General features: G+C 52.1%; 6 protein-coding genes, 2 long non-coding RNA genes and 2 other non-coding genes across 32 annotated transcripts; 7 read left to right on the top strand and 3 right to left on the bottom strand.

Moving 5' to 3' along the window:
* Positions 1 to 3,458: 3,458 nt before the first annotated feature.
* Positions 3,459 to 3,856, bottom strand: LOC103242584 (small ribosomal subunit protein eS12-like). Its single transcript, XM_037997588.2, has one exon. The coding sequence runs from the start codon at positions 3,839 to 3,841 to the stop codon at positions 3,470 to 3,472; it is 372 nt and encodes a 123-aa protein (XP_037853516.2). The 5' UTR covers positions 3,842 to 3,856; the 3' UTR covers positions 3,459 to 3,469.
* Positions 3,857 to 18,891: 15,035 nt separating this feature from the next.
* CARS1 (cysteinyl-tRNA synthetase 1) lies at positions 18,892 to 75,757 on the top strand. 6 transcript variants are annotated; one of them, XR_005240532.2, is made up of 24 exons: positions 18,898 to 18,999; positions 27,955 to 28,203; positions 34,206 to 34,297; positions 35,475 to 35,563; positions 36,525 to 36,621; positions 37,163 to 37,261; positions 38,257 to 38,406; positions 47,218 to 47,358; positions 47,577 to 47,665; positions 48,854 to 48,975; positions 56,736 to 56,848; positions 57,802 to 57,930; positions 58,311 to 58,440; positions 58,546 to 58,649; positions 59,109 to 59,206; positions 59,781 to 59,970; positions 61,270 to 61,338; positions 64,216 to 64,258; positions 64,674 to 64,755; positions 70,110 to 70,190; positions 71,651 to 71,718; positions 74,099 to 74,158; positions 74,650 to 74,733; positions 75,440 to 75,757. XR_005240532.2 is itself a non-coding variant. In XM_008010075.3 (23 exons), the coding sequence occupies exons 1-23, from the start codon at positions 18,975 to 18,977 to the stop codon at positions 75,572 to 75,574; spliced, it is 2,496 nt and encodes an 831-aa protein (XP_008008266.3). In that variant the 5' UTR covers positions 18,898 to 18,974; the 3' UTR covers positions 75,575 to 75,757. The 6 variants fall into 6 exon arrangements, 5 of the variants coding, with proteins under 5 accessions (XP_037854784.2, XP_008008266.3, XP_008008439.3 ...); XM_008010075.3 differs by lacking the exon at positions 64,216 to 64,258; XM_037998857.2 differs by lacking the exon at positions 64,216 to 64,258 and having other exon boundaries at positions 18,919 to 18,999; positions 35,428 to 35,563.
* On the top strand, positions 27,412 to 27,574 carry LOC119624685 (U1 spliceosomal RNA). Its single transcript, XR_005240834.2, has one exon. It is a non-coding gene; the product is annotated as a U1 spliceosomal RNA (small nuclear RNA).
* On the bottom strand, positions 72,027 to 74,091 carry LOC119624423 (uncharacterized). Its single transcript, XR_005240533.2, has 2 exons — positions 73,746 to 74,091; positions 72,027 to 72,134 (listed from the first exon to the last, which is right to left on the bottom strand). It is a non-coding gene; the product is annotated as an uncharacterized lncRNA (long non-coding RNA).
* Positions 75,758 to 85,043: 9,286 nt separating the features above from the next.
* NAP1L4 (nucleosome assembly protein 1 like 4) lies at positions 85,044 to 132,172 on the top strand. 10 transcript variants are annotated; one of them, XM_008009583.3, is made up of 16 exons: positions 85,044 to 85,163; positions 96,564 to 96,594; positions 97,462 to 97,520; positions 99,664 to 99,763; positions 103,741 to 103,882; positions 104,454 to 104,540; positions 106,214 to 106,345; positions 111,318 to 111,389; positions 116,232 to 116,371; positions 117,591 to 117,736; positions 120,694 to 120,716; positions 121,774 to 121,893; positions 124,541 to 124,570; positions 125,025 to 125,081; positions 127,063 to 127,100; positions 130,976 to 132,172. In XM_008009583.3, the coding sequence occupies exons 2-15, from the start codon at positions 96,581 to 96,583 to the stop codon at positions 127,066 to 127,068; spliced, it is 1,128 nt and encodes a 375-aa protein (XP_008007774.1). In that variant the 5' UTR covers positions 85,044 to 85,163; positions 96,564 to 96,580; the 3' UTR covers positions 127,069 to 127,100; positions 130,976 to 132,172. The 10 variants fall into 10 exon arrangements, with proteins under 10 accessions (XP_008007774.1, XP_008007513.1, XP_037854775.1 ...); XM_037998847.2 differs by lacking the exon at positions 85,044 to 85,163 and adding an exon at positions 85,309 to 85,636; XM_008009259.3 differs by lacking the exon at positions 85,044 to 85,163 and adding an exon at positions 85,666 to 85,917.
* On the top strand, positions 112,159 to 112,282 carry LOC119624627 (small nucleolar RNA SNORA54). The gene has a single exon (XR_005240783.1). It is a non-coding gene; the product is annotated as a small nucleolar RNA SNORA54 (small nucleolar RNA).
* Positions 132,173 to 144,492: 12,320 nt separating the features above from the next.
* Positions 144,493 to 146,874, top strand: PHLDA2 (pleckstrin homology like domain family A member 2). Of its 6 annotated transcripts, none has more exons than XM_037998849.2 (4): positions 144,493 to 144,577; positions 145,266 to 145,354; positions 145,893 to 146,379; positions 146,624 to 146,874. In XM_037998849.2, exon 3 carries the CDS (start codon positions 145,911 to 145,913, stop codon positions 146,367 to 146,369), a length of 459 nt encoding a protein of 152 aa, XP_037854777.1. In that variant the 5' UTR covers positions 144,493 to 144,577; positions 145,266 to 145,354; positions 145,893 to 145,910; the 3' UTR covers positions 146,370 to 146,379; positions 146,624 to 146,874. The 6 variants fall into 6 exon arrangements, with proteins under 6 accessions (XP_037854777.1, XP_037854783.1, XP_008007201.2 ...); XM_037998855.2 differs by having other exon boundaries at positions 144,536 to 144,577; positions 145,292 to 145,354; XM_008009010.3 differs by lacking the exon at positions 144,493 to 144,577 and adding an exon at positions 144,868 to 145,003.
* Positions 146,875 to 150,515: 3,641 nt separating this feature from the next.
* On the bottom strand, positions 150,516 to 176,015 carry SLC67A1 (solute carrier family 67 member 1). 2 transcript variants are annotated; one of them, XM_073007413.1, is made up of 12 exons: positions 175,948 to 176,015; positions 175,399 to 175,578; positions 172,572 to 172,846; positions 167,957 to 168,054; positions 166,934 to 167,094; positions 166,558 to 166,690; positions 158,236 to 158,354; positions 156,935 to 157,042; positions 155,644 to 155,744; positions 153,472 to 153,573; positions 153,121 to 153,241; positions 151,683 to 151,980 (listed from the first exon to the last, which is right to left on the bottom strand). In XM_073007413.1, exons 3-12 carry the CDS (start codon positions 172,713 to 172,715, stop codon positions 151,790 to 151,792), a joined length of 1,278 nt encoding a protein of 425 aa, XP_072863514.1. In that variant the 5' UTR covers positions 172,716 to 172,846; positions 175,399 to 175,578; positions 175,948 to 176,015; the 3' UTR covers positions 151,683 to 151,789. The 2 variants fall into 2 exon arrangements, with proteins under 2 accessions (XP_008006739.1, XP_072863514.1); XM_008008548.3 differs by lacking the exons at positions 151,683 to 151,980; positions 175,399 to 175,578; positions 175,948 to 176,015 and adding exons at positions 150,516 to 150,752; positions 173,710 to 173,815.
* A 39-nt stretch (positions 176,016 to 176,054) lies between these two features.
* On the top strand, positions 176,055 to 187,503 carry LOC103241468 (beckwith-Wiedemann syndrome chromosomal region 1 candidate gene B protein). The gene is made up of 2 exons (XR_005240531.2): positions 176,055 to 176,375; positions 186,897 to 187,503. It is a non-coding gene; the product is annotated as a beckwith-Wiedemann syndrome chromosomal region 1 candidate gene B protein (long non-coding RNA).
* A 2,224-nt stretch (positions 187,504 to 189,727) lies between these two features.
* On the top strand, positions 189,728 to 192,377 carry CDKN1C (cyclin dependent kinase inhibitor 1C). 3 transcript variants are annotated; one of them, XM_008008460.3, is made up of 4 exons: positions 189,728 to 189,887; positions 190,055 to 190,923; positions 191,459 to 191,594; positions 191,677 to 192,377. In XM_008008460.3, the coding sequence occupies exons 2-3, from the start codon at positions 190,065 to 190,067 to the stop codon at positions 191,587 to 191,589; spliced, it is 990 nt and encodes a 329-aa protein (XP_008006651.1). In that variant the 5' UTR covers positions 189,728 to 189,887; positions 190,055 to 190,064; the 3' UTR covers positions 191,590 to 191,594; positions 191,677 to 192,377. The 3 variants fall into 3 exon arrangements, with proteins under 3 accessions (XP_008006651.1, XP_037854769.1, XP_008006634.1); XM_037998841.2 differs by lacking the exon at positions 189,728 to 189,887 and having other exon boundaries at positions 189,896 to 190,319; positions 191,682 to 192,377; XM_008008443.3 differs by lacking the exon at positions 189,728 to 189,887 and having other exon boundaries at positions 189,899 to 190,923.
* Positions 192,378 to 203,230: the final 10,853 nt, after the last annotated feature.

Raw genomic sequence — 203,230 nt, 5'->3', positions numbered from 1 at the left:
ACCCACACACCAGGCCCTAAAGGCTGCAGCCCCCCACAGCCAGATGTGGGCCCTGCCACCAATGCCAACATCACCACTGGTGGCACAGGCAGCCAGCTACAGAGAGACCCTCAGTGTCTGCTTCTTCACGTACCGGATGCCAATGGCAAGTCTAAGGCCGGGCACCCACCAGGGACCCACCTGTCTGGCTTCACCCATGACTTTCTCTGTTTTAGCACTGAAAGTGCAGTGTCCTGGGCAAGCCGGGATGGCTGGTACCTTCACTCCCTGAGGCTGCTGGAACAAGACCGTACACACATGGCTTAAAACCTCAGGAATCTATTCTCTCCTAACTCTGAAGGCTCAAGGGGAGAATCCTTCCTGACTCTGGCTTCAGTGGCCTTCTGTGGCTTGGGCCACATCACTCAGTCTCTACCTCCATCTTCACGTGACCTTCTCCCTTCTGTGTCCAATCTCCCTGTGTCACTCTTCTTATAAGGACGCCTTGTCACTGCATTTAGGGCCTACCCTAAATCCAGAATGCTCTCATCTCAAGATCTCCCCACTACCTTTGTTTTCTTGAGACAGGGTCAGGCTCTGTGGCCCAGGCTGGAGTGCAGTGGCACAATCTCAGATCACTGCAACCTCCCCACCTCCCAAGCTCAAGGGATCCTCCCACCTCAGTCTCCTGAGTAACTGGGACTACAGGCATGCACCACATGGCTGCCTAATTTTTGTAATTTTTTTTTTTTTTTTTTGAGATGGAGTTTCACTCTCATAGCCCAGGCTGGAGTGCAGTGGCACAATCTCGGCTCACTGCAATCTCCACCTCCCAGGTTCAAGCAATTCTCCTGCCTCAGCCTCCCGAGTAGCTGGGATTACAGGCGCCCGCTACCATGCCTGGCTAATTTTTGTATGTTTAGTAGAGACAGGGTTTCACCATGTTGGCCAGGCTGGTCTTGAACTCCTGACTTCAGGTGATCCACCCACCTCGGCCCCCCAAAAGTGCTGGAATTACAGGTGTGAGCCACCATGCCAGGCACTTTTTGTAATTTTTGTAGAGATGGGCTCTCACTCTATTGCCCAGGATGGTCTCAAACTCCAGGACTCAAGCCGTCCTCCTGCATCAGCCTCCCAAAGTGCTAGGATTACAGGAGTGAGCCCCTGCACCCTGTCTTTTTTCAAGGGTCATTATTCTTCAAAATTACATTGTCATAATAAATGATGGATGTTTCCAAAAGCAGCAAGTAGAGAATGTGACTACTACATGACTGACTCCTTGGTAAACTCAAATCAAGAAAGTGTAAAAGAAGGATCGTCAGCCAGGCGCGGTGGCTCACACCTGTAATCCCAGCACTATGGGAGGCCGATGCAGGAGTGGATCACCTGAGATCAGGAGTTTGAGACCAGCCTGACCAACATGGTGAAACCCCACCTCTACTAAAAATACAAAGATTAGCTGGCTGTGGTGGTGGGCATCTGTAATCCCAGTTACTCAGGAGGCTGAGGCAAGAGAATCACTTGAACCCAGGAGGCAGAGGTTGCAGTGAACCGAGATTGTGCCATTGCACTCCAGCCTGGGCGACAACATCAAAATTCCATCTCAAAGAAAAATAAACAAAGAAGGATTGTTCATGCCCAGGGACCTGTTGCACAGACTTCTGTCCTTTCAACTTGTAAGTGCTCCCAGAGAGGCTCAGACTTTCCACCCCTCCTGCATTGCTGAGTTTTTTTGAGTCAAACTTTCCATAGGGTGGATATTTTTCTCCCTTCATAATAGTGCCTTTCCTGTTTTAGTCCTTTTAAACAATGGGTATTGCATCAACATCTGTTTTTGTGTGTGTGAAATTCCTGGCCTTCATGTGTTTTTACTTCAAGTGCATTCATGCATAACAGCTCCTGAGAAGTGCGCTCAGCTCTCCGGGCTGCTTGCTTCTGAACGTGTACTTGCTGGATTTACATAGGCCCTATCTGTGGGCTTCTTTTCCACAGCAAACTCAGATGAGGCAGTGTGTGGCTGATGCCGCGCCCTCACTGTCTCCATCCTGCCCTCCTGGCTGGTAGTTCATAGTTTCCTTCTTGGAATCAATTGTGCCCTTGAGCAAAGTCCTGCCAGTGATGGCGAGAGGCAGAGGCCATGGTACCTACTTTTCTCGTTGTTTGTTTTTTGAGACAGAGTTTCTCTCTGTCGCCAGGCTGGAGTGCAGGGGCCACCATCTCAGCTCACCGCAACCTCCTCCTCCCGGGTTCAAGCGATTCTCCTGCCTCAGCCTCCCGAGTAGCTGGGACTACAGGCGTGTGCCACCACGCCCAGCTAATTTTTGTATTTTTAGTAGAGACGGGGTTTCACCATGTTGGCCAGGATGGTCTCGATCTCTTGACCTCGTGATTCACCCACCTCGGCCTCCCAAAGTGCTGGGATTACATGTGTGACCTACCATTCCCGGTTTCATCATACATACTTTTAAGAGCTGAAAAGCGGCTGGGCGTGGTGGCTCCTGCTGTAATCCCAGCACTTTGGGAAGCCGAGGCAGGCAGATTCCTTGAGTCCAGGAGTTTGAGACCAGCCTGAGCAACATGGGAGACCGTGTCTTTACGAATAATGCAAAAAAAAAAAAAAAAATTAGCTGAGCGTGGTGCCATTCAACTGTGGTCCCAGCTACTTGGGAGGCTGAGGTGGGAGGATTGCCTGAACCTTGGAGACTGAGGCTACAGTGAGCCACTGCACTCCAGCCTGAATGACAGAGTGAAACCTTGTCTCAAAAAAAAAAAAAGGTCCGGCGTGGTGGCTCACACCTGTAATCGCAGCACTTTGGGAGGCTGAGGCGGGTGGATCATTTGAGGTTAGGAGTTCGAGACCAGCCCGGCCAATATAGTGAGACCCCTGTCTCTACAAAAAATACAAAAAATTAGCTGGGCATGGTGGTGTGCACCTGTAGTCCCAGCTACCCGGGAGGCTGAGGCACGAAAATCACTTGAACCTGGGAGGTGGAGGTTGCAGTGAGCCGAGATCATGCCACTGCACTCCAGCCTGGGCCACAGAGCGAGACTCTGTCTCAAAAAACAAACAAACAAACAAACAAAAATAAGTTGAAGGGCCTCAGTCTTTCTTCTCTTCCATGACTCGACACTTCCAAGTGCCGGTCAATCACTTCACAGCATGTCTCCAATTTGGGCTTGTTCGATGGTTCCTTGTGATTAAATTTCAGTTTTTATTTTTATTATTAGCAAGAATACTACAGAAGTGATGTGTCCTTTTAGCTGCATGATATCACAAGACACTTCCATCACTTAGGTAAGCTAAAGTTGCCAGTGTTCTCCATGGTAAAGTTACCATGTCTTCCCTCTGTTATTACTAAGTCTCCTGTAGGGGTTTCTTTGAAACAATGTAAATATTCTCTTTTCCTCCACACTTTCACATACCAATGCTAGAGTCCAATGACCATTCTTTTTGTGTGTGTGTGTGTGTGTGAGCCAAAGATTTATTTATTCATTTCTTGCATTTGAAGTACTCTTCGATAACATCCTTGGCCTGAGACTCCTTTCCATAGTCCTTAACTACTACACAACTGCAAGCAACCACTTTACGGGGTTTCCCCTCTCTGTCAATTTTACAGAGGCCTACCCATTCTCCTAGTTTCTTGTTGTCATCAACCTTAATTAGGTTGATCTGGTGTTCAGCACAAAGGGCCTCCACCAACTTGACATACATAGGCTCATCACAGTTGGATGCAAGCACACAAAGATGGGCTTGGCGCTTGTCTAAGGCTTTGGCAGCTTCGCGAATTCCACGTGCTAGGCCATTGTGGATGAGGGTGGTCTTCAGCACCTCTTGTAAAGCAGTATTAACGCCAATGACCATTCTTGACTGAAATAGTTATTGCTGTGGTGTTTGCAAACTGGATTTTCTTCTTTAAGTGTATCAAAACACTTTTTTCCTGTTGTTGTTTTTTTTTAACTTCTTTTTCCCCAAGTTAACAATGTATTAGTCCGTTCTCACACTGCTATAAAGAAATTACCTATGCCGGGAGGGGTGGCTTACGCCTGTAATCCCAGCACTTTGGGAGGCTAAGGTGGACAGATCATTTGAGGCCAAGAGTTCAAGATCAGCTTGGCCCACATGGTGAGACTCCATCTCTATTAAAATACAAAAATTAGCTGGTTCTCACCTGTAACCCCAGCTACTCGGGAGGCTGAGGCACAAAAATCGCTTGAACTGGGGAGGCGGAGGTTGTAGTCAGCCGAGATTGCACCACTGCACTCCAGCCTGGGTGAGAGAGCGAGACTGTCCAAAAAAAAAAAAAAAAAAAAAGAAAGAAAGAAAGAGAGAGAAAGAAAGAAAAAAAAAGAGAGAGAAAGAAAGGAGAAAACAAGAAATGCCTGAGATTGGGTAATTTATAAAGGAAAGAGGTTTAATTGACTCACAATTCCGCATGACTGGGGAGGCCTCAGAAAACTTACAATCGTGGTGGAAGTGGATGCAGGCACCTTCCTCACAAGGCACAGGAGGGAAAGCAGAGAGTGAAGGGGGAACAGCCCCTTATAAAACCATCAGATCTCGTGAGAACTCACTCACTATCACGAGAACAGCGCACTGAGGAAACTGCCCCCACGATCCGATCACCTTGCTCCCTCCACACTTGGGGATTACAGATCCCTCCCTCAACATGTGGGGATTACAATTTGAGATGAGATCTGGATGGGGGCACAGAGTCAAACCATACCAAACGTAAACCATTAAATAAAAATAGAATTTGTTCAGTTCTCTCTTTTTTTTTTAGAACATGTCTCACTCTATCTTCTAGGCTGAAGAGCAGGGCTACGATCATGGCTCATCACAGCCTCAACTTCCCTGGGCTCAAGCCATCCTCCCATGTCAGCCTCCCAGGTACCTGAAACTATAGACACATGCCACCATGCCCAGCTAATTTTTTTTTTTTTTTGAGATGGAGTCTCGCTCTGTTGCCCAGGCTGGAGTACAGTGGCGTGACCTTGGCTCACTGCAACCTCCGCCTGCCGGGTTCAAGCAATTCTCTGCCTCAGACTCCTGAGTAGCTGGGATTACAGGTGCCTGCCACCATGCCTGGCTAATTGTTTGTATTTTTAGTGGAGACGGGGTTTCACTATCTTGGCCAGGCTAATCTTGAACTTCTGACCTCATGATCCACCCGCCTCAGCCTCCCAAAGTGCTGAGATTACAGGCATGAGCCACTGCATCCAGCTGCCCAGCTAATTTTTTCTGTATTTTGGAGAGAGTGCATTTTGCTATGTTGTCCAGACTGGTCTTGAACTCCTGGAGTCCAGTGATCAGCCTGCAATGGCATCCCAAAGTGCTGGGATTACAGGCCTGAGCCACAGCCAGAATCTATTCAGTTCTTCAGTGAAGGAGAATAAAAGTTGGAGAGGGAAATAAGAATACAGGAGGAAGAGAGAAAGCAAAAAATAAAAACATACAAACAAAAAACCCCAAAGAGAAGGTACATTATCAAAAGCACAAAATAAGATGTTAAAATTAAGTCTAAATATAGTAGTAATCTAACACATATTAATAGGTTAAACTCATTTATTAATTATCAGGTCGAATTAGAAAGAAAAATCTAGTAATGTGACATTTTTAAGAACTATACCTAAAAAGGAAATAATATAGGAGGGTAGAAAATGAAAGGTTAGAAAACTAGACCCCAGATATATTCTTCTAAAGATAGCAGGAGTGGGTTATCAAAACAAGATAAGAGAATCCAGCCTGGTGCGGTGACTCACGCCTGTCATCCCAGCACTTTGGGAGGCCGAGGTGGGTAGATCACCTGAGGTCAGGAGTTCGAGATCAGCCTGGCCAACATGGTGAAACCCCGTCTTTACCAAAAATACAAAAAAAAAATTAGCCAAGCGTGGTGTGGTGGTTGGTGCCCATAATCCCAGCTACTCAGGAGGCTGAGGCAGGAGAATCTCTTGAACCCGGGAGGCAGAGTTTGCAGTGAGCTGAGATTGTGCCACTGTCCTCCAGCCTGGGCAACACGGCGAGACTGTCTCAAAACAAAACAAAAAACAAGATAAGAGAATTCAAGCTAGAATATGTTGGTGGGGAAAGAGGTACACACCATAAAGAGACACACAGAGGAACAAGGCCCAGAGATGACAGCTGATTCTCCTATTGGAGGTGCTGCTTTGCTGTGAATACTGAATTAGCTACCGCTGAGCCACGGCTCCTCAGGGAGACTCAGGGTCTGCCTCCTGTGAGCCTCTGGTCACAACATTTTCATCAGCCGATCAGTCTATTTCCTTATTTTATGTGTGTTTCTCTTTAAAGATACCTTGTTTTCTGAAGCAATGTGGAGAATTAAAAGAAAAAACAATAAAATAAAGACACCTCGTGTGATAGATAATGTTGATTCATTCACATTAAACTCACGGCCAACAGCGCTGTCACTCACGCCTGAATGAAGCCTCTCTAACACACGTTTTCTATGTAAGACTCATCCCAGGCCCTTGTGTTTGAGAATGCTAGACAGCACTTCAGTACAACGGCTGGGGGCCTTTTTTTTTTTTCTGAGACGGAGTTTCACTCTTGTCATCCAGGCTGGAGTACAGTCCCGCAATGTTCACTCACCGCAACCTCCACCTCCTGGGTTCAAGGGATTCTTCTGCCTCAGCCTCCCGAGTAGCTAGGATTTCACGCACCTGCCACCACACCTGGCTAATTTTGTATTTTTAGTAGAGATGGGGTTTCTCCATGTTGGTCAAGCTGATCTCGAACTCCTGGCCTCAGGTGATCCACCTGCCTCAGCCTCCCAAAGTGCTGGGATTATAGGCGTGACCCACCGCACCTGGCCTCGGTTGCCAGCCTTTAAAAAAAATTATTTTTTTTTGTGGAGATTATTTTTTTTCCTTCTGTCACTCAGGCTGGAGTGCGGTGGCGTGATCATAGCTGCAGCCTTGACCTCGTGGGTTCAAGCGATTCTCCTGAGTAGCTTTTCCTGAGTAGCTGGGACTACAGATGTGCGCCACCACGCCTGGCTTGAGGACCATTTTAAACAGTGAAATCACACACACACACACACACACACACACACACAAAAATGGGAAAAACCGTGCTACTGACTAGACCTTGAACAGGACGTATGTTTACAGTGAGAGCTGAAACGACCTCAGTGGGAAAGAGTATGTCAGAATTTTCCCTACCCCGTGCATATTTGCAAGTGACCACAAAAGTGCCATTGATTTGGGGGCTACAAATAAATTGTAACAAGTAGATGGATTTGCAGATACAGAATCCAAGAATAATAAGGATCCCCTCTGCTGGTAAAACAATCAGGAAATTGTGTATATCCAATAACACTGCTTCAAAACTGAAAAAGCAAACGCTGACATAGCTACATGGTGAAATCTACAAATCCACAAACTTGGGAGGAGAGCCGCTCAGACCCTCGTGGGGGATGGCATGGCTCCACTGGCAGGCAGCAGGGGCATCTCTCCCTCACACCTATCTACCGTTTCTTACTGAGGGTGACCATGGCCACCAGTGTGATCCCATGTAACCCAGATAAGTCTCCTTTTGAGAACCTCTGATGAAAATGCTACCTGGCGGGTGAGTCCCAGGACACCTTCCAGAGCCTTCCAGGACTGACCTTCCAACCTGGGAGGAGGGAGGCCACGGGTCCTTGGTTAGGACAGAACTGGAGACCGCCCTGAGTGGGGAGGACGTGGCCGACTGGGGTGGGTAGGCCTTTCCATGTCAGTTCCCCACCCTTCACCGTCCTACCCCTCCCTAGAAGGGGCTTTCTTCTGCCCTTTCTTCAGGGGAAGTGCCCTAGTGAGCAGAGAGGGGGTTGATGCCTGTTCTGAGATGAGTGGGCTGTGTTCCGCTGGGGTTGGAGGAAAGCAGTGTGGGGTGCAGGTCCAGGCCACACACTGACCCTCCTGGCACTCGGTATATAAGGACAGGAGAGCCTGCCACAGGGTGGGCCAGGGCTTCGGCCATGCCACTCTTGCTCCAAGGCAAGGGCCCAGGCTCAGTGTTAGCTGACAGGTGGCCTTTACGAGAGGTGGGACACAGGTGGGGACCAGCCTGCTCCTGCACAGGCCTGACCTGGGGACTGTACTGCTGGCCATCCTTGTGTTTGGTTTGGACAGGGTTTTTGTTTTGATCATGATGGTACATGTACACGGGCTTGAAGACTCATGACCGGGCACGGTGGCTCATGCCTGTAATCCCAGCGTTTTGGGAGGCTGAGGTAGGCGGATCACCTGAGCTCAGGAGTTTGAGACCAGTCTGGCCAACACGGTGAAACCCCGTCTCTACTAAAAATACAAAAACTACCCAGGCGTGGTGGCGGGTGCCTGTAATCCCAGCTACTTAGGAGGCTGAGGCAGGAGAATCACTTGCACCGAGGAGGTGGAGGTTGCAGTGAGTCGAGATCGCACCATTGCACTCCAGCCTGGGTGACAGAGCGAGACTCCATCTCCAAAAAATAAAAAATAAAATAAAATAAAAAAACTTACCAAAACAAATACAGACTAACTTTTTTTCTTTTTTTGGAAAGAAGTAGGTCTTGTCACGTAGCCTTGTTACCTGTGACAAGCTGTATACATAGAAACTTAGTACCATCTAGAAAAACTTTTTCCAAAGACTGTTACCTCTTTCAAGGTAGAACCGGAGGAACTTATTGAATCACAGTGGAAAACACAACTACTTAGCCTAAATAAGGAGAGAGGGTTACTGTCTACTTCCATGGTAACTGGACGTGGGAAAAAGGCCAATATCTGTCATCTCTTTAGGGACCTGTTTTGCATGCCCACCCCTGTCCCCAGCTTATTGTTTGTTTATTTTGAGATGGAGTCTCACTCTGTCACCCAGGCTGGAGTGCAACTGTGCGATCTCACCTCACTGCAACCTCCGCCCATCGGGTTCGAGCGATTCTCGTGCCTCAGCCTCCCAAGTAGCTGGTATTACAGGTGCTTGCCACTATGCCCGGCTAATTTTTGTACTTTTAGTAGAGATGGGGTTTCACCATCTTGTCCAGGCTGGTCTTGAACTCCTGACCTCGTGATTCACCTGCTTGGCCTCCCAAAGTGCTGGGATTACAGGCATGAGCCACTGCACCCCAGCCTTATTTATTTATTTATTTATTTGAATGTACAAAAAAAAAAAAAATAAACAAAACAAAACAAAACAAAAAAACTAAGGTTGTAGAATTATAAAATTGCTTCAGCCTCAGAACCTCAAGTAGGATGCCCTCGAATTGACTTATGTTAGTCCTTAGGGAGTCAACATGTGTGCTGCTGCTTACTTAAATACAGTTTAGTTGGAGCCCGAGATGCAATGTCTTCCCCAGTCTTCTTAGACGCCTTCCTCTTCCCGAAGCCTAGAAGAGGTGGGCACCTGAGTGGGGAATCTCAGGTGACTTAATTGAGTTTGCCAGGGCCTACTCTATTGAAGAACTGGGTTTTCATTCTTGAGAAGAAACTCATGGAGGGGCGTGTTTCCTATCAAGGTTCACATACTAATTTTGTTGTTGTTGTTTAGTGCTCTGTTGCCCAGACTGGAGTGCAGTGGCAGGATCTTGGCTCACTGCAACCTCTACCTCCCGGTTCAAGCAACTCTCCTGCCTCAGCCTCCCTAGTAGCTGGGATTACAGGCACACGCCACCACGCCTGGCTAATTTGTGTGTGTATGTGTGTTTTTAGTAGAGATGGGGTGTTACTATGTTGGCCAGGCTGGTCTCGAACTCCTGACCTCAGGTGATCCGCCCGCCTCATCCTCCCATAGTGCTGGGATGACAGGCGTGATCCACTGCGCCCAGCCAACATACTAATTTTTTTGTTGTTGAATTTCCTTGGTGCTTCTTATGCCAAGCAATTATGAAGAATTTTTGTTTTTCTTACGGAACATTTCATGAAGGCAACAAAGTTAGAACAGGCAAGTCCGGAGTGGGAAAGCTGTATCTACCTCATTTATTTTTTATTTTTTTGTAGACATAGAATCTTCTATTCTAAGACTGCTGAAGTATTCCCAGGTCCTGTCTAAAACCTAAGAGTTGGCCAGGTGTGGTGGCTAACACCTGTAATACCAGCCCTTTGGGAGGGTGAGGAAGGCAGATCACCTGAGGTCAGGAGTTCCAGACCAGCCTGGCCAACATAGTGACACCCCATCTCTACTAAAAATACAAAAATTAGGGCTGAGTGCGGTGCTCACGCCTGTAATCTCAGCACTTTGGGAGGCTGAGGCGGGTGGATCAACTAAGGTCGAGTGTTCGAGACCAGCCTGACCAACATGGAGAAACCTCGTCTCTACTAAAAACACAAAATTAGCCAGGCTTGGTGGCAGGCGCCTGTAGTCCCAGCTACTGGGGAGACTGAGGCAGGAGAATTGCCTGAACCCAGAAGGTGGAGGTTGCACTGAGCCAAGATCGTGCCTTTGCACTCTAGCCTGGGCAACAAGAGTGAAACTCCGTCTCAGAATAAATAAAATAAAATAAATAAAAATTAGCCAGGTGTGGTGGCACACACCTCTAATCCCAGCTACTTGGGAGTCTGAAGCAGAAGAATTGCTTGAACCCAGGAGGCAGAGGTTGCAGTGAACTGAGATCAGGCCACTGCACTCCAGCCTGGGCAACAGAGTGAGACTCCATCTTAAAAAAATATATAAAGAAAACCTAAGATTTGATGTATTGGTGGGAAGAGCTGAACGTTCAACATGGTTTTGTGATGGCTGTTTTTGTAATCTCCTTTTGTAGGGTGTAATAGTGAACAAGTGAAACGTTGCTCTCACGGTTTAACAAGAAAGGAGAAAGAGGCCAGGTATGATGGCTCACGCCTGTAATTCCAACACTTTGGGAGGCCGAGGCCTGTGGATTGCTTGAGCCCAGGAGTTTGAGACCAGCCTGGGCAATATGGCAAAACCCCCATCTTTCCCGAAAAGACAAAAATTAGCCCAGTGTGGTGGCATGCACCTGTAATCCCAACTACTCAAGAGGCTGAGGTGGGAGGATCACTGGAGCCTGGGAGATCAAGGCTGCAGTGAGCTGTGATCATGCTACTGTACTCAAGCCTAGGTGACAGAGTCAGACCCTAAAAAAAAAAGCACAACAATAAAGAAAACAAATTACCAATATCATTTTTCACAGAACTAGTAAAACTATTCTAAAATCCATATGTAATTAAAAAAGAGCCCAAATTGCCAAAGTAATCCTAAGCAAAAAGAACAAAGCCAGAGGCATCACATTACCTGACTTCAAACTATGAGGCTACAGTAACCAAAACACCATGGTACTGGTACAAAAATAGACACATAGACCAACAAACCTCCTGGAGACTTGTTGAATGGCTTTGACCAAAAGCCTGACAGCGATATGGGACAATAAGGTCCTCTGAGGTGGTCTCAGAGGGAGATGAGGAACTTGTTGGGAACTGGAGCAAAGGTGATTCTTGTTATATTTTAGTAAAGAGACTGGCAGCATTTTGCCCCTGTCCTAGAGATTTGTGGAAGTTTGAATTTGAGAGAGATGATTTAGGGTATCTGGCAGAAGAAATTTCTAAGCAGCAAAACATTGAAGAGATGACTTGGGTACTGTTAAAGGCATTCAGTTTTATAACGGAAGCAGAGTGTAAAAGTTTGGAAAATTTACAGTCTGACAATGTGATAGAAAATAAAAACCCATTTTCTGAGGAGAAATTCAAGCTGGCTGCAGAAATTTGCATGAGTAACAAGGAGAGCTGAATATTAATCCCCAAGACGATGGGGTAAATATCTCCAGGGCATGTCAGAGGTCTTCACAGGCCTGGAGGCCTGGGAGAAAATGGTTTTGTGGGCTGGGCCCAGGGTCCCGCAATGTGTGCAGCCTGGGGACTTGGTGCCCTTCGTCCCACCTGCTCCAGCCATGGCTGAAAGGGGCACTTCTTACATGGTGGCAGCAAGAGAAAATGAGGAAGATGCAAAAGCGGAAACCCCTGATAAAACCATCAGATCTTGTGAGACTGATTCACTACCACAAGAACAGTATGGGGGAAAACACCCCCATGATTCAAATTATCTCCCACCGGGTCTCCCCCACAACACGTGGGAATTACAAGAGTACAATTCAAGATGAGATCTGGGTGGGGACACGGCCAAACCATATAATTCCACGCCTGACCCCTCCAGATCTCAAGTCCTTGCATTTCAAAATCAATCATGCCTTTCCTACAGTCTCCCAAAGTCTTAGCTCATTTCAGCATTAACCCAAAAGGCCACAGTCCAAAGTCTCATCTGAGACAATGCAAGTCCCTTCTGCCTGTGAGCCTGTAAAATCAAAAGCAAGCTAGTTACTTCCCAGAAACAACGGGGTACAGGCATTGGGTAAATACAGCTGTTTCAAGTGGGAGAAACTGATCAAAACAAAGGGGTTACAGGGCCCATGCAAGTCCGAAATCCAAAGGGGGAGTGGAATTTTAAAGCTCCAAAATGATCTCTTTTGACTCCAGGTCACATAGATGCAAAACGTAGGTTCGCATGGTCTTGGGCAGCTCTGGCCCTGTGGCTTTTCAGGGTACAACCTCCCTCCTGGCTGCTTTCACAGGCTGGCGTTGAGTGTTTCCACTCACTGCAGCCTTGACTGCTGGGCTCAAGCGATCCTCCTGCCTCAGGCTCCCAAGCAGATGTCCACGACAGAGAAAGGGCTGTGAAGAGCTGTGAGTTCCACTGCGGCACACTGCACAGCTGTGAGAGAGGACTGGGGGTCCCTGCACCCCACGAGGGGTCCCACAGAGGTATGCCACAGGACAGTATGCACCGCATGACCCCCCTTGATGTCAGCTCATGGGCATGGGCTGTTCGACACGTCTGCCCCAGGGCCGTTCAAGAAGGTGGTGTAATTATAGACAGAAGATGAAGGCTGACATGGGATGCGAGCTGTGCATTGTCAAGTTCTTGGTATCAAGCTAGGACAGACTGGTGCTACTTGAGCCAGGGAGGTCCTCGGGGGAGTTGGGGGGTTCCGGGCTGGGCACTAACAAAGCCCACCCCCTCCGTGTTCTGCCAGATGTTCAGCAATGGGTTGACAAGTTTTTCAAATATAAGTAGATTTCTTGGTTGTGAATTAAAAGCATTTTCATTCCTTCACAGAAGTCGTGGTCCCAGTTAATAGAAATTCATTTCATGTCTCTTCTTTTTGCTTTCAGAAGAGGCAAATGAGCCCGGCAGCCCTGGAAGCACCGTGCTGGTGTTTGGGCACATCCTCCTGGAAATGCCTGACGGTGTCTCAGAGCCCCGGCACAGAGCTGGATGTTTAGGCCTTCACACAGGCAGAAGCAAAGTCCCCAAAACTTCCAGGAGTGGGTGTGGGGCAGCCCCAGGCCTTCCTGCCTGCACCCCTAGTTTTAGCCTATGTCATGGTGTTTGCATTCACCTTATTGCAGCCCCAGGTGTCTGTGCTGGAAGACTGAAATTCTGGTTGTTTAGACTGCTGAGTGGAAACTGAGGCACAGAGAAGAAAAGGGCTTCATCCAAGCGTCCCAGAGCTGCAGTAATAAATGACACCAAACTGGGGTGTTCAAACAATCAGGATTTACACACCCACCATGCACCCACAACAATTAAACATTAAAAACAGGAACAACAGGAATTCACACATCAACCATGTAGATTCCCACAATAATTAAACATTCAAACTAAAAACAGAAACAGTCGGGATTTACACAACCACCAAGCACCCACAACAATTAAACATTAAATATAAAAACTGGCTGGGCGCGGTGGCTCACGCCTCTAATTCCAGCACTTTGGGAGGCTGAGGTAGGCAATTCACCTGATGCAAGGAGTTCAAGACCAGCCTGGCCAACATGGTGAAACCCCATCTCTACTAAAAATTAGTACGTGGCTGGGTGTGGTGGTGCGCGCCTGTAGTCCCAGCTACTCGGGAGGCTAAGGCAGGAGGATCACTTACACCCGGGAGGCAGAGGTTGCAGTGAGCTGAGATTGCACCACTGCACTCCAGCCTGGGTGAGGGAGCGAGACTCTGTCTCAAAAATAATCATAATAATTTTAAAAAACCAATAGGGGGCCCAGTGCGGTGGCTCACGCCTGTAATCCCAGCACTTTGGAAGGCCAAGGCGGGTGGATCACAAGGTCAGGAGATCGAGAGCATCCTGGCTAACATGGTGAAACCCTGTCTCTACTAAAAATACAAAAAAATTAGCCGGGCATAATGGCAGGAGCCTGTAGTCCCAGCTACTCAGGAGGCTGAGGCAGGAGAATGGCGTGAACCCCGGAGGCGGAGCTTGCAGTGAGCCAAGATCGCACTGTTGCACTCCAGCCTGGGTGATAGAGCTAGACTCCGTCTCAAAAAAAAACCAAAACCAAAAACAAAAACAAAAAAAACAAACCCAATAGGGATTTACATGCCTACCATATACCCACAACAATTAAACAGTAAAAACAAAAACAGATACAATAGGGATTGATTATTTCACAGCTGTAGAGGCCAGAAGTTCCAAATCAAGGCGTCCGCGGGTGGGTTCCTTCAGGGCCTCTCCAGGAGGTTCTTCTTTGCCTCTCTCCTGGCTTCTGGTGGCCACCGGCCATCCTTGGCTCGTGGTTACATCACTCCAACTGCTTCCCCCTTCACATCTATCTCTGTATCTCTGAATCTCTCTTCTCATAAAGACACCAGGCATTGGCTTAGGGCTCATTCTAATCCAGATGACCTTATTTTAACTTGATTATATCTGCAAGGACCCCTGTTTCAAATAAAGCCAGCCAGGTACAGGGGCTCATGCCTGCAGTCCTCTCACTTCGGGAGGCCAAGGTGGGAGGATCGCTTGAGCCCTGGAGTTCAAGACCAGCCTGAGCAACATAATGAAACCCCATCTCCACAAAAAATATAAAAAATTAGCCAGGTATGGTGGTGCACATCTGCAGTCCCAGCTACTCAGGAGGCTGAGGTGGGAGGATCACCTGAGCCCGGGAGGTTGAGGCAGCAGTGAGCTGTGATTGCACCACTGCACTCCAGCCAGAGTGACAGAGTGAGATCCTACTTCAATAAATAAATAAATAAATAAATAAAAATAAGTAAAACTCAAGTCACAGTCGCAGGTACCAGGGGCTAGAACATGGGCATAATCATTTTGGGGGGACCATAGCTCAACCCACAACAGGCTTGTCTTGGGACCCCCCAGGAGTTGGTAGCAGAGCTGGGAGCTCACCCATGTGTGTTCATTTCTACCCCTGCGCTGCCCTGGCTTGCAGGCCATGCGGTATTTCTTTCCCTAAAAGTGGTTTGGGTAGGACCTGAGCTGCTGGTTGTGCCAGCAAAGAAACGACTCTGCTTTAGTCACCTCAAAGTGGTGGGCCCAGCGACATCCTACTGCCCATGGACACTGAGGGGGACCATCCATCCTGTGGCATGGAAAGAGCAGTGTTCTTGGAGAAGAACTTGGCCTTGGCCCTTAGGAGACTCAAGGGAGATCCCTGCATGGTGGCCACTGGTGGCTGAGAAAAGCCCAGCTGCCCAGGGAAGGTGCTGTTCACTCACCCACTGCCCGTGGCCCAGGGCCAGACCAAGGCATCAGCCCCTCAGCCATTCAGAACAGGCCAATGAAGCTTCAGGATGGGTCTGCACTTGCAGAATATTTAGTAGGCAGGGTTCTGTGTTATGTCCTTACCCTATGTGCTCTTGTGAAATCCTCATTATCAGTTTGCTGGGGCTGCCACGCTTAGGGGCTTCAATAAGGATTTCTTGTCTCACAGTTCTGGAGGCTGGAAGTCTCAGGTCAGGGCATCAGCAGGGTGGGCTCCTTCTGGGGCTGTGACGGAGAATCTGTCCCAGGTTCTCCCCTGACTTCTGGTGAGTTGCTGACAATGCTTGGTGCCCTTTGGCTTGTAGAAGCATCACCCTGATTTCTGCCTTTATCTTAACATGGCACCCTCCCTGCTTGTCAGTGTCCAAATCTCCTCCACTTAAAAATTTTAATTAATTGGCTGGGCACAGTGGCTCACGCTTATAATCCCAGCACTTTGGGAGGCCGAGGCGGGCAGATCACCTGAGGTCGGGAGTTCGAGACCAGCCTGACCAACATGGAGAAACCCATCTCTACTAAAAACACAAAATTGGCTGGGCGTGGTGGCACACGCCTGTAATCCCAGCTATTCAGGAGGCTGAGGCGGGAGAATCTCTTGAACCCGGGAGGCGGTAAGCCAAGATCGTGCCATTGCACTCCAGGCTGGGCAACAAGAGTGAAACTCCGTCTCAAAACAATTTTTTAAAATTAATTTATATATGTTTGTTTGTTTGTTTATTTATTTATTTATTTATTTATTTATTTTAGAGATGGGGTCTCGCTCTGCACCCAGGCTGGAGTGCAGTTGCACAATCATAGCTCACTGCAACTTGAAACTCCGGGGCTCAAGCCATCCTCCCTCTTCAGCCTCCCAGAGTGCTGGGATTACAGGCGTGAACCACCATGCCCAGCTGAAATTTTCCCTTTTTTTTTTTTTTTTTGAGATGGAGTCTCGCTCTGCCGCCCAGGCTGGAGTGCAGTGGCGTGATCTCAGCTCACTGCAAGCTCCGCCGCCTCCCGGGTTCACGCCATTCTCCTGGCTCAGCCTCCTGAGAAGCTGGGACTATAGGTGCCCGCCACCACGCCTGGCTAATTTTTTTGTATTTTCAGTAGAGACGGGGTTTCATCGTGTTAGCCAGGATGGTCTCAATCTCCTGATCTCGTGATCCGCCCGCCTCGGCCTCCCAAAGTGCTGGGATTACAGGCACGAGGCACCGTGCCCGGCCAATTTTCCCTTTTTACAAGGGTATCAGTTATACTGGATTAAGGTCCACCCTAATGACCTCATTTTAACGACTTTATCATCTGCAAAGACCCTATTTCCATATAAGGTCACATCCACAGGTCCTGGTGGTTATAGGACTTCCACATCTTTTGGGAGAGACACAATTCAACCCATAAGAACCTGTGACCCAATGTGCCGCCCCAACGAACTACGACACCAGAGGGATGCTGAGGTTCAGAGAGTGTCCTCGCCCTGGTGGTAGGGCTGGGACGCAGCAGGACCGAGGAGGCGGGACCCGCTGCTGCTGGACACTGCAGCACTCTTAGACACAGCTTGGCCACCTGAGCAGCTGATCGTTTTCCAGTTCTGCTCTGCAGACCTTTTTTTTTTTTTTTTCAGTAGAGATGGGGTTTCACTGTGTTGACCAGGCTGGTTTCACACTCCTGACCTCAAATGATCAGGCCACCTTGGTCTCCCAAAGTGTTGGGATTACAGGTGTGAGCCACTGCACCCGTCCCCACTTTGCAGATTTAAAAACAAGACATCTGGAAGCTCAGAGAAGTTAAACTCACCCCAGGTCTCACAGCCAAACTCTGGTTTGCCTGACCTGATGTCAGGAGGCCTTCTCAGTGCCAGAAAGGAAGGGTGGGGCAAGCCTTAGCCGACTGTTTACCTCCAAGAGGCTTCTGACTGTCCTGGGTGCCTCAGGTTCCTTCTCCAAGGAAGGCATGTGGCCGAGCTGGGCTTGGGTGATTCATGGTCCTAGAGTGATGAGTGAGCAACAGGCACCGTGAGAGTCATGGTAGGACCTGGCCAGACCTTCATCCCCTAAGTCCTGGACCTGGCCCCTTCTTTGGGATCAGTTGGGATCTCACAGAGCCTCCCACATCTTGGGCAACAGTTACAGCACATGCTATAGGGGCTTCGCAGAAATGTAAACAAACTCTTCCCTCTTGTTTTTTTTTTTGTTTTTTCTTTGTTTTTTGTTTTTTGCTTTTTTTGCCACCAATAGAATTTAGAATTAATTTCTTATTTATTTATTTTTTATTTTTTTATTTTTTTGAGACAGAGTCTCGCTCTGTTGCCAGGCTGGAGTGCAATGGCGCAGTCTCGGCTCACTGTAACCTCCGACTCCCGGGTTCAAGCGACTCTCCTGCCTCAGCCTCCTGAGTAGCTGGGACTACAGGCAAGTGCCACCATGCCCAGCTAATTTTTGCATTTTTAGTAGAGACGGGGTTTCACCATGTTGGCCAGGATGGTCTCGATCTCTTGACCTCGTGATCCGCCTGCCTTGGCCTCCCAAAGTGCTGGGATTACAGGTGTGAGCCACTGCGCCTGGCCTTAGAATTTATTATGAAATTAGACATGAGGTTCCAAAAAGTAACTAGAAGATTTTTGATTTTTTTATTTTTCGAGAAAGGGTCTCACTCTGTCGCCTAGGCTGGAATGCAGTGGCATAATCATAGCTCACTGCAGCTTCAAACTCCTGGACTCAATGATCTTCCTGCTTTGGCCTTCCAACGTGCTGGGATTACAGACATGAGCTAATAACTCCTGGCTAATAATTTTTCTTGACATACTAAAATTCTGTTTCTCAAATAGCATTTCCTCTCATTTTGGGTGGGTGCACGAACCTTGGGTGGGATATCCTTGGGAGATGACATCATGCACACTGAAGGCAGGAGCCCTAACGGGGTTGGAGATGGCTCCAGAATGGGGTCTGAGAAGGAGATGGAGAAGCCTGTTCACGGAACACTTCGTAATGGCTTGCTTTCCGCAGGGTCATTGGCAGGGCGGTCCCTAGGCCTGGAGCGCGCTTCTCAACCATCCCCAGGCCCTGCTCCAGGTCGGCCTCCTGGGAACCATCCCGTCTCACACCCAGCCCCGAGGCCGCCTCTGACCTCCAGGCTGGGCCTGGTCCTCACGGCGCTTAGTGCAAGGTGACTTAAACACCTATTACAGGACACTCAGTCTTTAGTGCCTGTCTCCCCGCGGCTGGGCTGACTACTCCCAGCACGGACACCGAACGCTTTGCCGCGCGATGCTCCAGAGAGCGGGGGTTGAACTACAGCTCCCAGCATGCTCCAGGCCAGCGATATCCTGAGCCGCTGGTGGTTGCCTAGCGACTAGGCGTGTCCCGGAAGACGGGCCCGGCGCGGGGCGAGACTTCCGGGGCGGTGATTGCATCAGATTCTGGGAAGTGTCTGTAGCAGCAGCTGTGGGGCAGGGATTCCTAGCCATGGCAGGTTCCTCCGGGCAGCAGGGTGAGCGGCGCGGCCGGGCCGGGCTGAGGGTGGCTGGGGTGCTCGGCTCGAAGGGCGGCGAGTCCTTATGTCTGAGGGGCCTGGGTGCCTGGGGTCTGAGGGGCGTCAGTGCCCGGGGTCTTAGGGACGGCACGTCCTTGGGTCTGAGGGGCGGCAGTGCCCGGGGTCTGAGGGACAGCAAGTCGTCGGGTCCGAGGGGCGGCGGGTCCTGAGGTTCGAGGGGTGGCACGTCCTAGGATCCGAATGACAACGGGTGCCCGGCTCCGAGGGACGGCCACTGGGACCGCTGCGTGAGGGTCTGCCGGACCCGTGGCTGGAGCACAGACCCGCGGGGACCCGAGCCCGGCCGGGGAGCTGCCCAGACCACCCAGCCTCAGTTTCCTCACTTGGTTCCTGCCGAGGTCCCCTTGCATCCTCACCCCGGGAGGTGGCCCTACAACAAACAGCCTCCCCCCAGCCGGTGCCTGGGCGGGCCCTCGCCCCCTCTTGCCCGAGCTGGACTTTGGGGGGGAGACAAAGGCCCAAGGGTTGTTTTGGTTTTCTGCCCAGACCTGGCAGCTTCCGGGAGGTGGGCGGAGGACACCTGAGGTTGGTACTTAGGGAAATGGGGCAGAGGACGCCAGGGGTACGCGTACACCCAGTAAAAGGGCTTGGGGCTTTACGAAGGCTTTCATCTCCAGTTACGCAGGCAGTCCACTGCAAGCTGGTTGTGAGAGCATTACTGACCCACTTTATTGCCAACCTGGGAGGTTCCCCAGGGACACAGCTCTGTCAGCTCCCCCAGTCCCTCATGTCACCAGCGGGTAGACCTCGAGAGACCAGTGGGTCTTCTCTCACTGTCCCTCCAGCAAAATTTTAGGTGCTGGAAAGGCAAGAGACTGAATCAGAAAGCCCAGATTCCTGACAGTCTGGAGCAGGCTTTCCAAAGGAAACATTCTCAGTGTCTAGTTTTTAATTCTCTTGGCTGCAAAAATTAGGTGCAAGTTCTTCTAAGACACCTCCAGGCCCTATCGTCAGTTTAGATCGCACCAGGATTTCCTTGGCATCCGGTGGTGCCCTTTGCCCCTGAGGGTTTATTGAGTTATAGATAGGTCGTTCTGACAACCTGGGTAATCTGGCGGCGTGGGGACACCCAGATGACAGGGCTACACTCTTGTGCCTAGTGGCAGGAGGTAGTCACCTTCCAGGCACGCCATCTACCACCCTACCTGTGTGCCTGGATTCCAGCACCATCTCCACCCGTCCCAGAGCCAGCAGTCCTCAGAAGTCACCCAGATTCCTGTAAAACAGCATTATGGTTAACAGCCCCAACTCTGGAACCACGCTGGCAGGGCCAGGGTCCCAGCTCTGCGCCCCCCTCACAGCAAACCATGGGTAATGGCTCCAGCCTTGGAGCATGGAGCGTAAATGAGTTAATAGATGGGAAGGACTTAGAACAGTGCCTGGCACACTCAGTAAGTGCTGTGTCCATGCTGAAAACTAGAGCTTTTTTGTTTTCAAAGCAAAAATGTGTTTTTGTTCATTTGTGAACATAAACGACGTATTAGTAGTGTTTTATATCTTGTTTTAAAAAATAGCTTCAGAATTTTAGGTTTTCAGAGCCTTGGAAGAATTGCCTTCTTTTTGGAGCTTGCCAGGTAGCTTGGGATTGCCCACTCCCGGCTCTCAGGGCAGCAGGCAGCTTGCCCGGTCCTCAACCTGTGCGCAGCATCTCCAGCCGGTGTTCTTCTGCCCCAGGGCATGGCCCACCTGCCCTTTACTATCAGCTCCTCCCATCACACACACACACTCTCAAAGATGAGAACAGGAAATAAAATCCAATCGTAAATGCTTTCAGTGATCATCTTCCTAGATTTTTCAAAGAGGCCGGCCCTCATTTTTGTACCATCTTCCCTAAGTTGACTCAGAACGTCTGTTTCTTCTTCATGATCTCATTGGGTGTACAGCTTCTCCTTTGTAGTCTTGAAGGTGCATAGGCTTGGTGCCTGTCCAAGGGCCGGAGTATTTCAGAAGGATGAGTTTCATTTCTGAGATTTCTGGGGTAGACGGAGCCTACCTCAGGGCCTTTCCATACAGACTTGGGATACCTCTTGGGTGACTGCTCATTAGGTCAGACTTATAGTTTAATTTTTATACAGTTTAATTCAAGGGTCTTCATAATAACACGGCCAGCATTTTTTCAGCATGAGTCTGCCAGGCATTGTTCTAAATGCTTTACATCTGTTATCTCCTGCCACCCTTGGAGGAACCCCTTTGAGGAAGATCCTGCTGGCATCTTGTACAGATGAGAACCCTGAGGTTCAGAGAAGTCAAGCAATCTGTCCACCATCATGACTAGCCAGAGGCACAGCCAGGCTCCCAACCTGGGCAGCCTGACTCAATAGGGACCTTAACTACTGTGCTGTGCTGCCTTTGATGATTCTCTTCAGACTCAGAGTAACTCAACCGAGTTAAGGCAGATGAGAATGAAGCTGATGCCCTTCGATGTGTTCCCCAGAGCCACGTGAAATGTTTGCGCCTCTGTGAACTCAGGTACCATATTTCCAGATATTCGAAGAGTCTTAGGTAGTACCCTTGGGATAGAGATCAAGCCATTTCCATTGTGGGTGCTCTGGGTGGCAATATGGCTGTCTGATCACCCCACAGGCTCACTGTGAGGGATGTTGGATTTCCCTAATAATGAATAACCTCCCTGCCAGTAAGGAGGAAGATGAAGGTGCCGTTCTTGGGGGTGAGAGAGGATGCCTGGGGGCCAGCTTTGTGAACGAGTGACAGCTGGACCTCCGGGGCTGGTGATCAGGAGAGATGGAAGCAGGGCGGGTGAGTGAGCCCTCACCTGTGGGAGGAGGCTCTGGTCTCTGGGAGTGGGTGGTGTTGGCTCCTAGTTGGTGAGAGCAGGGGTGCATGCCCCTCTCTCCTCCCCACGATTCATGTCTGGGGCTTTTTCCAGTCCTCTTTCTGAGCACTTCTTAGGTAGGGAGTGGGTCACTGGGAAGGACCCAAGAGGAGCCGCTGTAGAGGGTGGGGGGCGGGGTGGGACCAGGGAAACATCTGCAGAAAGGGAGTAACCTGCAGGGTGAGGTGTTGCCTGGACACCCACAAGATGAGGACCCTGGTGGGACCTTAGAAGTAGCAGATTCAGAGGGCAAAGGGTCAGAGTGAGTGCGGGGTGCAGACCCCCACCAAACTGAGGCACTTCTTAGGAACTCAGACCTGCTGTAAAAGGGTCTGCATTTTAGCGAGCTGCCCACCCATGGGGAAGCCAGTTTAAACCTTACTTGCTGGGCCCACCCCAGAGATTCTGATTTGGCAGGTCTCTGGTGGGTGCAAGAATGTGACTTCTATGGAGCCCCCAGATTCTGCTACTGATGGCAGACCAGGACTATGCCTGGAGTGGAGCTGGGAGAGCCTCAAGGGAAGGCAGGAAGAGAAACAGGGCAGCCGGGAGAGGTTTAAATGCCGATAGGAGTCCAGGCATGGTGGCTCACACTTGTAATCCCAGCACTTTGGGAGGCCAAGGTGGGTGGATCACCTGAGGTCAGGAGTTCGAGACCAGCCTGGCCAATATGGTGAAACCCCGTCTCTACTAAAGATACAAAAATTAGCTGGGTGTGGTGGCAGGCGCCTGTAATCCCAGCTACTGGGGAGGCTGAGGCAGGAGAATTGCTTGAACCCGGGAGACGGAGGTTGCAGTCAGCCGAGATCATGCCACTGCACTCCAGCCTGGGTGGCAAGAGCAAGACTCCGTCTCAAAATAAAATAAAATAAAATAAAATAAATAAATAAATGCTGATAGGAAAGAGCCAGAGAGAGGGAGAGGTCACACTGCCACGGTTGTTTGACGTGTCTGGGATGTGGTTCATTTGGTGTAGATTTGTTTTGGTATCTGTGCTGAGTGATTGCTTGGTACTTGCATTTGATTTCAACAAATGTTCTGTGGAGACTCCACCTTTGTAGCCAGTGATAACCACCCTCCACCTTTGGGACATTGCCATGTCCTTCAATATGCTGGTGAACTGAACTACAGGGTCACCCGGTAGTGGAGATTCCTTCCCATGAGGGCAGAGCAGGAGTTTCAGCACGGAGTGTGCAGGCTCTACAGTGAGGGCCAGTGTCGAGGAACAGGTCCCTGCGAGGTTTTCCATGTGCTCAGAAGTGTTCTCATCTGATCTCAGCATCAGACTGATAGACCACAGCCTGGCTCAAACCCATGACCACTTGATAGCTAATCTATTTTTATTTGTTTCCTCGAGACACACTTAAATGCAGCTACCACAATTACCCAAATGACTGACTGCGTCCATCTCATGGAAGCCTGTTGTTCTCCTCTGCTTCCCTGGGCACCAGCACCTTTCTGCTCTGAGAGGATCCTTCTCAAGTGTGGACTTGGTTCCCTTTTGATGAGTAGTCTAGGCTGCTCTAGACGGTACATTTAAGAATGATGTGATCCAAGATCAAGGCAGATTTGGTAATAAACTTTTAAAATAATAAAATTAATTAAATAAAAATGAGTGCATGATCCCCAGGAGAACTCCAGGAAATTCTCTATGTGTAGCATGCAGCTATTACCATAACTCTAATAATACCAGAGCGATTATGATAATAATGATGGCAAATGGGGCCCCTGACTCTGTGCCAGGCAGCTTTTAAACATTTTACAAGTGTAATTTGACTTAATGGCCTGTAGCTTTACAAGGCGGACGTTCTGAGCGTGTTTTACCATGAGGAAATGCCGCCGTGGGTGTGAGTGTAGGCACTCAGCCCTGGAGGGTGTCAGGGCCGCCCCTCGGATCTCCAGAGAGTGGATCTGCAGCAGCTTCAGTTCCCAGACTGCTTCCTCAGCACTCAAAAGCCACTGCAGCCGTTAGGACATTTTATGTTTTTCTCATTTTAAAAATAGCAGATGCTTACTGCAGAAAATGTGAGCAATGAAGAAAAAGAGGGAATTAAAATCACCTGTAACCCCCTCTCATCAACCACCGTCACTGTCAGTGTTCAGGCCGTTGCTGGTGGTCTCTTCATCAGAATCGATTCTGAGTGTGAGAGGCGCATGCCTGTCAGCTCGCTGTTTGAGCTGGAGGCCGATGCTGTGTCACTGTTTCTCAGGATGCTGCTGTTGCCTAGCCCAACCCAGGCATGAGCAGTTGCAGAAGACCAAGGCTCAGGGAGGAGACAGGAGAGGAGTATGGAGGGTCAGCATCGGGGAACAGCTTTCGAACTGAGGCCTGAGCTGTGAGGGGACAAGGCTCACCTTCGGCTCTGTCCATCCCTCTGACAAGTTCTCTAATCTTTAGTGAACTTCATTTTCTTTATCATGAAATGGGACCACTGCTAGCAGCTGCAGAGCTGTTGGAGGGAAATGTCCAGCTAAACTAGAAGTCTCCTGGTTGGAAGTTGCTCTGCAAAAGAGTTTGTAGGAGTCTGGTATTTATTTAGAGTTAGTTTTCTAGGACCTCGCTTTGGGGTGCTTGGAGCTGCCATGGTGGGTCTGCCTCCGCCTCCGTCCTCCCTGATCTCATCTCCAGCTGGGAGGAGAGCGCATTTCCATGTAAGCAGCCTCCTTCCTTTCTCAGAGGGAAGCACTGGCAGTGCCAGTGCTGACACCGGGCCTGTAACTGTGGGGATGGGGCAGGTGAGCTCACAGACCCTCAAGGGCTCCCAGCACCCCCCTGGCATCTTCAGCAGGGCCAGAGTCCGCCCCCGTGTTTCTCTTTCCTTGGACTGTTGGAAGAGCTGAAGTGAAAAGTGACTTGTTCTTGTGTCTCTGGTATCTTTGGGCAGCAGGGCTCCTGCTAAGCAAGCACTTGGGGGCTCAAAGCAGCAGAGGCTGTGGCCGGTTCCCAGCACTGGTCCTTGTGCAAGTGTCCTTCTGAGAAGGGTGCATGAGGCCCAGTGCCATAGGGGAACGCCAGCCCACCACCAGTGGCAGGCACTCTGTGGTGCCATTCTGCTGTCCACTCATCTGTTCCCTCAGCAACTGTAGCTGGTATCTGGAATGTCACACGCTCAGTTGTAGATGCTGAAGATCGAGCAGTGACTAAGGTAGATGGAGCAGTGGGGCAGATGGTGAAGGAAAGAAATGCGTGCATATGTTAGACGGGGGTGCTGCGGAGAGAAACAGCAGCCAGACTCGGGGTCTAGAGGCGGGCACCATATGGACCAGGAGTCCTTGAAGACCTAGTGGGGAAGCCAGCACCCAGCAGAGCTGTGAAGGATTAAGGGGCCTACTGGTGTCTGGGGAGCATTCCCCCTAAAAAAGGAGCAGCAGGTGGAAGGGCCCCGTGACCAGGGTGTGGAGAGCCAGGTGGGGGCCCATGGCCAGCATGAGGATGGGCTTGTGCTGCTGGCGAGGTGGGTGTTGGGGGACAGTAATGTGAACTTTCTCTTTTCAGCAAAGCTGCAGGAGCCCTGTGGCTGTGAGGGGAGAGCCATGCTGGCTACAGGTGGCGGTGTCTGGCTTACAGGAACCCAGGTGACAAAGACTGGCTCTCAAATCCAAAGCCTCTTGAGTTAGAGGCCCTGGATCCTCCCATGGGTTGGCTATAGCTGCTCATAAGGATAACTCATAAAGGGGTGTGATTCCAGTTTTGGCTAGAGAGTGTGCCCAGAGCTTTGCTTCTGGGTGCCTCTGGCTGCTTGGAGTGGGTGGCCATCTTATTGGGGTCAGATGGGACGGTGGCTCCATGCAGGGGGAGGGAAGCAGGGCAAGTTAGAGGGACACTGCACTCATCATCCCACCAGCGAGAGTCATCCCAGGAAGTCATTTTAAGCCCTGCATCCATGTTGAGACTTCAGGAAGGCTTTCTCACACAGTGCCCACCCCTTTACTGCAGGTGGCTTCAGGATATCCTCTCCGGTGGCCATGGAGGCCGGGCCCTGGGGCATCACGTGGCTCCGTGGGCTCCCTGGCGGGTGAAGAACTCGACCCAGGGGGGCATTCTTACTGCTGCAGCTGTGCACTCCATTCTGACTCATCTTTGCTGACACCACAGCGTTGTGGGAAATGCCAGTTATTGGCCTGACACTAAGGGTTTTCCCCACCCTAGGCAAAGCAGGAAAGGCATTTGTGTGCAGTTACCCCCACAACACACTCTGCTCTCCGTTTTCAGAAGCTGCGTGGGTCTGGTTGGGGTAACTGGCTCTGTGCCAGGGAGTAAACACAGAGATGGGGGACAAAAGGAAATGGGAGAGGGCAGAGAGGGGGACTGTGACGTGCAGGTCATCCACGCCCCATGGCGGTGATGTCGGGCAGCTTGTGCCCAGGAAGGGGTGGCCAGACATGTGCTTTCCCACCCTGAGTGAACTCGGGTGGGAGGGTGTCTGCGTGGAAGAAGCAAGCATTGGGCCTTTTCCCACAGTCCTCTCAGCAAGCACAGTCACTGGTTCAAGGTTTGGATGCACTTGTGCTCATGGGCTCAGGGACCAGACTCCCTCCCCTGGCCGAAAACCTGGTACCATCTGCCTGCTCTGCCCCCACTTTAGGGAGGCGGGCTGTGAACACAGCACCTGGTCCCCAACTCTCGTGTCGGAGGTAATTGCAGGCAGATATTCCTTAGAATGGTGAGACAGATTTTATTCCCTAATTCCTGACAGGAAGGGAGGGAGCTACGTTCCCTGCCGATTCAGCAGAGGTGACTTTTGAATTTAAAGGGAGAATGATTAGCTGGGCCTGGTGGCATGTGCCTGTAGTCCCAGCTACTCAGGAGGCTTAGGCTGGAGGGTCACTTGAGCCCAGCATTTTGAGGATGTGATGAGCCTTGATTGCACTACTGCACTCCAGCCTGGGCAGTAGAATCAGACCCAGTCTCTAAAAACTAAAAATAAATAAATAAAAATAAAAAATAGAGGGAGAATGAAGGAGGAGAAGGAGGGTGAGCAGGGGCTCAAGTGCCCAATGCCATGGGGCTGGTCAGCGTGCATGTGCCAAGGCAGCCTTGTCTACAGCTGGCAGTGGTGAAAGTTAGGGTTCTGCTGATCCTCCCGATGGTGACATGCGGAACAGCGGCTCTTGGGTCCTTGAGTGACACACCTGAGTGGTGGAGGTGCATGCTTACTACTTTGAAGACTCTAAGGAAGGAGGCTGGAGCCAGGGGGCAGGGGCCAGGGGCCAGGTGAGGCTGGCTGGAGCAGCCACGTTATCCTGGCAACCCTGTGCTTGCTTGGGCTGGTCCTTTGAGGGTGCTCAGTCCTCCTGAGGCTGTGGCCTTGACCTGCAGAAGGCACACTAGAGTCCAGCTGTCTCTTGGTACAGGGGTGTAAATGGCACACATTGTCAATGTGGGCTTCTCCCTACCCCTCATCCCCCAGCACCCAGAGGGAGAGGGTGCCACTGCGGCAAAGAGAGTTGAAGTTGGTTTGGTTTGGGAGATTTTTGTTGTGAGTTTTAAAAAACGGAGGTAAAATTCACGTAACGTACTTACCTGGCAGGAGGGATACCGCGATGGTGTAGGCAGCTCTCCCAAGGCGAGGCTTATCCTTTACACTCCAGATGGGCTGACCCCGGTGATTTCCACAAATGTCGGAAACTGAACTGCACAATTTGTGATCATGTGGAGCTGTGTTTGTGCTTTCCCTGATAGGAAAAATAAATTAAAAACTTAAAAACTAAGTAATTTATATGACCTAAAATGAAAAGTGCACAATTCCGTGGTATTTGGTGCACCATGTTGTCATGCAGCCTTCTGTCTAACTTCATGCAGTTCTGTCTAGTTCCAAAGCATCTCATCACTCAAGAGGAAACCCGTCCATACCTGTTAGGTAGTCACTCCCCCGACGCCAGTCGACGCGCTGCCCCGTCCCTTTGCCTGTTCTGGATGTTTGGCGTCCAGGGAAGGGCTTGAGCACCTTTTTCCTTGGTTCTGCGCCATCCCCTGGTCCCTGTCTTTCTGAGTTCTGCCTGGCGGCCTCTGGGCTGCCTACCTGCTGCCTGACGCCGTGTGCCCTCTGTCTTTGCAGCTCCTGACTACAGGTCCATTCTGAGCATTAGTGACGAGGCAGCCAGGGCACAAGCCCTGAACGAGCACCTCAGCACGCGTAGCTATGTCCAGGGGTACTCACTGTCCCAGGCAGACGTGGACGCGTTCAGGCAGCTCTCGACCCCGCCTGCTGACCCCCAGCTCTTCCACGTGGCTCGGTGGTTCAGGCACATAGAAGCGCTCCTGGGTAGCCCCTGTGGCAAAGGCCAGCCCTGCAGGCTCCAAGCAAGTGAGTAACAGAGTGGGTTCCCTGGCCATTAGAACCTCTCCCCGCAAGGTCAAGGGCTTTCTCCATCACCCTGGTGCTTACCTGGCACCTGTGGATACCTCAGAGGGAGCCTCGCCCAAGTGTGTCTCGAGCAAGTGGCCTGGATGGGCAGATCCAGCGCTCGCTGGGTGGAAGTTGGGATAAAATCATACCCTGTGGAGTTGGGTGTTCAGGAGCAAGATGTTCACATCACTGTTGTGGCAGAATTGCCTGAGGTGGTGGGGTGCAGAGCTGCTGCGGCTCTGGGGTTCCACGTAGCATGCCCAGGCCACGGGCCCTAGCCTTGTGATTTTTAGCTAAGGCTGTGCCTGGCTCTGGTTGACTCAGTTCTTTCTCTTTATTTTTTCCATAAGATTGCGCGTGTCTATCCTCCAGCTTTAAAATCGTTGAATCCTAAAGTTTTTCTGTTTTTTTTTTTTTTTTTTTGAGGCGGAGTCTTGCTCTGTTGCCCAGGCTGGAGTGCAATGGTGTGGGCTCACTGCACCCCCCGCCTCCCGGGTTTACATCATTCTCCTGCCTCAGCCTCCCGAGTAGCTGGGACTTCAGGCGCCCGCCACCACGCCCAGCTAATTTTTTTGTAGTTTTAGTGGAGACGGGGTTTCCCTGTGTTAGCCAGGATGGTCTGGATCTTCTGACCTCGAGATCCACCCGCCTCAGCCTCCCAAAGTGCTGGGATTACAGCCGTGAGCCACCGCGCCCAGCGAATCCTAAAGTATTAATTGGCATTGAACTTTTTAAAAATCAGAAATAAGTCATTTTTTCTCTTTGAGATGATGTCTGTCCCATAGCTCCAGCCTGTGGCTGCTGGTTGTGTCTGGGAAACGTGGCTGTGGTTATCTGAGGGAGATACTCCTGGGGTGCCTGCATGGCATTGTCAGTGTCTGTGGCAAATCTGAGGGGGCTCCATGTTATCGTCACTGAAGTATGCCTTTGGGTGGCTCAGCTCCTCCTGTGGCTGTGGGCACTCCTCCACCTTCATGTGGGGGCAGGTTTTGTGCCTTGGTGGTCCTGGCTGTACCTGGCGGCTTCCTGGGGGCTTCTCCAGACTCCTTTGGGGCTTGGGATTTGGAACATGCCACCCCGCTTCTGCCCCATTGCTATTAAAACCCCATCGCTATTAAAAATACAAAAAATTAGCCGGGCGTGGTGGTGGGCGCCTGTAGTCCCAGCTACTCTGCCATGGGTCAGGCCTCTGCTAGACCACTGTTTGAACCAGGGTGGAGGTGGGGATGTCACATCTCCTAGGGGACGTGTTTTCTGGATAACTCTGCAGCAGACACTCCTTCCCCAGCATAGGGTGGAGGCCATTGCTGTGCAGGTCATCTCCTTCCCCATGTAGCCATTCCTGCCTGAGCCTCCAGTGTGGTCACCCAGGTGACACCTGTGCTATGAGGTGCCTTCTCTCCAAGTGCTCGGGTGTCAGGTTGTTCCCCCTGCCATGTGCCGTTCCAAGACACAGGCAGAGGGGGGCGGGATTAGGGGGTGGAGTGGGCCTCGTACCTCTAGCTCAGCAGTGGCCTGTCCAGTTTTCCCTCTTAGGGACTTGTTGAAAGAGCGGTACAGACACAAGCTTCCATCCACACTGTGAGATTAAGGAAGGGTTTTGCTCCTGCAAACACCTTTTAACCTACAGAGAGGAAGCAGAGCCATGTTGCTGTGTAACAGAATGGACCGTGGATAGCACTAATGGAGTTGTTGTCCCTCCCCAGGTTCCAAATCCCCTCATCACCCAGACTGCCCAAGAGGCTGCCAGGGACTGCTTGTGCCAGGAATGATGGACATTATGTCAGGCGACCCTCACTCAAGCTTGGTGTACACTGAGCAGGGGCTGAAGAGGGAGGTGGGAACTGGAGCCTGGGACTGCTAGAGCATCCAGTGACCTCGAGTGGGTCCGAGGCGCCATGGAGTCCAGTGGAGTGTCCTCGCTCATGTCCCCAGGATGACGGTAGCCGTGGATCTCCCTCCATGTAGCTGTGAGAATCAGAGCCGCTGCCCCCACTGAGTGGGAACGCCCTCCATTTCCATTGCTCATACTCCCCAAGTATGCACCTTCCCTCCTGGCACGGTAGGCCACGTGCCCCTCCTCCTGCTCGCCCTTCCACCTCTGCTGGCCATCCCAGCAGCATCAAATGTGCCCGTGTCCGGCCCTCAGCATGCCCGCCTGTCACCAGCCCCTCCCATGTGTCTTCTGTGTCCTTTCTCTGAGACCATGGGCCTCAGCAGCCCGAGGGATCTTCTCAGACATGGAAAGGCTGTGCTTGGTCAGGCGCGGTGGCTCACACCTATAATTCCAGCACTTTGGGAGGCCGAGGCGGGCGGATCATGAGGTCAGGAGATTGAGACCATGCTCGCTAACTCGGTGAAACCCCATCGCTATTAAAAATACAAAAAATTAGCCAGGCGTGGTGGTGGGGGCCTATAGTCCCAGCTGCTCGGGAAGCTGAGGCAGGAGAATGGCGTGAACCTAGGAGGCGGAGCTTGCAGTGAACCAAGATCGTGCCGTTGCACTCCAGCCTGGGTGACAGAGCGAGACTCCGTCTCAGGTGGGGGGGAAAAAAGGAAAGGCTCTGCTTAACCCCCAGGGCCCTATTCCTGTGAAGCCAGACCCCTTCCAGGGGAATCCCTTCCCTGGATCGCCAGCCTCCAGCACAGAGGTCCACTGGATATCAGGACGTTGAACTTCTCGCCCACAGTGGAGGCTCAGCCCTTGCAGCCTGCCGGCCTCTGCCTGCCCCCGGGAAGGAGTGTCAGGCACACCCTTCACTGAGGAAGGTGTGGGTCTGTCAGATGCCGAGGCCGTGGTTTTACGAACGTGAAGGTTTGGTGTTGCTCTCTCCCCTCAGATGGAGGACCCTTAACTTCCTGATGAAGGATTTCTCTCCATGAACCCCTTGCTTGGTCCTGATTTCTCTTCCTGAACCCCTTGCTTGGTCCTGATTTCTCTCTGTGAGCCCCTTGCTTGGTCCTGATTTCTCTCTGTGAGCCCCTTGCTTGGTCCTGATTTCTCTCCATGAACCCCTTGCTTGGGTCCTGATTTCTCTCCGTGAGCCCCTTGCTTGGGTCCTGTCTTCTGTCTGTGAACCCCTTGCTTGGGTCCTGTCTTCTGTCTGTGAACCCCTTGCTTGGGTCCTGTCTTCTGTCTGTGAACCCCTCGCTTGGTCCTGACTTCTCTCCGTGAACCCCTTGCTTGGGTCCTGATTTCTCTCCATGAACCCCTCGCTTGGTCCTGATTTCTCTCCGTGAACCCCTTGCTTGGGTCCTGTCTGCATCTGATGTGATGTAGGCAGACACTGCTTGCCACTTCCTGGCTTCTCTCTCCATCGTTTTATCTTCAGCCTCCCACATCCCTGTTTCGAAGGCATGTCTCTCATGAGCGGTTCATAGTTGTTCTGTTGTTGGATCTCTCAGGTCAGGGTGGGACTGTGGAATCAATGAATGTGTGTTCATTTTTTCCAAAGAAACAAAAGCACAGGCCGGGTGCGGTGGCTCACGTCTGTAATCCCAGCACTTTAGGAGGCCGAGGCAGGCAGATCACAAAGTCAGGAGTCCGAGACTGGCCTGGCCAATATGGTGCAACCCCATCTCTACTAAAAATACAAAAACTAGTGGGGCGTGGTGGCGGGCACCTGTAGTCCCAGCTACTTGGGAGGCTGAGGCAGGATAATCGCTTGAACTCGGGAGGCGGAGGTTGCAGTGAGCTGTGATTGTGCCACTGCACTCCAACCTGGGTGACAGAGCGAGATTTTGTCTTAAAAAAAAAAAAAAAAAAAAAAAAAGCCAGAGGGACAAGGGTCCTTATGTAGTATCTCTCAGTTCTTCTCTTTTGCAAATCTGAATTTGTATATCTGGGCCTCGTAACCCGTTTCCTGGGGAGCCCATCGCCAGCTGTGTGGAGGTAGCAGCCTTAGGGGAGCTGGAACGCTGGCTGTGGCCAGGCTTCTTGGACGAACTTTCAGTCCTGTGAACCCTGGGCCCTTTCCTCATAGCAGGGCAAGTGTGATGATCCCGTGGCCTCATGGCTGTGTTTCTGAGCAGTGTCTCCAGCTGTCTGAGATGGCAGCAGTGTCCTATGGAAGGAGCTCCAGGGTCTTAGTGAGGGAGGAGAGTGAGGGATCCTAGAGTGACCGGATCCTAGAGTGACCGGTTGAATGCCTCCAGGCATTGAGTGAGATTCTCCTTCAAGGGCTTGTGAGGCATTTAACGTAAACTGAGGCCAAGCTACACTTGGCCTCAATAAGCACATGATGTTTGATTAGGATTGGGGATTTCCTATGCTTTAGAATCTGACCACCTGTGACTGCTGGAATTCACCTAGAGTGGGGGCTCCTGCTGAGCACTGGACCTCTCTCCGTCTCCTGCCCCATCTCCTATCTGCCTACACTTCCCTCCCTGCCCAGACACACACACTGCAGCTGCCCTTCTTCCTGCCCTTGGCCTGTTTGTCATCAGCGTCTGCCGTCCTGGCTCTTGTGGCCCAAGCAAGAGCCAGGAGGCCAGGAGATGGCTGGTGCCCAGGACCAACTTCCCCGTGATCACTGTGTGGCGATTTGCTGGCCATGCTGCCAGACTCTCTGGCACAGAAACCAAGGACAGGAGGAGGCAGGATGCGAGCACCCTGGTGAGCTGCCAGGCACCCTGCTGGGGTGGGCACAGGTCAGTGCCAGGAGTATCCATCTTGTAGGCCTTCCTGGTGCCACTCAGCAGAGATATGTGAAGCCCTTCCCAGGGCCAGGCACCAGCTGGGGTCAGAGGTGTCCAGCAGAGCATAACGCAGAACCTAGACCTGTAGGCGACAACTGTGGAGGAAAGTGGGGATCTGCTGAGGGGGCAGGGCAGGCAGGAGCTGGCCGAGGACAATGGCAAAGTTACCAGGTACTGTCCTCCACACCCAGCTTTGCAGGATTGACGTTTCAGAGGATGAATAATCACCCTGTGACTGCCCCTGGCCCCAGGGACAGAGCTCTGCCCCTTCAGGGGTCCCAGATGTAGGTTGTGTAAGGACAGCCTCATGCCAGGTTGGAAGCCAGGCCTGGAAGCAGTGTGGTCAGAGCAGCCCAGGCAGCCCACAGGAGAGTGGAGGGGAACAACTGGGGAAGTCTGGCTAGGAGGAGGTGACTGCACTGAGGGGCTAGCTGGCAAAGGTCTCTGCCTGGGGGCTGAGAGGAGCTCAGGTTATTTCTGAAGGCAGTATAGACCTATGTGGAGCTTGAAGCCCAGTGTCTGGATCAGAGTCTGATGGGCTGCGGGCCCAGAGCTGGGAGCCAGCCGCTGGCTTCTGCAGTGTCCGAAGTGGTGAGGAGGGGCTGGGCTGGAGCCAGTCTTGCCTGCTGGCAGTGGCCACGGTGGGGTCCTTTCTGCTCTGACTCCTGGCCTCTGTTGCCAGGGCTTGGAGGCTTGGAGGTGGCCTCTGTCCCAAGAAGAGTCCCCCAAATCCTCACTTTGTCCAGGTGAGGGATTCTGGGAGGGGGAGGTTCCCAGGACTGCGGCGGCACAGACCATACCTTGTCAGTGTTGAGCCCTGACTGACCCAGGAGTGCCGAGTGGTGGTGTGCTCACTGCCAGCAAGGGGCCGTATTTGAAGAGCAGTGGAGTGTGCCGAGCACGCTGTGTAGGCGTTCCTCAGCCCTTCTGGGTTCCAAGGGTGGTGTTGGGGTACGCTGCCATACAGAATATGAGAAAGCAAAAGAAACACAAGGTTGTCGGGAGGTGGAGCTTGCAGTGAGCCGAGATCACGCCACGGCACTCTGGCCTGGGCCACAGAGCGAGACTCCGTCTAAAAAAAAAAGGCAGACACTGTTGTCTTTGACCTGCGTGATGTTGACCGAGGTTTGCGTGGTTTCACGTTGTGTAAGTTTCATGGAAAACTATAGTCCCGTTGTAAAAACCAAGTCTCCAGACGAAGAGGCGACTTGCACTTCCTGGTGCTGCCCCTGGACCCTGACTCCGCTCTCTTCGCCTCCCAGGTAAAGGCCGGCGTGTCCAGCCCCAGTGGTCCCCTCCTGCTGGGACCCAGCCATGCAGACTCCACCTTTACAACAGCCTCACCAGGAACAAGGTAAGGAGGACACAGATGCTGCGGTACATGCACACGATGGGAGGCAGGACGGCCCCTGTGCCTTGTCACACAACAGACTTCTCCGTTCCTTGTGTTGGGCTCTGGAGTTCCATAAATCCAGGTTTAAGATCCTTCAGTCACTTCCATGTTAGAATCTCTGTGGCCCGGGGACAGAGCTGTCCTCTGAAACTCAGACACATGAAGGATCACGCCTCATGTGGCAGCCTGCCCATGGCTTCTGGGCATGGATCACCCTGGCTTGTCTCTCGGACTCTGCCCAACCGTGAATGCTTGAGGTCATCCACAGCCAGGCCTTTCAGGAGGACATGTGGTTGCAGCAGGTGTCACCGTGTGAGCCAAGCAGGATGGACAAAACTGTAAACCGGCTGGATGTTGTTGGGAGCACAGCAGGTTTTGAGAAGAAGGCAGGATTGGTTCCTAACAGAATGGGGTTTGCATGGTTTGCTTGGCTCAGGGCATGGCCAGTGACTCCAGAGATTTCAGACCAGACTCTGGCTGGGGGTGCTTGGATTTCTATCAGGGAGCACGTTTGGCAGACAGAGAGTCGGGTGTGAGGGAGTTCATGGCCTTCCTCGGGAAACTGGTTGAGGATACTGCCCCCAGAGAGGTCTGAGGATGCTGGGATGTTGGGGGGTGGTGCCAGAACAGTGGTGAGCAGCCCCACGATTCAGGGGTGCTGGCCTCCAAGCCGGGCTCCTCCGACAGGGACTGACCCTGGCCAAGTGCTGTCTGCCTCAGTTTCTTTATCTGTTAAAAGAAAATGACATAACCTACATCCTAGAGTGTACTACGTATTGAGTATTTAACTCAGGGCCTAGCACATGGTAGGTACTCAGTAAATATTAGCTGTGTTATTGTTAAATAAGCAGCATTTCAGCAATAAATAAGATCATGGATTCCCTTTATAGCGTCCCTCCATAGGTGAGTAGAAGCCCAGGGAGGAAGAGGCTCCAACCCACCCAGGGCTCAGTCGGTGGGAGGTGCTGTACATCTCACTGGGCTCCCACTGAGACTGTGACTTTTCACAGTAAAACAAAATGGTCTCTGTTGTTGCACAAAACACAAGCCACACTGTGATGTTTGTTGCTGTTTTTGGTAATCCTGTGCAGTGTTTCTTGCATTTCTTGTGATCGTCATTCCTTCATTCCTAACAAAGGAAGTGTTCATACCTCAAGATGGGAAAAAGGTGACGTGGTATTGCTGTGGGCCAACCGTCTATGACGCATCTCACATGGGGCACGCCAGGTAGGTCCACTGCGGAGTGTCCCTGCGGCTTCTGCAGTTGTACGCAGAAGTCAGAGCCCCTGGGATCCGCAGCGGGAATCTTAGGTCCACAGAAATCTTAGATCTGCTACAGAGACCTGAGATTTGAGGAATCAAGCCTGAATTTCTTCTCTTGTTTTTATGATGAAAATTTTAATTCCATAAGTAATCCATATTCGCTGCAGAAAGACTATAGATCTCCAAAAACAAAATGTCCATAGCCCCACTGCTAACATGCTGGACTCGACCTAGGCACTTTTTCTCACGTACCTTAAAGTTTTCTCTCATCCCTCAGGCTCTGGTGGGGGTCCCCAGATGCTGAGTTCCCGTAACACTCAGACCTGACAGGCCTGAGGCTGAGTTGGCTGTGACCCCCCCGACCTCTGGATGGTCATGGCTGTAGCTCCTGATGAGTAGCTGGCTGTAGATGCCACAGAGTCCTTTTATTTGTTCATGTTTTAGTTGCAGTGCCAAGGACATGTATAGTCAACCCTTGAACAACCTGGAGGGTAGAGGGCGTGACGCTCTGCACATTTGAAAACCCACACATAACTTTTGATTCCCCAAAAACTTCGCTACCGAAATAGCCTCCTGTTGACCAGAAGCCATACCAATAGCATGCCAGTCAATGAACACGTATTTTGTATATACATTACACACTGTATTCCTAACGATAAAGAAAGCCAGAGAAAAGAAAAGATTATGAAGAAAATCTTCAGGGAGAGGACATATATTTACTATTCGTTAGGTGGAAGTGGATCATCATGAAGGTCATCTTCCTTGCCATCTTCATGTTGAGTAGGCTGAGGAGGAGAAGAGGGGGTTCTTGCTGTTTCAGGGAGAATCATGTATAAATGGGCCCGTGCAGTTGAAACCTGTGTTGTTGGAGGTTCAGCTGTACATATCGTCTGGTCTGGAAATGTTTGTTTTTTCGTTGTTTTAGGTCCTACATCTCTTTTGATATCTTGAGAAGAGTGTTGAAAGATTACTTCAAATTTGATGTCTTTTATTGCATGAACATTACGGATATTGACGACAAGGTAAAGGGAATTTGTAAGATTAAATTTTAAATGCAATTGGATGGTGTGAAAGAAGATAGGACTTTTGCATAAGTAAATAAAATAATGTAGGCTTGAGCTAGCTTGTGTTTTGACCTGATAAACATCATTTTAATTCCCTGGATGAGTTAATATTACCACTTATGCTGCTGATATCATTTCTGTGATGCTCAGACAGGTTAGAAACCTGCATGTTGCTCAGGGGTCAGTAGCCCCTGGTGTTGTGCAGAAGGAAGGCGTCCCATAGCACGCACTTCAATGTGTGGCTTGCAGGGGAAGCTGGGGCCCCCGGGGCTCATTTCGTTAAGTGTCACAAAGATCACATTAGGCCTTGGGCACTAGGGCAGGTGGGAGATGGAGGGTGGTGTTTCTATTTGATGATGGTATGCATGTCTGGGGCCCACAGTTGTCTGCCACCACCCTCACCCTCACTTAGGGTTGGCCAAGGGAGAGAGTGGCCTGCTGCAGAGGGATGCAGCTGGGCTCCAAGCTTCACTCCCCAATGTCTGTCTTCCCTCCCCAGATCATCAAGAGGGCCCGGCAGAACCACCTGTTCGAGCAGTATCTGGAGAAGAGGCCTGAAGCAGCACAGCTCTTGGAGGATGTTCAGGCTGCCCTGAAGGTGGGCCTTTTGCTGTCTGCTCTAGAAACCAAATCCTTTGCTTTCTTTTCTCGGTCCTTTGTAGGTTACTGTCCCTAGGGTAGTGTCAGTCTCACAGGCTTTCACAAAGTGTATGTTACTTAAGCCAGTTCTGTCAGGGGCACTGAAGTCTCGATAGGTAAGGTCCCCTGGCCTGTGACAAAGTCACCAGGAAAGATGCACTGGGGTGGAGTGGAGAGTAGGTGACCTTCCTACCACTTACAGGAAAACAACTGAATTCATCACGGTGCCACTAATTACACTTATAAAAATGCTTACCAATATTGCTATCTAATTTTCAATGCCAAGGTCACAACTAAATCAGAAACTTCTGCCTGAGATACAAAAGCTATACTAAGCTTTTTAATTTGGTAATACTGTAAATTTCCAGAATCTTTTGAAGGAGTTAGTTCTCTCTAGTATTTTCATTCTGAGTAACCATTATTATATAGCTATTTTTATAACAATGGTAAGAATAGGTCACTGTACTGTCTACTAATTTTCCTTAGTAATTACAGTAATCATTACGGATATGTTTATGGCATTTTATCTCTGGAATTAAAAACAGGAATAAAATTAGAGCTTAGCAATCTTTTAGGTCAGTGAGGCCTGAGTGCCTTCTTGATGGAGGTGTCTGCAGCACACCTCAGAACTCACTGGGTGGCCTACTTTTCCTCATCCCCAGAACAGCCCTAGAAATACTGCTCTCACACCCATTTTGCATTGGAGAAGCTGAGGCACAGAGAGGTTAGGTGCCCTGTCCAGGGGCACACGTGAGAGGGCAGTACCAGGAGCTCCTGAGCGGGGTGCTTCAGTCTCCCTTAGTTACTTACTGCCCTGCCACTTGGGGTGCAAACTTCTCTATCTCTATGGGGCCATGGGAAAAACTGGTCTGTTTCCTACCTGGAATCACCTTTATGAACTTGGGGTTTTGCTGAGCAGTATCTAATAGGTTTGACATCTCTTTATGGTTGTAGCCATTTTCAGTAAAATTAAATGAGACCACGGATCCTGATAAAAAGCAGATGCTCGAACGGATTCAGCACGAAGTGCAGCTTGCCACAGAACCACTTGAGAAAGCTGTGCAGTCCAGACTCACGGGAGAGGAAGTCAACAGCTGTGTGGAGGTGAGGCTTCACATGTCTCCAGCCAGCCCTTTCGGGTCACATGTCGGGCCGTGCATAGATGGATCTGTGTGCACGGACTGATTCCACAGTTTGTCTTAGTGGAAGACACGCTGTGTCTCCTGTAGCCCCACTACGGCAGTTGGCACTGTTCTGTGGTGGCAGAGTCAGTGCCCCTCCCCTCCCACACCCTCTTGCCCCATTTTCTGGGTGCAGAGCCTGTGCCGCTGGAAGGAGGCTCAGGATCCACACCCTCCCAGCACTCCCATCAGATAGGCAAGAGGTGCACTTGGAATGTGGGGAGGCCGCCTTCTGTGGAAACGTTCCAGGATTCTCCAGTGGACTCTCCCCACACCCGCTGGAGGAGGAGGAGCAGGGATTACCACTGAATTGAGAATTGAGGCCTGTGGGTGCCTACTGAGCTTGGGGCCTTCACATTGACCAGCTCTGCTGCCCCTGCCAAGATCTCCTTCAGACACAGGGGAGAGACCTGGGTGCAGAGGGGACCCTGCCCTCTTCCTCAGGCCTTCCCCCTGTGGCTGGCACCCTGTCAGGAAGGCCTTCTCCTTTGTGCCAGCGCCACCTGCTGGTCACCCTTTAAGAACTCGATGGAAAAGAGAAGAGATGGCTGCAGCTGTGTGTGTGGAAAAAAAACGCCCGACTTAGGCGGCAGCCCTGCCTCCCCTCACCACTGCCCTGGCCCCACCTCAGTGATGGGGCAGGGAGTCCGCGTCTGCCCTTCGCGGGCATGTTTCTTTCTAGTTTGGTCTCTTCTGTGTCCTGACTCAGCAGATCGCTTCGTTGTGCCTGTTTCCAGACTTCGTGGACACGCACCACGTGTGTGTAGTCATGAGTGTGCTTTCACCCAAGCTGTGCTTCTGGGACGGACCGCATGTGGTCACTGTCACTCCCTCAGTGCCTACCTGGGGGCTGAGCTGTTTGTCTGTTCTCCTGGGACAGGCAGTTAGGTTTCCTTGTTACCAACAATGCTGCTGTAATTTTTTTCCCAGTTGTTCCACTAATATATATATTTTTAAATTGTGGTAAAACACACATTGTAAGAAGTTTACCATCTTAGACATTTTTAAAAGCTTTTTTTTTTTTTTTTTTTTTTTTTTGTAGCGACAGGGTCTTTTTGTGTCTGGTTTATTTTGCCCAGCGTAGTGTCCCCATGGTTGACCCATGGTGTAGCACGTGTCAGACTCTGCTTCCTTCCTGTGACTGAACGATGCTCTGTTGTATATAGATGGGCCACATTTCGCTCATCCTTTCACCTACCCGTGGACACGTGGGTGGTTTCCACGTTTTGACGATTGCAAGTAATGCTGCTGTAAACCTGGGTGTACAAATATCTGTTCGAGTTCTTGCTTTCACTTCTTTTGGGGACATACCCAGAAGTGGAATTGCTGGGTCATATGATGATTCTATTTTTGATATTCTGCGTAACCACGGTATTGTTTCTGCAGTGGCTGCGCTGTTACACATTCCCACCCATAGTGCACTGGGGTTCTGTTTTCTCCGTATCCTTGCCAAAGCTTGTTATTCTTCATTTTTTCCATTCTAGTAGGTGTGAGGTGGTATATCCTGTGGTTTTGGTTTGCATTTCCCTAATAACTAGTGACGTGGAGCGTCTTTTCCTGAACCATGAGTTGTTTTGTGTTGTCTCTAGGTAGACATTTGCAAGTTTCTTTAGGCCGTATACCTGCAAGTGGAATTGCTGGGTTGTATAGGATATATGTGGGTGACTGTTTCGGGGGTTCCCAACACTGCCCACACATTCTGGGGTCCTCTAGAAGGACTCATGAGACTTGGCATTGACTTACCATCTCGTCTAAGGTTTCTAACAGTGACACAGCGAGGGTGCAGAATCTCAGGCAGAGTCTTCAGTCATCCACGGACAGGCTGCTGAAGCTTCCTCCCTCCCTCCCATGAGGGGACACAGCACACTTTCCCCCACCAGGAAACAGTGCAGCCATATGTGTGAAATGTCCCTCCCTAGGGAAGCCCATCACATAGGCCCCCTCTGCCTGGCACATGCCACAATTCCCAACTCCCCAGAAGGAAAGCTGGGGTTCCACCTGCATAAGCCACAGTGTTTGTTCAGCAGCCCCCGGGGCTGCTGCCGCAGAGCTGGGTTTCCCGGCCTCTTAGCAAAGGGGACATTTCAGCTCCTGGATGCCAGCCAATGGCCAGCTCTGCAGGCAGGCCTTTCTCAGGTGGTAGACACAGACCTGCTAGGCTCGTTCTTATCTGCACAGTAGCCATATCAGAAATGTCTATGTGGCCAGGCACAGTGGCTCACACCTATAATCCCAGCACTTTGGGAAGCCAGGGCAAGAGGATCACTTGAGCCTAGGAGCTCCAGACCAGCCTAGGCAATATAATGAGACTGTTTCTACAAAAAATTTAAAAATTAGCCAAGCATGGTGACGCATGCCTGTGGTTCCAGCTACTGGGGAGGCTGAGGTGAGACAATCACCTGAGCCCAGGAGTTTGAGGCTGCAGTGAGCCATGATCGCACCACTGCACTCCAGCCTGGGCAGCAGAGTGAGACCCAGACTCTTAAAAAAAAAAAGAAATAAAGAAATGTCTATGCACATTTCTTCTTCCTCTACCACATTTCGGGTGTGCTGTGTATTTGCACATACACCCACCCCACATTTGTATTGTCAGATTCTTTCCTTTCAACAATGCCATGAATGCGAAGTGCTGATTTCTTTGGTTTCAATGTCCCTTTTTCCAACCTCTCCTGAGACTGAGCATCTTGTCACGTGCTTGCTTCCAGCTATGATTATGTGCCCCCATGTCTCCCCCTTTCCCATGCGGTCATTGGTACTTTTCTTACTGTTTTGTATCATTCTTATGTCTTCTGATACTGATTTCTATGATTTGAATGTTTGTCCCCTCCAAAGCTCATGTTGAAACTTAATCCCTAGTGTAACAGTGTTAAGAGGTAAGGCCTTTTAGAGGTGACTGGGTCATGAGAGCTCTGCCCTCATGAATGGGTTAATGGATTAATGGGTTATCACAGGAGTGGGGTAGTTATCATGAAAGTGGGGCTGTTACAGAAGCCAGTTTGGCCCTCATGAAGCCCCAGCCATGTGATGCTCCACGCCACCTTGGGACTCTGCGGAGAGTCCCCACCAGCAAGAAGGCCCAGAACAGATGTGGGCTCTTGACCTTGAACTTCCCAGCCTACAGAATTGTTAGAAATAAATTTTCTTTTAAAATTACCCATTCCCAGGCCGGGCATGGTGGCTCATGCCTGTAATCCAGCACTTTGGGATGCCGAGGTGGGCAGATCAAGAGGTCAGGAGATCGAGACCGTCCTGGCCAACATGGTGAAACCCCATCTCTACTAAAAACACAAAAAATTAGCTGGGCATGGTGGTGCGCATCTGTAATTCCAGCTACTCGGGAGGCTGAGGTGGGAGAATCCCTTGAACCAGGAAGTCAGAGGTTGCAGTGAGCCAAGATCGTGCCATTGCACTCCAGCCTGGCGACAGAGCAAGACTCTGTCTCAAAAAGAAAAAAAAAAAAATTTTACCCGTTCCCGGCCAAGTGCAGTGGGTCACACCTGTAATCCTAGCACCTTGGGAGGCTGAGGTGGGCGGATCACCTGAGGTCGGGGGTTTGAGACCAGCCTGGCCAACATGGCAAAACACCGTCTCTACTAAAAATACAAAAATTAGCCGGGTGTGGTGGCGGGCACCTGTAATCCCGGCTACTCTGGAGGCTGAGGCAGGAGAATAGCTTGAACTCAGGAGGCGGAGGTTGTAGTGAGCCGAGATCACGCCACTGCATTCCAGCCTGGGCAACAGAGTGAGACTGTCTCAAAAACAAAACAAAACAAAACAAAAACAGACTAAGATACGAATTGTCTCTGTTACATGTTGGGTCTTCATGTGTTTGTGTCTCAGTTCCGTTCTGTTGGTCAAATTGTCCAGCCCAGACCAGGTGCAGTGGCTCGTGCCTGTGATCATAGCACCTTGGGAGGCCAAGGCAAGAGGATCCCTTGAGCCCAGGAGTTTGAGATCAGCCAGGACAACATAGTGAGACTCTATCTCTACAAAACATTTAAGAATTTAAAATTTTAAAAATTAAAAAGATTGTCCCGTCCTGCAGGAGTGTCATGCTGTCTCTCACAGGTATCTGGCGGGTAAGAGGCCCCATCTTGGTTTTGTCGTTAGGTGTGTTTTGAAGCCTCAGCTTGTGAAGTTCCATGTAAGACACTGTTGGGATTTTGCATGTTGTATCTAAGAACCAGTATCTCGGCCGGGCGCGGTAGCTCAAGCCTGTAATCCCAGCACTTTGGGAGGCCGAGACGGGCGGATCACAAGGTCAGGAGATCGAGACCATCCTGGCTAACCCGGTGAAACCCCGTCTCTACTGAAAAATACAGAACACTAGCCGGGCGAGGTGGCAGGTGCCTGTAGTCCCAGCTACTCGGGAGGCTGAGGCAGGAGAATGGCGTGAACCCGGGAGGCGGAGCTTGCAGTGAGCTGAGATCCAGCCACTGCACTCCAGGCTGGGCGACAGAGTGAGACTCCGTCTCAAAAAAAAAAAAAAAAAGAACCAGTATCTCAGATCCAGTTTTGTTGTGTTGGCCTTCTCTAGTCTTTTTGTTTTTATCAGTTTTGGTCCATTCTTTATTACTTCTTTTCTTATTTTTTTCTTTGGATTTATTCTGTTTTTCATTGTCTCACTTAGCAGTTTAGCTCATTTTCTGATTTAAGAATTTAAGGCTATACATTTTCCTCTGAGTGTTTTTGCTGCAAAATTTGACATCATGTACTTGTGAACAATTTCTAATATCCATTTTGGATTTTTTAGCCCAGGAATGATCTAGAAGTAATTATCTAAAAGTTAATTATCTAAAATTACCTAGAAGTTTGAAATTTCCAAATGGATGGTATTTTTTCATATTAACTTATTGTTATTCCCTTATAACTTAATTACCCAGTGGTTGGAGAGTATGGTCTGTCCCGAGCTGGATCTGAACAGAGACTTGTGTTGTGGCCCCTGTGTGTGTTGGCTTCTGAATGTTCTCTTGTGCTTGAGAAGATTTTGTCTGATCACCTACTGCACAGTCCCACATGCCATCCGCTTAGCTATACCTGTTGGCCATGTTGTTAATATTTTGTGTGTCTTTGCTAATCCTTCCTGCTGGCTTAGCCTATTCATACAGTTTCTTACAAAACAAAAACAAGAACCAAAACAAAACTCCTGCTCTGATGGTGAATTTGTCTGTTTCTCCTTATTTTTTCACTTTTTAGAAAAAAAATGTTCTTTTTTTAGAGTAGATTCTGGTTCACATCAGAAGTGAGAGGTCATATGTATATCCCCTACCCACCTCACCGTCACCTCCCCCAGTATCCACACCCACCAGAGGGTACGTTTGTTACAATCAGTGAACCTGCACTGAACGTCATTACCCTGAGTCTGTGGTTTACATTAGGATTCACTCTCAGGATTGTACATCCTATGGGTTTGGACAAATACTATCTCGTATCCACCATTACAGTATCACACAGAATAGTTTCACTGCCCTGAACATCCTCTGTGCTCCAGCTATTATCCCTCCCTCCCCACCCCAACTCCTGACAACAGCTAGTCTTTTTACTGTCTCCATAGTTTTGCCTTTTCCAGAATGTCACATACTTGGAATCCTACAGTGTGTAGCCATTTCAGATTGGCTTCTGTTTGAGGGAGGGGGAAACAATGTTTAAATTGTGTAGGGATTTCTCCACCCAACCCACCTCTGCCCCAACAACCTGTCAGTTCTCTAGCAAGCATCAGCTGGGAGTCCTGTAATTTAATTCATTTCCAACACAATCTGCCAGGAGGCAATGTCAGATCAGACAGGTTGAAGGCTTAGTCCTGTAAGACTGTCCCCAATTCAGATGTCAATTGAAAGTAGTAGTTTGTTACCTGTACTTCTGACCTACCAGTTATTGGCTGGGTGCGGTGGCTCACGCCTAAAATCCCAGCACTTTAGGAGGCCCAAATGGGCAGATCACGAGGTCAGGAGATTGAGACCATCCTGGCCAACATGGTGAAACCCCATCTCTATTGAAAATGCAAAAATTAGTTGGGCGTGGTGTCACATGCTTGTAATCCCTTCTACTCAGGAGGCAGAGGCAGGAGAATTGCTTGAACCGGGGAGGCGGAGGTTGCAGTGAGCCGAGATTGCACCACTGCACTCCAGCCTGGCAACAGAGCTAGACTCTGTCTCAAAAAAGAAAGAAAGAAAGAAGGAAAGAGAGAGAGAGAGAAAGAGAAAGAGAAGAAAAGAAAAGAACAGAGTGCACTGGTGTATTTTGGAATGCTTCCTTTCCCTTCTTGCTATTGGAAACACAAGGGGATTTTTTTCCAGTATTCACTGTGAGAGCCTGGTCAGGTTCCTAGAAGTGAAACTCACAAAAGTGTTGGGTCCCCTTTGACTGGGTCCCTGGAGTTTTCAGCTGTCTGACTTGCCTACACCAAGCGTACAGCTACAGTCCTGGTTTTCCTCCCCCAGCAGTGGTTCCCCCAATAAGTTTTCAGCTTATGAGTCTCTGCTCTGGTAAGTTGTGATTCTCTGTCTTCTCCTATTGGTCTCTCCAGTTTGGGGGGCAGTGGTTTGCCCTATGACCTTACTTCTCTTATGGATCTAAGAAGAGTTGGTTTTTCAGTTTGTTCAGCTTTTTACCTATTGTTAGGTAGAGTGGCAACTTCCAAGCTCCTGACTTACGTGAAACTGAAACCAGAAGTCTCTTATCTTTTTGTATTTATACATTTTGATGGTTAATCTGTATGCTTGACCAGCAACCTTGAGTATTCCAATCCTATCATCAGGCAAGTTTTAGAAACATTATCTTAGAAGTATTGGTGGGAAGCAGCTTTTGTCTATCTCGGAGTGTGTATATCTCCCTGTTTGTTCGAGGTGGTTGCTGTCTTCTGGCTTCCATTGTTGGCTGTTGTTGAAAACATCGGTTGCCCTTCAAATCACTTTTCTTTGATCGGTAAATATGCCTTTTCTATTAGGCACCTTATAAAAATATTCTCTCTTTTCAGTTTTCTGCTGTTTGACTAAGACATTATAAGAGATTTGTTTTTACTTATCCTATTGGATATTTTGTGTGCTTCCTGGGTCTGGATTGTTGCCTGGGTTTCGAGAAATTCTCAGATGCGTCTTCAAGTATCACTTTTACTCAATTCCCTCCCTCTTCTCCTCTGGGATGCCAATTAGATGTGAGTCTCATCATTTCATCTCATCCTTCTCCGTGTCTCTTAACCTGTCTTTCATATTTTCCTTCTTGTCTCTATTCCATTTTGGATGACTTCTTCAGTTCTGTCTTCCTGTTCACAAATTCTCCTTCAGACAGGAAGTGAAACACAGTCACTCAGTAGGATATGTAAGACTATTTCGCCGGTTAATAGATTTCATCTCTGTGGGTTCCGTTTGCTTCTATTTTCAGATCTACCTGGGCCGTTTTGCTGGCCTCTCCCTGCTTGCTGTTGCGTATCTGTGTCTCCTTATTTCTTTAAGCATGTCATACTTAGTGGATTGTATTATGTATCTGATAACTCTTGCATCTGAAGCGTCCATCTGTTTGTCGTTTCTGCTGACTCCCATTCACAGTTGCTCATGTGCTTGGATATTTGGTGACCTTGATTAGGACATCAGTTCGTGCTGGGTCATGGCCTTGGTGACCCTGAGGGCCAGGATGCACGTGTCTCTGTTCTTGGGACAGGCCCAGAGTTTGCTTTCCAGGCAGCAGACTTGGCAGCTTTTGCTCCCCAGAGCGCACACCCTGCTTTTGGTGCTTGTCTACGCACTGGATGCCCCGCCGTGATAGGAGGGTGTGCTCACTCCTGCAGACGTGGCTTGCCACTCGCAGGCCTGCAATACATTAACACATCTGTTTGATTCAGGAGCTGTAGGCAAGGACTGCGTCAAGAGCCTGGCCCACATGGGCCCTGTTCCCCTTCTCTGTATGTGTTGTGGCTTCTCTGTCCACCCTGTGTCCTCACTGTCCGCCAGGCCATTTTCCTACACTTTTTCCCTCTATCCTTGGTTCTTTGCCTCCCATCCCCGTAGTAGGCCACAGACCATCCGCTTGGTGCCACGCCCTGTCCTAGGTCCAGGTCAGTGCACTGTGAGCGCTAGGTCCCTCCAAGGTAGGCGGAGGGTAGACATTTCTCTCTTCAGACATGAGTGCATGTGGGACATGTCTCATGCCTAGAGTGTGTGTGGTCAGTACCTGGGTCACACAGACGCCATGTTGTGCTGGGATCGGTGGTTTTTCCTCCCGTTCCATGGTGTGTCAAGGGGGATGGCATCTTCAATCAATGGCATCAGGGAGATGGGGCTTTTGAGACCTCCGGGACCAGCGCTTGCCTGTCTCTGCTAACCTCTGGCTGCCTCTGTCATGAATCTTCCTGAACGCACCAAGTGGTTGTGTGTAGATGACACACTGTGTGCTCCTGCCCAGCCTCTGCCCATGACCCTGCCCTGCACGGCCCAGGTGGGCTGCACACGCTCACCAGGCCCACCGTGGCGCTCCCCCCTCTTTGTGCCTCTGCACCCACAGTCCCCTCGGCTCTGCTCTTCTGAGTTCATGTGAGACCTGCCCGTTTGTGGAGTCTTGTGTTTGTCCCAGCCGAGCCAGTTGTGTGTAAGCATCGCTGTCTCCCTGGGAGACGGTGACTCTTCACAGATCAAGGCCAGCACCTTTGAATTCAGGGCACTGATGGGCTCACACCAACTGCACGAGATGTGCTCACGCGAAGTATGTGCCCACTCCTGGGTTTTTGTTTCTTTCTCTTCAGGTGTTGCTGGAAGAGGCCAAGGATTTGCTCTCTGACTGGCTGGATTCTACACTTGGCAGTGACGTGACTGACAATTCCATCTTCTCCAAGCTGCCCAAGTTCTGGGAGGGGGAGTTCCACAGAGACATGGAAGCTCTGAACGTAAGTGTCACGATGCTCTCATGCTGGCTCTCTTGCACTAAGGGCCCTGGTTTCTGAATTCCTGTTTTGGCAAAGCTGGCTCAATTAAGTGGCCAAGTCAACATTGAACTTGAGTTGGGGGGCATAATGGGCTTTTTGTTTTATGAATTGGGGACGTTTTTATGGAGCGTGTGTTTTTCAGAAGGGAAAATCCCAGGGCTTTCTCATGTCTTGCACAGGTTCTCCCTCCAGATGTCTTAACCCGGGTTAGTGAGTATGTGCCCGAAATCGTGAACTTCGTCCAGAAGATTGTGGACAACGGTTACGGGTAAGCACAAGGGCCCTCCCTAGGGAGGGATGGGCTGCAGAACATCGCACAGGGAGGAGCTCCCCAGCTCTGAGTCTGAGTTCGGGAAGCAGAGGAGCAGGTGTTCTGGGGCCGCATAGCTAGAAGTTCCCAGCAGACCCTCCTGAAACTCTGGGCCCCACCCAGGGGCTGAGGAGCATGGGTCTGCACTGCCCTGGGGGCCATGGTGAGAACCTAACCCAAAATCTGCTGGGAAGCTCGGCAGCCAAGACCCTTGGTCATGAGGCCCCAGAGCTGCATAATGGTGAGTGTGAATACTGCTGGGCCTTCACAGACATCAGTGCCATTGCACGGACGTTTTGAGAGCGCTAGTCCTGGTGTCATATCCTGAGGGAGAGTGCGTTTCATCAGCATCTATTGCTTGGCTATGATTTTAGTGACTTTTTGTTGGCGAGTCCGTTACACACTTCCCTGGCCCATATTGTCTCAATCTCCAAAGTAAGCATTTTCAGAAATGGCCAACAAATGGGAATGCAAACAGGAACCCGGTTATCTGTTTGTAGTGCTCAGTGCTGTACCGTGCCCCTGCTCCCGGAGACCCACTGTGTCCAGCCTCAGGTTGCTTCCCTCCCACAGGACCTATGCTGGCTGGATGAAAGAGAAACGAGAGGTTGTGGCAGTGCCAGGAATGGGGCAGACTCTTAAGCATTAGCGCTGCTTCTCTCCCCACTTAACACAGACTACTGTGAGGCAGCATAAGAGGCTGTGCCAAGCTGAGAGGCACGGGCAAGCCGAAGCTCAGAGAGGACGGGTCATTCCAGACTGGAGTAATCTGGAGTGCTTCGTGGAGGCCAAGAGCCTCAGCTGGGCCACGCTGAGGGTGTGTGGACATTCAGGGAAAGGCAAGGCCACACAGGAGTGAGGATGGCAGCAGCCCTGAGCAAGGCGGGATGGGAGCTGCATGGCTCACAGGACGGCAGGCAGAGGGATGAGCTGCCCAGGGCAAGCAGGCCGCCTCCTCAGCGGGATGAGCCCTCGTGTCCCACTCAGTCCAAACAGCTGATACCGTTTTCAGTGGCCACCACAGAGAGTAGATAGGCCACAGATTTCACAGTTTTATAGCCCTGCTTTATTTTGTTACTGTCATCCTGCTGAAACACTTTTGGGTCTGTTAGATTCCCCTCACCCAATTCCTTTTTTGTTTTCCAGCTATGTCTCCAATGGGTCTGTCTACTTTGATACAGCGAAGTTTGCTTCTAGCGAGAAGCACTCCTATGGGAAGCTGGTGCCTGAGGCCGTTGGCGATCAGAAAGCCCTTCAGGAAGGGGAAGGTGAGGAGGGCATGCCTGAGAGCACTGTGGGCTCTCCGTCCTGGCACAGCTTGGGTGTGTTTACTCTGCATGGCCACGGAGGCTGCGCTGAGCCCACCCCTCAGTCTCTTGGGAACACTGGTTTTTCACCTGAAGGAATTTTAGGAGTTTTCTACACTCACCATTATGCAGCTCTAAGACCATGAAATGTGTTTTTTTAATTGATACATAATAATTGTGCAATTTACGGGGTACATGTGATGTTTTAATACATGCACACAATGTGTAATGATCAGGGTAATTAGGATGCTCATCATCATAGACATTTGTTTTTTCTTTGCATTGGGAATGTTCCAGATCTTCTAGCTATTTTGAAATATACAACAAATTTTTTGGTAACTGTAGTCACACTACTGTGCTGTTGAACACAAGAACTTATTGCTTCTGTCTGTGTGTTTGTGCCTAGAAACCAACCTCTCTTCACTCCCTCCCCCTGCTCTGACCCTTCTCAGCCTCTGGTGACCACCATTCTACTCTGTGTCTCCTTGAGGTCCACCATTTTTTAGCTCCCACATAAGAGAGAGAACATGTGATATTTGTCTTTCTCTGCCGGGCTTATTTCACTTAACAGAACGTCTTCCGGTTCCATCCATGTTGCTGTAAAAGACAGAATTTCATTTTTTTATGGTGTGTTATTTTATTTTATTTTTTTTTGAGATGGAGTCTCGCTCTGTCGCCCAGGCTGGGGTGCAGTGGCCGGATCTCAGCTCACTGCAAGCTCCGCCTCCCGGGTTTACGCCATTCTCCTGCCTCAGCCTCCCGAGTAGCTGGGACTACAGTCGCCCGCCACCTCGCCCGGCTAGTTTTTTGTATTTTTTTAGTAGAGACGGGGTTTCACCGGGTTAGCCAGGATGGTCTCGATCTCCTGACCTCGTGATCCGCCCGTCTCGGCCTCCCAAAGTGCTGGGATTACAGGCTTGAGCCGCCGCGCCTGGCCTATGTTGTGTTATTTTTTAAGAAACAAAAGACAGTAAACACAGCACTGTCTTGAGAAACATAGTGGCCCCTGGGGCCTGGATTCTCAGGCTGGTGTTTGCTGGCTGAGCATGTGAGGTTTAGGGGGATTGTGGGGTGCCGGGATGTGTGCTGAGTGATGCATATTTGACAACAGCCTCTGCACCCATCTGGATCCAAATGCTTCAAACACAGATATTGGGCTTTTTATAGACCAGGCAGAATTATATTGGGAACCGTTTCATTGGCGTTTTCTTCATGTTTATTCCTTAAGTGAATCTGGGGACACATCCACAAGAGGCAAGGTTGGAAGCCTCCCCGCAGAGTGGGAATTCCCTCAGTGTGCCAGGGCACGTTCTGTACCCCCACCCCGCCTGCCCTAGTGTTTCTGGAAGACAAATTTGGCCATAAAAATGTTCATACTTTTTGATCTAATTTAGGTCTCTATCCTAAAGAAATATCAGAACCTAAAATAAAGGTGCAGTGGCTCATGCCTATAATCCCAGCACTTTGGGAGGCTGCGGTGGGCGGATCACCTGAGGGTTGGGAGTTCAAGACCAGCCTGGCCAACATGGTGAAACCCCATCTCTACTAAAAATACACAAATTAGCTGGGTGTGGTGGTGCATTCCTGTAATCCCAGCTACTCAAGAGGCTGAGGGATGAGAATCACTTGAAGCCGGGAGGCAGAGGTTATAGTGAGCCAAGATAGTGCCACTGCGCTCCAGCCTGGGTGACAGAATGAGACTCTGCTTCAAAAAAAATAATAATAAAATAAAACCGCACAACACAGACTGAGAAAAGATAGAGGTAGCCAGGTTAACATGAAGTATCAGACCCATGGCATTTTAGGCTCCAGGTTTGTGAGTAGAGGGGCGGGTTTGTGGTGATAAAATGCCTCAGCTCTGAGAGGACGCAGCTTGAGCCTCTGTGGACCAGAAGCCTCCACAATCCTAGAACCAGAGTGGACACACCCACATTTCACACACTTCCCAGGAGTTGACAGATCAAGTAGGCCAAGAATTAATATGGGTATGGAAGGTTTGAAATACAGTTAACAGGCTTGGTTTGAGAGCTGAGAACTTCGCACTCAGGAATTAAAGAACATCCTTTCCTTCCAAGAACACAGAACCATACGCCAGGCCACAGAAAGAGATTTCCACAAATCCCAAAGAACTATTTTCAAGGAGACCTCATTCCCTGACCACGGAGCAATTGTATTAGATAACAACACTTGGCCGGATATGGTGACCCACACCTGTAATCCCAGCACTTTGGGAGGCCGAGGCAGGAGGATTGCTTGAGCCCAGGAGTTCAAGACCAGCCTGGGCAACATAGGGAGACCCCCTTTCTGCAAAAAGTTTAAAAATGAGCTGGATGTGGTGTCTATAGTCCCAGCTACTTAAGAGCCTGAGGCAGGAGGATCACTTGAGCCCAAGAGGTCGAGGCTGCAGTGAGCCCTGATTGTGCCATTGCACTCCAGCCTGGTCAACAGAGCAAGACTGTCTCAAAAACATTAAAAAAATTTTTTTAAATAAAAAAGATATCAACACTGACAGGACATCTGAAGTGTACAAACTTGTCTGGGCAGTTGAAATCATGCTCCTGGATAACTCGTAGGAAAGAAAACCACGATGGGAAGTAAGGGGTGTTTAAGCAGAGTAGCAGCAAAGCTGCCACACACCGAATCTGGAGAATGCCTCTAAAGCACCGATTAGAGGAAATTGATGTTTTTAAATGTAGTTATTAAAAGACAAAGATTAAAAATAATTGAGCCTCCGGGCACAGTGGCTCACTCCTGTAATCCCAGCACTTTGGGAGGCCAAGGCAGGCGGATCACAAGGTCAGGAGTTCGTGACCAGCCTGGCCAATGTGATGAAACCCCACCTCTACTAAAAATACAAAAATTAGCCAGGTGTGGTGGTGCTTACCTGTAGTCCCAGCTACTTGGGAGGGTGAGGCAGAAGAATCGCTTGAACACCAGAGGCGGAGGTTGCAGTGAGCTGAGATCGTGCCACTGCACTCCAACCTGGGTGACAGAGAGACTCCATCTCAAATTTAAAAACAGGAAATGAGTGAGCTAAGCAGTCAGTCAAAAAGTCGAGAAAGGAACAAGAAGAAGTGGAAAGAAATAGGAGGATATAAAGTAAAATCAGAGATTAAAGAAACAAATAATTGTAAAAGCTAAAAGCTGATTCTTCTCAAAAAATAATATAGAAAAACCCTTAGCAAGTTTAATTAATGAAAGTAGAAGATTAAAAAACATATTAGGGCTGAATTATAGCTCATGCCTATAATTCAGCACTTTGGGAGGCCGAGGCAGGAGGATCACTTGGGGCCAGAAATTCGAGACCAGCATGGGCAATGTAGTGAGAACCCATCTCTACAAAAAATTTAAAAATTAACTGAGCGTGGTATCGTACACCTGTAGTCCCAGCTACTCAGGGGGCTGATGTGAGAGGGTTGCTTGAGCCAGGGAGGTCGAGGCTGTAGCGAGCTGTGATTACACCGTTGCTCTCCAGCTGGGGTGACAGAGCAAGATCCTGTGTGTGTGTGTGTATGTATGTATGTTTGAATAACAAGACAAAAACGGAATGTAACTATGGATATAGTCGAGCGTTTCTTAAAGTCCTTAGAGGAAGCCGTGAATAACTCACACTGCATTTGACACTTAGATGCTGGGAGGAAACCGGCAGCGCATGGGAAAGATGGGAGTGGTAAGTGGAGCAGTGCCCTCAGGTCACGTGGTGAAGGAACGTTCCGGAGGCAGCTAGAGCACACTGACTCACCACTTTATGAAGAATTTTGCTATGGGCCCCATCTAGGCTCTTTTTCTTAAATATCATTTATTCTTGGACCCATTTTCTTCCAGAATGACTTCAGCATTGGTTTAAGTTCCAGGAAAGGAGTAGAATCTAACAGCAGATACGCAGGACCAAAGAGGGACATGGATTTCCACCCCTCCACAGTCAGTGATCAGACCTGAGCACATGACCACCCCCGCAACCTCCCCCCACCGTAGGGAGTCATAAGGAGTGTAGCCTCAGCTCTGTGCAGTCACGTGCCTCTAGCCATGGGGACTCTAATGGCAGAGGAAAAGGGGAGGGGTGATGCTGGGGCCGGCGTGGTCCTAGCTGATGACAGCTCCTCCCGCCGTCAGGTAAGAGGGCCCACCAGAGGCCGATGGGCCCTGCAGACCACTTGGGAAGGCCTGTGGCAGGAAGGCCTAGTGCAGGGAGGAAGCTCCCTCGATGGGAGAGAACAGGACCCTGTTGTGCTGGTACGAACCTGCTTGTAGGGTCAAAGCTAGAAACACTCACTCTGCCTCTGGGGAGAGAGACAGGAAGTGAAACCAAGAAGGAGAACTTGAAAGAGATTGTGTTGTAACCGTAATAGGTCTGTTGCCCAATGCATAGTGAGTCAAAATACCGGGATACCAGGGGTTGCCACAGAAGAAGTGTAGTAATTGCGTGGTGAACAAATGGAGATGGGAGGAAACCTCAGATCCGCCTCCCTGAGAGATTTGTGGAGGGGTTTTTAATTGGCCTGGACAGGTGATGGGGATTGCTGGTTGCTGGGGAAGTGAGGGGTGAAGTCGTGGGACAGGGAGGTAAACCGCATTTCTGCGACGAGTCAGTTCCTTGGTGCAGGTCTTCAGACCAGTTGGCGGCTGCTGTCCTGCTGGAATTCAGAATCTGAAAAATACCTTAAGTAATTCTTGGTAAAAAGGCCCAGGGTCAGAGAGTCTATTTCTAGGAACAGTGGTGGAGCAGGTGGTCAGCGGGTTGTGTGACTCTCAGTTAGTTAGAGCTGCAGGGAAGCGGGTGGATGTGCGCTACACCTGGCCGGTGACCGGCCTCGTCATTCTGCCTGTAACCTGGCTTGGAATTCTCATTAACCCTATGAGGGCAGTTGCAGTGTGACATTTGCTGGAGGATAGGGTATTTGTGGGGAGGGTCCTGTGTTCTCTGTTGTAAATTTTTTCAAAGTGTATTTTTAAAAAAATCAGATATAAGCTTTCATAAGTAACTTCATAATAATGAAAAATTAAAAACGTAAATGTACATTTTCTATCAAAGAGCATCTAAAAGAGAATGTCATAAGCCATATCAAATTGTGCTTTCGCAAAATTGTCGATGGCAGAACGGTGAGGGGGTAGAAGGAAGCTAGGACAGAGTCCTTCTGTGTTGGTGGATAAATCTGGTGGATAAATCAGAGGTTTTTTGTTTTTGTTTTTGTTTTTTTTTAAATCTGGGATTCAGTGCTCCAAAATGTTAATAGTAGTAATTCCTAGGTTAAATGATTATGGCAATTTTTTCCCTAGTTTTCTTTTTTTTATCTTCCAAATATTTTACATTTAGTACATACTTTATAATCATGAAGTTGGTGTTTTAAAAAATATATTTAGCAGTACTTTTCCTCTTGACTCTGTTTCTCAGGGCAGCTTAGGTCTGTTGCCTGATTAGGTACCTGAAAAGTGGATTTGTTACCTGGAATGATCTCACTGCAGCCTCTTCAAGGTCACCTGAGTTAGAACCCTAGGTGGAGTCTGTTCTTCCTCCACAAGGGGGTGACAGCACCTAAGGCAGCCCTTAGACCAGGGACCAGGAAAGGCTGCAGCAGCCAGGCAAGACCTGGAGTGGGTCCTGGCAACCCTGTGCCTGCAGGGAAGGCCTCTGCTCTGCCCATTCATCGAACAAAGGGTGATTCTCTGTGTGGCCTTTGGACTGGCTCACAGGTTTTTGTGTTCACAGCAGCTACTCTTTTCCATTGGTCCTGCATGTACTGTTGAGAGAAATCTGCAGTGATGGTGCATTCCTTTTCTGGGGACTCAGACCATCTTGTACCCTGAGTATCAGGTGGCTGAGTGTCACCAAGTCAATGCATGGAATTCACCCAGGGCTTATTTCTCACCCCTCCGGCAAGGCATAGACTGTCTCGTTTTTTGTTGGCCGGGTGATCATTGGCTTTGTCTAGGAAATAGAATTTGTGCCAAGAGTAGTACTCCCCTTTTCTTATGGCCTTCCTGGACTGTTCTTTAGTTTCCTTCACCTTTTTTCCCCTTACAAATACGCAGGGACAGCAAGTGTCCTCTTCACCACTGCACTGCCGCCAGGTTCCCTGCAGTAGTACACGGCAGCTTAGCTGCGTCCTTGTATCCCCCGGAACCCGTAAGCAAGTAGTCGTGCAGGCCATTGACATATTGGCCCCACCTGCGTGAACCAGGCAGGATCCCTGAGCCACGCCCCAGTGGGCTGTACCACTACGTCACCTCCTAGCTTTAGCCCAGAGTGCTGTCACCTGTCCTAGACACTGGTGGGCTGATGCTGTGAGAAGGCAGCAGGAAGGAGAATGTCTTACGGACACCCCAGATGTGGCCTCAGGTCAGCCAGGTCTGCTTGGACACTGGTGTATACGCTGGTGACTTTGGGGCTTATGAACCATTTTGTAAATCTAGACACTGGTCAACACCAGAATCTGGTAATACATAGTAAACTTGAAGAAGCGCTTGAGGCAAATTAATAAACAGAAGTTGGTCAGAAGGACTGACCATCAGGCACCCAGAATGGCCTTGAAGTGAGACGCCTGGATCTGTGGGCGCTGCTGAGTGGCCTTGCCTGGCGTCCCTCGTGTTTGTGAAGTGAGACGCCTGGATCTGTGGGTGCTGCTGAGTGGCCTTGCTGAGTGGCCTTGCCTGGCGTCCCTCGTGTTTGTGAAGTGAGACGCCTGGATCTGTGGGTGCTGCTGAGTGGCCTTGCTGAGTGGCCTTGCCTGGCGTCCCTCGTGTTTGCGAAGTGAGACGCCTGGATCTGTGGGTGCTGCTGAGTGGCCTTGCCTGGCGTCCCTCGTGTTTGCGAAGTGAGACGCCTGGATCTGTGGGTGCTGCTGAGTGGCCTTGCTGAGTGGCCTTGCCTGGCGTCCCTCGTGTTTGCGAAGTGAGACGCCTGGATCTGTGGGTGCTGCTGAGTGGCCTTGCTGAGTGGCCTTGCCTGGCGTCCCTCGTGTTTGCGAAGTGAGACGCCTGGATCTGTGGGCGCTGCTGAGTGGCCTTGCCTGGCGTCCCTCGTGTTTGCGAAGTGAGATGCCTGGATCTGTGGGTGCTGCTGAGTGGCCTTGCCTGGCGTCCCTCGTGTTTGCGAAGTGAGACGCCTGGATCTGTGGGTGCTGCTGAGTGGCCTTGCTGAGTGGCCTTGCCTGGCGTCCCTCGTGTTTGCGAAGTGAGACGCCTGGATCTGTGGGTGCTGCTGAGTGGCCTTGCCTGGCGTCCCTCGTGTTTGCGAAGTGAGACGCCTGGATCTGTGGGTGCTGCTGAGTGGCCTTGCTGAGTGGCCTTGCCTGGCGTCCCTCGTGTTTGCGAAGTGAGACGCCTGGATCTGTGGGTGCTGCTGAGTGGCCTTGCTGAGTGGCCTTGCCTGGCGTCCCTCGTGTTTGCGAAGTGAGACGCCTGGATCTGTGGGTGCTGCTGAGTGGCCTTGCCTGGCGTCCCTCGTGTTTGCGAAGTGAGACGCCTGGATCTGTGGGTGCTGCTGAGTGGCCTTGCCTGGCGTCCCTCGTGTTTGCGAAGTGAGACGCCTGGATCTGTGGGTGCTGCTGAGTGGCCTTGCCTGGCGTCCCTCATGTTTGCGAAGTGAGACGCCTGGATCTGTGGGTGCTGCTGAGTGGCCTTGCCTGGCGTCCCTCGTGTTTGTGAAGTGAGACGCCTGGATCTGTGGGTGCTGCTGAGTGGCCTTGCTGAGTGGCCTTGCCTGGCGTCCCTCGTGTTCGCAGGGGACCTCAGCATTTCTGCAGACCGCCTGAGTGAGAAGCGCTCTCCCAACGACTTTGCTCTGTGGAAGGCCTCCAAGCCCGGAGAACCATCCTGGCCGTGCCCTTGGGGAAAGGTGAGCGAGTGGCCTAGAAGGCGTGGGGCTTGGGCAGGGGCACTGGCACCAGCCGCACTCTCAAGTCCCCGGCAGAGGCCGCCCTGTGTGTGAAGGGTGTTGTCACTGGGCCGGAACCTGGTGTGTGTGCAGCACAGACTGCCTGGCCCCAGGGACCTGGACATCATGGAAACTCCCTGAGTCTCTGGACAAATCACTTCCCTCCCGGGATTTCTGTTTCCTGGCCTGTAAGTGGAGACGTGATCGGAGTAGACCCCCATGGAGGCTTCTTGGTTCTTGTGTCCTGTGACTCTGAGTATTCCAGGCCCCAGGGTATAGGATGCCCTCTGATATTCCCGGTGACAGCAGTTCTCGACTGGAGGGTAACCTAGGAAGGGACGTGACCATCTGCAGCTGTCAAGGGCTCAGAGGTCTGGATGTAATTCACTAACTTCACCTAAGCCTCAGCTCACACAGGACTGGTTTATGAACTTCACCAAAGAAGGCTATCCTTAGTCCTTTTTTTTTTTTTTTTCCCCCTGAGATAGAGTCTTACTCTGTCGCCAGGCTGGAATGCAGTGGCGCGATCTCACCTCACTACAACCTCTCCCTCCTGGTCCTGGTTCAAGCGATTCTCCTGCCTCAGCCTCCAGAGTAGCTGGGATTACAGGCACATGCCACCATGCTCAGCTAATTTTTGTATTTTTAGTAGAGATGGGATTTCACCATGTTGGCCAGGCTGCTCTTGAACCCCTGACCTCGTGATCTGCCCGCCTCAGCCTCCCAAAGTACTGGGATTATAGGTGTGAGGAGCCATCTCGTCCAGCCTTCCCTTAGTCTTTTCATGTGTGGGATTTAACGCTTATTCCAATAAAGTTCAGAGGGTTTAAGGGCCATCAACTTGGAGTGATAAATGATAAAGGCCTGGACACGCGGGTAGGCCAGTCGGTTACTGTGTGTTCGACTTTCTCCAGGGTCGTCCGGGCTGGCATATCGAGTGCTCGGCCATGGCAGGCACCCTCCTAGGGGCTTCGATGGACATTCACGGAGGTGGGTTCGACCTCCGATTCCCCCACCATGACAACGAGCTGGCGCAGTCGGAGGTAGGCGGAGACAGGGTCCCCTTGTCAGCTGCAAGAGCACTGCAGTGGAGGAAAAGTCAGCCCGGGCCTCGCCTCAGGAGGGCCTCTCTCACTAGCACTTGACACCTTCCTCAGGGCTTGTGGAATCTGAACCCTGATCATTTAGTGTGGTTGCCTGCATTGACAGCCTGGCCTTTGGCAACAGACTGGCCTGGATTTGAACCAGTTGTGGTACCTGCTGGCTTATTAACCTGGGCTCTCCTTCCAAGCCCTGCCTGCACCACCTGGGAAGTGCAGCTCCTGCCTGTGGACAGCACCCACAAGGCAGCAGACAGTGCAGGTGGCAGGAGGCGGCCCCAGTGACACATGACTGTTGATGTCCTATGTCTCTTTCCGCACAGGCCTACTTTGAAAACGACTGCTGGGTCAGGTACTTCCTGCATACAGGCCACCTGACCATTGCAGGCTGCAAAATGTCAAAGTCACTGAAAAACTTCATCACCATTAAAGATGCCTTGAAGAAGCATTCAGGTATACACTGGCTTCTCCCACAGACCCTACCCACCTTCTCATAGATGTGTAATGGCTGTAGCCCTCGGGAAGATAAGGGCGTCGCTGTCTTGTGTCCCCCTGTAGCACGGCAGTTGCGGCTGGCCTTCCTCATGCACTCGTGGAAGGACACCCTGGACTACTCCAGCAACACCATGGAGTCAGCGCTTCAGTATGAGAAGTTCTTGAATGTGAGTTCTCAGCCCCTTCGTGGAGGTTGGCAGAGCAGCCTCCCCTGCACAGTGGGCTCCTTGTGGAGTGGTGTGCAGCAGCCTCCCGATGCCTCTAATGGAGACCAGCGCATTGGTGAAAGCACCTCCATGCTAGTGGGTAAAACAGGTTCGGGACCGCTCCTGAAATGGCCGACGGCTCAGCGGAGTGGACGGAGGCCTCATCCTCCTAGTCACTGCAGTGCACGTCCTTCTGACTTGTACTTCCCACCAAATGAGCATCCGTGAACCTAAAGCAAGAACATGTTTCTGTCAAAGAAATATCTTTTCCTTCCTTTCTGACCACTTGCATAATGTCAGTGTATTCTGATCTTTCAGATTTTTACCAAAAGTAAAATCACAGCAGTAGAACAGTTTTATCAGATATTTCAGGATAGAAAAGTTGTCTAAATGCTGTTAAACTGGTTTTTCTAACTTCAGGAGTTTTTCTTAAATGTGAAAGATATCCTTCGAGCTCCTGTTGACATCACTGGTCAGTTTGAAAAGTGGGGAGAAGAAGAAGCGGAACTGAATAAGAAGTAAGGTGGTGCCTTTTCTTTGGGATTTTCTAGCATGCCCATGTGCTATGCCTAGCCTCGCATCTTGGCCACCATGTGTCCTGGACTGCCGAGGAAGGGCTGGGGACACTGTCGTACATTGTGCAGAATTCATTCAGGATAGGCGGCTCTGCTAATGGGAGCTGCTCTGATTGTTGAAGTGCATGGAGAATTTATTTTTTTTGTTTTTTTTCCTTTTGAGATGGAGTTTCACCCTTGTTGGCTAGGCTGGAGTGCAATGGCATAATCTCGGCTCACCACAACCTCCACCTCCCGGGTTCAAGTGATTCTCCTGCCTCAGCCTCCTGAGTAGCTGGGATTACAGGCGCCTGCCACCATGCCCAGCTAATTTCATATTGTTAGTAGAGACGGGGGTTTCTCCATGATTGTCAGGCTGGTCTCGAACTCCCGACCTCAGGTGATCCACCCACCTCAGCCTCCCAGAGTGCTGGGATTACAGGCGCTGTAATCCCTGTAATCTGCACCTGGCCACATGGAGAATTCCTATGGTGTGTTATCAGGTCTGACTTCACATTCCTTCCTCTTTGTTACTCAGCTTTTATGACAAGAAGACAGCAATTCATGAAGCCCTCTGTGACAACGTTGACACCCGCACAGTCATGGAAGAGATGCGGGCCTTGGTCAGTCAGTGCAACCTCTATATGGCAGCCCGGAAAGCCGTGAGGAAGAGGCCCAACCGGGCTCTGTTGGAGAACATCGGCCTCTACCTCACCCATATGCTGAAGGTAACCCAGGCCCCAGGTAGGCATATCCCTCAGCCTGTGGAGACACAGGAGCCAGGCCCCAGGACTGGGAGAACAGAGGCCTCTGGTGCCCCCCAAAGCTGTGCCTGGTGCCCAGCACCTCTGAGTCGTGGAGACGTGCTTCCATCCACGTGTTTGGTTCCTGGTGTACTTTTCACGTGTTAGAGATGACACCCATAAGCACAGCATAGCTATAACCTATAACCTATAACACTTTGGGAGTTATAACCACCTGTAACCCCAACACTTTGGGAGGCAGGTGAGTGTATCACTTGAGCCCAGGAGTTCAAAACCAGCCTGGGCAACATAGTGAGACCCCATGTCTACAAAATACATTAAAAATTAGCCAGGTATGGTGGCAAACACCTGTTATCCAGCTGCTTGGGAGGCTGAGGTGAGGGGCTCGCTTGAGCCCAGGAGGTTAAGGCCATAGTGAGGCGTGATTGTACTACTGCACTCCACCCTGGGCAGTAGAGGGGAGACCCTGTCTTAAAAGCAGACAAAAAGAAGTGACAACCATATAGTTGTCCCTTACTCAGAGCTATTTCTTTCCTTTGCCTCAGTTTCCCTCTACTCCCATCTTGGAGTTTGAAAAGCAAAACCAGGCCAGGCGCGGTGGCTCATGTCTGTAATCCCAGCACTTTGGGAGGCCGAGGCAGGTGGAGATCACGAGGTCAGGAGATCGAGACTATCCTGGCTAACATGGTGAAACCCCGTCTCTACTAAAAAAAATACAAAAAATTAGCCAGGCGTGGTCGCGGGCTCCTGTAGTCCTAGCTACTTGGGAGGCTGAGGCAGGAGAATGGCGTGAACCCAGGAAGCGGAGCTTGCAGTGAGCCAAGATTGCGCCACTGCACTCCAGCCTGGGCGACGGAGCGAGACTCCATCTCAAAAAAAAAAAAAGGAAGAGAGAAGGAAAACCAGGGACAAGGCCTCCTCTCTGAAGACATCCTATGCAGAGCCCTTCCCCGCAGTGCACGTTGAAAGGCCAGCAGGGCCTGGACTCACCCCCCTGCCCTCTCCTCCTCTTTCCTTGTTGTCGGGCTCCAGTGGCTTCTGGCTGAAACAGAGCTGCAGAGGGTAGCTGTGAGTCAGGGCCATCCTGGAACAGTGAGGGCACCCTCGGGCTCATGTTTCTGGGGCTCCTGGAGCTGCTGCTTCCGTCTCTTTCCTGGTTTTGGGGCACCCCCTCCCGTGAATGAGGAACACAGCTCATGGCTGCTCACCACATGCGGGCTTCATTTCCCCACAGCTTCAGGTCCCATCTGTTTCTTTTCCTAGATCTTTGGGGCCATAGAAGAGGAGAGCTCCCTGGGGTTCCCGGTTGGAGGGTCTGGAACCAGCCTCAATGTGAGTAGCCTACAGGGTCCTGCCTTCTGCACCTGCTCCCTCCCCACGGTCTACTGCTCTGTGCCCTCCTGAACTGCCCCTCCTCTGTCTACCCACCCACACCAGACCCTTCCGGGTAGCGCCTCGGGCTGAAAGGCAGATCTGGCTCTGAGAGTGCTAAGTGTGGTCAGCTGCCCTGCCAGTGTGGAGGGTCTCTCTCGGTTGTGACTGTTGGTTCAGGGCACTTTGCCATTGTGCTGTCCCATGAGCTTAGTCTTGGACCCCAACTACATAGGCCACTGCTTATTTGCATTTTGCTGTGGCCACTTGGCATCATGAACTCTCACGTGACTTTGTCACATTTGCTGATCTGTATTCAGTAAACGCTTCATCGAAAGGCTGCAGAGTTCACAAACAGCACAGAGTTTACACTAATGGGGAGATACACCACTGTCTGCCTCAGTCCCCATGGGGCTGGGCAGATGCCCTACCAGGCCCAGTCCTGACCCTGAGCCCAGGTCGGTCCACATGGCCTGAGCCAGAACCCCCTGCCCCTAGAACTGTGGCCCACAGGTCAGGGGGAGGTCATCCTATAGAGCCCCCTGTCTAGTGGGTCTGTGCAGTGAGAAAATCTACCCAGAACACCCTGACTGTCCGTTGCTGGCTTCCATTTGCAGTTGGCATGTGAGCAGACACTGTCAGTCATATCCCTCTGCTGTAGAACCCTGTCCCCTCTGACATGACCACAGTCTGGCTTCTTCAAATGGACTTCCACCCCCTCCCAGGTCAAGAATGCTCTTTAACTATTCGATTAGAATGCAGATCTAAATATTTAAATATAACAACTGTAATTTTAATTAAAACAGGAGCTTAGTACAAAGTGAAAATGCAAAACCTTTTTAAAATCCTGTTTCCTAATGACAAGTGGTGTGAAAAGCCCCCATGCAGATGGAGCTTACAGATGCTCCCCCAGGAACCAACTTGCAAAGAGAAAACAGTCCGTGTTGTAAGAAGTCCTGCCAGAGCGCCTAGCCTGTGTATCTGGTGCCTTTTGCCAGCCTTAGCACTAGCTAGCTGTTGGTGTAGTATTTTTGAGACTTCCTGATATGAACCTTCTTTGGTGCTTTTAAGAAAACCCACATAGCTTCTTTGTTCTCTTGCGCAAATGATACTAAGATATTTATTTTCTTTAAAAACAAAAAACCAAAACATACCTCCTGGGTTAAAGTCAGCCTGCCTTTGAACTGCAGGGTTTTTCATCTTAATGGCTGCTGTGGTTGGTGGGGGGTGCCTTCAGTGTGCTGTGTACACGCATCTGCATCCCCCAAGCAGCCTTGTTTGGCCTTTGCAGTCAGCTGATTGGGAAGAAGCAGCTGTGGCGAATGGTGAGCCTGCTGGCAAAACGTCCTGTGCCCACACATCATGGCCATTTGACATTCATGGATTAACTTCCAAATCCAAATGGTTTTAGGAGCAAGCGAGGCAGCTCCTACATCTTGTACCACCTCAGTGTTGCCACACAGCCACCTGCTAGTGTGCTCAGGTGGGGGTTGCAGCCCCAGGCATCCTTGAGACAGACCCCTGCAGCCATTCTGAGAGCTCACCTCCAGTGCCCCTAGGGCTGGGGCTGAGCCTGGCAGTGGGGTCCTTCCCTGAGGCTTGTCTGGGTTGGCTGTGTGATCGGTGGAGATACAGATCTAAAACCCCCAAGAAGTCCAAAGTTCAGATGCAGAATTGGATGTAAGGGAGCTTGGCTTAGACTCAAGGGCTTGTTAACCTGCCTGACTTTTGCACTTGCTAAATTTGTGTGTTTTTGTTTTTGAGATGGAGTCTCACTCTGTCGCCCAGGCTGGAGTGCAGTGGCGCCATCTCCGGTCACTGCAGCCTCCGCCTCCCGAGTTCAAGTGATTCTCCTGCCTCAGCTTCCCAAGTAGCTGGGACTATAGGCGTGCACCACCATGCCTGGCTAATTTTTTTTGTATTTTAGTAGAGACTGGGTTTCACTATGTTGGCCAGGCTAGTCTCGAACTCCCAAAGTGCTGGGATTACAGTCGTGAGTCAATGTGCCCAACTAGCACTTGCTAATGTTTTTGTTTTGGTTATTGAGCTGCTGAATCAGCTAAGGGGCAGGGAGCAACCTTGCTCAAAAGCCTAAAACCTTTTCTGTCCTGTTAAAAAAAAAGGGAAATGCTAGCCCAGCGTGGTGGCTCACACCTGTAATCGCAGCACTTTGGGAGGCTGAGGTGGGTGGATCACCTGAGGTCAGGAGTTTGAGACCAGCCTGACCAACATGGAGAAACCCTGTCTCTACTAAAAATACAAAATTAGCCAGGCGTGGTGGCACATGCCTGTAATCCCAGCTACTTGGGAGGCTGAGGCAGGAGAATTGCTTGAACCTGGAAGGCAGAGGTTGCGGTGAGCCAAGATCGCCATTGCATGCCAGCCTGGGCAACAAGAGCGAAACTCTGTCTCAAAAATAAAAAGGGGGAAATGCTTTGGGAGGCCGAGGTGGGCGGATCACGAGGTCAGGAGATTGAGAACATCCTGGCCGACATGGTGAAACCCTGTCTCTACTAAAAATACAAAAAATTGGTTGGGCGTGGTGGTGCGTGCCTGTAATCCCAGCCACTCGGGAGGCTGAGGCAGGTGAATCTCTTGAACCTGGGAGGCGGAGGTTGTAGTGAGCTGAGATCACACCACTTCACTGCAGCCTGGTGACAGAGCAAGACTCTGTCTCAAAAAAAAAAGGGAAATGTAGTAGAAAGGTTTTTCTATCCTGTGGCCGCCTCCCCAGTGTTACTGTGGGTAGTGAATCTTAGTGTAGCTGCTATTGTGCATGTAGATAGTAGGTACTTAATGGAGTTCATTAATCTTAAACAAGTGTATGTGTGACCACAGATCAGACGAAAGCACGGCCCGGGAGCCGCCAGCCTCAGCATAGGTAAGGCCCCAGCCTGGGGAGTCATGTCCTTGGGCCCCTTAGGAAATAGTCCCTCCCAGAGATGGCCGCTCTGCAACCATAAAGACAAGCTGTTTCACAGCAGCGTGTCTGACCTAAGAAAAGCAGGGCCTGTCAGCAGCTGGGCAGAGCGGCTGCAGAGCCCACCTGCTGCAGTAGAAAGGAAGCTCACTTCATGCTGTCTGACCTGAGAGTCTGTGTGACTTGCACACCTAGCAGGGACCGCGCGTCGGGGACGAGAGCATCCAGGCTCTGGGATGCCGGTCACAGCTATAGTGTGCACAGCAGCACTGCCCATGGCAGTCCCTGCCCTGTGTCATGGCCGCTGAGTTATTGTTCAGTTATGAATATAGGAGTGTGAGCAGCTCTCAGCGAACCAAAATTGTTCTTTCCACAGCTTGAGTCCACAGTCATGCCCTACCTTCAGGTGTTATCAGAATTCCGAGAAGGAGTGCGGAAGATTGCCCGAGAGCAAAAAGGTGAGGACCAGTTGCTGGAAAGAGTGTGGGAGCCGTTCCCCTCACTGGGCTCCCTGGACTCGGGCGTCTCCCCCTAGGCACTATGGCGTTCGGGCCGGATCATCCTTTGTGAAGGCTGCCCTGTGCACCACAGGGTGTTGAACGGCATCCCGGGCCTGGACCCACCAGGTCCATTAGCACCACACACCCCAGTCACCACAGCCCTGCCTGTCCCTGCAGGGCAGACTCCTTGAGTGAGTTCAGCTGAGTGGGCACTGGGGACCAAGGATGTGATATGATGGGCCAGGGTTGATTTGCCTCTCCTTCTCTGAGCTGAGACAGAATGGAGGGCCTTCTGACCAGCCCAGTCACCACCTGCCCTTTGGCTCATGCTGCGGCTTATTTTTGCTCCTGGTGACCTGGTAGGCTGGGTGCGCTGAGGTGTGGCTCGTCCCTGCTGCAGAGTGGAGCTGAGGTGGAGCTTCCAGAGTTCCCTTTTCTGCTCAGGCATGCCAGATGAATGCTTGAACTTGGGGTTCACACCGTGGCCCCTCACTGTCCATAAGCAGCCATTCCCTCACCTTTTGACATTTCTGAGATGTGTGTGGTTTAAGACTTAGAAAGTGCTGGATCTGAGCATTCATTTTGAGGGCCAGTTTTTAAAAAGTGTTAAACCCAGCAACAAGCAGCGTCAGTCAGGCCTTTGCTTCTCACTGAGTAGTTCTGATTGGTGAGTAACAGCACAGCTGGGAACACACACTGAGGACTTAGGATGTGCTGGGCTCTGCCTACTGCTTTCTGCACATAGCCTCATTGACCCCCATGATCCTCCAAAAGAGGAAAGCAGAGCCCCAGCCAGGTCACACTGACCTTGAATGCTGCTCCATCACCTGCTGTGCTATGCTCCCTCCCCAGGGGGCCTCTATGTTGTGGGAAGTCAGACCTAGGATCCACCTGGTCCCCATCTGTGCATAGCCCATCATGGAGGGTCACAGTGGGGCAGCATCCCGGCAGGGCACGCTGAAGATAGAGCAGACAGAGACCCAGCAAGCCTCTAGGAGAAGCTGCACCTTGAGGAAGGTCAGGAAGCCTGGGCAGGTGGAGGGGCCGAATCCGGGCCTGTTTCAGGCAGGGGACAGCGGAGCAGGAGGCGGGAGGGCAGGAAAGAGTTTCGGGAGCTCCGAGCTCCACAGGCTGCAGTACAGAGTGCAGGACACCGGGTGAGAGGAGAGGCTGGCTGGGCTGCTGGGCTGCCACAAGTGCTCTGTGGAGAGGGGCCTGGGCCTGACCAAGCCCCTAACAGGCCGCGGTGGGTGCACTTGACCTGACCAGGTAAGCACCATCGCCTCTCTCCAACACCTGATGCCCTCAGCATTTCAAAGCACTTGAATCAAACGGAACCAAGCCTGGACCAGCCCATTCAGGACCAGCGCAGGGCTCTCCAGCGATCTTGGCAGCATTGACTTAGCGACATCGCTGGGGTCATGGGCTTGGGAAGACCATTCTTGGAGGCAGCCTGGGCATTTCCATCTGCCTTCTGGGGAACATCGAAGGCCGAGCCCGGGCCCCAGGAACCTGCATCACACAAGACTGTGTGTGTGGCCTTGGCTTCTCTGGCATGCCAGAGCCCCAGGAGGGCGCTGAAGGGGGACTGGCCAGGCACAAGCTCGTGCTCTGTGGCACTGACCAGGACAGGGCTTGCTCAGGCCTGGAGAGTGGCACCAGCCAGCCAGCATTGGAAGTGGTTTGGTTTTGCTTTCTGTTTGCTTTTCACTTTTGTTTTGTTTTGTTGCTTGGAGCAGGTAGATGGATGATGTGGCCCCAGGTTAAGATGGGGGTGACCCCTACCCTGTACATCATCCCATATGTGCCTTGTGGGCCAGAGACCCTGGGGATCCAGGGGCTCAGACCTTCTGATGGGGCAGCGTGTTAGAGGTGGCTCTGGTGCAATCACCCTGTCTCCCCAGCAGCAGCAAATAGTGACTTTTTTGTTATTCACTGTTATCTCATGGCTGGCCGAGGAGAAAGTGAGTGTATAACAGACTCGGGGTGGCCCTCAGATCAGCTGGGATCTGCTTGGCCCAGGCCAGGTGCTCCACAGACGAAAAAGAAACCGTTTCTCCTGGAAACACCTCCATGGTCTAGTCAGCTAGAGAGCACAGGCCTGGCAAGGAGGGCCGTGGGTTCAGGGTTTGACCAGGAGAGAGGCATTGAAGTGAGAAAGCCAGGGGCTAAGCCAGGGTCCTCTGCACTGGCGAGATGATGCCATTTCCCCATCGCCAGTTTTTGTTTTCATTGTGTTAAAACACACAGCTCAGTGCCATTAGGGACATTCACAGTGTTGTGCAGTCGCCACCATCTGTCTCCGGAACTCTTCCCTTTTCCCAAACTGGAACTCTGTCCCTGTGGAACAGCAACTCCACATCCCCTCCCTCAGCCCCTGGTGCCCACCCTCTACTTCTGTCTCTGTGGATTTGACTACTCCAGGGACCTCACATGAGTGGAGTCACACAGTGTTTGTCGTGTGTCTGCTTTATTTCGCTGAGCACAGTGTCCTCAGGTCTATCCATGTCGCAGCCTGTGTCAGGACCTCCTGCCTTTTTAATGGCCGAATCATATTCTGTCAATGGATGGACCCTGATCTGTCTATTCTGTGGATGAATTCTCATCACCTTTGTGTTATCTTTGTAGCCCACGTTTCTCTTCAGTAAATCCCTGGTGATGATGTCACTGTCTGCTCCTCTGCCCCAACTCTGCTAACAGAAGCCACAGAGGCTAGCAATGGGTGATCATCGGAGCAGGCACCAAGAAGCCTCCCAGGCCACACTCCCTGTGGGAAAGGGACACACGCCGTACCCCTCAGGCCCACACCAGCCTCTGGGTCTGGATTCTGAGGAGCCGAGGAAGAAACCTCGTAGCCACTATGGCACCCAGCAAAGGAAACTGTAGTCCCTGGGTCAGGGGCCACTCACGAGGGCACCTGCACCAGCTGCCACACCAGAAGAGGTGTGCCCGTGCCTGGCATCTGCACTTAAGCTCTGTGAACACAGGTTCCTGGAGCGCCAGGGAATGCCCACCATGGGCTGGGCCGGGGGCAGGAGGCAGGACACTTGCTGGGGAGGCAGCAGTTACACTGTAGGTGTTCAGGCGCTGTGTGTTCCCCTGATGCTTCTGAGGAGCTGCTCACTGGCAGGTGGCCCCGATGCACCTTCTCCTTCTCAAATGTCACGGAGACAGCCTCCTACATTCGACAGGACTGTGAGGCTGAGCAGCTGGCACAGGTGCCCTTGTGGGTAGCCCCCGACCCAGGGACTACATTTTCCTTTGCTGGGTGCTGTAGTGGCTACGAGGCTTCTTCCTCGGCAAATCAGAATCCAGACCCAGAGGCCGGTGTGGGCCTGAGGGGTATGGCGTGTGTCCCTCTCCCCCAGGGAGTGTGACCCAGGAGGCTTCTTGGTGCCTGCTCTGATGATCACCCATGGTGGGTGGGCTGGGGTGCTGGCCTTGTGGCCTCCCATGACACCCGTGACAGTAACCACGGGTGCTGGCTTGCCTTCCTTCTAATGAGGGTGCTGTCCAGCGATGGCTTTCAAAGACTGAAAGGCAGGCACCTACCTCAGCTCATGCCCTAGTCAGCCCCTCCTCAGATGGCTGAGGAGGGCCCGTTCCCAGGAATGATACTGCGGACAAATATAAAGGCCATCGTTCCCCTAGGTTCCTGCCTGGGGAGGTTGAAACTCAGGAAGCTGCCCAAGGTGGCTGTGCTTGTGGGCAAACCCAAGGATATGCTTTTTTTTTTTTTTTTTTTTTTTTTTTTTGAGACGGAGCCCGTCGCCAGGCTGGGGTACAGTGGTGTCATCTTGGCTCACTGCAACCTCTGACTCCCTGGTTCAAGCGATTCTTCTGCCTCAGCGTCCCCAGTAGCTGGGATTACAGGCACGTTATACCACACCCAGATAGTTTTTGTATTTTTAGTAGAGCTGGGATGTCACCATGTTGGCCAGGATGGTCTCGATCTCCTGACCTCGTGATCCACTCGCCTCAGCCTCCCAAAGTGCTGGGATTACAGTCGTGAGTCACCATGCCTGGCTGGATATGTAAATGTTCTATCTAGCAGTGAATGAAGGTGCGGGGCGCCCAGCAAGGAGCTGTAGGGGGTCTCGGTCATGAGGATACAGCAGGAAAAGGACAGATGAGAATGGCAGCATGCGCGTGGTCAGTGCTGCCCAAAGTCAGGGCAGGCAGGAGGATGGGGTGGGATGCCGGGGGTCCCAGCAGGCTGCAGGCAGGGCACCTGCCCACCTAGCACAGTTGGGTGCAGCAAGCTGAGGGGCCAGAAGAAAACTAAAGGGTGTGGTGATTCCAGCAAACCCAAGGTCAGATTTCAGAGCAGAAAGTTGTCACTTGGAGAGCAGCAAGCATCCATCCTGTCGATGTAGTCTAGGAGATGCTGTTGTATCACCCAGTACTCAGGAGTCTTTCTGAGATAGGTTGGCATCCCATTTACCCTGCAACACTGAAAAACTCCTTACGTCCTGTTCCCCACCTGGGCGTTGTGCGTGGGCTGGGGACGGGGAAAACCTGGGCAGAGCAGAGGCATGGGGGGCGTCTGGTAGAGACTGCGTGAGGAGCCCCTCAGGAGAACCGTGGGATGCCGGGCAAGTCTGCAGTGCTGTGCTCTGAAGCCAGTCAGCCACAGACACGTGGCTTTCCAAGTGAAGCTCCCTCCCCGTGTGATGGAGGTCATAGCCGCTCTCCCTGTCATGCTTCCCTTCACCCTCCCAGCTGGGCTTGGTCCCCAGTCAGAGGCAGAGGTGAGCACAGTCTTGGGAAGCAACTTGTGGTCCAGCCCCACTGCTCACCCCTGCCTTTCCAGCTGCATGCGCTTCAGCCCTGGGAGGCCTGATTCTCACAGAGCCAGAGCTCTTTAGTGGTCCTGGGACTCAGCTCTCCTAGGTCCTGGTCAGGACCCCCATCCCAGTCCTGTGTGCATTTGGGAACCAAGTCCGTAGGGGCTTGAGTCTAAACGGTCCTTCCGTAAGAAAACTGATTGTAGCACCAACAGAGAAACTGCCTCAGATGAAGAGTGTTAGCACCCATAGGGACTCCCAGGCCTGTCCTGACCCTGCCCCTGCTATTGGCCCAACTTGTGTCCCTTTCCTGGAAGAACCGCTTCCAGCAGCCATTGTGCTATGCTTCCTCCCGGCTCTGCCCGGCACCGCCAGAACAGCCCCTGGGCTTACGGGGAACACTAGTCTCTGGGCTTCTGCAGCCGATCAAGCTGCCGGCCCCTCCCTCCCAAGCACTGGAGGAGGCACTCGTTCTGTGGACCCCGGCCCCTCATGTCTGACGGAACTGCTCTGCTTTCCTTGCAGTCCCTGAGGTTCTGCAGCTCAGCGATGCCCTGCGGGACGACATCCTGCCCGAGCTTGGGGTGCGGTTTGAAGACCACGAAGGTGGGTGAGCCCTTGCTGTTTGCTATGAAGTTACCAGGAGCTTGGAGAGGTGTCACAGGGAGAGCTCCTGGGGCTGGGCCGAGGCTCATGCATCATAATTGTTGATGCAGAATCCCAAAGTGGCAGCCCCGTGGGTCCCCCAGCACCATTCCTACACTGGCCAGCCTGGCAGGGGCAGGGGAGCACCCTGTAGCTCCATCCCACTGCGGCGTGTGGTGGCGTCACCTCCCCTGCATGTCATCTCCCCTTGGGGCCTGGCTGCCTACTGGCCCTGTTGCTGCTGCCTCTGATGCTCTCAGCTAAGGAAACCAGCCTGTATCCTGTACACTGTCAACAAATTTCATGCTGTCCTCCCACTTGGTAGAGGTTTTTTTGTTCTACAGAAAATTAATTTTTTTGTTTTTTATTTCTAATTTTTATTTATTTGTTGAGACAGAGTTTCGCTCTGTTGCCCAGGCTGGAGTACAGTGGCGCGATCTTCGCTCATTGCAACCTCTGCCTCTCGGGTTGAAGTGATTATCTTGCCTCAGCCTCCCGAGTAGCTGGGATTACAGACGCCCACCACCATACACGGATAATTTTCATATTTTTAGTAGAGATAGGGTTTCACTGTGTTGGCCAGGCTGGTCTTGAACTCCTGACCTCAAGTGATCTGCCCACCTCGGCCTCCTAAAGTGGCATGAGCCACCATGCCCGACCTCATTTTCAGTTTTTGTGGATACATAATAGTTGTACAAATTTATCGGCTGTATGTGATATTTTGATACATGCATATGATGTATTATGATCAAATCTAGGTAACTGAGATTTTCATCATCTCAAGCATTTATCATTTCTTGTGTTATGAACCCTCCAATTCCATTCTTCCACTCTGCCCCTGGTAATTTTAAATCTCAGATGACATGTCATATTTTCCTACTCCTGGCTGGCAAGACCTTCCTACCTTCCAATTACAAAATGTTCTCGCCAGGTATGGTGGCTCATACCTGTATCCTAGCACTTTGGGAGACTGAGGTGGGCGGATTACATGAGCTCAGGAGTTCGAGACCAGCCTAGGCAACATGGTGGAACCCTGTCTCCACTAAAATATAAAACATTAGCTGGGTGTGGTAATGCGTGTCTGTAGTCCCAGCTACTCGTGAAGCTGAGGCATGAGAATTGCTTGAACCTGATAGGCAAAGGTTACAGTGAGCTGACATCATGTCACTGCACTCCAGCCTGGATGACAGAGCAAGACTGCCTCAAAAAAAAAAAAAAAAAAAAAAATCACACACAAACCAAAATGTTCTCTTGTGCTACACTGCTGCTCTGGAGGTTCTTGTTTGTTTTTCTCCAGTGGGCCCTCGCTCTGACTGGGCAGCACGGCATGGTCTGGGCAGGGCAGGGCAGGGCAGGGCTGGCCCAGCAGTGGGGATGGCCCACAGAGCCCAGCCTCTTCTCACACGCTGTTTATTTTGCAGGACTGCCCACGGTGGTGAAACTGGTAGACAGAAACACCTTATTAAAAGAGAGAGAAGAAAAGAGACAGGTGAGTAAAGTGAAAATGACTTAAGCTTGATATTTTTTGAAAATGTAAAAACCATTGCGGTTATTACATAGTTTACTTTTTAAGCATTGATGTTTACACTTTTTTAAAAATCCCAGTATTTATAAATGTCAGAAAGAAAAATTAACTAGTATCTTCTAATGAAGCACCTCTTTTAGAAAGATTATTCCCTCAGTTTAAGTGAAAACCAGTCACTTTTAGCAAACTGTGAAGCTGACATGTTAAAATCCCAGTCACACCTTGCCCTCACCTGGGTGGTTCATGTCACTGATGCATCTCCACCTCCTATGCCCAGCATACTCCAGCATACTCCAACATACTCCAGCATACTCCAGCATACTCCCCACTTGCACCCCACAACACTCCCAGGATTAGGGATGGTCCAAGTTCCTCGGTGCCTGATAGGAGAGAAGAACAGGAACAAAAACGCAGTGTCAGAACCTCTGGGCACAGTGTGTGGGGCACCCTGGGATGCAGGCAGCAGGATGAGAGGCACATGGGCCCCCAGTGCACACTATGGGAGGTGGGCCTTGGGTGCTATTGCCACCAGCAGGTGGGTCCCCAAGAGGCTTAAAGCAGGAGACCGCCGTGGAGAGCGAGTTTGGATGTCACAGTTCTCAGGAAGGAGGCTCTGGGAAGAACTGAGGAAGGAGAATCGACAGGGTGGGTGATTGACAGATGAGATGTGCAAGGTCAGGGAAGGCATCTATGCCCAGCCCTGGACTGGCCCAAGGCACAAAGGGAGAGCTGATGCCAGATGCAAATGTGGGTGGCTGGAGTTTGCATTGCTTTGGAGGAATGACAAACTGGAACTCTGAGGAAAGCTCCAGCGGTGAGTGGTCTGCAGGTCCATCCTGGTTGGCAGGTTGGGAGGAGCTGGGCTTGCCCTGTGAGGTTGGCTAGTGTGACTGCCTCATCAGGGCCCCTCCTCATTCCATCACAGTCACTCACCTAGCCTTGGGTCTCGCCTGCCATGCTGTGCTGTGAGGTGCCCTGGTGCTGGCTGTACAAACACCCTGGCTTGCTGCAGTCCCTGGCAGAGTGTTCAGAAGCAGGAAGCAGACAAGAGGAGCGCCAGGGCAGCCCGACCAGAGCCTTGCAGGCCTTGTACTCTTTGTGCTGGCCTTTCCACTGGCCACCTTGGCTGTGGCTTGTGACTTCTAGTAGCTCCTGTTTCCCAACCAAGGGACTCTGACCTCACCAAACTGCCGCAAGAAGGCATCCCCAGGCCCGAGGCACCATGGGGGAGGGATCCTGCCTCTCCCTATACCATTCCCACCAGCACATAAACACATCCTAACTTTTAAAGGGAAAAAGCAGAAATCCTGAGCACTGCCTCTCTGGTTCCTCCAAGCTCAGTGCCCAGCTCCTTCCTCCCCCACCTCGGCCCCTTCCCCTCAGCCGGCCCTGCTCTCCCTCCATCTACCTCAAAAGAGCTCGATCCTGTTGGCCCAGCCCCATCCTGAGTCTCTGAGATCTTTGTGCCTTCCTGGTTTCTTTTCCCCAGCTCTGTGTGTGGAGCCTCTCCAGGAGACCTTACTGGTCCTGCGGCTTTTCCACTATCTATCATGTATCTGATGGCCCAAAAACACTTGTGCCCAGCTGCCTACCTGATAGCTCCACTGGGCCGGGAAGCACCTGAAACCTAGGCTGTCCAAAGGAAATGTGAAAATGTGATTTTCAACTCCCCAAACTTGTTCCTTTTCCATCAGTGGAGGGCATGTCTATTCGTGCAGTGGCTCAGGCCAGAACCTCCCAAAGCAACTGAGGGCCTCCCTCACCAGCACACAGCCTGCTGGCTCCACTAATAAGCTCTCCCTGCAGCATCAGGCTGCGCTCGCCCCTGCCCGGGTGCTGCCTGCTGGTTGGAGTGGGCTCTGGTCTCCTCACCCAGCCCCCAAGGCTGGCCTCCGCCCCCTCTCCCCATCCTGCCCTGGGGCTCTTGCTCCTTCCCAGGTATCCCAAGACCCGCTCAGGGTAACCCTCGCAGTGCTGTTCCTGGTCATTACCTGACGGATCCTCTCTCCTTAGGCCAGGCTGACCATGCTGGTCCATTTCTTCATGTCAGTGGTGCCTGGATCTTTTAGCATTGGTTCTGTTTGTCTGCCTACTGCATACCTTTGCATCTAGGGCAGGGCCAGGCACCCAGGGGTGCCACTGAGGATCCCCAAAGGGAACGGAAGAGGGTGGGTGTGCTGCCCAGCACATGGGCTTGCCTCCCCACAGTGGAGTGGGCCTGGTCAGAGTTCAGCCCTCCATGCCAGGCCCTACAAGAGGGGCTTGTTTTGCGGGACCTCTGATTCCGAGAGACCCAGCAGCTTGAGGCAGCCCTGTCTCATCTGGCTCTGTGCTGCCCCTCTAGGTTGAAGAGGAGAAGAGGAAGAAGAAAGAGGAGGCGGCCCGGAGGAAACAGGAACAAGAAGTAATGCACTTTGTTTGTTTGGGGGTGGGGGCTTTCCTGGGCAGGAGTGCACCCTGACCCCATGCCCTGTGGCTCTCTGTGCCTCCGTGGACCTTAGCCAGGCCCCCACAGACCCTCGCAGAAGGAGCTCCGCTCTCTGCCTCCAACACCTAAGGCCTGCCAGGCCCTTCTCACATCGGGTGCAGGGAAGGCCTGGCCAAGGGGAAGGCTGTGCCATTTGGTCACAAGCTCCAAGACAGCATTTACAGACTTACTACTATTAGTGTTTCTAGCAAGCTTTCCACTATTGCTGTAGAAATAACATCTCGTTTAATTTTAAATTCCTTATATGATCCTTCCACCTTGGCTTTCCCCTTCCCGTCTTTTGTAGCACTCTGAATCTGAGGGCTGGGAAGCAAGTTGAGGGCTGGAGGTATGAGCAGATGTCGTTCACAGTGTGGAGCCCCAGGTGCTGCTCAGTGGCAGTGACTGTGCTGTGTTGTATGTTCCAGGCAGCAAAGCTGGCCAAGATGAAGATTCCTCCTAGTGAGATGTTCTTGTCAGAAACTGACAAATACTCCAAGTTTGATGAAAATGTAAGCATCTTTCTCTTCTTTTTGGAACTTTATTAGGCCACATTAAATTGGGAGGACAGGAATTTTCAATCTTGGACAAGCAGATTTTCTGTCTGTAGAAAATTTGGAGTCAAATGTGACACCTGCTTTAGGTCCAGGGCCTCCTGGCCCAACTACTGAGCTCCTTCCACAGCCCAGGCAGCTAGGCAAGCCCGTGCCAGGGCCACCCCTCCACTGGTGTGGCAAGCTCTGGTTCCTAGCCCTGGGAGTTGTGGCCCGGGCCGAGATCCACCCAGGCCCTCACAAGCTGGCTGAAGTGCGATGGTGCAGATAGGCCTCCTGCCCCCAGGTCCTTCGTCATAGCGATTCACAGCCACTGCCTCCAAACCTCTAGGCCCCTCCCTGCTGGCATTTGGATGTGTTTGCTGTGTACCTTTGGGCCGGCTGTGTCAGAACTCAGCCATGGGTAGGCTCTGAGGGGCACAGTGCCCCTCACCTTAGTCAGGAAGCACCCCCAGACTCTGGCCGCCCCTCTCCCATTCTTAGCTGCTAGAGCTGGCACTGCCAGGTCAGTGTGCTGGCTCCAGAGCAGTGTGGTGACTGTCCAAGCAAGAGGACATGGCTGCATCAGGGAGATGCACACTTTGAGACAGGAGGGCAAAGAAAGGGGAGTTGGGCTTGCCCAAGTGCAGAGGAGACCAATAGCCACTGTGCTCTGGCTTTTCAGGGTCTGCCCACACATGACGCGGAGGGCAAAGAGCTCAGCAAAGGGCAAGCCAAGAAGGTGAAGAAGCTCTTCGAGGCTCAGGAGAAGCTCTACAAGGAATATTTGCAGATGCCTCAAAATGGAAGCTTCCAGTGAGGGGCGCAGGACTGACTTTTTAAACCATTGCGGACTAGCGGCTCCTGTCTGCCTCAGTGACAACGCTCCAATGCTCCAGTCATGCTTACAGTTGCCCTTGGGTCCTAAATTAAGAGTTGTGTTCATGTAGGTTCATGTCGTCATTGGCTCTGAGACATTATAATAAATTTTTCTGAACAGTGAGACCCTCTCTGCCTTGTTCTGCATGTTCAGCACTTGGCAGGGGGCCTGGTGGCCGGCCAGGGCCGCTTGGTCAGCAGGTCACAACCTAGGTGCTTGGGTCAGTTGAGCTGCTTCAGCTGGCCGAGGAATTTCTCCCCCATGCTGATGGCTATCGGCTAATCTCTGGTGTGTGGGCACATTTGGAGGTATTTGAGTAGGAAAAAGACAGGCTCAGACTGGCAGAGCCTGCTGAGCCCTAGACAAAGGCTGCTCAGTCTGCCCTCGGGTTCTGATGAATAAACACACTGCAGGTTTTCCTAGAGCCATTCCATACTGGGCAGCAGCATAGCCAGTGGCTCAGCAGGCGGGCCCCTGGCGAGCTGCCCAGAACTGCCGTTGGAGACAGCAAGTCCACGATGTGCATGGCTCATGGGTGAGATGTGGGGGTGTGCTCAACACAGCAGCGACCTTCTGTCCCCAGTGCCCAGTGTTGTCCTTGCCACCCTGCCCCCACACTTGGTTCACCTGGACTGAGAATCAGCACCCAGACGTGAAGGTGCTTACCTATCCTTGGCTGAGGAGGGCGTAAGCAGAAGCCAGAGCCTGCTTCATGCCTGTGGAAGCTGGTGCCAGGCCATATCCATCCGGACAAAAGACAGTCATTGGTGCTGTGGACAGCCGGGGGACACTATCCGGTGCACGGGGATGGTGGCAGCAGCCCCAGCATGGGGAGTGTGGCAGTGTTGGGTTGTGGGTGCGCCGGTTCTTTGTTGTTGCCCTCCACGTGCGCTTGCTGTTGACTGCAGGAGTGTGTGACACAGCAAAAGGCTGGAACCAGCCTGTCTGTGCATCAGCAGGGTGCTTGGCACAGCTTGAGAGCACCCACCCAATTATGTAGGGAGCACTAAGGTTATAACTCAATGGGGACAGTCTCTGGGTATTGATAGGTCTGACTTTGAACCTTGTCAGTGTTTTTTTTATATATATATATATATATATATAAAAATTTAAACCAGCAAGAAAGAAAAGTCCCCCAAACAAAGTAAAACAAATGTGTCCCAGTTATCTGTTGCCACTTAACAAATCACCCCAAAACTTCATGGCTGAAAATAACAACGATCATGTTAATAACTCATGGCTGTGGATTGACTGGACTCAGCAGATTGGTTTTCAGTTGCAGGCAGATGGGGTCATCTCTAGGTTTGTGCCTGGGTCCCATACTGGGGTTGCTTGGGCACCTTTTATCTCTGTGTGGTCTCTCTAGCTTGGTGGCTTCAGGGTGGCTGATTTCTGTCGCAGCAGCCTATAGCTCCAAAGGTGCAAGTCCTGAGAGAGAGAGACAGGAGTTATCTGGCCTTTCAGGATCTAACCTCAGAGGTCATGTCCTGACTTCCACTGTCCTCCCTAGTGGAGGCCGTCACAAGGCCCGCCCACGTCCATGGGGAGGGGGAGGCATAGACACCACCCTGTGATGGGCATATTACTGGGTTCCAGAAGGGATGGGAAATACTACTGTGGCTATTTCAGAAAGTACCATCCGGCACAAAACGATAAATCAAATTGGCAACCTCAAGAACTTGAACTTTCTGAGAATTGGCCATTTTTTGCTACACATCTTTAATGGGGTATCTTCTAAGGTCAAAAAAGGTGCAGAAAAGTCAAACAATGCAATAGTTTTGTTGTTAGTAGTAATATTGACACTGTAATTTTCAAACTCTATATGCCAAGACAAATAAGATCACTGACACCCAGGCTGGAGTGTGGTGAAGCAATCTCAGCTTGCTGCAACCTCCACCTCCTGGGTTCAAGCTATTCTTTTGCCTCAGCCTCCCAAGTAGCTGGGACCACAGCCACGTGCCACCAAGTCCAGCTAATTTTTGTATTTCTAGTAGAGATGGGGTTTCACCATATTGGCCAGGCTGGTCTTAAACTCCTGACCTCAAGAGATCCGCCCACCTCAACCTCCCAAAGTGCTGGGATTACAGGTGTGAGCCACTGTGCCCAGCCTAGCAACCAAGTTTTTAATGTAAGAGAAAAAAAATACAAAGATAAAAATCAAAGAAGTCAAGGAAAAGCACTTTACTATTAAATATGAATTAGAAAATACAAAGTAACTTGTGATTTTAAAAAGCAGATTGTTTCCTGGCTCTGTAGATGGGAAGGGTGGAGAAGCAAGGCAGCCCTGGTGGCGGTGAGCAGCCCCAGCCCCGATCTGGGGCTCTAAATCCCATCCCCCCACCCCCTGGAGAAATGGCCAGTTCCAGGTCTGCAGCAGCAGGAGTAGCCAAGCACTCTTGTGCCCCAAAAGGGGAGCCTTCGAACACCAAGAAGTCAGGTCAGAAGGACACTGGACAAGCTAGTGACACATAACAGCTGGGTGGTATATGTCAGGCGCATTCTGCTGAGTGGAAAAGCCACCCCTGAAAGGTTGCCTGCTGTGTGATCCCATGTAGATAACATTCTCAAAATCCAAGCTGTAGGAATAGAGAACAGATGGTGGTAGCTGGGGTTAAAGATGGTGGGGGGCAGGTTGGGGGAGTGACTGTACAGGGACAATGGGGGGTGGGGGTTGGTGGGGAGGGCACTTCCATGTTCTCGTTGTCATGGTGATCACACAAATCTGCATGTGTGATAACACAACATAGAGTCACACACATTGTACCAATGTCAGTCTCCTATGTTGATCATGAACTCTGGCCAGACAAGGTGTGACCATCAGGAAACAAATTTTGCAGTTTTCTGGGAGCCTGTACTTACTTTAAAATAAGGCTTCAGGAGCTCCCACTGGCTAAGTTTGGGACAATTTGAACATTGAAAAGAATGATTCCAGCCAGGGCAACATAGTGAGACCCTGGCTCTACTAAAAATAAAAAAAATTGGCTGGTGTGGTGGTGCACTTTGTGATCCCAGCCACTCAGGAGGCTGAGGTTGGAGGATTGCCTGAGCACGGGAGGTGGAGGCTGCAGTGAGCTGTGATCACACCACTGCATTCCAGTCTGGGTGACAGAGCAAGACTCTGTCTCAAAAAAAAAAAAAAAAAAAAAAAAAAAAAAGATTAATCAAAACCCAGGCATCTATTTATTCTCAAAAATAGAGAAAGCTAAAACATATTGTCATTACTGGAGGTGGCTCCTGTGTCAGCTCCTTTCTGTAGAGTTACTCATTGGTGACAGAACCAAGTATTTCACCTTGCATGGGAAGTGTATTTCAGAAATGGCCCTAGCTGAAAGGAGAAAGTTGTTCTTTTCCCAGAGATGCCAGCTAAGGGAAGCAGCACCAGGATCAGACATCTCCATTTTGCAGCCCCAAATGAAGTCATTGATTCAGGCAGGGGCTGACCGTGGAAGCTGAGACCCCTGGGTGAAAGCTGGTAGGTGCTGGATAATTTCGTGGTGCCAAAGTGTCACCTTGTGCGTGGCTTGTAGGTTTCCAGGAGGGGATATGTGTTACTTTCTGATGCTGGGCTCTGGCTCTCAGCTCCCCGACAAAAAGAAGGATTTCCTCTAAAAGTATAAGTCAGTATTGAATGAAGCTTTTAGGCTAGGGCTCCTCAACCTTGAATGAGAATATAAACTGCCCAGGATTGCTTGTTAACACAAATTCCAGGTCAGACCTAGGAGGAGCCCAAGATTCTGCACTCCTGCAGTCTCCTAGCTGTGGCCTGTGCTGCCGGGCTGGAAGCCCCTCGGGAGCAAGGCTGTCCAGCTCACTTCCTGTCCGCAGGGAATACTGCGCCCAGAGGGACAGTGCAGGTGAGGCCATGAAGCAGCCACCACACGTGTGCAGAAGGTGGGGCGTTCTGCCAGATGCCCAGCTGGTGTCTTCAATATGCCTGCGTCAAAGGGAGCAGAATAGGGCATAAAAAAGGACTGGGAGAGACTCAAGAAACAAAACCACCAGGTTTGAGGGATAATCTTTGAAGGATTTGAACAAACCTGCTGTAAAGACATTTCAAGGGGGTGGCGGGCGTGGTGGCTCACGCCTGTAATCCCAGCATTTTGGGAGGCCGAAGCGGGTGCATCATTTTTAGTAGAGATTCCATTTCTACTAAAAATACAAAAAAATTAGTTGGGCATGATGGTGCATGCCAGCTACTCAGGAGGCTGAGGAAGGAGAATCACTTGAACCCAGGAGGTGGAGGTTGCGGTGAGCCGAGATCGCGCCACTGCACTCCAGCCTGGACAACAAGAGTGAAACTCTGTCTCAAAAAAAAAAAAAATCAAGAAATTTGAATGACCAGGTATTGGATGACAGTCAAGATTTTTGCTAATTTCGTTAGTGTGGTAATGACGGCTGCCTCCAGAGGTGTCTTTAATGAGATACAAAGTAGCCTGAAGCCTGTAACTCAGTATCCTTCAGCCAAGGAAACTGATGAAGCCCAGCCTCACCCCAGCAGCAGCAATCCCTTCCACAGTGTATCCTCTCTACCAGCCTGTCCTGGAAACCATGTATCAAATGTCCTGACAACCGGGCCATGAGGAAATACCCTTGTCTTTAGCTGCCATGACTGGGGTGAGCGGAGGTTGGCCCAAGGCCATGGTGCCATCCAAGGAGACAGGAAAGAGTGGCCTGTGCCCCCCCGTTTCCAGTGGTGAGTGCACAAAAACGTATTCAGATCGCCAGGGCCACACCTGGTCCCCACAGCTGGTGAAGGCCTGGCTCTACCTGGACTGGAGTAGGGTCAGGCTGTGGCCCCTGTTTCACACCCCCTCCCCCATTCAGAGTAATTCTGGGCCGATTTTCTGCCCGGAGTTTACCCCCTCTGAGTGCCCACTACCCGGTGCGCCTTCTCCCTGCCCTCCCCCAACTTCCTCCAGTCTCCCCAGGTTGGGTCGAGGGCCTGCAGTGACAACAGGCTGGCTGGCCAGCCACTGGCTTGGTCCCCAAGAGGACCCCAGCACCTCCCTACCCTGCAATGCCTTGCTGTCAGGCTGCAGCAGATCCTTCTTGATCAACGTGGGGTGGACACTTTTCTTAACTTGTATAATATTAGTTTGCCTGTGAAAAGTGTTTCTTTTGTGTACATGAAAGCTCTGTTCAGCTGTAAGAGCCAGATCTACATCTTCCTGTTTTTCCACAAAGAGCAACCTTTGGTGTCTTTACTATAAAAAATCATGTATTCATTATTTAAAAATAAATAATATAGAAAATTTCCAATATAAAGTAGAAACTGAAAGGCCCTGTGCCCTACCTCTCAAATCTCTGCAACATTTGGGGTACAGTCTTCAGATGCCTTCTTTCTGAGGCTGTGAAGTTTACAAAGTCACTCCCTGACTGTGCACCCCTCTTTTGTGCGCAGTACGCCATGGGTGTTTTCTGTTCTCCATACACCAGAAGAAACCTGCCACCTCTCTTGGATGTCTTCAGGGCCCCACTTTGTTAATGCCCCATAGGCTGAGGCACCACCCTACTGAGGAGGATTTGGGCATTTCTGAGGCCTAGGCTCCAGCTCTTGGCGGCTGCGAGGTCGTTTGAGGAGTAGTGCCCCGCCACAGGTGAAGGGCATGGTCCCCTCCAGGGCCAAAGCCACTTACCTGGGGGCGTTACAGGGGTTTCTCTGTTTTCTCCTCTGTTGAATGGGACAGTGATTCCTGCCTCTACTTCCAGGCCAAGGTGTAGCCATTGACAGTAGCACCCAGGTAAGGGCACAGCTTGCCAAGTGCCAGGCACTTTTCCAGGTGCTGGCCATGTGAAGGAGAAACACGTGGTGTCTGTCCAGGACTGTCTCCCGGAACCCCACTGAGCACAAGGCAGCCAGGAGCAGAACCACAGGCAAGGCAGCCTCTGGAGGGGACTCCTGATCTCCAGGTTGGAGAAGGCTGAGATGGCAGAGGGGTTGTGGACAGGTGGGCTCATGCCTGAGGCCTGGCAGAGGCAGCGCTGGGAAAACGGATGAAACCCACCGAATGCTGGCTACCCTGGGAGTCCTGATCCCAGTGGTCCTCAGCCCTGGTTGCATGTCTGTCATCTGGGGACTTCTTTTTTTTGACACAGGGTCTTGGTCTTGCTCTGTCACCCAGGCCACTGCATGATCACAGCTCACTGCAGCCTCCAACTCCCAGGCACAAGTGATCCTCCCACCTCAGCCCTCAAGCAGCTGGGACTATAGATGCACCACCATGCCTGGCTAAGTTTTAGATACTTGGTAGAGATGGGATCTCATCATGTTGCCCAGGGTGGTCTCAAACTCTTGCGTTCAAGCAATCTGCCCATTCGACCTCATTACCTAATTGCATCTGTGAAGACTCTATTTCCAAATGAGAACCTTCCAAGGAGAGAAACCACCACCAACCACCAAGAGAAAAACACCACCACCACAATCATTCCAGTCCCAGCAGGTCTCGCAGGGAGCAGGTCCAGCTGCCCCCAGCCCCAAAGCCCAGCTCCCTCAGAGGCTCCACCCACCCCGATGCCACCGCCCACCAACCCCAACATCCAGGAGCAGCTGGATCCCATTACTGCAAATGGACTAGAGACTTTATTAAACAGGAGGAAGGACCCTCAAAACTTCAAATGCCCAGGTTCTTGTGTCGTTTCTTTCCTTGTTTATGCTTCCACAAAGCATAAAGCATGACCACTGTAGAAAAGTCTGAAAGTCTAAATAAGTAAAATAGGAATTGAGAGCACACACACCCTCTCCTAAAACACAGATGGCCAGACAGGACTGAGCACGCTGTGTGGGTCAGGGCTCAGCTATGCACCGGTCACCTCTGAGGGGTTTTTACGGTTTTTGTTTTAATTAGTTTTTTTCTTTTTTTTTTTGAGACGGAGTCTCGCTCTGTTGCCCAGGCTGGAGTGCAGTGGCACGATCTCGGCTCGCTGCAAGCTCCACCTCCCCAGTTCACGCCATTCTCCTGCCTCAGCCTCTGGAGTAGCTGGGACTACAGGCCACCATGCCCAGTTAATTTTGTTTTTGTATTTTTAGTAGAGACGGGGTTTCACCGTGTTAGCCAGGATGGTCTCAATCTCCTGACCTTGTGATCTGCCTGCCTCAGCCTCCCAAAGTGCTGGGATTACAGGCGTGAGTCACCGAGCCTGGCCCTTGTTTTGATTAATTTCTTTGGCCAGACAGGACTGAGTGGGCTGTGTGGGTCAGGCCTCAGCCATGCACTGGTCAAGTCTGAGGGGTTTTTATGCTTTTTGTTTTAATTCCTTCCTTCCTTTCCTTTTTCTCTTTTTCTTTTTCTTTTTCTTTTTTTTTGAGATGGAGTTTTGCTCTTGTTGCCCAGGCTGGAGTGCAATGGCACAATCTCTGTTCACCGCAACCTCTGCCTCCTGGGTTCAAGTGATTCTCCCAGGTTCAAGTGATTCTCCTGCCTCAGCCTTCCTGAGTAGCTGAGATTACAGGTGTGCATCACCATGCCCGGCTAATTTTGTATTTTTTTAGTAGAGATGGGGTTTCTCCATGTTGGTCAGGCTGGTCTCGAACTCCCGACCTCAGGTGATCTGCCCACCTCCGCCTCCCAAAGTGCTGGGATTACAGGCGTGAGCCACCGCGCCTGGCCTCTTTTTCTTTTCTTTTTCTTTTCTTTTTTTTTTTTTTGAGACTGAGCCTTGCTCTGTCACTGAGGCTGGAGTGCAATGGCATGATCTTGGCTCACTGCAAGCTCCACTTCCCAGGTTCACGCCATTCTCCTGCCTCAGCCTCCCGAGTAGCTGGGACTAGAGGCGCCTGCCACCACACCCGGCTAATTATTTTGTATTTTTAGTAGAGACGGGGTTTCAAACTGTGTTAGCCAGGATGGTCTCGAACTCCTGACCTCGTGATCTGCCCACCTCGGCCTTCCAAAGTGCTGGGATTACAGGCGTGAGCCACCGTGCACGGCCTCTTTTTTGTTTTTTTGAGACAATATCCCCCTCCGGTTACCCAGGCTGGAGTGCAGTGGCCCAATCTCTGCTCACTGCAGCCTTGACCTCACCGGCTCAGGTAATTCTCCCACCTCAGCCTCCCAAGTAGCTGGTATTACAGGCCTGAGCCACCACGCCTGGGTAATTTTTTTTTTTTTTTTGGAGTGGGGGAAAAGGTGCTCTCGCTATGTTGCCCAGGCTGGACTTGTTGTCTCTACCTCCCAGAGTGCTGGGTTTACAGGCCTGAGCCACGGCGCTCCGCATTAAATTCTTTTTAGAGATGAAGTTTCACTATGTTGCCCAGGCTGGACTTGAATTCCTGGGCTCAAGGGATCCTCCTGCCTCAGCCTCCCAGGTTACCTCTGAGGTTTATAACTGACGCTATGTTCTTAATCCCTCAACCAGGAGCCTTTAGATGGTTACAAATTTTCCCCATTACAGGCATGACTTGCCAATAAGAATAATAATTAGCAATTGTTTCAAAAGTAACCTCACCCCCAAAAAGGAACGTTTCTGAAAAAAATGCACAAGACTTGAAGACCCCCAATGGCACGGTTGAACATGGAAATGACTAGCCTCAAAAGCCCCCAGCGCAGGGGTTATTTTCCGATCAAATTGGATGTCTTTCTACAAAATGTGATGTGGAGAGGCTGGGGCTATTACCTTCACCCCAGCCAAGGGGGCACCCTGAGAGGGAGAACAGGGTGGGCGAAATGGGCCAGCTCCTCCCCAGCCCCCTGCCCTGCTCTGCTTCAGGGGCCTGATCTGAGGGCCCAGTGCGCAGTTTTTCCTCCTTGTCCGACAGGGTCTCCCCCAGGCCAGAACTAGGCTGCTGGGACACTGCGGGGCTCAGGGCGTGCGGGAAGAGACGCAGGAAGTGGGTAGTCCCGTCGTGTCCGCGGAGGCGACCCAGCCCCGACCTTTTCGCAGAGGAAGTGTTATCCAACCTGGGACCTGGGGGATGAGCAGGGGTTAAGCTTAGGTCCCAACCACTAACGGCACTGGTTGAAAACGGCTCCCAGGCGGAGGGGCCCCCCGCGATGTTCTCAGGGGTAGCGCCAGGGGACGACGTGGGAGGTGGGGTTCTCACACAAGCGGGCGCACGGACGGCTGGAGGCACCGACCTGCCGCGGACGGGATTCAACTAGGGAACTGGGAGGGCGCAGGAGATAAAGACGGCCGGGACCCACGGAGAGAGGTGGTGCCCAGTGTCCCGCGAGGATGCGGTGCCAACCGGGGAGGGTCCCGGGAGCTGGGACCCAGGCCCGCCCAGAAAAACACACGTGGTCTACACCTCGCCCCGCCCCATCTAAAGAGGCGGAGAAACGCAGGGCGCGGGCCGCGCGGAGGAATATTTGCATAAGGCGGAGCGATTCTTCGGTGGCTTCTGATTGGCTGCCGGCTGCGGCGCGAAGCGCAGTTGACTTGCGCCGCGCTCGCCCAATCGCAGCCTGTCTTGCTCGCGGAGAGAGGAGCTAGGAGCCTCGGCCAATGGGAGGCGGCGTTGTTGGCGGCCACGGCGGCGCAGCCCCAAAGCGAGAGAAGCCAGGGTCGCCGCTACTGCCGCAGGAGGCGTGAGGTGCGGAGACTCGGGTGCTGGGCCGGTAACGGCGGCTGGGGAGGACGGCCGGGCCGGGGCGGGCGGGAGGGGCCGCGGGGCCGGCGCGGGCGCGGCGGGCGGCCATCTCTGGAAGCCGCGGGGCGGTGGGGCAGGGGCGGGGCCGCGTCCTCGTCAGAGCAGGTAGCGGCGGCCGCGGCGGGCCTGGAGCCTGGGGCTTGGAGCTTGGGGCCTGGAGCCCGGGCCTGGGGCGCTGGCGGGCGGCCCCTCCCAACTCCCGGCGCGCCTCTCCCGGCTGTCGGCCCCCCTGAAGGTCAGGGCGCTTTGTTCTGCGCCGCGGGCGGCCTCCTGGGCGGCGGCCCCGCGGAGGAGGCGAAGACGGCTAGAGGCGGCGGCCGCTCAAATCTCCCGCTAGCCCGGCCCGCCCCGCGTGCGGGGGCCGCGGCGGTTACACGGCCGGGCGCGCCGGAGCGTTCAGGCTTCCCGTTTTTAAGGTGGAGACGTCCAGGACCTCTTTATTAGATGTTTAGGAATTTGAGTTTTTCCGTAGGGCGATGGTCATCGTGAGCCTCTGTGGGGTCAGGCTGGGCTGACTGGGGTTTTGATGTCAGTTTGTGCGGCCGAGGGCATGTCTGACGGGGAAGAAAGTCCTTGGCGTTGCTGCTCAGTTGTTGGGAGCTGTGCGGTGCGAGCGAGATGGGCGGCGTGCGCTCCCCGAGGACTGGCCTGAGTAGCCTTAGACTAGTTACTCGCGGGACTTGGTTTCCCAGCCAAGGTGGGCAGCAAGTCTGTTTATGTTTAAAACCGTCTTTCACAAGGGAAGAGCAAAATCTCCAAAAAAAAAAAAATTGTACATGTTATGAATGGGAAAGTGCCATGCTTTTCTTTCAGTTCAGAGATGGTGAAAGAGGTCACATTTGTATTTTTTGACCTGACCAGTGTCTTTGTTTTTTTCAATTTTCGCCTTCTAAATGCTTTCCGTTCACCCCAGCGAAGGATGGCCTGGTCATGATAAGACTTTTCACCGTCCACAGTTCACTAAGTCTGATTGCGGGGCAGGAGGCAGACAAGTTTAGGGTCCAGGAAAGGGGACTCCAGCCTTGGGACCTTTAGACCCTAACATGTGTGTCACATCACCTGCCTGAGTGACTGTGCGCTCCTCTGGCAGGAAGGTCCGCCATTTCATTATGTTCTCGGCAGAATCGTCGGGGCACATTGATCTGTGCTGTTCACATACCCAGTCTGCATTACTTTTTCCTGTAGTAATCCCTGCCTCATCTTCCTGCATTAGGTGTGCGGTATAAAATAGGCTTTTAAAAGTTATCTTACCTTAAAAATATACAAGTATGTAGATTAGGTTGGTGGACCTTAAAGGTAAGTCTTTTTAAGTTACTGCCTTGCAATAGGAACGATATCTCTAACTGACTAATACCTGCACTACGCACCAGGGACTCCTTCAGCCTGTTTGCGTGTATTAACTCATTTCATAATCTAATAACTTGTGAGATAGATAGTATTGTTTTTCCATTTAACTACTCTGGAGGCTGAGGCCCTAGGAGGTTATGTATAATGACTTGTCCAAGGTGATAAAGCTTAGGTAAAGACCCAGGCAGTTTTAACTTTACCCAGGGTTACTGCTTCTGTAGAGGGAATGAAAGAATTTTTAATCAGAAGTTGTTTTCATCATTGTACTAAGCCTCACTGAACTCTAGCTTACGAGGTTTTGAGCTGGTTGATCATTTCCATCTCAAATTATTCCACAGAACGCCAAATGCCTCCTGTAGTAGAATTTTGAGATTCAGACCGGGATGAGTAATTACTAATAGAATAAATAATATGCAAATGTAAAATGAAGTTAAGAGAAAGGAACGTGGTGATAGAATCGGGATATATTCCAAAGATAAAATGAGTGACTACAGAGAGAGAGAAAAGTTAGTTATTTAGTAGTAGTTCACAAGTTTACTTAGAGACATTTTTACTAGAATTTTAGGGCCTCATGATGTGATTTTTATGGACCCTTTTAACACGTTACTGCTCTGTTTTTTTTTTTGTTTGTTTGTTTTGTTTTTTTTTGAGACGGAGTCCAGCTCTGTTGGCAGGTTGGAGTGCAGTGGTGTGATCTCCACTCACTGCAGCCTCCGCCTCCCGGATTCAAGCAATTCTCCTGCCTCAGCCTCCCGAGTAGCTGGCACTGCAGGCGCCCGCCACCACGCCCGGCTAATTTTTGTGTTTTTATTAGAGACGGGGTTTCACCATGTTGGCCAGGATGGTCTCGATCTCTTGACCTCGTGATCCACCCGCCTCAGCCTCCCAAAGTGCTGAGATTACAGGGGTGAACCACCGCGCCCGGCCTACTGCTGTCTTAAATAGCTGTTATTACATATCCAGTTGCAGCCTTTTTTTTTTTTTTCTGGTTGAGCAGTGTTATTGCTTCAGAATGTCTGCAGTTATTTGTGCCTATATGTCATGGCATCTTAACACTTTTGTGAATTTTGTTGTGTAAACTTTAAATCCGGTACTATTTTTCAAAATGAATATGGAGTAGTCATTGGAGAAATTGGTTGAATTCTTTGCAGTAGCAAATAAATTTTATTCATTTTTAAGTTTGATAACCTTGGTAAACTGAATTCGCAAAGTTTACACGTGTTTTAGGATCCCCTCAAAATGTACAGGGCATTGTGTTTTGCAAAATAGCCATTTAGCCATCAGATTTTTCTGTAGAATTTTGATCTTTTTGCCCATGTGAGAGGTAGTTCTTATTTGTATGGAGATTAAGTACCTGTGGATGGGATCATCACCACTTTACAGTATGAAGTTGAACTTGAAACTGAAGTGAAAACTTTTCTGTTAACCTGTCAGAGTTTTTAGTAGCCTCTTGTTATTGACCACATATTAATTCCCTATGTTAGTTATTCGAAGCTAAGTGTGGGGACTGAAATCTTTTTCTTCTTTTGAGCATTTGATAGTCTCTAGCATCAGGAGGAGGTGACCTCAAATGTGTATGTATATATAGTAGTGCTTTTCTTCCTTCTCTTTCATTGTCTGCAGTTTAAAAACTGTTGTGGTAAGTTTATGTTGTACTTCCAAAAATGTTGCCAAAGAGCCTATATGTTTCCATTTGTTTTGGAAGAAAATTACTTTGTGGGCAAGAAGGTGATTTAAATTCCTGACGGCCTAAGAGGCGTCAGCTGTGTGAAATAGGCCGATGCTGTTAGTGCTTGAAATCGATAATGGTTTATATTTGATTAAGACAGCAGAGATGAACTTGTTGGGAGTTTGGCCTGAGATTGCTAGCTAAGGAATGCTTGCTTTTTTTCTTGAAGGGAAATGTGTTTTAGGCATCCAGAGTAAAAAGCTGGTGTTACTTAGTTTGATTCTTCGACCACCATGGTGATAGGAAGTAGCCAATCTGTGCAGGAAACTGCTGTTATCCGGCCTCAACTTAGTTTTTGTGGGACCTCTTGAGGTTAGCAAATTTATGCCTCCTGAAACTATAGTTGTAGGGTTTGTCTTTGAGCATATAGTAATGGAAAAACCCTTATCATAGGTAGATAGTAAATAATTTTGTATTTGGCTGCTATGAAATTTTTAAGAAACAGTTTGTGGTGATGTAAATTTGTTTTCATCTGGCAGTCACTGGTTTTTCCACCCTGCCCTGTTAAGAGAACAGGGTTGCTTTAATTTGTTTGCCAGAACTTTAAATTTTGCATTTAGTAACAACAGAGGCATTGTGTTTTTGTAGTATGAAAACAACGAAAGATCACTTTGTGAACTTTACTTTTTGATATTGACCACACTTACTGTGTAGCCTTAAATTTCTTACAAGTATCCCCTGTTAACTGTTTTTTTTTTTTTTTTTTTTTTTTTTTTTTTTGAGATGGAGTCTCGCTGTGTCGCCCAGGCTGGAGTGCAGTGGCTGGATCTCAGCTCACTGCAAGCTCCGTCTCCCGGGTTCACGCCATTCTCCTGCCTCAGCCTCCCGTGTAGCTGGGACTACAGGCGCCCGCCACTTCGCCCGGCTATTTTTTTGTATTTTTTAGTAGAGACGGGGTTTCACCGTGTTAGCCAGGATGGTCTCGATCTCCTGACCTCGTGATCCGCCCGTCTCGTTAACTGTTAAACACAAAATCTATGTTCATTTCATGTTCTTGGGACCTTTAAAAATGCAGCGTGCATTATCCGGAAAAGCCTGTTCAAAAACAAGGTGAGATGGTTTCTGTTTAATAAACTTGTGGTAGAAAGAATGACTGTACACTTTTATGTGCAAAGGTTTTAAGTATAATAATTAAAATAGTACTTGTTTACTCAGTTACTGAAAAGTAGCTTTCAGTGATTTGCATCTATTTCCTTATTCATGAGCATCTTCTATGTGCTGGGCACAGTTCTAGGTACTGGGGTCTCCCGCTGAATAAAACAGAAGTCTTTGCCCTTGTTTCTGCTGTGGGAGACAGACGAACAAGTTAGATGGTGGCAGGTGCTTTTGAGAAACAGTGGAGAGGAGTAGGAACTTTGGTGGTTGCAATTTGAAATAGGTAGAGAGGGAAATGCCTTACTTTCAAGATGACACGATCTTACGGAGTCTCACTCTGTCTCTCAGGCTGAAGTGCAGCGGCACAATCTCGGCTCACTGCAAGCTCTACCTCCTGGGTTCACGCCATTCTCCCGAGTAGAGAATGCCTCCTGAGTAGCTGGGATTACAGGCGCCTGCCACCATGCCCAGCTAATTTTTTATATTTTTTAGTAGAGACGGGGTTTCACCGTGTTAGCCAGGATGGTCTTGATCTCCTGACCTCGTGATCCGCCCGTCTCGGCCTCCCAGAGTGCTGGGATTACATGCATGAGCCACTGCACCTGGCCGACAAAATCTTTTAATATGTATTGGATTAAGAAGTTAGTGTCATTGAGTCCATATACTAATGAACTGCCCAGAAAAGAAGGGTGGAGGAGATGGGAGTTTACGCCACAAGTAAACGTAGTGTTTCAGTTAAAGAAGGAAATCATTTTTTACTTTCTTGAAACCCCAGGGCTTGGCACCCTACAAGTCTCTGAAGAGATAGTCTGCTGCTGTTTGGAGGCAGGTAATTCAGTAGATCTTGTAACCAAACCTGAATGACTAAAGCAGTGTCTCTCTGTGTCTTCAGAACCTGCCTGAGACAGGCACGTGTGTGCATGGAGTCCCGGACACCATGCATGCTGTGTACTGGTAACACAGAGACAAGCTGTCACTTGCTAGCAGTAAGTTAAGCAAAGATTTCTTGGCAACCAGTCTCATCCCAAGTCTTGTGCTGGACCCTGGAACCGCTGCATTGGGCAAGTAGACAGGCTCCCTGCCCTCGTGGAACTTGTTCTTTAGTGGGCAAACATATATTATTCATTGCTTTTGTTTTTTTGGAGTTGGAGTCTCACTCTGATGCCCAGGCTGGAGTGCAGTGGCATGGTCTCAGCTCACTGCAACCTCTGCCTCCCAGGTTCAAGAAATTCTGTCTCAGCCTCCCGAGTAGCTGGGATTACAGGTGCCCACCACCACGCCTGGGTAATATTTGTATCTTTTTAGTAGAGGTGGGTTTCACCATATTAGGCTGGTCTCGAACTCCTGACCGCAGGTGATCTGGCCACCTGGGCCCCCCAAAGTTCTGGGATTACAGGCGTGAGGCGCTGTGCCCAGCCTGTTCATTGCTTTTAAACATTATCATGGGCCTGGCACGGTGGCTCATGCCTGTAATCCCAGCACTTTGGGAGGCTGAGGTGGGCAGATCACCTGAGGGTCAGGAGTGTGAGACCCTCTGCAGCCTGGGCGACAGAGCAAGACTCCACCTCAAAAAACAAAACAAAACAAAAAAACAAAAAACATTATCGTGGAAAGTTTAACATCATTATTAACTTCTGATCCTGGAGAGTGGTAATGGTAGCCTGGATCAGGAGTCTACTGGTCAGGGCAATAAAAATGAAATCTGAAGTGTCTCAGGGCTTCGTGTAATTGTCAGGTTTTGTGGGTGGGGGTGTTGTGGTGTCCTGCAGGGGTATCTTGATTCCTTCTGAGAACAGATCATTCCTTTGTCCCTTCTGATGTCCTAATCTAAAACACTACTCCTGGAAGATTTGAACCTGTACCCAATGACTGGCCAGACTCCCTCTTGGATTGAGAATGTTGAATTGCCATTCCTCAGACTGAATGTGGGCCAAGCAATTGTGCTTTAGAAATTTATCTTAGAGGCCGGGCGTGGTGGCTCATGCCTGTAATCCCAGCACTTTGGGAGGCTGAGGCAGGTGGATCACCTGAGGTCGGGAGTTCAAGACCAAGCATGGCCAACATGGTGAAACCCTGTCTCTACTGAAAATACAAAAAAAAAAAAAAAAAAAAAAAAAAAGGCCACTCGGGAGGCTGAGGCAGGAGAATCGCTTGAACCCGGGAGGTGGAGGTTGCAGTGAGCTGAGATCGCGCCTCCAGCCTGGGCAACAAGAACAAAATTCTATCTCAAAAAAAAAAAAAAAAAAAAAAAAAATTACTACCATCCCTAATTTTGTAGGATTTATAGGATGTAAGGAAATTATAAGGAGTCTTGTGAAAACAGTAATTACATTTGAATTAATTTTAATCCTTCAGTTATCTCCCATAAAGACACTGAGGACCTTTGAATTTATTAAGACAGAGTAAATATATAAAAGTTTTGGGGAGTACAACCACACTGTCTTTTGTCTCTCAAACATGGCCCAATTTTTTTTCCTTTCTTTCTTTCCTTTTTTTTTTTTTTTTTTTTTTTGAGACTTGTCGCCCAGGCTGGAGTCTAGTGGCGCCATCTTGGCTCGCTACAACCTCTGCCCCCCAGGTTCAAGCAGTTTTCCTGTCTCAGCCTCCTGAGTAGCTGGGACCACAGGCGTGTGCCACCATGCCCAGCTAATTTTTGTATTTTTAATGGAGATGGAGTTTCACCATGTTGGCCAGGCTGGCCTCGAACTCCCAACTTCCTGTGATCCGCTCGCCTTGGTCTCCCAAAGTGCTGCCCAATTTTATAGTTACTCTAGCTATAGAGTAGATGTTTTCAGTTCAAAATTAGGAATGTAAGGTTATATTTTGTTACAAAAATCTTTTAAAATTTCATATGAAAACAGTTGTTTGGGGTAAAAGGAAGTTAATCCATAAATAGGGTTGTTACAGTGTCTGATATAAATAAAATAACATTTGTGTAATCATGGGAATTCATTTTTTTTTTCTCAACCCAATTAAAGATAAAAATTTGCTTGCCAGTTCAGATTTAGAATTGTAGACACAGTTAAAGTTTTTGATCTTGGGAGGGAATCTGAACTTTAGAAAACTTACAACATTCTTCTGCCTGGTATCCCTGTTATAATTTAATTTGATTGTCTTTTATTTATTTTTAATTATTAACACAAAAATTATATTTATGATGTATAATGTGATGTTTTGAAGTATACATTGTGTGGCTAAGTCAAATTAATTCACATTAAGTGGTATACTGATTCTGACAAGAATACTTAAAATCTGCTCTCAGCAATTTTTCAATTATGTGATACATTGTTAACTATAGTCACCAGGTTGTATAGATCCCTGGATTGCCTTTTAAAAGTGAGAGAACCTTCCGGATGAGTCTTTGGGCTCTGGTTTTATAAAACTAATATTAAACTGAACATATCAACATTTAAAACAAACATTTATTTTCCTCAAACCTGTATATTTGATAGTTCCTTGTAACTTTCTGTTTTAAGGGTGATAGGGATTGTTAAACAAAAATAAATAATTTGTGTTGCTGAAACTTGACTGAACTCTAGCTTGTTTATAATACCACCACTCTACGTTGTCTTTCCTTATACAGGTTGAGCACTCCTGATCTCAAAATCAAAAGTCCAAATGCTCCAAATTCTGAAACTTTGTTAGTGTTGACATTGATGTTACAAGTGGAAAATTTCACACCTGACTTCATGTGATGGGTCACTGTTAAAACTTTGTTTCATGCACAAAATTATTTAAAATAACGGTGTATAAAATTACCTTCAGTCTGTGTGAATAAGATGTGTAGGAAACATGAATGAATTTCATGTTTAGATTTGGGTCCCATCCCCAAGATGCCTGATCATGTTTGTACAAATATTCCAAAATCTGAAACACTTCTGGTCCCAAGCATTTCAGATAAGAGATACTCAACCTGTATAAAGGGTGCAGTGTTTAAAGTAACTCAGTATGTTGGTTTCATATCAAGGAATAGATACAGTCTATATGCATGACAGTTACAAAAGTGAAAAGAGACCTGGCCTGCTGTTATGTACTAGGCAATTTATCTTCATTAACAGCTTCTCAAGTAGCCACTGAAGTTTGTGGATGATGATACTGAGGTACAGAGGAAGGTTCTGCAGAAGAGCGTGAGTGGGAATGAGTATGGGGCAGTAGACAGGGTCTGAATTGATAGGAATGTGTATTCTGCAAAAGGTGACGGGGGAACCACTGACGTGTGTTTTTTGTTAGTGTTTTGTTTTTGTTTTTGTTTTTTGTCTTCGAGACGGAGTTTTCATTCTTGTTGCCCAGGCTGGAGTGCAATGGCGCAATCTCAGCTCACTGTAAACTCCGCCTCCCGGGTTCAAGAGATTCTCCTGCCTCAGCCTCCTGAGTAGCTGGGATTACAGGCATGTGCCACCATGCCCGGCTAATTTTGTATTTTTAGTAGAGATGGGTTTCTCCATGTTGGTCAGGCTGGCCTGGAACTGCCAACCTCAGGTGATTCGCCTGCCTTGGCCTCCCAAAGTGCTGGGATTACAGGTGAGAGCCACCGTGCCTGGCTGCCATTAAAGAGTTTTTGAATCTTCACTGACTAGAGCTGGGTTTGGGTTGCTGCTGTAGTCGTGGTGGTGAGCATAGCCAGCCATTGTAGGATTTGTTGCGCCTTTTTTTTTTTTTTGAGACAGGGTCTTTCTCTGTTGTCCAGGCTGGAGTTCAGTGGTGCAATCATAGCTCACTGCAGCTGCCAGGCCTCCAGCTCCTGGGCTGAAGTGATGCTCCTGTCTCAGCCTCTCAAGTAGCTGGGACCAGAGGCATCAACTTCCGTGTCCAGCCTCTTTTTTTTTCCCCCTGTTTCTGTTTTGAGACAGTCTCACTCTGTCTCCCAGGCAGGAGTGCAGTGACGTTTTTTCAGCTCACTGCAAGCTCTGCCTCCTGTGCTCAAGCGATTCTTCTGCCTCAGCCCCCTGAGTAGCTGGGACTACAGGTTCACACCACCATGCCTGGCTAATTTTGTTTTGTTTTGTTTTCCTTTCTTTTTTTCTTTTTTCTTTTTTCTTTTTTTGTAGAAACAGGGTTTCCCCATGTTGCCCAGGCTGGTCTGAAACTCCTGATCTTCAGGTAATCTGCCCACCTTGGCCTTCCAAAGTGCTGGGGTTATAGGCATGAACCACTGTGCCTGCTGCACTTTTTTTTTTCTTGGTTTTCATCTTCTTCATTAAAACGTAATTTAGTTTTTTGAAAAAGTGTAATACTTGTTGTATTTTGAATCTTAAAAATAGCACATTTTATTTCTAAACAAAAATTTTAAAAAGTAGTTGAGTTAATACAGAACACAGTCATAGATCATAATTAGAGCTGTTTTTGTTAAATATAGAGGGTTTATTTTGTTGTTGGTTTGTTTTACCCTAAACAACCATGGTTCCGTGGTTTGGGCTTCGTTCAGGTACTGAAGAATGAACATTGACCAGTTTTCTGCTGGAACAACCCTTTAGCAAGGCCCTCAGGTGTATTTCCCACATCTGAGTTTAAGGAACTTTATAACCACAACCGGGTTATTTTACATTTAAGGACCTTTTTAAGCTATGCATTTAGCTGTTACTTTAAAAGCATTTAGCTTAGATTTTGAAATTGTATAGGCCAGGCATGTTGACTCACACTTGTAATCCCAACACTTTGGTAGGCTGAGGTGGGAAGATCTCTTGAGGCCAGGAGTTTGAGACCAGCCTGGGCAACTTAGCCAGACCCTAGCCCTACAAAAAATAAAATTAGCTGGGCATGGTGGCATGTGCCTATTGTCCCTGCTACTCAGGAGACTGAGATGGGAGGATTGCTTGACCCCAGGACGTTGAGGCTGCAGTGAGCCAGATTGCATAACTACACTGCAGCCTTGGTGACAGATTGAGATCCTGTCTCAAAAAAAATGATAAATTTTTTTTAGTTTCATTTATATCAAGTTCTGTTTAAGAAGTAAATGCCCTAGAACACACCCTTAATATTCAGCTACAATGTCATCTAATTCTACCAATATAGAAATAATCATCTTTTAAAGTGGGATAATACTGAGTATATTACACAAGGTTTTTACACAAGCAGTACATCCTCAGTGTAGAAGTAATGGAAGATATGGAATAAATGCAATTAGAAAATAATCCCATAAACTTGAAAGTGTAAACACCAGTAAATGCTTTGAATTACTCTAAAATAATTGGGCTATCATTAATATATGTTTGTGTTGCCAAATGTATTATAAAAAATAAGGCAAATTAGAATTGACATTATTCTGAAGTCTGATTATTTTAGTACCAATAAGAGAGTTTTATTTTATTTATTTATTTTTTTAGATGGAGTTTCACTCTTGTCGCCCAGGCTGGAGTGCAATGGCGCGATCTCGGCTCACTGCAACCTCCACCTCCTGGGTTCAAGTGATTCTCCTGCCTCAGCCTCCCAAGTAGCTGGGATTACAGGCATGAGCTGCCATGCTCGGCTAATTTTGTAGTTTTAGTAGAGACGGGGTTTCACTATGTTGGTCAGGCGGGTCTTGAACTCCTGACCTCAAATGATCCACCCACCACGGCCTCCCAAAGTACTGGGATTACAGGCAAAGAAATTTTTTGTTTTTGTTTTTGTTTTTTTTTGTTTTTTTTGTTTTTTTTTGTGGTGGAGTCTTGCTCTGTCACCCAGGCTGGAGTGCAGTGGCTGGATCTCAGCTCACTGCAAGCTCCGCCTCCCGGGTTCACACCATTCTCCTGCCTCAGCCTCCTGAGTAGCTGGGACTACAGGCGCCCGTCACCACGCCCGGCTAATTTTTTGTATTTTTTAGTAGAGACGGGGTTTCACCGTGTTAGCCAGGATGGTTTCGATCTCCTGATCTCGTGATCCGCCCGTCTCGGCCTCCCAAAGTGCTGGGATTACAGGCTTGAGCCACCGCGCCCAGCCAAGAAATGTTTTTATGAGTAAAGTATGTGTGTGATGAAATGCACAGATCTGAAGTATACAGTTTAATGAGCTTTAACAAATGTATACCCCGAGGTAACCTCAGTCAAGATCTAGAACATTTTCATCACTCTAGAAAGTTCCTTCCTGTCCCTTCTAATGGACTCAATCCCATAGACAACCATTATTTAAAAAGTATATTGAACAAGTATTTTTGTTATATGAATCTAATTATTACAACTCTTTTTAATTTATAGGGGATAAAAACATTCAGATGGCAGATCACAGGTAAGCCAAAGTGGACTTTGTTTATTGGAGTTTAAAATTCAGTTGGTGAGCAACAGCCAAGCCATATTTCAATAAATATTAGAATCAAAGTTAAATGCATTTCAGAGTCTAGCTGATGGCTCATTTCTTGTGTATGTATTTGAGCACATAAAGAAATTACTTCAGACATGAACAGTGCCTCAGATGTTGATACTTACAGATCTTTTATGGAAAGCAATCATTTTGCTCTCCATGCTTTAACACCCCTGGGGTGAAGTCAGGTAATTTTGACACTATCCTAACGGTCTGTAGTTGTCAGTGATCAAGTGGGAGATTTTGTTTTGTGGATTGAGGGTTACTTTTAGTTGTGTATATTGTTTAATGTTTATTTTTTATGAGGGTGGTGTGTCCAGGCATCTTTGAAAACTATTTCATGGCTTATTTTACATTTGTTGTAGCTAATTTTACAAAGCCACTTTGGACATTGTCTTAACTTCGTAAGACTGCCTTGCTCTGTCTGATCACATGAGCTGCTGACCAAACAGTAACATGTTCGTTGGTTGATGGGTTTGGTTTGAGGGCTGGGAGCAGATTTTTTGAGGAAAGAAGCTGTAGAAATGAAAGCTGTCTAAGAAGCTTTGGCTAAGGTTGAAAATAAGAACTTTGTAGGGCTTTATGTTTGGGAGATGAGGGGGGTGTTTAGTAGAATATTTTTATAGCAGAGAGGACAGCCTCTGAGATAACACATGCACATTAGTAGTTGTCTTCTCAAATCTGACGTCACTGTAGAGATGCCTCTTAATGTATTGAATAAGAAACGTGTCCATTTGTGCTACTTCTTTGGAGCTTTCTTGACAATGATACTTTTTAAACGTACTGTTGTTTTAGTTTTTCAGATGGGGTTCCTTCAGATTCCGTGGAAGCTGCTAAAAATGCAAGTAATACAGGTTAGTTCACTGCACATGGAGAGTTTGCATCCAGTATGGGGAATCTTCCTCTCTCTGGAAACATTAATACAAGTAAAGGATTCCTTCCTGTACTTCAGTGGTTTTAGAAAAGCTAGAGTAATTAAAATGAAAAATCAGTATCTTATTAATAAAAAATTTATTTATTATAGGAATTCAGACTCTACAGTAGTAAAGAGAATAATAGTACAGTCTACCTTCTTGTACCTACCATCGCTGAGCTTTAGTATTGATTAACAAATGACCAGTCTTTTTTCTTATTTTTGAGATGGAACCTTGCTATGTTACCCAGGCTGCTCTTGAACTCCTGGGCTCAAGCAATTTTCCTGCTTCAGCCTCCCAAGTAGTTGGGGCTGCAGGCACAGACCCCTGCACCTCTTTTTTTTTTTAAATCTATACCCTTAACTTTCCTTCCTTTGGAAAGCAAATCCTAGGAATGTTATTTTGTTCATAAATTCGCAGATGTGATATCTTTCCCCCATTAAAAAAAAAAAAAAAACCTATGTATCTGTACTTCCCACTCCCTCCAAACTGTTTGAAAGCAAGTGGTGGATATCTGTTTTCCTAAAACAATTCTACAGTGCCATTACCAAGAAACTTAGCATTGGAACAATACCATTCTCTAAGAGACAGTCGTGCTCCTATTTTCTCTGGTTTTCTCAGCAATTTTTACCCCACCCCCAAATCTAGCACCTACTCAAAGATCATGCGTTTTGTTTTGTTCTAGAGTCATCTGCCTACCTTTTGTATCTTTTATTAATACATCAACACAGCAGCACTCTGGGCCACTGTGGTCTTATAGAGTGCTCACAGTCTGGATTTGCCCAGTCGTTTCTTCCTGATGAGATTCAGGGTAAACATTTGGCAAGAAGGGCACACGGGTGACATGATGCAGTGGTCATTGCTTCCGGAGGCACAGTAGGTTGGCTCGGCACCTGTCCGGGGACATTGTGATTGATTAAGACAATGCCTGCCAGGCTTCTCTGTTATAAAGGTCCTTTCACCTTGGAAGCAATCTGTCAGGCACGTGTAGATATCCTCTTCTTTTTCAGCAAACTTTCACACAGTGGTTTTAGCACCCATTGATGTGTGTGTGTATGTGCATGTAGTATTTACATACTATACATGTGTATACAATTTTATATATACAAATTATGTACCTTAAATATACTTCACGTGCTTCATGTTAGTGGTTGTGTTTGCAGTTCTGTTATAAATGTTTAAAATTGAGTGCCTACTTGCTGTGTTTAACTTACCCACATCATGGGAGAATACTCGGGATGGGAGAATACTTGGGTATATCCTGGCTCTAAGCAAGGGAAGGGTGCTAGGTTTGGGTTTCTATATTGTATCATTAAGAGGGAAATTGTTAAGAGTCTGTGTCATGAGCCAGATGTCTGCCACTCCTTAGTCACACAGCTGGGTAGAAGGACAGTCACTACCCTCTGAGGATCTCATTCATTGGTTTATTGGGAAATGGGCTTCTAAATACAAACATCTTGAGATTGTGAGCTCACTACACATGTAGGTTAGCTGTAAGTGGGGTGGAATGGTCAGAAGTACTTCCTGGAACGAGATGGGTTTAGGCAGAAGAACATTCAAGGCAGAGACGAGAAGCACATGCAAAGAAAACTTAGGGAACAGTGCCGTCGGGGAGCTAGTGAGCCTTGGGCTCTCCTGGACTGTGAAGGCCATGGCACCACAGTGAGCGAGGGAACTAGTGGATGCTCTTTCACTTTGAAAAACTGATCTCATCTCTGTTCTTGGCTTCTGGACACCACACTGGGACTTGGGGGTAGACCATGTGAACTTCCATTAATGATGTCCTCAGTTGTTTAAGCCTGGGGGTTAAACAGCCGCAGTCCTGGTGAGAACCAGGACTCTCTAGGTATTTATTCAGTAAATTTGTAACTACCCATCAGGTGATTAACCTAGAGTGTTAAATGCTCTTAAAATAAATTTTAATTATTTTCAAAACGTGTTTTAGAAGTCACTGGTATATGTATTTAGAAATTAGTAGATGTAAATCTAGGCAAAGCTAAGTAGATATGTTACTCATTTTTGACTCTTGGCTATTGTGTGTGGTGGGCATATTTTAAATATGTTTGGTCTTAACTCTTCATAGAAAAGCTCACAGATCAGGTGATGCAGAATCCTCGAGTTTTGGCAGCTTTACAGGAGCGACTTGACAATGTCCCTCACACCCCTTCCAGCTACATCGAAACGTAAGTGTGCTGTGAATCGAGTCTCATGCAATTTGGAGAAACAAAAGGAAAACAAGGGAAGAAACCATTTTTCAGTTCCTCAAAACAGGAATAAATGTTTTTTTTTCATTCCAAGACATCATCTGTGAGAGACAGGCACTGGGATATGAGAAGAATGACCCTACCCGGTGCTAGTCTCAGAGTTTGCCTGGTGGATGGAATAGAGTGACCTGTCAGTTTCTGATAGGAAGTGCACAGTGCCATCCTGTGGAGGGCTAGAGGACTTCACGGATCAGCCGAGTTGAGGAGGACAACTGGTGGCTCCTACATTAAACTAAGAGAACCGCTCCTTCCTGACTTACCCACATGAGCCCGTGACACCAACACCTTAAAAAAAAAAAAAAAAAAAAAAAAGCTGGGCATAGTACCACATACCTGTGAGTTTTCACTGCCCTCCAGCCTGGGTGACAGTGAGACTGTCTTTAAAAAAAAAAAAAAAAAAAAGTTGGAATCTTGCTATATTGCCCAGGCTGGTTTTGGTTTTGAACTCCTGGGCTTAATTGGTTCTCCCGCCTCAGCCTCCCAAAATGCTGGGATAACGAGTGAGCCACTGCACCTGGTTGACACCTTTCCTTTCTTTTTTTTTTTTTTTTTTTTTTTTTTTGAGACGGAGTCTCGCTCTGTCGCCCAGGCTGGAGTGCAGTGGCCGGATTTCAGCTCACTGCAAGCTCCGCCTCCCGGGTTTACGCCATTCTCCTGCCTCAGCCTCCCGAGTAGCTGGGACTACAGGCGCCCGCCACCTCGCCCGGCTAGTTTTTTGTATTTTTTAGTAGAGACGGGGTTTCACCGAATTAGCCAGGATGGTCTCGATCTCCTGACCTTGTGATCCGCCCGTCTCGGCCTCCCAAAGTGCTGGGATTACAGGCTTGAGCCACCGCGCCCGGCTTGACACCTTTCCTTTCTTATGAGAGTCTTATGTCCTAGATGTATTGCACTATGAAAATGATAAGGATGGTGATCCTAGAATCCTAGGATGGCTCTTGTCAGGACCTCCCTGTCTTACTTCTGGAAGGAATTTTTGGTTTTTGAGTTGGAGTCTCACTTTGTTGCCCAGGCTGAAGTGCAGTGGCATGTAATAGCTCATTGTAACCTTGAACTTCTGAGCTCAAGTAATCCTTCTACCTCAGCCTTCAGAGTAGCTGGAACTATAAGCATGTACCACCATACCACGCCTGGCAAATTGTTTTTTTTTTTTTGAAAGGGATGAGCTGTTACTGGGCTTCCATCTACAATCGAGTCAAGGCTTGGTCTCCCAGGAGGCCCCACCTTCCAACTGGTTTCCCCACTATTATGACAAGAAGGGGACCTTTATTTTTTATTTTTATTTTTTGAGACAGAGTCTCGCTCTGTCACCCAGGCTGGAGTGCGGTAACTTGGGATCTCAGCAACTTCCGCCTTCCAGTTTCAAGTGATTCTCCTGCCTCAGTCTCCTGAGTAGCTGGAATTACAGGTGCACGCCACCACGCCCAGCTAATTTTTTGTATTTTTATTGTTCTGGGGTAGATATGCTGAACGTGCAGGTTTGTTACATAGGTATACATGTGCCGTGGAGATTTGCTGCACGTGTTTTTTTGTATTTTTAGTAGAGACAGGGTTTCGCCATGTTGGCCGGGCTGATCTCTAATTCCTGACCTCGGGTGATCTGCCCACCTTGGCCCCCCAAAGTGCTGGGATTACAGGCATGAGCCACAGCGCCCAGCCTAGAAGGGGACATTTAGAGTTTGCTTTGCCCATTTAGAAGCTTCTTGGGGATTACTTAGTGGGCCAGGGATTTTGATTTTTTTTTTTTTGCAGACTACATTGATGGGATGGAGTGATACTGTGTAGGAGTGGCAAGAATTGAGAATGAGTAATGGTTTCTAGTTTTCTCGCTTTAGAAACTGGATTGGTGGGGTGGCATTCTGTGAGAGAAACTGCTTGAGTGGGAACAAGTTTATGTGATACTAGAAGTGGTTCCATATTGGCCATATTGCAGGAAAAGTGCCCACAGATGGCTGGGTGTAGTTGGTATGAATGATTGAAGGACTGCTAGGGGCACACTAGGGTCCAGTTTGTTTGACATCCTTTGTCATTTTACTTCAGTTGGAAAGCTTCAAAAATTAAACTAATTTAAAATTGTATAGTTAGCCAGGCGTGGTAGCTCACACCTGTAATCCTAGCACCTTGGGAGGCCAAGGCAGGCAGATCGTTTGAGCCCAGAAGTTCAAGACCAGCCTGGGAAACATGGTCAAACCCCATCTCTACAGGATGCAAAAAAACTAGCTGGGCATGGCTGTGTGCCCCTGTAGTCCAGCTACTCGAAATGCTGAGGTGGGAGGATCATTTGAGCCCAGAAAGTTGAGGCTGTAGTGAGCCGAGATGGCACCACTGCACTGCAGCCTGGGCAACAGAGTGAGATCCTATCACAGTAAATGAATGAATGAATGAATGAATGATCAGTGCTGAAAAGAGGTACAAGTGGCAGTGGGAGTCTATGATTTTGTTAAATTCTTTTTGCTTTTCCCTTGTTCTCATCTACTACTAGCAGTAGTTCTAGAATGTTAAGCATTATTTGAGAGTCTAAACTAAGGACCTTTAGCTTGAGGTAACTGTGATTATATTTCACCCAGGAGAGTGGTCCTTTGGGATGCAAGGCAGTTGTTCTAATACCTCCCAGACCAGTGATATGTGTGTGTGAATTGCCTGCTGCTCTGTGCTGTGTGTTGTTGGAGGATAAGTCAAGTGCTTAGACTTGAGAACTCTGATCGTGTGAATGGGTGTCTAAGATTCAGGACCCAGGGCCCTGCCCCAGGTAGATTATTTGGGTCTATCATGAGGCCGGGAATCTGCTGTTCAGTCCACATGATTATGACCAGGGGCTTTGCTTTAAGCAAATAGTTTTGATAGGTTAAAAACAGGGATTTTTCTTCTGATTTATAGAAGTTATACATACAAACTAAAATATTTTTTAAAACATAGAACAGGATTGAAAGGCAAACTCATAGTTGACCTGACTCTCAAGGACAAAGTTGTGTTGCCTGTGGTCTGTGTTTCTCAGATTTTTTCTCCAATGTGTTAACAAGTGTGGACTCCCACGTGGCACTAAATATTCCTGTACAATGTGATTATAAATAGGCCATGTTTGAATACCGTTGAACTTCCATTGTCCAGTTTTTCACTTGTACAGATCTGTCGATGTACAATCCAGCATAAATACTTGATTAGGATAAATTTTTTTTTCCTTTTGGTAAGATAGGGTCTTGCTCTGTTTCCCAAGCTGGAGTGCAGTAGTACAATCATAGCTCCCTGCCGCCTTGACCTCCCAGACTCAAGTGATCCTCCCACTTCAGCTTCCTGAGTAGCTGAGACTACAGGCACACACTTGGCTAATTTTTTAAATTTTTTGTAGTGAGGGGTCTTGCTATATTGCTCAGGCTGGTCTTGTAGTCCTGCCCTCAAGCAGTCCTCCCACCTTGGCCTCCCAAAGTGGTGGGATTACAGGCATGAGCCACTGCGCCCAGCCTTAAGGATAAATTCTTAGAAGTGGAATTACTGGGTCCAAAGAACATTTTCAGTATTTTCTGCCCTTAAGAAAGATGAGTCAGTTAGAGGGCTTCTTGACCCTTAGCCTCGTAAAACCTAGGTGTTTTGTTTTGGTTTTTAATTGCCAATTTGGTAAGGAAAAGATGAGCATTCTTAAATGTTTGCATTCTTTTGGATATTTTATGAGATTGAATCTTCATGTTTGACAATTTGTGTTTTTTCTTTTGTGAATTATCTTTTCTGCCTCCTGTATCCTTTTTTTCCTATTGGGGTATTTGTCCTTTTCTTAATTTTTAAGAGGTCTTGTTCATTATGTTAATTCCATGTTAACCTAAATTTATTTTAATAAAATTGAAAAGCATGGTGCCTTATTTTGCAGGCATGAGGATGTTGTATTTCTTACTCCTTTTTTTTAGTTTACCTAAAGCAGTAAAAAGAAGAATTAATGCATTGAAACAACTTCAGGTGAGATGTGCTCACATAGAAGCCAAGTTCTATGAAGAGGTACATGACTTGGAAAGAAAGTATGCAGCACTATACCAGCCTCTTTTTGACAAGGTAGGGAGCTCTGTTAACGAATTTAATATACAGATAATCTTCAACTTTCGACGGTGTTAGGTTGTGATAAACCCATTATAAGTTGACAACATCTAGGGTAAGAACGCATCTAAGCTACCAAACATAGCTTAGTCTAGACTACCTTAAACAAGCTCAGAACACTTACATGAGCCTGCAGTCAGGCAAAATCATCTTCCACAAAGCCTATTTTATAATAAAGTGCTGAGTATCTCATGTAATGTACTGAACACTACACAGAGAGTGGAACAGAGTGTGGCTGTATCGGTACCCAAAGTGTGATGGCTTCTGCACCATCATGAAGTTGAAAATCTTTAGTTGAACCATTGGAAATCAGGGACCACCTTTATTTTAGATCTTTAGGTGAAATATCCAGATTTACCCAGGAAATCATTTAATATTTTTCTTTGAACCCTAAAATTTAGAATCTTAAAATAAGTTATAAAAATACCCAGTTTTCAAAGTCTTTTTGTAGGCATTATTTATAAATTTAACTCTTGAGTTTCCAAGTAAGCTAATAACATAATTCTAATAAGGTCTCATTTTCATGTAGAGAAGAGAATTTATCACCGGTGATGTTGAACCAACAGATGCGGAATCGGAATGGCACAGTGAAAATGAAGAGGAAGAGAAATTGGCTGTAAGTCTTTTGAAAAATGTGACTTATGTTCTGTTTTAATACTATTAAAAATAAGCATTTTAAAATGATTTTTAATGACTAGTAAACTTACGTGCTTCTAGCAGTAGGTGCTGCTGCATCATTAGGTTAGGTTTCGATTCCTTTCTGATACCGATCTAGCATCTGGCACAGCACTGTCAGTTCATAGGAGGAGTAAGATGTAGTGCCATGTCAGTTATCTGTGGACAGGAGCATATTGAAATAAGGGATCAGACAACAAAGATTAAAACATCAGAGAAAGCAAAGATCAAGAAGAGATACCCCTGTGTTCTCAGTCACTGGAATATTGGGGGAGTTGTGAGGGGAGTGCCTTCCTGCTCAGTGGCATGGACTAGCGTGCTCCCTGACAGGTGCTCAGCCAGCGGATTGGTTGCGTATGGTGGTTGTGGTATGGCTGTCAGTTACCTGCTCACAGCCTTTTTCTAGTGACTGGTCCCATTCCAGTGCTGTGAAAACTCCCAGTGTCAGCCTGATTTTATGTTTGGGAGACAAGTAACTTTTATCCTATAACTAACTTTTGGCATGGGTGTTTTTTTGTTTTTTTTTTAAAGGTATATGATAATTTTGGTAGCCTTATGTGTTTTTGATCTTTTTTTTTTTTTTTTTTTTTTTAGTAGAGACGGGGTTTCACCATGTTAGCCAGGATGGTCTCGATCTCCTGACCTCGTGATCCACCCATCTCGGCCTCCCAAAGTGCTGGGATTACAGGCTTGAGCCACCGCGCCCGGCCTTGATCTTTTTAAAATATGTAGAACCTGGCCGAATTGAAGCCATGGCTGTGGATTAATATAGTTGTGAATCAGTTTCTAACAGCTCAAGGAAATCTGCCTTCGCTAATTTAAAAGGCCTACGAGATCATTTCATCATAACAATCCCATTTGGCAAGGCATTCAGAATTTCCCATAGTTCCATTTAGTGTTATGTTTTACCTCCCTTGGTCTACCTTTTCCCTGGGGCCTGATGTTATAAGACTCCCCTTCACTTTACCATGTACCCTTTCTGATCACTTTCTGATGCTTGCGTTGTGTCCATGAACCAGCATTTATAGCCACCTGCTTAAAGCTGGATAAGTTGCTGAGCACTTTCTTGCTGCAGATACTGCTGCAGCAAATGTTTTTTTTTTTTTTTTTTTACTTCAACTTACTGCCCCTACCCCACAAATTTTAACCAGAGGTCAGATTATTAGTCCAAGTGAACTTACTGATCCTTGGACTGGACTTTTTTTTCCCAGTGATAGATGTTCTGCATATTTGCATTCCATTTCCTTAAGGTTGACGTACAGTCTTTGCATCTGCATTTGTGATGATGATTGTCTCAGGATGGCACCTCACAGAGTTAGCACTGGATGACCTTTCCCAGAGTTGGTGGCACTTTGTCATCTCTTCAGTTTCTTCACCTTTGATGTGAAATCATAAGGAATTCCATGTGGATATAATGCCTTGACTGCTTTTTTCCCTTGGAAGCATCTGAGAAGTGTTGCATTGCACAGTGAATGGTTTGGAGATGCAGACTCTGAAAGAAAGGTTTTTGATCGGAGATAATACAGGATTTGGAAATGGTACTCTACATTAAGCCACTGCGTTATTTTTAAATTTGTATTTTTTGCGATCTTTTTGCATCTTTATTTTTTTTAGGGAGACATGAAAAATAAAGTAGTCATAACAGAAAAAGAAGCAGCAACAGCTGAAGAGCCAAATCCCAAAGGAATTCCAGAGTTCTGGTTTACCATCTTTAGAAATGTAGATATGCTAAGTGAATTAGTCCAGGTAAGCACATTTCTATCTTTTAGAGAGATTATGTGGTAGTCTTCTAACATTACTTGTCTATGGCATTTTTTTAAGCACTAAACTGGGCGTTGAAAGGTTGTTCATAGTGGGCGGAAGGGCACTTTCTGTGACCAGGACCTAAGGTGAGCAATCCTGATCTCACAGTGAATGGTTTATTCACAGTGGGGCTTCCATGCTGTCTTTTGCAGTTCTTGGTGGAAAGCCGGGCAGCTCAGCCTGATCCAAAACTTTCAAATCAATTCCTTTTACCTCCTGTAAATGTCTGTTGTCTCGCCTGTGAATAGATTCAAGAGCACATCTGTGTCTTACTGTGGTGTGAGTGCGCAGGAAAGGGTGAGGGCGGGAGACCAGAGTAGGAGAATGAATTTTGAAGGGATAAGTTCTGTGTGTGTGTATACACAGACACATCCCAGTGAATTTTTGAACAAGTTGCTAATATTTTCTGATCATTTCTCTTGAAAAGTGTCTATTTTAAAAAAAAGAAGGCCAGGCATGGTAGCTCATGTCTGTGGCCCCAGCACTTTGGGAGGCTGAGGTAGGCAGATTATTTAAGACCAGCCTGGGCAGCATGGCGAAATCCCATCTCTACAAAAAATACAGAAGTTAGCTGGGCATTGTGTTGTGCACCTGTGGTCCCAGGTACTTGGGAGGCTGAGGCAGGAGGATCACCTGAGCCCAGGAGGTCGAGGCTGTGGTAAGCCATGATCATGGCGCTACACTTCATCCTGGTGGGTGACAGAGTGAGACCCTGTCTCAGAAAAAAAAAACAAAACCAACCAACATTTCTGATTTTGTCTTGCCTTGACATTTTACTTTCTACAGTGAAATGGTGAACAAATTAAAAGGTGACAAATTTGGTTTTCCCTGAAATTAGTTATGATAGAAGTTTCTACAACACAGAAACAAATCTTGCCTTAAGTCTCACTGACTGACTTGCTGTCAGTTTTTATTGCTCCAGAGTCCCCAGAAACAGTACATCTACATTCACACTTGCTCAGGACAGCTCCAGGCTCTGCTTGTGTGGGCAGAGTGCTTCTCCCATCACAGAGCATAGCCACTGTCTGTTGTCCTTTACAAACTGCTGTATTGTAATTTGCGCAGGATTTTACAGCTACATTTTTTAATGGTTTTCACAAATGTATCACATTGCTGCCTCTGCTACCTCCCTTGTTTCATGCTTATCCTGTGTCCTAAGCCAAAACTTGAGAATTCAAGATGGAAAGAATGATGTATTTCTTATTCTCCTTCCAGAGCAGAAAGCATCTAAAATAGAACAGCCTTGGTTTTTCCTGATCTGAGCTTCCTTTTTATATGAAAAGGTGGAATTTACGAAGAGTAGACCTTACTTTTAAAAGAATGCCATGCACCAGAATTTCATTGGAAAAATTAAGTAATGTGTACCAGAGCCATAGTCTCACCCTGACTGTGTATTACAATCACCTGAGCAGCTTTAAAAACTAAATAGCAAAAACCGAATGCCTCATCTGTCACCACGGCACTGAGAGTTTTGAGGTGGTTTTAGGAACTCTGATATGCATGCTGAGAGTTGAAAATCCCCATGGTAGGGAGCAGGTGGAAAGACTAGATCTTAGGTTAGTTCTTCTCAGACTTCGGGGGGAATGGGGAGTGGCCATGGCAGTGCAGATTCTGGTTCTGTGGGGCTGCCTGTCTCATGGGCCCCAGGGTGATGCTCATGCTGCAGGGCTGGAGCATCTTCACGTGGGATTGGGGGAGCAGTGATAACAGGGTTTGGGAGCAAGAGTTAGGTGACTTGAGTGAGTTTTGGTGCCCCCTTCTGTGCATGTGGCCACCTGGTTATGGCATTGGGGTCACTGGCCATGGATAGCGCTGCCTTGGGTTTTGAGAGCACAGTGAGGCATTTGGCCACATTTTAATGGGGTGTCCCTTCTCATTCTCCCAGCACCTCTGTATTAGTGTCAGTGCTTCAGCATTTCAGCCAAGAAGTGTCTTGTTGCTTTTTGTTTTAAAAGCTTTAAAAAGATATGCAGGGGTTGATAGAGTACTCATTTAATACGCAGAGAATGAGGAAATGTTATTTGTACTGTTTGTAACCTCATAGCAGGTAACGGTAGTATGTTCTATTTTGATTTTTTAACAAATTTTTTTTTTTTTTTACGGAGTCTCGCTCTGTTGCCCAGGCTGGAGTGCAGTGGCATGTTCTCTGCTCACTGCAAGCTCCGCCTTCCGGGTTCACGCCATTCTCCTGCCTCAGCCTCCCGAGTATCTGGGACTACAGGTACCCGCCACCATGCCCGGCTAATTTTTTGTATTTTTAGTAGAGACGAGGTTTCACCATGTTAGCCAGGATGGTCTCGATCTCCTGACCTCATGATCCCGTCTGCCTCAGCCTCCCAAAGTGCTGGGATTACAGGCGTGAGCCACCGCGCCTGGCCAACAATTATGTTTTAATGTCTGGTGTTGGAGTCTGCCATTTCTGAGAGAATCCTTTTCCTTTTTAAGGGACATGGTCTTGCTATGATACCCAGCCTAGAGGTCAGTGGCTTTTCATAGGCACAGTCAGTGCACTGCTGTCTCAGTCTCTTAGCCTCAAGTGGTCCTCCCAAGTAGCTGGGACTGCAGGTGTGTGCCACTGTGCCCAGCTCATTTTGGTCAAATATTAAATTCCAAAGTTGGATTAACTCTGAATCCCTTTGTTCTAAATTTGGGGATAGTTGAAATATATTCCTTCAAGTAGAGTGGAAAATTTGAGATGGTGGCTTTATGATCTGAGTGTGATGCTTCCAGTGTTGTTTGTGTCTTTGCTTCCTGAGTCTTGAGTGTCTGCCGGTGTGGGACATTGCCTTATATCTGCCCTGGACATTTAAACTTTGACCCACAGGGTACGTGGCTGCTTGAGGAAATTAGAACGTAATGGTTATTTTATGAAGTTTGGGAAAACATCAGTGGGCACTGCGTCTTTGAGTGGGATGAGTTTGAAGTTCCCAGTGCCATCTCTGGAAAGCATGCTGGTGAAGGTGTTCATCTTGGTGATCAAGAGCCAGTGCATGCCTCCATGGGTGGCACGCGCAGTGTTGGAGACTGAACATCGCATGCAGGTGTGGCCCATTTTACAACTGCCTTTGGGTTACTTTTTGTCTAAATACTTGCAGGTATCTTTTTGTCACTGTTTTTGTTTTTTCTATAATGTCAAAAGAGTTGAAAATTAAGACTCACTTAATGGAAAGTCAGGCACAGAAAGGGAAACACCTCATGTTCACACTCATGTGGGAGCTACAAAAACAGCTCCGAAGCAGAGTTGTTAAAGGCTTAGAGGGAGAGAGAGGGGAGAATAAACAGGGACAGGCCCGTTGTTGGACACAGAGTCAGCGCTAGATTGGAGGAGTAAGTTCTGGTGTTTTGTAGCACTGTAGGGTGAATGTGGCTAACGATAATTTAGTGTGTATTTTCAGAAAGCTAGAGGATGGGTTTTGAATGTTCAAAAATAAATGAGGTGATGGTCCTGATTTATTACACATTGTATATGTGCATCAAAATGTCACTGTGTCCCATAAATTAGTACAGTTGTTACATAGAACTAAAAAAGGGAAAAAATGATTTAAGAAAAACTTAATGGAACTTCAAGACATTTTGAGGTTCAGTGCCCAGACTTCGGGGGTAAAGAAGCGACTGTAATGTTACAAACAAAGCACCTGCTGCCAGTGCGTGTTTATGAGGATTCAGGTCTTTCCATTCCTCTTCTGACTTTCCTCACTTGAACCTTCTAAGCTGACAGGTATCAGCAAACTCTGAGTTTAAAGAAATACCACTTGTAAAATGATACAGACTGATAAGAATTGTACACTCTTCCATGGTGCCTACAAGTTAGATCTGAGACACGCTCTGTATAACTGTCCTTAAAGAAGTTACCGCGTGTGGCTGGGCGCGATGGCTCATGCCGGTAATCCCAGCACTTTGGGAGGCCGAGGTGGGTGGATCACGAGGTCAGGAGATGGAGACCATCCTGGCTAACACGGTGAAACCTCATCTCTACTAAAAATACAAAAAATTAGCCGGGCGTGGTGGCGGGCACCTGTAGTCCCAGCTACTCGGGATGCTGAGGCAGGAGAATGGCATGAACCTGGGAGGCGGTGCTTGCAGTGAGCTGAGATTGCACCATAGCACTCCAGCCTGGGCGACAGAGCGAGACTGTCTCAAAAAAAAAAAATAAGTGACCGTATGTATAGTGAGTAATGAGCCACATTACACATTTTGGTCACAACAGACAGCATATGGGATGGCGGTCCTGTAAGATTATGATGCCGTATTCTTACTGTACGTTCTCTGTGTTTAGATACACAAATAATTACCATCACTAGCTGCTTCCAGTATTCAGTACAGTCACAAGCTGTACAGGTTTGTAGTGCAGGAGCAATAGTGGATAGTAGGCTGCAGTGTCTAGATTTGTGTAAGTATGCTCTGATGATCGCACGCCGAATTGCCTAACGGTGTGTTTCTCAGGAGGTGCCCCCATTGTTAAGGCGTGCACAACTTTATTGCCACAGGTGGGGAAGCTGGTTGCCACAGCTGTAGCTGATCTAGCCTTCTCTTCTGACTTCCAGGCTTCTGCTCTGTCTCCTCAACAGTCTTGGTTGGTAGCATTTCTGATCTCTGTGTGCAGTGGCAGCTGGTGGCAGGAAAGCAGTGAAGGCCCTTGCCCCAGTATTGCAGGCAGGCGGGTGTCAGCCCTTCGCTGTCAGTGACACCCACCATTGCTCCATACTAGGGAAAGGGGACACCTTGGTGCTGCTTCTCAATGACAGGGAGTTGGTGAATAAGTTTGGGTTTCTTCCTGGGAGTTATTACTTGACAAGGACAGAATTCCAGTAGGGCTAGTTATGCAGCATCTGGGAGCCCATGCAGCCACGATGCTTGGGGAGAGATGTGCTGTTTTTTAAAAGCCGATTGGAATTTTTTTTCTCTTTTTGATTAGGAATATGATGAACCAATCTTGAAACACCTGCAGGATATTAAAGTGAAGTTTTCTGACCCTGGACAGCCTATGGTGAGTACTGACTTGACCTGGCATCAGAGTCAGTCCACAAAGATGGAAAAACTTGGAGCCGGGACAAGAAACCCGCAAAACCCACACTTAGCCACTCATCTGCTGGGCAGCCCTGGGCAAGACAGCTCTCCAACAGTTAGACTGAGTACCGCATTGTCTCTTTGCTCCCTGAGAGTTAGACGGGGATCCCATTGCCTTTCTGTCTCATGCTTGGCACTGTAGTCGTGAGACTGTGCTGGATGATTTGACAGTGATGCCGACCGTGTGATGTTCCAGACCCTACAGCCAGGTGGGCACCAACGCAGGAGTCAGACTGCAACTCCTGGGCTGTGGTGGTGCTGTCCACTGTGCCCGCCCTCAGTCTTGTAGTTTGTTTGTTTACTTGGTTGGTTGGAGATGATACTGTTCTTTTCCCAAGTGTCTCTCAAGTTTGCATGCATCTAATGTATATTTTTAACGTTTAAAAAGATGGGAGCTATGTATACATATGAACAGCACTTATTCGGAAATCTGAACCTACCAGGTTTTACCCTAAAAAAAAAAGCACAAAGACTGAAAAATGTTTTCCTGCTCTTTGAGTTGTCCTGAAACAAATCTTTCCAATATACTTGCTTTGGTGTATCATTGCAGTAGTAATGTTAGTGGCATGGATCAGCCTGCCAGTTGGTAAGACAAGCTTGACTAGGTCAGCCCTTACTTTTATCTGAGGAAACATGCTCATCTTCAGATAGCCTCCCCAGGCTGTCTCATCCTAGCCTGGTTCTCCAGGGAGCACTGTTCGTTAACCTGTTCGCCTGGCTATAGCTAATGGGTTCCATTCCGGTGCAATAGCATTTCCAGCGACACATGACTGACTGACTGGTGGCTTTCAGTTTCAGGTCTTGGAGACAAATGCTGCATGACAGGCTGTGGGTTAGGGATCTTGCGGGTGGGTGATGGTGGTCGGGACCTGGGACCAGTCACCAGTGTCTTCCTTCCTCCCCATCTCAGCACTGGGGCCCAGGCTAATGGATGAGGGCCGCTAGGAGTGGGATTTCTTCAGTATTGGGGCCCGGGCTAATGGACAGGGGCCACTAGGAGTAGAATTTCTTCACTGCAAGTGCTGCAAGTAATGCCTGGGGCAGCAGCAGGGGCAGGCAGTGGATCCACCTGTATCTGTCCCTTCTACTTTTTCCTGTCTGTTTTCCACTATGGAAGGTGACATTCGGGTGTCTCTCTCCAGGTGGGGCACTGGGAGTCAGGAGTGATGCCTGCTCACCAGTTAGGGGCTGCTTCCAGAGGGGACACCCCATCTTCCCTGTCCCATGTGGGTCATAGCAGGTCCTTCTTCCTGGGCTTGCATCTCTTCTGTTTAGACTTTATCACAGGGCCCCTGGGAGCCGCCTGGGCACGTCTGCCTAGTTTGCCCTTATGGTGTGCATTCTCTTCCCCATGGTGTGAGTGTGTGGTGCTTTAAGGTTCTGTGTGTGCTTTCCTTGTACTTAATTCATCCAGACTCAATTAACTTTTTTTCTCCTTTGGGTTAGTTCCTTTTTTTCTCCTTTCTTTTCTTTTCTTTTTATTATTACTATTTTTTGAGACAGAGTCTCACTCTGTCGCCATCCTGGAGTACAGTGCTATGATCTCGGCTCACTGCAACTTCCGCCTCCCCGAGTTCAAGCTATTTTCCTGCCTCAGCCTCCCGAGTAGCTGGGATTACAGGTGTGCGCCACCACGCCCAGCTGATTTTTGTGTTTTTAGTAGAGACGGGATTTTACCACGTTGGCAAGGATGGTCTCAATCTCTTGACCTTGTGATCTGCTCACCTCAGCCTCCCAAATGCTGGGATTACAGGTGTGAGCCACCACACCCAGCCTCTTTTTTCTTATTGGACACCTGTTGGATGATTTCCTAGGTCAATTTTCTTTCTTTCTTAGCCTGTCGTCTTATTTTCCTCCATCTCATGGTGACTCATAGACTAGAGCTCTGGTTGTGGTAGACTGTGGACCAGTAATCTTTTTTTCTTTTTACTTCCCTATTATAAAAGTCATATGTAGAAAATACGGGCAAGTGTAAAGAACACCGTACAAATCTGTCTTCTATAAGTAAATATCAGCAGCTTAGTGAGTTTCCCCATACTCTTTTTCCTTTGTAAAATTATTATGAAGCGTCTGAGGCATTTTAAGTTATAAAGAGAAATAAAACTTCAAAATGAGTCTTGGCTGGTGTTTTTGCAGCTCCCCACGATGCCTCATTCCCTTCCCTTGAGCACTTGCCCACCTGGACACACAGTGCACACGTGTGCCACATGGCTTCTGCCACACCACATGGTGTGTGCACAGTGTCACCCTGCTGTCACATCACACAGGCTTGGCTGGGGGAATAGTTGTTACTGCCGCCATTGGCTATAAAATGTTTTAACATTCTGCTGCATGCACCACCTCCCCCATTGTAAATTGTTGCATTATGATCAGCATACTTGAACCCAAATTTGTGTTAAATTAAATGTTTGTTAATTTATTTAGTTTAGATTCCTTTCAGTGTACTTACTGAGTGAAAGAAGATGAAGCTTTAGAAGGCCCAAAGGTCGTTCAGTTGGGATTACAGGCATGAGCCACTTAGGCCCTGCCTAATTTTACATTTCTTTAGTTGCTTGTAAGATTGAGCATAGTTAGCATATTTGTGGCTTGCCTGACTGTAGTGCCTGTGTGAATTAAGCAGTCTTATCTTCAAGCCACTTTTCATTTGGGCAGTTAAAACACTTTCTTGAATCATCTTCAGTTGTCTTTGGGTTACTCTTGACTGAACAAAGTCAGAGGGGAGAGAAAAAAGGAAAATAGGAAGAAATATGAATCTGTCTATAGAAAAGTAGGCTGGGTGTGGTAGCTCATGCCTGTAATCCCAGCACTTTAGGAGGCCAAAGTGGAGGATTGCTTGAGCCTGGGAGTTCGAGACCAGCCTGGGCAACAGAGAGAGAACTGGTCTTTAAAAGAGAAAGTAAAAAGGAGGGGAAAAAATGAGTAGGACATGGTGAAGGACCACAAGTCTAATAATACTATTTGTATTATTGGGGTCATCCCATGCCCTGCGTTGGTTGTCCACACTGTGGTCACAGCCTTAAACGGTTCTGGGATCACAGCAGTCTCTCCATTGGTTGGCTGCTTGCCTTCCCTCTTTATGTTGTTGTTGTTTTTTTTAAGCCCTGGAGGGTTGGGAGAGAAATTGGCATTTTATTTGATGCTGATTCCCTGTAGCTGCCTCTTCCTTTCCTTGTGACTTACCAGGCAAGTGACTGGCCTTTCCTTTGTGTGGTTCATCTGCAGTGCCCTACCCGCTTCCTTTGCTCTTGCCAAGGCCAGTGGAGAGCTCCTAGCCAGGTCCTGCTGTCATCGCTTCTAGAAACCAACTAGACTGTCTCCCTGATCCTGACTTCCTAAGCCCTCATGGCCCCCCTCTCCTCCTCCACCTTTCTTTGGAAGTTACTTTTTCAGTTCTCCTTTGTGCAAGTGATTTGTTTGAATGTATAAACTTTTTTTGAGGAAATTATTACTGTATTTTTTTTTTTTTTTTTTTAGTCCTCTTAATTTCCCCTCCATTGATGGTTTTACCATTACAATGAAAATGGAAACAGCTAACGTTTAACCAGCGTTGTCCATAAACCCGGCTCTGTTCTAAGTCGTCTAGATTAACTGTCAAGGCAGCTCCTAGAGAGGGAGAGAGTTATTTCCAGTTTCTAGAAGGGATGACAGCAGGATCTGGCTAGGAGCTCTCCATTGGCCTTGGCAATGGAGGAAAGCAGAGCACGGAGACATTGAGTAGCTTCTGCGAATTGCCCAGCACTGAAGGCAGAGATGGGATTTGAACCCAGGCTGTCTGAGCGCAGAATTGGTCTTGTAAACTGTCTATAAATTACTCGACCAAGTTTTTTTTTCATCTTCCAAGTTTTTCTTTTATAAATAGGGATGAGGTAAAATGTCTTTGCACATTCCAATGCATCATCCAGGTATTTTTCTCAAATTGAAGAAATTCCTCAAAATGGAATTATTGAGTCAGGGAATATGCCTTTTTATTTTATTATTTTTTTGATATTGCCAAACTGTCCTTCATAAAATCTGTTGACAGTACATGAGTGTGCCCAGTACCCCAAAATCCTGGCTGGGTCTACATATTTTTATACATTTTGCCCCAAAGAAAGGCATCTCATTTTGGTGTTCTTGTGTTTTGTTACTTGTGAGCATAAATGCCTTGTTGCTGCTGTTGGATGTTACCTATGCCTGCATTCGTGTTTGCATCGTTTTTCCCGGTGTGCTTACCTCTCTTCCAGGTCTGTAGCATGCTTTGTAAGCATGCTTTCTTGTAGAGATTTGTCCTTTTCTCCCACCCACCTCCCGGGAGAAAAGCTGTGGGTCACTGCTTTTACTGCACAGCACAGAATACAGACCCTGGCTTCTCCCAGCAGGTTGGGGGCTGGGGCTTAGGCTGAGCGGAAAAGGAGAGGAGGAGGATGGACTGCTGGTGCCCCTACTTTCCCCTAGTCACCTTCCCTCCTTCCAGGAAGCAAGGGTTGGGAGCAGCTAAGAGAAGCTAGGATTCTTTAGGAGAGCTTGACCCCTATTGGTGAGGAGGCGTTGGAGCGGGACATGCCCCTACTCATGAACTGAATAGGTATTTCCCTCCAGTCCATCATTTGTTTTTTTTAACTTCATGCTGGCCTTTTTTGCAATGGAGAAGTTTTTCTCGTTCCATGGCCCTATCTGTTGAGCTTTCCCAAAATAGCTTCTAGTCAGTGTTGTGTACTCCAAGCAATCTGTCCTCGTTATTTTTCGATTTTAACTGGTGCTTACTCTGAGTTTCTGCTTTTAGTCTTTTGTGTTAGAGTTCCACTTTGAACCCAACGACTACTTTACCAACTCAGTCCTGACAAAAACCTACAAGATGAAATCAGAACCAGATAAGGCTGATCCCTTTTCCTTTGAAGGTCCTGAGATTGTGGACTGTGACGGGTAAGAAAATGTCATTCTACCTTGTTTTTCTGAAACAAAATCAAGAGATAATTTTGTAACTTGATGGGTAAGATAGAGGTAAGGAGTAAAGTACAGTCTTGAGTCTGCTTAAAAGCCTGGTAGATGGATATTTCAATAGTCTTTCAGTTTGGGAATGCTTGTAGTGCAGGACTTGGAGATGGTGGCTGAACCTGGGAAATGAGTCACATGGTTGCACGTGCAAGCCTTTGGGATAGTGCTCGGTTTCTTCATTTTAATGAAAGTATTGGGTTCTCTAGACATCATGAATTGAAGTTCTTAAAATTGAATTCATGGATTACCCTCAGCAAATAAATACTTATTGAATGAATGAGTCTGAGTCCAAGGCTGTCAGCTCATTGCTTTGGAGATAGGTGGGGGCAGCATAGCTGTTGTTTGACTCACTGATTTCAGGCTTTATAAATCACTAAAGAGAGAATTTGGTTTAGAATTAATTTCTCCAGGTTGGATTGACTGAGAAATGGTTTTAGTCTTGACTTGAAACAATTAAGTTTATTTACCAGAACTAAGTACTAATTGTTAATTCAGGACTTTATTGAAATCCTGCTGGAGTAATTTAGAAAAATGATTTTCCAGGGCCAGGCCATCGTGTGAGAAAAAGGCCTGGCCTTTCCAAGCATGTTCTTAAGCGGGCAGTATTGAGATCTGCCAGGTGTTTCCTGGGTCCATGGTGATTGTGTGTTAAGAGAGCGTGCTGTGCTCAGCCCTTGCCAGCCTCCCTGGGGCTGGAGTGGTCTGCACTGGCCGTCAAGATTCCCAGTGGCCACCTATTTCCTTTTTTCAGCTTGTTCTGCTCACTTGGCTGCCTTGAACAGCAGCAGCAACTCCTGCTTCCTTGGGAAGCCGAGGACAAGTTCTTGAGCATCATGCAGACCTGACACAAGGGCTTTGCCACAGAATACACATTTCAGAGTCCTGATGAAATGTCTTGGGAAAATAATACCATTGTTCCAGAAGTCTGAAGTTTGAGGCAGTGGTCACACCCAAGTTGAAAGAGGACCAGGCCATTTCTCTTTTGCCAACCTCCAGATGAACTTCATGGGCCATTGTATTTGGTTTGCAGATTGGTTTTATTTAGTTTTCCAGGTTTGGCATAGAGCTGTGGTTTGCTTCCTGCCTGCATTTGTAATGGATTTTTCTCATGGATTGTGTGTTCATGACAGCTGTCTTGTCCTGGTAGGTGTACCATTGACTGGAAGAAAGGAAAGAATGTTACTGTCAAAACCATCAAGAAAAAGCAGAAGCATAAGGGTCGAGGCACTGTTAGAACAATTACGAAACAAGTACCCAATGAGTCCTTTTTCAACTTCTTCAATCCACTGAAAGGCAAGTCTGTTGGTGGTTAATATTCATTATGTACTTGTATAAAATAATTTTGGTCACCTGATAGATTCCTAACACCCAGAGACTTTAGTCCTGTTCTTTCAGGCAAGTGTGGTCAGTAGGGGCACATTGCTGTGTCCCAGGCTGTTCTGTTGGTGCGCTGGCAAGTTTATTGTGGCGGGCAGAGGTAGCTAGGACAGTAAGAGTATGATTGTCATCTTCTGCAGGAAACAGAAGAGCTTTGCTCTGCTTGGCTGCAGCCCAGGCAAAAACTTGCAGTTCTGTTTTAATAAAACTGAATAGAGTGTTTGCACCTGGGCTGCTTCCTCACCTGAAGCACCCTTCTCCACCAGTTGGCATTTCTGCCCCTCTGTTGTGTCTGTTTTGCACCCCCCAGAGACCACTCCCAGCCTCGGAGAGCTGCTGAGTTTGCTCTCCAGGTACCCGTTACTGCTGTACGCTGGTTCTAGTTGTGCCGCTTTTGGATCATCTGCTTAGTCAACCCCTTTTCTCGTAATTTTATTTTATGCACAGTTTGATAGAAGTTTTTGGAATTTATATATTGTGAGAAACAAGTAGTTGGGACTTTCAGTTTTGAAAAACATTGGCAGAATCACAGCTTGGAAGCTGCTTCCATTTATTTATTTATTTATTTATTTATTTATTTATTTATTTAAATTTTCCTAAGTGGTAAAATAAAGATGAGACCTTTGAACTAGTAAAGATTGACCAGTTGATTTTGAGAGTAAATTACTTGGGATTTTTCATATAATTTCCTAATCATGAGAGAATGTGAAGTTCAAACTACTTGTCAGTGTTAAAATATCCATATTCTCTTTAGTTTCCATGAACAAAAACATAATTTGAAGTGAAGAGATGCCATCCCCTGCTGCAGATAATCAGTTAGTGTTTGTATGTGGGGCCACAGGGCAGCTCTCTTCTCCAATCTGAGTGTTTTTTTGATTTTGTTTCTGAGCTTAGCACCCTTGTTTGTCAAGCTACCCTTCAGAGTTCAGTTCGTTATTTTAATTGTGGTGCCTATTTTCTGCAGTTAGACTTTGAATATAGAAGATACAAATATATATGGTTTGGGGAATGAGAGCAGTCATAAAATTAGATATTACATTTCATTTTCTTTTACAAGATTCCTTTTAGACATTTGGGTTGGGCATATTGGAGATTGTGAATTCACCGTGAAGCAGGGGGCTTTACTTTCTGGAATCACTGACTTTTTGTAGGAAGTTTTCTTAAAACTGATTTAAAAATAATTTTTTGTTGGGCGAGGTGGCTCACGCCTGTAATCCCAGCACTTTGGGAGGCCGAGGTGGGTGGATCACGAGGTCAGGAGATTGAGACCATCCTGGCTAACATGGTGAAACCCCGTCTCTACTAAAAATACAAAAAATCAGCCAGGCGTGGTGGTGGGCACCTGTAGTCCCAGCTACTGGGGAGGCTGAGGCAGGGGAATGGCGTGAACCCAGGGGGCAGAACTTGCTGTGAGCCGAGATTGTGCCACTGCACTCTAGCCTGGGAGACAGAGCAAGACTCCGCCTCAAAAAATAATAATAATAATAATTTTTAGGATAAAAATGGAGTTGAAAGTGGACTCAAGGGAATTTTTAAGGGTTTTTTTTTTACTGTAGGTTCTAAAACTTTTATGGTATAGTTGCACAACTCTAAAGTTAACACACTGAAAGTCATAAAGTTGTACATTTAGAGTGTATGCCTTTTGTGGTATACAATCCCATCAATAAAGCCACTTTTAAAGTAATCAAACACATAATACCATATGGTAAGTGCTATGAAAAAAATTGAGGATGGGTAGGGAGTAGGTAATGGGGTAGTGAAGGAACAGACAAAATGAACTCCTGTGGTATGAAGTGAAGGAGGCATTAGCTAGTGAGTCCAGCTCCGTCTTTGTCCTTAAAGCTACAAAGCCAGTCCAGAAGTATGAGTGCTGAGAATCCTTGTGCTGATTCATGACCCCGGCCAGAGTGCCCTGGGGAGCATGCTGCTCCATCGTTTAGACACCCAGCCATGCCCCTAACCCATGTCTTAAACCCCCGGGTGATGCTGGCACACCGAGGCTTGGGAGCTCTGCCTTGCTCATGGGTGGTGTTTACACACCCAACGCTCATGTGTCAGCAGCAAACAGCAAGTGCTGCCAGGGTTGTGGTCGCTTAATGGGAAGAGAGACTCAGAAGAGCCCAGTGAAGATTGAAAAGGCAGGTATGAGACTAAGCAGAGTAAACATTCAACTCCTGATGAAGGTCAGGGTCTTGTAGTAAATGTCTCTAAAATCAGGGGGTTGGATCGTGTACCATTTGAATGTTGCATGGCTTCATTGAGTGTGGTTAGAAGTCCCTGTCTGTCTTGGTGTGCTTAGGTCATCTAAGCATCAGCTTTCACTGAGGAGCTGCGCCACTCTACAGGGGGCACTGGTGGGCATTTCAGCACTCTCCAAACAGTTAGAAATGCAGTTTCTGCCTCGCTGAGATGCAATGCCTTAGTAACACTCACAGCTTATAAGGCTTAAGGACTTTCTTTTTCTCTCCTGCACCATCATGTATAGTTCTGCAGGACATGAGTTAAATTTCCCCATAAAGCACAAATGCACTGAATGGCCACATGGCCATAGCCTAGGGGCTGTTTGCCTTTCCTCCTGTTAATATATTAACCCTCTCAAAATGATTTTCTCAAGCTTGAGTGCCAGCCCATGGCACGTGATGGAGGAGAGGGGAGGGGGGCATAGAGGCACTCAGGCCAGCTTCAGAAGTGGTGGATGGAGCTTGCGACGATGTCTGTCAGGAGATGCAAGGCTTTGGGGATTTCTAGTTTAAACCTCAAGGTGAAAAATGTTACATTTTGTCTACCAGCACAACTTCCTCCTCTGTGGGCTTTAAAATTCTGGGACTTGTCACTGTAACTTAAATATGTTTTGTCTTTTTTTTTTTTCCTAGCATCCGGGGATGGAGAATCACTGGTAAGATTTGTTGTTAATAGTCTGATTTTGCTGTTGAAGTCTCTCCTGAGTGAATGTCTACTTGTCTGCTTGTTTAAAAAAGTCCAGTCCTGGCTGTGTATGGACTGCGTATGCCTGTAATCTTAATGCTTTGGGAGGCTGAGGTGGAAGGACTGTGTGAGTCCAGGAGTTTGAGACCAGCCTGGGCAACATAGCACAGCCCCATCTCTACAAAAAATTAAAATCAAATAAATTAACTGGCCGAACACAGTGACTCACGCCTGTAATCCCAGCATTTTGGGAGGCCAAGGTGGGTGGATCACTAGAGGTCAGGAGTTCAAACCAGTCTGGCCAACATGGTGAAACCCCGTTTCTGCTTGAAATACACACACACACACACACACACACACACACACACACACACACACACACAAAAAAAATTAGCTGGACATGTTGGCAGTGCCTGTAATCTCAGCTACTTGGGAGGCTGAAGCAGGAGAATCACTTAAACCCGAGAGGAGGAGGTTGCAGTGAGCTGAGATCGCACCACTGTATTCCATCGGGCGACAGAGGGAGACTCCGTCTCAAAAGATAAAATAATAAATTAGCTGGACATGGTAGTGCACTGTGTAGTTCCAGGGTCACTGGGGCCCAGGAGCTTGAGGCTATAGTGAGCTGTGATTGCACCACTGCACTCCAACCTGGGTGATAGAAAAGTAAAAGTACGTGTTTCATATGTTGGTTTCAGTAGCAAACGTGTAGTGCTTTAATACTGCCCGTTCCCCATGTGTGAGACTCTGATACCCCCTACTCTGAGTGAGACCTTTGGACAAGTGATGGAGCTGTGAGGCCCTCAATTCCCACTTGCTCTGCCATTTTGCTTCAGTAGCTCTTTAAAGCTACTTGAAGTTGTTTTAAAAGGGCTTTGAGTATCTAGTGGCTGTCCCCCAGCAGTGCAGGAGTTTGGTGTTTTAAGTCAAGTAAATCATAAGTGAGGGGCTGAGGTTTAGCTAAGGGTGGTGAAGCGAATGTTTTTATCCCATTAAAATGAGTTAACACGTGGGTTTTTCCTCCTCAGGATGAAGATTCTGAATTCACATTAGCCTCTGATTTTGAAATTGGACACTTTTTCCGTGAGCGGATAGTCCCGCGGGCTGTGCTGTACTTCACTGGGGAGGCCATAGAGGATGATGACAATGTATGAGGCTCGGGGAAGGGGGGCTCCCACCTGGGTGCTTATCTCTGTTGGTGCAGAGTGGCCCTGAATTGTGGCTTGGGAAACCCCCATGCCTAATCTTTTTATGACATCATCAGTCAGATACGTACTCTAAGCTGTTGTCCTTGTGGGGGGAATATACTTGAAGAGGAGAGGTCTGAGGAACAGAGCAGAAAAAGCAGGTGTCTGTGAGGCAGTTTCAGAGGTGATTGCCAGTTTCCTATGTGAGCCCTGCCTAGTGATTCAACAGTATTCTCTAAAAACCTAAGCTCCAGGGTACTTCTGAACATGGGGAAAATCTCTTTCATGGAGGTCTGACCACAGCAAACATTTATTGACAGTGGACTCATGCTAGCCTGTATTTCATCAACCCAAAAGAAATAGAAATCCTGAACTTCTATCTAATTAGGTAAAAAGGAAAAAGACCCATGCTCCCAAGAAAACAACAAGATTGCATGTCACTTTCCTTTCTGGGCTTGAGGGAAGCCAACTCTTCCATGGTCAGAACTTGCGGGCACACAGCCCGTGCACCGCTCAGAAACTCCCATCCTCACCAAAGTTCAGGCAGCTTCAAGTCTTCTTGATCTGTGGAAAATAAAGTTTTGTTTTATAGAATGTTACTGGAAGTGTGTTCTAGATGACATTCTCTTGCTTGTGGAGCTCTTAGGTTTTGTGGCTGCGCTAAGTTTCTTTTCTTACAAGGGCTGGCCTTTTGGGGCTTCAGACAGGGCAGCAAGAGCTTAGGTGGGTTCAAGGGCCTTAACCCCCTGTGGCAGTAAAGACCAACATCTCCTCACACCTCTCCCATTGTACTGAGTTCCACCAGCAGGGAGAACAGGCCAGCGTGCTCTTTGTCAGCTATTAGGTCTTAGACTGTTCGTTTAACTCCTAAAACTCAACTTGCTGGCTCATTCCTAGGCTGGGAGGTGATTGTAGGTCGGGGAACATGGACAGTCAGGTAGCTGCCAAGACATAGTTTTACGGATTCTAGACCAGCACTTTCCAATAGAACTTCCTCTGTTGATGGAACTATCCTCTGCCTGCTTGGTGCAGCGCAGTAGAACTGACCACTTGAGGACTTGAAATAAAATATGGCTGCTGTGACTGAGGAACTGAACATTTCATTTACATTAGTTTAAGTTTAAATAGTGAGCTAAGGGCTAGTGGCTACACATTGGAAAGCTTATCTCAAACTTTTTTGATCATACACCCATCAGTTTAAAAGACTTGAATATGCATGTGTGCTATTTGTTTACTTATATGCGATGTCTGTACTACTGGTGAGCACTGTGCCACATTTGCTTATAGTAAATGTGTATTTCATTCATAATATGTTCAGCACAGGTACTACTGATAAGCAGTGTCATTTAGAGGCTAGAAGTGCCAGCTCAGATTAGACTGCTTAGACTCACATCCCCACTCTCCCCCTTAGTAGCTCCACCACCTCCTTAAGCTTCAGTTTCCTCAGCTATAAGTAGAGCTCATGGTGAAGACTCTGATGACTTGTTAAGCCCTTAACATGGCACCTGAACATAGCCCTTAACATAGCACCTGGCACAGAGCAATGCCACAGTAAGTGTTGGCATAAAAAGTCCCACCTGCCCAGGTGGGTGATGCATCTGGAGCAGCCTCTGTGCACAGCCCCTCAAGGGCGAAATGCTGTCCTTAGAGCTTTGGAATAGGCCCTGGAGCCTGCTGGAGGCCCATTGGGATCTGACCTGAAATGGAAGATTATTAAGAAGTCTTTCCCTGTCTGATGCCAGTTAGGATCCTTAGAGCGAGAGGGCGCTGCACTGTGGTCACGTCTCATCCTGGCTGCTGCGTGGCGCCAGGAGGCTGTGCAAACTGTGTGAACTCCACACCAGCACAGTAAGATCCTTCTAAGTTCCACTGAAGTTGGCTCTAAGGAATACATGGTGTGAGCTCAACAAAAAGGGAAATGTTGATAAATGAAACTGCATTTTCAGTGTACTACCCTGGTTATGCAACCAGTAGTGATAAGGTGGTTTTGCTTTTAATGTAAGTTTCATGTTTGAAACTTGATTTTCAGTCTGACCAATGATGTCTTTGGATGTAGGAGAAACTGATTCAAGACAATTGACTAATGTTGGAGGTTCACCTTTGAGCACCTTAGTGTTTAAAGATTAAACACCAAAGTTTTAATATATTTCTACTAAGTTTTTTTTTCCCTTTGTGTGAGATGTAAAATGATACCTAGGTTCCTGTATCCAATAACATTATGCTACTGGTTAGATCAGCCTTGTAAAAAATTTAAGGAAAGCAAATTCATTGGTTTACAAAAATCTTTTCCTGTGTGTCTGCTCCTTGTGTGAGAACACTCAGGGCAGAGCTGTGGTGCCAGGTTCCCAACTGTGTCCAGTGTACAGCCTGGCTGACCAGCTTCCTATCCTATTCCTTGTTTTGCGTGACTTTCAATTTCCTGGCATGCTTTTAAAATGCATCGCACACAAGCAAATGACTCCTCAGCCAAGCGAGGCCCAGCAGGCAGCGTGGCTGAACTTTCTGATCTTCTTAGGCTTGATCAGTGAGTCATTTGATGGGACTGGTGTCTCGGGCAGGCTGCTGTCATGTTTTGTAAACTTAAAAATGTTTTTCTGTGTTTTTCCAGTTTGAAGAAGGTGAAGAAGGAGAAGAGGAGGTAAGAGACAGGTTTATGCAGTGCCACTTACCTCCCTGAAGTTGTTTTTTTGGCTTTCTCTGCTTGAAGGTTATGGACTCACAGGGCTGTGGTGCACCCATTTTTTGTGACGCTGTCTTTGACTCTAACAGTGTTCTTAAAACACTAAGCAGAATACATAGCAAATGCTGTGACAGTTTTTGACCCTGCAGTTGGCTTATGAAAATGTATCTTAGAAAATAATCATTTAACAAAATCTACTTTTTCAGAATTGTGTTTCTTTTAGGGCTGTCTGTGAGAATAAAAAGATACCTAGAAATAATTCTAAGTGTCCAGAGGAAGTGATGAGTCACTTGTGGGTAGCAGTAATTGATTTCCGTCTAAGGCAGTGTATTGCTCCGTGTGTTTGTGGATTGTGAACGCCACAAGAGTTTAAATCTTGTCATTCCAGCTAATTCTCACTTTTTAAATATAGGAATTAGAAGGTGACGAGGAGGGAGAAGACGAGGATGATGCAGAAATTAACCCCAAGGTTGGTAACTTTGGGGCCACCCAGACCTACTTATTATGCTACACTCTTAGACTTTTAAAAATGTTCCCCACTTTGAGGCAGTAGTGTTAACAGTATTCATTATTCTCTAATTAGAAAGTTTAAAATGTGTCAGAAAAATACTGGAATGATTATTCAGGCACTGTGTATATAATTTGAGTGTTGAGTGTACATATTCAGTTAGAAGCTTTTCCAGCTATCTCAGGCTGTGTCTTAGTTACATAGACTCCTCAGTGGAGCACCTTGACTTTCCCAATGTTTCATTCTTTTAAGGTAAGGTAATGCTTTAACTGACAACGTAAACTTTTCTTTGTGCGTGTTTGGAAAAGGTGCAAAGAAGGGACTTGGGGGCTCTTTTTGTTAAGGAGCAGAATAATGGGGTTGTGGGCATCATTTGACAGTTGCAGTTGAGCTGGGCATGCCCAGATGGTATGTCTAGATATCTCATCTGTCTCAGATAATTTAAAATATGTTGGGAAGGTTTACTAAAGAAAACTGAGTTGGAAATGAATGGGCAACCCCATTAATTTTACCTGCAAATTTAGATTTTTATTTGTGGTCTCAGAGTAACTTAAGGTACTTTGACCATTTGACACATTTTAAAATCAGAACTGCTTAAATGTCATCCTACAGCTGTCATAAGAGTTTCCTCTCATAAAACATGAAACGTGTAGTTCCCTTGCCTCTTAAAATTAAGTATATTGTGGGCTGTCAGAATACTAATGTTACCTGGTGTTTTTGTAATGTGTCTCTGTCTGACTAGATGTTTTTTGCTTGTTTTTACCCTTGTTTTTTGGAGTGTGCACTAAGCCGTCAGTGTGATATCCTGGCTCTGTCATCAGTTGGTTGAAACCAGCTATTCCCATGAATGCGTGTTCACAGTTGTGGTTCCTTCAGGGAAGGGATGGGAGAAGAGCTTTTAAAACTTTTTTGGGAATGTGTCTTATAACGACTACTCTGGGAATAATATGCTCATGGAAATGTTCATCTTCTAAAGGTTGGCCTGTTGATGTGGGAGGTCTCTGTGCTGAAAGTGTACCTGTGCTCAGCACCATGGTGGTGGGCGGTGAGGGCTGTAGGAGATGAAGTCCTGGGTCTGCCTTGCGTGGATCACAGTGTAGGGACAGGGAAGATGAGGGCTGTCAGTCAGCCAGTGAACAACGCTGGGAGAATAAATGCTGCCCGTCACTGCTCTGCAGGGTGTCTGATGGACCCAAGGGCCACGTGTGTTTATTGGGCCATGTTTCCACCTTGTGGGCGCTGAATGGACGCTTTCAAGGTTGCAGTTGTAAAGCAAGGACTGGGGGCAATTGGCAGGGCCACCTCCTCAGACTCCGCGCACAGCTGCCTCTGTCCTTGTTGTACTTGTCTCTCCCCCTCCCTATATTCTGTGCCTCGGCGTCTCTTTTCCTCCCCTCTGTTGTTTGTTCTGCTTCCTTCTGTCACCTTGGAGAACCTTGAGTCTCCTTTCACGTCCCAGGTTTCTAAAAGAGCATTCTCACCAGCCATTATAGAGAACATGACGTGGTGGATTACAGGCTAACACGCCATGAGACCGCTGATAGGTTTTGTTGGCTGGGGGAGAAAGGACTAAAAACATCTACAGGCTAATGGTGTGAATGAAGTTCAGAGACGGCCGGGCATGTGTGGCCGAGATAAGTCCAAGCCTGCTATCCCTGTCACATGCACCTTCCAAAGAGATGGGCAGTGTTAGAGTCTGTGCAAGCAAAAGAAAACAAGGAAGGAAGGGAGGTTTTAGTATTGGGGGCAGTCTGATAAAAGCGAAAATCATGCTTCCGCCCATTTTGAAAGTATGATCTGGTGTTGAAGTTGTTCACCCCGAGTTCAGTATCTTGCAGCCCTTTTGTATCATGAGAAATTGTGGCCGTTGCCTCCTGTATAATTTTGTGCATTTCATTTTCTTTCATGCTGACAGTTCCTTTCAATTTTTTTCCCCATTTAGGTGTAATTTTTGTCTGTTAATCATTCATACGTTTCTAGGTAAGGTGGAATTCCATTCATACCTAACTTCCAAACTTCTGATCTATACTTTATATAATGCATTGTTTTGACTTTGAATAAAGAGGGAGTTGCTGTCCAGGCACACTCACTGTGTCACAGGTTTGACATAGAGCTTTCTGAAGAACACTGTTTTTGTACAGATGTCTGTTACACGTACCTTTAAAATCAATGAACCAAACCTAGATTTGGTCCCTGCTTTCTGAGCCCAGTGTTTCTTGCTAACCAAGTAGCAAAGATGTAACTTGGGTGTTATTTTCATTGCTGATGGTACTGCTTTCCAGCAAGAGGGCCCTGGATGGTTAGCAGTCTGCAGGGTGGCGCACACAGGCCACCATAAGGAAGCAGTCCTTGCAGAGCGCATAACACACTGGGCCCAGCTGTGCTCAGAACACATACTGTGGCAGTTGAAATCAGCCCACTGTCACTACCAGCACATGTCTGTTGAAATCTATACTTTTTGAATTCATGTTCTGTGCAGACCAATAGGTACACAGAGGAGTAACAGCTTTTACTGTGCCAGCATTTTTTATCTGCAGTGTTAACTGGCATCTGTTTTGGTGTCAGCAGTAAAAAGTACTGTTGTGAGGTTGGCGGAGAATTCTCTAATTGAATGAAGCAAGAACCAGTTGTAGATTAAAATGAGTGTCAGTAATCCTGGAAGCTCTTTCCCACCCCCCACTTTCTTCAGTCCCTGTAGCTCTGCCCTGTCCTGGAATGGCTGACAGGAGGCTGTAAGTAGACAGAGGCCCTTGTCCGTGACGAGACCCGTTCACTCGTGGCACTCGTGGGATGTTGTGGGAGAAAGCAGAGAGGTGGGAACAAGAGGTGCCGTGAGAAATCCCACGACCGTTGCAGGGCCTCTGCATGCCGGGGTATGTAGGCACTCCGATTTTAAGGGTCTCATCATGGGACGGCAGCATGATCCTGGCAGCCCATAGACCAGATGTCCTTGAGGTCTTAGCACCACCGTCTCCCTGTCTTCCTCATGTAGGCTGCTTTCATGGGAAACTGATGTGTACATAGGGCAGATGCAGCTCTTGGAACGATTTTGTTTTCCAGGGCCAGGTTTGAGAATTTGCCTGTATGTTTAAAATTATGTCTAGCTGCCGTTAATTCCTGTTGTCCCCTTATGTCTGAAGAACTTAGCCACTCCTGTTCCACCTGTACCCTCACCCACTCCTCCCATGCCACCAGCTCTTTTGAAGAGAATCCTTGGTGCATGCCACCTGTCCATATTTCAGCATGTGTCCCTGGAAGAGAAGGGCAGGGTGCAACCCCGAGGAGTGTCACCCTGAGGCCACTGCCTCTTCAGCCATAGAGCTCTGGGCACTTGGGGCTTCTTCACCAGCGCAGCTATGGTCGAGTGTGTTTTAGTGGCATGTCTTTGTTGCCTTTCTCAGGTCGAGTGTTATCTGTTAAAACCCCACCTTTTAAATGGTCCCATGAGACATGAGATTTTTTTCCTATTAGTTGGTACCTTTTAAAATGCCAGCTCCCCCTCCCTTGATAATCTTAGCGTCAATTAATGACCCAACCATCATTAAAATCTATGACATGAGATAATGGATGCTTCAGTTTAGGAGTTCAGGTGCAGTTTTGTTTTTTTGTTTCTTTGTTTTTGTTTTTGGCATGTATCACAGGCTGAAAACAATTGGTGTCTCATATGTAAAATTGATTTCTAAAATTGTCAGTCACTTGCAGAAGCTCCAGCGTGCTGTGTGAGCACCAAAGCCTGGCAGGGGTGGGCCATGTGCTGCCTTCCTGCCCAGAGGGGGCTGTGCCCTCAGGCACGGGGAAAGCAGCTCTTCCCAGAGCCAGGTGCCTGGCCCACTCCCCTCCAACAAGGCACTGGGTCATGACACCAGTCTTGAGAGTCTGTTCTGTGTGCACTCTATTCCCTCTAGAAGTCTTCACCCAGGATATTGGTTTTATTTAGGACAGATGAATACTACGTTCTCATGGTTGAAAATGCCTGTTACATCATTTCTGCAACTTAGGATAATTTAGATTTATTTCTGGTTGAGCATTCCAAATCTGGAATCCTCCCGTGAGCATTTTCTTTGTCTTGGGTTCCAGATTTTGGAGTGTCTCAGATTTGGGATTTGGGATGCTCAATCTGTGGTAGGATAAATTATAACCATCCTGGCTAACATGGTGAAACCCCGTCTCTACTAAAAAACACAAAAAACTAGCCGGGCGAGGTGGCGGGCGCCTGTAGTCCCAGCTACTCGGGAGGCTGAGGCAGGAGAATGGCGTGAACCGGGGAGGCGGAGCTTGCAGTGAGCTGAGATCCAGCCACTGCATTCCAGCCTAGGCAACAGAGCAAGACTCCATCTCAAAAAATATATATATATATAAAAAATCCTGTGTATGACATGACATAGTATTTGCATAACTTAAATGCACATAAAGATGGAGTCTGTCACCCTGTTACCAGCCCCAGTCTTCCCCGTCCCTGCACAGCTCCTTTACTGACCTCCCATTTTCTAGGCGTGTCCCTTGGTGGAGGCACACTGCTTGTCCCACTCCTCCCCTCACTGCACCTGCCCGGGGCGCCCTGCATCCCCCACACTCTTAAGGCCAGTGGCTCAGTGCCCTTGGCTAGTACACTGGGCCACCTTCAGTCTATCCTTGAATGTCAGATTGACAGGTCTCAGTTGATCTTTTTGGTGAGGGTTTTTGGTCAGCGTCATTTTTTCTCAGCCAGGCTCTTTAGGCAGCCTGTGGGGTGGCTGAGATTGGGAGCTTAGACCAGGGTTCAAGGTTATTGATTTTTTTTTTTCATCTTTTATACATATCTTTTTGACTATCCCTTAAATGTGATTTCCCAAAGAATGAACTGTAGCCTCAGCTTATACCATGGAAGATGTCAGTTATGTTAACCCAGCTTATACCATGGAGGATGTCATCTGTGGTTACCCAGGGGTCTTTCTGCCCCGTACAGTCCAAGTTCTTGGGTTCCATAGGCACGCTGGATTAAGAGCAGTTTGTAATCTTGGCCAGAAATCACAGGCTATAGGTCCATGAAGTTACTAGCTCAGGAGCATTAGCAAGATCATGTCATATTTCTTAGGCTATTGTTGGACTCCACACAAATTCATGGAGTTGCTGGATGTGGTTTAAAGAGTACAAGATCTCTGTGTTAGATAATATTGGAGTTAATCCATTCCTCTGGGAGGGGAATGGTGTCCCAGATGCTGTTACTGGAAGGATAACATTCCCCCTTGGTGAGACTGTTAAGAGAGTGAGTGACAGATGGAGCTCTTGGGAGTGGCAGCTTGTCATTTGTTGGTGCAGTACAGACCACCAGAGAGGATGGATCTACTGGGGCACAACCTGGTAGTACAAAGAGCAGGAACCTGCTAGAGGAGAGATTTGCTGTCCATGAGCGCCAAGGGTCCGGCCTACCCTGAGACAGATGTGCCCTTGAGAAATGAGGACTGTCGGCACCAAGAGGGGTTGCCTCTGAGGTGGCCTTCCTGGGTGGAGCTGCCCATGTTGAGCGCACTGTGCTCTGTGTGGGCGGGAGTGCCGGCTGCTTCCCAGCCGTTTAATGGGCAGCCTCCTGGAGCTTCACCACCCCAAGGAGCCCCAGAACCCTCCTGCTGAACATGACATGAATTTGAATGCTTCAAGGCATAGCTTTAAAAACATAAAAAGCAACCCTGCTTTGACTGTGCAGGGGTAGGGGGAGTTAGCTTTGTTCTTGTCACTATTTTTAAAAGTGTATTTGCAGTAACCATTTTTTTCAATGAGAATGAACTCATTCAGTCTTGGCTTTCGTTGTTGATTGGAGCTAATTGGTGAATGGAGCTGACTTTGTTCTCTACAAGCCTTGTCTTTTTCGTTGACAGAAGGAACCCAGCCAGCCGGCGGAATGCAAGCAGCAGTAGGAAGCGGAGGCGGGTGCCTGGCAGACCGACTGTCGGGACTCCAGGCCTGTGGGCGGGACCTCGGTCCTTGCCGCAGCACAATCCCGTCGACAGAGCTTACTCCATCTAACTCGTTTTCAAGTGCATGATTTTCACTTTCACTTTTCCTTTTTCCTTATTATTTTGCTTAACTTGTACAGTGGCAACTGAAATGCATTTCAGAAATAGGAGGTTTCGTCCAGCACCCTCTGCAGCCTTGGTGCCTGTAGCTCTGGACTTGCCTGGGCCCTGTGGGAGGGCCCCATAGATCACATCGGGGTGGGGGCGGTCACTTGGCAAAAAGGGCCGAAGTCTGATGTGGTTCCCAGGATCTAGAACCTCTCCCGCCCTCCTGCAGTTGGACTGAATTCTTCCCTTTCATTTGAAGAAACCCACTTGCTGTTTCCAGCTGCTTAATCTGCCGAGTGTGCAGCCTGCGTCACCTGTTATATGCTAATCATCTCAGAAGGGCTGTGTAGAGTAGGGCTGTGTTCTTCTTAGGATGTTGCTTCTTGATTTTCTTTTTTTAAGGGGTGGGTCAGGGTTGTGACACACCAGCCCAGGCAAGAGCTGCTGCGGGTCACCTCATATTTATTTATCCCTTCTTGCCTGTGAGGACTGCGGCCTTTCGCTGTCACTCGCCCTCACCATTTCTGAACCACCTTGGTGACCTGAGCGGGAAGATGTGCCACTTCCTAGCAGGAGCAAGGCCTGTGCAGAAGAAACGCTGCTCCTTGCCACCAGGGCTGAAGACGCGAGCCCGTCCTCATGACGCAGGCGCCGCCCTGCTGCCGGAGCCGGGCTTCGGCGGTCTTCTCCAGTGAGGGGCTGGGCTGGGAAGTCCTGCGTTTCAGTTGAGCGTATGAGCGTCAAGTCCTGCTTTCTCAGTAGCCCCATTGCTGGGCCCCACCATTCATCCTGTCTGAAGGTCTTGGGTTTGGTGTGACCGGTTGGCGGCTGGTGGGTGGGGTTTCCAAGTGGGGGACGGCGCTCTCCAGCAGCCTGGGGATGGCCGTGTCCGCACTGACCAGGCCTGTGGAGAGTGCTCAGCCTAACCTTAGAACACATTTGTAACTGAATACAGTGTTTTCAATTTGTACAGAATAGTTAGAATATTCTATTAAAGTTGTGAAACATGGAGTCAGCACTGTGCCATGTCGTTCTTTGTAGGGGAATGTGGTGGGGAAGCAGGTGGGTGCCATCTGCTCCCCTCCGGTGGCTCATATGTGCCATACACCCTGTTGGACTCTGTTGAGCCTTGGGTATTGGTGGCTCCGTACAGTTTACTTCTGAGGCCTTGAAAGCTGTTTGAGGCAGAGGCTGCTGTAGCCGCCCCCACTACACCTTAGTCACTGCTGTATGTAGGCAGCTTCACTGTGGACCCAGGGGAAGACTGTTCCCTCCCCCAGGAGGGGATCATTTCTCAGAGTTAGTGGGACTATGCCTTGTCGATCCAGAAGCCTCCAAGAGGAGAACTTCCTGATAAAGCCCATATTAGGTCTGTCTGCTCTCTGAAGCTTTTCCTGGTGTGTCTTCCATCCACAGTGAGAGGAGGCACTCCACTCAAACACCTGCCGCACTGGCGCTGCTTGACCTGACTGTGGGAATCCCAGCCTTGGCAGCGCTGACTGGTGAATGAAACTCCGTCATGAGAAGGCAGCCATGGAGCTGGCTCATTGCTCCCCACATGGCTGGCCCTGCCCTGCCGCCTCCAGCCTACCCGTGGGCTGCCTTCTCCCTGGGAGCAGCAGGAAGGGGAGGTGCAGGCTGGGAAGTGAATGTCCTTCCAGCATACCCCCAAGGGCTGTGGAGCCTGATGTCTGTGCTTCCTGCACCCGTTCTTCCGTCCCCATCCTGTGAAGTATCTGGGGGAGCTTGGTCTCAGGCTCCCCAGCCTCAGGGTGGCCCCATGGGTGAGCAGCACCCTGGCCTTACTTGGTCTGCCCAGGGTCAGACCCCATAATCCAAAGGGCAGGTGCTATTTTGCAGTGACCCCCCATCAGCTGGGGAGATGAGAGCCCTGCACACTGCCCTGTCCACTGGTTGCCCGACGTGCCTTTTAGGAAGGGCTCTACAGCTTATGGAGTGCCCCTCACTACCTAGCTGGGTGGTTGTAGATCAGATTTGCACAAGTGGGGGAAAGGGGATGTTAACATTGTGGTTTCTGGGGATGGGGGTATCTGGATTTTCCCTTTTGAGTAAGAAGTGTGTGAGGACCCTGCACCCACCTGCCGTGCATCCTTCACAGAGCTGGGTTCTTGTGTCCCCCACTGAGTCTGACCCTTGGGAGTGCATGGTTCGTGGATGCCGCCCAGTTCCAAGGACATCATCTGGCTGCAGGACCTCAACATGAAGCCTGGGGAGCTGTGGAGGCCTGAGGGTGCAGGTGCCTGGTTTCCCCCAAGACCTCAGCACCTGGCCTCTGTCACCCCTGCATGGCCGCTGTCCTGCCTGCTTCCCAGGGTCTCAGGAAAGGGAAGGTCATTCTCCAGTGGCCAAGGAGCCCAGGAACCATCCCAGGCCCAGGCCATTGTCAGCTCCGGGACCTCAGCCATGAGTGGTCACAGAAAGTTGCTGAGTGGTTGAGAGGTTTGCCCAGAGCCACCATCTGGAAGGCAGCTGGGAAGTGGGGGCTTGTGGCGGCTGCCCGGCCTGGCCTGGGTGAAGGGTGGGTGCTTCCCTTCTGGTCCTGGGGGCCAGGGGGTGCCGCCATAGAACCTCAGCTCTGCTAGCCAGGCCCCTCCTTTGTCCTTGCTGAGCCCCCTGCTGGGGAGGCAGACATTCACCGTCCAGCCCCACCCCAGCCCCTGCCCTCCCTGTGGCTGTTCACCCTGTGCGGGAACTGAGACTCAAAATGGGTGGCACTGGGGTCAGGGCAGGAGTTTGGGGAGCAGCCCAGGAGATGGGAGGTGGGGCCTGGGGCACCCCCCTGCACAGGTGGCTGAGACACTTCTGTCGACTGCCATCACACGAGTGCTTCTGGGCAAGGAGCGAAAGAACCTACACAGCAAGCAGGCAGGCACGGAAGACGGCCTCTGGAGGGCCCCGGTTCTGTCTGGTTCTAGAGCCTGCAAAGCTATAGTGCCGGTGACTGCCTGGGAGGGATCTGGGGCGGGAGGATTGACCAAGGAACCCTTTGGAGGGATGGAAGTGATTACACAGGTATATACTGCTGTCAGAACTCTTGAGTTACCTCAGAAATGGGTATATTAGGTTGTTACGTAAGTTAGTCCTCAATGAAGCTCAGCTTTTTTTTTTTTTTTTTTTTGAGACGGAGACTCGCTCTTGCCCAGGCTGGAGTATGAGTACAGTGGCATGATTTCAGCTCACTGCAATCTCCACCTCCCAGGTTCAAGCGATTCTCCTGCCTCAGTCTCCCAAGTAGCTGGGATTACAGGCATGCACCACCATGCCTGGCTAGTTTTTGTATTTTTAGTAGAGATGAGGTTTCACCATGTTGGCCAGGCTGGTCTCGAACTCCTGACCTTGGGTGAACCACCCACTTGGCCTCCCAAATTGCTGGGATTACAGATGTGAGCCACCACACCCAGCCTGAAGCTCAGTTTTCAAAAGTCCCCAAAACAGGGTGATTCCACTTAAAATTCTGCTTTTTCCCTTGAGTCAGGAGCTGTGACCCCAGAACCTGACGGCTGCTGCTTTCCCCGGCAGGGTCACCTGGGACCCTCTTCCACAGCTACCTGGCATGTGGGTCTGCGGGTGGTGTGTCCCCCAGGTCGCCCTACCTGGCCAGTCTGCTCTCTAGGCTCATGGCCCCCGTTTATGTGGAGCTGGGACCAAGCCGACATCCCTCCCTGCTCCTGTCCTGCTGCCCAGCAAACCTCTCCATCCCCAAGGGGCCACCCATGGGGCCAGAGCCCCTTCCCCAAGTCCCAGGTCCAGGGCTTCCTGCCACCCCACCCATGTTGTCCCTCCCTCGAAATGCCCCAGGCTGCCCCCCACCCCATCACCGGACAGGCTGAGTCAGCCTGGGCTGCCAGGATCCAAGCTTGCCCCTAAGGTGGGAGCAGCCAGGGTGAGTAGGTGGAGCCCCTGGCCTCTGTCTGGCTCATCCAGGCACACCTTGATATTACCGACCTCTGACCTGCCCCTGCTGGGTCCTTGGCTTGCCTGGCTCTGAGTCAGGACTCAGGGCTGGGCAACCAGGGAGCAACAGAGGAACAGCCGGGGGCAGCGGTGGGAGAAGTGACCATCCCAGACTCAGCCAACCACAGCTGCAGTGCCCTGAGGGAGCCCCGGGCCTGCAGAAGGGGTTGCTGTGTGCAGAAGCCTGTGGTTCCCCGCCAGCCAGCCCGACCTGGCCACAACCTGGCATGGACTTCGGCCTCTGCCCTAAAGCCCTCAGAACAGGTGCCTTCCCAGGTTCCTTCTGCTGGAGCAGGCACCTCCTCCCCAACCTGCCCCAGGGAGCATCTTCATGTGGAGTGGGGGGCCCAGGGGACCCCAGGCCCAGCTGTTTCGGCCGCACCCACCAGGAGACACTGGCAAGCAGTTCTCCCCCAACAGCAGGGCCTCCTGGAAGGACGCCTCCTGAGGCTGGCCCTGGTTGAGTTTCTGATGCTCTGAATTTGGTGAGGGTTTCCAGCCACCTCATGTGCCTGGGACCTTCCCAATTTAAGAGACAGACCCGAGGCTCAGGACAGAAGCCAGGGCCCAGCTCTTGCAGGGTGAGGCCTGGATGCCTCCTGCTGAGGCCAGGTCACCTTGGTGTGCCTGAGGGAGGCCCCGCCTGCCAGCCTGTCCCCAAGGTGCCAATCACTGGCCCATCCTGGCTATGCTGACTCATGGCTCTCCGAAGGCGGCAGCCGGATGTTACTTACCATGACAACCCAACAGCCTGGCCCAGCCCAGCCCAGGAGAAACGGGGCAGCTACAGCTGTGTCCAGGACCCCACTCAGGGCAGACCCACAGGTCACCCTTGTCGGGCTCCTCAAGAAGTCTGTGGTGTCCACCAAGTTTCCAAATCTCCCTAGGTCTCAATTTCTGTATCTGGGACATGGGGAGAAGTCTCACCTCCTCAGAACCCAGACCCTGGGCATGGCAGGGCTGCCCACACCAGCCCTCAACAGTGCCTGCCTGGCTGGTAGCTAGTTGGAGGAGGGAGGACAGTGCCTCACCGAGCAAGGCAGGTACAGGGTCAGGAGGATAAGAGGGAGCGCCTGGAGATGGGACTTCAGGCGCAGGCACTGGTCAGAGTTGCTAGGGTCTGCTGCCCCCCGCCTGGGGGCTGCCAGTGAGGGCCTGAGGCGGTCCCTGGGTCTCAACCTGCCCCTTTTCAGCAGGTGCTGCCCTCCCCAAGGACCAGAACACCAAACCTTACATGGGGACCCTTGTCATCTGGGGGCTCCAGGCGTTCCTTGGCTTGTAGCCACTTCCCTCCGATCTCTGCCTCTGTCTCACGTGGCCTCCTCCCCTTATGCCTGCTTCTCGGCAGTTCTCCCTCGTGAGGCCCACCTGGGTAGTCCAGGGGAGGCTCCTGCTCTCAGGGACCTTGCCTCTATCACACTCTAGCCACTAAGGTCATATTCACCCTTTTGCCATCAAAGGTCACATTCATGGGTTTTGGGGAGTAGAACATGGATACGTCTTATTGGGGGCCACCATTCAGCCCATGAAAGGGGCCTTTCAAACAGACCAAAGCACATGAAAAGGGGAACAGACAGCTACGCCAAAGGCCACGGACACCCAGAGAGATGGCTGCCCCCACCCCAGGAATAGAGAAATGTGTGGGAAGACAAGACCTCAGTTTTTGACCACCAGATTGTTTTGGGGGTTTTTGTTTGTCTTTGTTTTGTTTTGGTTTTTTGTTTGTTTTTTTGAGACAGGGTCTCACTCTATGGCCCAGGCTGGAGTGCAGTGGCACTTTCTCAGCTCGCTGCAACCTCTGACTCCCAGGGTGAAGCAATTCTCCTGCCTCAGCCTCCCGAGTAGCTGGGATTACAGGTACATGCCACTGCACTAGGCTAATTTTTTCTATTCTTAGTAGAGACAGGGTTTCACCATCTGGGCCAGGCTGGTCTCAAATTCCTGAACTCAAGTAATCCACTCGCCTTGGCCTCCCAAAGTGCTGGATTACAGGCGTGACTCATTGCCCCTAGCCCAGATTGACCCTTTTTTTTTTTTTTTTTTTTTAAGTACAGAGTGCCCACCATTGGCCTGGCCATGGGGAGATTGGCATTGCAGCCTTCAGGGGAGAGGGTGAATAGGAACAGCCCCACTGGTGGGCCATCTTGGCAGTTACCACACATCTGAAGGCCCCACTAGCCCAGCAGTGCCACATCTGGTGTCCAGGAAGGCAGTGCCGTGTATGATGACAGCAACAGGGGACCTAGCCCAAGCCCATCCATCACAAGGGGTGGCTGAGACATGGAGGATTCCAGAGGATGAGGGCTGGGGTGGGGGGTTCCTGGGAAATGGCCCAGACACAGGAAGAGACACAACCTCATACCCCCACATGCATGGATATTCATATGTAAATGCATTTTTAAAACTAGTAAAAGGCACATCACAAGTTACATTCTTAACCATTTTTTAAAGTGCACAGTTCAGTGTGCTTATGCTTAGGCATATTCACACTGAGCATATTCACACTAAGGGTATTCACACTGAACATATTCACACCACGCATATTCACACTGACCATATTCACACCAAGCATATTCACATGGAGCACATTCACAGCATATTTGCACTAAGCATATTCACACTGAGCATATTCACACCAAGCATATTCACACTGACTATATTCACACCAAGCATATTCACATGGAGCACATTCACACTGAGCATATTTGTACTAAGCATACTCACACTGAGCATATTCACACCGAGCATATTCACACCATGCATATTCACACTGTTGTGCAGCTGCCATCAGCATCCGCCTCCACAATTTCTCATCTCTCCAAATGGAAACTGTGTCCCCATTAAACACTCCCCATTGTCCTCTCCAGCCCCTGGCACCTGCCCTCCTGCCTTCTGTCTCAGAATCTGATGACTCCTGGGACCTCGTACATGTGGAATCATTCAGTACTTGTCCTTTTGTGTCTGGCTTACTTCACTCAGCACAGTGTCCTCAGAGTCCATCCGTGTTGTAGCTTGTGTTAGAATTCCCTTCTATTTTTTTTTAATTTTTTTAATTTTTTTTTTTTTTGAGATGGAGTTTCACTCTTGTTGCCCAGGCTGGTGTGCAATGGCACAATCTTGACTCACCGCAACCTCCACCTCCTGGGTTCAAGTGATTCTCCTGCCTCAGCCTCCTGAGTAGCTGGGATTACAGGCATGCACCACCACGCCCAGCTAATTTTTCAGGTGATCCACTTGCCTCGGCCTCCCAAAGTGCTGGGATTACAGGTGTGAGCCACACGCCTGGCCAGAATTCCCTTCCATTTTAAGGCTGTGACTATTGCAGTGTGTGGGTGGACCACACTGTGTGTGCCCATTATCAGTGGACACTTGGTGGCTTCTACCTTTTGGTATGCTGCTGGGAATATGGGTGTGCATGGACCTCTCAGAGAGACTCTACTTTTAGTTATTGTGAGCATGTGAATGAGAAGAGCGGAATTGTGGGATCACAGGGCAATCCTATATTTAATTGTGAAAGGAGGCTGGGCACTGTGGCTCACTCCTGTAATCCCACCACTTTGGGAGGAAGGTGAGTGGATCACCTGAGGTCAGGGGTTCAAGACCAGCCTGATCAACATGGTGAAACCCCATCTCTACTAAAAATACAAAAAAAATTAGCCGGGCATGGTGCCACACACCTGTAGTCCCAGCTACTCAGGGGGCTGAGGCAGGAGAATCACTTGAACCCAGGAGGTGGAGGTTGCAGGGAGCCAGATCGTGCCACTGCACTCCAGCCTGGATGACGGAGTGGGACTCCATCTCAAAAACAAACAAACAGAAAGCAATTGTTAAAATAATGTAAATGCTTTTTTAAAAAGGATGAGGCCAGGCACAGTGGCTCACACCTGTAATTCCAATACTTTGGGAGGATGAGACAGGCGGATTGCTTGAGCCCAGGAGTTCAAGACCAGCTTGGGCAACATAGTGAGATCGCATCTCTACAAAAAATACACAAATTAGCCAGGCGTGGTGGCATGTGCCTTGTAGTCCCAGCTACTCAGGACGCTGAGGTGGGAGGATCACAACCTTAGGAGGTCGAGGTTGCAGTGAACCATTATTGTGCCACTGCACTCCAGCCTGGGCCACAGAGTAAGACCCTGTCTCAAAAATTTATAATAATAATAATAAATAATAAAAAAACAAAAAGAGGCCAGGCTCAGTGGCTCATGCGTGTAATCAGCACTTTGGGAGGCTGAGATGGGTGGATTGCTTAAGCTCAGGAGTTCAGGACCAGGCTGGGAAACATGGTGAAACCCTGTCTGTACAAAAATACAAAAAAGTTAGCTGGGCATGGAGGTACATACCTGTGGTCCCAGCTACTCAGGAGGCTGAGGCGAGAGGATTGCTTGAGCCTGGGAGGTGGAGGTTGCAGTGAGCCAAGATCATGCCACCGCACTCCAGTCTGGGCAACAGAGCAAGTCCCCATCTCAAACAAATAAACAAAAAAGGATGAGAGTGGCCCTAGGTGGGGAGACATGAGAGATGAACACTCGATTTTGTTTTTATTTTTATTTTTTTGTTTTTTCTCGCTCTGTTGCCCAGGCTGGAGTGCAATGGCACAATCTCAGGTCACTGTAACCTCCGCCTCCCAGGTTCAAGAAATTCTCCTGCCTCAGCCTGCTGAGTAGCTGGGATTACAGGTGTGCACCACCATGTCCGGCTAATTATTATTAATATTATTATTATTATTATTTTGTTGTTGTTGTTTGCATTTTTAGTAGAGATAGGGTTTCACCATGTTGGCCAGGCTGGTCTTGAACTCCTGACTGCAAGTGATCTGCCTGCCTTGGCCTCCCAAAGTGCTGGGATTACAGGCATGAACTACCATGCCCAGCATCAATTCTGAAATAATTCGAGCCTCTTTTTTACTTTTTGTGTCAACAATTTGTTACTATTTTTGGTAGGTTTTTTTTTTTTTTTTTTTAAAGAGATGGAGTCTTGCTGTCTTGCCCAGGCTGGTCTTGAACTCCTGTTTTTGAGTAATCCTCCCCCCTGGTCCTCCCAAAGCACTGGATTACTGGCACAAGTCACAGCGCCTGGCCTATCTTTGGTAATTTTTTAATGTTGGAAATAATGAATGACAATACACCTGCCAGGGCTCCCCCAGACCCGCTGAATGAGAAGCTCACGCCGGGAGGGTGAGCATCTGTGCCGTGAGAAGACTGCCCCAGCGATTCTGCAATCTGAGCCCTGTGCAGGGCATGGGGCCACCTCAGTCCTCCCTCTCTCCCTTCCTGTATTTTGTTTGTTCCTTTGTTCACTGGTTCACTCCTTCAGGCTTCTGGAGACATCCCCACAAGTCAGGCCCAGGGCAGTCATGTCGGCTGCTCTGCTTTTCCATCTGTGAGTGACTGCTGGGGGGGCCCTTCCCCGAGCTCCCCACGTCCTGGACCCATCTCCCAACCTCTGGGGGCTCCACAACCACCCACAAGTAGCCCTGTGGAGGCGACACCAGCCTAATGGAGCCTGACGGAGGCCCCACTCTGCCCCACAGGGCCCCCTCATCTTGGCATGCTCAGTCTCACCCGAGGCAGCCGGGGGCTGTCTGGTCTCATACACAAGCCAACAGTCTGCACGTCCGGTAGTCAGTGCAGAGGGGGTCTTTTGGACAATGACATGGATGTCTTTATTTTTTGAGACAGGGTCTCACTCTGTCACCCAGGCTGCAGTGCAGTGGAGTGATCACGGCTGGCTGCAGCCTCGGCCTCCCAGGCTGAAGTGATCCTCCCACCTCAGTCTCCCAAGTAGTTGGGGCTATAGTGCACACGCCACCATGCCTGGCTAATTTTTATTTTTATTTTTTTGTAGAGATGGGGGGTCTTGCTATGTTGTCCAGGCTGGTCTCAAACTTCTCGGCTCAAGCAATCTGCTCACCTCGGCCTCCCAACTTGCTGGGATCATAGGCGTGAGCCACCGAGCCTGGCCTCAGGATGCTTTTTTAGCCACCAGTTTTCAGAATAATTTCCTGAGTGCCTGGGCTGGTCCCTGAGGGTCCCAGAGAATAAAACATTATCACTGCATTTAAGGAACTGATAATAGCTTCTGAGTAGGGTGCTTGAGGATAAACAGGAGCTCACCAGGGGCCAAGGAGAAAGGTGTTCCTGGTATCTCATTCAATCCCCAACACCTTGTGAGGTAGAACCTGCCTGTCAGGCTCCAGAGGAAGAGCTCAGCAAGAGACACAGCAACCGAGAACACAGCCCTCAGAGGCCAAGGTCAGGCTGACTGCGAGTGTCTGAAAACCAGGTGGGTCCTGTCACAGTGCCTCTCACTTTCCTCAGGCTGCGGCTGGGAGGAGACAGATCGAGGGCAGGCCTGAGTCACAGGCCCTGGCACATGGGCCACGGGCTCAGGTGAGGTGGCGCCAGTGAGGTGGCAAAAGTGCACTGCTCAGGTGCTGCAACTCCAGGCAGCTTGGGTCTTCCCCCAGCCTCCCCAGGCTCAGGTGGGTGGAGGCTTGGAGACCCAGAGCCTAGCAGTGGTTGGCAGGAGGCAGGCCTGGCAATCTGAGAAGGCTTCCTGGAGGAGGTGAGAGGAGCTAGGGGTGGGCCTTCCTGACTGAGGAGCAGAGGGCCTTTCTTCAGGGCTGTCCCTGAGCAACCCCTCCCACAAGAGGGTGGTGTCAAGCCCTAGGCACTGGGCCGGGCCCTATGACACGCAGCTCTATGACATGCAGCTTCCTCACAGGCTGGCAGGATGGCCAGGCTCGTTGGGCAAGTGCCTGGAGGGCCCGGCCTCGTCACCATAAGGAAGTGACCTCACGCAGGGAGTTTCGGAGAGGTGCCCGAATCCTGCCCCAGCTGCTGATAACCTCACACAGCTGGGCTCCAGTGCCAAGGATCCAGGCAGCTGGACTGGGCGGCTAGTGTCCCAGGTCAGATGTTCGGGCACCCAGACTGTACAATGCCTGCCTGGGGGTGGGGACGCTTGGCTCAGGCTCCACATGAATCCTGGATGTGACCCCTCAGATAAATATTAGTAAACCTGGTTTGGACAGGCTCTGCCTGACACCACCAACTCGAGGCAGAGCCCCCTCCCCATCCTGAGAAGCAGTCACGGAACATCAGGGCTATTTCCTGCCCCTGGCCACAGAATCGGGGAAGCTGTGGATGTGGCCCCACTGGCCGCTGTGTAACCTGGGTTAGTCACCACCTCTCTGAAACCCCCACCCCACGTTCCCTGCAAACCCAAGAAAGCAGTCTCAACAGGGAGAATGACTGCACAGAACTAGCGCAGGGCAGTCCCACGCAGACTGTCCTGCCATTGTCTGACCTTGGCATCTCTCCGGCCGGTGGTTCCTCCGCCTCCAACATGTGAGTGGCCCAGAACCCTTGTAAAAGCAGGTCCCATGGGGTGCAGCCGAATCCACACCGGGTTCCAATCTCTGTACCATGCTGGAGAAGCCCCCAGGCTCTTGGGCTATCAAATGGCTCTAGGAGGGGGGCATTCCTCAAAAGACCCTCGTGTGGGGTCCCTATGTCGGCACTCTTCTGCCTCAACATCCCTCCCCCACATCCCAGGAAGTGAGTATCCACAGTCCTCATCCTCCAGAGAGACCCTCAGGTAGGCCTGCTCTGGGGAATGGGGATAGGTCCTTCCTTGTAAATGTGACCTTGACAAGTCGCTGCACCTCTCGGAGCCACCCTTTCTGCATCTGCAGCATGGGGCCAGTGCTCCTCCTGGGGGCACCGCTCAGCCCCAGGTGGGACTAGGTGAGACTCAGGCCGCAGACAAGGGAGGCTGAGGGGTGCTGGCAGAGGGTGGGGGGTCAGAGGGGCAGAGGGCAGTGTGGTGGTGGCGGGAAATCCCCTTGGGTGGATGCGGAGAGGATGGGCAGCCCCTGCGTGCAAGTACCTGCCAAGTGGGCCTGGTGTCCTCCAAGCCCCTCTCACCTCCTAAGGCCATGCTTTATTTTTGCCCATGTCCATAAGGACACCCTGGGGGCTCCTGAAGTCACCTGCTGGTCCAGGGCTGGTCAGGCTTGGGAGTCGGCTCCCTCCAGCCCCCACATTTGCAACTAGGTTCAGGCTGGTTCTGCCAAGCAGGGGCCCAGGGTGTCTAGCCGCTGCTGGGGAGGCCAGGGCCACTATGACTGAGCCCCTGGGGCCGGGACTGTGGACAGAGAAGCTGCCTGGGGAGGCCTGGCCTCCAGGGCTCAGATCTGATTTCCAGCAGCCCCCAAAGGGCCATCTACCTCCATACCCCCCAGGTCTTCACATTGTCCATGAGAGGAATAGAGGGGCTGAATGGGCAGGAAACCCCCTAGGGAGGCCAGGAGGGCAGGGCCTCTGAATCTCGGCTGCATACCCTGCTCCCCGGCCCCCCAGCTCCTGCCCCACCTGTCAGAGCACCACCCCTGGGTTACAAGTCCTGCCCCCAGGGGACTGAGTTTCCCAGCCTCCCTTGAGAGGGTCACTGGGGTACAGGCAAAGAGAGGAGCTGGGCGGGGCTGGGGGGGCACACCTCACCTGGCCTCACCTGGTTTCCAAACCCTGTTCCTCCCCCTCATTTCTCCCAGCCTCTTATCTGCTCCTGCCTGTCCTCTGTCCCTTCCCCAAGGCCCTCTCCATCCTGAGCCAGTTTCCTCTCCTGTGGAATGGGGGCTGGAATGCCCACTTTGGGGCGTTCTCCGGGTTAGGTGGAGGCTGGACACAGTGGTGGCATACAGGCACCACCGGCCCTTCAAGGTCTCCTTGGAATCTTCAAGGGCACGCCCTCCCCACAGAGTCCTCCAAGCTGTCCTTCTGGCCCCCAGTACCCGCGTCCCCCATCCCCACCCTCATGTACCTGCTGTGCCCCTGGGGGTTACAGGGATTCCTCTCCCCTCCTCTGGGGTCCCAGCACCAGCCAGGCCTGCAGGCACGCAGTAGATGCTTAAGCAACGCGGAGTGTTGGGGGATTTGCCTGGAGCGGAAGTTCCCATGGCTGGCCCCTCAATGGGGTGGGCAGGCTGGTGGGCCTGGGGGTGTTCCAGGCACCTGTGGGCTGGGGCAGTGACAGAGCGCTCTGCCCCCGGCCACTTCTCCTGGTCTCCCATTGCCCAGAGGTGCCTCTTGCCCAGGCCCCACTGCTTGGCAGCCCAGGGCTCTCTAGCAGCAAAAGAAGGGACACCAGAGTCCGCATCCTTCCTGCAGCCTCTCTGGGGCAATGCTGGAATCCCTTCTCCTCGGCAAAGGCTGATCTCCCCTCACCCGCCCACCCTACCTGCTGCTCCCTCACCCCACAGGATCCCAGCCCTGCTGCAGGGACAGGTGTCAGGTAGGGGGCAGTGTTGACCTGCCGGCCCAAGGCAGGTGTCTCACTCCCAGGCCAGAACCCCGGCACAGCCCAACCGTGCCCTCTGCCGGCACCGCCCCTCCACATCACGGCCCCTGCTCACTGCCATGTTCTCTGGCCAGACAGGTAGGACCACCGGGCAGCTGCCACCTGCATGCCATTCACAGAACCTGGTCCGGGGCGCTCCTCTGAGTCAGCTGCCTGTTTATCCCTTACAGTGACCCTGAAGGGCAGGCGGAGGCGGGGCTGGTCTCAGGTCTGGGTTTCACGCTCTGCTGCCACTGTCTTGACATTTTAAATACATTTTGAATCAGGGGACTCTCGTTTTCATTTTGCGTGAGCTCCGCCATTGAGGCCAGTTCCGACGCCAGAGGTGGTACTTCCTGCTGTAACCACCCCAGGGCGCAGCTGGGGGGCAGGGGCGCGGGAAGTTAGGAGACCTGGAGCAGCCGGGGTCCCCGGGGTCCTCTCGGCCGGCTTCACCCCCACCCCTGGGAACCCGGGAAGAGCCGGCTTTCGCTTCCTGTCTATTAAACCCTTTAAAGGAAGAGGGTAAATAAAACCGCCCGTCTGCCCAGCTGGAAAGCGATGACTCAGCCGCCCCCGCCGACCCTCGCCCCCAGGCTGATCCCAGAGAGCGGGCGTCGCGGCCCAGCTCGGACCCCTCGGCTCCCGGTACCTCTCTCCGGTCCGGGTCGTGGGGGCGCGGTGGGAGCAGTCCGTCCCCCAGTTCGGGACACTACGAGGGCGCAGGGGGGAGAGCGGGCTTCCTCTTCCCCTCCCATTTACTGAGCTCTATGGGTTGCTGTTCTAGCCCTTTCCACGTGTTCCCTAATCCAGCAAAGGTGACTGTTCCCCCCTGGGAAGGGCCCCCGAAGAGGACGAAACGGCCAGCGCTCAGGAGTAAGTAAGCCGGCCTCGACCCTCCTTCTGCCCCGGGAGCCGGAGAGCGGAAGGGCTTGACTTGGGGCGCCTGGAGGGTGAAGGTCTGGTCCCCGCTGTCTCCCCACGGTGGGCCGGCCCCGGGCCCGGGGGTGCTTCCCGGGGCTCCCTGGCGTGAGTCACCGCGGGCAGGGCTGGTTGCAGCGCATTCTTCCGCGGGGCCGGCCTGAGAGACGGTGCGGGCGAGCGCCCGGGTGGGGCGGGACCTCGAGTCACCCCACGGAGCTGGACAGCTGGGGCATTGGGGGCAACAGGAGCGCGGGCTTCTGAGATGGGAGGGGACGGCCGGGGACCGACCAGAGGGCGGACGTGCGGGTCCGGACGGCTGGGTTTGGGGAGGGTATGGCCCGGGGCGCGCGGGGCGCGGGCGGGCGGGGTGGCCCGAGGGCCGGGGCGGGGTGGGGGCGGGGAGGGGCAGCTATAAAGGCCGCGCCGGGGCCACGCGGAGCAGATCCGGCGCCGTCACCGCCCAAGTTGCCTCTCGCATTGCCGCTCCCAGTCCCACGCCCAGCACAACATGAAGTCCCCCGACGAGGTGCTACGCGAGGGCGAGCTGGAGAAGCGCAGCGACAGCCTCTTCCAGCTATGGAAGAAGAAGCGCGGCGTGCTCACCTCCGACCGCCTGAGCCTGTTCCCCGCCAGCCCCCGCGCGCGCCCCAAGGAGCTGCGCTTCCACTCCATCCTCAAGGTGGACTGCGTGGAGCGCACCGGCAAGTACGTGTACTTCACCATCGTCACCACCGACCACAAGGAGATCGACTTCCGCTGCGCGGGCGAGAGCTGCTGGAACGCGGCCATCGCGCTGGCGCTCATCGATTTCCAGAACCGCCGCGCCCTGCAGGACTTTCGCAGCCGCCAGGAACGCACCGCACCCGCCGCGCTCGCCGCACCCGCCGAGGCCGCCGAGGCCGCCGTGGCCGCCGCAGCCTCCGAGCCCTCCGGGCCATCCCCGCAGCCCAAGCCCCGCACGCCATGAGCCCGCCGCTGTGAGTGCCTGCCCGCGCCCCGGCGAGCCCCGCGCCCTAACAGCCCGGACGGGGGCCTTTGGGAAAAACCACTTCAACGTCAGATGGCGGGGGTCGGGGGTCGGGGGGCGGGGGAGCTGCATCTCCTTGGGGGACCCGGCGCCCCGCAATCGCGCTGGCCCCCTCGCGTCAGGGTCTCGGGGCCCCTCAGGCTGGACCCCGACCGGCCCTGGCACAGCTCCCTGACCCAGTCCTTTCCCCACAGGGCAGTACGCTGGACGAGTCGGACCGAGGCTAGGACGTGGCCGGCGCTCTCCAGCCCCGCAGCAGCAGAACTTCCCGTGCTCGCGGATCCTTGCTCCGTTGCACGGGCGCCTTAAGTTATTGGACTATCTAATATCTATGTATTTATTTCGCTGGTTCTTTGTAGTCACATATTTTATAGTCTTAATATCTTGTTTTTGCATCACTGTGCCCATTGCAAATAAATCACTTGGCCAGTTTGCTTTTCTACCATTCGGCTGTGGCTCAGTGAGGTTCCTGCTGGGAGGGTGGAGGCCCAGGAATGGGTGGGCAGGACACCCTCATCCAGTCCTGCGGGGCTGGCGTGAAAGGCGCTGGGAACCGGCTTTGAATGAATAAATGAATCGTGTCATCTGCTGGGCCTGGTCCACACCCTCTTTTCCAAGTATCCTCCCCAGAGGCCAGGAAGTGCCCTGGGGCTTGACCCTGGCTACCTTCTGCTCCTTGGTGTGTCCTGAGGAATTGAGCCTGGGGAGGACAAGGGCCCTGGGTCCGAGCTGCTGCTGCCTGTGGTGGGGGGACGTTCCCCAGCAGCCCTTCCTGCCCACATACCACCCACGCAGCCAGACCAGAGGGAAGTGCTCAGCCCTCCGGTTGCCTGCTGCCAGTCGCTCCTGGCCAGTGCCCGCAGTGTGGGGCCAGCAGGGTCACCTTTGCTTTTGGGGGAATAGGAGAGCGTTCTGGGCTGTCTTCGATGGTGGGGCAGGAGGCAGAGGTCCCTGCACCTCCAGGTGCTGGCCCAGGACATTGGGGTGGAGAGGCCTGAGTGAGATAGCTGACCACGGCTTTCTGCCCTCCGGTCTGGCAGTGCTCCCCGAAAGACAGGGATGGTCTGAGACAGTTAGGGTTTGGGAAGTGTGTCCCCCACCCAGAAGGGCTCCTGGTGATGAACAAGCTGAGAAGGTGATAAGGGGTATAAGCATGACTCCTCGCCCCACAATGGGGCCTTCATTTCTGGAACCTTTGTGGTTGGAGGCATGCCAGTAGGGGAGGCAGAGAAGTACCAGAATTGGGCCCTAATCTCTGTTGCTAGGGGGCCAAGGAAGCCTCCTAGCTGGTCTGGGGTCAGGGCGGGGAGGGTGCTAGCCCTTCGCTGCATGGCCCGTAGGAGTGTTGGTGCTAGGTCCAGAAGAAACTATTTCCTGCAAGGAAGTTTCTCCCAAACACAATTTGTGAAGCCCCTGTGCAAATGGGAGAGGGGATCCTGCAAAAAGCAGAAAAGAGCAGCAGGGGACGCTGCCTGGCTGGGCTCCTGGGCCTCCTGGTTGCCCCACCAGAACCTCACCTGGATGGATATCCAAGGTCAAGAGGAGAGCCCTTGCCCCTGGGGTCTTCAAGCATAGGCATGATCTGGCCTGAGCTTTAGGCGAAGAGGGTTGATGGCCCTTGGCTCACTGAGGCCACTTCTTGTTTGAGGAATTTTGGAATTCCTCAAATTCTGAGAACAGTGGAATTCTAAGGTTTGGGGAGTCCATGTTTTAACAGCTTCTTTTAAAAGCAGCCCGAGGAGAGAAGGGGCAGCCTTCGTGGTCTCAGGGGCAGCTGCAGACCCTCGCTGAGGCTGTGGAAAGTCTGTTCTCTCCAGATGGGTCAACCGGTCACAGCGGCTGGGCTGGCCTTCTCATGCCCAGTTCTCCTTCTCTCCAGAACCCAGGGCCAGGGGGTGGGGGTGAGGGGTCGGGAAGTGCTGTGGTCAGGAGGCTGGAAGGCAACAGTGCATGGCCTGGCCAGCAAATCAGCTATAGAAGGGGCCCCCAATTCCTGGGCCACGGATGGGTACTGGTCCATAGCCGGGCCACACAGCAGGAGGTGAGCAGCGGGGCAAGCGACCACCTGAATTCTACCTCCCGCCAGATCAGCGGCAGCATTAGATTCTCACAGGAGTGAGAACCCTATTGTGAACTGTGCACAAGAGGGATCTAGGTTGAGCACTCCCCATGAGAACCTAATACCTGATGATCTGGGGTGAAACAGTTTCATCTTGCCCAGCCACATCTGTGGAAAAACTGTCTTCCATGAAACTGGTCCCTGGTGCAGAAAATGTTGGGGGCCATCGAGCTATAGGTCAAAGAGGCTGAGAGAAGGGGACACCAGAGGAGTTCTGGGGTTCGGGTGACTGGCCGTGTCTGGTGCAGTTCTGGGGTTCGTGTGGCTGGCAGTGTCTGGTGCAGTTCTGGGATTCTGGTGACTGGCCGTGTCTGGTGCAGTTCTGGGGTTCGGGTGACTGGCTGTGTCTGGTGCAGTTCTGGGGTTCATGTGACTGGCCGTGTCTGGTGCAGTTCTGGGGTTCGGGTGGCTGGCAGTGTCTGGTGCAGTTCTGGGGTTCATGTGACTGGCCGTGTCTGGTGCAGTTCTGGGGTTCGGGTGGCTGGCAGTGTCTGGTGCAGTTCTGGGGTTCATGTGACTGGCCGTGTCTGGTGTAGTTCTGGGGTTCGGGTGACTGGCTGTGTCTGGTGCAGTTCTGGGGTTCATGTGACTGGCCGTGTCTGGTGCAGTTCTGGGTTTCGGGTGACTGGCCATGTCTGGTGCAGTTCTGGGGTTCGGGTGGCTGGCAGTGTCTGGTGCAGTTCTGGGGTTCATGTGACTGGCCGTGTCTGGTGCAGTTCTGGGGTTCGGGTGGCTGGCAGTGTCTGGTGCAGTTCTGGGGTTCATGTGACTGGCCGTGTCTGGTGCAGTTCTGGGGTTCGGGTGGCTGGCAGTGTCTGGTGCAGTTCTGGGGTTCATGTGACTGGCCGTGTCTGGTGTAGTTCTGGGGTTCGGGTGACTGGCTGTGTCTGGTGCAGTTCTGGGGTTCATGTGACTGGCCGTGTCTGGTGCAGTTCTGGGTTTCGGGTGACTGGCCATGTCTGGTGCAGTTCTGGGGTTCGGGTGGCTGGCAGTGTCTGGTGCAGTTCTGGGGTTCATGTGACTGGCCGTGTCTGGTGCAGTTCTGGGGTTCGGGTGGCTGGCCATGTCTGGTGCAGTTCTGGGGTCCGTGTGGCTGGCCGTGTCTGGTGCAGTTCTGGGGTTCGGGAGGCTGGCAGTGTGTGGTGCAGTTCTGGGGTTCATGTGACTGGCTGTGTCTGGTGCAGTTCTGGGGTCCGTGTGGCTGGCCGTGTGTGGCGCAGTTCTGGGGTTCGGGTGGCTGGCAGCCTCCCTGGTGCAGTTCTGGGACCAGGGTTTGGGTTTGTGCACTGGGCTGTTCAGCAGAGTGAGGGCATTTTTCCTGCCATCTAGGAACGCCTCAGTTCCCTGACCTTTTCTTTTTTTTTTTTTTTTTTTGAGACAGAGTCTTGCTCTGTTGCCAGGCTGGAATGCAATGGTGGGATCTCGGCTCACTGCAACCTCTGCCTCCTGGGTTCAAGCGATTCTCCTGCCTCAGCTTCCCGAGTAGCTGGGACTATAGGCGTGCACCACCTCACCCAGCTAATTTTTTAAAAAATATTTTTAGTAGAGCAAGAATTTCACCATGTTGGCCAGGATGGTTTCCTTCTCTTGACCTCATGATCCGCCTGCCTCGGCCTCCCAAAGTGCTGGGATTACAGGCGTGAGCCACCGCGCCCAGCCAGGTTCCCTGATCTTTTAAAGAAACCTGTTTCTGCTTTTAGGCAGGCACACTGTGGGCGGGGGTTGGGCAGTGAGCTCCCCATTGCTCCGGGAGTGAGCAAGAGCTGTGTGTGTGGCAGCAGGGAAACTCCTTTGTGGGCGGACTGCACTCATAACGGTGAGCCAATTTGGGTGATTCTGTCCTTCCCAGAGCTTTGCCCAGCTGTAGGCCCCCTCCTCTAGGAAGCCCTCCAGCCCTGAGGCCCCATCCCTCACGGAAGGACACAGGCAGACCATGCGACAGCCTGCAGAAACCAGACCGGAAGAGGTTGGAGGGATTTAGCAGGAGTTTATTGCCAGTCTGTGTCTGGGCAGCAGTCACCGGACTTTGTCCTTCCTCTGGGGCATAGGTTTCCTCCAGAGGACCAGAAGGACAAGGACATTGATAGCAACCTGCACGTGGCCGAAGATAGGGACACCAAAGCTGCGGTACAGGAAGCCGCCGACGGTGGGCCCCAGCGTTCGGAGCAGTGGCTGCACAGAGGCACAGAGGCCCAGCATGGCCCCTGGGGGGTGCATGGGGGTAGTCAGGCCCTGGGCAGCTCCCTGGGCCGGCTGCCCACTTCCTGGACACAGCCATGACCTCTCATCTCTCCTGTCCCATCCCAACCTCACGGTGCAGTCTGCACCTTGCATAGTCTGGTGAAATCCTCCCCCAAACACCCCTCCTTTCCACCTGCTGGCTTCTAACCTCCCGTCCCCCACTCCCTGCCACCCGCCCGGCCTTTGGAGCAAACGCAGCTCTCTCCACCCACTGGGCCATTCCCCGAGGACCTCTCAGCCATGCAGGGGGCTGCACAGGGTGCTTCCCGGGGCACTGGGCTGAGTCTCTTCCCTGCTCCAGAAAGTTTCCAAGCACAGGAGGAGCCTGGGAATGGGGCCACAGGTCACCGCAGCAGGCCCCGCCCTGCCAGGCCTGCCAAGGGAGATGGCATCTGTGCCTGGGGCCCGGAACCTCCCGCCCAGGGTGTCAGGGAGCTGTGGCTCTCACGGCTCTTTCCCAGGGTGCCTGCCACCACTGAGGGCTGGTGATGCAGTGGGGAGGCTAAGCCTGGCCTGTGAGACACTGTTGGGGCTTGAGTTCAGAGTGGGCATGACACCCCAACCCCACAGCCTCTCCTGGCCATCAGCCCCTCCTCCAGCCGCCCCCCTGCGGAGCTCCTACTACTCCAGGAACTCCTCCCACAGGGGCTTCGGGAGCCCATGCAGAGCCCCTCCACCTGCCCCTCCTGCAGCCCCAGCAAGACTGAGCCGCTTCCCAGGCTCCCCGGACAGCCCACACCTGCGCAGCAGCCTGCGCTGTCCCTGACACCCCATCTCCACACCCCTCTGGCCAGCGACCCCCAGCATGGACAGGCACGTGGGCACTATCTGTGGCTGTTGTCAACACTCGGGCAACACGGGGGCAGCATTCACTGAACAGAGGACCCCCCAGGCCTCCAGCTGGGAGGACACTCTCTGCCTCTGGTCCCGTGCCCAGAGGGTCTCTGGCTCCAGGGACTTCAGAGCCCAGGTGTCCTGGAGTTGGAAATCCCGGGGCTGGTCAGCTGTGATGAGAAGCTGGCCAGGCCCCACCTGGGCTCAGGACCCGGTGTGGAGGATCATTAAGAGCAGCCTCTTCTGCAGACACAGGGTGCAGTTCCTGCCCCTTCTGTCCTCTGCCCCCTCTGTCACTGGGTTTCCAGGCTGCTGCTGGGAACCAGGTGCTGACTCCTTCCAGGCCAGGGGTGGTGTCTGTGCATGATGTGGCCCAGTGACCTGGGCCGGGTCTCTCTCAGCCTCCAGGGGTCTCTTCCCAGCCCGACCTGGTCCTTATCTCCCCAGGCCTTCCTCTCCTGTGCCCTCCTCCTGGCCTCTCCAAAGTGCTGCCCAACCTCCTCCAGGAAGCCCTCCTGGTTCAGCCCGCATCAGCCCATGCACCATGGAGTCACAGTCCTGGAAGGCCTTGGAGGTTCCCAGGCAGTCCTGAGAAGAGGCCTGTCCTTTGCAGCCTGGCCACATCCGGGCCTCTAGACCTCGGTCTGCTGCCTCCCAGACAGGCAAGTGGATGGAGAGTCAGATGTGTGCCCTGAGCTTCCTGGCTCTGCTGCTGGGGAGTCCTGGAAGAATCTCCAGTACTCCAAATGACTCCCTGACTCCTTTGACCTCAACCAGCCCACTGGAGTCCCCTGCACTGGCTAGTGTGTAGCCACACTATGCCTGGGGTGGAGCAGGAGCCTGGGTACCATTGGGCCCAGGGCACCCTCAGTCTGCTTGAGGGACTTTCTTAGGCCTCAAGAAAGAAAGCTGGGTCCGAAGTGGGGGCTGGGGGATCTCTGTCTGGGGTACCTGTGTCCCCGCAGTGACCTAGGGGCTTCCTGGGTTTAATTACTGCTGCGCATTCATTCACTCACTCATTCCTTCTGAGTGAAGCTCCTGAGCACTTGTGTGCCCGCCTCCATGCTGGGGTAGGGCCCAGAAGTCCCTGGGGCCTCCAGGTCTGGCATGCAAGGCCCTTAGGTGCTTCTCAGGGCCAAGCCAACTGCCACCTCTGGGCAGCCCCCTCCCAGGCCCCTGGCCTGCCCCCAGCTGGGCTAGGTGGTAGAGCAGGAGTCTCATGCAGGACCCAGGCTGTGCGCCTTACCCACCCCACACAGACCCCAGGCCCCCCACTCCACACACTCCACCCACCCCACACAGACCCCAGGCCTCCCACCCTACCCACCCCACACAGACCTTAGGCCGCCCACCCCACACACTCCACCCACCCCACACAGACCCCAGGCCTCCCACCCTATCCACCCCACACAGACCTTAGGCCGCCCACCCCAGCCCCACTAGGTAGCTCCTAGGGCTTCCTGGAGGAGGCTGCCCCACCAGTTGGCCACAGCTCACCTGTGTCTGAGGCGGAGACGGCCTTGGTCAGCATGCTGTCGGTGACTACATTGAGTGTGCAGAGGCTGAACACCAGGCCGGGCACCAGGAGGCAGAAGTGGAAGACGCTGGACATCCAGGCCTGGGACGGCAGGCGGGGCCGAGCTGAGTGGGGGCCTCACGGGACCAGGCTCCTCTCTGGGGTCTTACCTGTCCCTCTCCACCCTAACTGCTGCCCCTGCTGAAGAGCTGGCCCTGGGTGGGTGTGGAGGGGTGGAGGCGGCCCCAGGGGCTCAAGCACAGATGGCACCGCCCAAGTGGCCTTGCCCAGTGAGAGGGTCAGGTGAGGGGCCCAAAGCGAGGAGCCCTCACCATGGCCAGTCCCACCGCGATGAAGGCCAGCACGCTGGCCCGGAGCAGCACCTCCTCCGAGAAGTGGCTGCTCAGCTGTCCGATGACCAGGCCCTGGGTCACCTAGACCAGACAGAGAGGGTAGAAGTAGGTATGGGAGAGGCGAGGGAGGGGCGTCTGGACTGTGGCCAGCCCCCCAAGCAGGGAACCTCCAGACTGGCCTTTGGTGGCCAGGGTCCCTCTGCAGAGAAGGCCCCTCAGCATCTGCAAGCCCCGGGGTCTCTCCCCACCCTGCCAGCAGTGACTGCGTCAGGATGGGTCTGAGGTCCCTGAGGAGATGGGGCTCCTCTCCACAGAGAGGAAGGAAAGGCCCACACCAGGGAAACCAGGGATGGACCCGATGGGACAGGCTCGGCCACTGGCTGCTCCCAGGCCAGGGCGAGGCTCCCTGTTGGGTCATCTCAGCTCCTCCACCGAGCAGGGTGTGCTGGGCCAAAGCACCTGGGAGTGCAGGGGTGGCCCCCGCTGGAGGAGTCCCCGGGCTCAGTATCTGCCTGCAGGGCAGGCCCAGCCTGCAGCACCTCTGCAGGGCACCAGTCACTCTCTCCACTTCCTGCCCGGCAGAACAGAAATTGCTTCCAACAGGAATCATAAATGGTTTAAAAATCTTACCTTCATGCTTGCTTTATCTTAGGGTTTTTGGGGATTTTAACACGTTTTTAAAAGGAAGAGCTGGCAAGTTCCACTTCGTGCAATGCGCTTAGGAGTAGCTCACGGTGAGTGCCGTGAAGGACTTCAAGCCAGGACTCAGACACCAAGGCCAGAAGCCTATTTGTGTTGCATCTCAATTTACCCAATAAGTTTTAAAAAGCTTGAACTTAGGAGCCCTGCAGGTTATGACATGAACCTGGAGCTAACAAGCCTGTCCCTGGCCGGACTTGGGGCCTGGGGGCTACTCTGCGGGCCTCTCCTTCCCCTCCTCAGCCTCCTTTCCTGCACTCAGCCTGTGTCGGGGTCCCCAGGCCTCATCCCACTGCTTCCCCGTCCCTGGGCAGTTCGCCAGGCCCAGTTCCTGCGAGGGTGTCCCAATGGTGTTGGTCACCACCCCAGCTCTGTCTCAGGCAGGGGCCCTACTGCAGCCATGGCAGGCCCAAATGCCCCACGACACAGGCTAATGACTGCAGTGTCCAGCCCAGCTGCAGACTTCAGCCAGGGTCTGGCTAAGCATCCTTCCCTGCAGTGAGCTGGGCACAGCCTGTTCAGAACAGGCCCCAAGGCACCAGCCCCGGATTGTTACTATTATTGTTGCTGTTGTTGTTTTTCTGTTTATCTCTTTTTACCCTGCCAGGGTGGCTCCTCCTGGCCCACAAAACCGAGGCCCTCCCTGCCCACAGTGGGGGTCTAGCCCCTCCCAGGAGCAGCTATTTTAGCGCTAGTCTAGTCCTGGGTCCAGAGGCTGAAAAGCAGATGACTTGGAGGTGCCAGGAATGCCACAGGCTTCTGGAGAGGCCGAAAGCCCCTGTGCCCACCCCGGTGGGTCCCAGAATAGCCCCTGCCCTGTGCTCTGGCTGTCAGGCAGCCATCCCGGGTGGCGGCACATCATGACCTGTCCCCACCACCCCAGGGTCTGGTCCAGATGCCCAGAGGAGCTGGCGGTGGAGGTGGCTCGCCCTGGCCTGGTAGCTGAGCGGTTCTTGGGGGGCAGACAGGACACCTGCCGCATCGGAGCTGCCAGGGTTTCAGGGCATCCTACCATGACAGTGTGGCCTCTGAGGGCTGGCATCTTGCTCCTGTGGGACCTCCAAAGGGGCCCACACTGGTCTAAGCACTTTGCCATGTTAGGTCATTTCATCTGCCAAGGACCCTGCAAGGCGGGCACTTTGGCCTCATGGGACAGATATGGAGCGGTTGGGAGACTTGCTGTGGTCACACAGCTGGTGGGCAGGTGGGCTGCCACAGATCCCAGCTGGCTGCCCATCAGAGGCCAGAGTCCACTGTCCTCACAGCGTGCCCACCACGGCAGCTGGCTCTCCTCCCTGGCCTGTATGCCTGGTTCCCTGTGGGCCCTGACATGTACCAGATGGGAGGCCAAGGGTTCGCCAGCCTCCACCGGGGAGGAGCCTCTACTCTCAGAGGCCTGCCCCACTGGAGACCCCTGCCGTGCCCCCCAGCAGGCCCTGTGTGCCCACTCACCATCTGGAGGAGCCCGAAGAAGGACATGAGGTAGCCAGCTTGGGCGGCCTCCAACTGGAAGAAGTCCATGGAGATGATGGAGAACATGACCATGAAGAGCCCTGAGCAGGGGAACGGGGTGAGCACTCCCACAGCCCGGCCTTGGCGCCCACCTCCCTCCCACCTCAGCAGCCTGGCCAATCAGGGTGTCTGGGTCCTGGCCGGTGACTGGTTCAGGGAGGGGCCTGTGATGCCAGCCGGACCAATGAGACCCTTCCCTGGGATTCTGCCGGATCCCTGGTGTGGGAAATGCCTCCCATGCAGTTGCTAAGCTCTGGACTGTGAGCGGGAAGGTGCTGGAAGGGAGGGACCCAGGGCTGACCATGTGGGAGGATTTGGCCCCAAGATCCACTATGGCTGTCTATTATAACAGCCCTCAAAGTCACGTCTGCAATCCCAGCACTTTGGGAGGCCAAGGAGGGAGGACTGATTGAGGCCAGGAGTTTGGGACCAGCCTGGAAAACATAGTGAGACCCTGTCTCTACAAACAGTTAAATTAGCTGAGGGTGGTGGCGCATGCCTGTAGTCACAGCTGCTCGGGAGGCTGAGACAGGAGTATTGCTTGAGCCTGCGAGGTGGAACCTGCAGTGAGCTGAGATCATGCCACTGCACACCAGCCTGGGCAGTGGTCTCAAAAAACAGGCCCTCAAAGGGCCTGTTACTGAGGTTAGTAGCTTGGGTTCCAGTTTTGAGAATCAACAGAGCTGGCCTGGGTGGGCTGGGTGGGACAGAGGCCGGGGCCAGTCAGAGTGCTGAGGGCCTGTTCTCCATCCTGCTTCCTGGCATCCCAGTTAGAGGAGCCCAGGCGGGGCTTCTGAGGGACAGGGCTGCTCCTGGGCTTGTCCATGGCTCGCTATCCTATCTGTGGTCTGTGACAGCCTAGGGTCTGCTGGGCCAGCATGCTTCAGAAGGCGGTGTTGACACTCAGACTTGCTGTCCCTGTGTCTCAGGCTGTCTGCAGAGCACGTGGGGCCACAGGGTAGGAGGGTGAAGAGCTGAGGAGCATGCAGGGATGCATGGCTGCGAGCCAGGCCCTCTGCCTGTGGGGACCCTCCCTGGGATGTGCAGCTGCACAGTGTGGAGGGGCTGGAAGGAGGCGGGAAAGACCCTTTTCTGCCTTCCTCCCGCTCCCGCCTGCTCTACCACACCTGCGTGGACCTGTGGGACACGGGCCAGAGGAAGGGCTAGGCCCTGGCCGCAGCTGGAACTCTGCCAGGCTCTGGCCGCTGTCGGGGCAGTAGTTGGGACTCACCTGTGGGGAAGTTGGAGGCCACCTTGACCAGGAAGATCCTCGGGACATCTGGCAGCCGCAGCAGGGAGGCGATGGCCTTCAGGTCAAACACACTGGCCCGGGGGCCGCCTGGCACGGAGAGGCCATTGTCCCAATGCCCACCCCTCACCCAGCTGCAGGCCTCGCCACTCCTAGGCTCCTGTTGCGCCCACCTGGGTAGAGCTTCCTTCCTTGGCTTCAGTGCCACTTACTTGTGGGAATGGGAGCTGGTGATGCTCCCAGCCCCGAGGTGGGCACCGCCCCTCAGCATACTGCCACTCATTCCTAAGGGCCCCCTGAATCCCCAGAGGCACTCAGGAAAAGCATTCTCTGCCTGCAGGTAGCCTGGCCTCAACCTGGGCTTGCAGGGGTGCAGGCCTGTGGCAGTCCCTGAACAAGGGACCAATAGCTGCTTCCTCTATGGTCCTGGCCTGGGGCCTGGGGCCGAGCATGACCAGGCCACCAGCCCAGAGGAAGACAATGGCAACGCTGCACCCCTCTCTGTGGCCACAAGTCACCGCCGTGGCCTGGCCAACTGGACACCTTCGAGTGCAGAGCCGCGGGTCCCCAGCCCGGCTCACCGAATTCTTCCTCGCTATTTCTCCAGGGGCTCCTGCCTCTCTGGCTCTGCTGTGTTTGCCACAGGCCGAGCTCCACCTGGCCCTCCCCCTGGACTTTCTAGGTTAATTCCATCACAGCCTCCTGTCCCAGGATGACCCCAGGTGGGTCCCTCCGTCCCAGGCTGAGCTCTTAGTCCCTAGGCACCGAGGCATGGATCCTGCCACGTGCCTGGCACTCAGGGGCTGGGTTCAGCAGGGGGCCAGCCTTCAGGGGAGCCCCTCTGAGGAGCCTTGGCCTCTCCTCGTGGGACCAGCCTGACCATCCTCTGCCCTCCACCAATCAGTGCCCTTTGGGCAGAACCCTCACCTCTCCCTGGACACTCAGAGCCTTGGAAGCCTTACTGATCCACCCACCCTGTTGGGGGTCCCTCCTGGTCCTCCCCAGGCCTCTCTGAGCCTCCCCTCCTAATGCCTTCCCTGTCTGGGCCTCCCCCCTCTCTGGGCCTCCCTGCTTGGCGGAGCCCCACTTCCACTTCTTCATGACCACACCTCACTTGGCTCCTATGATGTTAGCAGCTGGGAGGGGTTCAAGGAAGGCAGGAGGGTGTGAGTAGCCCCCAGATTTCCCCTCAGGCCCCTGTGCCCCTTGGCTGGAGCATGTAGACCTAGCCAGTGCCACCCATAGACCCAGCATCTGGGCAGGGTTCACCTGGTGGGGCTTACCTGGCGGTGGAGTCTGAGGGTCAGTTTTGGTCCCTTTGGTGCTGGCGGGGATGCAGGTGAAGCTGAGGATAGCTCCCAGGAGGGTGGCCAGGGCAGCCAGGATGACCGGGCACTGAATCCTGTGGGCAACAGTCTTGGCTGCACAGGGCGCGGGTCCCAGGGCCCAGGCGCCCCAGCCACATCCCCCAACCTGCGCCTTCAGTCACACTAAAATAGCTTAAACCTGACTCCCACATCTCCACAGTCTGTGGCCCAAAAAGCGGGGACTGGGACCCTCAGAGCACATTTATTAGGTGATGGATGAAGGAACGGGTAGGGCGCTCACTATCCCTGACCCTCACCACACCATGCAGGCCCCGGCAGCCCCTGTGGGTAGCAGGCAGCAGATCCTCCCAAGGACAGCAGCTCCCTGGCTGGTCAAGGTCAGGAGGGGCTCCAAAGGGCAAGCCTGGTCTGCGTGTCCTTGGGAGGGGCTCTCTGAGACCTCGGCATCTGTGCTGTGTCACGGGGATGGCCATGCTGCCTCCCCAGTGTGGGCACCGGTGGGCCTGGCACTCAGCGGGCCCTCAGAAATCACCTCCCCTCCTGTCAGACCCCTCCCCACTTTCCAGAGTGGGTGGGGCATGCTGGGCCTGGTGGGGGCTTTGGGCTGGGATCCCAGAGCCTTGCAAAGCCGCAGATGTGCCCCTCAGGCTGCTTTGCCACCTTCCCACTTGCCTGGGCCACTACCAAGGCCTGTGACTCTGGCTCTGCTGTCAGCTTCCCTGCCATGAGTCCCCACCTGGAAACTCGGGCCTGTGATTCTCCTGGAAGGAACCAGCCGACTTTGTCACCTGGGAACACAGGCACATGGAGCTGGCTGTTCCGACTGTCACCATTGCCTCCTGGGGGCTGAGCCAGACCCCTCCCCTCAGGGAGAGACAGGAGGAAATCGGGGCTTCCTACTGAGCTCGCCTGTAAGGCCTCCAGGCCTGTGCCGGACTGCCACAGCCTTCCTCTCAGCAGCTGAGCAAACTCCTATACAGCCTGTAAGGGCCCCTCTTGGTGAGGCCCCAGCCCTCCTTCCCAGACAGCATGCCATCTGAGAAGGACTCACTTTACCAGTTGGCTAGAATCTGGCCCCTGAGGGCAGGTGGGCCGGGATGGGACCCTGCATGGAGACCGCAGTGATCATCCGATGATAGGAGAAATGTGTGAGCCGGTCACACAGGCAGCACAAGTTCTGCCCCAACCTCAACAGAGCCTCCAAATCTGCCCTGGCCAGGGCCTCAGGGCACAGACACCAGGAGGGGTCAGGATCCTGGAAGATGCCCTTACACCCGAAAACAAGGCCAGCCATAGGCCACCGTGTCCCCACCAAAGAGTTCAAAGAAAGGACTTTCCTCCACCCCCCTTCACCACAGCCACATGTGCACGCACATATGCACACACGCACACATACACACACGTGCACACACGCACACATACACACACGCACATACACACACACACGCACACACGCACACATACACACACGCACACACACGCACACATACACACACGCACACACACGCACATATGCACACACGCACACATACACACACGTGCACACAGGCACACATACACACGTGCACACGCACACACACGCACATATGCACACATGCACACATACACACATATGCACACATGCACACACACGCACACGCACACACACGCACATATGCACACATGCACACATACATATGCACACACGCACACATACACACACGTGCACACACGCACACATACACACACGTGCACACACGCACACATACACACACGCACGTACACACACACGCACACACGCACACATACACACACGCACACACACGCACACATACACACACGCACACACACGCACATATGCACACACGCACACATACACACACGTGCACACAGGCACACATACACACGTGCACACGCACACACACGCACATATGCACACATGCACACATACACACATATGCACACATGCACACACACACGCACACGCACACACACGCACATATGCACACATGCACACATACATATGCACACACGCACACATACACACACGTGCACATGCACACATACGTGCACATGCGCACATGCACACATACGTGCACATGCGCACATGCACACGTGCAAACTTGTACACATGCATTGACATGCACCTGTTTGCCAGAGCAAGGAAGGGACTTGGTGCCGCACTGACTAGGACTGTCAGTGGGGCCACCTCTGGGTCCAGAGAGTCTGGGCATTGGCCACCCCTCATTTCTCAGGCAGGACCCCTGAGCTCACATCAGTCTGGGGTGGGCCGGCACATCCACCCGGCCTGTGCTGCTGCCCCCGCCAATCCATCAGGGCAGCTCTGACCCCTGCAGCACCCACGGCCCAGGACGTCACCTACTTGGGCTTTCTGGCTACTGGGTTTCTGCAAGAATGGGCCCTTCCTTTGGGAAAATGCCAGGGAAGGGGCAGGGCTGGGCTAGGGCCCCACAGCTTGTCCCTCCAGTTGGGAGGGACACCTGGCCCCTGTGGCCAGCCCCAGAGAGAAGGGCCCTTTCTTTGGGATCCTGGCCTCAGAGGCCTGCGTGTCACAGCTCAGGGTCTGGCTGGGCAGGGGCAAAACCTGCCTTCTTTGCCAGATGCCCCAGAAGTACACAGGAGCAGAGGCACCACTTCGATGGCTATTTTAGGAGGCTGGTGACAAGCAAGGCGTGGTGGTAGGGATCCAGGCCCTCGAGTGGTGGTGGGCAAACCAAAGGCCAGTGCTGCTGTGGGCAACAGGAGAGCCTGGGACTAGGGGACCCTGGAGGGCCCCAGGAGGGAGGGAGTCAGGGCCGCAACTGTACCGGGGGCTGCAGGTGGCTGCTGGGGGAGAGGCAGGCTGTCCTTCCCCAGTCAGAGCTCTCTCCTGCTCTCCACGAACAAACTGCCAGGAGGGAAACGGGAGTGGGAAGGAAATCCAGCATGTTGTCCTCAGCCCCGGGGCCTCTGCACGCCGGACAGCCCGGGCATCCCCCAGCACACTGAGCACAGTGCAGTCAGTCCCTCCTGCTCAGTCCCCCTCAACCTCACCCCGATCTGCCAGATGCAGGGGCACCAGGGGTGCATCCAACACTTTTATCAATGGAGCCACAACCAGCAAGATGGGGACAGGTTAATTTGTCTGTCCCCTCTTCCTCTTTCGGTTGAATGTATTACAGGAGTGTCTATCTGGACACATAGATGCTGTTGAAAGGACACTGGACAGGACTCAGGGGACCCAGAGCCTCTGTCCCTTCTCTGCCGCTCACCTGCTAGGTGACCTCCTTTCCTTATATGCAAATGTGGGCTGGGCTCACAGCTGCCACTGCCCCTCACTCTCCTGTTCTGGGGCCCCTCTGGACCTGCGGGGCCCAGCCCACCTGCATCCCGCCCACCAACCGCAGCCCACACCTGGGGCTGCCCAGACAGCAAGGGGTGGAGCTGGCTTTCAGCCGTGTCTCCAGGAACCTCTGGTGAAGTCTGGACTCCGGTGTGGTCTACAGTGACAAGCCCTCATCAAGCCTCACCTTGCTCTGAGGCTCTGAGAGGGGACACACAAGGTGACAACATATGCCCAGGTCATCCTGCTGCCAGGAGAAAACCCACAGGTGGGGCCAAGGCTGGATCAGCTGGGACTTGGCTTCATGGGACACCTAGCTCATAAGAGGATGGGGCAGGGGGGCGTACAGAGCGTCCCTGGATGTCCAGCCCAGGGCCGGGAGAAGTCATCCGTGCCCCAGGATGCTGCAGTTAGAACTATGTTTGAAAAAGAACATCTTGCCATGCCACTCCTAACTCAGTGGCCCTCTGGCTTCCAGGGTGCCCCAGAAGGTCCTAAAGGCCCCTCTGGCCAGACCCTTCCCAGTCCTTGTGTCTCCCAGTACCTGGTCCTCCCCTTCCCCAAACACATAGCCCTCCAACCAAACCACAAGCCCCTCCTGCCCCAAATGGGCTCTGAGACTGGAGTGACTCACAGGCCCAGCAGGAGGCCTGTCCGGCCCACTGCTCACCAGGGCTGTCCTGAGGGATGGCTGGGCCAGAACCATCTCAGCGGGGCCTGTTCCCTCCCTGCCGCGGGAAGAACAGAAAGAACTGGAGTGTCCTGGGCACTGGGAGGCCCACGGACTAAGGCAGTGGCTGAGTCACCTGGCTGGGGTGGGAGCAGGCCCGGATCCCCCACGTCCTGCTGCGCCCTCAGCTGCCTGCCAGCCCCTGCTCTGCATCTACCTGCCCCCAAGAGCCGCTTCCCTGTACAGCAGGTGCCCTGTTACAAACACCCCGCACCCCTCAGCCTCTGCTCAGCATTTGGGGTGCCCTGTGTCATATGGGGTGCTGCTCACTTCCCCTCCTACCCCCTCCTGCCCCTCTGAGTTCCGGTGCCCCTGGCTTCTCATTTTTTCTCAGCTGGGCAGGGGTGTCCTGCCCACAGGGCCCTGGCACCCCCATAGGCATTGCCCTGATGGCTGCCTGTCCACCCAGAGAAGGCAAACTCCCTGCTGTCTGGCTCAGGATAGGACTCTACGGCCTCTCCCCATCCCTCCCCAGGCTGTGAGAGGATGGGCTCAGAATATGAGTCACAGAGCCACCCCCCACCCAGCGTGTGTGCAGTGACTCAGGCCCCGGGTCCCTCCCCAGGCCAGCCTGGCCTTTCAGTCCTGGGCTCTGGAGGCTGGGCCAAACCAGTTATACCAGTGCCCGCCCCCGCAGCCTGTGGGTGCCAAGTCCACTTCCTCCTCCCACCTGCTGCCCAGGTGGGTGCGGATGAGGCAGCACTGGGGCCTTTCAGGGGAATAGGATACACAGGTGGGCAGGGAGGGAGATCCCATGCACATCCTGCCTCGGTTTTCATTAAGGAAGAGCAGGAAGGCTGCAAGGCAGAGGGTGTTCACAGCTGCACCAGACTCCTGTCCTGCACTAGACCAGGAGCCAGAGCAGGCTGGGGGCGTCAGGGCTGCCGGACCAAGAGGGCCAGGGGGCTGGCCCTTGCCATGGGGCATCAGGCCTTGAAGCCTGGCCAGCACCTGGCCCCACTGCCTTTGGTGAGCCCCCAAGGAGGAGGTGTGGGCCTCCCTCACCCCATCTGGGTTGGACAAAGGCAGAGTACCAGCCACAAGCTCACCCCCGCAGCCCTCCCGTGTCACCACCACTCTGGGCAGCCAGCTTGTGCTACAGGGCCCAAGCAGCACCCCATGTCTTGGGGGCGTGGTATGAGGACCCTGAGGGAGTCCCACACTGCCTGGGCCTTGGACGGGGACTGGGGAGCTCCACGGAGGGAGCCTTACCATCTCCTGGGCCTCAGTTACCCCACCCATCAAAGGAAATGTCGCAGCTGGTCTGGTTATGAACCATCAAGGTTGTAAAGCGCCTCAGATCTTGGGATGAATGGAGGCAGGGAAGCGAATGGAATGTTCTGGCAGGTGTGGGCAGAGGTAGAGGCCGTCTTGGCAGCTACTGGGAGGGAGAGGGACATGAGTAGTGTCTTCTGGGTCAGCAGCTGGGATGGGGGAAAGGGCAGGTGAGGACAGGAGGGGACCTGTGGCCTGGTAGCTGGGCCTGCAGGAGGCATGCATGCTGAGCTCTCCAGCATCATGGCCACACTCACCGCCTGAGCGAGCTCAGACCCTCCCAGCATCCTTGTGGGTAAGGGCAGGGGAAGGCCCACTTAATGGGTGAGGAAGGCTGGCCAGGGAAGGAGGCGGCAGCAGGCGGCTGGGCCCTGAGGCGGCAGAGTCCCCGGGGTGGGCAGCACCCTGGGAGGGCGGCCGCCAAGCTCAGCCACCTGCTGGGGCCCAGCGCTCCTCCCCGTGCCCTTCTCACGCCCTTCCTCGCCCTGGCCACCCTGGAGAGGCAGGCCTTGGGTAGTGCCGGCTCCCCATGCCTCACACCTGCCAGCCCCCTGGCTCCAGGGGGAGTGGTCCCTGCTGTCCCACAACAGCTGCCCACGCAAGTGCCCTAAGCCCCATCCTCCAGGAACACCCTACCAGCAATGTGCTTGACTCCCACATCAGCCCTTCCCTCTCCCTGGGACGCCTCCCCATGGCTCCTCCAGCCCTAAGCATAGCCTCCTGGACCCATCTCTGCCCTCGTTTACAGCACGACTTCCCAAACTCCTCTCCTGTCTCCCCATTTCCCTTGACCCGTCTATTGCATGAGGCTTCTGCAGCTGGCACTGGCGTGGGGGTGGGTGGTGCTCAGAACTGGGATGGCCTCCCTGCTGCAGATGCTGGGCCACTGTGGCTTCCTTGGCCACCAGCAGTAGAGGCACGGGTCCCTGACCCCCACAAATCCTGTGACCCTTGGCTCCCAGGACATGCTCCCTCCTCGCCTCCTAGCCCCAAAACATGAAGTGCTGGGGGGCGCAGGGTTCCAAGTCATCCATACTTGAAGATGCATCCCGTTTCTCCCCCTTATCTGGGTGCCTACTCAGTAGCTCCCTGGAGTGCCTGACAGACACCCAGGCTGGGCCCGAACAAGACCCAAATCCCAGTGGTGCCCCAGGCTGCTTGGGCCTCTGCACAAGGCTGCCAGTCTCCCCACGGTCAGGCACAGCCTTGGCACTGCCATCTTGAGTTCACACCCACATCCCACCCACTGGCAGAACCAAGCCAGAATCTGCCCTCTGCTTTCTCTCACCACGATCACCTCTAGTCCGGCCACCATCCTCCCCCACCTGGGCCGGCACAATGGCTGCCTTACCAGTCTTCCTACAGGGGTGCTCACCCCCCATTCTCACCCCTGCTGTGCCACCCAGGGCACCCCGGCCTGGCGCCTGCCCCTCCTCCCTCCCTCCAGCCACACGGCCCCCTGGCTTCCACACTCAGGGCCTCTGTACCGTGGTTTCTTTGCCTCCTTCACCTGCTTCAGGCCTCGACTCAGATGCCACCTCCTCGGACAGTCCCTAGTGACCCCATCCGTTGAGCCCCCTGTTCTGCTTTGTGACTTTTTGCTCCATGTAGCTCAGCCTGATGTTATGGGAATTCCTATCACATTCCATTCATCCCAGGCACTCAGCCTGTGTTGTCTGCCACTGTATTCTAGAACCAGAGTCCTGGGGGCAATGTTTAGGTGTTCGGACAAACTGCCCACCCCACCCTACTCCACCTCCTGCTCACAGCCATCAGCAGCCACCAGTCCCCAGCCCAGGCGCTAATGAAAATGCTGGGAGAACGTTCAGGGGCTCAAACAAGGCCTGCAGCACAGCCCTAGAGCCCTCCGGAGAAGGAAGTGTGCTAACAAGGCCACTGTGCCCTCCCGGCGCTGATCCCTGGGGCTGTGCCAGCGCCCAGTGGCCTCCACCATTGTTAGGGTTTGTCTTGAGGTCCCAGGGGTGCCTGGCCTGGGAACTGCGATCAGTTCATCCAGGACTGGAGAGCCTGCTGTCCACAGAAGTGCCTGCCTCATGCCAAGGGGCATCTCCAATGTGAGGGGGATTCAGATGCCAGAAAGACTCCACTCCAGAATGGAGCCTCAGGGAAACTCACAGGCCAGCAGAGGGTGGGGGTCGCCAGCTGGTGCAGGGCCTGGGAGACCCCGGGTGTATAATACAAAGCTGGGGGCAGAGCACAGTTGTGACTTTCATCTACTGTCCCAGGACCATGCCGATACTATCAGGATTTACATTTCAGAGCTGAGGAAACTGAGTCAGGAAGAGCTCCCAGAAGGAGGCAGCAGATCCATGGATCCTCCTTATCCCGCCAGAGTCCCTGCTGCGGTCCCCCTCCCGGGGGCACCCTCCCTGGGGCACCCTCCCTGGGGGACCCTCCCTGGGGCACAGCCACCCTCACAGCCTCCAGGGACAGCTAGCAAGGGACCGTCAGGAGGCAAATGGGAAGCCCGGCATCCCCCATCCTCCCGCTGCCCGCCTGGGTGCCCCCTGGACTCTCCGCTCTGGGCACCGTCCAACAGCTCAGCCCTGCTGCCACAGCATCCCAGTCCGCGGGTACTCCTGTCCCCAGCAGGAGGCTGCTGGGAGGCCTCCCTCCTCTCAGGGCCTCAGTTTCCCCAGCGTCCCAATGGGTCTGTGCGTGGACTGCTTCGCAGTCAGTCGAGCCCCGGACAGCACTGAGACATCACCCGGCCTCATCCAGGGCCAGCTCAGGAGGTCAGGCCTAGGCCTAGCACGGAGCCAGGTGTCCCCTGTAGCCACATCACGTGGCCACTCACGCCCCGCGGGTTCCCAGCCCAGCCCGCCCGACGAGCAAAAGGGGAAACCAAGGCCGAGAGAGGGCGAGGCGGGGCCGACCCAGCCGCTGGCGTCCTGACCCGCAGCCTCTGTCCCAGGGCCCCGCCACTCACCCGTACGCGGAGACCAGGGTCCCGCCCAGCAGGGAGCCAAGGATGACACCGACGCCGAAGCAGAGGCCGAGCCGGCCCAGGGCCGCAGGCCGCTCCTCCGGTGCAGACAGATCCGTGATGACCATCTGGGCAGCTGGGGACGGGGCGGGGGAGCTGAGCAGGGAAAGCCCCTCGGTGGGCCCCTCCCCCACCCACCTTCCCAAGCCCTTCCCACCCCTGACCTGCCCTTCCACAAGCCTCACCCCACGTCGCCCCCACCCCTGTCCAGCCCTTAGGGCCAGACCCCGCACGCACGCAGACCTCCCTGGCGGTGTCCTGGGTCCTCCGCAGGCTGCCCCTACCTGGCCCCACCTGGCCCCCAGTCCCCAGGCCCTACCTGGCAGCGTGTGCATGAGCGCTCCGGGCAGTCGCGAGGCGAAGAGCAGGTAGACCCCGGGTAGGGCCGGGCTGCAGGCGGCCGCCAGGAGCAGGTAGAGCGCCAAGGCAGCCAGGAAAGAGAGCGTGAGCGCCGCCCGCGCCCCGCACTGGTCTGCGAACCTGGGGTCCAAGGGGCGGGTCAGACCCTCAGGGAGGCAGTCATGGCTCCCCTTCCCCCCGTCCAGGGGCTGCCCAAGCGGGGCTGACCAGGGAGGCTGGAGTGCGGATGGGGATGGACGGCCGGGACGCCTGGGCAGCTGCTGGGAGGCCTCCCTCCTCTCAGGGCCTCAGTTTCCCCAGCGTCCCAGTGGGGCTGTGTGCAGACAGCTTCACTGAGCTGGGAGTCTGACCCAGGGCAAAGACCAACTCCGTGTAAAAATAAATGGTGGAATCCCAGAGGACCAAGGGATGGGCCGGTGTTTAACAGGAAGTGTTTCCCAGGTTGGGTCTGAGAAAGCAGAGCCTGTCTCCCTCCTGTTCTGAGCCACTGGAAACCCTCAGACCTCTGCCGGTCTGCTGCCTGTGGAACCCTTCATTTCTGCCTACCGGTTGCTCTGAAGAGGCAACCCCCATTATGTGTCCCTTGCTCCCCTGTCCGCTGTGGCTTGTGGGAGGATGTCCCCGTCCCGTCCACGCTCAGCGTTCCCACAGCACTGAGACCCAGGGTGTATGGGGCCCCCAAAGTCCCTCCTGCCTGGCCTCAGCAGGCCTATGTGTGGGCCGTTACAGCCACAGGGTGTTCTCCAATCACATTGTCTCTGTGGCCACAGCCAGGATTAGTGGATGGCGTGGGTGGGACACCCAGGGAGCCTACTGGGAGCCAAAGTTCTTCTGCACCCCCACCGGCCTGGGACCCAGAAGTGCCATCATCCCAGGGGGGTCTGGTATGGGGTCTGGGAACCTGGCCAGTCTGAGCCCATGGCATCTGAGAAGGGGCCTGGGTCATTGTGGGGAGAGCCCCCTGTACACACACACACTGTACCTGCCAAACACCGGACCGCCCAGCAGCTGCAGCACCCCAAAGGTGGTTTGTAGGTAGCCAAAGGCAATGGAATCCAGGCCCAGTTTCCGAGACAGGTACTGAAACACAGGAGGGAGCCCAGAGGGAGGGGCTGGGAAAGACTGCAGGGCCTGGAATCTGGGGTTCCCGGATGGGCAGGGGGTGGCAGGGGACCAAGGGCCTGAGCTCTGTTGACTACACAGTACGACTATCGAGGGGCCCTTCCCAGGGGGACCCTGCTCCTCCTCTCCTAGGCGGAAGCCTGTGGTGGCCTTTAGGGTCCTTGCTACTCCTCTCCTAGGCGGGAGCTCATGGTGGCCTCTAGGGTCCTTCCCCTCTGCAGGGCACGCCTCAGAGAGGCACCTGACCCCCACCATTTTGTCTTCATTCATTCAAAACTTTGTGGGGAAGCCAGCAGCACTGTCCTGGCCAGCAACAGATTGTCCCAAGGCCCCCAAGTGACCTCCAAGAGGTGGCCTATTGCCTAGCAGGACACAGTCTGCTCTGTGAGGCTCCAGCCCCCCAGCCCCTCGGGAGGAGTAGGTCCGTGACAGCATTCCTCCCAGGGACACCCTTCTATCTTGCCCTAATTCTCTGTGACTTTGGCCCCCTGCAGCCACTCCTCCCCCTGCCCATGCCTCTGAGTTCCCAACCCTCCTTCCAGTGATGTCACTTATTATGGGCTTCATTGTGTACCCCCCAAATTTATATGCCTTAACCCCCAGAACCTCAGAATGTGACATTCTTAGGAAACGGGGTCTTTACAGAGTTACTCGGGTCACAGTGAGGACATGAGGGGGCCCTGATCTAATGTGACCGGTATCCTCATTAGGAGGAGAATTTGGGACACAGACACACTCGGAGGGATGATGCTGTGAAAACCCATGGGAAGACAGAGTGATGTGGCCACAAGCCAAGGGATGTCCGGGCTCCCAGGGGCTAGAAGAGTTGGGAAGGCTCCTCCCCCGTGGGTTCCAGAAGGAGCCTTGATCTCACACTTCTGGCCTCCCAAACTGTGAGACAATAGGGTTCTGTTGCTCTAAGCCCCCAGGGTTTTGGATAATTTGTTACGGCAGCCCCAGATGCTAATACACTGTCCCCTCCCCCCCACCCTGGACCTTTCCCTAAACTCAGTCTTGGGGTCCCACTCCCCTTCTTTCCACTGTCCCCCTTGGTCCACACGAATTCTCCCCGGTGCACTTCAGTCCCAAGGGCAGTCAGTAACCCCTCCGTCCCCCAACCCCAGAGTCCTTCCTTTGGCTCCATCCCTGCTCCCGCAAGGATGGGAAAGTCCCCCTGTCTGCCAGGTCTCCCTTATGTTTGTGAGCTTGACCTGACAATCACCCCACATTCCCCTAGTAAACCTCTGCCTCCTCCATCCCTCCCCTCCCCTGCGCTGCTAGTGTGAGGATGCTGAGCCTCTCCCTTTTTCTTTCTTTTTTTTTAAAATTATATTTTAAGTTCTAGGGTACATATACACAACGTGCAGGTTTGTTACATATGTATACATGTGCCAAGTTGGTGTGCTGCACCCATTAACTCATCATTTACATTAGGTATATTTCCTAATGCTATCCCTCCCCCATCCCTCAACCCCACGACAGGCCCTGGTGTGTGATGTTCCCGCCCTGTGTCTAAGTGATCTCATTGTTCAATTCCCACCTATGAGTGAGCACATGCGGTGTTTGACTTTCTGTCCTTGCAATAGTTTGCTCAGAATGATGGTTTCCAGCTTTATCCGTGTACAAAGGAACTCATCCTTTTTATGGCTGCATAGTATTCCATAGTTTAAATGTGCCACATTTTCTTAATCCAGTCTATCATTGATGGACATTTGGGTTGGTTCCAAGTCCTTGCTATTGTAAATAATGCCATGATAAACATACGTGTGCATGTGTCTTTATAGTAGCATGATTTATAATCCTTTGGGTATATACCCAGTCATGGGATCGCTGGGTCAAATGGTATTTCCAGTTCTAGATCCTTGAGGAATCCCCACACAGTCTTCCACAATGGTTGAACTAGTTTACAGTCCCACCAACAGTGTAAAAGTGTTCCTATTTCTCCACATCCTCTCCAGCACCTGCTGTTTCCTGACTTTTTAATGATCGCCATTCTAACTGGTGTGAAATGGTATCTCATTGTGCTTTTGATTTGCATTTCTCTGATGGCCAGTGATGATGAGCATTTTTTCGTGTGTCTGTTGGCTGCATGAAGGTCTTCTTTTGAGAAGTGCCTGTTCATAGAGGATGCTGAGCTTCTCATCCCCATGCCTGCCCACCTGTCCTCGCCTACCCAAGTCATCCTCCCTGCCTGCATCACATGTCAACCTTTTGCCTCCTCAAGGGCAGGGCTCCCAATGCTCCTCTCTCCCTGTTTCTCTGCACAGTCCCCTTCTGTGGGGGTGCCCACTGGAGCAAGCTCCCAGTGCTCCACTCTCCCAGTTTCTCTGCACAATCCTCTTCTGGGGGTTGTCCATTAGAGCAAGCTCATATCCTGTTACTTCTCTTGCCTTCTCTTGACCCTCCCCTACAGCTACTCCCACATATTTGCGGGCAGAGCTCTGAGCAGCTGCTTCACCTTGCAGCCTCCTCTCTTTCCATCTCTTTCCTTCTCTCCCAGCCCTTGGAGCAGGCCCCTGCCTCCTGCTGCCTCCCCTCTCCCCCAGGTCCCCATTGACCCCACACTGCTGCCTCCAGTGGTCTGCTTTGGCATGCCTCCCACTGGAGTGACAGTTACTTTGGTGGCTTCTTCCCTCCTCCACCATGGTCTGCTGCTCTGGGCTGTGCTGGGTCCTCCACCCCTCCTCCACTGCCAGTTCCCCCAGCTCATCCGACCTCCAGCCTCCCTGCCCTCTGGGGGAGCCCACTCCATGACCGTCTACTTGCTGCAGGGCCCCAGAGCCTCTGTGCTGAACTGCCTTGTGTCCAGCTCCCTTTGGCTCTCCACTGAGGTCTAAAATCATCTCAAACTCAACCTGTTCCCTACTGGGCTCCCATCTTTCCCCAAAGACTGCCTCTCCTCCTGTCCATGCCTCCTTCCTTATGGGCTCAGGCCGAAATCTTCAGCGCTCCCTGAGCCTGCTTTCTCTCACACCCACAGCAATCCATCGACAACACATGTAAAATCCAGCCACCTCTCACCTGCTCCACGGCCATCACCAGCCCAGAGTTCTCTGAGCAGCAGGTGGGGTGTGGTCCTATTCTGGCCTCAACCTGTCCACTCTGCCCACTCTGGTCTCTCTACTGCCCCGGGGCCTCTCCTGCTTCCTTCCAGCCCTGCTCCAAGGTTGCCTTTTCTATGAGGAAGACCTTGCCCCTTTCCCACTGCAGCCCCTGTGTGTGCAGACCACCAGCTCCAAGGGGATGGACCGTTGAGGACTTTTACACTCTGCAGTATTTCAGGTTCTGACATCAGGGTCAGCTCCTGGGCACTCAGCACAGGGTTACACCCTACGAGAGTCGATGGGCGGCCGAAGCTACTCCACCTGTGTTCCGTACCCAGCTGTGGGAAGGGTTGTGACTTCTCATTCACTCTTCCCTGCACCAACCCTACAGGGAGGGACTGTTATTACCATCTTATGATGAGAAAGCCAAGGCTCCTGTCCGGCCTTCCCCACTGGTAGGGAGGAGATTCAGGGCTTGACCCAAGCCATTTAGCAGGAGTGGGTGGGGCTCCTGAGGCACGTCGGGGAGGGATCCTTAGGTTCACCTTTGGGCTGGGAGCCTCTGCCAGGCCCGGAATCTTGCCAAAGGCCCATCCCCACTCCCACCCAGATGCCCAGGTCCAGGCTCTGAGGGCTGGAGAGCCCTCTGAGGAGGGCAGCAGGTGTCTGAGCCCACGCCAGGCTTCCCAGAAGCAAACACAGGAAGGCCTGGGGTTGGCCCTGATTCTGCCTGAGCTTCTTGGTGATGTGAGACTTTGTTCCCAAGCCTCTCCAGACTTGGTGAATATAATTTAATCATTACTATTACAGCTTCCAGAGCCACACACTGTGCTGTAGACTACTGAATGATACACTAAACTAACATGAATTTGCCAATGAAATGTTTCCGCATTTGGCAACAGAGATAATAAAATAAGACAGCATTTTATCTCCTGCATGAAAAAGCTTGAGATTAATTTGCCGCCACAGATCATTTAGTGGACAACAGGGACCCAAGAAGATGGAGGGGAGAGGTAGAAGCTGCTGGCAGGCGCAAGGAGAGCCTCTCTGAGGGGTGAACTGCCCAGAACCAGATCAGATTGAACAGCCCATGGGGCAGGGACTCCAGAGGGCAAAGGCTGCCAGGTGAGAGGCAGGAGGAACAGCGCTAGGATGGTTTGAGGAGGTGCTGCCCCCAGGAGGGAAGTGGGGTGCCTCCCCATGGCTTCTCCCAGGGCTGGCACTGCAGCTGGAGCACACGACGTGCTGACAGGGGTCCAGAGTCAGAGTCCTTAACTTACTCAGCTTAAGTGGGGCGTGGGGTCCCAACCGGGAGGGACCCTGGCAGCATGAAGCCCCTATCCCCACTTTCTGCCACAGCCCAGATGGAAGGCAGGAGGAACACCGGGACAGCCCTGGCTGGGGCTGCAGGGGCTGGGGTGTGTTACTCACTGGCACGACGGAGAACTGCATGAAGAGGCAGGTAAGTTCTATGGCAGCCAGCACGTAGGTGAGCAGGATGACTGAGGACCGGCCTAGAGCGCTCATCCTGCCAGGGGACTGGCCCTGGTCCCTGGGAGCCCAAGCTCCCTGCATCCTGGACGGGCACAGCAGGGAGACCCAGGAGAGATCCAAGCAGGAGGCTGGTGGAGCAGGGGCAAAAGTCCAGCTGATCTGGGCGGGGGTGCTGAGTCACTGGGTCCCAGGCAGCACCCGCCTGGCCTTGCCTGTAAGAGAGGACAGCACTGCAGGACTCCTCCCAGTGGAGCTCTTCCGATACCTGGACTTTAGAGGACACATCAGGGGCCCCCTCCTCTACTTTTGACAGCTGTGGTCTCCAGGCACACAGTCTCCATGGGAGGGGAGATAGGGACACGCTGCTCCACCCCACCCCTGCAAGTGGGCCAGGCTCAGTGCCCCGTTGCCCCATGGAAGGCACCATGCCCCACTTTTAGAGGGAGGCAGAGGCTCAGAGTGGTGGCTGGGTCCACCTCAAATCATGAGCACCTTCTGTTGGCCGGAGGGCTGATGCGGGTCCCTGTGCCTGGGGGACCTCTGTAGGCCTCTGTAGCTGCACCTGTCCTCAACACAGTGCAGCTCTCAGGGAAGGTCCACCTTCCCCCGTGACCAGCAGCCAGAGGTCCAAGGGGCTTCTGGAATGGTCTTAGAGTGCGTAGGGGAGACACAGCTCAGCCTTCCAGGCTCCCCAGGCAGGGTAGCTCTGCCTCACCTCCCACAGCGGAGTGCTGTCTTTCCCCCCCTTCCCCGCCTGGCCCCCAACTGGTGGGAACTGGATTTTGCGGCTGCAGAGGCCTTTCTCAAATTTTGCCACATTCACACCTGACTGCACATCTGGGCCCCGAGGTACCGAGCCCAGGCCGGTGGGACAGGGCGGGGAGACCCACTGAGGGCCCGGGAGCTGCGCCTAGAGCCCTCCCCATCCCAGGATGCGGAGAGGCTGGGGGGAGCGGGGCAGCCGCAGCAGGCATGTCAGGGGCACCTCATTGGGCAGAGGCGCGACACTGCGCCGGAGTTCGGGGTTCGGGGTTCGGGGCTCAGGGGCCGCCCTTGCCGGAGTGCGCTCGGGTACCTGCCTTCGCAGGGGCGGGCTTGGGCACGGGTGCCGGTGGGGTGAGCGCTCCCGGGTGATCTCGGCACCCGTCCTTCCGGGGTGAGCCCGGGCCGGGCCCTTTCGGGGGATGACCTGGGACAGGGACCGCCCCTCTGGCTCTGAGTTCCCGCACTCGCCCTTTGCAATGGTTCCGGGAGCGCCCGTGCTGCGGTCTCTGAGCTCTCATTGGCCGAACCCGCCCCTCCCCTCGAAGGACCCGCCCATGCCCGCCCACCAGCAGGCTTGCCCGGTGCCCGGCTTCGCCCGCTCCAGCCCTCTCCAGCTTGGATCCAGGCTGCTGGAGTGGGCACTCTGACCCTCAGGCAGCACAGGTGTTCACTCTGAACTCAAGGAGGGGCAGTGTGGGCAGGGGATGGGACCGGGAGATGGAGAGAAGGAGAGGATGGAGGGGAGGCAAGGGTGGGGAGAGGAGAGTGGAGGAATGAGGGGTTAGGGGAAGAAGTAAGAGGAGGTGGTAGAGGGTGTTGTGTAGCCTGGCCCTGCCAAGGGTCTGCACAGAGCCCCAGAAGAGTGACCAGGAGACAGGCGCAGTTCTGGGAACAGCTCTGGGCCCCTCCTCACTTCTCTCCCCAGACCCAGAGGTTGCTAGGAGCAGCTGAGAGCCTGCTTTTCCCCATTTCACCCTGCCTGCCACTTCCCCACCCTTGCAGGGGCCACCAGAGACGCAGGCACACAGGTAAACAGGCTTCATGCCGCCCTCCGCAGCAGGAGCCGCTTGAGCACACACACCACGTGCTGAGCACACTTGGCCCAGGCCCTGACCTTGGTCTGGGCACCATTCTCTGTGCCCCCTGACTGTCACTAAGGAGGGAGATGCTCACTCAGGACTCCTGCCCCACCTACCTGCGGCTGGGCACAGGCTCAAATGTCAAAACCAATGTCATGTGTCAATCATCACTCAACAGAACAGAAAACTGCAGGAGTGAGACAGGGTGAGACAGACACCGCAAAGGCAAGTGAGAGCCAGCCAAAGTCCTGGTGGGCAGGGGGCCAGAGCCAGGTAGCCCAAGGCCGGCTGGTGAAGCTATTCTAAGTCATGTGGGAGTGGGTCAGGCTACCCTTGGTTCAGCAGCTCAGGTGTCGGGGATCAGAAAATAATACCCCAAAATGAAGCAGCTTCAGAAGCAGCTTCGGAAGCAAAAGTTTTTTTCTCTGACCTTCTCTTGCTCTGCTGTCTCTCAGCGCCATTATTCCCCGAAGCTGGTCATAGAAACTAGAATCCATTTTCCCCAGGGCAGGTCATAGAAATCGGAGCCCCCCTTTCCCCACAGCCAGACATCAAACTTAAAAATATTGCTCTAACTTTCCCTCCACCTTTGTGTTCAGAAACTGGCCATAAAGAAATTATCTGACCTGCCTTGTTTGACTGTAGGGCATAAGACCCCACTCCAGGAGGGTCCTGCCCCACGCCCAGAAGGAAGGAATGCTGCTCAGAAAGTTCAAGAAATCTAGACCAACAACCCTCGCTGCGCTTCCCCTTGTGGTCCAGTAGCATTAGCGCAGGTCCTTTGATTAATCTGTGTTCCCTCATGGATATCCATATTTTGTTGAGCCTAAGCATCAAAAATGGCAATTTTCCCCATATCTTTGGGTCTTTGTCCTGAAGGCTCCCGTTCACACACGTCAATAAATTTGGGGACCAAATACCTTTTGTCCAATGAATCCGCCTTCTGTGAGTTTGTTTCTTAGCAAGCCCACGGGTGCAGTGCTCTGCGCGAGGAGATTCCAGCCGAAACAGTGCAAATGTGTTTGCATCTGGTGTGCGTGTCCCCAGATCCTCTGCCAAGCTTGGTTTCAAGAATAGTCACCACTGGCCTCCCTGGGGACCTGGGGAGGGTGCAGTCAAGCTGAGAGCTCAGAGCCCAAAGTTGAGAGCCCAGCTCCAGCCAGGATTTCCTGGAAGGACTGCACAGAAAGGCCCGCAGAGGAAGGTGGGGGTGGGTGACAGGAGTCTCAGAGTGTCTTAGATTTGGGACTCCTGGGGGAGGATGGGCTTCCACATGAACCCTTACTCCATGGGGCAGGTGTGAGGGACTGTCCCCAACAGCTTCCAGACGCCTCCTGGGTTCCCTGGGGAGGGCTTAGAGGGTGAAGCGGCAGAAGGAGATGGGATGAGTTACCAAACTGCCCAGAGGTGCGCGAGGGAGGCTGAGGGTCCTCTGACGCTGAGGGGTGGCGGGGGTCCTGGGAACTTACACTGTCTTCCTCCAGGTGAAGCAGGGTCTCAGGTAGCCGGGGAACTGGTTGAGCAGAGGAAATTGGATAGATCTTTTTTTTTTTTTTTTTTTTTTTTTTGGTCATGAATGGGCTCGGTGTGGGTAGGGGAACTTCCTGTTTCCGAGGGAATGTGGGAAAATTGCCCTTTGGGCTGGGTGAAGAAAAAAGCAAGTAGAACCCTGGGACCCCTGGACTTCCTCCTCTAGAGGAAGCGGCTTCGGTTATGGGCCAGTGAGCCTGTGCGTCCCCAGCCCTAGGGCGTTCACCGCTTCGGAGAAGCAGGGCAACAGTTCTGCCAGATGAGAGGATCCAGGCTGACTGGAGGAAGGAAGGGCCTTATCTCATCTGGGCTCAGGTTTGGGAGAGAAGGCTTCTCAGAGGAGGTGCTGCTTCAGCCAGTCTTAAAGGTCGGGTATGGGAAGGGCATCCTGGCTGAGAGAATAGCCTGGATAATGGCTTAGAGGTGAGCCCAGGCTTGGAGTGTTCAGGAAGCTGAGCCACTGGAAGGGGCTGGCACCAAGGGTGTACAGTGGGGTGACGGGGCAGAAAGTGAGTCTAGAGAGACGGGTCGCCCTATTAAGGTTGGCAGGGACACAGCCAGATGTGCACTGAGAAGTGTTGTTCTGACGGCCTCACCCTGGAGGCTGGGACCTCTGAGGGTCTCCCGAATGAGAGGAGGCCAGCTTCAGAGCTGACCCCTGCCTACACCACTGCCTGGACATTTGAAATGGCGTTGGGTCTATCTTAACCCAACACACACTTATTAAGCACCTACTGTGTGCATGCCCCGTGCCAGCTGTTTGGGATGACAGCTGGCAAAGGTGACCACCCGTTCGTAGCTTGCATTATTAGAGTGCATGTGCAGGTTTCAGGGAGGCAGATGATCCGGGTCACCACAATGCATAAGGAAGTAACTTACCACCTACGGGCACTTGAGTTCTTCCTGTGTGCGCAGTGGACACTGCTGCAGGGTTCTGAGCCCCTTCTGTTCTCCAGGGAGCCTCTGGCTGATGTGCTGATGAGGGATTGAGGGGAGGGGGCAGTGCAGGAGGTCTCTGCTGTGGTCCAGATGAGAGGCGGTGTGGACTTGGATGGGGCATGGGGGGATTCGAGGGGCAGGTTTGGAACCTCCCTGGAAGGAGGGCTGACAGGCTTCCTGCTGATTGGGGCCTGGGCTGAGAGGGCCAAATGAGGGGGCCTCCAGGGCGAGGCTGCTGAGAAGGGGTGGCTGGGGGCGACATGAGGGGAGGGGATGGACCCTGTAGGTCCATCCAGGGGAGGGGCTTGTGGGCCAGAACAGAGGGCAGAGTGCGCAGTTTGCGGCTGTGGTCTGAGCTGGACATGAGGGTGTCATTCACGCTGAGGTCTTATTTAGAGCTCCCATCCTGGATGAGATAACCAGGAGTGGATGGGGCTAGAGAGGAGAGGGGCCAAGGGCTAAGGCTGGACTCCAGCATGAGGAGGAGGTGGCCGGGGCTCTGACCAGGGAAAGGGAGGGAAAAATAAAGGAGCCTAGAGAGGAGAGGCAGGTGAGTGGCAGCCTGGGAGCTTCCTTGGGGCCGAGCGCTGGAGTCACTGGTGGCTTTGGCAAGAGTGTCATGGGCATAGGGGCTGACCCTCGGGATTCAAGCAGAAGGAATGGACTGGACACCCTTCTGAAGGGTTTTGCACCAAAAGGGGGCTGAGAAACGGGACTGTGGCTGGAGGGGAAGTGGGATGAAGAGAGAAAACCTTTGTTTACAATTTTAAGATTTAAAAGAGTGATGCTGCAGAGGACAGAAGGGTGATCTGGAAGGAGTGGGGAGGGGTCTGGCCTTCACCATTCCTCCATGGGTGAAGTGAATGTGTTCTCCTTGAGGCTTCCTACTCTTACTCCTATGACTCTCTAAGGACCTGTCTCAACAAAGCCAGCAAAGTTTTGCCTGGGACGGGACTAGAGACTCCCGCCCGCCCGAACCTCCGTTCCCGCCCACCTCACACCTTGTCAACCAGGTGAGGTGCGGTTGCAGACCTTGGTCAGTGGGGGCTGCCTGGATACCACAGTGGGATCTGTGTCTGACACCCTGTGGGGCTCCATCCCAGCACCCCAGGCTCGGTATGTTGTCCTGGGAACCACAGTCTTATGAGGGACCTCCAGCCTGCTGTAGGCACTGGGTGCCTGGCCTCGGCTTCATCTGGGAGGTGTCAGGTTAAGAGTCTGGGAGGCTGGGGTCAAAGGTCCTTCACCCCCTGACCTGGTATCCTTGGGCCCCAGGGGTCAGCCCTCAGCCCAAAGGGGCTAGGCTTGTCAGATAGCCCTGGGGAGGCCTGGTGGTGCCCACTCTGCCTCTCACCTGCTAGGCCCCGGCTCTGCAGATGACACTTGAGGAAGTGAGCCATCAGGTGCTGAGGAACCTTCTAGAACTGGACTCTATGAATGCTCTTCTGGGACTGGAGTTTGGGCAGAGACTTTTAGGAGGAGGGGCAGGGGCTAGACCTCATCCAGAATTTGTTCTTACCGGGCTGGGCGTTGGACTCAGACACATCCCGTGAGAGATTTGTGGAATTGTGGCCTTTAGGGCCAGGGCAGCATGTTCCCGGAGGAGGCCCTGCCAACAGGTGCTTCTCCACTGGCCTCTAGTGAACTAGGGACCCCAGACGGGCTTAGGGCCAAGGGCCCAGTCCCTGACACCAGTGTCCAAATGGAGGGAGGGCAGCAACCTGCTATGGGCTTTGGGGAGAGGCCTGGGGTCCTGAATGGGCGTGCACCCTCCCCTCACTGGGCTCCACTATGGGCCTGGACCTGGGGGCTCCAACATGGTGGGCTGTGGTTCACGTACTTGGGTTCACGCTGGCCAACAGCCACAGCTGAAGGAGATAAAGGCCCAGATGGCCCCATGGGGGAGGCATCCAGTGTGAGGCCTGAAGACTGGAGCCCTTGGGGCCTTTGGGGGACAGCGAGGATATAGTCTGGAGCAGCCCACATCCCCTTTCTCATACCACAGGCCAAGGGACCAGAGGAGATGGGTGGAGGAGCTGGGACCCTGCTCTAGGAAGCTCACTCATTGCTTGGGGGAGATCTGGTTTGCTCGGGACTGAGGAGTTTTGGGATGTAGGATTTCCCAAATTTGGGACAGCTCTGGACAAACTGGGTCACCCTCCCCTCATGGGACCCTGGAGGCCAGATGGACTCTCCTCGGTCCTTGACCTGGAGGCAGGAAGGGACGATGGTGGAGGTTGGGGAGGTAGCCAGGCAACAGCATGGAAACTGGGAACTTCGGGGCAGTGGGCCCAACCTGTGGACTCCCTTGAGGGATGCCTTGCCCGACCTTAGGACTCAGGAAGAAGGAAGAACAGCTCCTGCAAAGGACGGATGTCCATCCAGGGAGGCAGGGGGAGGAGCCAGCAGCTGGTGGTCCCAGCCTGGCAAGGGCCGTGGTGGGGTGTGTATGCATGTGTACGTGTGCACGTGAGCGTGTATGCGAATGTCAAGGGCATCGTGGAATCAGGAAGAGATGTGCCTTAGAACGGGGTCCTGAGAGAGCAGCCTCACACCTGCTCACCAGCCAGAACTGGGAAACTCAGGTAGGATGGGTGGCATGGCCACCAGTGCCTCTGTCCCCCCACAGGCACCTGCCTGAGGGCCTGGAGCTTAGCTACTGCCCATCTCTTAGGTACACACGTCTCCCTCGACCTCAGCCTCCTTTGGTCCCAGTCCCTTGTCCCCCAGGAACAAAGGACAGCCCCAAGCTCTCACCATCTAACCCATATCCAGGGTCTCTTTATTTTATTTTTTATAAGACAAGGTCTTGCCCTGTCACCCAGGCTGGAGTGCAGTGGTATGATCACAGCTCACCACCACCTTGAACTCCTGGGTTCAAGTGATCCTCCTGCCTCAGTGTTCCTAGTAGCTGGGACTGCGTATGGATACCACTACACCCAGCTAATTAAAAAAAAAATTTTTTTTAATAGAGACAAGATCTTGCTATGTTGCCTGGGCTGGTCTTGAACTTCTGGCCTCAAGCGATCCTCCCACTGGAATTACAGGCATGAGCCATGGTGCCCAGCCTCCAGGTCTTTTAGAACCTTCAGAATTCAGTAGGGAATCCAGAAAGAAGCAGGAAGAATTTCCAAGAAGCAAGACGAGAAGTCACAAAACCCATGCAATTACTTCTGACCCTTGGAGGCCCTCAGCTGTCACCTGTCCTCCCTGCCCCTAGACTTGCTGGCAGCTTCAGGGAACCTGGCTATTTGGTTTCCACTGGGAGTAGCCACACTGGCATCTCAGTGAGATGTAGCAGCCTCCCTTCCCTGCTCTGGACACCCTGGATCTGGCTGGGTGAGTTTCTAGAACTCTGGTGGTTCTCACCCTGGACCTCTGGTGACACTGCTCTGCTTCTGGGGCTGCCAGCCCCGGAGCCCTGGCCCCTCAGTCCCCACTGGATCACACCACATTTTGCAAACCAAAGAAGCATGAGAGATAGAGAGCTCCAGCTTCAAGCATTACCTGCCCTGCACTCATCTTTGGGTGGCTCTGTGCCTTTGTGCCCTGCCTGGAATGGTCCCCTTGCCTGTACGTCCCTTCCCTTCCATTCTTGGGTCTTGGCACAAGTCATTGCCCTGAAAATCCCCCATCCCCTCCTTCATCATGCAACCTGGGCACTGGCCTGCCTTGTATACTTATTTCTGCTTCTGCCTGCCCACTGAGAAGCCCCTGAGGTCCCAGGGAGATACTGCTGAATGGACAGACACACAGGTGAGGCCACAAATCAGACACCCCTAGTCCAGGCCTCAATTTGACATTTGAGACCCGGGTCCAGGTGCTCAGACACCCTCAGCAGCATCTGCTGGGCTGCCATGGCTAATATCCAAATACAGGGCCCTGCGAGGTGGCTCACGCTTGTAATCCCAGCACTTTGGGAGGCTGAGGCCGGCAGATCGCTTGAGGCCAGGAGTTTGAGACCAGCCTAGCCAACAAGGCAAAACCCCATCTCTACTAAAAATACAAAAAATTGGCTGGGTGTGGTGGCGCATGCCTGTCATCCCAGCTACTTGAGAGGCTGAGGCATGAGAATCGTGAACCCGGCAGGCGGAGGCTGCAGTGAGCCGAGATTGTATCACTCTACTCCGGCCTGGGCAAGAGTCTGTCTCAATAAAACCCCAACCCTCCCCGCAAAAAAACCCCAAAAACCCAAAAGCAAATACAAATACACATAAGACCCCACATGAGCTCAATTCACTAACTGCTTCAAATTGAAACCTGGAGCACCCAGGGAAGGGGGCAGTTGTAGATCAGGCTCAGCAGGGGGCCCCAATCTTAAAATCCCCAGCAGTCAGCATGCGTGCCAGGGGCCCGTGCTCATGACAGGGCCCAGCACTTATACATGCACTCTGCAGCCAGCCCCAGCAGGCTGGCATCTTCACCATCGACCAGGTCTTGCATGGGTCTGGAACTCTTGAGCCTCAGTTTCCCCATCTGTGAAATGGGGACAACGTTAATCCCTGCCTCACAGGATGTTGTGAAGATCAGACAAGATCATTTGCATATAAAGTGCATAGCATGAGGCTGCCTGGCAGAGAGGGTGTGCTGCAGTGGCAGCTGGTACTGACCAGCAGCTAGGGGATGGGGCCACCGCTGGGCGCTGGGCATCATGTGTGCCTCAGTGCTCACTCAGGGCTGGCGTGAAGACTGATGTATCAGAGTCGTAGTGACCTGAATCCCATGGACTGTCCTGAACGCTGACAAAGGTGGGGTTCACTGCCTAAACGGCTCATCATTTAGATAACATTTCATCCTAGGCTGGGCGCAGTGGCTCATGCCTGTAATCCCAGCACTTTGGGAGGCTGAGGCAGGTGGATCATGAGGTCAGGAGTTTGAGACCAGCCTGGCCAAAATGGTGAAACCCCGGCTCTACTAAAAATACAAAAATTAGCCAGGGGTGGTGTTGGGCATCTGTAATCCCAGCTACTTGGGAGGCTGAGGCAGAATTGCTTGAACCTGGGAGGCAGAAATTGCAGTGAGCCAAGACCCAGCCACTGCACTCCAGCCTGGGCAACAGGGCGAGACTCCATCTCAAAAACAAACAAACAAACCAGACCTGTTTCACCCTGCCTGCCTGTTTACGTGAAGGGGGTGTAGGTGCCTTTCCTCCCCGGAGCCCACATCCTTGGGTATAGAGTGAATGTTCAGTTTTCATTGCATCACAGCTGGAGGTGTGGCCAGTGGCAGGTCTCTGCCCTGCCTGCCCCTCTAGGTTGGAGGGAGACGCTGGTGATGGTGAGGGCAGTGGTGTCCTCAAGAAGAAGGCCGCTGTGTCAGGCACATACTGACTTGCCCTGTAAGCCTCATAGAAACTTTACAGATGAGAAAGAAGAGGCACAGAGAGGTTAAGCAACTTGCCCAAGGACACACAGCTAGTACGAGGCAGATGCTCTGCCCGACTCCATAGCCTACATGTTTGTTGCTGGCCAGGCAGTGCCTGTCCCCTGTTCCCCATGCTGTTCCCCTTGCTGGGCCAATGCTGAGGAGCAGGTCTGATAGCCTCCAAGGTGAAGCCAGTTCCTGAGCTGCAGCCCCAAGCCCTGCAACTCTCTCCAGCCCCCTCCCCTGGGCCCATCTCTGCTCACTCTCTGAGCCCAGCCTGTGTGCTGCCACCTCCTTAACCACTTCCCCAGCTGCCCTGATTGCTGGCCCCCAGCTCACAGCCAGAAGCGGGACTATGATTCCTTGTTGTTCTGAAGCAGCCAGGGCACAGTTGTGCTCAGGACTGAAGGGTGTGAGTGTCCATACGTGCCCAGGTGGTGACCACACAGTGGGCAGGTGCAGGCCCGACAGACAGGCTGCCGCCTTGGGGGCTGGCTGTAACCTAGGGGCTCCAGGCAGCAGCGCCAGTGGCGGGAACGAAGGCAGAGGGCGCCGGGCTGCCGGCCGGGCCCGCGGGGGGACAGGGCAGGAAGAGGAAGAGGAGGAGCTGGGGATGAGGAGGGAAGGAAGGAGGAGGGAGGGGAGGAGGGGCAGAGGGAGCAGAGAGGAAACGGGGGAGGGGTGGCAGGGCGGGTACCCACCTCTCCGCAGAGCGGGCTCTTTGTCTCCCCTCCCCCACTCCCTAGAGACGGGCGGGGTCCACGTGCTGTTTCCCACTGAGGTGCCACTGAGACCGCCCCACCCCCAGATCTGATGGGTTAGGGTTTTGTGAAAAATGCGCTCCTGCCTGCTGCAGCCTGGGGAGCCACACTAGGTAGAGCCCCCATCTTAGACTTGAGGGGACTTGGGGTCAGAGAGCAAGGCCCTGGCCCAAGTCACCCCCAGGTGTGAGGCATGAATGAGGTGGGTGGGGGTCCTGGTGGCTGTGCCATTTCAGGACGCCAGGGGGCAGCAGGCGCCCAGCTTCAGCCCTCAGGCGCCCAGCTTCAGCCCTGAGGCGGCTAGGTTCCAGTGGCTGCCCCTGTGGCTGGGGAAAGGGGCACAGGCAACCTCTCGGTTGAGTATCTACTCTGAGCAGCCCTCGCCTGTGGGGCGCAGCCACCTGGGAGGCGGCCAGGGCAGGCCTGCCGTCACCTCCTGGCCTCTGCGCTGGGTCTGGCCGACTGCCCTGGCTTCAAAACTCGGCCAGGAGGAGGTGGAAAATGGGAGGGAGGGAGGGAGGAAGGAAGGAAGGAAGGAAAGAAGGAAGGAGTGAAGTGATGGGGGCTCCCCTCCTTTTCTGACTCTGGAGGTTAGTGGGGCGGGACCCCAGCCCAGGGCAGGAGGTGGCTTCATTGTCTGACTTACTGGGGTACCCTGGGCCAGTCACTCCATCTCTCTGGGCCTCAGTTTCCTGCACAGGAAAGTAACAGGATTCAGAGAGGTCACACCATGTAGCAGGCGCTTTTGACTGACATCTAAAATAAAGTCTCCCTCAAGGCCTGGGAAGCCCCTCCACCCCCAAGGGCCCAGTATGGGTGGGGCTTCCTCAGTAACTGCAGGCCTGTCCTCCTGCATGAAGGAGGGCGTGGTGGGGTGCATCTGGGGGCCCTCATGCCACCCGTCTGGAGGCATCCCCACTCTCTGGCATTTCGAATAGGCCCTGAGCTTCTCTGAACACTGTGGCTTGGGTGTGGAAAGCAGGGTGGGAGGGAGTGGCTTGGAGAGGCCTTGGGGCCCTGGTGTAACCTGTGGGCAGGGCATGCTGGTCACAGTGGTCTCCCCCAGCTCTAGCAGAGTCAGGGGGCTTGGTGGGAAGGGAGACCTGCTCACACCACATTTGTTTGTCCTGCTGTTTCCCTGATGAAGTGAGCCACTGGGCCTGGGACCCTGTGTCTGTGTCCTGTGGGTTGGTAGGGAGAGGAGGAAAGGCCTGGTGAGCTCAGAGCTGGCTGCAGGGGTGTCTGACATAGGTCCCCACGTGTCCTTGAGACCCTCCTCGGTATCTGCTTCCTAGCCGGGGAGCTCCCTTCCTAGCCCAGAAAGGAGCCGTGTGGAGCCCAGGATGACCAGTGGCCCTCGCTTTCCTGGGACATTCAGTGCCGAAACCAGCAAAGTCTCAGGCAGGCTGGGATCAGTGGGGTCCCTCTCTTCCAAACCCCAAGGGAAGCAGCCCCTGGACCTGTTCTGGAGCAGGGGTGACTGTTCCCTGTTCCCACTGTGCCTCCCCTCAGGGCCTGCCCAGCCCCGCCCATCGGTTCCTGGGGAGTGAGGACCCCCGGCCGAACCCCCAGCACAAGGCCGTCCCTGTAATCGGAGCTTGTGCCGCATGTGGCCGCGTCACTGGAGGGAGGCCGGCACCTGCGGAGGACGTGCCTGGCAGCCGCTCCAAGAACAGCCTGTCCTGGGGGGCGGGGTGAGCCTTGCGCGGGAAACTGGTGCGGGGGAGCTCTTCTGGCCCAGCATGGCCCCCCGCCAAGTTTGTGCTGAGCTGCCTGTTGCGGGAGGGGGGGCCTTGGGTTAATCTGTCACTCCCCATGCCCCTGGGGCCTCTGGGCTGGATGACTCCCCACCCCATCTTGTGGATGGGAAGGTGGAGGTTCAGTGGGGGCAGGGGTCTCTCTGGCCTTTGGGGGCAGAGCCAGTCAAGCTCCTGTCCAGGGCTGGTCTGAGGACCTGCTGCTGGGTGATGTGGTTTGAGGCCAAAGGGGTGGCCTTTCCAGAGTCAGGCATCCCTGGGCAGGGTTATACCCTGCACAGATGCCCAGCCCTGGCTCTAGTGCTTGGGGTGGGGGATGTCAGGGGAGATTCCCAGGGCCCTTGACTTCTTTCCGTTCCTGCTTTCTTGTTCCCGCACAGAAGTCCTATGGAGGGGCTCAGGCTGGGTGAAAGGCAGAGCCAACCTCAAGTCTCAGCCATCTCAGGCAGGTGGCTTAACCTCTGGGAGCCTGAGTCCCGTCCCTTGCAAAATGGGCATGAGCACACCTCCCTCTCAGGGGTCTCGGAAGGATTAAATGAGGCAACGAGCTTAACCCTGGGTTAGGGCAGGGCCCTGAGCAGGAACGAGATGAAGCCAGCGAGTGTTGTCATTGTTTATCATATCCCTCTCCAAAGGGCACCAGCTGGAGAGCAGCTGGGGAGGCAGCCGGGAAGGGCACAGACACCTCTTGCAGGATCCCTGGGGTGCTGCGGGAGGGTGGTGCTGCTGAGGGCAGGCTCCGGGTACCCGGAGACTCTAGTGGGCCCTGGATCAGCACAGATTCAGGTGGTGTCCAGCCCTCACCTTCCACCCACCTTGACCCTGTGCCTGCATTCTCCAGCCCTCTGTGACTGATGGATGATATGGGGCCCATGGCTCAATAGAACATTCTTTGAGGCCTTCGTTTGTTTGAAGACAGATAGCTCAGGGCCTCAGAACCCAGGGAACAGGCCCGAGGCAGGTTTCACCACGGGTCAGAGGGAAGAGAAAAGCTCCCGGCCTGTCCTTGGTCACTTCCTGATAGGGGCTATTGGCCCGCCGGCCGGGTGTCCTGTGTCCCAGAATTTGGGTTCCCTGGGGCTCTGGGTAGGGATTGGGCCTGACCTAGGACAGGCATTCTTAGCCCTGTGAAGCCACCTGCGGCACACATTCCTGATGGGGCCATGAACATGCCGACAAGGCAGCTGTACAGCTGCCACACCCGGGAAGAGGAGGCCTCAGGCAGCCAGGGAGGCACTGGAGTGGAGGTCACCCGCCAGAAAGCACATGTGGCTGAGGACAGGGCTTCCTGGGCCTACCCCGGCTCTGCTACTCATGGGCCAGTGTGTTTGCCTCTGGAAGCCTCTGTCTCCTCGGCTGTAAAGTGGGCCCACAACATTGACTGACCACCCATGAGGTTGTGGTGAGGACTGGCCCATGGGTGGCCGGAAATAGCTGGTTTAATGACTCCAGCAGGAAGAGCCACCAGGATAGGGACCTAGGCTTCTCTGGCTTCTGGGCCTTTCCTAGCAGGAACGCAAACAGTGAGGGCTACAGGTTAATCCTGCCTTAGCTGCTTGTGCAGCAAGTTGTTTTCTTCGTCGTCTCCTTCTCCTTCTCCTTCTTCTTCTTCTTTCTGAGAGGGTGTCTCACTCTATCATCCAGGCTGGAAGGTAGTGGCACAATCACGGCTCACTATAGCCTTGACCTCCTGGGCTCAAGCAGTCCTCCCACCTCAGCCTCCCAAGTAGCTTGGGACCACAGGCACGTGCCACCACACCAAGCTAATTTTTAAAATATCTGTAGAGATGGGGTTTCTCTATGTTGCCCAGGCTAGCCTGGAGCTCCTGGGCTCAAGCGAACCACCCGCCCTGGTCTCCCAAAGTATTGAGAGTGTAGGTGTGAGCCCTGGCTGCAGAAAGGTTTGAATCTTCTCAAGCCTTGGTTTCCTGATCTGTAAAAGGCCAACTGAAATCTACCTGTGCCTTCCCTACATATTAGGGTATGTAACACCCCACTGTGATGGACAAGCCTACATTTCTAGTGGGTTAAGATGCAATAAAAGTTCATTCTTTGTGCCCAACACAGGCAATGCAGTGTGCAGAGGGCGCTTGGTTGTTCTTTCCTGATGGCCCCGCCGGGTCTGGAGCCTCCATCTGGCCAGCAGAGGGCGCAGAAGGACTGACTGCCTGGGCCGCTTGGACGTGACCGCCTGGAAGTGGTGTACAGAGTTCCTGACAAGGTTCCCGGCCAAAACGGGTCCCGCGGCCCACTTGTGTGCAAGATAGCAGGAAAATGTCTGTGTGCTCCGAGGAGAATGCAAAGGCTGGTGGATGTACTGCCTTTCCTCTGCTGCTCTCTCCGCTGGGGGCAAGAATGACAGGACGTGAACATGCACACAAGGGCCCGGAACTCACGACCCCCCTCAGAGGCCCCCCCTACTCCTGCCCTTGCAGAATTTGGGGCACTAGCACAGCCCAGCCCACCCCTTGGGACCAGCACCCCCTCCGCAGTTCTGCTCTCTGCAGCAACATAGAGTACAAATATTGTTCCTTTTGTTTCTTTTTTCCCTTTGGATACATTTTTAATTACAAAAATAGAGCCTGATTGTCACCCAGACACATGTTTGCTTGCTTCTGGGCCCATTGGGCCTCCTCTCAGAGCCTGGAACTCCCAGCCCCCAGCTCCTGGGGTGCCTTCCTCCAGGTGTGTCCCTGGCTCGGGCTGGGGGGATGCAGTCCTGCTCCGGGGATGTGCAGGTTTAATAAGCTACTAGGTACCATCCTTGATCAAATTCAGAGTGACAGACTTAGAGCAGGTCACCTCTCGCCTTCTAATGAAGCCAAGACAGAGGAGTCCCCACAGCACTGGGTTTGACTCTGTAATTAAGCTGGTAAAGTGGAAAAATAAAAGTAGGAAACCTAAGTGGAAACCAAACCAGAAAGCCAGGCAGCTTGGGAGTTCCGAGCCTGCTTCCTTCCAGCTGTGCGGCCTCCGCGGCTGACGCGGAGTCTCTGCTGCTTTTCTCTAACGCAGGATGATGGTAGCTACACCCTCTGAGGGGTGTCACCAGGGCCAATTAGTCCTGATGGTTGGAGTGTGGGTATCCAGGCGCCACTAGGTCACTACCCACTCTGGCCCTTTGCTCCTAGTCTCTGGGGAGGTGGTGGCACAGGGGCACGGAGCAGACTAGACTCTGCCTCTTTCTGCCCCCAGGCCAGTTGATATGAGCCCTGCTTGAGGGGTTCACAAGGCCTGGGGAGCCTTCTTCAGCTTCTCTTTGTTTTCCTAAGATGAAAATTGTGACATCTGTGCTTGTTGCAGGAAATTTGTAAATTGTGCGCAGAGAAGAATATGAAATTAACATAAATTGTCGCGTTTGGTTCTGCCAAGAGCCAAGAGTGGCTCTGGCCCCTCTCCTGGGTTAACACCCTGTCCTGTCCAGTTCGCCCCCCTCACTTCAGATCTCTCTTCCCCAAGACCCAGAAGACCAGCCCTGCTCCCCCAGCTGCATCTGCACGATGTCATAGCATTTCATGGGGGTGGGGGTGTCTTGGGACTCAGAGGAAGGCTGGTTGGGGTTCAGGGGACCTCACCTTCCCTCCCTCCCAGATGTCCCTCTGGCTGGCTCACAGGCTCACCTGAGATAGGGGCTTAGAGCTCATGGGCTGCTGGACCCTCCAACAGGTGTCTGACAGTCCCCCTCCCGACCTGGGAGGCTCCCGGTTTCAGGAGGGGGCTTCCTGCCTCATGGTAAGTGGGTCAAAAGGGGGGCAGTGGGAAATAATGGTCTCTCTTGGTCTGGCCTGGCTGGGGTGAAGCACTGTGTGTGTGTGTGTGCGCGCGCGTGTGTGTGTGTGTGCGCGTGTGCGCACGACCAAGGTCTGTACCAGGAAGGGCTGCAGGCGGGGGAGGGGCATGCTTCTTCACAGCCCCTTCCCCTGTGACCTCGGGCAGATCTTTCACTTTTACCCAGTACAACTGCCTCCAGCTAGCCTGGACAGGCAGATTCCGGGGCTGGAGTGGTCTGGCCCAAGGCTGAGAAGGGCTGGGACCCCCGACAGTGACATGATGGGCTCAGCCTCTGTTCCATCTACTGGGCAGGGTGGGCCTCCGCAGATAGTGGCTTCAGACTCCAGTTCCAGGGGGCTGGTGGGAGTCTCCCAAGGTGTCCCACACATGGTCCCTCGGGGAAAGAGTGGAGCTGACCCCTGTCCTCCCTCCCGACTCGAGGGCTTTAGGGCCAGCAGGTGTGTGAGGGCTCCAGGTGCGCGGAGCCCTCGAAAGGACACCACCCCAGCAGCAGCAGGCCGCGCGGGGGCAGCCGAAGACCCCATCCGGCGCAGGCCAGGGCCGAGCTGGCAGCGGCGGGTCCAAGCCCTGTCAGCTGGCGCAGGAGGCCCAGGGGCGAGCGCGGGACGGAGCTGGGCGCTGGGGTCCGGACCGGGCCGGGGTCGAGTTGGGCCTGGCCGGACACTGGACCCGCCGGGAGCCGGCCCCTGCCGCGCAGGGCTGAGGCCCCCGCCTGCAGACAAAGGAGCCGGAGGGGGGCGGGAGCGGGGGGGGGGGGGGGTTTGCAGGGGGGATGGGGCGAGGGGGCGGGGCGTCGCGGTGTCACGTTACCGCCCGCAGCGCCCTTTAACTCCCGCCCCCGCCCCGCTCACCGCCCCCTTCCCCTGCTACAGCGCGCTCGCCCCGCGGCCGCCAATCAGCCGCGCTCCCCGGCCGCGCGCCCCGCCCCTCCCCCGGTGGGTGTGCGCGCGGCCAATGGGCGGTGCTCTGGGGCCGGGCCGCGGCGGGGCGGGGCAGCGGGGAGGCAGCCAATCGCCGCGGTGTTGTTGAAACTGAAAATACTACATTATGCTAATCGCGGCCGGGCCCGCGCGCACGGGGGTGGGGCCCGCGCGTATAAAGGGGGCCCAGGCGGGCTGGGCGTTCCACAGGCCAAGTGCGCTGTGCTCGAGGGGTGCCAGCCAGGTCTGAGCCAGCGAGCGAGCCAGCAGGCATCGAGGGGGCGCGGCTGCCAGCCGAACGAGACAGACGAACCCGACGCAGGAGAGTCCACCACCGGACAGCCAGGTAGCCGCCGCGTCCCTCGCACACGCAGAGTCGGGCGGCGCGGGGTCTCCCTTGCACCCGGCCTCCGCCCTCTCCTCCTCTCCTTTCCCCTTCTTCTCGCTGTCCTCTCCTCTCTCGCTGCCCGCGTTCGCGCAGCCCCGGGCCATGTCCGACGCGTCCCTCCGCAGCACATCCACGATGGAGCGTCTTGTCGCCCGTGGGACCTTCCCAGTACTTGTGCGCACCAGCGCCTGCCGCAGCCTCTTCGGGCCAGTGGACCACGAGGAGTTGAGCCGCGAGCTGCAGGCCCGCCTGGCCGAGCTGAACGCCGAGGACCAGAACCGCTGGGATTACGACTTCCAGCAGGACATGCCGCTGCGGGGCCCAGGACGCCTGCAGTGGACCGAAGTGGACAGCGACTCGGTGCCCGCGTTCTACCGCGAGACGGTGCAGGTGGGGCGCTGCCGCCTGCTGCTGGCGCCGCGGCCCGTCGCGGTCGCGGTGGCTGTCAGCCCGCCCCTCGAGCCGGCCGCTGAGTCCCTCGACGGCCTCGAGGAGGCGCCGGAGCAGCTGCCTAATGTCCCGGTCCCGGCCCCGGCGTCCACCCCGCCCCCAGCCCCGGTCCTGGCTCCAGCCCAGGCCCCGGCTCCGGTTGCGGCTCCGGTCGCGGTCGCGGTCCTGGCCCCGGCCCCGGTCCTGGCCCCGGTCCCGGTCCCGGCCCCGGCTCCAGTCGTGGCCCCGGCCCCGGCCCCGGCCCCGGTTCTGGCTCCGGCCCCGGTTCTGGCTCCGGCCCCGGCTCCAGTCGTGGCCCCGGCCCCAGCCCCGGCCCCTGTCGTGGCCCCGGCCCCCGCCCCGGCCCCGGCCCCGGCCCCGGCCCCGGCCCAGGACGCGGCGCCTCAAGAGAGCGCCGAGCAGGGCGCGAACCAGGGGCAGCGCGGCCAGGAGCCTCTCGCTGACCAGCTGCACTCGGGGATTTCGGGACGTCCCGCGGCCGGCACCGCGGCCGCCAGCGCCAACGGCGCGGCGATCAAGAAGCTGTCCGGGCCTCTGATCTCCGGTGAGCCCCGCACGGCCCCGCCCCGGCCCGGCCCGGCCCCGCTTTGTCCGGCCGGCCGGTCCCCCCAGCCCTCGGGGGCCTCGCTGGGTTCCCGCCTCCTCCCGTGGCATTAAAGGGCCCGCAGCGCTCAGGGCGCGGCTGCGCCCGCACCCCCCTCCCCGCCCCGTTGTTATGTCCTCCAGCGGCTTTGCGCGGGCGGGGTGGGAGGCTGAGTCCCGGCCGCGACCCCCCGGGAGCGCGGTCTTCGCCCCTGGCCGCAGGAGCCCCTCCCTGGGCGCAGCCGGGCGCCGTGAGCACGGCGCGGAGGGGGTTAAGCGCGGCGGCGGCCCCGGGGGGCTTGGCCGCGGGACAAGGGGAAATGCTTACACAGCACATTGCGCGGCGACGTAAACAAAGCTGACCCGCCGCGGACCTCGGCGCGGGCGGGGACGGCGCCCCCACCCCGGCCGGCCCGCGCCCCGTGCCCTCTCCTGGCCCCCTCTCGGGGCTCCGGGCCGGCCCCGCCCTGACCGGCCGCGCGCGCTGTCGCCCGCAGATTTCTTCGCCAAGCGCAAGAGATCAGCGCCTGAGAAGTCGTCGGGCGATGTCCCCGCGCCGTGTCCCGCTCCCAGCGCCGCCCCTGGAGTGGGCTCGGTGGAGCAGACCCCGCGCAAGAGGCTGCGGTGAGCGAAGTGAGTACGGCGCACCTGGGGGGCGTGGGGGGCTGACCCGCGGGGTCCCCGCCGGCTTTCCTGACCGCCCTTCTCCCCACAGTTTAGAGCCCAAAGAGCCCCGAGGGAACCTGCCGGGGCAGCGGACGTTAGAAGGGCGCTGGGCCTCGGCTGGGACCGTTCATGTAGCAGCAACCGGCGGCGGCTGCCGCAGAGCAGCGTTCGGTTTTGTGTTTAAATTTTGAAAACTGTGCAATGTATTAATAACGTCTTTTTATATCTAAATGTATTCTGCACGAGAAGGTACACTGGTCCCAAGGTGTAAAGCTTTAAGAGTCATTTATATAAAATGTTTAATCTCTGCTGAAACTCAGTGCAAAAAAAAAAGAAAAAAGAAAAAAAAAAAGGAAAAAATAAAAAAACCATGTATATTTGTACAAAAAGTTTTTAAAGTTATACTAACTTATATTTTCTATTTATGTCCAGGCGTGGACCGCTCTGCCACGCACTAGCTTGGTTATTGGTTATGCCAAAGGCACCATCCATCTCCCACATCCGGTTATTGACAAGTGTAACTTTATTTCCATCGCGGACTCTGGGGAAAGGGGTCACTCACAAGCTGTAGCTGCCATACATGCCCATCTAGCTTGCAGTCTCTTCGCGCTTTCGCTCTCTCTCTTATTATTACTGTGTTTATCTTAAACTTGAAGACAAATCTGTTAAAATGGTTCCTGAGCCGTCTGTACCACTGCCCCGGCCCCTCGTCCGCCGGGTTCTAAATAAAGAGGCCGAAAAATGCTGCAACTCCAGTCTGTTTGTGCTTGTGCCTGCCTCCAGCTCCCTTCTCCTGCACCCCCAAAAGCTGGAGAGCTAGAATGCAGGAGAGAGCAGGCCAAAGTGGGCATCCCCAGTCCATCCAAAAGGGGAAGCCTCTCTCCTGGCTGGGCCTGGCCCAAATCCACCTGCTCCAGTTCCCTTATCTCAGGAGGGGCGGCCGGCCTGCAGTGCACCCTGCATTTATCACCTCCCACCTGCGGGGCTGCAGAAAGACAAGCGTGGGCTTCACATAGCCCCAGCAGGCAGGGAGCACAGCCCCTGACTTGCTGCCCAGACTCAGGCTTGTTTAAAGGAAACCATGAGAAACCCCTCTGCCCCCAGCTGATGGGCTCAGGACCCTGCTAGTTTGAGGATGTGCTGGGGTGGAGGGTGGGGAGCAGGACTCCACCAAGACACATCCAGTCCTACAGACTTTTCTTCAGGCCTTGCACCAGGGTCTCCCTAGGTCTTGCCACAAAACACCCAAAATGTTCAAGGTCTAGTCACACCTGCAGTGGAGGGGGGCAGCCTCGAAGCCTCTGAGGGGAGGGAGAAATGAGAACACAAAGGGGTGGTGCCCTGGAACCAGGAGGGCCTGGGGAGGGGTGGTTTCTGATGACCAGGCTTTGGTGGAAGAAGTGGAGGCTGTGTGCCTCCCTGTGCACCCACACTGTCAGCCCTACCAGCCGACTAGTTTCAAAGCGCTCCCTCTTGGTAAAAGAGACGTTTATTATTTTTTTAATAGCTGACCTATAAACCTCTGAAAATTATGGCTTACAATGGAAAGGGTGACGTAAAATAGCAAAAACAGAACAGCTAGCAGTATTTTTGCTGGTGCCTTGGGCTAGGAGAAGAAAAGAGCTGGTGGACCCTCATGGGGCCCTACGTGACAGTTGCTGACTTCCCTCCCCCCTCCCCGGCCCCGCACTGGGTCAGGGACAAAGGGGGGGCTCAACTTGAGATGCTCGAGATGTATTTAGACATATAATTAACTGAGCCTCCCCCAGCTGCCTGGAAGGGCTGGGCGAGGAGGGCGAAGGGGCTGGCCTCGAGGCCCAGCTGGGGCCAGACTCTGGGAAATGCCCCTGGGACCTCAGAGTGGCAGGTCCCGCTGCTTTGCCTCAGCAACAGGGACCCTCAGCCGATGGTAAGGAGGGAGCAGACCCATGTAGACCTGGCTTCAGCCTTCAAACCTCTCCCCAGTGGAGAAACCGCAGTGGATTCACCTGTGTGAGCAGCACAAAGCCCTTTCCCTTCTGAGATAAAGGAGGGTGGCAGTGCCTTCTGCCCTGGGCTGGGAGGAGGCTGGACCGGGTGCTTGGCAGGCAGTTCGTGGGTGCACAGGGTAACCTGAGTTCACTGTTTCTGGTGACCGATCTGCTAGGGTGGATCCTCATCATCCACAGTGGCATATGCTGCCAGGCCTCCTGCTGCAGCCGGGGCTGGTGGGGCTCCTACCTTGCTTGACTTCTCACTGTCCTGGCCCCTGGGCACGGGACATGTGGTTGCCCAGCACCCTCTTGTCACTCAAGGGTCGCTTTTTCAAAAGCAGTGTGAGGGCTTTGTGGGGACGTGAAGGTGAGGCCCAGTGCCATTTCTCAGGAGGAGTTTCTCCCCAGGGCAGGAGCTGGCTGCAGGGACCCACAGGCCACCACCCTCCGTGAGCTGCTAGTCACAGGTGGGACTCTGGGCACATGTGACCCAGGCAAGCTGGCCTTTCTTTCTGGGGGCCTCGGTTTCCCCATCTGGGCTGAGAAATGTCCAGGGTTTTTTCCAGTGCTGTGTTATGTGATTCTCATGTGGGGACAGCCATGGAAATAATACCCGATGGCACTGTTTGCAAAGCTCTCTTCTCACGCTGTTGGGGAAGAGCAGATACGAGCATGCGTCCCAGCCCCCGGGCCTCATCCAAGCTGAAAACACAGCCACCGGCTGGCGGCCAGAGCACTCATGGGTCGGCCGTGTGGGAGTCACACCCCAGCTCCACTGGGGATCCACGATCATCATATGAACTATGACACCAAGACCGCCAGGCACATAGCAATGGCTTTTCCCTGTGCCAGACATGTGCTAAGCAGGATCAGCTTCAGCCAGGTCCCACCGTGTTCCTTGTTTGAAGAGGACACTGAGGCATGGAGTAATCCACCTGAGGTCATGCTGCTGACCTTGGCAGGGCAGAGGGATGTTGGGCTGGGGTGCTCTGGGACCAGGCCTGGAAACCATTGCACTATCCTGTCCCACGGACTGGGCTGGGAAGAGAGGCAGTTGCTCCGTTAATCTACAGACAGTCCAGATGAAGGTGGTGAGGGAGAAGGGTGGATGTGTTGGAGCCACAGGATCAGGGTGAGGCAGGACAGATGAGGCAGGGGAGGCTGCTGGTGCCAGGGGACCTTGGCGGGCCTGGCCTGCTGGTGCATGTGAGGCTGGCACACGGGCATACATATGGTGTAGTGTAAGGGTGTCTTTTGGGTGTGCCTGCTGGGCCTCCCCCTTCCCTGCCCTGTCCTACTAGTCTCCTGTACCTCCCCGGGCCTGATGGACTAGTGCCAAAGGTTGGATTTCATCAGCCAGCAGTGGGGAGCCCCAGAGGGACTAAAGCAGGGAGTGGTAGAAGCATCTCAGCTGCCAGGTGAGGAAGGAGGAGTGCCAGCAAGAGGGAAGGGGGTGAGGGGACCAGAAGGGCACTGTGGCCATCCAGGCAGAGGGCAGAGGCACTGGGCTGGGCAGACATTCCAAGCTCCAGCATGCCAGCCCCTGTTCCAGGCACCAGAGACTTAGCAATGAATAGAGAGACAGAAGGTCCCTGCTGCAGGTGCTTTCTCCACCTGGGGAGGTGACATCAGAAAACCCCTCCAGTGGGCTGTGGTACATACAAAGGTGGTTAGTGTTAGGGGAGGACAGAGCTGAGCCAAGCACCAGCCTAGCCTTTAAAACAGAAGGGGCTAGGAAGCCCCTCCTCTAGCTCCCAGCAGGTGACACAGCAGGTGATGGTGTCTGAAGAGCACTGTTTTATTGTTTGCTATTTTTTGATTCAATATTATTAACTGAAGTCCATAGGTTACATGAGGGTCTGTTCTCAGTGCTGTACATTCTATGGGTTTGGACAGATGCTTACTGTCCTGTATCCACCATTACAGTGTCGTACAAGGTAGTTTCACTGCCCTCAAAATCCTCTGTGCTCCACCTATTCATCCCTCCGTCCTCCCTAACTCCTGCAACCACTGATCCTTTTACTGTCTTCATAGTTTTGCCTTTTCTATAATGTCATAGAGTTGGACTCATACAGCATCAGCCTTTTCAGATCAGCTTCTTTGACTTAATAATACTTAAGGTTCTTCCATGTCTTTCCATGACTTGAGCTCATTTCTTTTTAGCACTGAATAATATTCCACTGACTGGATGCACCACAGTTTGTTTAGCCACTCACCTCCTGAAGGCTTCCAGGTTTTGGCAATAACGAATAAAGCTGCTATCAATATCCACGTGCAGGTTTTTGTGTGGATGCAAGTTTTCAACTCATTTGGGCAAATACCAAGGAGTACAATTGCTGGATGGTGTGCGATGGATCATATGTGAAGGGTACATTTAGTTTTGTAAGAAACCACCAAACCATCTTCCAAAGTGGCTGCACCATTTGTGTAGTTGAAGCTCCTGTTGAAGAGCAGCGTTGAGAGTTCCTGTTTCTCATCTGTGGACCACACCAACCACCAATTTCAGATGAATTAAAAAACAGAAATCCTACTACAATGTGGACACAACAAGGACAAGGCATAATTCCAAACGAACACTGATGACCGTGGCTTGATCTCAGGGCCTCGGTTGGTTCGGCCTGGCTCGGGATGAAGAGCCTGGGCCCTTGGCCATTCTTCATCCAGCTGGCCCTGTAATGAATTGCATATTGTCCCAATATCTGCCTCCCCAACTGCAGGAAGATTCTGCATTTCCCACACATCAATATCAGACGTGGCCATGTAACTTGCTCTGGGCAGTGAAATGTAACCCACTTGGCATATACCATTGCTGAATGGAGCCTGTCAAAGCCAGCGTCCTGCCATTTCATCCCTCTGCTGTGAGACAAGTGAGATCTCAGACAGGGGCTACTCCTTCCAAAAGAGAAAATGGAGCACAACCCCAGCCCTCCAGCATAGGGGCCATCGTGGTGAGTGAGAGATCCTCCATGCTTGGTGTATGCCACCAAGAGCTTTGGGCCTGTTTGTTACACAGCATAAGATAAGCTGACAGAGACAGGTTCTTTGAAGACCCAAGACCCAGCTCACTGTTAGAGATTTACGGGAATGACAGCAAAGGCCTGGTGCCGTTTCAAGTTGTTCTGGTTACTTGGCCACATGTCCAGAAATGATGCAGAGACTCAACCGTGCAAGCTGTGTTCAGTGTCCTGCTGGTGTTGTTCCAGCTTGTCACATTTGCAGGCTGGAGGTCAGGTGTTTCCAGCTGGTAGTGACAGATCCTGAGTTCTCTCTTGGTTACCATCTGCCCTGCTATACTGTAGTTTTGTGTGTGGTGTGTGCCTTAACAAGTGTCTAGTAAGTCATCTTTTTTTTTTTCTTTGATGAAGGAATAAAATGATTGTGATTTGGGGAAGGGTCAAAGTCTCAGAGATGGAGCTGACTGCCCACACTCCAGCATCCTTAAGAAACCCTGGCTGGGTGTGGATACTCACACCTGTAATCCAAGCACTTTGGGAGGCTGAGGTGGGAGGGTCACTTGAGAGCAGGAGTTTGAGACCAGCTTGGGGCAATATAGTGAGACTGTCTCTACAAAAGTTTTAAAAATTAGCCAGGCTTGGTGGTGTGTGTGCACCTGTGTTCCCAGCTACTCGGGGGGCTGAGGTGGGAGGATCACTTGAGCTTGGGAAGTGGAGATTGCAGTGAGCCATGATCAACTGCATCACTGTACTCTCCAGCCTGAGTGACAGTGCGAGCGAGACCCTGTCAAAAAAAAAAAAAAAAAAAAAAAAAAAAAAAAAAAAAAAAAGCTGGGTGAGGTGGCTCACGCCTGTAATCCCAGCACTTTGGGAGGCCGAGGTGGTCAGATCACAAGGTCAAGAGATCAAGATCATCCTGGCTAACACAGTGAAACCCCATCTCGGCTAAAAATACAAAAAATTAGCCGGACGTGGTGGCACGTGCCTGGAATCCCAGCTACTTGGGAGGCTGAGGCAGGAGAATCGCTTGAACCCGGGAGGCAGAGGTTGCAGTGAGCCAAGATCACACCACTGCACTCCAGCCTGGGCGACAGAGTGAGACTCCGTCTCAAAAAAAATAAAAAAAAAACCTCAGTTGCTTATTCTGAAAACTAAAAATTGTATTATTTAAGCCCTGGAGTGGTTGTTTTAGGGGCATCTGAGATATTGATTATATCACCAAGATCTGCTCCATGGGTAAGCCCCTTGGAATAAAAAATGAAAATGGGCTCTGATGACCTTGTGGCATCAGGAAGAAGATCAGGATCTTAGCTGTTACTTGAAAGCCCTCAGGGGCAGGACTTTCTCAGCAGGGCTTGCCTGCTTCAGTGTCTGACAGCTGTGTGTACTCACCATTCCCTTCTGCCTCAAATCACAGCCACTACTCTACTGTTCAACACTGAGGCATGAAGTCGGGTGTGGACAGGCAGCCAGTACCTTCTCTTCTGTTAGCATGATAACACCTGTTCTAATGATCTCCTGCCAAGTAAACAACTATCCCAACACTTTGTGGTTTAAAACAGTGGTTTTAGTCAGGTGCGGTGGCTCACGCCTGTAATCCCAGCACTTTTGGGAGGCCGAGGTGGGCAGATCACGAGGTCAGGAGATGGAGACCATCCTGGCTAACGTGGTGAAACCCCGTCTCTACTAAAAAAATACAAAAAACCAGCCGGGCGTGGTGGTGGGCACCTGTAGTCCCAGCTACTTGGGAGGCTGAGGCTAGAGAATGGCCTGAACCCAGGAGGCGGAGCTTGCAGTGAGCTGAGATCGCATCACTGCACTCCATCCTGGGCGACAGTGAGACTCCACCTCAAAAACAAAACCAAAAAAAATGGTTTTATTTATACCTATGATTATATCAGAAATTTGGGAACAGTTGGCAGGATAGCTTGGCTCTGTGTTGTGGGGTGTCAGCTAGAGTAGTTCGATTGGGGTTGAGTACTCAACTTCCAAGATGGCCCATTCCCATGCCTGGCAGAGCCCTGGGAGCTGCTGCCTGTGGCTCCCTCCACAGGCCTGCTTGGGCTTCCTCACAGCATGGCAGCTGGGTTTCAAGAGCAGGTGTTCCAGGAGGCCTAGAAGCAGCTCTAGAGACCTGGCCTCAGAAGCTATGCAGCATCACGTCTGCCTCATTTGATTAATCAAGCAAGCTACTGAGCCCATCCCAGATTCATGGGAGGGGGATCTGCTCTGCTTGAGTGGCAAAGGGTTTGCAGCCATCTTTCCTTACAGAACCCAACCCTGGTTACTGATCGATAGCTAGAACGTTTTGGGGGGTTTACTTCAGGACCCACAAGCAATTGTTACCTGAATTCAAAACAGCCTATTATCCCAGCACTTTGGGAGGCCAAGCTGTGAGGATCACTTGAGCTCAGAAGTTTGAGACCAGCTTAGGCAATATAGTGAGACCCTGTCTCTACAAAAAATATAAAAATTAGCTGGGTGCGGTGGCGTGTACCTGTAGTTACAAGTACTGAGGCTGTAACCTCAGGGGGCTGAGATGGGAGGATTGCTTGAGCCTGGGAGGTCAAGTCTGCAGTGAGTCGTGATCACACCACTGCATTCCAGCCTGGTCTGTAGAGCAAGACTCTGTCTCAATAAATAAGTAAATTCAAAACAAAAACAATTTTTTTCCTCTAGCATGGATTTTCAGTAATTAACAGAATTAAAAAATCATCAAACACTTCTTGTGTTTGAACTGACCAAGTGCCAGGAGTGGCTTCCTATCTGGCGAATTAGAAAGATGCAGGCCTAGGTGAGAGGCACACTGCTGTGAGTTCATGTCAGCAAGGACCCCTGAGTAAGGGCTGCAAGGCCACTGTGATGATGTCACAAAAACTCTTGATCAGGGTATCGCAAGGTCACTGTGATGATGTCACAAAAACTCTTGATCAGAGTATTGCAAGGCCACTGCGATGATGCCACGAAAACTCTCAATCAGGTATCTGCCCACAGCCTTTCTGCCTTCTTTTATTGTATGTGCATGTATATAACATGTACGTGTCTATATGTTATAGACATACATATGTACACATAATGTGTATGCATGCACACATGTATGTATGTGTGCATATATTGTCTATATGTACATAAAGATAATTTCTCTCTTTTTGTTAACATTGTATTTGGTTTTACATTTTCTCAGCAATATGTAACAGTATCACCTCTACTTCTTTACAAAGCATTCTTATGGAAATTTGCAAACATACACAAAAGCAATAGAATAGTATATCACCAGCCAGTTTCAACCATCATTAACATTTTTCCAATCTTGTCAATCTGTTTCCCACCTCTACTTTTACTTTTTTTCCTTTCTGCAGTTTCATAAAGCAGATCCCTGGCTGAGCACAGTGGCTGATGCCTGTAATCCCAGCACCTTGGGAGGTTGAGGTAGGATGATTGCTAGAGCCCAGGAGTTGGAGACCAGCCTGAGCAACATAGGAAGACCCTGTCTCTACTGAAAAAAACCAACAACGAAAAAAGCAGATCCCAGACACCGCATCCTCCCACCTGCAACTTCCTCCATGCAACTCAGGCAAGTTTCATTCTTACAAATGCAACGTGGACAGGAAGAGACAGCGTGGGCTCTTTCCCATCTTCAGATCTTTCCCATCTTTGTCCTGGAAAGCGTCCCTTTCTACTCATTCTAGTACAACAACGCCAGCTTCCAGGGAAGGCCCTGGGCTTTACTTGCAAATGACACAAAACCACTGCTGGCCTTATGCCACCATCCAGCCAAGTGTCTTAAGAGACCATGCACCTGGGACAAGTCCAGGTCATCCTTCATCCAGTGTCACACTTGGTGGACAGTCCCTGCATGTAGAGGACATCCCGTGTTCACCCTGAAATCCTGATGGCTCAATATGTTGCTGCTTCATGGATCCTCTTGTGAGCCAATGGTCCAATTTTGAGAGCTGAAATAGTAATCCAAGTGGAAATGCCACACACGCACACAATAATGCACAGACAGTGGGAGCCAGGCCAGCTGGGGAGCCCAGCTCGCATTCTTAGCCACACGGACTTGCCTTTGGGAGCGCTCCAGCCTTCACTCCTATGGTCTGCATGAACAAAAACCACTTTTTCCCCTTCCCTTTGACACTGTCATCTGCCTGTGGCTACTTTTGGCATGGTCGGATCCTTTGGGGGTGCCCCCGGCCAATCATTGGGTGGTACTGGGGTCTGTGGGCAGGGGTTCGAGTCAGAGGGTGGTTGCCTGGTGGCCCACATGCAGGAAACACAAGTTTTGTGTTTGCACAAGAAAAAAAAGGGAGTTTGCATGGGCCCAGCTCATCCTTAGGGGACTGGAGCCCAGCTTGGAGCAGGTGGGGCGCTGGTTTATGGTCTGCACTGGTGCTGTCTTTCTGATTGTCTCCAATTTGGGACTTTCTCCATTTTGCTGGGGTCCGACTTTCCCTCACTGATCCCTTTAAAGGGTGGAGGCTGTCTAGGGTGCAGAAGCCTCCCTGGGCCTCAATTTTCCCTCACTGAAAGGGGAACACAGCATCAGAGTCTTTGGGGGCCTGTCTAGCTCGAATGTTCCCTGAGTGTTTGAATGAAGATTGCCCATGGTTTGAGATTTGCCCCAGAACCCCTTTTGGTTCCTTCAGACCCTTCTGCTCTAGCTGCGTGCTGATTCCCTCCCTGTAGCCTGGCCTACATCCAGGCCTGGAAGACCTTAACTGGTCTGTCTGGGTAGCAGGGAGCCCCGGTCCCCACTCCCCAGTGCTCTGGGGCTACTCATTTTCATGGTCATATAGTCACATGGGTTTTTATCATGCAACCCCAGCACTTCCCTCTCAGTCCTGGGAAGAAGCACGTGGTCCGGACAACAGGGCCCTATACCTGAGGGGATGTAGTGAAGCCAGAATTTCAGAGGGAGAAGTAAGGACACCTGAGACCTGGTGCTGGGTTTGACTATGTCCCCTCCGGAACTCATGTATGAAACTTACCGGCCAATGTGATAGTGTTAACGTAAGTGGGGAAACTGGGCGCAGTAGCTCAAGCCTGTGATCTCAGCACTTTGGGAGGCTAAGGTGAGTGAATTGCTTGAGCCCAGGATTTTGAGACCAGCCTGGGCAACACAGGGAGAACTTTTCTCTACAAAAAAAAGAAAAATTAGCCAGGTGTGGTGGTGCGTGCTAGTCAGGAGGCTGAGGCGGGAGGATCACTCAAGCCTGGGAGGTGGAGGTTGCAGTGAGCCGTGACCATGCCACTGTACTCCAACCTGGCTGACAGAGCCAGAGAGCCAGATCCTGTCACAAAAAAAAAAAAAAAAAAAAAAAGGGGGCCAGGCACAGTGGCTCACGCCTGTAATCCTAGCACTTTGGGAGGTTGTGGTGGGCAGATCACCTGAGGTCAGGAGTTCGAGACCAGCCTAGCCAACATGGTGAAACCCCATGTCTACTAAAAATACGAAAATTAACTGGACGTGGTGGTGGGCGCCTGTTATCCCAGGTACTTGGAAGGCTGAGGCAGGCAGAACTGCTTGAACCCAGGAGGTGGAGGTTGCAGTGAGCTGAGATGATACCACTGTATTGCAGCCTAGGTGACAGAGCAAGACTCTGTCTCTCTCTCTCTCTCACACACACACACACACACACACACACACACACACAAAGAACTAGGGTCTTTAGGAGGTGATTAAGCCTGAGGGTTCCTCCCTCTAGGTGAGATTAAGGCTTTTATAAAAGAGGTTTCATGAAGCGTTCGCTTACTTACAACACAGTGCCATCTTGGAAGCAGAGAGCCCTCATCAGACCCTGATTGCCCTGGCACCTTGATCTTGGGCTTCCCAGCCTCTGGAACTGTGAGAAATACGTTTCTATTATTTATAAATCACCCAGTCTCATTGATCACCTGAGGTCAGGAGTTTGAGATCAGCCTGACCAACATGGAGAAACCCCATCTCTACTAAAATTAGAAAAGTAGCCAGGCACAGTGGCTCACACCTGTAATTCCAGCACTTTGGAAGGCCGAGGTGGGTGGATTACCTGAGGTCAGGAGTTTGAGACCAGCCTGGCAAACATGGAGAAACCTCATCTCTACTACAAATACAAAATTAGCCGAGTGTGGTGGCACATGCCTGTAATCCCAGCTACTCAGGAAGCTGAGGCAGGAGAATCGCTTGAACCTGGGAGGCGGAGTTTGCAGTGAGCCGAGATTGTGCCATTGCACTCCAATCTGGGCAGCAAGAGCAAAACTCTATCTCAAAAACAAATAAATAAATAAAAATAGAAAAATAAAAAATAAATCACCGAGTCTCACGTATTTTGTTACAGTGGCACAAATGGACTGAGATACCTTGCATCCACCCGTGGAGGCTACCAGTAGGCCAACGGCCAGTCAGGTGCCTCTGTGCAGGGGCCACACTGCTCCCTGATTCTCTTCCAGAGAGCACGGTACAGGGCTGACCCACCTCTGCAGCCAGGACAGACATGGCCTGGGTCCTGGTCCCTGTGGAGGAGTCTAGCTGTGGTTTTAAGGCAAAACCGGCCGCGCGAGGTGGCTTGTGCCTGTAATCCCGGTCGGTACTTTGGGAGGCTCAGGCGGGCAGATCACCTGAGGTCAGGAATTCGAGACCAGCCTGGCCAGCATGGTGAAACCCTGTCTCTACTAAAGTTACAAAAGAAATATTAAC

Source organism: Chlorocebus sabaeus, chromosome 1 (genome assembly GCF_047675955.1).
Source record: "Chlorocebus sabaeus isolate Y175 chromosome 1, mChlSab1.0.hap1, whole genome shotgun sequence".
Lineage (NCBI taxonomy): Eukaryota > Metazoa > Chordata > Mammalia > Primates > Cercopithecidae > Chlorocebus > Chlorocebus sabaeus.
The sequence above is the reverse complement of the archived record's forward strand: the minus strand, read 5'-3'. Positions and strand labels throughout refer to the sequence as shown.

Coding starts and splice junctions, on each gene's coding strand:
- CDKN1C (XM_008008443.3), top strand. CDS start 190,032: ATGTCCGACGCGTCCCTCCGCAGCACATCCACGATGGAGCGTCTTGTC. Junction 190,924..191,458: donor GTCCGGGCCTCTGATCTCCG/GTGAGCCCCGCA, acceptor TGTCGCCCGCAG/ATTTCTTCGCCAAGCGCAAG.
- NAP1L4 (XM_008009196.3), top strand. CDS start 85,839: ATGGGCGGCGTGCGCTCCCCGAGGACTGGCCTGAGTAGCCTTAGACTA. Junction 99,764..103,740: donor CCTTCCAGCTACATCGAAAC/GTAAGTGTGCTG, acceptor CCTTTTTTTTAG/TTTACCTAAAGCAGTAAAAA. Junction 125,082..130,975: donor ATGCAGAAATTAACCCCAAG/GTTGGTAACTTT, acceptor TTTCGTTGACAG/AAGGAACCCAGCCAGCCGGC.
- PHLDA2 (XM_037998849.2), top strand. CDS start 145,911: ATGAAGTCCCCCGACGAGGTGCTACGCGAGGGCGAGCTGGAGAAGCGC.
- CARS1 (XM_008010075.3), top strand. CDS start 18,975: ATGGCAGGTTCCTCCGGGCAGCAGG. Junction 19,000..27,954: donor AGGTTCCTCCGGGCAGCAGG/GTGAGCGGCGCG, acceptor CTGTCTTTGCAG/CTCCTGACTACAGGTCCATT. Junction 57,931..58,310: donor ACGAGCTGGCGCAGTCGGAG/GTAGGCGGAGAC, acceptor CTTTCCGCACAG/GCCTACTTTGAAAACGACTG.
- LOC103242584 (XM_037997588.2), bottom strand. CDS start 3,841: ATGGTCATTGGCGTTAATACTGCTTTACAAGAGGTGCTGAAGACCACC.
- SLC67A1 (XM_073007413.1), bottom strand. CDS start 172,715: ATGCAGGGAGCTTGGGCTCCCAGGGACCAGGGCCAGTCCCCTGGCAGG. Junction 158,355..166,557: donor ACCCTGGTCTCCGCGTACGG/GTGAGTGGCGGG, acceptor TGTTGCCCACAG/GATTCAGTGCCCGGTCATCC. Junction 153,242..153,471: donor TCGCGGTGGGACTGGCCATG/GTGAGGGCTCCT, acceptor CTGCCGTCCCAG/GCCTGGATGTCCAGCGTCTT.